The sequence below is a fragment of the Salmo salar genome, chromosome ssa11 (genome assembly GCF_905237065.1).
Source record: "Salmo salar chromosome ssa11, Ssal_v3.1, whole genome shotgun sequence".
Taxonomy (NCBI): domain Eukaryota; kingdom Metazoa; phylum Chordata; class Actinopteri; order Salmoniformes; family Salmonidae; genus Salmo; species Salmo salar.
In genome coordinates this window covers 91251533-91495862 of record NC_059452.1, presented here as the reverse complement: position 1 = coordinate 91495862, position 244330 = coordinate 91251533, and the positions used below count along the sequence as shown (strand labels likewise).

General features: G+C 46.8%; 4 protein-coding genes and 1 non-coding gene across 6 annotated transcripts; 1 reads left to right on the top strand and 4 right to left on the bottom strand.

Annotated features, from left to right (window-relative positions):
* Positions 1–9155: 9155 nt before the first annotated feature.
* LOC106563431 (neuronal migration protein doublecortin) lies at positions 9156–133598 on the bottom strand. Of its 2 annotated transcripts, XM_014129000.2 has the most exons (8): positions 133473–133598; positions 118682–119111; positions 100553–100893; positions 55735–55837; positions 49253–49309; positions 38968–39045; positions 16090–16232; positions 9156–11577 (listed from the first exon to the last, which is right to left on the bottom strand). In XM_014129000.2, exons 2-8 carry the CDS (start codon positions 119040–119042, stop codon positions 11521–11523), a joined length of 1140 nt encoding a protein of 379 aa, XP_013984475.2. In that variant the 5' UTR covers positions 119043–119111; positions 133473–133598; the 3' UTR covers positions 9156–11520. The 2 variants fall into 2 exon arrangements, with proteins under 2 accessions (XP_013984475.2, XP_013984476.2); XM_014129001.2 differs by lacking the exon at positions 49253–49309.
* A 64036-nt stretch (positions 133599–197634) lies between these two features.
* On the top strand, positions 197635–216645 carry tmm47 (Transmembrane protein 47). The gene is given in 3 exon segments (NM_001139798.1): positions 197635–197908; positions 200362–200502; positions 214929–216645. Coding segments are annotated over 3 exon segments (519 nt in total). The 5' UTR covers positions 197635–197712; the 3' UTR covers positions 215111–216645.
* On the bottom strand, positions 202801–202876 carry trnaa-ugc (transfer RNA alanine (anticodon UGC)). Its single transcript has one exon. It is a non-coding gene; the product is annotated as a tRNA-Ala (tRNA).
* A 12244-nt stretch (positions 216646–228889) lies between the features above and the next one.
* si:dkey-111e8.4 (uncharacterized) lies at positions 228890–229974 on the bottom strand. Its single transcript, XM_014129232.2, has 2 exons — positions 229560–229974; positions 228890–229452 (listed from the first exon to the last, which is right to left on the bottom strand). Exons 1-2 carry the CDS (start codon positions 229838–229840, stop codon positions 228972–228974), a joined length of 762 nt encoding a protein of 253 aa, XP_013984707.1. The 5' UTR covers positions 229841–229974; the 3' UTR covers positions 228890–228971.
* A 1217-nt stretch (positions 229975–231191) lies between these two features.
* On the bottom strand, positions 231192–235671 carry LOC106563433 (vegetative cell wall protein gp1). The gene is made up of 3 exons (XM_045690064.1): positions 234147–235671; positions 232385–233102; positions 231192–231413 (listed from the first exon to the last, which is right to left on the bottom strand). Exons 1-3 carry the CDS (start codon positions 234445–234447, stop codon positions 231326–231328), a joined length of 1107 nt encoding a protein of 368 aa, XP_045546020.1. The 5' UTR covers positions 234448–235671; the 3' UTR covers positions 231192–231325.
* Positions 235672–244330: the final 8659 nt, after the last annotated feature.

Here is a 244330-nt window from a genome sequence, read left to right as displayed (position 1 = left end):
CTATCTCTCTACTCTATATCTCTACTCTATATCTCTCTACTCTCTCTCTACTCTATATCTCTACTCTATATCTCTCTACTCTATATCTCTACTCTATATCTCTCTACTCTATATCTCTACTCCTCTATCTCTCTCTACTCTATATCTCTCTACTCTATATCTCTACTCTATCTCTCTCTACTCTATATCTCTACTCCTCTATCTCTCTCTACTCTATACCTCTCTATTCTATATCTCTATCTCTCTCTACTCTATATCTCTCTACTCTATATCTCTACTCTATATCTCTACTCTCTCTCTACTCTATATCTCTACTCTATACCTCTCTATTCTATATCTCTACTCTATCTCTCTCTACTCTATATCTCTCTACTCTATCTCTCTACTCTATATCTCTCTACTCTATCTCTCTACTCTATATCTCTCTACTCTATCTCTCTACTCTATATCTCTCTACTCTATCTCTCTACTCTATATCTCTACTCTATCTCTCTCTACTCTATATCTCTCTACTCTATCTCTCTACTCTATATCTCTACTCTATATCTCTCTACTCTATATCTCTACTCTGTATCTCTCTACTCTATACCTCTCTACTCTATATCTCTACTCTATCTCTCTCTACTCTATATCTCTACTCTATATCTCTCTACTCTATCTCTCTCTACTCTATATCTCTCTACTCTATCTCTCTCTACACTATATCTCTCTACTCTATCTCTCTCTACTCTATCTCTCTCTACTCTATATCTCTCTACTCTATCTTTCTACTCTATATCTCTACTCTGTATCTCTCTACTCTATACCTCTCTATTCTATATCTCTACTCTATCTCTGTCTACTCTATATCTCTCTACTCTATCTCTCTACTCTATATCTCTCTACTCTATCTCTCTACTCTATATCTCTCTACTCTATCTCTCTACTCTATACCTCTCTATTCTATATCTCTACTCTATCTCTCTCTACTCTATATCTCTCTACTCTATATCTCTACTCTCTCTCTACTCTATATCTCTACTCTATACCTCTCTATTCTATATCTCTACTCTATCTCTCTCTACTCTATATCTCTCTACTCTATCTCTCTACTCTATATCTCTCTACTCTATCTCTCTACTCTATATCTCTCTACTCTATATCTCTCTACTCTATATCTCTCTACTCTATCTCTCTACTCTATATCTCTACTCTATCTCTCTCTACTCTATATCTCTCGACTCTATCTCTCTACTCTATATCTCTACTCTATATCTCTACTCTATATCTCTCTACTCTATCTCTCTCTACTCTATATCTCTCTACTCTATCTCTCTCTACACTATATCTCTCTACTCTATCTCTCTCTACTCTATCTCTCTCTACTCTATATCTCTCTACTCTATATCTCTCTACTCTATCTCTCTACTCTATATCTCTACTCTATATCTCTCCACCTCTCTACTCTATATCTCTACTCTGTATCTCTACTATATATCGCTCTACTCTATCTCTCTCTCATTCTTTCTCTCTACATCTCTCTACTCTATATCTCTACTCCGTATCTCCCTACTCTATATCTCTTCACTCTCTCTCCCTCTCTCTCTCTATTCAGCTCTCTCTCTCTCTCTCTCTCTTGTTCTTTCTCTCTACTCTCTCTCTCTCTCTCTACTCTCTCTCTCTACTCTCTACTCTCTCTTTCTACTCTCTCTCTCTACAATCTTTCTCTCTCTATACTCTCTTTCTCTTTCTCTAGTATTTGTATGTATTATGGATCCCCATTAGCTGCTGCCAAAGCAGCAGCTACTCTTCCTGGGGTCCAGCAAAATTAAGGCAGTTTATACCATTTTAAAACATTACAATACATTCACAGATTTCACAACACACTGTGTGCCCTCAGGCCCCCTACTCCACCACTACCACATATCTACAGTACTAAATCCATGTATATGTATAGTGAGTATGTTATCGTGTGTGTGTGTGTGTGTGTGTGTGTGTATGCATGTGTCTGTGCCAATGTTTGTGTTGCTTCACAGTCCCCGCTGTTCCAGAAGGTGTTTTTTTATCTGTTTTTTAAATCTAATTTCACTGCTGGCATGAGTTACTTGATGTGGAATAAAGTTCCATGTAGTCATAGCTCTATATAGCACTGTGTGCCTCCCATAGTCTGTTCTGGACTTGGGGACTGGGAAGAGACCTCTTGTGGGGTATACATGGGTGTCCAAGCTGTGTGCCAGTAGTTTAGACAGACAGCTCAGTGCATTCAACATGTCAATACCTCTCATAAATAAAAGTAGTGATGAAGTCAATCTCCACTTTCAGCCAGGAGAGATTGACATGCATATTATTAATATTAGCTCTCTGTGTACATCCAAGGCCAGCTGTGCTGCCCTGTTCTGTGCCAATTGCAATTTTCCTAAGTCCTTTTTTGTGGCACCTGACCACACGACTGAACAGTAGTCAAGGCGCGAGAAAACTAGGGCCTGTAGGACCTGCCTTGCTGATAGTGTTGTTAAGAAGGCAGAGCAGCGCTTTATTATGGACAGACTTCTCCCCAACTCAGCTACTACCACATCAACATGTTTTGACCATGACAGTTTACAATCTAGGGTTACTCCAAGCAGTTTAGTCATCTCAACTTGCTGAATTTCCACATTATTTATTACAAGATTTAGTTGAGGTTTAGGGTTTAGTGAGTGTATTGTTCCAAATACAATGCTTTTAGTTTTAGAAAAATATAGGGCTAATTATTCCTTGCCACCCACTATGAAACTAACTGCAGCTCTTTGTTGAGTGTTGCAGTCATTTCAGTCGCTGTAGTAGCTGACGTGTATAGTGTTGAGTCAACCATGTACATATACACTTTGACTTTACTCATATCATTAGTAAAAATTGAAAAAAGCAAGGGGCCTAAACAGCTACCCTGGGGAATTCCTGATTCTAACCGGATTATATTTCAGAGGCTTCCATTAAAGAACACCCTTTGTGTTCTGTTCGACAAGTAACTCTTTATCCACATTATAGCAGTGGGTGTAAAGCCATAACACATATGTTTTTCCAGCAGCAGGCTATGATCGATAATGTCAAAAGCTGCACTGAAGTCTAACAAGACAGTCTCCACAATCATTTTATCATCAATCTCTCTCTGCCAATTATCATTAATTTGTGTAAGTGCTGTGCTTATTGAGTGTCCTTCCCTATAAGCGTGCTGAAATTCTGTTGTCAATTTCTTTGCTGTGAAATAGCATTGTATCTGGTCAAACACCATTTTTTCCAAAAGTTAACAAAGGGTTGGTAACAGGCTGATTGGTCGGCTATTTGAGCCGGGAAAGGGGGCTTTACTATTCTTGGGAGGTAATGACTAGATTCCCTCCAGGCCTGAGGGCACATGCTCTCTAGTAGGCTTAAATTGAAGATGTGGCAAATAGGAGTGGCAATATCGTGTGCTATTATCCTCAGTAATTTTCCATCCAGATTGTCAGACCCCGTGGCTTGTCATTGTTGATAGACAACATACATTTTTTCACCTCTTCCACACTGACTTTACGGAATTCAAAAGTATAATTCTTGTCTTTCATAATTTGGTCCGATATACCTGGATGTGTAGTGTCAGCATTTGTTGCTGGCATGTCATCCCTAAGTATGCTTATCTTGCCAATCAAAAAGTCATTAAAGTCGTTTGCAATATCATTGGGCTTTGTGATGAATGAGCCATCTGATTCAATGTTGGCTTTTTTTTCCCAAAATGTCATTTAAATTGCCCCAAAGCTTTTTACTATTATTCTTTATATAATTTATCTTTGTTTGATAGTGTAGTTTATTTTTATTTTTATTTAGTTTAGTCACATGATTTCTTAATTTGCAGTACGTTTGCCAATCAGTTGGGCTGCCAGACTTAATTGCCGTACCCTTTGCCTCATCCCTCTCAACCATACCATTTTTACATTCCTCATCAATCCACGGGGATTTAACAGTCATTTTCTTAATGGGTGTGTGCTTTTTAGTAACTGGAATAAGTAGTTTCATAAATGTGTCAAGTGCAGCGTCTGGTCGCTCCTCATTACACACCACAGACCAGCAAATATTCTGTACATCATCAACATATGAATCACCACAAAACTTCTTGTATGACCTCTTATACACTATATTTGGCCCAGCCTTTGGAACTTTGGTTTTTCTAGATTTGGCTATTATATTGTGATCACTACATCCTATGGATTTGGATACTGCTTTAAAGCAAATATCTGCAGCATTAGTAAATATGTGATCAATACATGTTGATGATTTCATTCCTGTGCTGTTTGTAACTACCCTGGTAGGTTGACTGACAACCTGATCCAGGTTGCAGGCACTAGTTACAGTTTGAAGTTTTTTCCTGAGTGGGCAGCTTGATGATAGCCAGTCAATATTTAAATCACCCAGAAAATATACTTCTCTGTTGATATCACATATATTATCAAGCATTTCACACATATTATCCAGATACTGACTGTTAGCACTTGGTGGTCTATAGCAGATTCTCACAAGAATGGGCTTTAGGTGAGGCAGATTAACCTGTAGCCATATTACTTCAACAGTATTTAACATTAGATCGTCTCTAAGCTTTACAGGAATGTGGTTCTGAATATAGACCGCAACACCGCCTCCCTGGGCATTTCTGTCTTTTCGGTAGATGTTATAACCATATATTGCTACCACTGTATCATCAAAGGTATTATCTAAGTGAGTTACATTATCTGAGTGTTCAGCTTGTGCTGTGCTTCCTGGGGTCACTGCATCCTCAGTCTCGTTTCTCAAGCCAGGAGATGTGTATGGAGTTTCGTAGTTTTGGTCTTCATAGACGTCGTCAGAGTTGCCGGCTCCATTATCAAACGGGTCCCCTAAAATACATTGTTTTCCACTAACATCTTCATAGACATAAGCAGTGGACCCAGACATCTCCACGGTCTACCACTGACTCTGTATGAAAGCTGTTCAGTGAGTTCAGTCTGGGTATTGCTATCTGGACAGGGAACTATCATACCAGGAAGATATAGACTATAGAGGGGAAGTAGAAAACAAAGGCTAGACGTTGACATATTTAAAAAATCATACAAATATCAAACAGCCCCAAGAAAATTCAGGGAGTATCCTGAAATCCCCCTTCCTTTCACCTTTCTGCAGATTTGGACCCTCTGTTTCCTACCAAATATACATCAACATGTTCAGAAAGTCCAGGACTAGAAACATGGATCGTTATAATGTCCATAACATTGATGCGTAGGTAGGCTTAAAGCTCATTATGGTGACCATTTTTGGATTATGGTGGCCATTTTATAATTACCCCCAAACTAGTTGAAATTAGTATAGATAATATAACACAGCTCTGAAAATGGTTTTCTATCATACAGTTTTTCTTCAACGGTATTACGGCAGCCATATTGGATTTTGGCCACCATATTGGATTTGGGGCAAAATCCAGCATGACAGCCCATCTCAAACCCAGCTAACCATAAACCTAACCTAACTTAACCTTAATCCTAGCCCTACATTAGCTTCATGTCCATGGATCTGTCCATGGCAGAGATTCAGTCCTGCAGCAGAGGGCGTCAAAGCCACAAATTCACTCTACATGGCCATTAGAGCACAGGGACATGGCCTAGAGTGCACTTATTTGTTTGTGTCTTCCTCTAGAGAGCACTTATTTGTTTGTGTCTTCCCCTAGAGAGCACTTATTTGTTTGTGTCTTCCCCTAGAGAGCACTTATTTGTTTGTGTCTTCCCCTAGAGAGCACTTATTTGTTTGTGTCTTCCCCTAGAGAGCACTTATTTGTTTGTGTCTTCCCCTAGAGAGCACTTATTTGTTTGTGTTTTCTCCTGTTTGATCAGTGTCATGTGAGTCATTTGGGGTTGTGCATGAAGCGATTGTAATTATTCACAAGGGAAATTGTGCTACGCATTGTGTGGATGCTTTATATCTGTTGTGCTTGTGTACAGGAATAACAAATGTTGTGACAGTGTTCACAAAGAACGAACCAGGGACTGAGACAAAGCAGATCGTGTTTTCTTTGTAATCACATTTATTTATTTGTGATCTTTTTATAGGACAGCAATGTTCACAAAAATGAAAGCTTCGGATTTTAATTTCAAGCAGTTTTGATCTTTACATTGTATAGCTGTGTCCATATAAGGACCATAGAAAACCCCTACCTAACCCAATATTGGTACATGCATTAATGTACTAAGCATGCAATCTTACTTAAAAAAAAATCTTACTTAGAAATGTTTAGTTTTACAAAGATAAATTATTTTTTTAAGACAAAACTCACCAGAACTAAATGGACATACATCCTCTCAGCAAGACACACATGTTGAATTCTATCATTTTGCAAACTATCCTCTAAACTACAGAACCTTTGTTTCTTTGCCTTCTAAAGTCTATAACAGTAGAAATATCCATGTGCAAAATGAATATCTCACAAGAAATATTAATTTAAACAAAGGCCAAAAAGTGGGCATGACTGAGAATCGTCCACATGGACAGCCAAATAATCAACACATGAGATGGAGTTCAGACAATCATGATTATGTTTTTCTGTGCTATGAATAATCAGTAATGACCACAGATTTATAATCCATGGCTGATAGGGGATGATTTATGACTGTTTATTTTGTTTTTGACATGCCTTCAAAGGTAAACTGGACTTTGCGTTGTTCCAAATAATACATACAAACATTGTTAGTTACTTAGCTACATTATCTAAGAAATTAACCATTGTATCAATCTGTTTATTATTCTTGAGTAAATATTGTAGCTCGTTTCTTTGCAAACCCACTGATGATAGTATTGGTTATTCATCAGAACGTCCTTGAATACAGTACTGTAGACTAGAGTGTAAAGGTTTGAATGGTCCTCTATTAGGAGATTCCTAGACTAGATGAGAAATCAAAGGTTTGAACGGCCCTCTACTAGGAAACTCCTAGCATCATGGTAGAATGTAGAGTAAGGACCTATTTACAGATTTGCCCAAGTGCCCTGTCCATTTCAAAGTAGACTTTGTCATATTGTGTGTGTGTTGTGTGTGTGTGTGTGTGTGTGTGTGTGTGTGTGGGTGTGTGTTTGGCTTTACTATCCTTGTGGGGACCAGAAGTCCTCACAAGCATATTAAAACAAGGAAAATTAATTTAGCCTGTTCCCACAAGCAAAAAAGGCTGTTTTAGGCTTAGGGGTAGGTTTAGGGTTACAATTAGGTTGAGGGTTGGAATTAGGGTTGGGGGTTAAGTTTAGGACTATGGTTAGGTTATGGGTTAGGTTTAGGGAAAATAGAATTTTGAATTGAAATCAATTGTTTGGTCCCCACAAGGATAGTAAAACAAACGTGTGTGTGTACAAGCATGTGTGTATCTATGTGTGGGCAATAGTGTGGGCAATAGTCCTGTATCCTTCATAGGGTTGACCAACTCTCAGCAAAAGTGCCAGAGTTTATTTATACCTGTAATATGTTATATTCTAGTGGATGAATGACATGAATCTGTATTGAATTATATAAGGTACACAGTAATTGTGGATGTTTTTAGCCCATACAGGTGGCTGGGTGCATGTGTTGATAAATGCTTTATCTTAGGATTGTCTTATTGCAGTTTTGGTTGCACTCTCCCCAGTAAAATATGAGTAACAATGAAGATATACTGTAGTAAATATGATGGATTTAGGCAGATTTTGTCTGTCTGTATGGATGCATTTACTACCAGAAAATAATTGACATGCTACTCTCTCTCCACATACCATCTTGGACACTGCTCTTCAGAGAGAAAACATGTCTTCCAGTCGCCCTGGTATGTTTTACCAGAGGAACCCATACAGAACAGCAGCAGTTATTTAGTGCTTGGCTGTGTTTCCAGCAGGTCTACTAATGTGCCACGGTCACAGCTGCATTGAAAGCAGTGTAAACGTGAGGGGAACTCCCCAGTAGTGTACATCGCAATGAATTCCCCAGACACCCCTGTTTATACTGGAGATTCGTGTTTACTGTTGAGACTCCGTGTTTCCATGGCAACGGAGACAGACAAAATGGTGAGTTCTCTTGAACAGAATAGAAATACAGCGTTTCTCACACTGTGGTACTGCTTGTGGCATTCCTTCTATATAACCATGTTATTTTTTACTCATTGTTATGTGTTATTCACTGTGTATTTATTCCTCATGTCACTATTTCCATTTGTTTATCTTTCATTTGGAATTCTTGGAACAGGACCCGTAGTCATTTCACTGTTAGTCTACACCTGTTGTTTCCGAAGTATGTGACAAATAACATTTGATACGATTTTTTTGTAGCTCTTGATGTCTCTACATATCTATGAACCTTTGCATCTCTTTCAGACTTCCCCCTACCACAAACACACATGCATCTGCACACAGACACCCACACGCACAACAAAATACACCCATGTGCAAGTCATTCTGCTGAGCACTACCAACGGGACATATGAATAGGATACAACTGTATTGTTACCATGGCAACTTAAACATCATTTTTTTTACTTGCTGTTTCAAATGGGGGTGATATGATCATCACTTAAAATTCCTTCCAAATTCACCCAAGCTTGCATGTCTCTAGAATACAGCTAAGAGGAGCTAATGCTAATATTACACAGAATTCACCCAAGCTTGCACGTCTCTAGAATACAGCTAAGAGGAGCTAATGCTAATATTACACAGAATTCACCCAAGCTTGCACGTCTCTAGAATACAGCTAAGAGGAGCTAATGCTAATATTACACAGAATTCACCCAAGCTTGCACGTCTCTAGAATACAGCTAAGAGGAGCTAATGCTAATATTACACAGAATTCACCCAAGCTTGCACGTCTCTAGAACACAGCTAAGAGGAGCTAATGCTAATATTACACAGAATTCACCCAAGCTTGCATGTCTCTAGAATACAGCTAAGAGGAGCTAATGCTAATATTACACAGAAGAATCTACTGCAGCACAAGCTGCTTTGTTCACTAGCCTAATAACGGTCAAAAACAGCTAGAAGGACTGTCGTGATTTCAACATGATTTATGGATATGACTATGTGTGGATATTGATGTATGGTAGTAGTGTGAATAAAACAATGAGACAGAAGTGTAGAACTGTGTTGCTCAGTTAAGACTGAGCTAACAGCCATCACTGGAATACAGCCAGAGGGAGAGGTGGAATACAACTCTTTTAATTGCAAAAGGGAATTGATTAATACATAGAACGAAGCACTGAAACAAGCCACTGTGACATTGCAAAAAACACCATCAAAGACATTGTACATTTCCCAGTAACCCAAGTCATAAAGAGAATAATACATTTGCACCATGATAAAGTTATCCTGGCAGTCTACAAACAATGAGTTTACACTGCGCTGACCGCAGCGCTACAATTCAAGACATTTAAAAATGCTTTACAGTTGGTTAACAAAGAACAAGTCTTAGTTTTCCTCTTTATTCTTTTTTTTATCAAAAAAAAAGGCACCACTGGAGCTGAGAGGTGTTGACCTCCTGTCTTACATGGTGACTGCAGCTTCACACAAAACAACTGACACAATGTTAAGCTGAAGAAAATCTGGGGCAAAGACAAAAGATATCAAACAGCTGGTGAGATAAAGTAGAACTGAAATGTCCACATAAGAAAAACAAACTCTTAAGGTTTTATTTTACACAGTGTTGATTCCCAGACGGTGTAAAAGTGGACCTGCAGTTGGACTAGCTGTAGTGCTGACATCACAATGACATCACCCGGCAGAAGGAGGGTGGGAGGAGTCTAGTTGCTGCGCTGCTCACTTCGGTCCAATTTAGCTGATTATTTTTGCAGAGTCAGGTAGATCCAGAGAGAGGTGCACACTGGATCACCTGGCATACGTTATACATAGTCTGTCTACCTAATAGACTAGTATGTCACTATTCCTTGCGATGACTGCCACAGAAAAATGTCCCTGTATGCCTGCACCAATTCACTTTCCATTACACAATGTGTCCATCAGATTTAATTGGACATTCTCTCCAGGAACATGACATTATTATAACCATTCATGTGTTATTCTTCAAGAAAAGGAAAATCAGCTATTGTTTTAGACATATACGTATATTACTTTTAACATCATTTTATCAACAATAAAATTAGACTTTTTTTTTAGAACAAATCCAAAAATGCAATTTCCTCCTATCTAAAAACTTTGTATTCAATCATTAAGCACTAAGAAAAAAAGAAACAAGATTTAGCCATGCAAAATGTGAGAAGCTCTACTTATTGTTTTTCTATGCTGGTGAAAATCTATTTCCCCTATATGGACATGGTCTGGTCAGATTGGACTAATGGGAGGTCCAAGTAACATACAGACAGTACATGTAGCCTACACGTATGACTCTACTGGGGCATTACAGATTATCTACATTTCAGATTTCCACGTTGCTCGTTTATTCAAAACTTGCCTCATTATAGTACACCTGGCTTTATCACATGAACATTAAAGTCTCCTTAGAATCAGTTTGAAAAAGGAGTAAAGATAATCATGCTAAAATAGACTTAAAAATCCTAAACCCTTTTTTAATAAAAAAAGATGTGCTTGTTTGTTTTAAAAAAAGGGCCACATTTTCTGGCTTTGGTTGGTTGGTTGGCTTCTACACACTAAGAGGACTTCCCCCCCCCCCAGTACTCCTACTCTAACGGTTTCAGAGCTTCTTGGCTCCTGTGCCTTGCAGTTTTCTTCCCCTCATAGATAGATGAAAAACATGTTATGTTGATTCAACGTTTGGCAGACATTGTATTGACGTTCGATGGAAGCATGAATGTTAGGCATTAGCTGGGATGTAGCGATGGCTATACACAATATTTACAGCAGATGAAAAGGACATTCACCTCTCATAGCTAAAGAGCCTTCCCCTAAAAATGTTCATGACTTTAACACCTTGAACCATAGCACAGAAAGAGAGATGGATACAGAGGGACATTATTAAAACTTTGACTCAAGTCTGACGACTACATCCCTGGATAAATACTCCATTTGCTGCTTGGAATTGTTCACTTGAATTTGGAAAATGTGTTTGCACTATATCAGAATGCATGGTTTTCAAGTTAAAAAGACACTGTAGATATATTGTGGGAACTGCCTTTTTGAAATTGCTTGTAAATAAATGATGTGCTCTCCTTTGAAAGTATAACAATAAACATGTAATAGTGAACTTTCACACAATATAATGATTTGGTGAATTTGTTAGAGGCGGTAATTCGTACATCATTGTCGTATACGCCCAGCATATACATTCTTAACAACATAGGATATAAAAACATGATCTAGTCGTGAATTCTCAAGCAGCAAAAGGTGGAACAGCCGTGGTGGCCAAGGCCAGGTAGACAACGCGTGGCACCAGGGAGAGATCAAATGGAGAAGTCGTCCAGGAACACTAGAGGGCGCTGGCCGTTAGTGAAGGTGGAGAGCATCAGAGATACATCTGAGTGGTAGGTAGGCCTGGGTGAGACAGGCAGAGCAGCAGCAGCTGACTGACAGACAGAGACAGACAGGTAGGAGACTCTACATAGACTCGCCAAGAGAATCATCATCATCCAGAGATAGGGGCAGGTAGAGATCCTACAGGGAAAAACATGGAGGATCATTATCTGAATGAGCTGGGGCAGGGGGTTTCAAACTTGTCTTGCCCAGGGACCCCCGTCCAGGCAAACCGGCAGACCAGGTATATATTAACAAAAGAATAAATAAACACATCTTGTCTTATCATCAGATAAATGATAATGGCAAGTAGAAGTAATCAACATTTTATCAATTTATTTGGTAGACAGTTTCTTTATTATGACCTCCCCACAGTTCACTAGAAGAGAAAGTGGAGACTAACAGTCTATTAGCTAGAAAGGTGCAGGTATCTTGGCGCCATAGAGAACATTTGCTATAGTAAAGCACATTCTGCAATTCTACCCATTTTTCCATGGCGCTGAGAGACAATTTTGATGTTTTTAAAGCTAATTTCCTGCAATTCTATGCATTTTGCCATGGCTACTGCGGTGTTCCTCTGCGGAAACGTAATAAAATAATATATGGGCTTGTGCCCTGAAAGCCCAGATTTTGGAATTTTCGATTCTCCCTGACAAACCATGTTTCCATCTACAGTTTTTATTCGAGTCAAGTCATACCGTATGAAAAAAAATAACGAGAGTTGTGATGGAAACAGGAACGGTCGGTCCAATTTCATAACATGGGGGATCTTTTGTGACTAACTATTATTATACATGTTTTGCTTTAATATTGCAGACACAGTGCATTCAGAAAGTATTCAGACCCCTTGACTTTTTCCACATTTTGTTTCATTACAACCTTATTCTAAAATGGATGAAATAACCCTCCCCCTCACCAATCAACACACAATACCACAAAAACAGTTTTTTGCACCTTGGCAGCAATTACAGCCTCAAGTCTTCTTGGGTATTAACCTACAAGCTCGGCACACCTGTATTTGAGGAGTTTCTCCCATTCTTCTCTGCAGATCTTCTCAAGCTTTGTCAGGTTGGATAGGGAGCATCGCTGCACAGCTATTTTCAGGTCTCTCCAGAGATGTTCAATCGGGTTCAAGTCCGGGCACTGGCTGGGCCACTCAAGGACCTGTCCCAAAGCCACTCATGCATTGTCTTGGCTGTGTGCTTAAGGTTATTGTCCTGTTGGAAGGTGAACCTTTGCCCTAGTCTGAGGTCATGAGCACTCTGGAGCAGGGTTTCATCATCTGTACTTTTCTCCATTCATCTTTCCCTCAATCCTGACTTGTCTCCCGGTCCCTGCTGCTGAAAAACATCCCCACAGCATGCTGCTGTCAACACCATGCTTCACCATAGGGATTGTGCCAGGTTTCCTCCAGACGTGACGCTTGGATTCAGGCCAATGAGTTCAATCTTGGTTTCATCAGACCAGAGAATCTTGTTTCTCATGGTCTGAGAGTCTTTTGGTGCCTTTTGGCAAACTCCAAGCAGGCTGTCATGTGCCTTTTACAGAGGAGTGGCTTCAGTCTGGCCACTCTACCATAAAGGCCTGACTGGTGGAGTGCTGCAGAGATTGTTGTCCTTCTGGAAGGTTCTCCCATCTCCACAGAGGAACTCAAACTCTGTCAGAGTGACCATCGGATTCTTGGTCACCTCCCTGACCAATGCCCTTCTCCCCCAAGTTTGGCTGGGCAGCCAGTTCTTCCATTTAAGAATGATGGAGGCCACTATGTTCTTGCGGACCTTCAATGCTGCAGACATTCTTTTGGAACCCTTCCCAAGAGCTGTGCTGCGAAAGAATCCTGTCCAGGAGCTCTATGGACAATTCCTTCAACCTCATGGCTTGGTTTCTGCTCTGACATGCACTGTCAACTGTGGGACCTTATATAGACAGGTGTGTGCCTTTCCAAATCATGTCCAATCAATTGAATTTACCACAGGTGGACTTCAAGTTGTAGTATCATCTCAAGGATGATCAATGGAAACGGGATGCACCTGAGCTCAATTTCAAGTCTCATAACAAAGGGTCTGAATACTTATGTAAATAAGGCATTTCTGTTTTATATTTTAGATTCTTCAAAGTAGCCACCCTTTGCCTTGATGACAGCTTTGTACACTCTTAGCATTCTCTCAACCAGCTTCATGAGGAAAGTTTTTCCAACAGTTTTGAAGGAGTTCCCACATATGCTGAACACTTGTTGGCTGCTTTTCCTTCATTCTGTGGTCCAACTCATCACAAACCACCTCAATTGGATTGAGGTTGGGTGATTGTGGAGGCGAGGTCATCTGATGCAGCACTCCATCACTCTCCTTCTTGGTAAAATAGCCCTTACACAGCCTGGAGGTGTGTTGGGTCATTGTCCTGTTGAAAAACAAATGATAGTCCCACTAAGTGCGTCTCACAAAGACACTGCGGTTGGAACCAAGGATCTCAAATTTGGACTCATCAGACAAAAGGACAGATATCCACCAGTCTAAAATCAATTGCTCATGTTTCTGGGTTGAGAGAATGCCTAGAGTGTGCAAAGTTGTCATCAAGGCAAAGGGTGGCTACTTTGAAGAATCTCAAATATAAAATATATTTTGATTTGTTTAACACTTTTTTGGTTAATACATGGTTCCATATGTGTTATTTCATAGTTTTAATGTCTTCAGTATTATTCTACAATGTAGAAAATAGTAAAGATAAAGAAAAACCTTGGAAGGAGTAGGTGTGTCCAAACGTTTGACTGGTACTGTATGTATGAAATTTGTTTTGATTTAGAAGGGACCATTATCATGCACCTGTATCGAAACAGGGGCAGCGGGAAAAAAATACATGTCATCTATGCACTTAAATAGCAAATGGAGGATGCTTTTCCCAATGGTTTATTTTCATGCCAGCCAGGTAGGCTATACTCCTTGTCACGTCTACTCCCGCTCCTTCCCTCCGGCGTTCGACGTCGCCGGTTTACTAACCACCGGTCCTAGCATTCACCATTACACGCACCAGGCATTCATCATTAGGCACACCTGGACTCCATCACTTCACTGATTACCTCCCCTAAATATGTACTCCCTTAGTCAATACTGTCTGGGGAATGGAACCGTGTGTTTCATGTCTATACGCTACTCGTGTTTGTTATATTGTTCTCTGTTCCGTTTATTATTAAACTCACCAACTGCACGTGCTTCCGTACTCCCAGCGTCTACGTTACCCTCCGGTTGTAAATATAAGCAATGTGCTTAATATCAGGAAAGTTGAGAAATAAATATAGTAGGCCTAGCCTATAGAAAGCTGATGGGATCCTCCTCTTTTTATTAGAGGCCATGACTCTGTTTTCTCACTCAATTGCATAGCCTAAAGAAATGTTGTGCAACATGAGCTCATGGGCTCTCATGAAGTGTTTGATTAGATTTTCTATTACATTTGCATCGATGTCAGAGTGATTAGAGGGGCAATAGAGTGCTGAGTACTAAGCAGTTAGCAAGTTTGGTAGGCTACTAATGACCAGCAGCAGCATCAAAGCTTGGAGAAGCCTAATTATCGTGACTAAACGGTCATGTGGAATTTGACTGCATTCATGACTCGTGACCGCGGTAATATAGTCACCGCAACAGCCCTAGTCCTCCCACTACGACTCTGGAAACAATGCAGTTTATTAGGCTACAGATGAACTAACTTATGATAAACTTCACAGGGTGGGGAAAGTGCACAGTAATCTTAATTATCTTTTCCAATAAATATCGAGGGTCTGATTCTGGTGACATGATGATCGATGCTTGACTGCCGTTTGACAAATAAAAATATTCTCCATAATAATCTCATCATGTAGACAAGCATACCGGCATGGCACACCCTACCCACACTATTCAACGCAACAGTTTTTGTGACAAAACTATCGGTAGAGCTGAAAATGTATTTGGTACATGAAAACTTAAGCGATAAAGTACTTTGTGTGCACACACCACTGCTGGGAAGGTGTATATTTTCTTTATGCGGATTTTTAGAACATTCACATGAAAATCTGTCACCAATTAAGTGGAAACCTAGCTAGTGTCTAGCTTTAATTTGATTGTTAGTTCTCAAAGATGGTATTAATTATTCTTCGATCTGGTTTTGGTCGTTTAAGTTGACAGTTTTCCATCCTGAAAATGGCCGACTAAGACTAAGAATTTTCTATACAGAAAAAAACCTGTAATTGGCTCCAATGACTGTAATTTCCTCCATAATAAATGGGTAGTTCAAGATAGCCATTTATCTACTTCCCTAGTCGGATGAACAGAAACAGCTAGCATGCTAACTGTTCCTGTAGACTTCCAGTCATTACACTAACGCTAGATGGCATTGGCTTGTGAAACTACCTCTAACTTCCTTCATATGGGATGCAGATACATAAAATAAAAATGTTAAAAATCAAAAAAATGTGCGGACTCCCTGAGTACTTCATTGGACCCGTGGATCCTCGTTTGAAAACGTCTGAGCTAGGGGACAGATCCTGTTCAATGAGTTCTGAGCTGAGCTATGGGCTTGTAGGTGAAGTATGAGAGAGATGAAGAGAGAAGGCAGTATAAGGGAGAACAGGGAAAGAGAGAGGGGGAAGAGAGTGAGGGATAGGTAGTGGAGAGGATGGGGTACCTTCTGCTTGCGGTGGATGCCTGGGCTGTTGGGGGTGGAGGTGGGGGACTGCTTGCGGTGGATGCCTGGGCTGTTGGGGGTGGAGGTGGGGGACTGCTTGGAAATTGGGGTAGAGAGCTGGCTGCTGGAGCCCGTCCCGTTGGCTGTGAGAACCCAGACGGAGTGAGAAAGAAAAGGTGTACAGAGAGAGAATAAGAGAGAGACCAGTCAATTAGATTGTGTAAGACCTGTATGCCAGGAGTAATGTCTATCACAGCCAGAAGAGGTCTGGCCATTCCTCAGAGCCCGGTTCCTCTCTGGGTTTTTTCCTAGATTCCTGCCTTTCTAGGGTGTTTTTCCTAGCCACTATGCTTCTACATCTGCATTGCTTGCTCTGTGGAGCAAGCAATGCAAGCTGAGTATCTGTATAGGACTTTATGACAACTGCTGATGTAAAAAGGACTTTATACAATACATTTGATGTATTCATTGAGTGCTTGGCCCTCACTTGGCTGTGGACAGTCTCTTTCTGGGCGGCTGACTGACTGGGTCCCTGTTTGTTCCTCCCTGCCGGGGGACATTTGGCCATTACTCTACAGCCCTTTCAGGTTGCTAAGATACCCCTGGCCTAGACAGTGTTTACATCAGAGTGGTGTGATGTCGTAGTTTGTGGAGTAAGACTTTTTAAAAGAGCAAAACTGAATCCTGAAGGAAAGACTAAAACAGATGGCCACTCTCTCTTCCAGGCTGAACTGTAAACGGGTACAGTAGCACAAGAGCAGAGCTTTGCAGATGAAGCCAACTTCAATTCCATAAAGTTCATATCTTCATCCAGATCTAAAATGTCTATTTAACTAAAACCAGAACTAAAAAGCCAAGAATTAATGATATGAAAGCAATGAAGATATGGACTATTCTAGTCCATGCCTATTTCAGAAGATTGGCCTATGGGTGTAGGGTGCTGTAGGGCAGTATAATGGCAAGGAGATGACCTTTTCCTGTCACATACAGCCAACTTTTAGTCTGATTCCAGGCTTTAAATATAAATTGAATAAAAAAATAAGCGCAGGGTGTTACGGAGAGAAGCAGGGGTACACAGAAACATGCATCACAGAAAACCTGGATTTTATTTCAATTGAAGAAAAATAACAAAAATGTGCAACAAAACTAAACAAACAAACAAAACAAAAGCGTGAACAAAATAGTAAAACCCAAACCACCATTGGAGGAGGGAGTTAGTAGGGTTAATATTGGGAAGGTACATAAAAGGGAGCAAGCATGCTGGCAGTCAGGCTTAAGTTTACTACCACCATGATAAACATATAATCAATATACAATAAATATTTTCAGACCAAGCTAAAACAATGAAATACCAAACATAAAACAGTGTGATGATGTCCTTTAAAACCAAACTATTTTGATAATGTGTCTGACTGCAGTGTAACATTGGTGCCTCCGTGGAGGCTGTAAAAATCGTTTTCATTGAGACATTTGTCTCATGTTCTCCTGCTCGTGACGTGGCTGCATCAGATCAAATAAAACAGGCCAACACTGGTACCCTCTACCCCTGTCTCTACCCTATGTGTTCCCCCCACCCATCCTGATTCCATCACCCACCCGGGTGGCCACTCTACCCTCATCACAATAAAGAGGCTGTTTAACCTTGGACATTAGAAGGCTTAGTCACTTGGCTGTCCATCTGCTGCCTTTACAAGCCTGGGCCCCACCGGTACGCACTGAAATATTAAACCTAACACTTAATGGAGGTGCACACATTTACGTCAAATAGCCAACGTTTGATCAGTGAGTTCAGTCTGAGCAAGCACCTCACTGTGGAGTGACACATGACCAGGGAGCATGCGACACTAAACCAATCAGTCGGCGTGACACATGTCAGCTAGGAAAGCACCTTAATGGTGTGTGCTTCTCTTAGCCAATGTGTGCACATTACTGGATGAATTGGTGTGAGAATAAAGTGAATAATGGTGCCATCTTGTGCAATCAACCTTTCACCTGTCTAGTGAACCCTCTGACCAATATGATGAGTAAGTAGAACAGGTCTAGTAGTCATAACAGGTCTAGTAGGCATAACAGGTCTAGTAGGTATAACAGGTCCAGTAGGTATAACAGGTCTAGTAGGTATAACAGGTCTAGTAGGTATAACAGGTCTAGTAGTCATAACAGGTCTAGTAGTCATAACAGGTATAGTAGGTATAACAGGTCTAGTAGGTATAACAGGTCTAGTAGGTATAACAGGTCTAGTAGTCATAACAGGTCTAGTAGTCATAACAGGTCTAGTAGTCATAACAGGTCTAGTAGTCATAACAGGTCTAGTAGGTATAACAGGTCTAGTAGGTATAACAGGTCTAGTAGTCATAACAGGTCTAGTAGTCATAACAGGTCTAGTAGTCATAACAGGTCTAGTAGTCATAACAGGTCTAGTAGGTATAACAGGTCTAGTAGGTATAACAGGTCTAGTAGGTATAACAGTTCTAGTAGTCATAACAGGTCTAGTAGGTATAACAGGTCTAGTAGTCATAACAGGTCTAGTAGGTATAACAGGTCTAGTAGTCATAACAGGTCTAGTAGTCATAACAGGTCTAGTAGTCATAACAGGTCTAGTAGTCATAACAGGTTTAGTAGGTATAACAGGTCTAGTAGTCATAACAGGTCTAGTAGTCATAACAGGTCTAGTAGTCATAACAGGTCTAGTAGTCATAACAGGTCTAGTAGGTATAACAGGTCTAGTAGGTATAACAGGTCTAGTAGTCATAACAGGTTTAGTAGGTATAACAGGTCTAGTAGGTATAACGGTCTAGTAGGTATAACAGGTCTAGTAGTCATAACAGGTTTAGTAGGTATAACAGGTCTAGTAGGTGTAACAGGTCTAGTAGATATAACAGGTCTAGTAGATATAACAGGTCTAGTAGTCATAACAGGTCTAGTAGTTATAACAGGTCTAGTAGGTATAACAGGTCCAGTAGGTATAACAGGTCTAGTAGTCATAACAGCTGTAGTAGTCATCACAGGTCTAGTAGTCATAACAGGTCTAGTAGTCATAACAGGTCAAGTAGTCATAACAGGACCAGTAGGTATAACAGGTCTAGTAGGTATAACAGGTCTAGTAGTCATAACAGATCTAGTAGGCATAACAGGTCTAGTAGTCATAACAGGTCTAGTAGTCATCACAGGTCTAGTAGTCATAACAGGTCTAGTAGTCATAACAGGTCAAGTAGTCATAACAGGTCTAGTAGGTATAACAGGTCCAGCAGGTATAACGGGTCTAGTAGGTATAACGGGTCTAGTAGTCATAACAGGTCTAGTAGGTATAACAGGTCTAGTAGTCATAACAGGTCTAGTAGGTATAACAGGTCTAGTAGGCATAACAGGTCTAGTAGGTATAACGGGTCTAGTAGTCATAACAGGTCTAGTAGGTATAACAGGTCTAGTAGGTATAACAGGTCCAGTAGGTATAACAGGTCAAGTAGTCAAAACAGGTCAAGTAGTCAAAACAGGTCTAGTAGTCATAACAGGTCTAGTAGTCATAACAGGTCTAGTAGTCATAACAGGTCTAGTAGTCATAACAGGTCTAGTAGTCATAACAGGTCCAGTAGGTATAACAGGTCTAGTAGGTATAACAGGTCTAGTAGTCATAACAGGTTTAGTAGGTATAACAGGTCTAGTAGTCATAACAGGACCAGTAGGTATAACAGGTCTAGTAGGTGTAACAGGTCTAGTAGATATAACAGGTCTAGTAGATATAACAGGTCTAGTAGTCATAACAGGTCTAGTAGTCATAACAGGTCTAGTAGGTATAACAGGTTTAGTAGGTATAACAGGTCTAGTAGGTATAACAGGTCTAGTAGTCATAACAGGTCTAGTAGGTATAACAGGTCTAGTAGTCATAACAGCTGTAGTAGTCATCACAGGTCTAGTAGTCATAACAGGTCTAGTAGTCATAACAGGTCAAGTAGTCATAACAGGACCAGTAGGTATAACAGGTCTAGTAGGTATAACAGGTCTAGTAGTCATAACAGATCTAGTAGGTATAACAGGTCTAGTAGTCATAACAGGTCTAGTAGTCATCACAGGTCTAGTAGTCATAACAGGTCTAGTAGTCATAACAGGTCTAGTAGTCATAACAGGTCTAGTAGGTATAACAGGTCCAGCAGGTATAACGGGTCTAGTAGGTATAACGGGTCTAGTAGTCATAACAGGTCTAGTAGGTATAACAGGTCTAGTAGTCATAACAGGTCTAGTAGTCATAACAGGTCAAGTAGATATAACAGGTCTAGTAGGTATAACAGGTCTAGTAGGCATAACAGGTCTAGTAGGTATAACAGGTCCAGTAGGTATAACAGGTCAAGTAGTCAAAACAGGTCAAGTAGTCAAAACAGGTCTAGTAGTCATAACAGGTCTAGTAGTCATAACAGGTCTAGTAGTCATAACAGGTCTAGTAGTCATAACAGGTCTAGTAGTCATAACAGGTCCAGTAGGTATAACAGGTCTAGTAGGTATAACGGGTCTAGTAGTCATAACAGGTCTAGTAGGTATAACAGGTTGAGTAGTCATAACAGGTCTAGCAGGTATAACAGGTCTAGAAGTCATAACAGGTCTAGTAGTCATAACAGGTCTAGTAGGTATAACAGGTCTAGAAGTCATAACAGGTCTAGTAGTCATCACAGGTCTAGTAGTCATAACAGGTCTAGTAGTCATAACAGGTCTAGTAGTGTTAACAGGTCTAGTAGGTATAACAGGTCTAGTAGTCATAACAGGTCCAGTAGGTATAACAGGTCCAGTAGGTATAACAGGTATAGTAGGTATAACAGGTCTAGTAGGTATAACAGGTCTAGTAGGCATAACAGGTCCAGTAGGCATAACAGGTCTGTCTAGTAGGCATAACAGGTCTAGTAGGCATAACAGGTCTAGTAGGTATAACAGGTCTAGTAGCTATAACAGGTCTAGTAGTCATAACAGGGCTAGTAGGTATAACAGGTCTAGTAGTGAAAACAGGTCTAGTAGTCATAACAGGTCGAGTAGTCATAACAGGTCTAGTAGTATTAACAGGTCTAGTAGGCATAACAGGTCTAGTAGTCATAACAGGTCCAGTAGGTATAACAGGTATAGTAGGTATAACAGGTCTAGTAGGCATAACAGGTCTAGTAGGTATAACAGGTCTAGTAGTCATAACAGGTCTAGTAGTCATAACAGGTCTAGTAGGTATAACAGGTCTAGTAGGTATAACAGGTCCAGTAGGTATAACAGGTCTAGTAGGTATAACAGGTCCAGTAGGTATAACAGGTCCAGTAGTCAAAACAGGTCTAGTAGTCATAACAGGTCGGGTAGTCATAACAGGTCTAGTAGGTATAACAGGTCGAGTAGTCATAACAGGTCGAGTAGTCATAACAGGTCTAGTAGGTATAACAGGTCTAGTAGATATAACAGGTCTGGTAGTCATAACAGGTCTAGTAGTCATAACAGGTCTAGTAGTCATAACAGGTCTAGTAGGTATAACAGGTCTAGTAGTCATAACAGGTCCAGTAGGTATAACAGGTCTAGTAGTCATAACAGGTCTAGTAGTCATAACGGGTCTAGTAGGTATAACGGGTCTAGTAGTCATAACAGGTCCAGTAGGTATAACAGGTATAGTAGGTATAACAGGTCTAGTAGGCATAACAGGTCTAGTAGGTATAACAGGTCTAGTAGGTATAACAGGTCCAGTAGGCATAACAGGTCCAGTAGTCATAACAGGTCCAGTAGTCATAACAGGTCCAGTAGGTATAACAGGTCTAGTAGTGAAAACAGGTCTAGTAGTCATAACAGGTCGAGTAGTCATAACAGGTCTAGTAGTATTAACAGGTCTAGTAGTCATAACAGGTCTAGTAGTCATAACAGGTCTAGTAGGTATAACAGGTCTAGTAGATATAACAGGTCTAGTAGTCATAACAGGTCTAGTAGTCATAACAGGTCTAGTAGGTATAACAGGTCTAGTAGTCATAACAGGTCCAGTAGGTATAACAGGTATAGTAGGTATAACAGGTCCAGTAGGTATAACAGGTATAGTAGATATAACAGGTATAGTAGGCATAACAGGTCTAGTAGGTATAACAGGTCTAGTAGGTATAACAGGTCCAGTAGGCATAACAGGTCTAGTAGTCATAACAGGTCTAGTAGTCATAACAGGTCTAGTAGGTATAACAGGTCTAGTAGTGAAAACAGGTCTAGTAGTCATAACAGGTCGAGTAGTCATAACAGGTCTAGTAGTATTAACAGGTCTAGTAGTCATAACAGGTCTAGTAGTCATAACAGGTCTAGTAGGTATAACAGGTCTAGTAGATATAACAGGTCTAGTAGTCATAACAGGTCTAGTAGTCATAACAGGTCTAGTAGGTATAACAGGTCTAGTAGTCATAACAGGTCCAGTAGGTATTACAGGTATAGTAGGTATAACAGGTCTAGTAGGTATAACAGGTCCAGTAGGTATAACAGGTCTAGTAGGTATAACAGATCGAGTAGTCTTTACAGGTCTAGTAGGTATAACAGGTCTAGTAGATATAACAGGTCTAGTAGTCATAACAGATCGAGTAGTCTTTACAGGTCTAGTAGGTATAACAGGTCTAGTAGATATAACAGGTCTAGTAGTCATAACAGGTCTAGTAGTCATAACATGTCTAGTAGTCATAACAGGTCTAGTAGGTATAACAGGTCTAGTAGTCATAACAGGTCCAGTAGGTATAACAGGTCTAGTAGGTATAACAGGTCTAGTAGATATAACAGGTCTAGTAGTCATAACAGGTCTAGTAGTCATAACAGGTCAAGTAGGTATAACAGGTCTGGTAGGTATAACAGGTCTAGTAGTCATAACAGGTCTAGTAGTCATAACAGGTCAAGTAGGTATAACAGGTCTAGTAGGTATAACAGGTCTAGTAGGTATAAAAGGTCTAGTAGTCAAAACAGGTCTAGTAGTCGTAACAGGTGTAGCAGGTATAACAGGTGTAGCAGGTATAACAGGTCTAGTAGGTATAACAGGTCTAGTAGGTATAACAGGTCTAGTAGTCATAACAGGTCTAGTAGTCATAACCGCTCTAGTATTCATAACAGGTCTAGTAGTCATCACAGGTCTAGTAGTCATCACAGGTCTAGTAGTCATAACAGGTCTAGTAGTAATAACAGGTCCAGTAGGTATAACAGGACCAGCAGGTATAACAGGTTTAGTAGGTATAACAGGACCAGCAGGTATAACAGGTCTAGTAGTCATAACAGGTCAAGTAGGTATAACAGGTCTGGTAGGTATAACAGGTCTAGTAGTCATAACAGGTCTAGTAGTCATAACAGGTCAAGTAGGTATAACAGGTCTAGTAGGTATAACAGGTCTAGTAGATATAACAGGTCTAGTAGTCATAACAGGTTTAGTAGGTATAACAGGTCTAGTAGTCATAACAGTCTAGTAGGATAACAGGTCTAGTAGTCATAACAGGTCTAGTAGGTATAACAGGTCTAGTAGGTATAACAGGTCTAGTAGGCATAACAGGTCTAGTAGGTATAACAGGTCCAGTAGGCATAACAGGTCCAGTAGGCATAACAGGTCTAGTAGTCATAACAGGTCTTAGTAGGTATAACAGGTCTAGTAGGTATAACAGGTCTAGCAGGTATAACAGGTCTAGCAGGTATAACAGGTCTAGTAGGCAAAACAGGTCTAGTAGTCATAACAGGTCTAGTAGGCATAACAGGTCTAGTAGTCATAACAGGTCCAGTAGGTATAACAGGTCTAGTAGGTATAACAGGTCTAGTAGGTATAACAGGTCTAGTAGTCATAACAGGTCTAGCAGGTATAACAGGTCTAGTAGTCATAACAGGTCTAGTAGTCATAACCGGTCTAGTAGTCATAACAGGTCTAGTAGGCATAACAGGTCAAGTAGTGTATAACAGGTCTAGTAGGTATAACAGGTCTAGTAGGTATAACAGGTCTAGTAGGCATAACAGGTCTAGTAGTCATAACAGGTCTAGTAGGTATAACAGGTCTAGTAGTCATAACAGGTCTAGTAGGCATAACAGGTCAAGTAGGTATAACAGGTCTAGTAGGTATAACAGGTCTAGTAGGCGTAACAGGTCTAGTAGGTATAACAGGTCCAGTAGGCATAACAGGTCCAGTAGTCATAACAGGTCTAGTAGGCATAACAGGTCTAGCAGGTATAATAGGTCTAGTAGTCATAACAGGTCTAGTAGGTATAACAGGTCTAGTAGGTGTAACAGGTCTAGCAGGTATAACAGGTCTAGCAGGTATAACAGGTCTAGTAGGCAAAACAGGTCTAGTAGTCATAACAGGTCTAGTAGGTATAACAGGTCTAGTAGTCATAACAGGTCCAGTAGGTATAACAGGTCTAGTAGGTATAACAGGTCTAGTAGGTATAACAGGTCTAGTAGTCATAACAGGTCTAGCAGGTATAACAGGTCTAGTAGTCATAACAGGTCTAGTAGTCATAACCGCTCTAGTAGTCATCACAGGTCTAGTAGTCATAACAGGTCAAGTAGTGTTAACAGGTCTAGTAGGTATAACAGGACCAGCAGGTATAACAGGTCTAGTAGGTATAACAGGACCAGCAGGTATAACAGGTCTAGTAGTCATAACAGGTCAAGTAGGTATAACAGGTCTGGTAGGTATAACAGGTCTAGTAGTCAAAACAGGTCTAGTAGTCATAACAGGTCAAGTAGGTATAACAGGTCTGGTAGGTATAACAGGTCTAGTAGTCATAACAGGTCTAGTAGTCATAACAGGTCTAGTAGGTATAACAGGTCTAGTAGTCATAACAGGTCTAGTAGGTATAACAGGTCTAGTAGTCGTATAACAGGTCCAGTAGGTATAACAGGTCTAGTAGGCATAACAGGTCTAGTAGGCATAACGGGTCTAGTAGGTATAACAGGTCTAGTAGTCATAACAGGTCCAGTAGGTATAACAGGTCTAGTAGGTATAACAGGTCTAGTAGGCATAACAGGTCTAGTAGGTATAACAGGTCTAGTAGATATAACAGGTCTAGTAGGCATAACAGGTCTAGTAGGTATAACAGGTCTAGTAGATATAACAGGTCTAGTAGTCATAACAGGTCTAGTAGGTATAACAGGTTGAGTAGTCATAACAGGTCTAGCAGGTATAACAGGTCTAGAAGTCATAACAGGTCTAGTAGTCATAACAGGTCTAGTAGGTATAACAGGTCTAGTAGATATAACAGGTCTAGAAGTCATAACAGGTCTAGTAGTCATAACGGGTCTAGTAGGTATAACAGGTCTAGTAGTCATAACAGGTCCAGTAGGTATAACAGGTATAGTAGGTATAACAGTTCTAGTATTCATAACAGGTCTAGTAGGTATAACAGGTCTAGTAGGTTAACAGGTCCAGTAGGCATAACAGGTCTAGTAGATATAACAGGTCTAGTAGTCATAACAGGTCTAGTAGTCATAACAGGTCTAGTAGGTATAACAGGTCTAGTAGGTATAACAGGTCAAGTAGTCAAAACAGGTCTAATAGTCATAACAGGTCGAGTAGTCATAACAGGTCTAGTAGTATTAACAGGTCTAGTAGTCATAACAGGTCTAGTAGTCATAACAGGTCTAGTAGGTATAACAGGTCTAGTAGATATAACAGGTCTAGTAGTCATAACAGGTCTAGTAGTCATAACAGGTCTAGTAGTCATAACAGGTCTAGTAGTCATAACAGGTCCAGTAGGTATAACAGGTCCAGTAGGTATAACAGGTCGAGTAGTCATAACAGGTCGAGTAGTCATAACAGGTCTAGTAGTCATAACAGGTCTAGTAGTCATAAAAGGTCTAGTAGGTATAACTGGTCTAGTAGTCATAACAGGTCCAGTAGGTATAACAGGTCCAGTAGGTATAACAGGTCTAGTAGGCATAACAGGTCTAGTTGGTATAACAGGTCGAGTAGGTATAACAGGTCCAGTAGGCATAACAGGTCTAGTAGATATAACAGCTCTAGTAGTCATAACAGGTCTAGTAGTCATAACAGGTCTAGTAGGTATAACAGGTCTTGTAGTCATAACAGCTCTAGTAGTCATAACAGGTCTAGTAGGTATAACAGGTCTAGTTGTCATAACAGGTCCAGTAGGTATAACAGGTCTAGTAGTCAAAACAGGTCTAGTAGTCATAACAGGTCGAGTAGTCATAACAGGTCGAGTAGTCATAACAGGTCTAGTAGTCATAACAGGTCTAGTAGGCATAACAGGTCTAGTAGGTATAACAGGTCTAGTAGTCATAACAGGTCTAGTAGTCATAACAGGTCTAGTAGTCATAACAGGTCTAGTAGTCATAACAGGTCTAGTAGGCATAACAGGTCTAGTAGTCATAACAGGTCCAGTAGGTATAACAGGTCTAGTAGTCATAACAGGTCCAGTAGGTATAACAGGTATAGTAGGTATAACAGGTCCAGTAGTCATAACAGGTCTAGTAGATATAGCAGGTCTAGTAGTCATAACAGGTCTAGTAGGTATAACAGGTCTAGTAGTGAAAACAGGTCTAGTAGTCATAACCGCTCTAGTAGTCATCACAGGTCTAGTAGTCATAACAGGTCTAGTAGTCATAACAGGTCAAGTAGTGTTAACAGGTCTAGTAGGTATAACAGGTCTAGTAGTCATAACAGGTCCAGTAGGTATAACAGGTCCAGTAGGTATAACAGGTATAGTAGGTATAACAGGTCTAGTAGGTATAACAGGTCTAGTAGGCATAACAGGTCTAGTAGGCATAACAGGTCTAGTAGGCATAACAGGTCTAGTAGGTATAACAGGTCTAGTAGATATAACAGGTCTAGTAGTCATAACAGGGCTAGTAGGTATAACAGGTCTAGTAGTGAAAACAGGTCTAGTAGTCATAACAGGTCGAGTAGTCATAACAGGTCTAGTAGTATTAACAGGTCTAGTAGGCATAACAGGTCTAGTAGTCATAACAGGTCCAGTAGGTATAACAGGTATAGTAGGTATAACAGGTCTAGTAGGCATAACAGGTCTAGTAGGTATAACAGGTCTAGTAGTGAAAACAGGTCTAGTAGTCATAACAGGTCCAGTAGGTATAACAGGTCTAGCAGGTATAACAGGTCTAGTAGTCATAACAGGTCTAGTAGTCATAACAGGTCTAGTAGGTATAACAGGTCTAGTAGGTATAACAGGTCCAGTAGGTATAACAGGTCCAGTAGTCAAAACAGGTCTAGTAGTCATAACAGGTCGGGTAGTCATAACAGGTCTAGTAGGTATAACAGGTCGAGTAGTCATAACAGGTCGAGTAGTCATAACAGGTCTAGTAGGTATAACAGGTCTAGTAGATATAACAGGTCTGGTAGTCATAACAGGTCTAGTAGTCATAACAGGTCTAGTAGTCATAACAGGTCTAGTAGGTATAACAGGTCTAGTAGTCATAACAGGTCCAGTAGGTATAACAGGTCTAGTAGTCATAACAGGTCTAGTAGTCATAACGGGTCTAGTAGGTATAACGGGTCTAGTAGTCATAACAGGTCCAGTAGGTATAACAGGTATAGTAGGTATAACAGGTCTAGTAGGCATAACAGGTCTAGTAGGTATAACAGGTCTAGTAGGTATAACAGGTCCAGTAGGCATAACAGGTCCAGTAGTCATAACAGGTCCAGTAGTCATAACAGGTCTAGTAGGTATAACAGGTCTAGTAGTGAAAACAGGTCTAGTAGTCATAACAGGTCGAGTAGTCATAACAGGTCTAGTAGTATTAACAGGTCTAGTAGTCATAACAGGTCTAGTAGTCATAACAGGTCTAGTAGGTATAACAGGTCTAGTAGATATAACAGGTCTAGTAGTCATAACAGGTCTAGTAGTCATAACAGGTCTAGTAGGTATAACAGGTCTAGTAGTCATAACAGGTCCAGTAGGTATAACAGGTATAGTAGGTATAACAGGTCTAGTAGGCATAACAGGTCTAGTAGGTATAACAGGTCTAGTAGGTATAACAGGTCTAGTAGGTATAACAGGTCTAGTAGTATAACAGGTCTAGTAGTCATAACAGGTCTAGTAGGTATAACAGGTCTAGTAGTGAAACGGTCTAGTAGTCATAACAGGTCGAGTAGTCATAACAGGTCTAGTAGGTATAACAGGTCTAGTAGTCATAACAGGTATAGTAGTCATAACAGGTCTAGTAGGTATAACAGGTCTAGTAGGTATAACAGGTCTAGTAGGCATAACAGGTCTAGTAGTCATAACAGGTCTAGTAGGCATAACAGGTCTAGTAGGTATAACAGGTCTAGTAGGGATAACAGGTCTAGTAGTCATAACAGGTCGAGTAGTCATAACAGGTCTAGTAGGTATTAACAGGTCTAGTAGGCATAACAGGTCTAGTAGGCATAACAGGTCTAGTAGGTATAACAGGTCTAGTAGGTATAACAGGTCTAGTAGTCATAACAGGTCTAGTAGTCATAACAGGTCTAGTAGGTATAACAGGTCTAGTAGTCATAACAGGTCTAGTAGGTATAACAGGTATAGTAGGTATAACAGGTCTAGTAGGTATAACAGGTCCAGTAGGTATAACAGGTCTAGTAGGTATAACAGGTCGAGTAGGTTTAACAGGTCTAGTAGGTATAACAGGTCTAGTAGGTATAACAGGTCTAGTAGTCATAACAGGTCTAGTAGGTATAACAGGTCTAGTAGGCATAACAGGTCTAGTAGGCATAACAGGTCTAGTAGTCATAACAGGTCTAGTAGTCATAACAGGTCTAGTAGGTATAACAGGTCTAGTAGTCATAACAGGTCTAGTAGGTATAACAGGTCTAGTAGGTATAACAGGTCTAGTAGGTATAACAGGTCTAGTAGGTATAACAGGTCTAGTAGGTATAACAGGTCCAGTAGGTATAACAGGTCTAGTAGGTATAACAGGTCTAGTAGTCAAAACAGGTCTAGTAGTCATAACAGGTCGAGTAGTCTTTACAGGTCTAGTAGGTATAACAGGTCTAGTAGATATAACAGGTCTAGTAGTCATAACAGGTCTAGTAGTCATAACATGTCTAGTAGTCATAACAGGTCTAGTAGGTATAACAGGTCTAGTAGTAATAACAGGTCCAGTAGGTATAACAGGACCAGCAGGTATAACAGGTTTAGTAGGTATAACAGGTCCAGCAGGTATAACAGGTCTAGTAGTCATAACAGGTCAAGTAGGTATAACAGGTCTGGTAGGTATAACAGGTCTAGTAGTCATAACAGGTCTAGTAGTCATAACAGGTCAAGTAGGTATAACAGGTCTAGTAGGTATAACAGGTCTAGTAGGTATAAAAGGTCTAGTAGTCAAAACAGGTCTAGTAGTCGTAACAGGTGTAGCAGGTATAACAGGTGTAGCAGGTATAACAGGTCTAGTAGGTATAACAGGTCTAGTAGGTATAACAGGTCTAGTAGTCATAACAGGTCTAGTAGTCATAACCGCTCTAGTATTCATAACAGGTCTAGTAGTCATCACAGGTCTAGTAGTCATCACAGGTCTAGTAGTCATAACAGGTCAAGTAGTGTTAACAGGTCTAGTAGGTATAACAGGACCAGCAGGTATAACGGGTCTAGTAGGTATAACAGGACCAGCAGGTATAACAGGTCTAGTAGTCATAACAGGTCAAGTAGGTATAACAGGTCTGGTAGGTATAACAGGTCTAGTAGTCATAACAGGTCTAGTAGTCATAACAGGTCAAGTAGGTATAACAGGTCTAGTAGGTATAACAGGTCTAGTAGGTATAACAGGTCTAGTAGTCATAACAGGTTTAGTAGGTATAACAGGTCTAGTAGTCATAACAGGTCTAGTAGTCATAACAGGTCAAGTAGGTATAACAGGTCTAGTAGGTATAACAGGTCTAGTAGGCATAACAGGTCTAGTAGGTATAACAGGTCCAGTAGGTATAACAGGTCCAGTAGGCATAACAGGTCTAGTAGTCATAACAGGTCTAGCAGGTATAATAGGTCTAGTAGTCATAACAGGTTTAGTAGGTATAACAGGTCTAGTAGGTATAACAGGTCTAGCAGGTATAACAGGTCTAGCAGGTATAACAGGTCTAGTAGTCAAAACAGGTCTAGTAGTCATAACAGGTCTAGTAGGTATAACAGGTCTAGTAGTCATAACAGGTCCAGTAGGTATAACAGGTCTAGTAGGTATAACAGGTCTAGTAGGTATAACAGGTCTAGTAGTCATAACAGGTCTAGCAGGTATAACAGGTCTAGTAGTCATAACAGGTCTAGTAGTCATAACTGCTCTAGTAGTCATCACAGGTCTAGTAGTCATAACAGGTCAAGTAGTGTTAACAGGTCTAGTAGGTATAACAGGTCTAGTAGGTATAACAGGTCTAGTAGGTATAACAGGTCTAGTAGTCATAACAGGTTTAGTAGGTATAACAGGTCTAGTAGTCATAACAGGTCTAGTAGTCATAACAGGTCAAGTAGGTATAACAGGTCTAGTAGGTATAACAGGTCTAGTAGGCATAACAGGTCTAGTAGGTATAACAGGTCCAGTAGGTATAACAGGTCCAGTAGGCATAACAGGTCTAGTAGTCATAACAGGTCTAGCAGGTATAATAGGTCTAGTAGTCATAACAGGTTTAGTAGGTATAACAGGTCTAGTAGGTATAACAGGTCTAGCAGGTATAACAGGTCTAGCAGGTATAACAGGTCTAGTAGTCAAAACAGGTCTAGTAGTCATAACAGGTCTAGTAGGTATAACAGGTCTAGTAGTCATAACAGGTCCAGTAGGTATAACAGGTCTAGTAGGTATAACAGGTCTAGTAGGTATAACAGGTCTAGTAGTCATAACAGGTCTAGCAGGTATAACAGGTCTAGTAGTCATAACAGGTCTAGTAGTCATAACCGCTCTAGTAGTCATCACAGGTCTAGTAGTCATAACAGGTCAAGTAGTGTTAACAGGTCTAGTAGGTATAACAGGACCAGCAGGTATAACAGGTCTAGTAGTCATAACAGGTCAAGTAGGTATAACAGGTCTGGTAGGTATAACAGGTCTAGTAGTCATAACAGGTCTAGTAGTCATAACAGGTCTAGTAGTGATAACAGGTCCAGTAGTCATAACAGGTCTAGTAGGTATAACAGGTCTAGTAGTCGTAACAGGTCCAGTAGGTATAACATGTCTAGTAGTCATAACAGGTCTAGTAGTCATAACGGGTCTAGTAGGTATAACAGGTCTAGTAGTCATAACAGGTCCAGTAGGTATAACAGGTATAGTAGGTATAACAGGTCTAGTAGGCATAACAGGTCTAGTAGGTATAACAGGTCTAGTAGGTATAACAGGTCCAGTAGGCATAACAGGTCTAGTAGGTATAACAGGTCTAGTAGATATAACAGGTCTAGTAGTCATAACAGGTCTAGTAGGTATAACAGGTCTAGTAGGTATAACAGGTCTAGTAGTGAAAACAGGTCTAGTAGTCATAACAGGTCGAGTAGTCATAACAGGTCTAGTAGTATTAACAGGTCTAGTAGTCATAACAGGTCCAGTAGGTATAACAGGTATAGTAGGTATAACAGGTCTAGTAGGCATAACAGGTCTAGTAGGTATAACAGGTCTAGTAGATATAACAGGTCCAGTAGGCATAACAGGTCTAGTAGATATAACAGGTCAAGTAGTCATAACAGGTCTAGTAGTCATAACAGGTCTAGTAGGTATAACAGGTCTAGTAGTCATAACAGGTCTAGTAGTCATAACAGGTCTAGTAGGTATAACAGGTCTAGTAGTCATAACAGGTCCAGTAGGTATAACAGGTCTAGTAGTCAAAACAGGTCTAGTAGTCATAACAGGTCGGGTAGTCATAACAGGTCGGGTAGTCATAACAGGTCGGGTAGTCATAACAGGTCGAGTAGTCATAACAGGTCTAGTAGGTATAACAGGTCTAGTAGATATAACAGGTCTGGTAGTCATAACAGGTCTAGTAGTCATAACAGGTCTAGTAGTCATAACAGGTCTAGTAGGTATAACAGGTCTAGTAGTCATAACAGGTCCAGTAGGTATAACAGGTCCAGTAGTCATAACAGGTCTAGTAGTCATAACGGGTCTAGTAGGTATAACAGGTCTAGTAGTCATAACAGGTCCCGTAGGTATAACAGGTTTAGTAGGTATAACAGGTCTAGTAGGCATAACAGGTCTAGTAGGTATAACAGGTCCAGTAGGCATAACAGGTCTAGTAGATATAGCAGGTCTAGTAGTCATAACAGGTCTAGTAGGTATAACAGGTCTAGTAGTGAAAACAGGTCTAGTAGTCATAACCGCTCTAGTAGTCATCACAGGTCTAGTAGTCATAACAGGTCTAGTAGTCATAACAGGTCAAGTAGTGTTAACAGGTCTAGTAGGTATAACAGGTCTAGTAGGTATAACAGGTCTAGTAGGTATAACAGGACCAGCAGGTATAACAGGTCTAGTAGTCATAACAGGTCAAGTAGGTATAACAGGTCTGGTAGGTATAACAGGTCTAGTAGTCATAACAGGTCTAGTAGTCATAACAGGTCTAGTAGTCATAACAGGTCTAGTAGGTATAACAGGTCTAGTAGTCATAACAGGTCTAGTAGTCATAACAGGTCTAGTAGTCATAACGGGTCTAGTAGGTATAACGGGTCTAGTAGTCATAACAGGTCCAGTAGGTATAACAGGTATAGTAGGTATAACAGGTCTAGTAGGTATAACAGGTCTAGTAGGCATAACAGGTCTAGTAGGTATAACAGGTCTAGTAGGTATAACAGGTCCAGTAGGCATAACAGGTCTAGTAGATATAACAGGTCTAGTAGTCATAACAGGTCTAGTAGGTATAACAGGTCTAGTAGGTATAACAGGTCTAGTAGTGAAAACAGGTCGAGTAGTCATAACAGGTCGAGTAGTCATAACAGGTCTAGTAGTATTAACAGGTCTAGTAGGCATAACAGGTCTAGTAGTCATAACAGGTCCAGTAGGTATAGTAGGTATAACAGGTCTAGTAGGCATAACAGGTCTAGTAGGTATAACAGGTCTAGTAGTCATAACAGGTCTAGTAGTCATAACAGGTCTAGTAGGTATAACAGGTCCAGTAGGTATAACAGGTCTAGTAGTCAAAACAGGTCTAGTAGTCATAACAGGTCGGGTAGTCATAACAGGTCTAGTAGGTATAACAGGTCTAGTAGTCATAACAGGTCGAGTAGTCATAACAGGTCTAGTAGGTATAACAGGTCTAGTAGATATAACAGGTGTGGTAGTCATAACAGGTCTGGTAGTCATAACAGGTCTGGTAGTCATAACAGGTCTAGTAGTCATAACAGGTCTAGTAGGTATAACAGGTCCAGTAGGTATAACAGGTCTAGTAGTCATAACAGGTCTAGTAGTCATAACGGGTCTAGTAGGTATAACGGGTCTAGTAGTCATAACAGGTCCAGTAGGTATAACAGGTATAGTAGGTATAACAGGTCTAGTAGGCATAACAGGTCTAGTAGGTATAACAGGTCTAGTAGGTATAACAGGTCCAGTAGGCATAACAGGTCTAGTAGATATAGCAGGTCTAGTAGTCATAACAGGTCTAGTAGGTATAACAGGTCTAGTAGTGAAAACAGGTCTAGTAGTCATAACAGGTCGAGTAGTCATAACAGGTCTAGTAGTATTAACAGGTCTAGTAGTATTAACAGGTCTAGTAGTATTAACAGGTCTAGTAGTCATAACAGGTCTAGTAGGCATAACAGGTCTAGTAGTCATAACAGGTCTAGTAGTCATAACAGGTCTAGTAGGTATAACAGGTCTAGTAGATATAACAGGTCTAGTAGTCATAACAGGTCTAGTAGGTATAACAGGTCTAGTAGTCATAACAGGTCCAGTAGGTATAACAGGTATAGTAGGTATAACAGGTCTAGTAGGTATAACAGGTCTAGTAGGTATAACAGGTCTAGTAGGTATAACAGGTCCAGTAGGTATAACAGGTCTAGTAGTCAAAACAGGTCTAGTAGTCATTACAGATCGAGTAGTCATAACAGGTCTAGTAGGTATAACAGGTCTAGTAGTCATAACAGGTCTAGTAGTCATAACAGGTCTAGTAGTCATAACAGGTCTAGTAGTCATAACAGGTCTAGTAGGTATAACAGGTCTAGTAGTCATAACAGGTCTAGTAGGTATAACAGGTCTAGTAGGTATAAAAGGTCTAGCAGGTATAACAGGTCTAGTAGTCAAAACAGGTCTAGTAGTCGTAACAGGTGTAGCAGGTATAACAGGTCTAGCAGGTATAACAGGTCTAGTAGGTATAACAGGTCTAGTAGGTATAACAGGTCTAGTAGTCATAACAGGTCTAGCAGGTATAACAGGTCTAGTAGTCATAACAGGTCTAGTAGTCATCACAGGTCTAGTAGTCATCACAGGTCTAGTAGTCATAACAGGTCTAGTAGTCATAACAGGTCAAGTAGTGTTAACAGGTCTAGTAGGTATAACAGGACCAGCAGGTATAACGGGTCTAGTAGGTATAACAGGACCAGCAGGTATAACAGGTCTAGTAGTCATAACAGGTCAAGTAGGTATAACAGGTCTGGTAGGTATAACAGGTCTAGTAGTCATAACAGGTCTAGTAGTCATAAGAGGTCAAGTAGGTATAACAGGTCTAGTAGGTATAACAGGTCTAGTAGGTATAACAGGTCTAGTAGTCATAACAGGTTTAGTAGGTATAACAGGTCCAGTAGGCATAACAGGTCCAGTAGGCATAACAGGTCTAGCAGGTATAATAGGTCTAGTAGTCATAACAGGTTTAGTAGGTATAACAGGTCTAGTAGGTATAACAGGTCTAGCAGGTATAACAGGTCTAGCAGGTATAACAGGTCTAGCAGGTATAACAGGTCTAGTAGTCATAACAGGTCGAGTAGTCATAACAGGTCTAGTAGTATTAACAGGTCTAGTAGGCATAACAGGTCTAGTAGTCATAACAGGTCCAGTAGGTATAACAGGTATAGTAGGTATAACAGGTCTAGTAGGTATAACAGGTCTAGTAGTCATAACAGGTCTAGTAGGTATAACAGGTCTAGTAGGTATAACAGGTCTAGTAGGCATAACAGGTCTAGTAGGTATAACAGGTCTAGTAGATATAACAGGTCCAGTAGGCATAACAGGTCTAGTAGTCATAACAGGTCTAGTAGTCATAACAGGTCTAGTAGGTATAACAGGTCTAGTAGTCATAACAGGTGTAACAGGTATAACAGGTCTAGCAGGTATAACAGGTCTAGTAGGTATAACAGGTCTAGTAGGTATAACAGGTCTAGTAGTCATAACAGGTCGAGTAGTCATAACAGGTCTAGTAGTATTAACAGGTCTAGTAGGCATAACAGGTCTAGTAGTCATAACAGGTCCAGTAGGTATAACAGGTATAGTAGGTATAACAGGTCTAGTAGGTATAACAGGTCTAGTAGTCATAACAGGTCTAGTAGGTATAACAGGTCTAGTAGGTATAACAGGTCTAGTAGGCATAACAGGTCTAGTAGGTATAACAGGTCTAGTAGATATAACAGGTCCAGTAGGCATAACAGGTCTAGTAGTCATAACAGGTCTAGTAGTCATAACAGGTCTAGTAGGTATAACAGGTCTAGTAGTCATAACAGGTCTAGTAGTCATAACAGGTCTAGTAGTCATAACAGGTCTAGTAGTCATAACAGGTCCAGTAGGTATAACAGGTCTAGTAGTCAAAACAGGTCTAGTAGTCATAACAGGTCAGGTAGTCATAACAGGTCGGGTAGTCATAACAGGTCGGGTAGTCATAACGGTATAGTAGGTATAACAGGTCTAGTAGGCATAACAGGTCTAGTAGGTATAACAGGTCTAGTAGGTATAACAGGTCCAGTAGGCATAACAGGTCTAGTAGATATAGCAGGTCTAGTAGTCATAACAGGTCTAGTAGGTATAACAGGTCTAGTAGGTATAACAGGTCTAGTAGTCATAACCGCTCTAGTAGTCATAACCGCTCTAGTAGTCATCACAGGTCTAGTAGTCATAACAGGTCTAGTAGTCATAACAGGTCAAGTAGTGTTAACAGGTCTAGTAGGTATAACAGGACCAGCAGGTATAACAGGTCTAGTAGGTATAACAGGACCAGCAGGTATAACAGGTCTAGTAGTCATAACAGGTCTAGCAGGTATAACAGGTCTAGTAGGTATAACAGGTCTAGTAGTCATAACAGGTCTAGTAGTCATAACAGGTCTAGTAGATATAACAGGTCTAGTAGTCATAACAGGTCTAGTAGTCATAACAGGTTTAGTAGGTATAACAGGTCTAGTAGTCATAACAGGTTTAGTAGATATAACAGGTCCAGTAGGTATAAAAAGTCCAATAGGTATAAAAGGTCAAGTAGGTATAACAGGTCTAGTAGTCATAACAGGTAAAGTAGGTATAACAGGTCTAGTAGTCATAACAGGTCTAGTAGTCATAACAGGTCTAGTAGGTATAACAGGTATAGTAGGTATAACAGGTCTAGTAGGTATAACAGGTCTAGTAGTCATAACAGGTCTAGTAGTCATAACAGGTCTAGTAGGTATAACAGGTCTAGTAGGTATAACAGGTCTAGTAGGTATAACAGGTCCAGTAGGTATAACAGGTCTAGTAGGTATAACAGGACTAGTAGGTATAACAGGTCTAGTAGGTATAACAGGACTAGTAGGTATAACCGGTCTAGTAGGTATAACAGGTCTAGTAGGTATAACAGGTCTAGTAGGTATAACATTTCTAGTAGGTATAACATTTCTAGTAGGTATAACAGGTCTAGTAGGTATAACAGGTCTAGTAGTCATAACAGGTCTAGTAGGTATAACAGGTCTAGTAGGTATAACAGGACTAGTAGGTATAACCGGTCCAGTAGGTACAACAGGTCTAGTAGTCGTAACAGGTGTAGTAGGTATAACAGGTCTAGTAGGTATAACCGGTCCAATAGGTATAACAGGTCTAGTAGTCGTAACAGGTCTAGTAGTCATAACAGGTGTAGTAGGTATAACAGGTCTCGTAGGTATAACAGGTCTAGTAGTCATAACAGGTCTAGTAGTCATAACAGGTCTAGTAGGTATAACAGGTAAAGTAGGTATAACAGGTCTAGTAGGTATAACAGGCCTAGTAGTCATAACAGGTCTAGTAGGTATAACAGGTCTAGTAGGTATAACAGGCCTAGTAGGTATAACAGGCCTAGTAGTCATAACAGGTCTAGTAGGTATAACAGGTCTAGTAGGTATAACAGGCCTAGTAGTCGAAACAGGCCTAGTAGTCGAAACAGGTCTGGTAGTCGTAACAGGTCTAGTAGTCGTAACAGGTCTAGTAGGTATAACAGGTCTAGTAGGTATAACAGGTCTAGTAGGTATAACAGGTCTAGTAGTCGAAACAGGTCTGGTAGTCGTAACAGGTCTAGTAGTCGTAACAGGTCTAGTAGGTATAACAGGTCTAGTAGGTATAACAGGTCTAGTAGGTATAACAGGTCTAGTAGGTATAACAGGTCTAGTAGATATAACAGGTGTAGTAGGTATAACAGGTCCAGTAGGTATAACAGGTCTAGTAGGTATAACAGGTCTGGTAGGTATAACAGGTCTGGTAGGTATAACAGGTCTAGTATGTATAACAGGTCTAGTATGTATAACAGGTCTAGTAGGTATAACAGGTCTAGTAGGTATAACAGGTCTAGTAGGCATAACAGGTCTAGTAGGTATAACAGGTCCAGTAGGTATAACAGGTCCAGTAGTCATAACAGGTCTAGTAGTCATAACAGGTCTAGTAGTCATAACAGGTCTAGTAGGTATAACAGGTCCAGTAGGTATAACAGGTCTAGTAGTCATAACAGGTCTAGTAGTCATAACAGGTCTAGTAGTCATAACAGGTCTAGTAGGTATAACAGGTCCAGTAGGTATAACAGGTCTAGTAGGTATAACAGGTCTAGTAGTCATAACAGGTCTAGTAGTTATAACAGGTCTAGTAGGTATAACAGGTCTAGTAGGTATAACAGGTCTAGTAGGTATAACAGGTCTAGTAGGTATACAGGTCTAGTAGTCATAACAGGTCTAGTAGTCATAACAGGTCTAGTAGTCATAACAGGTCTAGTAGGTATAACAGGTCCAGTAGGTATAGCAGGTCTAGTAGATATAACAGGTCTAGTAGTCATAACAGGTCTAGTAGTTATAACAGGTCTAGTAGTTAGTGCTGAAGGAGATTGCTGCCCACTCCTGATTGTTCTCTTCAAATCTCTGTCTGTCTATCTTGTTCGGCCCCTCCCCCTCCACAGTTAGCGTATGTCACCGATAATAATAGCTCCAAGCGCTAGAGACAGATGTGAGGTATTTACAATCCTCCACTACCTTTGTTTCCTTTTCATATTTCATATTTTCACCAATGCTTAGGACAGCAGATCTGGGTTAGTATCATTTTGTAATTCATAATCTGCTCACATTATCCGGATCAAACAAAGGCTGGATTTTTTTGTGTCCCCATTTTGATTTATTAGTGGGAGTATTGGGCAACACAGCATGCAGAAGGTGTTGTGTTGAGGTTAGAGGGCAGTGCCCACCAGTAAACATTGTCAGCCTCACTGTCTCACTCACAGTAAAGACAGACATGGCAGACAGAACAGACAACAACGGGCACCAGGGTTTAAACACACTGACTGTGCAATCAAATCCTGGACAACAACATGCAAATTACAGACATACAATTCAACATAAAAAAAAATGAATGAAACAAAATCAATAGAACAGAAAGTCACATTATGATAATGACATGTAAAAACAGTAATAACCACATGCATCCATGTCAGATGGTTTAAATCTAGCTGCATTTAGAATCAGGGTGGCTGGATGGATGCTCATAGTAAAGGTGAGTAGTAGAATCTGTAATAAAGTCTATGTGGGCCAGCATGGAGTCACATAGTAGTTGAGACAACAATGAGCTCACTCGATTCAGCAGGAGACTTGCTGCGCCGGATCGGACCTGGACTCTTAGAACCTTTCTTCTTCATCATCCTGCACCCTTCTGTGAAGAGAAACGCAGACGCACACACACACCAGACACAGACAGACAGACAGACAGACAGACAGACAGACAGACAGACGCACACACACACCAGACACAGACAGACAGACAGACAGACGCACACACACACCAGACACAGACAGACAGACAGACAGACAGACACACAGACGCACACACACACCAGACACAGACAGACAGACAGACAGACACACAGACGCACACACACACCAGACACAGACAGACACACAGACAGACAGACAGACAGACAGACAGACACACACACACACACACACAGTGTGTGAGCATCAGACAAACAGTAATCACAGTAGCATCTTTCATGTGAAAGGCAGCATTGACAAAGAAATAGAAGTTCATAAAAACAGATTGACATGGACACTGTAAAACATTAATTGATTACCAAATGGCACACAGATGTGTCTTTAATGAAGTCCATTGTTGCTGAAATGTTTTCATTATGGGGTAGTTTGCTGGTCTCTGGTGTACAAAGACTAGCTTCATAGTGAGCTTCAGTCTATGTGGTTTCCGTGTGTACAGCAATTATATATTGTGTATGCAGAGCGGGGAGGTTTACTGTCTGTAGACAGTATGCAGAGCGGTGAGGTTTACTGTCTCTAGACCGTATGCAGAGCGGTGAGGTTTACTGTCTGTAGACCGTATGCAGAGCGGTGAGGTTTACTGTCTGTAGACAGTATGCAGAGCAGTGAGGTTTACTGTCTGGAGACCGTATGCAGAGCGGTGAGGTTTACTGTCTGTAGACAGTATGCAGAGCGGTGAGGTTTACTGTCTGTAGACCGTATGCAGAGCGGTGAGGTTTACTGTCTGTAGACCGTATGCAGAGCGGTAAGGTTTACTGTCTGTAGACCGTATGCAGAGCGGTGAGGTTTACTGTCTGTAGACAGTATGCAGAGCGGTGAGGTTTACTGTCTGTAGACAGTATGCAGAGCGGTGAGGTTTACTGTCTGTAGACAGTATGCAGAGCGGTGAGGTTTACTGTCTGTAGACAGTATGCAGAGCGGTGAGGTTTACTGTCTGTACAGTAGTTGGGTATGTCATGCAGCTTATTCCGGTTCATTGCATTAATCAGTGTAAACAGTGCAGCATGAAGCTGACAGCCACAAAGACTCCTAGACATCCTCCTCTCCATCCGTCCTCTAGCACCCAACCCTCATCCCTCCTCTAGCGCCCAACCCTCATCCCTCCTCTAGCGCCCAACCCTCCTACCTCCTCTAGCGCCCAACTCTCCTCCCTCCTCTAGCGCCCAACTCTCCTCCCTCCTCTAGCACCCAACCCTCATCCCTCCTCTAGCGCCCAACCCTCCTACCTCCTCTAGCGCCCAACACTCCTCCCTCCTCTAGCGCCCAACTCTCCTCCCTCCTTTAGCGCCCAACTCTCCTCCCTCCTCTAGCGCCCAACTCTCCTTCCTCCTCTAGCGCCCAAAACTCCTACCTCCTCTAGCGCCCAACCCTCATACCTCCTCTAGCGCCCAACCCTCCTACCTCCTCTAGCGCCCAACTCTCCTCCCTCCTCTAGCTCCCAACCCTCCTACCTCCTCTAGCGCCCAACCCTCCTACCTCCTCTAGCGCCCAACCCTCCTACCTCCTCTAGCGCCCAACACTCCTCCCTTCTCTAGCGCCCAACACTCCTCCCTCCTCTAGCGCCCAACCCTCCTACCTCCTCTAGCGCCCAACCCTCCTACCTCCTCTAGCGCCCAACGGTCCTACCTCCTCTAGCGCCCAACACTCCTCCCTCCTCTAGCGCCCAACACTCCTCCCTCCTCTAGCGCCCAACCCTCATACCTCCTCTAGCGCCCAACCCTCCTACCTCCTCTAGCGCCCAACCCTCCTCCCTCCTTTAGCGCCCAACCCTCCTCCCTCCTCTAGCGCCCAACACTCCTCCCTCCTCTAGCGCACAACACTCCTCCCTCCTCTAGCGCCCAACCCTCCTCCCTCCTCTAGCGCCGAACACTCCTCCCTCCTCTAGCACCCAACACTCCTCCCTCCTCTAGCGCCCAACACTCCTCCCTCCTCTAGTGCCCAACCCTCCTACCTCCTCTAGCGCCCAACCCTCCTACCTCCCTCTAGCGCCCAACCCTCCTATCTCCTCTAGCGCCCAACACTCCTAACTCCTCTAGCGCCCAACCCTCCTACCTCCCTCTAGCGCCCAACCCTCCTACCTCCTCTAGCGCCCAACCCTCCTACCTCCTCTAGCGCCCAACCCTCCTACCTCCTCTAGCGCCCAACCCTCCTACCTCCTCTAGCGCCCAACCCTCCTACCTCCTCTAGCGCCCAACCCTCCTACCTCCTCTAGCGTCCAACCCTCCTACCTCCTCTAGCGCCCAACACTCCTCCCTCCTTTAGCGCCCAACACTCCTCACTCCTCTAGCGCCCAACACTCCTCCCTCCTCTAGCGCCCAACCCTCCTACCTCCTCTAGCGCCCAACCCTCCTCCCTCCTCTAGCGCCCAACCCTCCTACCTCCCTCTAGCGCCCAACCCTCCTACCTCCTCTAGCGCCCAACACTCCTACCTCCTCTAGCGCCCAACCCTCCTACCTCCTCTAGCGCCCAACCCTCCTACCTCCTCTAGCGCCCAACACTCCTACCTCCTCTAGCGCCCAACCCTCCTACCTCCTCTAGCGCCCAACCCTCCTACCTCCTCTAGCGCCCAACCCTCATACCTCCTCTAGCGCCCAACCCTCCTCCCTCCTCTAGCGCCCAACCCTCCTACCTCCTCTAGCGCCCAACCCTCCTACCTCCTCTAGCGCCCAACCCTCCTACCTCCTCTAGCGCCCAACCCTCCTACCTCCTCTAGCGCCCAACCCTCCTCCCTCCTCTAGCGCCCAACCCTCCTACCTCCTCTAGCGCCCAACCCTCCTACCTCCTCTAGCGCCCAACACTCCTCCCTCCTCTAGCGCCCAACCCTCCTACCTCCTCTAGCGCCCAACCCTCCTACCTCCTCTAGCGCCCAACCCTCCTACCTCCTCTAGCGCCCAACACTCCTCCCTCCTCTAGCGCCCAACCCTCCTCCCTCCTCTAGCGCCCAACCCTCCTCCCTCCTCTAGCGCCCAACACTCCTCCCTCCTCTAGCGCCCAACCCTCCTCCCTCCTCTAGCGCCGAACACTCCTCCCTCCTCTAGCGCCCAACACTCCTCCCTCCTCTAGCGCCCAACACTCCTCCCTCCTCTAGCGCCCAACCCTCCTCCCTCCTCTAGCGCCCAAAACTCCTCCCTCCTCTAGCGCACAACACTCCTCCCTCCTCTAGCGCCCAACCCTCCTCCCTCCTCTAGCGCCGAACCCTCCTCCCTCCTCTAGCGCCCAACACTCCTCCCTCCTCTAGCGCCCAACACTCCTCCCTCCTCTAGCGCCCAACCCTCCTACCTCCTCTAGCGTCCAACCCTCCTACCTCCCTCTAGCGCCCAACCCTCCTACCTCCTCTAGCGCCCAACACTCCTACCTCATCTAGCGCCCAACCCTCCTACCTCCCTCTAGCGCCCAACCCTCCTACCTCCTCTAGCGCCCAACCCTCCTACCTCCTCTAGCGCCCAACCCTCCTACCTCCTCTAGCGCCCAACACTCCTACCTCCTCTAGCGCCCAACACTCCTACCTCCTCTAGCGCCCAACACTCCTCCCTCCCTTTAGCGCCCAACACTCCTCACTCCTCTAGCGCCCAACACTCCTCCCTCCTCTAGCGCCCAACCCTCCTACCTCCTCTAGCGCCCAACCCTCCTACCTCCTCTAGCGCCCAACCCTCCTACCTCCTCTAGCGCCCAACCCTCCTACCTCCTCTAGCGCCCAACCCTCCTACCTCCTCTAGCGCCCAACCCTCCTCCCTCCTCTAGCGCCCAACACTCCTCCCTCCTCTAGCCCCAACCCTCCTACCTCCCTCTAGCACCCAACCCTCCACCCTCCTCTAGCGCCCTTCCCTCCACCCTCCTCTAGCGTCCTTCCCTCCACCCTCCTCTAGCACCCAACCCTTCTACCTCCTCTAGCGCCCAACCCTCCTACCTCCTCTAGCGCCCAACCCTCCTACCTCCTCTAGCGCCCAACACTCCTACCTCCTCTAGCGCCCAACACTCCTCCCTCCTCTAGCGCCCAACCCTCCTACCTCCTCTAGCGCCCAACACTCCTCCCTCCTCTAGCGCTCAACACTCATACCTCCTCTAGCGCCCAACACTCCTCCCTCCACTAGCGCCCAACACTCCTCCCTCCTTTAGCGCCCAACACTCCTCACTCCTCTAGCGCCCAACCCTCCTACCTCCTCTAGCGCCCAACCCTCCTACCTCCTCTAGCGCCCAACCCTCCTACCTCCTCTAGCGCCCAACCCTCCTACCTCCTCTACCGCCCAACCCTCCTACCTCCTCTAGCGCCCAACACTCCTCCCTCCTCTAGCGCCCAACCCTCCTCCCTCCTCTAGCGCCCAACCCTCCTACCTCCTCTAGCGCCCAACACTCCTCCCTCGTCTAGCGCCCAACCCTCCTACCTCCTCTAGCGCCCAACCCTCCTACCTCCTCTAGCGCCCAACCCTCCTACCTCCTCTAGCGCCCAACCCTCCTACCTCCTCTAGCGCCCAACCCTCCTACCTCCTCTAGCGCCCAACCCTCCTACCTCCTCTAGCGCCCAACCCTCCTACCTCCTCTAGCGCCCAACCCTCCTACCTCCTCTAGCGCCCAACCCTCGTCCCTCCTCTAGCGCCCAACCCTCCTACCTCCTCTAGCGCCCAACCCTCCTACCTCCTCTAGCGCCCAACCCTCCTACCTCCTCTAGCGCCCAACCCTCGTCCCTCCTCTAGCGCCCAACCCTCCTACCTCCTCTAGCGCCCAACACACCTCCCTCCTCTAGCGCCCAACCCTCCGCCCTCCTCTAGCGCCCATCCTTCCGCTAGTGTCTATCCCTCCACCCTCCTCTAGCGCCCTTCCATACCACCCTCCTCTAGCGTCCTTCCCTCCACCCTCCTCTAGCGTCCTTCCCTCCACCCTCCTCTTGCACCCAACCCTCCTACCTCCTCTAGCGCCCAACCCTCCTACCTCCTCTAGCGCCCAACCCTCCTACCTCCTCTAGCGCCCAACACTCCTACCTCCTCTAGCGCACAACACTCCTCCCTCCTCTAGCGCCCAACCCTCCTACCTCCTCTAGCGCCCAACACGCCTCCCTCCTCTAGCGCCCAACACTCCTCCCTCCTGTAGCGCCCAACACTCCTCCCTCCTCTAGCGCCCAACACTCCTCCCTCCTTTAGCGCCCAACCCTCCTACCTCCCTCTAGCGCCCTTCCCTCCTCTAGCGCCCAACCCTCCTCCCTCCTTTAGCGCCCAACCCTCCTCCCTCCTCTAGCGCCCAACCCTCCTCCCTCCTCTAGCGCCCAACCCTCCTACCTCCTCTAGCTCTCAACCCTCCTACCTCCTCTAGCGCCCAACCCTCCTCCCTCCTCTAGCGCCCAACCCTCCTACCTCCTCTAGCTCTCAACCCTCCTCCCTCCTCTAGCGCCCAACCCTCCTCCCTCCTCTAGCGCCCAACCCTCCTCCATCCTCTAGCGCCCAACCCTCCTCCCTCCTCTAGCGCCCAACCCTCCTACCTCCTCTAGCTCTCAACCCTCCTCCCTCCTCTAGCTCTCAACCCTCCTACCTCCTCTAGCGCCCAACACTCCTCCCTCCTCTAGCGCCCAACACTCCTCCCTAATCTAGCGCCCTCCTCTAGCGCCCATTCCTCCACCCTCCTCTAGCGCCCAACACTCCTCCCTCCTCTAGCACCCAACACTCCTCCCTCCTCTAGCGCCCTTCCCTCCGCCCTCCTCTAGCGCCCAACCCTCCTCCCCTCCTCTAGCGCCCAACACTCCTCCCTCCTCTAGCGCCCAACCCTCCTCCCTCCTCTAGCGCCCAACACTCCTCCCTCCTCTAGCGCCCTTCCTCCTACCTCCTCTAGCGCCCAACACTCCTCCCTCCTCTAGCGCCCAACCCTCCTCCCTCCTCTAGCGCCCAACCCTCCTACCTCCTCTAGCGCCCAACACTCCTCCCTCCTTTAGCGCCCAACCCTCCTACCTCCTCTATCGCCCAACCCTCCTCCCTCCTCTAGCGCCCAACCCTCCTACCTCCTCTAGCGCCCAACCCTCCTACCTCCTCTAGCGCCCAACCCTCCTACCTCCTCTAGCGCCCAACCCTCCTACCTCCTCTAGCGCCCAACACTCCTCCCTCCACTAGCGCCCTCCTCTAGCGCCCAACCCTCCTCCCTCCTCTAGCGCCCAACACTCCTCACTCCTCTAGCGCCCAACCCTCCTCCCTCCTCTAGCGCCCAACCCTCCTACCTCCTCTAGCGCCCAACACGCCTCCCTCCTCTAGCGCCCAACACTCCTCCCTCCTCTAGCGCCCAACACTCCTCCCTCCTCTAGCGCCCAACACTCCTCCCTCCTTTAGCGCCCAACCCTCCTACCTCCCTCTAGCGCCCTTCCTCCTCCTCTAGCGCCCAACCCTCCTCCCTCCTTTAGCGCCCAACCCTCCTCCCTCCTCTAGCGCCCAACCCTCCTACCTCCTCTAGCTCTCAACCCTCCTCCCTCCTCTAGCGCCCAACCCTCCTCCCTCCTCTAGCGCCCAACCCTCCTCCCTCCTCTAGCGCCCAACCCTCCTCCCTCCTCTAGCGCCCAACCCTCCTCCCTCCTCTAGCGCCCAACCCTCCTACCTCCTCTAGCTCTCAACCCTCCTCCCTCCTCTAGCGCCCAACCCTCCTACCTCCTCTAGCGCCCAACACTCCTCCCTCCGCTAGCGCCCAACACTCCTCCCTCCTCTAGCGCCCAACCCTCATACCTCCTCTAGCGCCCAACACTCCTCCCTCCTCTAGCGCCCAACCCTCCTACCTCCTCTAGCGCCCAACCCTCCTCCCTCCTCTAGCGCCCAACCCTCCTCCCTCCTCTAGCGCCCAACACTCCTACCTCCTCTAGCACCCAACACTCCTCCCTCGTCTAGCGCCCAACACTCCTCCCTCCTCTAGCGCCCAACCCTCCTCCCTCCTCTAGCGCCCAACCCTCCTCCCTCCTCTAGCGCCCAACACTCCTCCCTCCTCTAGCGCCCAACCCTCCTACCTCCTCTAGCGCCCAACCCTCCTCCCTCCTCTAGCGCCCAACACTCCTCCCTCCTCTAGCGCCCAACCCTCCTACCTCTAGCGCCCAACACTCCTACCTCCTCTAGCGCACAACACTCCTCCCTCCTCTAGCGCCCAACCCTCCTACCTCCTCTAGCGCCCAACACGCCTCCCTCCTCTAGCGCCCAACACTCCTCCCTCCTCTAGCGCCCAACACTCCTCCCTCCTCTAGCGCCCAACACTCCTCCCTCCTTTAGCGCCAAACCCTCCTACCTCCCTCTAGCGCCCTTCCCTCCTCTAGCGCCCAACCCTCCTCCCTCCTTTAGCGCCCAACCCTCCTCCCTCCTCTAGCGCCCAACCCTCCTACCTCCTCTAGCTCTCAACCCTCCTCCCTCCTCTAGCTCTCAACCCTCCTACCTCCTCTAGCGCCCAACACTCCTCCTTCCTCTAGCGCCCAACACTCCTCCCTCCTCTAGCGCCCTCCTCTAGCGCCCATTCCTCCACCCTCCTCTAGCGCCCAACACTCCTCCCTCCTCTAGCACCCAACACTCCTCCCTCCTCTAGCGCCCTTCCCTCCGCCCTCCTCTAGCGCCCAACCCTCCTCCCTCCTCTAGCGCCCAACACTCCTCCCTCCTCTAGCGCCCAACCCTCCTCCCTCCTCTAGCGCCCAACACTCCTCCCTCCTCTAGCGCCCAACACTCCTCCCTCCTCTAGCGCCCTTCCCTCCTACCTCCTCTAGCGCCCAACACTCCTCCCTCCTTTAGCGCCCAACCCTCCTCCCTCCTCTAGCGCCCAACCCTCCTACCTCCTCTAGCGCCCAACCCTCCTCCCTCCTTTAGCGCCCAACCCTCCTACCTCCTCTATCGCCCAACCCTCCTCCCTCCTCTAGCGCCCAACCCTCCTACCTCCTCTAGCGCCCAACCCTCCTACCTCCTCTAGCGCCCAACCCTCCTACCTCCTCTAGCGCCCAACACTCCTACCTCCTCTAGCGCCCAACACTCCTCCCTCCTCTAGCGCCCTCCTCTAGCGCCCAACCCTCCTCCCTCCTCTAGCGCCCAACACTCCTCACTCCTCTAGCGCCCAACCCTCCTACCTCCTCTAGCGCCCAACCCTCCTCCCTCCTCTAGCGCCCAACACTCCTCCCTCCTCTAGCGCCCAACCCTCCTCCCTCCTCTAGCGCCCAACACTCCTCCCTCCTCTAGCGCCCAACACTCCTCCCTCCTCTAGCGCCCAACCCTCATACCTCCTCTAGCGCCCAACACTCCTCCCTCCTCTAGCGCCCAACCCTCCTACCTCCTCTAGCGCCCAACCCTCCTCCCTCCTCTAGCGCCCAACACTCCTACCTCCTCTAGCGCCCCACACTCCTCCCTCGTCTAGCGCCCAACACTCCTCCCTCCTCTAGCGCCCAACCCTCCTCCCTCCTCTAGCGCCCAACACTCCTCCCTCCTCTAGCGCCCAACACTCCTCCCTCCTCTAGCGCCCAACCCTCCTACCTCCTCTAGCGCCCAACACTCCTCCCTCCTCTAGCGCCCAACACTCCTCCCTCCTCTAGCGCCCAACACTCCTCCCTCCTCTAGCGCCCAACCCTCCTCCCTCCTCTAGCGCCCAACCCTCCTACCTCCTCTAGCTCTCAACCCTCCTACCTCCTCTAGCGCCCAACACTCCTCCCTCCTCTAGCGCCCAACCCTCCTACCTCCTCTAGCGCCCAACACTCCTCCCTCCTCTAGCGCCCAACACTCCTCCCTCCTCTAGCGCCCAACACTCCTCCCTCCTCTAGCGCCCAACACTCCTCCCTCCTCTAGCGCCCAACACTCCTCCCTCCTTTAGCGCCCAACCCTCATACCTCCCTCTAGCGCCCTTCCCTCCTCTAGCGCCCAACCCTCCTCCCTCCTTTAGCGCCCAACCCTCCTCCCTCCTCTAGCGCCCAACCCTCCTCCCTCCTCTAGCGCTCAACCCTCCTACCTCCTCTAGCGCCCAACCCTCCTACCTCCTCTAGCGCCCAACCCTCCTCCCTCCTTTAGCGCCCAACCCTCCTCCCTCCTCTAGCGCCCAACCCTCCAACCTCCTCTAGCGCCCGACACTCCTCCCTCCTCTAGCACCCATTCCTCCACCCTCCTCTAGCGCCCAACACTCCTCCCTCCTCTAGCGCCCTTCCCTCCGCCCTCCTCTAGCACCCATCCTTCCGCTAGTGTCTATCCCTCCACCCTCCTCTAGCGCCCATCCCTCCACCCTCCTCTAGCGCCCTTCCCTCCACCCTCCTCTAGCACCCATCCCTCCACCCTCTATCCTCTAGAGCCTTTCCCTCCACCCTCCTTTTGTGTCCATCCCTCCACCCTCCTCTATTGTCCATCCCTCCACCCTCCTCTTGTGTCCATCCCTCCACTCTCCTCTCTGTCTGTCTTTCCTGCCTGCGGAGAGCTGATCACACAGTGTCTGTTTGTCTTCTCTCTCCTAACCTTCACGCACCAGGAGTCACACAGCCAGATGTCTGTGTGCCAGTGCTCGTGTGAAATGCCGCCAGGTATTCAAAAATCCTTCACACCTAAAGAGCATATTAGACACTCACTTCCCCTCTACACCACGCTCACCTCGCCCCTCTCTGGCAGAGTGGTTTAGTCTTTGAAATGCTCTGCTACACCGACAGGGAGAGGAAATTGTATGATCCAAAGATGACAGAAGTGTTCTTAAAATGACAGAGTTGACTTATCTGAAATAGCCTTATGTATTTAGACTTTTAAAGGGTTAACTAAGGGGCTTTGAGTTCAGTCCACATTTGCCATGACCAACTGAAGGTGATCGATCCAATTCTGCTTTTAGTGATGCTTATTAAATACTGAGCTACATACACTCCCCCCTGTCCCCTGCAATGGCCATCAAAACAGGATACATTTTTACGTGCAAATCCAATTAAGCAACAGGATCCAAATCTATACCAAATATGTCTGTGTATGGTGATAGGGTTGGATTATATCTGACTGTGCTGTATCAGTTTGAACCAGTTTGGACCAGTGCAGTGTGTGAAAGACAGGGCCACTCCGTCCCCCGCCCCTGGCCCCACCCAGGCCAACTCAGTGGTCTCCAGCAGACATAATATGTCAGTGTGATGTCGGCATGACCCCACTGACCTTGGTTATTAAAGGCCCCCTGGGCTGATTTGGGTTTGGTTCCAGAGGGGTAGAGCGCTGAAAGAAAGGAACCACAACATTAAAGCACACGGGCCAACTCCTTCAGTCAAGGACCCAGTGAGAGGGCAGGCAGGGGGTTAGGAAATGGACCCTGCCTAAAACATATCAATCCTACACTGATAGTGTACCGTAATCATGTATTTTATGACTTTCCCTTGTTACTGAGCTCTCTGCTATAGAGAGGTGTGACTAGGTATGAGAGAGGGAGCTGAGTGTGCAGTGGCCTGTGTAACTATTATGTGAAAATAGCCTTTAAACACCTGTAGGAAGTGGCCAGGCTGGGAAGTGTAGCTCTACTTCTCTCCTCCACTCAGAGTCAGTATCAGCACCAATGATCTAAACCTGTCACCAACAAGATGAATGGATGTTCCTCCACCCAGACGTATCTTTCCCTGCCGCTTACTGCACACAACACAGCAGACCAAAACTTTACATTTACATTCACTACACACAGGCACACACTATATGTATATTTATTCTGGTATGTAAGAGGCATATGTTCTAGTGTAGCCTGGAAATGCCTGTCCTGCCTGTAAGCCTGTCTTTTAGAATATGATGGGAGGAAGTCCTTCCCATTATGGCCCTGGCCGTTCCTGATCCTGTTTGACATGAGGTGCCCTAGAGACTACTTACCACTCTATTTACATGACTAAAACCTCCTTTACATAAACACCATCTAAATAAATGAGCTCTAGTGCAATACTGATTTGAAAGACCTAAGCATTGGACTATAAAGAAAAAACTCCAAAAGGAGACAAAAGAAAAAGGCTATGTGATGTATTTGCCAGCCACTCCATTGAACAGCTAGCTACCATAATCTACATGTGGACTGAGCTGTATGTTGACATAACTGAGTCTGGCCTCTAGCCAAAATCTGGGTTTTCTGGGGTGCTGATATTTTATTTAACTATATATTTCAGAGAGATTATTTCCTTTCTAAATCAGACCTACGAGTTCCTATCTGCACTGTGTGTGTGTGTGTGTGTGTGTGTGTGTGTGTGTGTGTGTGTGTGTGTGTGTGTGTGTGTGTGTGTGTGTGTGTGTGTGTGTGTGTGTGTGTGTGTGTGTGTGTGAGAGAGAGAAAGAAATATACAGTGACTAAAATACCAATCACATTGACAGATTAGAGAATTTCACCAAAGGTTACAACTCTTCCTATGTTGCAGTGTATACAGTACAAATATAATACACATCACATCATAGAAAATGGACAATATTGTAGATAGAACAGTAACAGTAATATCTAACGACAGTAAATCAGTGACTTTTGCAGTGTATGAGGGAAACAAGTTCTGGTCCCAGGGACTTAAGCAGTGAACAGTGATTCAGTGAGAGTGGTTTGAAGGGGGACTACCCGTGTTACAGGGGTGTAGTTAGTGACTAGCGGTGGTACAGTGGTGTAGTTAGTGACTAGCAGTGTTACAGGGGTGTAGTTAGTGACTAGCGGTGGTACAGTGGTGTAGTTAGTGACTAGCAGTGTTACAGGGGTGTAGTTAGTGACTAGCGGTGGTACAGTGGTGTAGTTAGTGACTAGCAGTGTTACAGGGGTGTAGTTAGTGACTAGCCGTGTTACAGGGGTGTAGTTAGTGACTAGCCGTGTTACAGGGGTGTAGTTAGTGACTAGCCGTGTTACAGGGGTGTAGTTAGTGACTAGCCGTGTTACAGTGGTGTAGTTAGTGACTAGCCGTGTTACAGTGGTGTAGTTAGTGACTAGCCGTGTTACAGTCGTGTAGTTAGTGACTAGCGGTGGTACAGTGGTGTAGTTAGTGACTAGCGGTGTAGTTAGTGATTCGTGGTGATAAAGTGGTATGTTAGTGACTAGCAGTGTTACAGTGGTGTAGTTAGTGACTAGCGGTGGTACAGGGGTGTAGTTAGTGACTAGCCGTGTTACAGTGGTGTAGTTAGTGACTAGCCATGTTACAGGGGTGTAGTTAGTGACTAGCGGTGGTACAGTGGTGTAGTTAGTGACTAGCGGTGGTACAGTGGTGTAGTTAGTGACTAGCAGTGTTACAGTGGTGTAGTTAGTGACTAGCAGTGTAGTTAGTGATTCGTGGTGATAAAGTGGTATGTTAGTGACTAGCAGTGTTACAGTGGTGTAGTTAGTGACTAGCGGTGGTACAGTGGTGTAGTTAGTGACTAGCAGTGTTACAGTGGTGTAGTTAGTAACTAGTGGTGTAGTTAGTAACTAGTGGTGTTACAGTGGTGTAGTTAGTGACTAGCAGTCTTACAGGGGTGTAGTTAGTGACTAGCAGTGGTACAGTGGTGTAGTTAGTGACTAGCAGTCTTACAGTGGTGTAGTTAGTGACTAGCAGTGTTACAGTCGTGTAGTTAGTGACTTGCAGTGTTACATGTGTGTAGTTAGTGACTAGCAGTGTTACAGTGGTGTAGTTAGTAACTAGTGGTGTAGTTAGTAACTAGAGGTGTTACAGTGGTGTAGTTAGTGACTAGCAGTGTTACAGTGGTGTAGTTAGTGACTAGCGGTGGTACAGTCGTGTAGTTAGTGACTAGCCGTGTAGTTAGTGATTCGTCGTGATAAAGTGGTATGTTAGTGACTAGCAGTCTTACAGGGGTGTAGTTAGTGACTAGCAGTGGTACAGTGGTGTAGTTAGTGACTAGCAGTCTTACAGTGGTGTAGTTAGTGACTAGCAGTGTTACAGTGGTGTAGTTAGTGACTAGCAGTGTTACAGTGGTGTAGTTAGTAACTAGTGGTGTAGTTAGTAACTAGTGGTGTTACAGTGGTGTAGTTAGTGACTAGCCCTGTTACAGTGGTGTAGTTAGTGACTAGCCGTGTTAGTCGTGTAGTTACTGACTAGCGGTGGTACAGTGGTGTAGTTAGTGACTAGCGGTGTAGTTAGTGATTCGTGGTGATAAAGTGGTATGTTAGTGACTAGCAGTGTTACAGTGGTGTAGTTAGTGACTAGCCGTGTAGTTAGTGATTCGTGGTGATAAAGTGGTATGTTAGTGACTAGCAGTGTTACAGTGGTGTAGTTAGTAACTAGTGGTGTAGTTAGTAACTAGTGGTGTTACAGTGGTGTAGTTAGTGACTAGCAGTGTTACAGTGGTGTAGTTAGTGACTAGCAGTGTTACAGTCGTGTAGTTAGTGACTAGCAGTGTTACAGTGGTGTAGTTAGTGACTAGCAGTGTTACAGTGGTGTAGTTAGTAACTAGTGGTGTAGTTAGTAACTAGTGGTGTTACAGTGGTGTAGTTAGTGACTAGCAGTGTTACAGTGGTGTAGTTAGTGACTAGCGGTGGTACAGCCGTGTAGTTAGTGCCTAGCAGTGTTACAGTGGTGTAGTTAGTGACTAGCGGTGGTACAGGGGTGTAGTTAGTGACTAGCAGTGTTACAGTGGTGTAGTTAGTGACTAGCAGTCTTACAGTGGTGTAGTTAGTGACTAGCAGTGTTAGTGGTGTAGTTAGTGACTAGCAGTGTTACAGTGGTGTAGTTAGTGACTAGCGGTGGTACAGTGGTGTAGTTAGTGACTAGCGGTGGTACAGTCGTGTAGTTAGTAACTAGTGGTGTAATTCCTAACTAGTGGTGTTACAGAGGTGTAGTTAGTGACTAGCAGTGTTACAGTGGTGTAGCTAGTGACTAGCGGTGGTACAGTGGTGTAGTTAGTGACTAGCAGTGTTACAGTCGTGTAGTTAGTGACTAGCCGTGTAGTTAGTGATGCGTGGTGATAAAGTGGTATGTTAGTGCCTAGCAGTGTTACAGTGGTGTAGTTAGTGACTAGCGGTGGTACAGTGGTGTAGTTAGTAACTAGTGGTGTTACAGTGGTGTAGTTAGTGACTAGCAGTGTTACAGTGGTGTAGTTAGTGACTAGCGGTCTTACAGTGGTGTAGTTAGTGACTAGCAGTCTTACAGTGGTGTAGTTAGTGACTAGCAGTGTTACTGTGGTGTAACTAGTGACTAGCAGTATTACAGTGGTGTAGTTAGTAACTAGTGGTGTAGTTAGTAACTAGTGGTGTTACAGTCGTGTAGTTAGTAACTAGTGGTGTAGTTAGTGACTAGCAGTGTTACAGTGGTGTAGTTAGTAACTACTGGTGTAGTTAGTAACTAGTGGTGATATAGTGGTGTAGTTCGTAACTAGTGGTGTTACAGTGGTGTAGTTAGTAACTAGTGGTGTAGTTAGTGACTAGCAGTGTTACAGTGGTGTAGTTAGTAACTAGTGGTGTAGTTAGTAACTAGTGGTGTTACAGTGGTGTAGTTAGTGACTAGCAGTCTTACAGGGGTGTAGTTAGTGACTAGCAGTGGTACAGTGGTGTAGTTAGTGACTAGCAGTCTTACAGTGGTGTAGTTAGTGACTAGCAGTGTTACAGTCGTGTAGTTAGTGACTTGCAGTGTTACATGTGTGTAGTTAGTGACTAGCAGTGTTACAGTGGTGTAGTTAGTAACTAGTGGTGTAGTTAGTAACTAGAGGTGTTACAGTGGTGTAGTTAGTGACTAGCAGTGTTACAGTGGTGTAGTTAGTGACTAGCGGTGGTACAGTCGTGTAGTTAGTGACTAGCAGTGTTACAGTCGTGTAGTTAGTGACTAGCCGTGTAGTTAGTGATTCGTGGTGATAAAGTGGTATGTTAGTGACTAGCAGTCTTACAGGGGTGTAGTTAGTGACTAGCAGTGGTACAGTGGTGTAGTTAGTGACTAGCAGTCTTACAGTGGTGTAGTTAGTGACTAGCAGTGTTACAGTGGTGTAGTTAGTGACTAGCAGTGTTACAGTGGTGTAGTTAGTAACTAGTGGTGTAGTTAGTAACTAGTGGTGTTACAGTGGTGTAGTTAGTGACTAGCCCTGTTACAGTGGTGTAGTTAGTGACTAGCCGTGTTAGTCGTGTAGTTACTGACTAGCGGTGGTACAGTGGTGTAGTTAGTGACTAGCGGTGTAGTTAGTGATTCGTGGTGATAAAGTGGTATGTTAGTGACTAGCAGTGTTACAGTGGTGTAGTTAGTGACTAGTCGTGTAGTTAGTGACTCGTGGTGATAAAGTGGTATGTTAGTGACTAGCAGTGTTACAGTGGTGTAGTTAGTGACTAGTGGGTGTAGTTAGTGACTAGTGGTGTTACAGTGGTGTAGTTAGTGACTAGCAGTGTTACAGTGGTGTAGTTAGTGACTAGCAGTGTTACAGTCGTGTAGTTAGTGACTAGCAGTGTTACAGTGGTGTAGTTAGTGACTAGCAGTGTTACAGTGGTGTAGTTAGTAACTAGTGGTGTAGTTAGTAACTAGTGGTGTTACAGTGGTGTAGTTAGTGACTAGCAGTGTTACAGTGGTGTAGTTAGTGACTAGCGGTGGTACAGCCGTGTAGTTAGTGACTAGCAGTGTTACAGTGGTGTAGTTAGTGACTAGCGGTGGTACAGGGGTGTAGTTAGTGACTAGCAGTGTTACAGTGGTGTAGTTAGTGACTAGCAGTCTTACAGTGGTGTAGTTAGTGACTAGCAGTGTTAGTGGTGTAGTTAGTGACTAGCAGTGTTACAGTGGTGTAGTTAGTGACTAGCGGTGGTACAGTGGTGTAGTTAGTGACTAGCGGTGGTACAGTGGTGTAGTTAGTAACTAGTGGTGTAATTCATAACTAGTGGTGATACAGAGGTGTAGTTAGTGACTAGCAGTGTTACAGTGGTGTAGCTAGTGACTAGCGGTGGTACAGTGGTGTAGTTAGTGACTAGCAGTGTTACAGTCGTGTAGTTAGTGACTAGCCGTGTAGTTAGTGATGCGTGGTGATAAAGTGGTATGTTAGTGCCTAGCAGTGTTACAGTGGTGTAGTTAGTGACTAGCGGTGGTACAGTGGTGTAGTTAGTAACTAGTGGTGTTACAGTGGTGTAGTTAGTGACTAGCAGTGTTACAGTGGTGTAGTTAGTGACTAGCAGTCTTACAGTGGTGTAGTTAGTGACTAGCAGTCTTACAGTGGTGTAGTTAGTGACTAGCAGTGTTACTGTGGTGTAACTAGTGACTAGCAGTGTTACAGTGGTGTAGTTAGTAACTAGTGGTGTAGTTAGTAACTAGTGGTGTTACAGTCGTGTAGTTAGTAACTAGTGGTGTAGTTAGTGACTAGCAGTGTTACAGTGGTGTAGTTAGTAACTACTGGTGTAGTTAGTAACTAGTGGTGATATAGTGGTGTAGTTCGTAACTAGTGGTGTTACAGTGGTGTAGTTAGTAACTAGTGGTGTAGTTAGTGACTAGCAGTGTTACAGTGGTGTAGCTAGTGACTAGTGGTGTAGTTAGTAACTAGTGGTGTAGTTCGTAACTAGTGGTGTTACAGTGGTGTAGTTAGTCACTAGTGGTGATACAGTGGTGTAGTTAGTAACTAGTGGTGTAGTTAGTGACTAGCAGTGTTACAGTGGTGTAGTTAGTGACTAGCAGTGTTACAGTGGTGTAGTTAGTGACTAGCAGTGTTACAGTGGTGTAGTTAGTGACTACTGGTGTGGCTGCTCTCACCATTCTCATCCAGAGAGAAATCATCCTGGGCATAGCGGAACTTCTCTGGGCCACAGGCAATGAAGACATCATCGTCACCAAAGAAATCCTGAAGACAGGTGACCTGGAGGAGCAGAGAGACACAGTACCATTTTAGAATGCAGGCCTGCAACAACACATATCAGATATAAAATAAATCCATCTTAGACAGTGACCAGTGTAACATCTCAGCACTACTACCTCCTTGACTCCTAATTTTCTCCCAGGTCACATGATGCTACTAACAGTGGCGGGAGCAGATTGGCTGAATACCCGGGGCACGGGGTGCAGGGGTGTTTGGAGTGTCAACAAAGCAGCATGAGAGAAATATGATGCCAAGTTTTCAAACTACTGGTAGTTTCTTTGAGAAGATATAGCTACTGTATAGAGCGATCAATGCATTTGAACAACAGCATAAATACACCCATATCACTGTTGCATGTCAAAAACCAAACGAAATGCCAAGTTCCTTAAATCTGCTGAGAATGTTCCAAAGACAAGCAACTATTCTGCACTATTCCCATACGATGTGGGAAGGTTCAATGCAAAATAACCAATGGACAACAAAGCTCTCACCAAGATCTAAGAAGCATATTGTTCTCAGAATGTTATGTGCTAGCTGGGATATTAGCTTGAAATTGGCATGGTAGCTAACTAGCTAGCTAGCTGCTTATCAAAAAGGTACAGCATGTAACAGGCTAATTTGACCCCCCAAAAATCAACCAAACCATTTCTCAATGTTTCTCAAAATTACTGTAGCTGGGTAATTAATTTGATAATGCTTTGTGACCCCCGGTTTTTACCCTGTCACCTACAGTAGAACAGACACAGTTATGCTTTCTTGTCCTACCAGATCTGCGATGAGAAGGTTCTAGCTAGTATATACAGCTCTGTCCTTCCACTGATGTTGGATGTAGCTGTACCATGTATCAGGTCCCAGGTTCCCACGACTGTTATCATTATTTATTTACACACTAATAAACACGTTAATTGTACCTAATAGAGCAGATTTAGTTTCACATGCAACTTGTATGGAGCGAGAGACTCATTGGGAGGGAGACTAGAACAGACCCAGAAGTTATGTCTGAGCGCACATTTGAGCGCCCCAGGACAGTCCATTAACTTTGTGCTGTTAAATTTTATGCTATGAAATCCTGCGATTTCATTGGGGCAGTTCGCCCTCATAGCAAATAGCTGTAAAAACAATCCAAGCAATGTTGGCACAGCCTATACGCCAGCGGAGCTGCTGTCAGAGTCACAGGGGGGCTGAGAAGTAAGTAACTGAACAGCTTGTTTTGAACAATAGATTTTAGAAACAGCAACAATTTACACATTTACCACACTTTCATGAGCATTTAAAACATAATCCATGAATGATATATATCTATATATAAATATATATATACAGTTGAAGTCAGAAGTTTACATACACTTAGGTTGGAGTCATTCAAACTAATTTTTCAACCACTCCACAGATTTCTTGTTAACAAACTATAGTTTTGGCAAGTCAGTTAGGACATCTACTTTGCTCCCAAGGATGCTACCAGACTTGTGGAGGTCTACAATTTATTTTCTTAGGTCTTGGCTGATTTCTTTTGATTTTCCCATGATGTCAAGCAAAGAGGCACTGAGTTTGAAGGTAGGCCTTGAAATACATACACAGGTACACCTCCAATTGACTCAAATGATGTCAATTAGCCTATCAGAAGCTTCTAAAGCCATGACATCATTTTCTGGAATTTACCAAGCTGTTTAAAGGCACAGTCAACTTAGTGTACGTAAACTTCTAGCCCTCTGGAATTGTGATACAGTGAATTATAAGTGAAATAATATGTCTGTAAACAATTGTTGGAAAAATTACTTGTGTCATGCACACAGTAGATGTCCTAAGCAACTTGCAGAAAATAGTTTGTTAACAAGAAATTTGTGTAGTGGTTGAAAAAACAGTTTTAATGACTCCAACCTAAGTGTATGTAAACTTCCGACTTCAACTGTATACGCACGCACGCGCACATGCACACGCACACGCACACACACACACACACACACACAGTCAAACGTCTGGACACACCCGCTCATTCAAGGGTTTTTCTTTATTTTTACTACATTGTATAATAATAGTGAAGACATCAAAACTATGAAATAGCACAAAAAATGTTAAACAAGTCAAAATATATTTTATATTTTAAATTCTTCAAAGTAGCCACCCTTTTCCTTGATAACAGCTTTGCACACTCTTGGCATTCTCTCAACAGCTTCATGAGGTAGTCACCTGGAATGCATTTCAATGAACAGGTTTTTCTTGTTAAAAGTTAATTTGGGGAATTTCCTACCTAATTAATGAGCTTGAGCCAATCATTTGTGTTGTGACAAGGTAGGGGTTGTATACGGAAGATAGCCCTATTTGGTAAAAGACCAAGTTCATATTATGGCTAGAACAGCTCAAATAAGCAAAGAGAAATGACAGTCCATCATTACTTTAAGACATGAAGGTCTGTCAATCTGGAAGATTTCAAAAACTTTGAAAGTTTCTAGTGCAGTCCCAAAAATGACCAAGCGCTATGATGAAACTAGCTCTCATGAGGACCGCCACAGAAAAGGAAGACCCCGAATTACCCCTGCTGCAGAGGATAAGTTCATTAGTGTTAACTGCACCTCAGATTGCAGCCCAAATAAATGTAACAGACACATCTCAACATCAACTGCTCAGAGGAGACTGTGTGAATCAGGCCTTCATGGTTCAATTGCTGCAAAGAAACCACTACTAAAGGACACCAATAATAAGAAGAGACTTGCTTGGGCCAAGAAACACGAGCAATGGACATTGGACCGGAAATCTGTCCTTTGGGTCTGATGATTCCAAATTTGAGAATTTTGGTTCCAACCTCTGTGTCTTTGTGAGACTGTCACGTCCTGACCATAGAGAGCTTGTATTTTTCTATTGTAGAGTAGGTCAGGGCGTGACTGGGGGGTTTTGTCTAGTTTCTTTATTTCTATGTTGCTTCTAGTTTATTTTTTCTATGTTGGGTTTTGTCTAGTTTAAATTTTCTATGTTGTGTTGTAGGTTCTTTTTTCTAGGTTGGGGTTTTCGAATGATTCCCAATTAGAGGCAGCTGGTCATCGTTGTCTCTAATTGGGGATCATATTTAAGTTGTTATTTTTCCCACTAGTGTTTGTGGGAGATTATTTTGAGTTAGTGTATGTTGCACCTCTTCGTTACAGTTTGTTGTTTTTGTTTATTAGTTTATTGTATGTCTTGCATAGTTTCACAGATAAATAAAGATGTGGAACGATACACACGCTGCACCTTGGTCTCATTCATACGACGACCGTGATAGAGACACAGAATAGGTGAATAGATGATCTCCGCATGTGTGGTTCCTACCATGAAGAATGGAGGAGGTGGTGTGATGGTGTGGGGGTGCTTTAGTGGTGACACTGTCTGTGATTTATTTAGAATTCAAGGCACAACTTAACCAGCATGGCTGCCACAGCATTCTGCAGCGATACGCCATCCCATCTGGTTTGCACTTAGTGGGACTATTTATTTTTATTTATTTATTTCACCTTTATTTAACCAGGTAGGCTAGTTGAGAACAAGTTCTCATTTACAACTGCGACCTGGCCAAGATAAAGCAAAGCAGTGCGACAGAAACAACAACACAGTTACACATGGAATGAACATGCGAACAGTCAATAACACAACAGAAAAAATAAAGTCTATATACAGTGTGTGCAAATGGCGTGAGGAGGTAAGGCAATAAATAGGCCATAGTAGCAAGTAATTACAATTTAGCAAATAACACTAGAGTGATAGATGTGCAGATGATGATGTGCAAGTAGAAATACTGGAGTGCAAAAGAGCAGAAAAGTAAATAAAATAAAAACAATATGGGGATGAGGTAGGTAGATTGGATGGGCTATTTACAGATGGGCTATGTACAGCTGCAGCGATCGGTTAGCTGCTCGGATAGCTGATGTTTAAAGTTAGTGAGGGAAATATAAGCCTCCAGCTTCAGCGATTTTTGCAATTCGTTCCAGTCATTGGCAGCAGAGAACTGGAAGGAAAGGCAGCCAAAGGAGGTGTTGGCTTTGGGGGTGACCAGTGAGATATACCTGCTGGAACGCGTGCTACGGGTGGGTGTTGTTATCGTGACCAGTGAGCTGAGATAAGGCGGAGCTTTACCTAGCAAAGACTTATAGATGACCTGAAGCCAGTGAGTCTGGCAACGAATATGTAGCGAGGGCCAGCCGACTAAACCATACAGGTCGCAGTGGTGGGTGGTATATGGTGCTTTGGTGACAAAACAGATGGCACTGTGATAGACTGCATCCAGTTTGCTGAGTAGAGTGTTGAAGGCTGTTTTGTAAATGACATCGCCAAAGTCGAGGATCGGTAGGATAGTTAGTTTTGCGAGGGTATGTTAGGCGACGTGAGTGAAGGAGGCTTTGTTGCGAAATAGGAAGCCGATTCTAGATTTAATTTTGGATTGGAGATGTTTAATATGAGTCTGGAAGGAGAGTTTACAGTCTAGCCAGGCACCTAGGTATTAGTAGTTGTCCACATATTCTAAGTCAGAACCGTCCAGAGTAGTGATGCTTGTCGGGCGGGCGGGTGGGGCAGTGAACGGTGGAAAAGCATGCATTTAGTTTAGCTAGCGTTTAACAGCACGGAAGGAGTGTTGTGTGGCATTGAAGCTCGTTTGGAGGTTTGTTAACACAGTGTCCAAAGAAGAGCCAGGTGTATGCAGAACGGTTTAGTCTGCATAGAGGTGGATCAGGGAATCACCCGCAGCAAGAGCGACATCGTTGATATATACAGAGAAAAGAGTCGGCCTGAGAATTGAACCCTGTGATACCCCCATAGAGACTGCCAGAGGTCCGGACAACAGGCCCTCCGATTTGACACACTGAAATCTGTCTGAGAAGGAGTTGGTGAACCAGGCGAGGCAGTCATTTGAGAAACCAAGGCTGTTGAGTCTGCCGATAAGAATATGGTGATTGACAGAGTCGAAAGCCTTGTCCAGGTCAATGAAGGTGGTGCACAGTACAATCTTTTATCAATGGAGGTTATGTTATCTTTTAGTACCTTGAGCGTGGCTGAGGTGCACCCGTGACCATTTCGGAAACCGGATTTCACAGCGGAGAAGGTACGGTGGGATTCGAAATGGTCAGTGATCTGTTTATTAACTTGGCTTTCGAAGACTTTAGAAAGGCAGGGCAGGATGGATATAGGTCTATAACAGTTTGGGTCTAAAGTGTCACCCTCTTTGAAGAGGGGGATGACGGCGGAAGCTTTCCAGTCTTTAGGGATCTCGGACGATACGAAAGAGAGGTTGAACAGACTGGTAACAGGGGTTGCAACAATGTCGGAGGATCATTTTAGAAAGAGAGGGTCCAGTTTGTCTAGCCCAGCTGATTTGTAGGGGTCCAGATTTTGCAGCTCTTTCAGAACATCTGCTATCTGGATTTGGGAGAAGGAGAAGCTGGGGAGGCTTGGGCAAGTAGCTGCGGGGGGCGCGGAGCTGTTGGCCGGGGTTGGGGTAGCCAGGAGGAAAGCATGGCCAGCCGTAGAGAAATGCTTGTTGAAATTCTCAATTATCGTGGATTTATCAGTGGTGACAGTGTCACCTAGCCTCAGTGCAGTGGGCAGCTGGGAGGAGGTGCTCTTGTTCTCCATGGACTTTGCAGTGTCCCAAAACTTTTTGGAGTTAGAGCTACAGGATGCAAATTTCTGTTTGAAAAAGCTAGCCTTTGCTTTCCTGACTGACTGCATGTATTGGTTCCTGACTTCCCTGAACAGTTGCTTATCGCGGGGACTATTCGATTCTATTGCAGTCCGCCACAGGCTGTTTTTGTGCTGGTCGAGGGCAGTCAGGTCTGGAATGAACCAAGGGCTATATCTGTTCTTAGTTCTACATTTTTTGAAAGGGGCATGCTTATTTAAGATGGTGAGGAAATTACTTTTAAAGAATGACCAGACATCCTCGAATGACAGGATGAGTTCAATATCCTTCTAGGATACCCGGGCCAGGTTGATTAGAAAGCCCTGCTCGCAGAATCAAATCAAATCTATTTATAAAGCCCTTCTTACATCAGCTGATATCTCAAAGTGCTATACAGAAACCCAGCCTAAAACCCCAAACAGCAAGCAATGCAGGTGTAGAAGCACGGTGGCTTGGAAAAACTCTCTAGAAAGGCCAGATCCTAGGAAGAAACCTAGAGAGGAACCAGGCTATGAGGAGTGGCCAGTCCTCTTCTGGCTGTGCTGGGTGGAGATTATAACAGAACATAGCCAAGATGTTCAAATGTTCATAGATGACCAGCAGGGTCAAATAATAATAATCACAGTGGTTGTCGAGGGTTCAACAGGTCAGCACCTCAGGAGTAAATGTCAGTTGGCTTTTCATAGCCGATCATTCAGAGTATCTCTACCGCTCCTGCTGTCTCCAGAGAGAATAAGTGTTTTAGGGAGCGTGATGAGGGGTGGTCGTTTGACCGCACACCCATAGCGGATGCAGGCAATGAGGTACTGATCGCTGAGATCCTGATTGAAAACAGCAGAGGTGTATTTGAAGGGCAAGTTGGTCAGGATAATATCTATGAGGGTGACCATGTTTACGGATTTAGGGTTGTACCTGGTGGGTTCCTTGAAAATGTGTGTGAGATTGAGGGCATCTATCTTAGATTGTAGGACTGCCGGGGTGTTAAGCATATCCCAGTTTAGGTCACCTAACAGAACGAACTCTGAAGATAGATGAGGGGCAATCAATTCACATATTGTGTCTAGGGCACAGCTGGGAGCTGGGGGGGTCTATAACAGGCGGCAACAGTGAGAGACTTATTTCTGGAGAGATTCATTTTTTTAATTAGAAGCTCGAATTGTTTGGGCATAGACCTGGAAAGTATGACAGAACTTTGCAAGCTATCTCTGCAGTAGATTGCAACTCCAGCCCCTTTGGCAGTTCTATCTTGATGGAAAATGTTGTAGTCGGGGATGGAAATCTCAGAATTTTTGGTAGCCTTCCTAAGCCAGGATTCAGACACGGCAAGGACATCAGGGTTGGCAGAGTGTGCTAAAGCTGTGAGTAAAATAAACTTACGGAGGAGGCTTCTGATGTTAACATGCATGAAACCAAGGCTTTTCAGTTACAGAAGTCAACAAATGAGAGTGCCTGGGGACACGCAGGGCCTGGGTAAACCTCCACATCACCCGAGGAACAGAGGAGGAGTAGGATGAGGGTACAGCTAAAGGTTATCAAAACTGGTTGTCTAGTGCGTTGGGGACAGAGAATAAAAGGAGCAGATTTCTGGGCGTGGTAGAATAGATTCAGGGAATAATGTACAGACAGGGGTATGGTGGGGTGCGGGTACAGTGGAGGTAAACCCAGGCATTGTGTGACGATAAGAGAGGTTGCATCTCTGGACGTACTAGTTATGCTGGGTGAGGTCACCGCATGTGTGGGAGGTGGGAAAAAGGAGGTATCTGAGGCATGTTGAGTGGGACTAGGGGCTCCGCAGTGAACTAAAACAATGATATCTATCCTAAACAACAGTGTACAAGGCATATTGACATTTGAGAGAGACATAAAGCGAGGCATGAAGCAATCACAGGTGTTGATTGGGAGAGCTAGCTAAGTCAACAACGGGTAAGACAACAGCAGCTAATCAGCTAAGACAACAACAACAGGTAAAATGGCGATGAATGGGCAGAGAGGGTCGGTTAACTACACACAGGGCCTGAGTTCGGGGCTGGGGCCGACAGATAAACAAAAATAAACAAAATGGAGTACCGTGATTAATGAACAGTCCAGCAGGCATCAGCTTTGTAGCCAAGTGATCATAGGGTCCAGTGAACAGCAATAGATGAAACAGGGAAGCCGCTGGGTAGTCGTTACTACCTAGCAAGCTGTAGACACGGCGTTTAAATTTAGCAGGCCGGGGCTAGTAGAAGCGCCTGCTGCGACGTCCGGCAAAGGCCGTTGGGGGCACAGCGGATGGAGTTACGTCGGCAGACCAGTCGTGGTGGAATGGCGGAGCGTCGTGTCATTTGTTTTTCAACAGGACAATGACCCAAAACACAACTCCAGGCTGTGTAAGGGCTATTTGATCACGAAGGAGAGTGATGGAGTGCTGCATCAGATGACCTGGCCGCCACAATCACTTGACCTCAACCCAATTGAGATGGTTTTGGAGTTGGACTGCAGAGTGCAGGAAAAGCAGCCAACAAGTGCTCAACTCCTTCAAGACTGTTGGAAAAGCATTCCTCAAGAAGCTGGTTGAGGGAATGCGAAGAGTGTGCAAAGCTGTCATCAAGGCAAAGGGTGGCTACTTTGAAGAATCTAAAATATAAAATATGTTAAACATTTTTTGGGTTATTACATAACTCCATATATGTTATTTCATAGTTTTGATGTCTTCACTACTATTCTACAATGTAGAAAATAGTAAAAATAAAGACAAACCCTTGATTGAGTAGGTGTGTCCAAACTTTTGACTGGCACTGTATATATTTTTAACAATCGCTTCTAACGCCCTGATGGGCGGGCCGCCACTGATCAGTAACAACATTACAGTAACAGCTACACACAGAAAGAGCAGGGAAATTCAGCAGTAAACTTGTGCTCCAAAAAGAGGGCCAGTCTCATACTTCATTAACATTCTCTATTTCTCTCAAGTGTTTTTAAAATGCTGACTGTGTGTTAATTAAAAAAATGTTGCTTATAATTGTGCAAGGTTTGAGATTAGTGAATAGCTATGGGGCTAGCTCCTAGAATTATTTAAAACCTTGTGTTTAATACCGCTTAAATTGTAGATGGTTGCGGATTATAAATTATGTGGATAGGAAAGGACTGACTAAGACATGGGATAAAAGACTAACATCCTAGATCAAGAAATTGTATTAGGAGGAACTGAAATTTTCAGTATATAGGAGACAGAGGTGAATGTATCTAAGATGACATCTAATGAGGCAGATCTCCTTCAGCCTTCTAGGCTTGGGCGGTGTACCGTACAAACCGTATACCAGGGTATTCAGAAAGAGCCACGGGATACTTTTTCAATACCATCTAAACTATTTCTTTGAAGTTTTTTTTATACATTTAAATATTTGTAGCTACTTAAAAGTAAAGACCTGCAGTCAACTTGTACAATACGTTAGGCGATAAAGAAAATTGTGTTCTTCACTTCACCTGTCACATAATATTTCATTATGAAGCTTACTGGTAGTCCCCAGTCATGTGGTGTTTGTTTACAAACACACAACATGAGACCGGAACCTTGTGAGTCACTGTTGTGCAGCACGTGCCAGGTGATCTACTGTAGTTAGGGTATGGAATTTTAGAACTAAATGTTTGCCAGCTAGAAATGTTATAACTATTAAGTTAACTGTCTAAAATGTGCTAAACGGTCTGAAGTTGTGCATTTGATTTGCTAATTTAGTAGGTAGTTAGCTATCTAGCTAAGTGATAGCTTATTCCAAAATCAAGCTTTGCTTGGTAACAGCAGAAAATCCCCTCCTGGATCAAGAGCCTTGCTGTCTAATATTTGTTTTGTGCACGCAGCAAACGGTGAGTAGAATTTTTTTAATATAATTTCATGAGCTGGGATGTCTGTCCTGCAAATAGTTTAGGTTAGAGATTGTATAAAATGTTTGCAATCGCTTGTTAGCATTTCGTTAGCATTGTCTATGGGATTTGACTTGTACTTGTTAGCATTGCTAATCTTCGGATTACAGAGGCTACTCCGGGATGGTACAAGGTCGGTATGAAGGTATGACAATCTGGATACTGCCGAAGCCTTCTAATGTAGTCCAACAGCAGTCAAAAACGTTGGTTTACGGTATGTAACCCCGATTCTCATTGGTCACTATGGGACCAATGACCCGCCAATGAGAGCCAATAACCTGCACAAGGGTGCGTCCCATAGTGAGATGTTGAACCGAGTTGACTGAAAGAGAACTCGCCTATAACAGCTAGGCCTATAGGTAGTATGAAAGAAAGCTGCTTGTGCCTCTTAAGGACACTTGACATGTTAGCATGGCTATTAGAGCCACACATTACAATCACACACACAGTCTAACGTTACTGAGTCTTTCATAAATCACTAATTACTGTGTATAACACAGCTCAGTTTAAACCATTCCTCTAGGGTCTGCTCCCCTCCACTGCAGCTGTTCATATCAGAGGCTGCTTACTGGACAGATGTCTCTGGCCACACCCCTTTCACTGATGATCCTCCAATAGAAAAGCCCTGTTACTGGGTAGCATGTTTAATAGGCCCTCCCACACCCCACCTCGAAAACACAGTCCTACTCTCTGGTCTCCCTGGTGACAGGGGGTCCAAGCAGGGGGCCACACCCCAGAGGTTCAGGCCCTGGAAGGTATTACATCACATCACAACCTCTTTTGTGACACACGTCTAAACTATGAGCTGCTGCCAATTGTGGCACGCCCCACCCTGGCAGCTGCCATGATGCTTGTCTTCTCTACTGGAAATTCTGCTAAAAGTGGAGGAGTGTCCGGATGGCATGGCGTCTGGAAGATGTACCCCTTCCATGTCCCACGGGTCCAGGCCATGGCCAGGGGGTAGGAGTGGCACAAACCCTAGGGTCAAACAAAATGGCTATATATATGTAATCCCTTTCTTATTGCTTTGTCATTGTAGACCTCTAATTAGCAGAACTCTTTCATCAAAATGAATGGAGTGTCTGTTGAACACAATATTGTAAGCTTCAAAATAAATAACTTTTCTATTTCCTTTAATCTTACAATTGCTGTGTCCCATTTAACAGGGATGTAGCTATAATGGTGACCTTTTAAGGATGCCTCTCAGGCAATCATTTCTCAGATGGGGAGCGTGATGGGGTCCCTCTAACCCCCAACCCAGCCCCCCAGCACATCCCTAGGTGGTGCTGATGGAGATGGGATGTAAATCGGGGTCTTTGGAGGTCTCCTGGGGATCCAGGTGTCAGACCCTTTGTTGACAACTGCCCATCAAGGCTGGCCGGGCTCCCCAGCTGCACCGTTAATGAAATCAATGGAGAGCAGGAGGAGAGGGGGGCTGCGGGGGTGAAGCAAGCCACAGGGCCCTATGAGGGAGGTCATAGTTGGACCACAGTATGTCTATGGTTCATATCTGTCTCTGTCTTTCTGTGTCCCCCACACCCACTCCCCCATGCTTTTATTCAGGGTCACTCTGGATGAGTCAGAGGTCATTATTAGAGTGATGAGAATCCAGCAGACAGACAAAAGGAGCAATACAGTATAGAGGTGGACCGATTAAATCGGCATGGCAGATTAATTAGGGCCGATATCAAGTTTTCATAACAATCGGTAATTGGCCTTTTTGGATGCCGATTATGGCCGATTACATTGCACTCCATGAGGAAACTGCGTGGCAGGCTGACCACCTGTTACGCGAGTGCAGCAAGGAGCCAAGGTAAGTTGCTAGCTAGCATTAAACTTGTCTTTTAAAAAGCAATCAATCTTCACATAATCACTAGTTAACTACACATGGTTGAGGATATTACTAGGTTAACTAGCTTGTCCTGCGTTGCATATAATCATTGCGGTGCCTGTTAATTTACCATCGAATCACAGCCTACTTCAACTTTGCCAAACGGGGGATGATTTAACAAAAGCGCATTCACGAAAAAAGCACAATCGTTGAACAAATGGACGTAACCATAAACATCAATGCTTTTCTTAAAATCAATACACAGGAGTATATATTTTAAACCTGCATATTTAGTTAAAAGAAATTCATTTTAGCAGGCAATATTAACTGGGGAAATTGTGTCACTTCTCTTCGTTCAGCGCAAGCAGAGTCAGGGTATATGCAACAGTCTGGGCCGCCTGGCTCGTTGCGAACTGTGTGAAGACCATAACTAATTTTCCAGAATCGTAAGCATTCATTCAAACAGCACTTTACTGCGTTTGCACAGTGCTGTTTATGACTTCAATCCTATCAACTCCCCGAGATTAGTCTGGCAATACTAAAGTGCCTATAAGAACATCCAATAGTCAAAAGGCATATGAAATACAAATGGTACAGAGAGAAATAGTCGACGCGTCATAATTCCTATAATAACTACAACCTAAAACTTCTTAACTGGGAATATTGAAGAACTGGGAATATTGAACCACCAGCTTTCATATGTTCTCATGTTCTGAGCAAGGAACTTAAACGTTAGCTTTTTTACATGGAACATATTGCACTTTTACATTCTTCTCCAACATTGTGTTTTTTGCATTATTTAAACCAAATTGAACATGTTTCATTATTTATTTGAGACTTAATAGATTTTATTTATGTATTATATTAAGTTAAAATAAAAGTGTTAATTGTTCATTCAGTATTGTTGTAATTGTCATTATTACACACACACACACACACACACACACATTATATATTTAAAAAAATATATATATATATATTTTTATAAGAATACATTTGGACAATTAATCGGTATCGGCTTTTTTTGGTCCTCCAATAATCAGTATAGGCATTGAAAAATCATAATCGGTCGACCTCTAATACAGTATAACTTCTTAGAAGACAGAAAATGTAGGTCAAATATAATGGTCTATAGAGAATAAGCCTCCCATGTATTGCTTTATGCAGTGATGGTCAACATTAGAATTATAATTCTATCTCATACTATCTATCAAGTCCACTACTTTAGAATGACAGGTCAGTGACCAGAGTACTGGCCTGAGGGCATCCAAACATGTCCGTGTATGAAATCAGATCATCAATACAATCAGTGACCCTAGACTTGTTATTTTGAGAATTCATCCATTTCTGGAGAAAAACATTGGAACTCATAGCCAGCGAGAAGTGTTTTGGAAACTGTGGTGTGGGAATGTGGGCTGAATAGAAAACTAATGAGTGTGTTGCTGCAGTAATGGAAATAAAATAGTCTGATCCACATGAAGCCGTAGATAGTCAGCCTTTCCAGAGATCCCGTGTCCCTCCAGAAAAGTCAGTCATACTGCACTACCATTACCACCAGGGAATCAAACCACACGCTGTCTGTCTAAGTATATACCCATCTAACCATGTTTTCTGTCCTACGTCATTGAGAAGCACTACTTGATCACTTAAATCAACTGAATGTTTATGTTTATGCTCAGACATGAGTGCAGCCACTGTTGTATGGTGCTATAGGCAGCCCACTCAGCACACCAGTGCGCTTTAGACAAGAGGAGCTGTCATGTCATCTAGTGTGACAGCCACTGATTTTGTGGGGATTTGTGCTGACACACACATAGAGCTAATTGACTGCAGAGCTCCTGATTATAGAAATGCCTGTCTGATCTGACAGCACTATCACTGTGACACACATGGCCTAGAAAGGTCCAGAAGGGACATGGACAGTAGGAGCAGTACAGCAGGAGGACCTGGGGACAAAGGCAGAGGAGACTTCCCAGTGAGCAAGATGGTCATTTTGACATCACTGCAACCAGTTTTGCCAGCTGTGTTGTCCTGTCCTCCATCTTGCTAAGGAAGTATTACATTGAGAAAAAGTATTCACGGAAGTCGGAGCAGATCAGGTCCGAGACAGCAGAGAGCATGACACGTTGCCTGTAGACACCAGCGTAATCCTGATTGGGCTCGCTTCCACCAGCTCACATAAGGAACTGTGTTGAGCTAGCCAGGGTAAGGTGGGGCCACTAACCCTCATCTGTCAACTCCTTTCACCTCTCAGCACCACAGTCACCACAGCTTACACGGACCAGCCAACCAATCACAAGCCTCAGCCAGGCAGACGCCACAGCTTAAATTGACCAGTCAGCCAATCACAACTCAGTCAGGCAGATACCACAGTTTACACCGACCTGCCAGCCAATCACATCTCACTAACCATAAGGAGGAGAGGGGCCGGTCAGAGACATGCTGTACACTTACACTAAGATCAAATATCTAATCACCACAAGGCTTTACCCAACCATTAACATGAACAGTAAGGAGGAGGTTTGGAAATACTGTATGGGTTATTTCAATCATGCCTTTGGTTGCTCTTATTAAAGTACTTATCCAGAGCGATTCAAGTTGTCACCTTTCTCAAGTCAATACATCACAATTGCAGTTTGATTTCAACTGTGCATTTACTTACATTGTAGTTGCATTGATACTAAATTCTATATAAAGTTATACCCTAACATACAGCGACATTTGTTCATACACCCTCCTCTCAGCCGAGACTTATCACTGAATATTAAAGCGGAAAGCTGTGCATCTTGGGAGAAGAGTGTGTCTGAGTGAGATCATTCTCCAGATATCATATGATGCTTACTGCTGTGAAGATAGAGGCACATCTACATCTATATTAAATGGCTTTGCTCAGGGCTTCATTTTTGCAGGGCAACAGTCACATTGCCACACAGTGAGACAGAGGAGGTTTGGGAGCACAGTCGTAGGATGAGGCTGTGGCTGACAGGGCAGCAGGCAGTGGTGATGTGATCTGAGTGGATGGGGGAGAAGATGCCCACAAACATGGACCAGGGAGGAAAGGGGAGGAGGGGGTGACCTTCAACGCGGGTGTGCCTGTCAGACTGGCTACCAGCATTCATATATACAGTAGACACACACACAGAGAGCTGGAGATGAACTCAGGGGAGGGACCGTCTAGGCCACCAACTAGGCCAGACACTCTGCAATAAGAGGAAAGACAGTGCTGTAGCCTCAACAGAGGAAGACATCAAGGCCAATCAACAGCTGCCTCTTCAGCACATAAAGGCCAATCAACAGCTCCCCCCTCAGCAGCATCACTGACATATCATCACACCACTCAGAAAGGGGGATCTACGCTCCCTCAAAGAAGAAAAGGAGTTCAAAAACATCTGATCTGAGATGACAGGTCAATGCCAATCCATTCTGTCTGAGTTCATGCAATCGCAGACAAGGCCTTTCTTACTCTTCTGTCGGTCCAAGTCCTTTATTACTACTCTGCCATTGGTCTGATTAGACAGCGCATTTGGATTAGTAGCTAACACTGTAACTAAAGACCTCCACTTCGGAGGGCTGTGAGAATGAGCACATAACACTAGAACTGCCATAGGCCAACGGCCACTGACGTTTGATTTAGTAAATACATTTTTTAAATCTTCCGGCAAAAAAAGCTACAGTGTATGTCCTGCTCCGACCCGGGCTTTTCGTAAATGTTTGTATTTTACACTATTTATAGCCTTAACTGTTTTTTTCTCCACACCTATTCCAAACTTAACCCGCCAAGAAATGTGCTGTAGGACGTTGGTACCCAGCCAGACGCTAATGCGTCTCGCTTTCCTCACTGAATGAATGACAAATAGATGAATGGCTGATAATTGTGCACCTTACTATACAATTGAATAAAAAATGAGGCCTAACTGAATGATAAGGAGGGTGAATTTAGAAAGGCAGAGTTTGTGTTATACGTATTTATCAGCAGCCTTGCGGGTTGATGCCATTCTCTTTTACACTTTACTTTTTAAAAATAAGCTGTTTTAAGAAGGATTTATTTACTATAACTCTTTTTCTAATCAAATTTATTGTAAGGGAAACAAAAAGATGCTACGTGTTGCAGTAGGCCTTTAGAATAATGCTAAACATTTCCTTGACTGGAAACAAACAATGCCAGTCAGCCTGCACAGCCAGCCCATTGAAACTACCCCGAAACTATACCCAAACTAATTTCACACATAATAAAAGTTAGCCTATAGACCTGATTAAATTGACAATAATCTGATGGGTGACAATATTAGGACTATCAGTTGTCAAACTGTACAATCCATGAAGCAATGGGTGCATCTTGTAATTGACAGATGCAGGGAAAGGAGCATCATTTTTATCATATCCTCCTTCAGAGTCACATGCAGGTAAAACATTTTGATTTCTATATAATATCAGAAAGAGCATATTCTGCCATTTCTATGACACATTTGTCAAATAACTCTCAAAATTCAAGAGGTGGAGCTCTATTTGCAAATGTCATTTTCCCAAGAATATCCATGCTGTCCATGCATTCGCCACATGACCACTCGTGCGGCAGCATTGCTCTGGCTACTATTCAAAAACTAGTAACATTAAAATATGCTACTCTGTTGTCAATGTTAGAAATGGAGAAACAAACTGATAATGGTGCATCTTCCACTGGGAGAGTCAAATCAGACACTGAGTACAACATACAATGTGTGTAGTTCACAAAGGCAAGCCCAACCAAACGACTGGATGCACTGAGTTGGAGTCGCATGGCGGATTGGATATTAAGCTTGCTGATGAAGAGTCTTCATTTGATTCTGATGTTGATTTCGAGCCTCCACCTCTGATGCCTGAGCCTCGCTGCAGAAAAACCAGAACAGAGCCAACTGAGACAGTGATCCCCAACTGCCACGGTGCGACTGGAGTCTGGGAGGGATGCCACGGTGCAACAGGAGTCTGGGAGGGATGCCACGGTGCGACTGGAGTCTGGGAGGGATGCCACGGTGCGACTGGAGTCTGGGAGGGATGCCACGGTGCAACAGGAGTCTGGGAGGGATGCCACGGTGCGACTGGAGTCTGGGATGGATGCCACGGTGAGACAGGAGTCTGGGAGGGATGGCACGGTGAGACAGGAGTCTGGGAGGGATGGCACGGTGCGACCGGAGTCTGGGATGGATGCCACGGTGCGACCGGAGTCTGGGATGGATGCCACGGTGCAACAGGTGTCTGGGAGGGATGGCACGGTGCGACCGCAGTCTGGGATGGATGCCACGGTGCGACCGGAGTCTGGGATGGATGCCACGGTGTAACAGGAGTCTGGGAGGGATGGCACGGTGCGACCGGAGTCTGGGATGGATGCCACGGTGCAACAGGAGTCTGGGAGGGATGCCACGGTGTAACAGGAGTCTGGGATGGATGCCACGGTGTAACAGGAGTCTGGGAGGGATGGCACGGTGTAACAGGAGTCTGGGAGGGATGCCACGGTGCAACAGGAGTCTGGGATGGATGCCACGGTTTGGGTAGAAACGAGAGATGAGTTTGTGACATGCAGATGTTGCAGCACATCAGAGATTGTACTGTTGACTTTGTACACAGAAAAGGAAACATTACGTGGGACATGTCTATGGACGAAGTCAAAACATTTATTTCACTCTTTTATGTCCGTGGGGCACACGGCGGAAAGAGCATGGATGTGGAGTCATTTTGGTCTCATAGGTATGAGATGGACTTTTTCCGCGAGACCATGGTACACAACCGCTTCAGAGAGATTATACGAGACCTGCAACAGCTGCACACGAAGATGTGTGCTGACTGTGGACCCAAAGCATGAAGAGACGAAGAGATTGATTAATGCGTAAAGGCACGTGTATAAGGGCACAATACAAATCAAATTTTATTAGTCACATGCCTCGAATACTACAGGTGTCAGACCTTACAGTGAAATTCTTACTTACGAGCCCATAACCAACAATGCAGTTTAAAAAACATACAAATAAGAGATAAAAGTAACAAGAAATTAAAGAGCAGCAGTGAAATAACAATAGCGAGACTATATACAGGGGGGTACCGATACGGAGTCAATGTGCGGGGGCACCGGTTATTTGAGGTAGTATGTACATGTAGGTAGAGTTATTAAAGTGACTACGCATAGATGACAACAGAGAGTAGCAGTGGTGTAAAGAGGGGTGGGGGGTGGCACTGCAAATAGTCTGGGTAGCCATTTGGCTAGATGTTCAGGAGTCTTACGGCTTGGGGTAGAAGCTGTTTAGAAACCTCTGGACCTAGACTTGGCGCTCCGGTACTGCTTGTCGTGCGGTAGCAGAGAGAACAGTCTATGACTAGGGTGGCTGGAGTCTTTGGCAATTTTTAGGGCCTTCCTCTGACACCGCCTGGTATAGAGGTCCTGGATGGCATGCATGAAGCTTGGCCCCAGTGATGTACTGGACCGTTGGCACTACCCTCTGTAGTGCCTTGAGGTCGGAGGCCGAGCAGTTGCCATACCAGGCAGTGATGCAACCCGTCAGGATGCTCTCGATGGTGCAGCTGTAGAACCTTTTGAGGACCCATGCCAAATCTTTTCAGTCTCCTGAGGAGGAATAGGTTTTGTCGTGCTCTCTTCACGACTGTCTTGGTGTGCTTGGACCATGTTAGTTTGTTGGTGATGTGGACACCAAGGAACTTGAAGCGCTCAACCTGCTCCACTGCAGCCCCATCGATGAGAATGGGGGTGGGCTCAGTCCTCTTTTTCCTGTAATCCACAATCATCTCCTTTGTCTTGATCACGTTGAGGGAGATGTTGTCCTGACACCACACGGCCAGGTCTCTGACCTCCTCCCTATAGGCTGTCTCATCGTTCTCGGTGATCAGGTCTACCACTGTTGTCATCGGCAAATTGAATGATGGTGTTGGAGTCGTGTTTGGCCATGCAGTCATGAGTGAACATGGAGTACAGGAGGGGACTGAGCACGCACCCCTGAGGGGCCCCTATGTTAAGGATCAGTGTGGCGGATGTGTTGTTGCCTACTCTTACCACCTGGGGGCGGCCCGTCAGGAAGTCCAGGATCCAGTTGCAGAGGGAGGTGTTTAGTCCCAAGGTCCTTAGCTTATTGATGAGCTTTGAGGGCACTATGGTGTTGAACGCTGAGCTGTAGTCAATGAATAGCATTCTCACATTGGTGTTCCTTTTGTCCAGGTGGGAAAGGGCAGTATGGAGTGCAATGGACATTGAAACATCTGTGGGGCGGTATGGAAATTGGAGTGGGTCTAGGGTTTCTGGGATGATGGTGTTGATGTGAGCCATGACCAGCCTTTCAAATCACGTCATGGCTACAGACGTAAGTGCTACGGGTCGGTAGTCAGTTAGGCAGGTTACCTTAGTGTTCTTGGGCACAGGGACTATGGTGGTCTGCTTAAAACCTGTTTGGGAAAGGCGTCCCGCTAGCGGCACACCTGGCCAACATCCGGTGAAATTGCAGAGTGCCAAATTCAAAAACAGAAATACTCATAATAAAAATACATAAAACATACAAGTGTTATACATCAGCTTAAATATTAACTTCTTGTTAATCCAGCCGCTGTGTCAGATTTCAGAAAGGCTTTACGGCGAAAGCATACCATGCGATTATCTGAGGACAGCGCCCCGCGTACAAAACCATACAAACATTTTCCAGCCAAGTAGAGGAGTAACAAAAGTCAGAAATAGCCATAAAATTAATCACTTACCTTTCATGATCTGCATATGGTTGCACTCACAAGACTCCATGTTACACAATAAATGTTTGTTTTGTTCGATAAAGTCCCTCTTTATGTCCAAAAACCTCCATTTTGTTGGCGTGTTTTGTTCAGTAATCCATTGGCTCAAAGGCGGTCACAACAGGCAGACGAAAAATCCAAATAGTACCAGTAAAGTTCGTAGAAACATGTCATATGATGTTTATAATCAATCCTCAGGTTGTTTTTTTTGTCTAAATAATCAATAATATTTCAACCGGTGAATAGCGTCGTCAATATAAAGGAAAAACGACGAAAGGTGCACCAAACAGGTCTGGGACTTTCCACTGTCCACTCATTCAAAGTGGTCATTCTCCCTCATTTTTCAGAATAAAAGCCTGAAACAATGTCTAAAGACTGTTCACATCTAGTGGAAGCCATAGGGAATGCAATCTGGGTCATATCCCTTTATATGGTGGATAGGCTTTCAATGGAAAAACACCCATTTCAAAATAATGGCACTTCCTGGATGGATTTTCCTCAGGTTTTCGCCTGCCATATCAGTTTTGTTATACTCATAGACATAATTCTAACAGTTTTAGAAACTCTAGAGTGTTTTCTATCCAAATCTACCAATTATATGCATATCCTAGCTTCTGGGCCTTAGTAACAGGCAGTTTGCTTTGGTCATGCTTTTCATCCGGGTGTGAAAATACTGCCCCCTTTCCCAAACAGGTTTTAAAACATGTTGGTATTACAGACTCGAACAGGGAGAGGTTGAAAATGTCAGTGAAGACCCTTGCCAGCTGGTCAGTGCATGCTCACAGTACACGTCCTGGTAATCCGTGTCCAATACAATCAACAAATTATCATTTTTATATCTTGTCATTAATATATTTCCATAAATATTTATTGTGGCAATTCATTGTTCATGCACTGATGCTTTTGTTTACCTGGCTGGTTATATTATCATCATCATCATCATCTTGTTTGTTTCTACATTGTCAGGTTGATATGCATATGCTAAAGGTGACGCCAGGCAACGTTCTCTAGCGAGTACTGATAGGCTGAAAGGCCAGGCAGTTCTAGTGTTAATGGTTAATCCTTTAGCCTTGATACTATTGAACAAACTGGAGGAGTTATACAGCAGCTCAGCCTAGCTTTGTGTGTGTGTGTGTGTGTGTGTGTGTGTGTGTGTGTGTGTGTGTGTGTGTGTGTGTGTGTGTGTGTGTGTGTGTGTGTGTGTGTGTGTGTGTGTGTGTGTGTGTGTGTGTGTTCTGAGTGATTGGAGGGAAACAACTCCCATCTACAGGCTTTACATTACCATAATTACATGTACACTTCATCTAAAAGCCATTGGAACTGTAAGACCACTAGCGCTCATAAAACAAAAGCAGAATGAGTGAAATCAATGAGCAGGGTAACCACGGAAACAGACACACAGGCTCCACACTGTGCAGGGAGCCTGAGAACAGTCTGCCTATCCCAGTTCATCTCCGTCATCTATGTCCACAGCAGTCAAGGTTACACAACATACGACAGTAACTACTGGAGAGCTTCCCAGAATTCAGCAGCTCATCTCCTGGACATAGACTTCACATTGCTGCAATGCATCTCCTTCAGTCTGAGAGACAACTGGCCCACTGAAATAACACTTAAGAGGATTCACTGTGTCAAATGTAATTTCATTTTATATATATATATATATATTTTTTTTTTACATAAACTCAACTCTCTGCCCCCCCAACGACCAGATCCACAGAATGCAGCGTCAGCCAGCAGCAACCAGAAGAGGACATGATGTCATCCCAATATTCCTGCTCCCTTCCAGGCCTGGCTAAAATGGCCGTACCAGTGTAATCCCATTAGAGCTAATCCCAGCTCGGTGCCTCTCTCCTGGGTACAGCTCCCTGCTCCGTACCCCTCCACCCCCTCTCCTTCCCTTCTCCCTGGCCCTGCCTCCCTGAGGGGTAGGGTGGGGTGAAGGCACACGGGGGGTCTAGGGTGCGCCACTAATTAAGATGTAGACATACATTGACATCCGAACATGCAGATTGGCTGTGAGAATGACTTGTGGGCCCGGAAAATGTGTGTAATCCAAACATAGGCTCTCATTATCATGCTGGGGATAAAATTATGTTTTTGGCTAATCCTATCCAAGTGCATCCTGGGACAGTGCCCATAGTGGCTGACACACACACACCAGCTCTATTAGGTCTATTGTTATACTGTATGGAACTGTCTTTGGAAACATGGAGATACTGCAAGGGGTGTTAGAAATGAGTAGAACTAATCTAGTATCACAGATCAGGTGATAGTGTGTTAGGCTCTGGAACACTGTTGTGTGTGGTATGTTTCTCTATATGGAGCCCGGCAGCAGCTTCTACACACAGCTGAAAGGTGAAAGCACAGGTTGGAATCTTCCCCTGTTGCCATAGAGACACATGATATATGCTTGTTTTACATTCAACACTTATGTAGATTTGATCCATTCAAATGAGCTCTAAATATTTCAGCATCTTGTCTCACCATAACCAATTGTACAGCAATCAGCTAGGCTGCTATATACAGCTAGGCCGCTATATACAGCTAGGCCGCTATATACAGCTAGGCCGCTATATACAGCTAGGCCGCTATATACAGCTAGGCCGCTATATACAGCTAGGCCGCTATATACAGCTAGGCTCCACAGGAGGTTGGTGGCACCTTAATTGGGGAGGATGGGCTCGTGGTAATGACTGGAGCGGAGTCAGTGGAAAGGTATCAACAACATAAAACACATGGTTTCCATGTGCTTGATGTCATTCCATTTGCTCTGTTCCGGCCATTATTATGAGCCGTCCTCCCCTCAGCAGCCTCCTATGCTAGGCCCCTATATAAACAGCAGTTGATCCATACATTGTATGCTATACAGCATTTCCTGTTGCTGCAGGATTATTTCCCTGGTGAAGCAAACTGGCTCAAATTAAGATCCTACATCTGTAGCAGTGATAATGGCACTAGAACCAGTGTTGTTCCATCCTGGCCCCTGGCTGTTTCCCCTGGTATCTGATAGGTCAACATGGAGCTAATCCTCCACAGCTACTGCCACACTGACCTGTCAATCAGAACACAGATCTGTCAAACAGAGATAACCACCTGATTAAGCAATCATACATAAATATGGCACTGCTCTGTGGATCAATACCCCCTGCAATCACAATGACTGGAAGGATCTCGCAAGCTAATCATGTAACCAAGCAAGCAAAATGTTTTATCTTATTTAATATTAATGAAACAATTACACTGCAGGCGAGGCACACTGCATTTTCCACTCTGTTGTCTTCGGTTACTGAATCTTCAGTATGAAGCCAGCCAAAGAGAAAAAGAACAATGCAATGGGATAGGACTAGGTCTCTCATTCTACATGATCTACATCCCTGTAGTTCCTAAAAAGGAACCAATGACCTTTCAACAAAAAGCCCAGTCCAGCCAAGAACGGAGACAGCAAGTCTTCCACTAGGCACCAACGCTTGTTTGAGCCAAAACTAAAGCCCTCTTCAAAGGAAAGTCTTCCACTAGGCACCAACGCTTGTTTGAGCCAAAACTAAAGCCCTCTTCAAAGGAAAGTCTTCCACTAGGCACCAACGCTTGTTTGAGCCAAAACTAAAGCCCTCTTCAAAGGAAAGTCTTCCACTAGGCACCAACGCTTGTTTGAGCCAAAACTAAAGCCCTCTTCAAAGGAAAGTCTTCCACTAGGCACCAACGCTTGTTTGAGCCAAAACTAAAGCCCTCTTCAAAGGAAAGTCTTCCACTAGGCACCAACGCTTGTTTGAGCCAAAACTAAAGCCCTCTTCAAAGGAAAGGACAATGTGTCTGTTGACTGTAGCCTTTATGCAGTGTGACTGACTGGGCCCTTGAGAGGAGCATGAGGCTAGTTAGAGAGGCTGGGGCAGAGGCCGAGACCAAGGCAGAGGGATGGTGAGGGAGGGAGGCTGAGGCTGCCCAGACAGACAGAGCCAGTGCAGCTCTCTTCTCTAATCCCCTCCCTGTTAAACGTTGACAGCAGGAGAATGATTAGTCCTGTACTCGGGCTCTCAGGGGTGCCAAGGAGAAGCTGACATATTCAAAAGGAAGCCTTATCAGCAACTGCTCACAGGGTGTTTGCACTGCGATTTCCATAAATCAGGAGTAAGTTGAGGAAGTGAGAGAGCTCACACTCTCCACCCTCCTGCTCTCATCTGCACCGCACTCCCAATACTGGAAGAAGGATGTAGTGTTTGGAGGGGTTGGATGGGCTGGGATGGGGTTGGGGATGCTAGTTTGCTTTCCTCTTCAGTCTTTCTCACAGCCGTGTGGTCCCATGTGGCCTGCTGCATCTACAGGTTCTATATGGACTTGATCAAACAAATGGAAACTCAATGTGTCCTTGAGGATATTTGTCGTGTGTGTTTTTGAAAATACAAGGGGAGTCTGAGAATCTGGAAAACACACACTAGAGGCAACATTCAAATCTGACAGAATCTGTCAGGGTATAACACAAAAGCATGAATGCACTATCATCTTTACACCTCTAGGGACAGATGCTACAAGAGGCAGATGTCTGTACTTCCCTACAAAGACAAAGTGGTGTAACTCCGCAAAACAATGAACTGCAAAATCTGACTTCAAAGTCTTTTTCTGTCTAGACAGACAGCAATTACTGGTACTTCATGATATATTCTGATCGACTGGCGTGTTCTTGTGTCAGTAAACTAAATACCACATGAATCAGATAATATACGTGTCCATTAGAAGAGATCCATTTTTCTTTTGTAAACTAACCTTCTTTTCTGAGAACTGTCTTATATTTCCAAACATGTTGAAGCAGACATCTGTGTATGCAGCGTACCGGAGGCTGAAATGTGAAATGTCACAGTCCCTCACAGCCATGACTGTAGTCAAGATTGGGCAATCTTAAAGAAGATGAGCATCATGTCTCTGTGTGAAAAGGTCAAGCCACGTCGTCATCTAAGCCTCATTTATACCTGGCGCTAGCATACATCCTTTGCCCTGATTTGATCCATATTCTGATTGTGCCCACATTTTCAGATGTGCATCTACACATGGTATTAAAATGTGTCTCATATCTGTCCACTGTTTCCGCATTGTGACCAGATTTCCAAGTCCCTCCCTGTATGCAAATTATTTGACAGCTATTCTTTCAAAATAATATTTATTCGTTATTTTAAGACACACATTGATGCCATAAGTCAATGGTGGTACCTGTCAATGATTTTAGAAGGAGGATAATCATGATTTAAATAGTTTCACTGTCCAGATCAGTCTACACTTGTAAGATATCCAGACACAATGCGTGCCTGACGACCTCTGGAGGTGGTCGGAAGATCAGATCACAATCTGTCTGAAAATGTGGGCACAATCAGAATGTGGACAAGATCAGGACAAAGGATGCATGTTAGAACCAGGTATATATGGGCTCTACTGTCGCCTAGCAACAGGATCCAGTGGTGGGGTGACACAAGACACTTTCAAGATGTTTTAATATTAATCCCTGTATTGTCTACATATACAGTACCAGTCAAAAATGTGGACACCTACTCATTCAAGGGTTTTTCTTAATTTTTTCATAGTTTTGATGTCTTGTAGAAAATAGTAAAAATAAAGAAAAACCCTGGAATGAGTAGGTGTGTAAACCTTTGACTGGTACTGAATGTTCATTTAAATGTGTCTACACAGTCTACATGTATGATCTGTACCACAGTACAGTATGTACAGTATTTACAGGGCATAGTCTATGCCAATATGAAGTATGTGTGTCTGGGTCTGTAGCCACCCTCCCTGATCTGCAGCAGCAGTAGTGGGTGTCCTGTTAAAACCTGTTTGGGCTAGGGGGCAGTATTGAGAATTTTGGAAAAAATATGTGCCCATTTTTAACTGCCTCCTACACCAACTCAGAAGCTAGAATATGCATATTATTGTTCAGGTTTGGATAGAAAACACCCTAAAGTTTCTAAAACTGTTTGAATGGTGTCTGTGAGTATAACAGAACTCCTATGGCAGGCAAAAACCTGACAAGGTTTCATGCAGGAAGTGGCCTGTCTGACAAGGAGTCGTGCGTCTTGCATCTGTTTATTGAAGAGTAAGGATCTTAGCTGTAACGTGACAATTCCCAGGGCTCCAATAGGCTCTCAGAACCCGGGAAAAACCTGAACGATGACGAGGCAGCCTCTGGCTGAAACAGATTATCGCCTTATCCAAGTGGCCGATCAGAGGACCATTGAATGAGGCGCGTGCACGATTCGCCCCCGTGGAGAAATTTAATTCGGCTGTTTAGCTTATTGCAGATTCCCGGTCGGAATATTATCGCTTTTCTACGAGATAAATGGCATAAAAATTGGTTTTAAACAGCGGTTGACATGCTTCGAAGTACGGTAATGGAATATTTAGACATTTTTTGTCACGCCATGCGCACGACCGTTATTTACCATTCGTATAGTGTCTAGAACGCACGAACAAAACAGAGGATATTTGGATATAACGATGGATTATTTGGGACCAAACCTACATTTGTTATTGAAGTAGAAGTCCTGGGAGTGCATTCTGACGAAGAACAGGAAAGGTAAGAACATTTTTCTTATAGGAAATAGGATTTTGGTGAAGGCTAATCTTGCCGGGTGTCTAAATAGCTAGCCGTGATGGCTGGGCTATGTACTTAGAATATTGCAAAATGTGCTTCATCCGAAAAGCTATTTTAAAATCGGACATATCGAGTGCATAGAGGAGTAATGTATCTATAATTCTTAAAATAATTGTTATGCTTTTTGTGAACGTTTATCGTGAGTAATTTAGCAAACTGTTAGTAAATTCCCCGGAAGTTTGCGGGGGGTATGCTTTTTCTGAACGTCACATGCTAATGTAAAAAGCTGTTTTTTGATATAAATATGAACTTGATTAAACAGACATGCATGTATTGTATAACATAATGTCCTAGGTGTGTCATCTGATGAAGATCATAAAAGGTTAGTGCTGCATTTAGCTGTGGTTTGGGTTTTTGTGACATTATATGCTAGCTTGAAAAATGGGTGTCTGATTATTTCTGTCTGGGCACTCTCCTGACATAATCTAATGTTTTGCTTTCGTTGTAAAGCCTTTTTGAAATCGGACAGTGTGGTTAGATTAAGGAGAGTCTTGTCTTTAAATAGCTGTAAAATAGTCATATGTTTGAGAAATTGAAGTAATAGTATTTCAAACGATTCAAAAATCGCGCCACTGAATTCAGGTGGCTGTTACGTAGGTGGGACGAATTCGTCCTGCCTTGCCCATAGAGGTTAAGAGCCTGGCCCCTCCCTGATCTGCAGCAGCAGTAGTGGGTGTCCTGTTGAGAGCCTGGCCCCTCCCTGATCTGCAGCAGCAGTAGTGGGTGTCCTGTTGAGAGCCTGGCCCCTCCCTGATCTGCAGCAGCAGTAGTGGGTGTCCTGTTGAGAGCCTGGCCCCTCCCTGATCTGCAGCAGCAGTAGTGGGTGGACTGTTGAGAGCCTGGCCCCTCCCTGATCTGCAGCAGCAGTAGTGGGTGTCCTGTTGAGAGCCTGGCCCCTCCCTGACTCCAGGTGTCCCCCACCCCTAATCCCTGTTTTAACAGCTGTCAGGGCCACATGCCCCCCCCCAAACTACCACCAGTACCAGCAGCCAAGCAGGGACCCCACAACTACACCAACTGAATTATTCAAAGCTCTTTTCTTGACACAATTCCAAACAATTGTTCATTCTCCCAGATGCTTTACAATCTGATAGCAGTGGATTAGTGAGTAATAAAGTCAAATCTATTCCTATAAACCAACAACTCAGCAATACTATTGAGAGTGCCCTCAAGCATATGGACAATTCTATAATTTCTCTAAAGGCAGTGAAAACATTTGTTTTCCTTCCAATATCCAGTCTAAAGAAATAGCGGAGTAACACAACCCAATTACCTAGTCCTAGGCCCAGACGCTTTGCCTTTGAAAGGAATTCATCTTCACAACCTTGGAGAAAGAGTTGGTAGAGGCACGGCTAAGAGAAGGCACTACAGCTCACCTCCAGGAAGAGAGCTGATATAGCAGGAATGAAACATGCACGCTAGTGTAACCTCGTTCTGATGTTGAATGGTGTGGATTACTGTAGCTATGATATGATTCATGTTATACAAGCCAATAAGAATAACAGAAAATATATGCCTCCCTCATTTTTCAGATAGCAGATGGGGTAATATTTCACAGTTTGACAGCAGAAAATTGGCGCTGTATTTGAAGCAAACATGTACTGCAAACAAAAGGTCCATCATTTGACTATTAATTATAAATCAGCACCAATGCCAGCTGGTTTCAAATTAAAAAATGCACCTAGGCTTTCGGTTTACAGTGTTGAAAGATAGAGTCGAATTCCAACAAAAATATATCTATACACGTCGATACATAGCGAACAACCTTTCTTACGACTGGCTTACCATTTTGTCTAAGAAACAAAGACTTAAGTTATGTCTGAACAGAGCAACACGATCTAATGCCAGATAATTATGGCTGAACACCAGTTCCTTGACTCTGACCTTGATTATTGTGCCAAATCTGACAAGCAGCAGGAAGCATTTCCCCCAATCCCAACTCTGGAATCATCTCTCCTTGTAGAACAGCCACGGGAGGTTTGGCTTGAATGCATTTATTCCCATATCACTTTTGGGCGGAAATAAATAAATGAACAAATGACTAGCCCTGAGACACCTCTTCTCTCTCTGCCTGGACTGTCGCCATCCCTACTGTTGCCCCGGGAAACCATGTTAATTCATCTCCATGCACAACAAAAGCAGAGCAATTAGTGCATTTTGGGTGAGATGGTTGGCTAATGTAATCAGGAAGGAGCACAGGTCTGGGACATGGAAGGGATCTAACTTATCTTACCAACACTTGAGACTCACAACTAATGTTAACGAGGAGTCAAAGAGAATGGAGTTAGAGTCAATGAGTAAACTATCAGTGATCTGCTCCTATTTCATCTGAAAAACAGATCTCAGTTGGTGACAGTCAGATGCATGTCTGCTTTCTATTACAGGATGCAGCTGTTTCATATGCATCCAGTGCTCCCCGTTCACAGTTATCTTACTATTAAACAATCATGCAAAGATTTATGTAACTCATACAGTATTGCTTAGCATAAGTCAAAAGAAACAACTGTAAACTTTGAGAGAACTTTGTTGGGGTTGTCTTGGGTATTTCAGTCAGCATGGACGGTCAGGTGAGCCAATCGATAGCCTGTGATACCTATTGATCTGCCGGGGGCTGTCTGTGGGACTGTGGGGCTTTGCTAGCTGTTGTTGTAGAGCCAGCACAGTAACAGCCAGCAGGCCTTACCACTGCTGTACTTTCCAGAAGACAGGGGCGAGAGGCGAGGGGCAAGGAGAGACAAACGAGGGATCTTCTTTCTACAGAGCCAAGCAGCCATGCTAAATCATTTCGGCAGCTCTTCCCAGCGCAATTTAGCAACATCTCAGATTCACTATATCATCTCCTTCCATAGACACAGGCTATGATATCGTGAAACAAAACAAGCACCATGTGAAATATTAAAGACCTAGGAACATGGGAAATGAGGTGTAGTAGAGGAGTGCATGCTGCAGTAGTTTCTGCCGCACTAGGCTTTCTCAGAGACATGGAGAGAGCGGGGGTAAGATGAGCAGAGTATTGTCCCCCATGAAATGAGAAGGGGGGCAGTGGGCAGGACAAGCATGCAGGTGGAGAAGACATGGCTAGGTTTTCTAGAGAAATCCATACATGTGCATTCCCAATGTCTGAGTTAATGGCTGAATGGCATTAGAAATGTGAAAGATATAAGACAGAAAATAAAGTCCTTTGTGAAAGTCGTAAGGAACATGCAACAGAACAATAGGTATTTATGTTTAAGCTGTCTCCACCACCACTACCCACACTATGCACCAGCACAGTGACAGAATAAAGTCCTGAACCTGAATCCAGAAGGAGCCGGTACATGATCTGAGGGCAACTCCCCACTCTATTCCTCCTCTGCAGACTCCTCCCCATGATTGATAGTGTGGGCTCTGAAGCATGCCTAAAACAGGACCCTTGTATCGTCACAAAACACTGCATTTCCCTCACCACTGCCTGAGTGCAGTTGATAAAGCACTGGGCTACTTTTTCCTATTGATTGTGTGAAAGGTAATAGTGTATGTGCTTTCATTCTTAATCACATCTGGTCTGTAATGTTGAGCAGAATGGATTACAACCTTTTTATAACAAGCCTAAATCACACTAGTCTGATAATCAACATTTGTTTCAGTTATTTTAATTGAAAGGAAGGAATTTGATGGCAAACTTCTTTGCCAGGGATTATTCTGGAAATATATGAGCTGCAGAAATAAAGGAAAATAACACATTATGTATTCCCTCTAGGTCTCTAAGAACAATATCACTGCCTGCACCTGCCCGCCCATCCAGCATCACTACTCTGGACGGCTCTGACTTAGAATACGTGGATAACTACAAATACCTGGGTGTCTGGCTAGACTGTAAACTCTCCTTCCAGACTCATATTAAGCATCTCCAATCCAAAATTAAATCTAGAATCGGCTTCCTATTTCGCAACAAAGCATCCTTCACTCATGCTGCCAAACATACAGTGGGGGGAAAAAGTATTTGATCCCCTGCTGATTTTGTACGTTTGCCCACTGACAAAGAAAGGATCTGTCTATAATTGTAATGGTAGGTTTATTTGAACAGTGAGAGACAGAATAACAACAAAAATATCCAGAAAAACGCATGTCAAAAATGCTATCAATTGATTTGCATTTTAATGAGGGAAATAATTATTTGACCCCCTCTCAATCAGAAAGATTTCTGGCTCCCAGGTGTCTTTTATACAGGTAACGAGCTGAGATTAGGAGCACACTCTTAAAGGGAGTGCTCCTAACCGCAGCTTGTTACCTGTAAAAAAGACACCTGTCCACAGAAGCAATCAATCAATCAGATTCCAAACTCTCCACCATGGCCAAGACCAAAGAGCTCTCCAAGGATGTCAGGGACAAGATTGTAGACCTACACAAGGCTGGAATGGGCTACAAAACCATCGCCAAGCAGCTTGGTGAGAAGGTGACAACATTTGGTGCGATTATTCGCAAATGGAAGAAACACAAAAGAACTGTCAATATCCCTCGGCCTGGGGCTCCATGCAAGATCTCACCTCGTGGAGTTGCAATGATCATGAGAACGGTGAGGAATCAGCCCAGAACTACACGGGAGGATCTTGTCAATGATCTCAAGGCAGCTGGGACCATAGTCACCAAGAAAACAATTGGTAACACACTACGCCGTGAAGGACTGAAATCCTCCAGTGCCCGCAAGGTCCCCCTGCTCAATAATACATATACATGCCTGTCTGAAGTTTGCCAATGAACATCTGAATGACTCAGAGGACAACTGGTGAAAGTGTTGTGGTCAGATGAGACCAAAATGGAGCCCTTTGGCATCAACTCAACTCGCCGTATTTGGAGGAGGAGGAATGCTGCCTATGACCCCAAGAACACCATCTCCACCGTCAAACACGGAGGTGGAAACATTATGCTTTGGGGGTGTTTTTCTGCTAAGGGGACAGGACAACTTCACCGCATCAAAGGGACGATGGACGGGGCCATGTACCGTCAAATCTTGGGTGAGAACCTCCTTCCCTCAGCCAGGGCATTGAAAATGGGTCGTGGATGGGTATTCCAGCATGACAATGACCCAAAACACACGGCCAAGACAACAAAGGAGTGGCTCAAGAAGAAGCACATTAAGGTCCTGGAGTGGCCTAGCCAGTCTCCAGACCTTAATCCCATAGAAAATCTGTGGAGGGAGCTGAAGGTTCGAGTTGCCAAACGTCAGCCTCGAAACCTTAATGACTTGGAGAAGATCTACAAAGAGGAGTGGGACAAAATCCCTCCTGAGATGTGTGCAAACCTGGTGGCCAACTACAAGAAACGTCTGACCTCTGTGATTGCCAACAAGGGTTTTGCCACCAAGTACTAAGTCATGTTTTGCAGAGGGGTCAAATACTTATTTCCCTCATTAAAATGCAAATCATTTTATCCAATTTTTGACATGCGTTTTTCTGGATTTTTTTGTTGTTATTCTGTCTCTCACTGTTCAAATAAATCTAGCATTAAAATTATAGACTGATCATTTCTTTGTAAGTGGGCAAACATACAAAATCAGCAGGGGATCAAATACTTTTTCCCCCCACTGTACCCTCGTAAAACTGACCATCCTACCGATCCTACCGATCCTCGGCGATGTCATCTATAAAATAGCCTCCAACACTACTCAACAAACTGGATGCAGTCTATCACAGTGCCATCCGTTTTGTCACCAAAGCCCCATACACTACCCACCATTGCGACCTATACGCTCTCGTTGGCTGGCCCTCGCTTCATACTCATCGCCAAACCCACTGGCTACAGGTTATCTATAAGTCTCTGCTAGGTAAAGCCCCGCCTTATCTCAGCTCGCTGGTCACCATAGCAGCACCCACTCGTAGCACGCGCTCCAGCAGGTATATCTCACTGGTCACCCCCAAAGCCAATTCCTCCTTTGGTCGCCTTTCCTTCCAGTTCTCTGCTGCCAATGACTGGAACGAACTGCAAAAATCTCTGAAGCTGGAGACTCATATCTCCCTCACTAGCTTTAAACACCAGCTGTCAGAGCAGCTCACAGATCAATGCACCTGTTCATAGCCCATCTGTATACAGCCCATCTATCTACCTCATCCCCATACTGTATTTATTTATTCTCCTCCTTTTGCACCACAGTATCTTACTTGCACATCCATCTTTTGCACATCTACCATTCCAGTGTTTAATTGCCATATTGTAATTACTTTGTAACCACCATGGCCTATTTATTGCCTTAATTCCCTTATTTTACCTAATTTGCACTCACTGTATATATACTTTTTGTTCTTTTTTTCTACTGTATTATTGACTGTATGTTTTGTTCATTCCATGTGTAACTCTGTGTTGTATGTGTCTAACTGCTATGCTTGATCTTGGCCAGGTCGCAGTTGCAAATGAGAATTTGTTCTCAACTAGCCTACCTGGTTAAATAAAGGTGAAATAAAAAAATAAAAATCAGTTCATATGAAGATGGTGAAATACCATGTGAGTAGTTATAATGGCAAAGATCTCCCTCCCTCCAAATGTTTCTGCTACACATGATCAGTAAAACTATAGAGCCAATAAACATGCATTGCACACATTTGAGTGGTTGGACACTGATTCCATGTCCCATTTCTATCCATACAGAACACAGATCAAGGAACAACTGCAGGGGAAGGACTGGCGGCCAATAACACCGTATACTGTGACTCCTCTGACGCAATGTGGCTTTGAGACGTGTGTTTGAATGTCAGAGCCTAATCCAGACCGGGCATTAGAAAATAGATTATTTTATATTAGTGTACATCAGCATTCTTTGGGGGGGAAAAAACTCTGAAATGCCTCAAAGTCCACAGTCAGCTCTCTGGTAACTGAACAAGCTTTTTGGTCCCAGAGAGATTGGGAAGGGATCAGGCGTGACAGCAAAGCAGAATCTTGGATACACTTTACCAAAGACTCTTTGAAAGTCAAACATCAATGTTCCCCAATAATGTAACTTTTTACAATACCATTTGTTCCAATATATCTTCGTATTACAGTACAGGTAATGCCACAATATTAGGATATTTGGGGAAATTCTATGAAAGGATGGTGTTTCTTTTCGAAATGGCATATATGTTTACCTCAACGGGGATTAGAATCCTAATCTTTGATTATAGAGCCATGTTTCAGAACCTCCGCTCCATTACTCTCCAAACAGCCAACTGAAATGACCTATTTACAAAAAAAAAAAAATACCTTATCTAGCCCAGCAGTCATGTGTGTGTTTTCCTGAGGGAGGTAGGGAGTAGGACTGTGATATTTTGGTGCGACCGGTGCTTTGAAGCCAGAGAAGAGGAAGCGAAGAGGCTGGTTTAAGGATAAGACAGGCCCATGGAAAGGAGGATTAGCAGGATTTAGAGGCAGTGTCGTGGGTGTGCAGCTCACAACACAAAATATGCTGTTTCTATCTTAGTCACTGTTCCGAAACTTTGAGAACCCTTCAAAGCGGAGACCATGACTTTATGAAAGCTTCGAGGTGGGAGGCAGAGAACACAAAAACACAATGAGCTGTAGGTCACTGAGGTCAATACACCTACTGTATTCTCTGGCTTAAATGGTTGTCTCATACACTATGGGATCTTCTGAAGCTTTTGTAAAATGGATGACACACCTATGACAAAAGATGAAGTAGGTCTCCATATGAGACAATGATAACAAACATTAAGACAACTTTGGTAAATCCAGTGTTCAGCAGCTCTGCTGACAGGGCATTGTAACAACGTGTACTGTAAGGGAGGGGGCTCTGCAGCAAATAAGAAGCCGTTTTCTGAAATTCCCATTAGCGGTGAGCTAAATTCAGTGAGGTTCAAATGATGGGAGAATCTGGAGAAAATAACGATGCTCCGACATGGACGCAGTGTTTTGACTTAGGGATGAAAGGCGACCAGAATAAGGGATGCGAGAAACAAGCCTGGGTACATTCAGCAAACAGGGCTGCATGCAGCTCATCAGCATATTCAGGCTTCACGTATTGTTGGGGGGATGGTGAGTCAGTGGAGGTGGACTCAGGCTCTGTGGTGGGTTTAGTGCCGTATTAAACAAGCTTTTCAGACGGCTCTCTGGGTGGTTTCTCCCCTGCTCTCAGTGTGCAGTTGGACTAACTACCCTAAGCAGAGCATGCTACTTAATAGAACTTAAAGTGAGTGCTTGTAACTGCCCTCTCAACAGACATATGAGCCCTTCTTCAGAGTAACACACTAGATTATTAATTACTGCAACAACAGCTGACACAAATACAGGTGCACTCGCGTGCGCACACACACACACACACACACACACACACACACACACACACACACACACACACACACACACACACACACACACACACACACACACACACACACACACACACACACACACACACACACACACACACACTAATCACTGTTCAGGGAGCCTAGAGGTGGATATTGGACCTGCTCTCTCTGTTACCTGCACTCCTCTGATTGTAATCTGATAAGGGCTGACTGAAGAGCCTCTTGCTGGTGAGGTCAAATGAACTCCTATTCTTTTCTCTATATAGAGGTACAGAGTGGCAGTAGGGTAGAATGTGTTACGGAGGTTGGGAACAGGGTCAGAATCCCCCATCCCTCTCTCCTTGTGCACTCTGGTAATTGAGTCAGTCCTGTGTATCAGGAAGCATCAGGCAGAGAGGACTGAGGCTGCCAGGGCTTATTTATGTTAAGATTGTTATGACACTGAAACATTCCCAGCAAAGTACTCAAAATAAATACACACTCAAGTCAAGGAAATCCCTGACGGAAAAATATTTTTGTTCCAATAATGAAAGTTGTTTGCGGGGGACAAAACAAAGGGATACTGAGTCAACAGTCTGGTCTTCTAATCTCTCCTACCTTGCAGAATGCCTCGCTTCTCATTCTTTATTTCTAACCTTATTATCTATCCAATTAAAAAGTCTAGAGGAAATGTTCTGATTTATATGCAGCTTGTTTTCTTCCATATAAGGACAAATACTGTAGGTCGCAAGGAGCGGTTACAATCACACACTCCGTTACAGGAGCGATAGTGTTGAGTGCAGACCACCCAGAGGAACCAGGGGTGAAGGAAGGAGGCCACGATGTGTAAGGACAACATCCTCTGGTCTTGTATTTCATAACCATGGCAGTCAAACCATCCTCAAATCACTACGTGACGTTACCATCTGTCCACTGGTCAGTACTATTATAATTAAACATGGTCTTAACAGTCAATCACCACTAACCTTTCTTCCTTAAGCACCAGCTAAGCCTAGCCACGAGCTGTTTACACCCTTACCGTCGATCAGAAAGTATCGGAGCATGAGGTCCAATATCAACAGGCTCAGAGACAGTTTCTATCTACAAGCCATCAGACTGCTGATCACTTGACCTGAACTGACCACCTGCACTGATTCTCAGCACCTTACTACACATGCACTCACTCAGGCAGGCACGCACGCACACACCCGCACACTCATGCTACACACACACATCCCAACTGCTGCTACCAGACTTATGTTTTCTAAATACGGCACAATTTAAAACAATTCCCCCTTCCCAAACACACGTAAAATATTGGACTATAAATTGGGCCTTCCTGTATTATACTGATGCTAAAATGCTTATTTTATTTACTTTGTTCATATTCTTATCTTTTCTTATTTATTACTGTTGTTGCATTGTCGAGACGAAACCTGCAAGTAAGCATTTCATTTGACGGTGTATACCACGTGTATCCTGTAGATATGACTAATAAAACATAAAACTGTTAAATTAACAGGTCCCTGCCTGTAAACGACCATGATCAGCCTATTACAGAGCTCTGATTGGCCCATGCTTGGTGCTTTCAACGGTGTTGAGGGCAGCAGTAGTGAAACAGAAGTCAGCCAGCCGGGCAGCCAGCCGAGCAGCCAGCCGGTCAGCCAGCCGAGCAGCCAGCCGGTCAGCCAGCCGGTCAGCCAGCCGAGCAGCCAGCCGAGCAGCCAGCCGAGCAGCCAGCCGAGCAGCCAGCCGGTCAGCCAGCCGGTCAGCCAGCCGAGCAGCCAGCCGAGCAGCCAGCCGAGCAGCCAGCCGGTCAGCCAGCCGGTCAGCCAGCCGAGCAGCCAGCCGGTCAGCCAGCCGAGCAGCCAGCCGGTCAGCCAGCCGGTCAGCCAGCCGAGCAGCCAGCCGGTCAGCCAGCCGAGCAGCCAGCCGGTCAGCCAGCCGAGCAGCCAGCCGGTCAGCCAGCCGGTCAGCCAGCCGAGCAGCCAGCCGAGCAGCCAGCCGAGCAGCCAGCCGGTCAGCCAGCCGGTCAGCCAGCCGAGCAGCCAGCCGAGCAGCCAGCCGAGCAGCCAGCCGGGGCAGCCTGCAGCGGCAGCCAGCCGGGGCAGCCAGCTCCGCAGAGTTATGGGGGCCAGCTGGTGCCTGATGTTCCGGAGGCCCCCAGGGTCACACATCACAGCTGTGATGTCACTAATGGGCTCCAAATGCTTCCGAGGTTCCTCCATGCACACACTGCTGCCTCCATGCACACACTGCTGCCTCCATGCACACACTGCTGCCTCCATGCTGCCTCCATGCACACACTGCTGCCTCCATGCTGCCTCCATGCACACACTGCTGCCTCCATGCACACACTGCTGCCTCCATGCTGCCTCCATGCACACACTGCTGCCTCCATGCTGCCTCCATGCACACACTGCTGCCTCCATGCTGCCTCCATGCACACACTGCTGCCTCCATGCTGCCTCCATGCACACACTGCTGCCTCCATGCACACACTGCTGCCTCCATGCACACACTGCTGCCTCCATGCACACACTGCTGCCTCCATGCACACACTGCTGCCTCCATGCACACACTGCTGCCTCCATGCACACACTGCTGTCTCCATGCTGCCTCCATGCACACACTGCTGCCTCCATGCACACACTGCTGCCTCCATGCACACACTGCTGCCTCCATGCTGTCTCCACTGAGACGGCCAGGCTGGCCATGTGGCTCTGACTGATGTGGCTCTGACTGATGTGGCTCTGACTGATGTGGCTCTGACTGATGTGGCTCTGGTGTTATTAGATTTATTCTGCTCATCCCCACAGGTTGTGGTCACTTGTTGATGTGGGCTAGATATGGGGGTTGGGGTGAGGGCAGTACCAGATGCCTGCAGCTATGTCTGTTCAGTCAGGATGCTTTATGATGTGGCCATGCCCCTTGTTCAGCTCATCCATCTCTCTCTCAAATCCTGTACTAGCGAGGCAGGGTAGGAGGAAGGAATGATTGTGAATACGAATGTGAGAGGTTAGGAGTTCTGCGGCTAGCTCCGTTACAGAATGTAAAGAGCACACTCAGCGTATTTTGCTGCGTAGCCATTGTCACAGACACCGAGTCAATCACTGTGGACTAAATTGCCATGACAACCGCCTCCACTGCATGCCTTGCAAACCCTCCCCTGATCAGAGGAGCAGAAAGAAAGAACCCTGCAATCTCCAGAGGGAAGGCAGATTTTCAGGCATTCAACCTGGGAACATTTAAACATGAAGCATATGTACCTAAACCATATCCTCTGATTCACCGGCCAAACTGGATGGGTGGCGGCTGGGGGTGGGGCTGGGGGTGGGGGGTGTACTGTGCTAAGACAATTGCAGCGTGACCTTGTGCAGGGAACATGGATGTATGAGATTGAATTGAGTGCTAATTAGCATCTATAGTGCCTCTTTGTAGGAAATGAGTTTACAAGACATATGGCCAAGCTCAGCTCAGGACCTTGATGCAATAACGAACATTCTAAAACGAGAGGCCACAACACAGTGTACTCATCACTTCCTTAAAGGAATAGATGATTTAAAGAAAGATTGGAGAGCTACTCCCAATACAGCAAATATTAGAAACGATTGTGGTGTAAGTCACAAAGAATCTGATCGACAATTTGCCTGAACTTGCTGTTATAAGCCAAGGACAAGCTACAAAAAACACCTGTTCTGGGAGAGCCCTCAAGTTAAAAGGACAGTGGCAGTTAGTGAGTCACTCTACCATGAACACAGCTATTAGGAGAAAATAGGGACAAAATGGCTGCCAGGAAAATAAGTCTCTCCTCCCTGATGTACCCTGGAAAGACAGGAGAGGGCGAATGAAGGAATTCACTCCAGCTTTTTAGATACAAGGAATAATTATCCCCTGCAGTGAATATAAAATAGATCCCAATTTTCTGTTTTTTAAACTGGAGAATGCATCCTGTACCCCATCACCCCGCCCCTGTTCTCCTTGGGTCTGAATGCGCAGGCTGTTGAGGAGAAAATTGTGGCGTTTTACTCACTGACAGCGAAGGAGGGGGGCGGCGACTGGTGGGGGGCTATATCTTCACATAGCAATAAACAGTGGTGAAGTCCGCATTCAAGGACAAATTGCTGGATAACATGCAATAAGCTGGCCCCACGAATCTGCCTCTCTCTCTCTCGCTCCCTTTTACACACACACTGTCTGTTTCTTATGCAAAGCACACACACACCCAGACAGTGTACAATGAACATGCCTTACATACATGCAGTACTTAACTTGGGCAGGAGTACTGGCATCTTAAATGTTCTAGCTACTGCTTGAGCTCCTGTTCCTCTTATGGAATATTAGCTCAACAGTATTGTGGTGCTAAATACAAACAGTACCTGTCCCCAAAATGAGTACAGACACCTATTTCAGTCCAAGTCAAGCACTGCATACATGGCAGCTGATATTGAAACACACACACACACACTGGATGTGGTGACTGATAGACCAGTCCACACCAGCTGGGCTCTCTTTGTGCTTCGGATGTGGTCTCCTAGCAACCAGTCACACCAGCTGTCAGTGTGCGGAATGGGAAGAGGAGGAACGGTGCAGGATCAGGGAGGGGCTGGCACTGCATCAAGACTCCCCCTACCATATCACCAGCAGCACATCGCCCTTGCTTCGCCTGCAGTCTGCAGCTAGCCTAGCCACCCCGCCTCGCCAGCTTCAGCACACAAAGAGAGCCCTAATACTACTCACATCGCAGTTTCATCACTCCAGAAGCGGAGGTGAACCCTACGTGTCTGTGCTTTACAATGACCCTCAGGACTGGAGACATTCTGAGAAACAGACACAGTGTATTATAATACACTTTGATTAGGCTGGTGAACACATGGTTAGAGTGGCTTTGTTACTGCTACACACTACGGCATCTGAGAGCCATGTGGGTTTAAGAGCGTACTGCGTAATACACAGACCAAAGGCAAACGTGTGGGTTTCACACAAAGAAAAAAACAGATGATATGGACAATCATATCACATCAAACTGTACATACGGCACATGCAATCATACAGCCAGCAATACAATCAGTGTGTGAAGTGCATCTTATTAAACATTCATAGCATGCAACAGCCAACAGATCCTAGAGATAGAGTTAGAGAGAGACAACAGATCCTAGAGATAGAGTTAGAGAGAGACAACAGATCCTAGAGATAGAGTTAGAGAGAGACAACAGATCCTAGAGATAGAGTTAGAGAGAGACAACAGATCCTAGAGATAGAGTTAGAGAGAGACAACAGATCCTAGAGATAGAGTTAGAGAGAGACAACAGATCCTAGAGATAGAGTTAGAGAGAGACAACAGATCCTAGAGATAGAGTTAGAGAGAGACAACAGATCCTAGAGATAGAGTTAGAGAGAGACAACAGATCCTAGAGATAGAGTTAGAGAGAGACAACAGATCCTAGAGATAGAGTTAGAGAGAGACAACAGATCCTAGAGATAGAGTTAGAGAGAGACAACAGATCCTAGAGATAGAGTTAGAGAGAGACAACAGATCCTAGAGATAGAGTTAGAGAGAGACAACAGATCCTAGAGATAGAGTTAGAGAGAGACAACAGATCCTAGAGATAGAGTTAGAGAGAGACAACAGATCCTAGAGATAGAGTTAGAGAGAGACAACAGATCCTAGAGATAGAGTTAGAGAGAGACAACAGATCCTAGAGATAGAGTTAGAGAGAGACAACAGATCCTAGAGATAGAGTTAGAGAGAGACAACAGATCCTAGAGATAGAGTTAGAGAGAGACAACAGATCCTAGAGATAGAGTTAGAGAGAGACAACAGATCCTAGAGTTAGAGAGAGACAACAGATCCTAGAGATAGAGTTAGAGAGAGACAACAGATCCTAGAGGTAGAGTTAGAGAGAGACAACAGATCCTAGAGATAGAGTTAGAGAGAGACAACAGATCCTAGAGATAGAGTTAGAGAGAGACAACAGATCCTAGAGATAGAGTTAGAGAGAGACAACAGATCCTAGAGATAGAGTTAGAGAGAGACAACAGATCCTAGAGATAGAGTTAGAGAGAGACAACAGATCCTAGAGGTAGAGTTAGAGAGAGACAACAGATCCTAGAGATAGAGTTAGAGAGAGACAACAGATCCTAGAGATAGAGTTAGAGAGAGACAACAGATCCTAGAGATAGAGTTAGAGAGAGACAACAGATCCTAGAGATAGAGTTAGAGAGAGACAACAGATCCTAGAGATAGAGTTAGAGAGAGACAACAGATCCTAGAGATAGAGTTAGAGAGAGACAACAGATCCTAGAGATAGAGTTAGAGAGAGACAACAGATCCTAGAGATAGAGTTAGAGAGAGACAACAGATCCTAGAGATAGAGTTAGAGAGAGACAACAGATCCTAGAGATAGAGTTAGAGAGAGACAACAGATCTGAGATTCAATCCAACAGAAGATCTAGTGCCTTTAAGCAGACAATGAACTTTTGACACCGTCTCTCATTTAGGAAAAACACCCCCATTTTGTATAAACGCTAAAGAGGATTGGCATATTATTCCTGTACTTCTCATGCAGGTATGGCTGTGATGGTGCAGTATAACTGTGTAACTGACAGTTAGGGATGAAGACGGCCATGAAAATAAAATAACCGTCAAAACCGTTTAAACAGGCTTACATTCATTATTATTATCATTTTTTTATGTAGATAAAGCAATTATTTAGCTAACTTAGTCGGTCTGTCTTTTAAACTGTCTACATCTCCTCTTTCCAACTGTCGTTTGGTGCTCCAGCAGCTAATCCCATGGTGGTGAAGAGGCAGTATCCTGTCTATAGGCTATGCCACTTCAGTTTAAAAAAAGAGTGGACTTTATTTTATACAATGCACATTTTCATTGCTTGCTAGTAAATACATAAATTGGTCTTCTCTTAAAAAAGGTTGATGTGTCTGACCATTGATGAATTATTCAACAGCAGTTGACTAGGTTGATCTGGCTCTGAGTCTATCGTCTACGGTATGTCCATTCTGAGAGTTTCCTAAAGTAGCCTGTCAAACGCTCCCGTCATGTAAAAGGCCTATTTTCAGTAAAGGCCCTTTCTAAAAAAGTCAATTATTTATTCGGAACAAGTTTGTTGTGTGAATTGAATTAATACATTTCTCTCTGCCTGTTTTTTTACGTTTGCAATGCATCAGTGCAGCAAGGTATGAATTTAGCCAATGTGATCACACCACACCAGAGGTAGGCTACACGTCTCTATCACCATTCAAACTTTCCCACCAGTTCATTGTAGACTATTTTATAGCTATTCAGCAAGCAAGAGGATCGATCGATGCTTCTCTTCTCCAATAGGCCTAGGCCTATTAGTTTAAAAAAAATGCTCTAAATAAGTTTCAAACTATATTGCTATTCATTGTGTACCTGGAAAGTATTCAGACCCCTTGATTATTTCCACAACTCTAGAGCTCTGTCAGAGTGACCATCAGGTTCTTGGTGACCTCCCTGACCAAGGCCCTTCTCCTTTGATTGCTCAGTTTGGCCAGGCGGCCAGCTCTAGGAAAAGTCTTGGTGGTTCCAAACTTCTTCCATTTAAGAATGATGGAGGCCACTGTGTTCTTGGGGACCTTTAATGCTGCAGAAATGTTTTGGTACCCTTCCCCAGATCTGTGCCTTGACACAATCCTGTCTCGGAGCACTCAGACAATTCCTTTGACCTCATGGCTTGGTTTTTGCTCTGACATGCACTGTTAACTGAGGGACCTTATATAGACAGGTGTGTGCCTTTCCAAATCATGACCAATCAATTGAATTTACCAAAGGTGGACTCCAATCAAGTTGTAGAAATATCTCAAGGATGATCCATGGAAACAGGATGCACCTGAGCTCAATTTCAAGTCTCATAGGTCTGAATACCTATGTAAATAAGGTATTTCTGTTTTTTTATTGTTAATACATTTGCAGTGCCCAGTCTGAGGTTTCTTTTGCTCTCTCTTTCTACTCTCGGATCTGAAACGGGATGTGTCTGTTTGGGTCTGTTTTTCCACTGGCCTTTTCAGAACAGGTCCGACTGTCCTCGGGTACAGTCAGAATTTTTGGGACCCGTGAAGAACTCTACTTTGAACAACATATTGCCACAGAGAATGAGGTGACGTTATGCGAATTGTTCGGAAAAGTGGAGGGCAAAACGCATCGGACCTGGTGTGAATGGTCTAGTGCTTCAAAATCAGAAATCTATATTCTTTCAGTAATTCTTCTCCAATCTGATGTTTCTTCATTTGTAAACTAGACTAATACTTAGAGGTAACAATAACTTGAATACTAATGAAATGCTTCTGATAATAACAACGTGTAATGGTAATAGTGAAGTTGCAGAGAAAAGTAACGTGTTTATTTTGAGTCTGATATGCGCCAGTCCCCCCTCCCAACGGTTATGACGGTAACCATGTACATTGGCCTGGCCAATTACCGTAACCTCAAATTCCAGGACCGTCACAGCCCTACATCCAGGTTTTGTGAGTTTCAGTTTCCTGGTTTGAGATCGCTCCAGACTGGGTCAGTGAAATATGCTGATCAGACTCAATGTGAGACTGAATGTGAATATAAATCCTGGACAGTATTGTGTACACATACAAACACGCATGTATGTGCGCACGCACAGACATAAGTCCAGCATGTTTCCATCCATATTGATCCATAGCTGCCTTATATCTAAAACAAAATACACAACACTACCTAGGCTCAAAGTGACAGAAATCTTAAGGGGTTACTAGGAGTCAGTGACCTGGGGCAGCCATGCAGTGAGCCTCTAGGGTGGGATATTAAAGTCGAATCAGCCTGCTATCTCCACACTGCAGCTCTGTCCTCCTCTAAAGCCTGCTGACTCACATCTGTCCATTACTAACAGGAATAATAATGAAGAAATAACAGAGATAGAGGGAACACAATCCCTTTCTCCTCAATCAGCAGAACATAAAGCAGAGGAGAGGAGATCTGACTTCCCCACAAAAGCAGAGAGACGGAGGGGATTTTCTTAGTTAGTCTGCCGACCGTGGCCTCAGATGCGTGTTTGATGACTGATACAATCAGAGTGGTCCAGACACAAGAGATTAGCAGTCAGTTTAACCATATCTGTAAACACTCAGCCTGGCTAGGACTGGGTCTATAGTACTGGAACCTAATTGAGCCTGGCTTCTTGCAGCACTGAGTGGTGTTGGACAGCCAGGAGAAGAGAAGACATTCTAACGAACAGGGTCAGATGCATTATGACGGGGCAGAATTGTCTTTTGCTCCCAGCAAGGACATGAAATCAACGATGCCATCGTTAAAAAACGAGAAATTGCAGATTCCGCTCTACCACTGCCGACACCCTTTAGAAGGTGGGTGTAATGTCCTCTCTCTATGTCAGGTCATCAGGGTGGTTTGTGCCTCCTAACGTGTCCTCTGTGTGTCTCTGGGGCTGACCAGGCCAGGGCTGTGGCTGCCTGCTGAGGTAGAGGCACTTTAACCTCTCAGAGGAGCCCTCACACACTGTCATTACCTCCATTTCTACTACTCTATTGTACCGAAAACCTTTAAAGCTGCTTTAAGAGCCTACGCACAGCTGGCCCTTTGTCTTTACAGCTGCTAATTGCTGCACTTTGAGTGGCCTCCTGGCAGTGTAAATAGATTCATATGGATATTAGTCATTTAAATGTCCATATGCTTTATGGTGCATTACAACCCCTCATAACAAGGCAATGTTCTTTTCATGGTTGGGCTGTAGAGGTCTATTCTCTCTCATCTGAGTCATGAAGATCATGATGAAACAGCCAATTCACATATTGATTATCAGTAACTAGCCTATATGGGTGTGTCCATTCCACTGCAGGTCTGGTAGAGAGCTGGGAGCCAAGGCAGCAAAAGAGTGGATCTCCTGCCTCCCTCTGTCTGCCTTCCTTCCTTTCTGACTGAGTGATGGATGGATCGCTGTGGGACTTTCTGATGTCAGTCCAGCTCTCTGAAGAAGCGTCAGTCCTTGATCTGAGCCATCTGCACCGTTTCTGATGACGTTTCCCACCTCAGCCAACTGGTAGGCTGCTTAGTCAGGTCAGGGATGTGTGGGTATGTCTCAACAGACAAATGAGTTGCAACTTGTCAGTGAGTCGCCCCCAACCTATGGACTCAACTTCCTGGTGCTGGTGCTGCTGTGGAGTGGTTGGTTTCTCTACACAGCACCTAACAACCCAAAAAGGGATGATCAACCTGCAGGAACACCATAAAGCTTGGCCCAGGCATACACCAGGTAACACCTCATTGTGGTAATAGGAAAACGTCTTTGGGATGACATAGCATGACTTCATCCTCTTCTTTGAATGATTTGAAATGACATCAGTATTTAAACATACTCTTTACTTATTCCAGCTTTTATCCTCTTATTCCAGTTTGCATGTTCCCTAGAGCCTCAATAGAAACTACCTTATAGGGACAGCAAAACAAACTATAGGGCATTGTCAGGCTGCCTCTCAATATCAACAGAGACAGAACTAAACACAAGAGACTTGTTAGGTATATTTTTGATTCATGTTTGTTTCAGATGTTTGTATAATGACTCCGGGTTAGTAGTGCTGAATGTGACCTTAGTCTGACATCTATCTGAGTCCAACTAACATTCTGGAGGTGAACTGGGCGTTGAGGTGTGCTAGTGTGAGTGAATGTGTGACCTACCTGCTTTCCGTCCAGTGTGTAGATCCTCTTGACCACTCCACTCTCCAGCTTGATGGCCTCTGTGATATCGGTGAGCACCTGTTCGAAGGAGTGCGCTGTCTTCTTGTTGAGCAGCACGCGGACGGCCTTCCTCGGCTTCACGCCACTCCGCATCACCGTCACCAGCTTGGGCCGAACAAACTCCTTACCCTCCCGGGCCTCGTTGGCCTGCTTGCTGGCCAGGCTCTGCAGGTTTTTCTGGCTGGCCGAGGCCTTCACGTTCACAGACCAGTTGGGGTTGACGTTCTTTGTGTAGTCGACCTTCTTGTAGACGTTCTCGGACGCACAGACATAGCTCTCTCCTGGGGGGGTGAGAGGAGAGACAAAGAGAGAACGTCGTAAGGAATATGAAATATTCAACTTTGTTTGATATAAACAAAAAAAATCCAAAAAACATTGGTTTCCAACTCCCTGAGGAAATATTTGCTTCAACAGGAACCCAACATCAGTACTATTGTAAGTAGAGGTGTGGAGTTAAAGCCTGTAGGATAACCAGCTCAGATGTCACATAGACCTTCGTGAGGGAGAAAATATCAACACATCTTCATGTAAATTTGCATCCCCACTACATCTGATCTAAATGCATGGATTCAAGATAAACTGAGGAGGACAGAAAAACAGCCTTCTACTCAAACAGGACAATCTAGCTCTACCGAATCTCATAGTGTGTTGGCAAACTAGCAGTTATTTTCCCAGAAGTTTAAAAAACCAGCCAGTGACGTGTGCTTCCACCCTGTCAGTAATTGCTATAGCATCTCCATGAACCTAATCCAAAGCATGGTGACCTGTGCACTGAACTCTCCCCCAATCATCAAACAGCAGGAGGAGACTGCTCTGTTAGAGATACGCCAGACAGTGATGGAATAGCAATCAAGAAAACTGACTACTAAAGAAAATGGATCCCAATGTGACGTCTCGCTCCTTCTTTGTTCTCCCTCCCCCCATTCTCTCAAACACATACAGAACATACAATATTGTAATGTCATACCACTCCATGAGTACTCCTCCACCATGCTTTATTACAGCAATGTGAAGAGGGCGTTATTACACCTAAGCTGAAGCATTAGTCCATACTCATACTCTGGACTTCCTGTTACATCACTCACACTCCACTACCTGCACTCTAGGGTCACCTGCATCAACACACGGTGACAATGACATGGTCCTCTTAGTGGGTGTATCAACTTCTTAACATCAGCTGATGGAATTACCTTAGATCCTAGGTGTGGTAATGCTCTCCAAGTTTTAAAAATACTGATTTTTATTTTTCACCTTTATTTAACTAGGTAGGCTAGTTGAGAACAAGTTCTCATTTGCAACTGCGACCTGGCCAAGATAAAGCAAAGCAATTCGACGCATACAACAACACAGAGTTACACATGGAATAAACAAAACATACAGTCAATAATACAGTAGAACAAAAGAAAACAAAAAGTCTATATACAGTGAGTGCAAATGAGGTAAGTTAAGGCAATAAATAGGCCATGGTGGTGAAGTAATTACAATATAGCAATTAAACACTGGAATGGTAGATGTGCAGAAGATGAATGTGCAAGTACAAATACTGGGGTGCAAAGGAGCAAGATAAATAAATAAATACAGTATGGGGATGAGGTAGGTAGATAGATGGGCTGTTTACAGATGGGCTATGTACAGGTGCAGTGATCTGTGAGCTGCTCTGACAGCTGGTGCATAAAGCTAGTGAGGGAGATATGTCTCCAGCTTCAGAGATTTTTGCAGTTCGTTCCAGTCATTAGCAGCAGAGAACTGGAAGGAAAGGCGACCAAAGGAGGAATTGGCTTTGGGGGTGACCAGTGAGATATACCTGCTGGAGCGCGTGCTACGAGTGGGTGCTGCTATGCTGACCAGTGAGCTGAGATAAGGCGGGGCTTTACCTAACAGAGACTTATAGATAACCTGTAGCCAGTGGGTTTGGCGACGAGTATGAAGCGAGGGCCAACCAACAAGAGCGTACAGGTCGCAATGGTGGGTAGTGTATGGGGCTTTGGTGACAAAACAGATGGCACTGTGATAGACTGCATCCAGTTTGTTGAGTAGAGTGTTGGAGGCTATTTTATAGATGACATCACCGAAGTCGAGGATCGGTAGGACGATCAGTTTTACAAGGGTATGTTTGGCAGCATGAGTGAAGGATGCTTTGTTGCAATATAGGAAGCCGATTCTAGATTTAATTTTGGATTGGAGATGCTTAATGTGAGTCTGGAAGGAGAGTTTACAGTCTAACCAGACACCTAGGTATTTGTAGTTGTCCACGTATTCTAAGTCAGAGCCGTCCAGAGTAGTGATGCTGGACGGGCGAGCAGGTGCGGGCAGTGATCGATTGAATAGCATGCATTTAGTTTTACTTGCGTTTAAGAGCAGTTGGAGGCCACGGAAGGAGAGTTGAATGGCATTGAAGCTCGTCTGGAGGTTAGTTAACACAGTGTCCAAAGAAGGGCCAGAAGTATACAGAATGGTGTCGTCTGCATAGAGGTGGATCAGAGAATCACCAGCAGCAAGAGCAACATCATTGATGTATACAGAGAAGAGAGTCGGCCCGAGAATTGAACCCTGTGGCACACCCATAGAGACTGCCAGAGGTCCGGACAACAGGCCCTCCGATTTGACACACTGAACTCTGTCTGAGAAGTAGTTGGTGAACCAGGCGAGGCAATCATTTGAAAAACCAAGGCTGTTGAATCTACCAATAAGAATGTGGTGATTGACAGAGTCGAAAGCCTTGGCCAGGTCGATGAATACGGCTGCACAGTAATGTCTCTTATCGATGGCGGTTATGATGTCGTTTAGGACCTTGAGCGTGGCTGAGGTGCACCCATGACCAGCTCTGAAACCAGATTGCATAGTGGAGAAGGTACGGTGGGAATCGAAATGGTCGGTAATCTGTTTGTTAACTTGGCTTTCGAAGACCTTAGAAAGACAGGGTAGGATAGATATAGGTCTGTAGCAGTTTGGGTCTAGTTTCACCCCCTTTGGGAATCTCAGACGATACGAAAGAGATGTTGAACAGGCTAGTAATAGGGGTTGCAACAATTTCGGCAGACAATTTTAGAAAGAGAGGGTCCAGATTGTCTAGCCCGGCTGATTTGTATGAGTCCAGATTTTACAGCTTTTTCAGAAAATCAGCTATCTAGATTTGGGTGAAGGAGAAATGGTGGGGGCATTGGCGGGTTGCTGTGGAGGGTGCCGCGCAGTTGACCGGGGTAGGGGTAGCCAGGTGGAAAGCATGGCCAGCCATAAAGAAATGCTTATTGAAATTCTCAATTATAGTGGATTTATCGGTGGTAACAGTGTTTCCTAGCCTCAGAGCAGTGGACAGCTGGGAGGAGGTGCTCTTATTCTCCATGGACTTTACAGTGTCCCAGAACTTTTTTGAGTTAGTACTACAGGATGCAAATTTCTGTTTGAAAAAGCTAGCCTTAGCTTTTCTAACTGCCTGTGTATATTTGTTCCTAACTTCCCTGAAAAGTTGCATATCACGGGGGCTATTCGATGCTAATGCAGAACTCAACAGGATGTTTTTGTGCTGGTCAAGGTCAGACAGGTCTGGAGTGAACCAAGGACTATATCTATTCCTAGTTCTACATTTTTTTGAGTGGGGCATGCTTATTTAAAATGGTGAGGAAGGCACTTTTAAAGAATAGCCAGGCATCATCTACTGACAGGATGAGGTCAATGTCATTCCAGGATACCCCGGCCAGGTCGATTAGAAAGGCCTGCTCGCAGAAGTGTTTTAGGGAGCGTTTGACAATGATGACGGGTGGTCGTTTGGTCGCAGACCCATTACGGATGCAGGCAATGAGGCAGTGATCGCTGAGATCTTGGTTGAAAACAGCAGAGGTGTATTTGGAGGGCGAGTTAGTTAGGATGACATCTATGAGGGTGCCCGTGTTTACAGATTTGGGGTTGTACCTGGTAGGTTCATTGATAATTTGTGTGGGATTGAGGGCGTCAAGCTTAGATTTTAGGATGGCCGGGGTGTTAAGCATGTCCCAGTTTAGGCCACCTCGTAGCACGAGCTCAGAAGATAGATGGGGGGCAATCAATTCACATATGGTATCGAGGGCACAGCTGGGGGCAGAGGGAGTTCTATAGCAAGCGGCAACAGTGAGAGACTTGTTTCTGGAAAGGTGAATTTTTAGAAGTAGAAGCTCGAATTGTTTGGGTACAGACTTGGATACTAATACAGAACTCTGCAGGCTATCTTTGCAGTAGATTGCAACACCGCCCCCTTTGGCAGTTCTATCTTGGCGGAAAATGTTATAGTTAGCGATGGAGATTTCAGGGTTTTTAGTGGTTTTCCTAAGCCAGGATTCAGACACGGCTAAGACATCCGGGTTGGCAGAGTGTGCTAAAGCAGTGAGTAAAACAAACTTAGGGAGTAGGCTTCTAATGTTAACATGCATGAAACCAAGGCTTTTACGGTTACAGAAGTCAACAAATGAGAGCACCTGGGGAGTGGGAGTGGAGCTAGGCACTGCAGGACCTGGATTAACCTCCACATCACCAGAGGAACAGAGGAGAAGTAGGATAAGGGTACGGCTAAAGGCTATACGAACTGGCCGTCTAGCACGTTCGGAACAGAGAGTAAAAGGAGCAGGTTTCTGGGCACGATAGCATAGATTCAAGGCATAGTGTACAGACAAAGGTAAGTTAGGATGTGAGTACACTGGAGGTAAACCTAGGCATTGAGTAATGATGAGAGAGATATAGTCTCTAGAGACGTTTAAACTAGGTGATGTCATCGCATATGTAGGAGGTGGAACAACATGGTTGGTTAAGGCATATTGAGCAGGGCTAGAGGCTCTACAGTGAAATAAGACAGTAATCACTAACCAGGACAGTAATGGACGAGGCATATTGATATTAGAGAGAGGCATGCGTAGCCAAGTGAACATATGGGTTCAGTGAGTGGTTGGGCTGACTGGGGACACGGCGATTCAGACAGTTAGCAGGCCGATGCTAACAAGCTAACAGTTAGTAGGCCGGGGCTAAACAAGCTAGCAGTTAGCAGACCGGGGCTGGAAAGCTAGCAGTTAATAAACCGGTGCTAGCAAGTTAGCCTTTGTGGGACGTCGCGATGGGGGTAAGTCTGTTTTTCTCTCTTCGTGCAGACGTCAACAGACCAGTCGTGGAATTAGTAGGGTTCCAAGTAGCTCTAGGTAGCTAGTAGGCCGCGGTTAGCAGAATGGGCCTTTAGCGGACGTTGCGCCTGAGGGGCCTGTTGGAATCCTTGGGCAGATTATGTCGGTATTCCAGTCGTAGAGGATCGGTGGGGTTCCATGCCCCGTACCGGCAGTAGAAGGGGTCCGGATATTGTAGCCCAGGAGTGGGCTTCGGTGGTAGCACAGGAGCCCTGGCCGGGCTAGCTTCAGGCTAATTGGTGCTGATCATGAAGACCTGTGGTTCTACTGTGACCTATAGGAGGAAGGTGGTTCTATTGTGACCTATAGGAGGAGGGTGGTTCTACTGTGGCCTGTAGGAGGAGGGTGGTTCTACTGTGACCTATAGGAGGAGGGTGGTTCTACTGTGACCTGTAGGAGGAGGGTGGTTCTACTGTGACCTGTAGGAGGAGGGTGGTTCTACTGTGACCTGTAGGAGGAGGGTGGTTCTACTGTGGCCTGTAGGAGGAGGGTGGTTCTACTGTGACCTGTAGGAGGAGGGTGGTTCTACTTTGACCTGTAGGAGGAGGGTGGTTCTACTGTGACCTATAGGAGGAGGGTGGTTCTACTGTGACCTATAGGAGGAGGGTGGTTCTACTGTGACCTGTAGGAGGAGGAGGGTCGTTCTACTGTGACTTGCAGGAGGAGGGTGGTTCTACTGTGACCTGAAGGAGGAGGGTGGTTCTACTGTGACCTGAAGGAGGAGGGTGGTTCTACTGTGACCTGAAGGAGGAGGGTGGTTCTACTGTGGCCTGTAGGAGGAGGGTGGTTCTACTGTGGCCTGTAGGAGGAGGGTGGTTCTACTGTGACCTGAAGGAGGAGGGTGGTTCTACTTTGACCTGTAGGAGGAGGGTGGTTCTACTGTGGCCTGTAGGAGGAGGGTGGTTCTACTGTGGCCTGTAGAAGGAGGGTGGTTCTACTGTGACCTGAAGGAGGAGGGTGGTTCTACTGTGACCTGAAGGAGGAGGGTGGTTCTACTGTGACCTGTAGGAGGAGGGTGGTTCTACTGTGACCTGTAGGAGGAGGGTGGTTCTACTGTGGCCTGTAGGAGGAGGGTGGTTCTACTGTGACCTGTAGGAGGAGGGTGGTTCTACTGTGACCTGAAGGAGGAGGGTGGTTCTACTGTGACCTGAAGGAGGAGGGTGGTTCTACTGTGACCTGAAGGAGGAGGGTGGTTCTACTGTGACCAGAAGGAGGAGGGTGGTTCTACTGTGACCTGTAGGTAGTGTACTGTAGGAAGAGCAGTAACGGGACCGGTCACTGTGGATCAGGAGTTTCAGCACACCAGGGCCAGCTATAGGTGTTCTCTATAGACCAGTGACAGGATGACGTCTATACTGGCCTCCAGTTAAGAGAGTCAGGGATAAACATTTGATATACAGAGAGACTAGGTACATGAAAGGGGCTAGAAATTAGGTATAACTATTCAAACCACATGACCCTAAAGTGGAGAGGAGAAGCAAGCGTAATGTTTAGAGGCTGAAGAGAGGAGAGAAGAGGAGAAGAGACAGGACAGTCAGTAGATAGACTGATGATCCCTGTCACAGAGAGGAAGCGAACCAGAGAAAGATAGATGGAATCTGGAGGAGCCAGAGCTGGGAGACAAAACTCATCAGGCTGGTGATGAGAGCTAGCTAGGTGCCAGAGGAGCAATGACACACCAGAGGACAGGAAGACCAGAGGAGCAATGACACACCAGAGGACAGGAAGACCAGAGGAGCAATGACACACCAGAGGACAGGAAGACCAGAGGAGCAATGACACACCAGAGGACAGGAAGACCAGAGGAGCAATGACACACCAGAGGACAGGAAGACCAGAGGAGCAATGACACACCAGAGGACAGGAAGACCAGAGGAGCAATGACACACCAGAGGACAGGAAGACCAGAGGAGCAATGACACACCAGAGGACAGGAAGACCAGAGGAGCAATGACACACCAGAGGACAGGAAGACCAGAGGAGCAATGACACACCAGAGGACAGGAAGACCAGAGGAGCAATGACACACCAGAGGACAGGAAGACCAGAACAGCAATGAAACTATGACAAACCTTTACTTTTCTTTACTTTGAAAAGCAGTGGGCTTCTGCTTCCACATAGTCAGCCTTGAACTCCCCCAGATCTGCCTGTCAGTGGGTGTATGTGACAGGTCACATGGTTGATGGACAGAGCTCACTCTACATTTACATTTTACTAGATGCTCTTATCCAGAGCAACTTACAGGAGCCATTAGGGTTAAGTGCGTCGCACTTACAGATCTGACAGATCTGTCACGTAGTCAGCTAGGGGATTCAAACCAACAACCTTTCGGTTGCTGGTCCAATGCTCATAACCACTTGACTACTTGGCACCTCCTTCCTACTCATTTTATTCTCTGCATTTGTTCCAGACAGCACACAGAGAAGGCGCTGTCATTGAGACGTGATCATAGCTACATAGCCTACATATACATATATGCATGTTCATTCCTGGAGAACGCACACAATTATTTATATGACTTTGCCTAAGCAAATGAATAAGTTAAGTCTAAAATGAGCTCTTTGTGCATCAAAACACTGTTATAATATAATATTCTACGTCTAGTCGAAATACTAATGTGAACTTCTACTAGAAGTCTTCCTACATGTGGTGCTCAAAATCATATGTTGTGTCATGAGATCCACCACCGTATCATAGGTATATTTCTACACGTTTTTCCAATGGAAAGTGAATAAATTACACTAGCACATAACGCTGCATCTGAAACTGTGGCTGTCCTGTGTGAAAGTGCAGAGACAGCAGAAACAGCTTTTCAAACAGTGTTATGACAGCATCTACCTAGAGTGCACTGCTTACTCACAGCACGTGGAAAGAATATATTTATCTCTCTCTTTCATCAGATCTAGCAGATTCAGTAGTAGAACGGTGGAGAATTATTATAATTGAGCAAGTCTATAGAGTCAGCCAGTCCCACTAAGCCTTATACCTGGGTGGACTGTCAGCTTGGGCTGAGATCCAGTTCTCTGACCCGTACAGTACCGTAAGGTCTAGAGGCAGCTAACTCAGGCTAATACTGTATCATGTAAGCCTTCCTCTAAATGGTCTTCCGTAACGGGTATTTCGGCTGTTCGTGCACACGAAAGTCTACGCCCCTTCGTCTGTGATTGGTCAATGGTAGGGATTCTTCAATTAAGTGTTTGTTGTCATTCAACAATAGACGACTCATTTCCATGAGAAATACTGCACCAAACATCTTAGATAGATTGTGCGACTAAGATTTCCTCTGCAAAAAAAAACGTCAAAACAAATGACAGATTTCTTGAGTTATCTTAGATTAATTCTGACCATTTTGAGGATGTGTATACTGGCTACAGCGTCTCAAGATGGACAAACAGTACTATTGCCACTTTTCTCTCATTTTTCAAGCAAAGGTATTTTAAGGGAGTATGCAAGCATACTCGTTCGGTTCTCCTTACCGGTTCGGCTGGCGCCCGAAGCATCCGGAAGCCTCCTTCAGCAGTCTGGGTTCATTTCCCTACATACACTGCACTGTTAGTGACCTAAATGAGAAAGAGGAGCAGCCAGCCACCCCCCTGTATCTGTTTTTCATAATACCCTCTATCTCTCCTCCATTTCTCTACCCATCTCTCCTCCATTTCTCTACCCGTCTCTCCTCCATTTCCATATGTCCCTCCCTGGTCTCTCCATCATGTAGCCCAGACAGTCAGACACTGCAGTGTGGAGGCTCTCTCATGTAGGCAGAGAGAGCCAGAGAGATCCAAAGGACATCCCTCCCTGTGCCACTGCAGCATCAGACAAGGACAGTGGGGGATAATACAGCGCAGAGTTCATTATCCTCTGTAAGAGGAGGACCTGTCCTCTTCCCGCCACCGCACACAAACTCTCGCTCTTGCACAAACACACACACTCTCCCTGCTGTGCCATACACTGGTGTACCACACACACCTTCTTATGATGGGATAAAGGTCAGCCATTTTGGTCAGGGAGCTGGTAGAACATAGTTTGCTAGGGGTTTTTCTTCCTGGGTTTTGTGGGTAGTTGTTTTCTGTTTAGTGTAGTTCACCTGACGGAACTATTGTCGGTCGTTTTGTCGTTTTGTATAAAAGTATTTTCATTAAAAGGAAATATGAGCACTCTACACGCTGTGCCTTGGTCCCCTTTATACGACCTTGTTACACATACACTGGCTGAAATCAGTTGATGATAGGACTTAGACAAGTTACAAGTACTGATATTGTATCATATAAAAGGACTCTCAGCTTTCCAAGAAAATAAACATTGAGATCTTTATGTTTGCATTTTAATGTGTATAAAACCCATAACTTTTTATGATTATATGACAATATTTTAGGTTGACAAGTATTCTATTATAGAATTTCTGATATATCACAACTTTGTTTAATTTTCCTACATAAGTAAAAGTATGCCTCTACTGCCATTCATTCCAATTAGACTGGTTTGGATTTCTCCCTGACCAATATGGCTGCCATTTTCACCCCATTCTGGAACGTTGAGGGTTTATGACATAGCCCCTAATAATTTTATAGGATCTATAAAAAAAAACGGAACATGGCAAATGTGTAGAATTGCAAGTAATTAGCTTTAAAAATCCAAAATTCTCTCAGCCTGATTGCAAAATGTGTAGAATAGCATGAGATTATCTATGAAACTGCACATTTTTCTGATCTTGCGGGGGGCTCAGTAGGTAGAGCATGGCACGTGCAATACCAGGGTTGTGGGTTCGATTCCCACGGGGGACCAGTATGGAAACATTTATGCATTCACTACTGTAAGTCGCTCTGCATAAGAGCATCTGCTAAATGACAAAACAGTAAATGTAAAATGAAACTGCAGTATGCCACTAGTGCCATACATTGTCTCCACCTGGCCCGCCTCAGCCGCCCCACACAACATACAACCACTCCCTCAAGGCCCCTCTCTTTCCTAAGCAGTAAACAAGAGACGATCACCTAATTTTGATCAAATTATGCCAGGGTTTATCTCTTTGTATCATTTGTATAATCCCAGCCCCTTTCACCCACCCCTTCCCTAGAAACACCCCCTGAAGGGCTTCCAAGCTTTTTGGAAAATACATGTGCCACACACTGGAATGAATTGGCATGTTGTTTTGTGTTGCTGTTCATTGGTGTCAGTAGAAAGACAAGACACAATTAGCCAGGGGTGTTGAGTGTAATTGAAAAACTCTGCCTCCAGGGCAGATGGCGTTGAGGGAGAGTCTTAATCAACACTGGCAGAGGACACTGAATTCCCGGGTCATACGAGTCGAGAGGAAGAGGTAAGTAATTGCATCAGAGTGAAGTGTATATGGTTACAGGGTTTTCTTACTCTGAGGGGTGTGGTCTCAAGGTAATGAACCCAAAGGTAGAGTACATTTACTGGCAAGCTGTATTTCAAATAGCATAGTGTAATGAACTAACTGCTGTATAGTGCAACTACAAGAAATCTTTTATTGCCTTCTACATTCCTTCACTTTCACTACATGGCCCTTCACACCCGTTTTCATTTGTCCTTGCTTTTTTTCTCTTTGGTTGTAGTCCAAACACGCAGGCTCTCTTTTTTTCCTCAAGTCATCCCTTTTAACAACCATAGATCATTTCCCAGCTGGCAACATAACATAATCTAAAACGTTTTAGAACGCTAAGTAGCAGTACGATCTATTTATATTCAATTAATAGACCCCAATATGATCTATTTCTCTTGGCAGGCAGCAACAGTTCTTCGCCCCTATACAGGGAACCAGCTGGTGTCTGGAGAGAGAGAGGAAGCTCAGCTCCACCTACCTGTCAGCCTCCTCAGACTGTGAATCACTTCATTCCCAGGAGAGCCTGTTTTATATAGTTACAGACCCACTTCCGCCTTATTTTTGGCCTTTCTAACAAGTAGGAATAGAGTTGCAAAGCTACTGGTAATTTACCAAATTTACCAGAGTATTCTGTAATTTAAGTAATCCACTTAAGTAATTAAGTAATCTACTTAAGTAATCTACAACTTTGGTCATTTATACTTGAATAACTTTAAAAATATATATTTTTTCTATATCTGTGTCCCTATTGTCCATGAGTTTCTAGTGGATAAATCATATGATTCAAGAGAAAATAGCCTAATTAATGAAAACAATTATAGAATCAACAAATGCAATATTTTTAATGAATTCTGCAACTCTTTCAACTATTGACTTTTTTTCACAACTGCCACCAGTTTGGCGCCAAAACATTTCCAAAGACATACTGAAATAGTCAAATAAATGTGTGTAAAAATATATACTGTATATATATGCTGAAACCTGTCACGGTTGTCGTAGGATGAAGAAGCGGACCAAAGTGCAGCGTGTGTATTGTTCCACATTTTCTTTATTAAACTGTGAAACTATGCAATACATACAAATAAACTGAAAATAACAAAACAACAAACCGTGACGAAGAGTTACAACATACACTTACTCAAAAACAATCTCCTACAAACCCAGGTGGAAAAAAACAACTACTTAAGTATGATCTCCAATTAGAGACAACAATGATCAGCTGCCTCTAATTGGAGATCATCCCAAAAAAGCCCAACATAGAAATACAAAAACTAGAACATAACATAGAAAATCTAAACTAGAAAAAACCCTTGTCACGCCCTGACCTACTCTACCATAGAAAATAACAGCTTTCTATGTTCAGGACGTGACACCTTCGCCATTGAGCAAGGCATTGCTCCTGTGAGTCACTCTGGATAAGAGCATCTGCTAAATTACTCAAATAAAAATGTAATTAAAAATATTATTAAACACCAATGGTAATTATATAGTTTATGGTTTATATTTTGGAGAATGTTTTACAGCTTTGTCATTCAAATTTTTATTTTCAAATCCTCTTATTTTATATATTTTATATGCAGTAAGGCAACACAGAGGGACAGAGATAATTACAGACACGTGTGACAATCTGAAGTACCCAAAAATGCCACTAGATATCATTTGATGAAATTCCAAACAAACCCTGAAAGTTACCAGAATTCTGTTAGTTTACTGGTAGACTTTGATAGTTCCCACTAATATAACTCCCCTTAGCAACCTTAAGAAGGAATAACTCTTATATTAATACCCTCCCTCAACAGTAGTAGTAAAAGATGTATTGGACGGGGCTGAGCATGCACCCCTGGGAGGCCCCCCTGTGTTGAGGGCCACCGTGGCTGAGGTGTTATTGACTCCTCTCACCACCCGAGGTCTGCCTGTCAGGAAGTCCAGGATCCAGTTGCAGAGGGAGGTGCTCATACCCAGGTCCTTAAGCAGTTTCAAGCGTGGAGTGGACTGTTGTGTTGAATGCTGAGCTGTAGTCGATTAACAGCATTCTCACATAGGTGTTCCTCTTGTCCAGGTGGGATAGGGCAGTGTGTAGAGCATCCAGCAGTCTCCATGATATTCTGCTTCAGAGAGATTGGCTGAGCTGGCTGGAAGACTCCCGTATGGATAATTATGAAGAGTCTGAGACTCAGCGATCACATCAAAGGTGGGGGAGTCCCCCTAATGAGGGAAGGAGACGTTACATTACATCACGCCAAGGAGAGGGGCCGAGACCCCGTCTGTCGGCTCATCAAACAGAATGCTGCCTGTGCTCCAGCCTCCAGGCAGATGGATGGATGGTTCCACTGGGACAACAGGCTCCGTTTAGAAACCATTTCCTAATTCCTGGATGCAGACGCAGCGATTACGGCTTTGGATCCTGCCAAGCACTCATTGCAATGCTCTCTCTCCCTCCACTTCTGAGCGGAGAATTCCACATGTACATTCCAGTGAGAGTCACTGACTGGATAAAAACCTCAGTGAGAATCTCTAATAATAGTGTAGGGTTTCACACAACGACAGCAACAGACTACCACTACACCATGCATATCAATGAGAGGAGGAAGACAGAATTGTGAAAACTGTTTCACTATCCGTGTCCACCCTACTGACTATGATGATCATGAGGACAGTAGTATGCATCATTATCACAATCCATCAACCTTTAAAAAGACCCACAAAGCACTAAAGCAGTCAGTAAAGTGGTGGACACCAACAGTGGAGGTAAAGTGGTGGAACAGCGGTGGAACAGCGGTGGAACAGCGGTGGAAAAGTGAAGGAACAGCGGTGGTAACGTGAAGGAACAGCGGTGGTAACGTGAAGGAACAGCGGTGGTAACGTGAAGGAACAGCGGTGGTAACGTGAAGGAACAGCGGTGGTAACGTGAAGGAACAGCGGTGGTAACGTGAAGGAACAGCGGTGGTAAGGAAGGAACAGCGGTGGGGTACGTGAAGGAACAGCGGTGGTAACGTGAAGGAACAGCGGTGGTAACGTGAAGGAACAGCGGTGGTAACGTGAAGGAACAGCGGTGGTAACGTGAAGGAACAGCGGTGGTAACGTGAAGGAACAGCGGTGGTAAAGTGAAGGAACAGCGGTGGTAACGTGAAGGAACAGCGGTGGTAACGTGAAGGAACAGCGGTGGTAACGTGAAGGAACAGCGGTGGTAACGTGAAGGAACAGCGGTGGTAACGTGAAGGAACAGCGGCGGTAAAGTGAAGGAACAGCGGCGGTAAAGTGAAGGAACAGCGGTGGTAACGTGAAGGAACAGCGGTGGTTACAGGAACAGCGGGAACGTGAAGGAACAGCGGCGGTAAAGTGAAGGAACAGCGGCGGTAAAGTGAAGGAACAGCGGCGGTAAAGTGAAGGAACAGCGGTGGTAACGTTTTAAACCAGCACAGAGATCTTCTACCACAACCTCAACTCCTCATATTAGGAGAGTTAATCTAGATCAGGGTTTCCTAAACTATGGCTTGGGAACCAAAGTGGCCCTGGGCATGTGAGCGGAGGGTCGCGAGTTATGAGTAAACATTTGTAATTTCAGACTAGTTCTTAATTTGGGTCGTTTGAGGACAGTACATTTCTCACTTGGGTCTGGAGCTGAAAAAGTTGAAGAACCTCCGGTCTAGATTACATTCTGATGCTATCATAGGTCTGCTGAGACTGCTGCTCGCTGGCTCCTGAGGCGCTGACTGAATCACTGCTAATGAATTATTGAGATTTAACAGCATGACTGAAGTGACTGTACTTCTGCTGCTCAACAAGTACCAGCTTTTAGCATAGTGGCTCCAGAGTCCCTGGAGGACACTGTGTAAACTAGAATAGTACACCGACCCACTGCTCCATCGCCCTGTAAACCATCAGATGATCCTATTTAATATGCAGAGATTACAGCCAGCTAGACTCATCATGTCAGAGCAGAAGACGTTCACGCCTCTCGTTATTCCCGTGTTACAGGTGATGACAGACAGAGCTGGTGATGGCCATCAGAATACCGCTATGTAACCTTTCCTAATCACATTAACAGAACTTACAATGATAGGGGTCACCTAAGGAGGAAACTATGCACAAACACCCCCACTCCCTACCACCCAACCCCCCTGTGATCTCAACTTTATCCATAATGACCCCCACTCCCTACCACCCAACCCCCCTGTGATCTCAACTTTATCCATAATGACCCCCACTCCCTACCACCCAACCACCCTGTGATCTCAACTTTATCCATAATGACCCCCACTCCCTACCGCCCAACCCCCTGATCTCAACTTCCTCCATAATGACCCCCACTCCCTACCGCCCAACCCCCTGATCTCAACTTCCTCCATAATGACCCCCCACTCCCTACCGCCCAACCCCCCTGATCTCAACTTTATCCATAATGACCCCCACTCCCTACCGCCCAACCCCCTGTGATCTCAACTTTATCCATAATGACCCCCACTCCCTACCGCCCAACCCCCTGTGAGCTCACCTTCCTCTATAATGACCCCCACTCCCTACCACCCAACCCCCTGTGAGCTCACCTTCCTCTATAATGACCCCCACTCCCTACCACCCAACCCCTGTGAGCTCACCTTCCTCTATAATGACCCCCACTCCCTACCACCCAACCCCTGTGAGCTCACCTTCCTCCATAATGACCCCCACTAACTACCACCCAACCCCTGTGAGCTCACCTTCCTCCATAATGACCCCCACTCCCTACCACCCAACCCCTGTGAGCTCACCTTCCTCAATAATGACCCCCACTCCCTACCACCCAACCCCTGTGAGCTCACCTTCCTCCATAATGACCCCCACTCCCTACCACCCAACCCCTGTGAGCTCACCTTCCTCCATAATGACCCCCACTCCCTACCACCCAACCCCTGTGAGCTCACCTTCCTCCATAATGACCCCCACTCCCTACTTGGGCTGTTGCAGTGACAGTATTACTGCCACACTGGCAGTCATGGGTCATGACCGCAGTAAAATTCTACATGACTGTTGAGTCACGGTAATCTCATTTTATGCACTCTGAACATGCATTAAAGGACCCAACCCACTAACAACCAGCAGGTCCTACTGGCCCGGTGCTCTGGGCTCTATTGTCCCTCTAACCACTATGACAATGTAAATCCAATTGAAAATCTCATCAAACACTTATCATCAAAACAGTATGTGCTTTTAAAACTCACCTCACTGTGATTGATCAATTTGAAAAAGAAGTTCAACAGCAGGTTCACACCGAGTGTAAAACATGGTCGTTGTGGATGTTTCAAAGCCTAACACAACGAAAAGGACCGCGCTTTCTAAGGTGATGATTCATTCAAAACACTCATATGCATATTATAACTTATGCATAAGCATTGGCCGATACTGTATATGAGCCCAAGCCCGAAAAAAACTGAATTACAATTATGATTGTGCCATTACACAAACTGATTTAAGATAATCTGAATTTGTTTAATTTAGCCTTAGCCTACAATTATAGTGCGTTTGTATTTGATTTGGAAAAGCCTGGTAATAGGCCATTTTTATAATTAATAGGCTGATATTACATTTAGCTCCAGAATATCTCACCACCATGAGTTCCATCTGCTCTCTCTTCTTCATTCCTTTCTCCAGGTGTCAGCCGTATAATTAAATATGTTTCAATGTGAAAACATGTTACTATTGATGTTGCCGAACAAATTTCACTTGGTTTCCCAAATGAAGCACTGGGTAGCTGCAGGAACAGGGTTGGAGAGCCCATGGCATACAGAGTTTGGGCGGAATATCACCTGTCCTGCAGCGAAAATACCTGAGTAGCCTACTCGACATGACTTAAAAACATACTGGCGGAAATGTGGACTCCATTTGCTATTCCAGACATATTTCTTGTCTTGCTCCTGTTCTTGCCCATTTGATAAATGGGCCATTCTAAATCAAAACAAATGTTACATATTAGTAAAGACGAGAGAATAGTCTGATGGGTGAAAATATGATCACTTGATGAGAGGGGACACAGCATGTGCAGCCTGAGGCAAGGAACAGAGAGCAAGCATTTCTTTGCGACTTTCTCAAATCATCAATAGCCTACAGTCCTGTCATGCAGCCCATATACATTTTGATTTGTAAGACATTCTAAGGTTTCTATCATTCACAACTAAAGTTGCCAAATAACTCAAAATCAAGCATATAGGACCTGTTTCAAATGATCACTTTTACGCTCCACATAGCCACTTCATATTTGCACTCGCGCCAGAATGGGGAAAAAATCACTTCTATTTCATTCAGTTAAGTTCAATTCTATTCTTCTTACTATAAAATCATATAATAGAAAATAATGGCATTGGACATAAACATATCTTGTCGGATAAATGACCAAGCCTACAGCCTATGGCAGGAGCGTAGCCAGGTCTACGGCATGGAGCATAGCCAGGTCTACGGCATGGCATAGCCAGGTCTACGGCATGGAGCATAGCCAGGTCTACGGCATGGAGCATAGCCAGGTCTACGGCAGGGAGCATAGCAGGTCTACGGCAGGGAGATAGCCAGGTTGGAGCAGAGTCTACGGCGATAGCAGTACGGCAGGGAGCATAGCCAGGTCTACGGCAGGGAGCATAGCCAGGTCTACGGCAGGGAGCATAGCCAGGTCTACGGGAGCATAGCCAGGTCTACGGCAGGGAGCATAGCCAGAAAACATACAGTAGGCCAACTCATATTCTGTTCTTCTGAAATACATTTTCTTCATATCATCATGTTTCTTTAGACCTGCCTAACATAGATAGTGGATTTGTTGTGATGGTGTAAATGAAATTGATTAATGACACTTTTTAAATGTAGCTGTTCCCAATGGTGCGTATCAGCATCTTAAATACAGCTTGTGTGGAGGCCTGGAGATGCTAAACATGTTTATGTTAATTAACGTCAATTACCATGAAACCGCCAGTCTTTTACATGACAATTACCGGTTGGAAAAATGTTATGACATAGCCTACAGCCCTACTCCCTACCACCCAACCGCCGTGAGCTCACCTTCCTCTATAATGACCCCCACTCCCTACCACCCAACCCCTGTGAGCTCACCTTCCTCTATAATGACCCCCACTCCCTACCACCCAACCCCTGTGAGCTCACCTTCCTCCATAATGACCCCCACTCCCTACCACCCAACCCCTGTGAGCTCACCTTCCTCTATAATGACCCCCACTCCCTACCACCCAACCCCTGTGAGCTCACCTTCCTCCATAATGACCCCCACTCCCTACCACACAACCCCTGTGAGCTCACCTTCCTCTATAATGACCCCCACTCCCTACCACCCAACCCCTGTGAGCTCACCTTCCTCTATAATGACCCCCACTCCCTACCACCCAACCGCCGTGAGCTCACCTTCCTCTATAATGACCCCCACTCCCTACCACCCAACCCCTGTGAGCTCACCTTCCTCTATAATGACCCCCACTCCCTACCACCCAACCCCTGTGAGCTCACCTTCCTCCATAATGACCCCCACTCCCTACCACCCAACCCCTGTGAGCTCACCTTCCTCCATAATGACCCCCACTCCCTACCACCCAACCCCTGTGAGCTCACCTTCCTCCAGCTCGTCCATGGTGGTGATCTTGCGCGTTCCGTCGATGGAGAAGATGAAGCGGACCCCCTGAGGCAGGTTGATGTGGTCGGAGAGGGAGCGCGTCAGGTCGGCCAGGAGGGCGTCGAAGGTGCGAAAGCGTTCCACAGCCACGGCGTACACGATGCCCTTGAAGTAGCGGTCTCCGTTGCGGTAGAACCTCACCTTCTTGGCCTTCTTCTCGTTGGTGAGGGCCTGCAGGGTGCGCGTGCGGTAGAAGCTGCAGTGGGCGCTGTGGGTGGGGCTAGGCAGCCCGTTCATGCGCCCACCCCGTGGGGTACGGGGCTTGTCGCGCTCGTCAAAATGGCCGAAGTCCAGCTCCATGGTGACAGATGTCAGGGAAGGTCCGTGGTAGAGAGGTGCTGGTTGTGGTGAGCTCTGGGAAGTCTGGCACTGGAAAAACATAACACTATGAGTTATACTGATGATCATACAGTATAAAACTAAGGAGACTTGGTAGAGATATTTTAGTTTAGGCATGAACATCTAAAAAGGGCTATTCAATAACAGAGTACCAAAGTGGAAAATGAATCCCTCAACATTCCACCATCTAGCTACTGCGAAATTCCCCTGCAGTGGGTATCCCTTTCCATCTCTATCCCTCTAATACAGTAGTGTACCATGCACCACAGCTGTGCTGGGGTTCACATGCAGGAAACTAAGCCATGCCTCCCATGCCCTGCTCCCCATGCCCTGCTCCCCCATGCCCTGTCTCTCCATGCCTCCCATGCCCTGCTCCCCCCACGCCCTGCTCCCCCACACCCTGTCTCTCCATGCCTCCCATGCCCTGCTCCCCACACCCTGTCTCTCCATGCCCTACTCCCCCACGCCCTGCTCCCCCACACCCTGTCTCTCCATGCCCTGCTCCCCCACGGGCCCTGTCTCTCCATGCCCTGCTCCCCCACGCCCCTGCTCCCCCACACCCTGCTCCCCCACACCCTGTCTCTCCATGCCTCCCATGCCCTGCTCCCCCATGCCCTGCTCCCCCACGCCCTGCTCCCCCACACCCTGTCTCTCCATGCCCTACTCCCCCACGCCCTGCTCCCCCACGCCCCTGTCTCTCCATGCCCTGCTCCCCCACGCCCTGCTCCCCCACACCCTGCTCCCCCACACCCTGTCTCTCCATGCCTCCCATGCCCTGCTCCCCCACGCCCCTACTTCCCCACGCCTGCTCCCCACGCCCTGCTCCCCCACACCCTGTCTCTCCATGCCTCCCATGCCCTGCTCCCCCATGCCCTGCTCCCCCACGCCCTGCTCCCCCACACCCTGTCTCTCCATGCCTCCCATGCCCTGCTCCCCACACCCTGTCTCTCCATGCCCTACTCCCCCACGCCCTGCTCCCCCACGCCCTGTCTCTCCATGCCTCCCATGCCCTGCTCCCCCATGCCCTGCTCCCCCACGCCCTGTCTCTCCATGCCTCCCATGCCCTGCTCCCCCATGCCCTGTCTCCCCATGTCTCCCCATGTCTCCCTATACCCTGTCTCCCCATACCCTGTCGCCCCATGTCTCCCCATACCCTGTCTCCCCATGTCTCCCCATACCATGTCTCCCCATACCCTGTCTCCCCATGCCCTGTCTCCCCACGCCCGGTCTCCCCATGCCCTGTCTCTCCCTGTCTCCCCATGCCCGGTCTCCCCATGTCTCCCCATGCCCTGTCTCTCCCTGTCTCCCCATGCCCGGTCTCCCCATGTCTCCCCATGCCCGGTCTCTCCCTGTCTCCCCATACCCCGTCTCCCCATACCCTGTCTCTCCCTGTCTCCCCATGCCCGGTCTCCCCATGTCTCCCCATACCCTGTCTCCCCATGTCTCCCCATACCCTGTCTCCCCATGTCTCCCCATGCCCTGTCTCCCCATATCCTGTCTCCCCCATACCCTGTCTCCCCATATCCTGTCTCCCCATATCCTGTCTCCCCATACCCTGTCTCCCCATACCCTGTCTCCCGATGTCTCCTCATACCCTGTCTCCCCATGCCCTGTCTCTCCCTGTCTCCCCATGCTCTGTCTCCCCATGCCCTGTCTCCCCATGCCCTGTCTCCCCATGCCCTGTCTCCCCATGCCCCGTCTCTCCCTGTCTCCCCATGCCCTGTCTCCCCATGCCTCCCCATACCCTGTCTCCCCATGCCCTGTCTCTCCCTGTCTCCCCATGCCCTGTCTCCCCATGTCTCCCCCTGCCCTGTCTCTCCCTGTCTCCCCATATCCTGTCTCCCCCTGCCCTGTCTCTCCCCATGTCTCCCCATACCCTGTCTCCCCATGTCTCCCCATACCCGGTCTCTCCCTGTCTCCCCATACCCCGTCTCCCCATACCCTGTCTCTCCCTGTCTCCCCATGCCCGGTCTCCCCATGTCTCCCCATACCCTGTCTCCCCATGTCTCCCCATACCCTGTCTCCCCATGTCTCCCCATGCCCTGTCTCCCCATACCCTGTCTCCCCATGTCTCCCCATGCCCTGTCTCCCCATATCCTGTCTCCCCATACCCTGTCTCCCCATATCCTGTCTCCCCATATCCTGTCTCCCCATACCCTGTCTCCCCATACCCTGTCTCCCGATGTCTCCTCATACCCTGTCTCCCCATGCCCTGTCTCTCCCTGTCTCCCCATGCTCTGTCTCCCCATGCCCTGTCTCCCCATGCCCTGTCTCCCCATGCCCTGTCTCCCCATGCCCCGTCTCTCCCTGTCTCCCCATGCCCTGTCTCCCCATGCCTCCCCATACCCTGTCTCCCCATGCCCTGTCTCTCCCTGTCTCCCCATGCCCTGTCTCCCCATGTCTCCCCCTGCCCTGTCTCTCCCTGTCTCCCCATATCCTGTCTCCCCCTGCCCTGTCTCTCCCCATGTCTCCCCATACCCTGTCTCCCCATGTCTCCCCATACCCGGTCTCTCCCTGTCTCCCCATACCCCGTCTCCCCATACCCTGTCTCTCCCTGTCTCCCCATGCCCGGTCTCCCCATGTCTCCCCATACCCTGTCTCCCCATGTCTCCCCATACCCTGTCTCCCCATGTCTCCCCATGCCCTGTCTCCCCATATCCTGTCTCCCCATACCCTGTCTCCCCATATCCTGTCTCCCCATATCCTGTCTCCCCATACCCTGTCTCCCCATACCCTGTCTCCCGATGTCTCCTCATACCCTGTCTCCCCATGCCCTGTCTCTCCCTGTCTCCCCATGCTCTGTCTCCCCATGCCCTGTCTCCCCATGCCCTGTCTCCCCATGCCCTGTCTCCCCATGCCCCGTCTCTCCCTGTCTCCCCATGCCCTGTCTCCCCATGCCTCCCCATACCCTGTCTCCCCATGCCCTGTCTCTCCCTGTCTCCCCATGCCCTGTCTCCCCATGTCTCCCCCCTGCCCTGTCTCTCCCTGTCTCCCCATATCCTGTCTCCCCCTGCCCTGTCTCTCCCCATGTCTCCCCATACCCTGTCTCCCCATGTCTCCCCATACCCTGTCTCTCCCTACCCTGTCTCCCCATGTCTCCCCATACCCCTGTCTCCCCATGCCCTGCCTCCCCATGCCCTGCCTCCCCATGCCCTGCCTCCCCATGCCCTGCCTCCCCATGCCCTGCCTCCCCATGCCCTGCCTCCCCATGCCCTGTCTCTCCAGAGGGTGTTTGGTTTCTGCAAGATGAAGAGAGGCTAGGCCAGCCCAATCAATTCCAGCCCTCCCTATCGATTAGCCCACCCAGTCACAGACAGACACAGATGTGTTAACCCTCAGCCCTTCTCTGTGTGTGTGTGTGTGAAAGGAACCGGAGAACGTTCTGCCATGACAGCGCAGCAACAGAAACACAAGCCTCGTTTAGCATGTTCCCGAGTGAACAGGGGATCAATATTTAACGTCAGGTGAACAGAATCACTCAGCTGTATACTCAGTAGTACATGTCCTATGTAGGCATTACAACCCTTCACCCATTAGTTATGAACATACACTACATACTAAACATGGTATGCACTAAATGGGAAGTACAGGTCTCCTGTAGAGCGGAGGTTGCTCTGCCTGTACGTCTGTCTGTCATCTACCCTACATTCAGCCCGCGTCCTTCAGAGAGGGGAAGGGAGTGGCCAGGAAGGGACTATTATTAAGAAGGCCAAGTGGATGTGTGATATTTTGGAGAAAAATGTCTCATCAGAGAGTGTTGCTGTTTGTGGTCTGACCAGGGTGGGAAACGAGACACTTTCCCTCTGGCTCCAGGATATGTGCGCAGGTTGACAATGATTGTCATGAGTCTTGTCCTGGAGGCAGAACTGAGCGATTTCCGCTAGATGGGCCAGCTGGAAAATTGTCTATATTGTAAAAATTCTATAAAAAATAAAATGCTTTTTGGTCTTCATTTAAGGTTAGGGTTAGCAGTGTGGTTAAGGTTATATTTAAAATCAGATTTTCTGACTTTGTGGCTGTGACAGCTAGTGACCACTCTGTAGAACTGCCTCCAGGTAAAGATTCATGACAATAAATGCCAGAATGCAATATGTGCTTAATGTGATTCTGGTTTCTGTATCTGATCTCTGTACAGTTCCCCATTGCCTTACAACCATGACAATATACTAATTTTTGGGATGTGCATTTGCAAGTACTGTATATCTTACATGAAAAGGCTAACAAAAATGTTTCACCACCTGGGTCATTTTAAAGAACAGCTATGTCAGAAACAAGCCAGGAACATCTGAATCAGAGGATCGTCCCACACCTCGGGGTCTGAGCTATGAGCAGGGTCTACTGTAGAATCATCATCCCACACCTCGGGGTCTGAGCTATGAGCAGGGTCTACTGTAGAATCATCGTCCCACACCTCGGGGTCTGAGCTATGAGCAGGGTCTACTGTAGAATCATCGTCCCACACCTCGGGGTCTGAGCTATGAGCAGGGTCTACTGTAGAATCATCGTCCCACACCTCGGGGTCTGAGCTATGAGCAGGGTCTACTGTAGAATCATCGTCCCACACCTCGGGGTCTGAGCTATGAGCAGGGTCTACTGTAGAATCATCGTCCCACACCTCGGGGTCTGAGCTATGAGCAGGGTCTACTGTAGAATCATCGTCCCACACCTCGGGGTCTGAGCTATGAGCAGGGTCTACTGTAGAATCATCGTCCCACACCTCGGGGTCTGAGCTATGAGCAGGGTCTACTGTAGAATCATCGTCCCACACCTCGGGGTCTGAGCTATGAGCAGGGTCTACTGTAGAATCATCGTCCCACACCTCGGGGTCTGAGCTATGAGCAGGGTCTACTGTAGAATCATCGTCCCACACCTCGGGGTCTGAGCTATGAGCAGGGTCTACTGTAGAATCATCGTCCCACACCTCGGGGTCTGAGCTATGAGCAGGGTCTACTGTAGAATCATCGTCCCACACCTCGGGGTCTGAGCTATGAGCAGGGTCTACTGTAGAATCATCGTCCCACACCTCGGGGTCTGAGCTATGAGCAGGGTCTACTGTAGAATCATCGTCCCACACCTCGGGGTCTGAGCTATGAGCAGGGTCTACTGTAGAATCATCGTCCCACACCTCGGGGTCTGAGCTATGAGCAGGGTCTACTGTAGAATCATCGTCCCACACCTCGGGGTCTGAGCTATGAGCAGGGTCTACTGTAGAATCATCGTCCCACACCTCGGGGTCTGAGCTATGAGCAGGGTCTACTGTAGAATCATCGTCCCACACCTCGGGGTCTGAGCTATGAGCAGGGTCTACTGTAGAATCATCGTCCCACACCTCGGGGTCTGAGCTATGAGCAGGGTCTACTGTAGAATCATCGTCCCACACCTCGGGGTCTGAGCTATGAGCAGGGTCTACTGTAGAATCATCGTCCCACACCTCGGGGTCTGAGCTATGAGCAGGGTCTACTGTAGAATCATCGTCCCACACCTCGGGGTCTGAGCTATGAGCAGGGTCTACTGTAGAATCATCGTCCCACACCTCGGGGTCTGAGCTATGAGCAGGGTCTACTGTAGAATCATCGTCCCACACCTCGGGGTCTGAGCTATGAGCAGGGTCTACTGTAGAATCATCGTCCCACACCTCGGGGTCTGAGCTATGAGCAGGGTCTACTGTAGAATCATCGTCCCACACCTCGGGGTCTGAGCTATGAGCAGGGTCTACTGTAGAATCATCGTCCCACACCTCGGGGTCTGAGCTATGAGCAGGGTCTACTGTAGAATCATCGTCCCACACCTCGGGGTCTGAGCTATGAGCAGGGTCTACTGTAGAATCATCGTCCCACACCTCGGGGTCTGAGCTATGAGCAGGGTCTACTGTAGAATCATCGTCCCACACCTCGGGGTCTGAGCTATGAGCAGGGTCTACTGTAGAATCATCGTCCCACACCTCGGGGTCTGAGCTATGAGCAGGGTCTACTGTAGAATCATCGTCCCACACCTCGGGGTCTGAGCTATGAGCAGGGTCTACTGTAGAATCATCGTCCCACACCTCGGGGTCTGAGCTATGAGCAGGGTCTACTGTAGAATCATCGTCCCACACCTCGGGGTCTGAGCTATGAGCAGGGTCTACTGTAGAATCATCGTCCCACACCTCGGGGTCTGAGCTATGAGCAGGGTCTACTGTAGAATCATCGTCCCACACCTCGGGGTCTGAGCTATGAGCAGGGTCTACTGTAGAATCATCGTCCCACACCTCGGGGTCTGAGCTATGAGCAGGGTCTACTGTAGAATCATCGTCCCACACCTCGGGGTCTGAGCTATGAGCAGGGTCTACTGTAGAATCATCGTCCCACACCTCGGGGTCTGAGCTATGAGCAGGGTCTACTGTAGAATCATCGTCCCACACCTCGGGGTCTGAGCTATGAGCAGGGTCTACTGTAGAATCATCGTCCCACACCTCGGGGTCTGAGCTATGAGCAGGGTCTACTGTAGAATCATCGTCCCACACCTCGGGGTCTGAGCTATGAGCAGGGTCTACTGTAGAATCATCGTCCCACACCTCGGGGTCTGAGCTATGAGCAGGGTCTACTGTAGAATCATCGTCCCACACCTCGGGGTCTGAGCTATGAGCAGGGTCTACTGTAGAATCATCGTCCCACACCTCGGGGTCTGAGCTATGAGCAGGGTCTACTGTAGAATCATCGTCCCACACCTCGGGGTCTGAGCTATGAGCAGGGTCTACTGTAGAATCATCGTCCCACACCTCGGGGTCTGAGCTATGAGCAGGGTCTACTGTAGAATCATCGTCCCACACCTCGGGGTCTGAGCTATGAGCAGGGTCTACTGTAGAATCATCGTCCCACACCTCGGGGTCTGAGCTATGAGCAGGGTCTACTGTAGAATCATCGTCCCACACCTCGGGGTCTGAGCTATGAGCAGGGTCTACTGTAGAATCATCGTCCCACACCTCGGGGTCTGAGCTATGAGCAGGGTCTACTGTAGAATCATCGTCCCACACCTCGGGGTCTGAGCTATGAGCAGGGTCTACTGTAGAATCATCGTCCCACACCTCGGGGTCTGAGCTATGAGCAGGGTCTACTGTAGAATCATCGTCCCACACCTCGGGGTCTGAGCTATGAGCAGGGTCTACTGTAGAATCATCGTCCCACACCTCGGGGTCTGAGCTATGAGCAGGGTCTACTGTAGAATCATCGTCCCACACCTCGGGGTCTGAGCTATGAGCAGGGTCTACTGTAGAATCATCGTCCCACACCTCGGGGTCTGAGCTATGAGCAGGGTCTACTGTAGAATCATCGTCCCACACCTCGGGGTCTGAGCTATGAGCAGGGTCTACTGTAGAATCATCGTCCCACACCTCGGGGTCTGAGCTATGAGCAGGGTCTACTGTAGAATCATCGTCCCACACCTCGGGGTCTGAGCTATGAGCAGGGTCTACTGTAGAATCATCGTCCCACACCTCGGGGTCTGAGCTATGAGCAGGGTCTACTGTAGAATCATCGTCCCACACCTCGGGGTCTGAGCTATGAGCAGGGTCTACTGTAGAATCATCGTCCCACACCTCGGGGTCTGAGCTATGAGCAGGGTCTACTGTAGAATCATCGTCCCACACCTCGGGGTCTGAGCTATGAGCAGGGTCTACTGTAGAATCATCGTCCCACACCTCGGGGTCTGAGCTATGAGCAGGGTCTACTGTAGAATCATCGTCCCACACCTCGGGGTCTGAGCTATGAGCAGGGTCTACTGTAGAATCATCGTCCCACACCTCGGGGTCTGAGCTATGAGCAGGGTCTACTGTAGAATCATCGTCCCACACCTCGGGGTCTGAGCTATGAGCAGGGTCTACTGTAGAATCATCGTCCCACACCTCGGGGTCTGAGCTATGAGCAGGGTCTACTGTAGAATCATCGTCCCACACCTCGGGGTCTGAGCTATGAGCAGGGTCTACTGTAGAATCATCGTCCCACACCTCGGGGTCTGAGCTATGAGCAGGGTCTACTGTAGAATCATCGTCCCACACCTCGGGGTCTGAGCTATGAGCAGGGTCTACTGTAGAATCATCGTCCCACACCTCGGGGTCTGAGCTATGAGCAGGGTCTACTGTAGAATCATCGTCCCACACCTCGGGGTCTGAGCTATGAGCAGGGTCTACTGTAGAATCATCGTCCCACACCTCGGGGTCTGAGCTATGAGCAGGGTCTACTGTAGAATCATCGTCCCACACCTCGGGGTCTGAGCTATGAGCAGGGTCTACTGTAGAATCATCGTCCCACACCTCGGGGTCTGAGCTATGAGCAGGGTCTACTGTAGAATCATCGTCCCACACCTCGGGGTCTGAGCTATGAGCAGGGTCTACTGTAGAATCATCGTCCCACACCTCGGGGTCTGAGCTATGAGCAGGGTCTACTGTAGAATCATCGTCCCACACCTCGGGGTCTGAGCTATGAGCAGGGTCTACTGTAGAATCATCGTCCCACACCTCGGGGTCTGAGCTATGAGCAGGGTCTACTGTAGAATCATCGTCCCACACCTCGGGGTCTGAGCTATGAGCAGGGTCTACTGTAGAATCATCGTCCCACACCTCGGGGTCTGAGCTATGAGCAGGGTCTACTGTAGAATCATCGTCCCACACCTCGGGGTCTGAGCTATGAGCAGGGTCTACTGTAGAATCATCGTCCCACACCTCGGGGTCTGAGCTATGAGCAGGGTCTACTGTAGAATCATCGTCCCACACCTCGGGGTCTGAGCTATGAGCAGGGTCTACTGTAGAATCATCATCCCACACCTCGGGGTCTGAGCTATGAGCAGGGTCTACTGTAGAATCATCATCCCACACCTCGGGGTCTGAGCTATGAGCAGGGTCTACTGTAGAATCATCATCCCACACCTCGGGGTCTGAGCTATGAGCAGGGTCTACTGTAGAATCATCATCCCACACCTCGGGGTCTGAGCTATGAGCAGGGTCTACTGTAGAATCATCATCCCACACCTCGGGGTCTGAGCTATGAGCAGGGTCTACTGTAGAATCATCATCCCACACCTCGGGGTCTGAGCTATGAGCAGGGTCTACTGTAGAATCATCATCCCACACCTCGGGGTCTGAGCTATGAGCAGGGTCTACTGTAGAATCATCATCCCACACCTCGGGGTCTGAGCTATGAGCAGGGTCTACTGTAGAATCATCCCATAAAGGGCTCTTGGACCAGAGAGCTGAGCTGAACATTTGGAGCGTTAGTCACTGATGAAAAGTCCATGGTATCATAGTCACTGATGAAAAGTCCATGGTATCACAGTCACTGATGTAAAGTCCATGGTATCACAGTCACTGATGAAAAGTCCATGGTATCACAGTCACTGATGTAAAGTCCATGGTATCACAGTCACTGATGTAAAGTCCATGGTATCACAGTCACTGATGTAAAATCCATGGTATCACAGTCACTGATGTAAAGTCCATGGTATCACAGTCACTGATGTAAAGTCCATGGTATCACAGTCACTGATGTAAAGTCCATGGTATCACAGTCACTGATGTAAAGTCCATGGTATCACAGTCACTGATGTAAAGTCCATGGTATCACAGTCACTGATGTAAAGTCCATGGTATCACAGTCACTGATGTAAAGTCCATGGTATCACAGTCACTGATGTAAAGTCCATGGTATCATAGTCACTGATGTAAAGTCCATGGTATCACAGTCACTGATGTAAAGTCCATGGTATCACAGTCACTACATCGATGTGTGTTGCTGAGCACCATGTGTGAGGGTGAATTCACCCGTTTCAGTGGTTACTCATCCTCTACCACTGGGAAAGGTACATGATCCACCCACGAGTTGACATAATCCAATGTACAAAGGAAGCCGGTCTAAAACCTTATAGCATACAAAGACTCTGAAAGAAAGAACAATGACTAAGGTTGAGGGTAAAAAAATGATTCAAGGTATTTTTTAAAGGGTTTTCTATTTGGTGTCTTTTGGCAGATAACATAGCTTGTGTAAAGGCCTGAGCAGCCTAGCAGGAATGGTCTCTATCTGGGTAGTCCAGATCTCTCTGTAAAGCCTGTAGATGCTGCGAGGGGTAGAGAGCACAGCTCGCTCCTGCCAAAACTCTCCACTAACATCTGCTCTTTTTAAACGCAAACAGACCGTTTTATCCCCTCCGCAAAAAGACCGAAGAAAAGAAAGCATGGTGGGAGGGACTGGCTGGCTGGCTGGCTGGCTGACTGACTGACTGACTGGCTGGCTGGCTGGCTGGCTGGCTGGTTGGTTGGCTGGTTGGCTGGCTGGCCAGAGACGTGTTTGCTGCTACCCAGTTCGGACTGAAACTTTGCAATAGACAGTTTGGAATAATGAGGAGATTAGCCACTAAACGGGCAGAGAGCACTCATTACTGTGCCACTCTGAATGGGATCCCAGCATCAGTCACCCTCTCTGCCATGTCTCACATCTCACACCAGTCAAAACAATGTCCCCGCCATAGGAGGACAGAGGGCACAGTGAAGGTCATCGTTGAAACGCCGTGCCCTGGAACATGCTGGGAGTCCTGCCCTGCCCAGGTCAGACTGGCAGTCTGTCTGTTCAGTCCAACGAACGTTTCCATTCCGAGCATTCAGGAGTGGAACTAGCCGACTGCAGAGCAGACAAAGAAACACGTCAGAGTCGTGGGGCAGGTTGCTTCGCTACAACGACACACAAAGCCCCCTTTCTAATGAATGTCATTAGCCATCTCTGTGTGATCTAATCAAAGTGAATAGAATTCCTCTGTATGAGATGGAAAACGTGAGGTTATGATGACCGCACAGTAGAGCTGAATGCTGGCTGCTCCATGTCAGAACAAAGACTCACTGCACTACAGCAGTATCCACGTGCTAGAGCACAGTCACAGCAGCCATATTGTACTGTACAAGACTTGTGAATGAGGTTAGCTGCAGTGGGACAAACCTCATCTACACCTGCCTAGAATGTGCTGACACTCAAGTCTGGGCTGTCTGGCTGCATTTGTAGCCATGCTTACAAGGCGAACAGCTTCTCTGTAAAAGACATCTGATAACAGGAACAAGTGGCTTTGTATTTTACACTGCAAGTCACAAGGTATGCCATCTTTTTATCCTTCAACTTCTATCAAAGTACAGTAACTACCAAGTAAAACAACATCAGTACTCTAGGGACAATATGGGTGCTCTGTTTAGCTCCAGGCCTATCTTTTTCCTATATCGTTCAACCATCATCAATAGCCCCTCTCACTCAATTGCCCCAAAATGCCTCTTCTAAACAATTCTGATCATTAACCACTCGTCAATAAGCTCACGCCCACTGTTCACAAACAAAGCATTTGTCACTGTGGCCCCCCCCCAAGGTGACTCCCAGGATATGGGCCAGTAGGGTGTTGTGTTGAAGTGGGCAGGAGGTGTAGTGGCTGCAGGAGGCAGGAGCAGATGATGTGTGATAAATGAGAGTCATTTATGACAGTCTGACCTCCGTCCCACAGAGACCACATCCCCTTCCTGGACTGGACCAAAACACATAACAGGACCCCCTCCATCCCTCCTCCTACTAACATCACATGCCTCTGCCTGATGACAAGCCCTTTTCAAGTGGCCTTAACTATCCACCCCAACCCATCCCGCAAAAATATAGTGTTCTTGTTGTGAGGCCCCTGGGGCACTTTCATATCCTGTCGAGAATTAGATTCGTCTGCTAAATTCCTAATGCAGTGTTAGTATTAGAACGAGGCTGGGGGTGCTGCTCTCTGGGGAAATGTAGCAGAGCTAGGCCTGTGTTTAGGAAAAGAGAGGTAGAATCCCAACTCTGATTCACTGGTGACACTCTTCCAGAACTGCTGCTGCTGCCTCTCTGATACACAAGATTATCACGCACAATCAACTCCACAAATACATTCTTAAGACTATTTGTGAACATTGATTGATCAATCAATCATCATATGTAGATGATCAATGACTCAGTAATTCATTTTATACAGAGTGAGTCTTGAGTGAGAAACGTGTGTAAAGATGTCACATTGTAAGGTAACTTTATAATACACCTCAATGCACCATGTAGTTACATCTACTTTTAAACAGCACATAAACCCAGTGCTCAGGACAATTATTGGATTTCTAGGTGTTAGATCTGGGCTTGTCAGTTTGATTATCGGTAGGACTGAAATAAACAGTCACCTCCAGAGGGTAGCACTGTAACAGCCGCTGTTCACCATGCCCCTACCCAACACGCAGACCCGCATGTGAGGAGGGAGGTCAGGTTATCTGACCGCTGATCAACACAGTGGGGGAGTTTGACTAATGGCCACACAAAGCTTAATCACACATTAAAGAACTGGAAAAACAGCTTTAACTAGCAATAAATGGGCTTTGGCACACATTGTTATGTCAACATGTTCAGTCCATCTTGGCCATTAATTAGTGGGCAAGATAAACATTTTCGGCATGAATCTTGTTCTGGAGGCAGTTCTGCAGAGTGGTCACTAGCTTGTACAGCCACAAAGTCATAACATTTGATTTTAAAACTTAACCCTAACCACAATGCCTAACAGTAACTTTAAATTAAGACAAAAAGCTAATTTTTGTTTTTTGTTAATTTTTACAATTTAGCCAATTTTGGCTTTGCAGCTGACCCATCTTGCGCAAATTGCTCAGTTCTGCCTCCAGGACAATACTCGTCCCAATAAACATCAACCTGCCGCTAGTGAGGGTGTGTAGATTAGAGGCTGCTATCTGTGACATTTAAAGCTCTGATCTGTGCCAGCCAGCCAGCCAGCCAGCCAGCCAGCCAGCCAGCCAGACAGACAGACAGACAGACAGACAGACAGACAGACAGACAGACAGACCAGTCCTGGGCTGGGCCAAGGATTGAAGCAGCTTTACAAATTAAAGCCTGGCCACTTCCTGTCAAATCCTCACCTAGTGGCTGTGACCAGTGACCACACCTCGATGGCTTCAGATAAAGACATGCAGCCTAACCCCTCCACACCCCTGCTACCACCCGCTCTCGCTCCACATACAATACCCACACATGGCTCTACTGCTGGGTAATGGCAACCAAATGTAGACTCCATGACTTAACAGGGGCTTGTTAACTCATTTCTGCTTAAACAATGATTGTGTTAGACTGGCAACGCCCCAATGCCAAAGGTCATGAAACTCACAGCTTTTAATGGCGAAATACTGATTATGATTGATATGTCCTCCTCCCCTTGTCTCTTCACAGCCCCATCACACATGTGTCCTCCTCCATGAAGACAAACAGAGAGGACCACATTGTCCCCACCCTTAATGTGTCTGGGAGCTCCCCTCCCCCGCACACCCTGGCCCTGAGTCTGGCTGAGCTTTTCTGACAGGTCCTGAGATGGGGGTAGGTCCCAGACCAGGAAGGGATGGGTTATGGGTAGTGGTACTCCTCCCGACAGACAGGGGCAGGGAGCCCATCTGCTCCCCTAATCACTGACCCTCTCCCTATGTCACTTAGGACTATATATGGTCTACGCTCAGGACAGCCCATTGTCTCACAGGGACACCGCCATCACTACTACTACTGTAGTGCTACATCACACACGGATACAACTACAAATAATAGTATTATTGGACTAATGATTCACCCCAGTGCATTACAATCATCAGGGCTCAAATTACGGGAGGGGCCCCTGAGTATGGAAAATGGCCATCTCCATAAGGTCCAGACCACTACTCATAACGCACCCCAACAGATAATATGTCATTCAAACCCTGAATATCACAAATAAATGAATATGTGTAAAATAATACAATGTTCTCACCATGCTTACCTAACCAGGGCAGGCTACTAGTTCCTGCTCCCAGCGCAGCAGACAGACTGCAAAGCTGTTCTATTGTGTGACTGTGACATGTCTAACTGCACGACAGAGATGTGAGGCTACAGCCGTCCAGATAACAACTCTGACCTGCCCGTCAACGTCCTGCATCAAATCACCCCAAACATCCTCATCACAGCAGATCTGTGTCTTATCTAGTAACACTAAGCCAGTCTGAGCTGGTTTTAAGTCATAGAAAAAAAAATAACTAAAGTTTTTCAGTAGCCCCTCTAGCTTTCAGTAACAAAAAAACGGATCATTTGTCCATATGACCTCAGAGAAAAGCGGTGGGCGCCGTACATACAGATGAGCCATGACAGTGTTGTACCAACGGGTACGCGCACACCTATAATCACCTGCTCATATAGCCGACAGCCTAAATAGGCAAAAATTCAACCAATCCTTTAACAGTGTCCAATACTCCTGAACACAACAACTTAACTCACCGTCAGAAACATCATTTAAATACTGACATAATCTGTTTTCGCCATTTAATTATGTTTCACCAAAATATAAAAAGTATCGGGTACTCACCCGCGCTGGAGCGTTTGGAGTGAGGTGGGTGGGTGTGGATGCTGCAGGATAGCGGCACGAGCTCTCTGCCTTTGTCTGCCTCTCTCTAGTCTACGAGCTGAGCCTACCTGACCGGCTGCACTGCTGGGTCCTAGAGGCGACCTCCGCCAAATCCGCCCTAGCATGGCAATGGCACGGACCGGCATTTTGGGGTATTTCTCACAAAAGGATGATGTAAACCTTTTCAGAGCTGATTTTTTTAACTTTCGGGAATCTACTATGCCATGATGAATAGTTTTTATTCATTCAGACACCCATGCACTGTATATGCTGCCTATTGAAATTAGAAATACAAATCTGGAGAGAGAAAAAATCTGCCTGCTGTGTTGATTTGATCCCTGTGTTTTGAGAAAATGATGCCACAGGATCTTTCCACTATTTCTATTGTAAAGTAATGTAGTGTTGATAACCCCCTCCCAACAGATTGAACTGTGTGGGTGTTGCTCCTCTCTTCACACCATCCATGTTATATTTCCAGAGGCTGAAACAGCAGGATTGTAGATTGATTCATTGACGGATGTGTGTGTATTTGTGTGTGTGTGTGTGTCTTGTCTTCTGAAGGTGAAAGCCCATTATCTACACCACTGCCAGAGAGACAGATAAGAGGCTCTTTATTGGGAGGCACCTGGTGTGTGGTGTGTGTTTCAGGTGCAAGTGGAAGTGTTTATGAGCACCTGTGTTTAGGTGTGTGTGTGTGTGTGTGTGTGTGTGTGTGTGTGTGTGTGTGTGTGTGTGTGTGTGTGTGTGTGTGTGTGTGTGTGTGTGTGTGTGTGTGTGTGTGTGTGTGTGTGTGTGTGTGTGTATTAAGTTGTTATCATACAATCCTGTGTGTAATGAACTGAGACAAAGTCATCCCAGACTATCTGCATTGACCCACTTTGCACTAACTATTTTGACTCATCACATACCACTGCTGCTACTGCTTATTATCTATCATGTTGCCAAGTTACTTTATCCCTACCTATACGTACATATCTACCTCAATGACCTCATACCCCTGCACATGGACTCAGTACTGGTACCCCGTGTATATAGCCAAGTTTCATTACTCATTGTGTATTTATTTCTTGTGCTACACATTCATTATTTTTCTCTCTGCTTTGTTGGAAAGGGCCTGACAGAAGTCATTTCACTGTTAGTCTACACCTGTTGTTTACGAAGCATGTGACAAATACAATATGATTTCATTTGATCTCTTTCAGAGTACTCAGTAATGGCGTTGTGATGCAGGGCCTGTTTGGGGAGTATTGATAAAAGCCTAAACACCTCAATGCATGTGTCCAATCTGCCTTGCTTCTGTGGAGTTGGGGTTTTAAGACGAGCCGACTCTTTAAATCAAATGTGTGTCTTGGTCCAGTCAACAACACACACACTACATCACCCTGTGGTGACAGAGGGGAGTAGTGTGGTGTCATATAACACCATCACCTCTTTGTAAGGCTCCTTTCACCGTCAATAACAATACCGCTCTCCATCAAATATAGGATCCATTGGACTCGGTCCAAGTGAGTCACCAGAGCATTTGATCTTGCTGATGTCACACTGATTTGCAAAGCTGTGCTGTCTACATTTGTCCCCTCACCTCATGGCCAGGCGGAATGTATCATAAAACGAGAGTGTGGTGAAGTATTGACGTTAGTCACTCACAACTCTGACAGAGCAGTGCAGCCATAAAGTGTAGACCAGGAGACCTCTGACCTGAGGGACCTGACCTGGAGCATGTCATTGGATACTCTCAGAACTCTAGTCAGGTTGATTCTTGCTTGTCCTAACCCATCGATAGGTCAGAGTGTATCAACGAGGAAAAATCATGACAGAGTACAATGACAAATAAAACACAAAATGTTCTACCAAGCCAGGTATGAACACTGGAACAGTGGCTGGTGACTTCAGCGCCTATGGTGACCGCTGGAGCAAAGCGAGGGTTGATTTTCTCAATTTGTGAAACTATTTCCGTCTGACATTTTCAGGAAATAGTTTCCAATTGATCTTGCAGTTCACAACAAGAAATGACTTGTGGCCATTCATTCCACAGAAACCACCAATCTCTGCCTCTGTTACACCAGGGAGACAGTCCTGCTGTTTAATGTTTCATGCTCTCAGGTACTGCTGGTGCCAAGAACACAGGAACGGTGGCCTTTCTTTTGGTTATGTATCCATTTGTTTCTCTATCCACTGTGCTTTTTATTAGATACAGACAATGGTTTGTATATTTAAATCCCAGGGAGTTTGATTGTTCAAACAGTTGCCTCTGTCAAAAAGACCGTCTCTGTCAAAAAGACTGTCTCTGTCAAAAAGACCGTCTCTGTCAAAAAGACCGTCTCTGTCAAAAAGACCGTCTCTGTCAAAAAGACCGTCTCTGTCAAAAAGACTGTCTCTGTCAAATAGATCACCTAAATAGAGCAGCCTAATTCTTTACAAATGTTCTTCCTATTTAACATGACATAACACAAGGCCACCATTTGTCGCCTAAGAGAGCTCACAGAAGCATTAGTCCTTTTCAGAGGGGTCACTATTTTGACTGCTCACCCCCTCTCCCCTCAGGCGTAAAACACACACTTTCAGAGTCAGCTGTTGCTGCATTCTGGAGCCTCTCCTGTGCATGTCACACATAACTCTAATTCAGTCTGACCGATGCCTCCTCACCCCCCCCCCCCAGCTGTCTGAGAGGGGCTGCCTCCTCACCCCTCCCCAGCTGTCTGAGAGGGGCTGCCTCCTCACCCCCTCCCCCAGCTGTCTGAGAGGGGCTGCCTCCTCACCACTTCCCCCAGCTGTCTGAGAGGGGCTGCCTCCTCACCCCCTCCCCCAGCTGTCTGAGAGGGGCTGCCTCCTCACCCCCTCCCCCAGCTGTCTGAGAGGGGCTGTCTCCTCACCCCTCCTCCAGCTGTCTGAGAGGGGCTGCCTCCTCACCACTTCCCCCAGCTGTCTGAGAGGGGCTGCCTCCTCACCACTTCCCCAGCTGTCTGAGAGGGGCTGCCTCCTCACCCCCTCCCCCAGCTGTCTGAGGGGCTGCCTCCTCACCCCCTCCCCCAGCTGTCTGAGAGGGGCTGCCTCCTCACCCCCTCCCCAGCTGTCTGAGAGGGGCTGCCTCCTCACCCCTCCCCAGCTGTCTGAGAGGGGCTGCCTCCTCACCCCCTCCCCCAGCTGTCTGAGAGGGGCTGCCTCCTCACCACTTCCCCCAGCTGTCTGAGAGGGGCTGCCTCCTCACCACTTCCCCCAGCTGTCTGAGAGGGGCTGCCTCCTCACCACTTCCCCCAGCTGTCTGAGAGGGGCTGCCTCCTCACCCCCTCCCCCAGCTGTCTGAGAGGGGCTGCCTCCTCACCCCCTCCCCAGCTGTCTGAGAGGGGCTGCCTCCTCACCCCCTCCCCCAGCTGTCTGAGAGGGGCTGCCTCCTCACCACTTCCCCCAGCTGTCTGAGAGGGGCTGCCTCCTCACCACTTCCCCAGCTGTCTGAGAGGGGCTGCCTCCTCACCACTTCCCCAGCTGTCTGAGAGGGGCTGCCTCCTCACCACTTCCCCCAGCTGTCTGAGAGGGGCTGCCTCTCGCCCGCAGACTGCCGGGACACAGACAGGAGGGGCACGAGTGCATTTGGTTGGGGGACTGGCACAGGAAGGGGGGCAGATTTGGACCTTAGCCACTCAGTGGGGTGCTGTGTCACACAATGCTTCGGCCAAACTCAACATGCGCTGTGCCTCATTAAAAAGCTCTTGTGGATTAAGCTTATTTGGGCTTCAATTTTGACTACGTTTACCACCGCAGAGAACCTAAATCAGATTAAGCTTATGTGTTTTCCTTTGACTCCTAGCTTACTGTACACATACATTTCAACATGAGTCAATTAGCAATTTGTTCAAATGATGAACAGATTATCTACAGTGAATTAGCTATTACTGTGCCTACAACATACAATTTGATGCACAATGTAGGAGTGAGGTGAGAGCAGATCTTTAGATGGTATTTTGGGGAAACGTGAGAAAAAGGGCCTGCAATGGGGAAAGGGGCTGCTATGTCGACGGATTGACGAGGACGTAAACAGACGATGGGTCATGGTGGCTGATGTCCATGAGGCTAGCAGAGAGGGACATGGTCCAGGCCAGTAGAGAGGGACATGGTCCAGGCCAGTAGAGAGGGGCATGGCCCAGGCCGGTAGAGAGGGACATGGTCCAGGCCAGTAGAGAGGGACATGGTCCACGCCAGTAGAGAGGGACATGGTCCAGGCCAGTAGAGAGGGACATGGTCCACGCCAGTAGAGAGGGGCATGGCCCAGGCCGGTAGAGAGGGACATGGTCCAGGCCAGTAGAGAGGGACATGGTCCAGGCCAGTAGAGAGGGACATGGTCCAGGCCAGTAGAGAGGGACATGGTCCAGGCTAGTAGAGAGGGACATGGTCCAGGCCGGTAGAGAGGGGCATGGTCAAGGCCGGTAGAACTATAGGAGACAGGTGGAGGAGGGGGTCCTGGCCCAGGCTGGTAGAGAGGGATCCTGGCCCAGGCTGGTAGATAGGAATCCTGGCCCAGGCTGGTAGAGAGGGATCCTGGCCCAGGCTGGTAGAACTATAGGAGACAGGTGGAGGAGGGGGTCCTGGCCCAGGCTGGTAGAACTATAGGAGACAGGTGGAGGAGGGGGGTCCTGGCCCAGGCTGGTAGAACTATAGGAGACAGGTGGAGGAGGGGGGTCTTGGCCCAGGCTGGTAGAACTATAGGAGACAGGTGGAGGAGGGGGTCCTGGCCCAGGCAGGTAGAACTATAGGAGACAGGTGGAGGAGGTGGGTCCTGGCCCAGGCTGGTAGAACTATAGGAGACAGGTGGAGGAGGGGGGTCCTGGCCCAGGCAGGTAGAACTATAGGGGACAGGTGGAGGAGGGGGGTCCTGGCCCAGGCTGGTAGAACTATAGGAGACAGGTGGAGGAGGGGGGTCTTGGCCAAGGCTGGTAGAACTATAGGAGACAGGTGGAGGGGGTCCTGGCCCAGGCTGGTAGAGAGGGATCCTGGCCCAGGCTGGTAGATAGGAATCCTGGCCCAGGCTGGTAGAGAGGTGTCCTGGCCCAGGCTGGTAGAACTATAGGAGACAGGTGGAGGAGGGGGGGTCTTGGCCAAGGCTGGTAGAACTATAGGAGACAGGTGGAGGGGGGTCCTGGCCCAGGCTGGTAGAGAGGGATCCTGGCCCAGGCTGGTAGATAGGAATCCTGGCCCAGGCTGGTAGAGAGGGATCCTGGCCCAGGCTGGTAGAACTATAGGAGACAGGGGGAGGAGGGGGAGGAGGGGGGTCCTGGCCCAGGCTGGTAGAACTATAGGAGACAGGTGGAGGAGGGGGGTCCTGGCCCAGGCTGGTAGAACTATAGGAGACAGGTGGAGGAGGGGGTCCTGGCCCAGGCAGGTAGAACTATAGGAGACAGGTGGAGGAGGTGGGTCCTGGCCCAGGCTGGTAGAACTATAGGAGACAGGTGGAGGAGGGGGGTCCTGGCCCAGGCTGGTAGAACTATAGGAGACAGGTGGAGGAGGGGGGTCCTGGCCCAGGCTGGTAGAACTATAGGAGACAGGTGGAGGAGGGGGGTCCTGGCCCAGGCTGGTAGAACTATAGGAGACAGGTGGAGGAGGGGGGTCCTGGCCCAGGCAGGTAGAACTATAGGAGACAGGTGGAGGAGGTGGGTCCTGGCCCAGGCTGGTAGAACTATAGGAGACAGGTGGAGGAGGGGGGTCCTGGCCCAGGCTGGTAGAACTATAGGAGACAGGTGGAGGAGGGGGTCCTGGCCCAGGCTGGTAGAACTATAGGAGACAGGTGGAGGAGGAGGGTCTTGGCCAAGGCTGGTAGAACTATAGGAGACAGGTGGAGGGGGGTCCTGGCCCAGGCTGGTAGAGAGGGATCCTGGCCCAGGCTGGTAGATAGGAATCCTGGCCCAGGCTGGTAGAGAGGTGTCCTGGCCCAGGCTGGTAGAACTATAGGAGACAGGTGGAGGAGGGGGGTCTTGGCCAAGGCTGGTAGAACTATAGGAGACAGGTGGAGGGGGTCCTGGCCCAGGCTGGTAGAGAGGGATCCTGGCCCAGGCTGGTAGATAGGAATCCTGGCCCAGGCTGGTAGAGAGGGATCCTGGCCCAGGCTGGTAGAACTATAGGAGACAGGTGGAGGAGGGGGGTCCTGGCCCAGGCTGGTAGAACTATAGGAGACAGGTGGAGGAGGGGGGTCCTGGCCCAGGCTGGTAGAACTATAGGAGACAGGTGGAGGAGAAGGGTCCTGGCCCAGGCTGGTAGAACTATAGGAGACAGGTGGAGGAGGGGGGTCCTGGTCCAGGCTGGTAGAACTATAGGAGACAGGTGGAGGAGGGGGGTCCTGGCCCAGGCTGGTAGAGACGGATCCTGGCCCAGGCTGGTAGAGCTATAGGACACAGGTGGAGGAGGGGGTCCTGGCCCAGGCTGGTAGAGACGGATCCTGGCCCAGGCTGGTAGAACTATAGGAGACAGGTGGAGGAGGGGGGTCTTGGCCCAGGCTGGTAGAAATATAGGAGACAGGTGGAGAAGGGGGGTCCTGGCCCAGGCTGGTAGAGACGGATCCTGGCCCAGGCTGGTAGAACTATTGGAGACAGGTGGAGGAGGGGGGTCCTGGCCCAGGCTGGTAGAACTATAGGAGACAGGTGGAGGAGGGGGTCCTGGCCCAGGCTGGTAGAACTATAGGAGACAGGTGGAGGAGGGGGGTCTTGGCCCAGGCTGGTAGAACTATAGGAGACAGGTGGAGGAGGGGGGTCCTGGCCCAGGCAGGTAGAACTATAGGAGACAGGTGGAGGAGGTGGGTCCTGGCCCAGGCTGGTAGAACTATAGGAGACAGGTGGAGGAGGGGGGTCCTGGCCCAGGCTGGTAGAACTATAGGAGACAGGTGGAGGAGGGGGGTCCTGGCCAAGGCTGGTAGAACTATAGGAGACAGGTGGAGGAGGGGGGTCTTGGCCAAGGCTGGTAGAACTATAGGAGATAGGTGGAGGGGGGTCCTGGCCCAGGCTGGTAGAGAGGGATCCTGGCCCAGGCTGGTAGATAGGAATCCTGGCCCAGGCTGGTAGAGAGGTGTCCTGGCCCAGGCTGGTAGAACTATAGGAGACAGGTGGAGGAGGGGGGTCTTGGCCAAGGCTGGTAGAACTATAGGAGACAGGTGGAGGGGGGTCCTGGCCCAGGCTGGTAGAGAGGGATCCTGGCCCAGGCTGGTAGATAGGAATCCTGGCCCAGGCTGGTAGAGAGGGATCCTGGCCCAGGCTGGTAGAACTATAGGAGACAGGGGAGGAGGGGGGTCCTGGCCCAGGCTTGTAGAACTATAGGAGACAGGTGGAGGAGGGGGGTCCTGGCCCAGGCTGGTAGAACTATAGGAGACAGGTGGAGGAGGGGGGTCCTGGCCCAGGCTGGTAGAACTATAGGAGACAGGTGGAGGAGGGGGTCCTGGCCCAGGCTGGTAGAACTATAGGAGACAGGTGGAGGAGGGGGGTCCTGGCCCAGGCTGGTAGAACTATAGGAGACAGGTGGAGGAGGGGGGTCCTGGCCCAGGCTGGTAGAACTATAGGAGACAAGTGGAGGAGAAGGGTCCTGGCCCAGGCTGGTAGAACTATAGGAGACAGGTGGAGGAGGGGGGTCCTGGCCCAGGCTGGTAGAACTGAAGGAGACAGGTGGAGGAGGGGGGTCCTGGCCCAGGCTGGTAGAGACGGATCCTGGCCCAGGCTGGTAGAGGTATAGGAGACAGGTGGAGGAGGGGGGTCCTGGCCTAGGCTGGTAGAGACGGATCCTGGCCCAGGCTGGTAGAACTATAGGAGACAGGTGGAGGAGGGGGGTCTTGGCCCAGGCTGGTAGAACTATAGGAGACAGGTGGAGGAGGGGGGTCCTGGCCCAGGCTGGTAGAGACGGATCCTGGCCCAGGCTGGTAGAACTATAGGAGACAGGTGGAGGAGGGGGGTCCTGGCCCAGGCTGGTAGAACTATAGGTGACAGGTGGAGGAGGGGGGTCCTGGCCCAGGCTGGTAGAACTATAGGAGACAGGTGGAGGAGGGGGGTCTTGGCCCAGGCTGGTAGAACTATAGGAGACAGGTGGAGGAGGGGGGTCCTGGCCCAGGCAGGTAGAACTATAGGAGACAGGTGGAGGAGGTGGGTCCTGGCCCAGGCTGGTAGAACTATAGGAGACAGGTGGAGGAGGGGGGTCCTGGCCCAGGCTGGTAGAGACGGATCCTGGCCCAGGCTGGTAGAGCTATAGGAGACAGGTGGTGGAGGGGGTCCTGGCCCAGGCTGGTAGAGACGGATCCTGGCCCAGGCTGGTAGAACTATAGGAGACAGGTGGAGGAGGGGGGTCCTGGCCCAGGCTGGTAGAACTATAGGAGACAGGTGGAGGAGGGGGGTCCTGGCCCAGGCTGGTAGAGACAGATCCTGGCCCAGGCTGGTAGAACTATAGGAGACAGGTGGAGGAGGGGGTCCTGGCCCAGGCTGGTAGAACTATAGGAGACAGGTGGAGGAGGGGGGTCCTGGCCCAGGCAGGTAGAACTATAGGAGACAGGTGGAGGAGGTGGGTCCTGGCCCAGGCTGGTAGAACTATAGGAGACAGGTGGAGGAGGGGGGTCCTGGCCCAGGCTGGTAGAACTATAGGAGACAGGTGGAGGAGGGGGTCCTGGCCCAGGCTGGTAGAACTATAGGAGACAGGTGGAGGAGGGGGGTCTTGGCCCAGGCTGGTAGAACTATAGGAGACAGGTGGAGGAGGGGGGGTCCTGGCCCAGGCTGGTAGAGACAGATCCTGGCCCAGGCTGGTAGAACTATAGGAGACAGGTGGAGGAGGGGGGGTCCTGGCCCAGGCTGGTAGAACTATAGGAGACAGGTGGAGGAGGGGGTCCTGGCCCAGGCAGGTAGAACTATAGGAGACAGGTGGAGGAGGTGGGTCCTGGCCCAGGCTGGTAGAACTATAGGAGACAGGTGGAGGAGGGGGGTCCTGGCCCAGGCTGGTAGAACTATAGGAGACAGGTGGAGGAGGGGGGTCCTGGCCCAGGCTGGTAGAACTATAGGAGACAGGTGGAGGAGGGGGGTTCTGACCCAGACAGGTAGAACTATAGGAGACAGGTGGAGGAGGTGGGTCCTGGCCCAGGCTGGTAGAACTATAGGAGACAGGTGAGGAGGGGGGTCCTGGCCCAGGCTGGTAGAACTATAGGAGACAAGTGGAGGAGGGGGGTCCTGGCCCAGGCTGGTAGAACTCTAGGAGACAGGTGGAGGAGGGGGGTCCTGGCCCAGGCTGGTAGAACTATAGGAGACAGGTGGAGGATGGGGGTCCTGGCCCAGGCAGATTGAACTATAGTAGACAGGTGGAGGAGGGGGGTCTTGGCCCAGGCTGGTAGAACTATAGGAGACAGGTGGAGGAGGGGGGTCCTGGCCCAGGCTGGTAGATCTATAGGAGACAGGTGGAGGAGGGGGGTCCTGGCCCAGGCTGGTAGAACTATAGGAGACAGGTGGAGGAGGGGGGTCCTGGCCCAGGCTGGTAGAACTATAGGAGACAGGTGGAGGAGGGGGGTTCTGACCCAGACAGGTAGAACTATAGGAGACAGGTGGAGGAGGTGGGTCCTGGCCCAGGCTGGTAGAACTATAGGAGACAGGTGAGGAGGGGGGTCCTGGCCCAGGCTGGTAGAACTATAGGAGACAAGTGGAGGAGGGGGTCCTGGCCCAGGCTGGTAGAACTCTAGGAGACAGGTGGAGGAGGGGGGTCCTGGCCCAGGCTGGTAGAACTATAGGAGACAGGTGGAGGATGGGGGTCCTGGCCCAGGCAGATTGAACTATAGTAGACAGGTGGAGGAGGGGGTCTTGGCCCAGGCTGGTAGAACTATAGGAGACAGGTGGAGGAGGGGGGGTCCTGGCCCAGGCTGGTAGATCTATAGGAGACAGGTGGAGGAGGGGGGTCCTGGCCCAGGCTGGTAGAACTATAGGAGAGGTGGAGGAGGTGGGTCCTGGCCCAGGCTGGTAGAACTATAGGAGACAGGTGGAGGAGGGGGGTCCTGACCCAGACAGGTAGAACAACAGGAGACAGGTGGAGGAGGTGGGTCCTGGCCCAGGCTGGTAGAACTATAGGAGACAGGTGGAGGAGGAGGGTCCTGGCCCAGGCAGGTAGAACTATAGGAGACAGGTGGAGGAGGTGGGTCTTGGCCCAGGCTGGTAGAACTATAGGAGACAGGTGGAGGAGGGGGGTCCTGGCACAGGCTGGTAGAACTATAGGAGATAGGTGGAGGGGGGTCCTGGCCCAGGCTGGTAGAGAGGGATCCTGGCCCAGGCTGGTAGATAGGAATCCTGGCCCAGGCTGGTAGAGAGGTGTCCTGGCCCAGGCTGGTAGAACTATAGGAGACAGGTGGAGGAGGGGGGTCTTGGCCAAGGCTGGTAGAACTATAGGAGACAGGTGGAGGGGGGGTCCTGGCCCAGGCTGGTAGAGAGGGATCCTGGCCCAGGCTGGTAGATAGGAATCCTGGCCCAGGCTGGTAGAGAGGGATCCTGGCCCAGGCTGGTAGAACTATAGGAGACAGGGGGAGGAGGGGGGTCCTGGCCCAGGCTTGTAGAACTATAGGAGACAGGTGGAGGAGGGGGGTCCTGGCCCAGGCTGGTAGAACTATAGGAGACAGGTGGAGGAGGGGGGTCCTGGCCCAGGCTGGTAGAACTATAGGAGACAGGTGGAGGAGGGGGTCCTGGCCCAGGCTGGTAGAACTATAGGAGACAGGTGGAGGAGGGGGGTCCTGGCCCAGGCTGGTAGAACTATAGGAGACAGGTGGAGGAGGGGGGTCCTGGCCCAGGCTGGTAGAACTATAGGAGACAAGTGGAGGAGAAGGGTCCTGGCCCAGGCTGGTAGAACTATAGGAGACAGGTGGAGGAGGGGGGTCCTGGCCCAGGCTGGTAGAACTGAAGGAGACAGGTGGAGGAGGGGGGTCCTGGCCCAGGCTGGTAGAACTATAGGAGACAGGGGGAGGAGGGGGTCCTGGCCCAGGCTTGTAGAACTATAGGAGACAGGTGGAGGAGGGGGTCCTGGCCCAGGCTGGTAGAACTATAGGAGACAGGTGGAGGAGGGGGTCCTGGCCCAGGCTGGTAGAACTATAGGAGACAGGTGGAGGAGGGGGGTCCTGGCCCAGGCTGGTAGAACTATAGGAGACAGGTGGAGGAGGGGGTCCTGGCCCAGGCTGGTAGAACTATAGGAGACAGGTGGAGGAGGGGGGTCCTGGCCCAGGCTGGTAGAACTATAGGAGACAAGTGGAGGAGAAGGGTCCTGGCCCAGGCTGGTAGAACTATAGGAGACAGGTGGAGGAGGGGGGTCCTGGCCCAGGCTGGTAGAACTGAAGGAGACAGGTGGAGGAGGGGGGTCCTGGCCCAGGCTGGTAGAGACGGATCCTGGCCCAGGCTGGTAGAGGTATAGGAGACAGGTGGAGGAGGGGGGTCCTGGCCTAGGCTGGTAGAGACGGATCCTGGCCCAGGCTGGTAGAACTATAGGAGACAGGTGGAGGAGGGGGGTCTTGGCCCAGGCTGGTAGAACTATAGGAGACAGGTGGAGGAGGGGGGTCCTGGCCCAGGCTGGTAGAGACGGATCCTGGCCCAGGCTGGTAGAACTATAGGAGACAGGTGGAGGAGGGGGGTCCTGGCCCAGGCTGGTAGAACTATAGGTGACAGGTGGAGGAGGGGGTCCTGGCCCAGGCTGGTAGAACTATAGGAGACAGGTGGAGGAGGGGGTCTTGGCCCAGGCTGGTAGAACTATAGGAGACAGGTGGAGGAGGGGGGTCCTGGCCCAGGCAGGTAGAACTATAGGAGACAGGTGGAGGAGGTGGGTCCTGGCCCAGGCTGGTAGAACTATAGGAGACAGGTGGAGGAGGGGGTCCTGGCCCAGGCTGGTAGAACTATAGGAGACAGGTGGAGGAGGGGGGTCTTGGCCCAGGCTGGTAGAACTATAGGAGACAGGTGGAGGAGGGGGGTCCTGGCCCAGGCTGGTAGAACTATAGGAGACAGGTGGAGGAGGAGGGTCCTGGCCAAGGCTGGTAGAACTATAGGAGACAGGTGGAGGGGGGTCCTGGCCCAGGCTGGTAGAAGGGATCCTGGCCCAGGCTGGTAGATAGGAGATCCTGGCCCAGGCTGGTAGAGAGGTGTCCTGGCCCAGGCTGGTAGAACTATAGGAGACAGGTGGAGGAGGGGGGTCCTGGCCCAGGCTGGTAGAACTATAGGAGACAGGTGGAGGAGGGTGGTCCTGGCCCAGGCTGGTAGAACTATAGGAGACAGGTGGAGGAGGGGGTCCTGGCCCAGGCTGGTAGAACTATAGGAGACAGGTGGAGGAGGGGGTCCTGGCCCAGGCTGGTAGAACTATAGGAGACAGGTGGAGGAGAAGGGTCCTGGCCCAGGCTGGTAGAACTATAGGAGACAGGTGGAGGAGGGGGGTCCTGGCCCAGGCTGGTAGAGACGGATCCTGGCCCAGGCTGGTAGAGCTATAGGAGACAGGTGGAGGAGGGGGGTCCTGGCCCAGGCTGGTAGAGACGGATCCTGGCCCAGGCTGGTAGAACTATAGGAGACAGGTGGAGGAGGGGGGTCTTGGCCCAGGCTGGTAGAACTATAGGAGACAGGTGGAGGAGGGGGGGTCCTGGCCCAGGCTGGTAGAGACAGATCCTGGCCCAGGCTGGTAGAACTATAGGAGACAGGTGGAGGAGGGGGGTCCTGGCCCAGGCTGGTAGAACTATAGGAGACAGGTGGAGGAGGGGGGTCCTGGCCCAGGCAGGTAGAACTATAGGAGACAGGTGGAGGAGGTGGGTCCTGGCCCAGGCTGGTAGAACTATAGGAGACAGGTGGAGGAGGGGGGTCCTGGCCCAGGCTGGTAGAACTATAGGAGACAGGTGGAGGAGGGGGGTCCTGGCCCAGGCTGGTAGAACTATAGGAGACAGGTGGAGGAGGGGGTCCTGGCCCAGGCTGGTAGAACTATAGGAGACAGGTGGAGGAGGGGGTCCTGGCCCAGGCTGGTAGAGAGGGTCCTGGCCCAGGCTGGTAGAACTATAGGAGACAGGTGGAGGAGGGGGGTCCTGGCCCAGGCTGGTAGAACTATAGGAGACAGGTGGAGGAGGGGGGTCCTGGCCCAGGCTGGTAGAACTATAGGAGACAGGTGGAGGAGGGGGGTCCTGGCCCAGGCTGGTAGAACTATAGGAGACAGGTGGAGGAGGGGGGTCCTGGCCCAGGCTGGTAGAACTATAGGAGACAGGTGGAGGAGGGGGTCCTGGCCCAGGCTGGTAGAACTATAGGAGACAGGTGGAGGAGGGGGTCCTGGCCCAGGCTGGTAGAACTATAGGAGACAGGTGGAGGAGGGGGGTCCTGGCCCAGGCTGGTAGAACTATAGGAGACAGGTGGAGGAGGGGGGTCCTGGCCCAGGCTGGTAGAACTATAGGAGACAGGTGGAGGAGGGGGTCCTGGCCCAGGCTGGTAGAGAGAGGGCCTGGCAGGCTGGTAGAATAGGAGACAGGTGGAGGAGGGGGTCCTGGCCCAGGCTGGTAGAACTATAGGAGACAGGTGGAGGAGGGGGGTCCTGGCCCAGGCTGGTAGAACTATAGGAGACAGGTGGAGGAGGGGGGTCCTGGCCCAGGCTGGTAGAACTATAGGAGACAGGTGGAGGAGGGGGGTCCTGGCCCAGGCTGGTAGAACTATAGGAGACAGGTGGAGGAGGGGGGTCCTGGCCCAGGCTGGTAGAACTATAGGAGACAGGTGGAGGAGGGGGGTCCTGGCCCAGGCTGGTAGAACTATAGGAGACAGGTGGAGGAGGGGGGTCCTGGCCCAGGCTGGTAGAACTATAGGAGACAGGTGGAGGAGGGGGGTCCTGGCCCAGGCTGGTAGAACTATAGGAGACAGGTGGAGGAGGGGGGTCCTGGCCCAGGCTGGTAGAACTATAGGAGACAGGTGGAGGAGGTGGGTCCTGGCCCAGGCTGGTAGAACTATAGGAGACAGGTGGAGGAGGGGGTCCTGGCCCAGGCTGGTAGAACTATAGGAGACAGGTGGAGGAGGGGGGTCCTGGCCCAGGCTGGTAGAACTATAGGAGACAGGTGGAGGAGGGGGGTCCTGGCCAAGGCTGGTAGAACTATAGGAGACAGGTGGAGGGGGTCCTGGCCCAGGCTGGTAGAGAGGGATCCTGGCCCAGGCTGGTAGATAGGAATCCTGGCCCAGGCTGGTAGAGAGGTGTCCTGGCCCAGGCTGGTAGAACTATAGGAGACAGGTGGAGGAGGGGGGTCCTGGCCCAGGCTGGTAGAACTATAGGAGACAGGTGGAGGAGGGGGGTCCTGGCCCAGGCTGGTAGAAGGGAGGGGCCTGGCCCAGGCTGGTAGATGCCAGGTGGTAGAGGGGTCCTGGCCCAGGCTGGTAGAACTATAGGAGACAGGTGGAGGAGGGGGGTCCTGGCCCAGGCTGGTAGAACTATAGGAGACAGGTGGAGGAGGGGGTCCTGGCCCAGGCTGGTAGAACTATAGGAGACAGGTGGAGGAGAGGGGTCCTGGCCCAGGCTGGTAGAACTATAGGAGACAGGTGGAGGAGGGGGTCCTGGCCCAGGCTGGTAGAACTATAGGAGACAGGTGGAGGAGGGGGGTCCTGGCCCAGGCTGGTAGAGAGGATCCTGGCCCAGGCTGGTAGAGCTATAGGAGACAGGTGGAGGAGGGGGGTCCTGGCCCAGGCTGGTAGAGACGGAGTCCTGGCCCAGGCTGGTAGAACTATAGGAGACAGGTGGAGGAGGGGGGTCTTGGCCCAGGCTGGTAGAACTATAGGAGACAGGTGGAGGAGGGGGGTCCTGGCCCAGGCTGGTAGAGACGGGAGTCCTGGCCCAGGCTGGTAGAACTATAGGAGACAGGTGGAGGAGGGGGTCCTGGCCCAGGCTGGTAGAACTATAGGAGACAGGTGGAGGAGGGGGTCCTGGCCCAGGCTGGTAGAACTATAGGAGACAGGTGGAGGAGGTGGGTCCTGGCCCAGGCTGGTAGAACTATAGGAGACAGGTGGAGGAGGGGGGGTCCTGGCCCAGGCAGGTAGAACTATAGGAGACAGGTGGAGGAGGTGGGTCCTGGCCCAGGCTGGTAGAACTATAGGAGACAGGTGGAGGAGGGGGGTCCTGGCCCAGGCTGGTAGAACTATAGGAGACAGGTGGAGGAGGGGGGTCCTGGCCCAGGCTGGTAGAACTATAGGAGACAGGTGGAGGAGGGGGTCCTGGCCCAGGCTGGTAGAACTATAGGAGACAGGTGGAGGGGGGTCCTGGCCCAGGCTGGTAGAGGTCCTGGCCCAGGCTGGTGAATAGGAGAGCTGGCCCAGGCTGGTAGAGGGTCCTGGCCCAGGCTGGTAGAACTATAGGAGACAGGTGGAGGAGGGGGGTCTTGGCCAAGGCTGGTAGAACTATAGGAGACAGGTGGAGGAGGGGGTCCTGGCCCAGGCTGGTAGAGAGGGATCCTGGCCCAGGCTGGTAGATAGGAATCTGGCCCAGGCTGGTAGAGAGGGGTCCTGGCCCAGGCTGGTAGAACTATAGGAGACAGGTGGAGGAGGGGGGTCCTGGCCCAGGCTGGTAGAACTATAGGAGACAGGTGGAGGAGGGGGGGTCCTGGCCCAGGCTGGTAGAACTATAGGAGACAGGTGGAGGAGGGGGGTCCTGGCCCAGGCTGGTAGAACTATAGGAGACAGGTGGAGGAGGGGGTCCTGGCCCAGGCTGGTAGAACTATAGGAGACAGGTGGAGGAGGGGGGTCCTGGCCCAGGCTGGTAGAACTATAGGAGACAGGTGGAGGAGGGGGGTCCTGGCCCAGGCTGGTAGAGACGGATCCTGGCCCAGGCTGGTAGAGCTATAGGAGACAGGTGGAGGAGGGGGTCCTGGCCCAGGCTGGTAGAACTAGACAGGTGGAGGAGGGGGTCCTGGCCCAGGCTGGTAGAACTATAGGAGACAGGTGGAGGAGGGGGGTCTTGGCCCAGGCTGGTAGAACTATAGGAGACAGGTGGAGGAGGGGGGTCCTGGCCCAGGCTGGTAGTGAGACTGGGTCCTGGCCCAGGCTGGTAGAACTATAGGAGACAGGTGGAGGAGGGGGGTCCTGGCCCAGGCTGGTAGAACTATAGGAGACAGGTGGAGGAGGGGGGTCCTGGCACAGGCTGGTAGAACTATAGGAGACAGGTGGAGGAGGGGGGTCCTGGCCCAGGCTGGTAGAACTATAGGAGACAGGTGGAGGAGGAGGGTCTTGGCCAAGGCTGGTAGAACTATAGGAGACAGGTGGAGGGGGGTCCTGGCCCAGGCTGGTAGAGAGGGATCCTGGCCCAGGCTGGTAGATAGGAATCCTGGCCCAGTCTGGTAGAGAGGTGTCCTGGCCCAGGCTGGTAGAACTATAGGAGACAGGTGGAGGAGGGGGGTCCTGGCCCAGGCTGGTAGAACTATAGGAGACAGGTGGAGGAGGGTGGTCCTGGCCCAGGCTGGTAGAACTATAGGAGACAGGTGGAGGAGGGGGGTCCTGGCCCAGGCTGGTAGAACTATAGGAGACAGGTTGAGGAGGGGGGTCCTGGCCCAGGCTGGTAGAACTATAGGAGACAGGTGGAGGAGAGGGGTCCTGGCCCAGGCTGGTAGAACTATAGGAGACAGGTGGAGGAGGGGGGTCCTGGCCCAGGCTGGTAGAGACGGATCCTGGCCCAGGCTGGTAGAGCTATAGGAGACAGGTGGAGGAGGGGGTCCTGGCCCAGGCTGGTAGAGACGGATCCTGGCCCAGGCTGGTAGAACTATAGGAGACAGGTGGAGGAGGGGGGTCTTGGCCCAGGCTGGTAGAACTATAGGAGACAGGTGGAGGAGGGGGGTCCTGGCCCAGGCTGGTAAGAGACAGATCCTGGCCCAGGCTGGTAGAACTATAGGAGACAGGTGGAGGAGGGGGGTCCTGGCCCAGGCTGGTAGAACTATAGGAGACAGGTGGAGGAGGGGGGTCCTGGCCCAGGCTGGTAGAACTATAGGAGACAGGTGGAGGAGGTGGGTCCTGGCCCAGGCTGGTAGAACTATAGGAGACAGGTGAGGGGGGTCCTGGCCCAGGCTGGTAGAACTATAGGAGACAGGTGGAGGAGGGGGTCCTGGCCCAGGCTGGTAGAACTATAGGAGACAGGTGGAGGAGGGGGGTCCTGGCCCAGGCTGGTAGAACTATAGGAGACAGGTGGAGGAGGGGGTCCTGGCCCAGGCTGGTAGAACTATAGGAGACAGGTGGAGGAGGGGGTCCTGGCCCAGGCTGGTAGAACTATAGGAGACAGGTGGAGGAGGGGGGTCCTGGCCCAGGCTGGTAGAACTATAGGAGACAGGTGGAGGAGGGGGTTCTGGCCCAGACAGGTAGAACTATAGGAGACAGGTGGAGGAGGTGGGTCCTGGCCCAGGCTGGTAGAACTATAGGAGACAGGTGAGGAGGGGGTCCTGGCCCAGGCTGGTAGAACTATAGGAGACAAGTGGAGGAGGGGGTCCTGGCCCAGGCTGGTAGAACTCTAGGAGACAGGTGGAGGAGGGGGGTCCTGGCCCAGGCTGGTAGAACTATAGGAGACAGGTGGAGGATGGGGGTCCTGGCCCAGGCAGATTGAACTATAGTAGACAGGTGGAGGAGGGGGGTCTTGGCCCAGGCTGGTAGAACTATAGGAGACAGGTGGGGGAGGGGGGTCCTGGCCCAGACAGGTAGAACTATAGGAGACAGGTGGAGGAGGGGGGTCCTTGCCCAGGCTGGTAGAACTATAGGAGACAGGTGGAGGAGGGGGGTCCTGGCCCAGGCTGGTAGAACTATAGGAGACATGTGGAGGAGGGGGGTCCTGGCCCAGGCTGGTAGAACTATTTACATTTACATTTAATTCATTTAGCAGACGCTCTTATCCAGAGCGACTTACAAATTGGTGCATTCACCTTATAATATCCAGTGGAACAACCACTTTACAATAGTGCATCTAAATGTTTTAAGGGGGGGTTAGAAGGATTACTTTATCCTATCCCAGGTATTCCTTAAAGAGGTGGGGTTTCAGGTGTTTCCGGAAGGTGGTGATTGACTCCGCTGTCCTGGCGTCGTGAGGGAGCTTGTTCCACCATTGGGGTGCCAGAGCAGCGAACAGTTTTCACTGGGCTCAGCGGGAACTGTGCTTCGTCAGAGGTAGGGAGGCGAGCAGGCCAGAGGTGGATGAACGCAGTGCCCTTGTTTGGGTGTAGGGCCTGATCAGAGCCTGAAGGTACGGAGGTGCCGTTCCCCTCACAGCTCCATAGGCAAGCACCATGGTCTTGTAGCGGATGCGAGCTTCGACTGGAAGCCAGTGGAGAGAGCGGAGGAGCGCGGTGACGTGAGAGAACTTGGGAAGGTTGAACACCAGACGGGCTGCGGCGTTCTGGATGAGTTGTAGGATTTAATGGCACAGGCAGGGAGCCCAGCCAACAACGAGTTGCAGTAATCCAGACGGGAGATGACAAGTGCCTGGATTAGGACCTGCGCCGCTTCCTGTGTGAGGTAGGGTCGTACTCTGCGAATGTTGTAGAGCATGAACCTACAGGATCGGGTCACCGCCTTGATGTTAGTGGAGAACGACAGGGTGTTGTCCAGGGTCACGCCGAGGCTCTTAGCACTCTGGGAGGAGGATACAAGGGAGTTGTCAACCGTGATGGCGAGATCATGAAACGGGCAGTCCTTCCCGGGAGGAAGAGCAGCTCCGTCTTGCCGAAGTTCAGCTTGAGGTGGTGATCCGTCATCCACACTGATATGTCTGCCAGACATGCAGAGATGCGATTCGCCACCTGGTTGTCAGAAGGGGGAAAGGAGAAGATTAATTGTGTGTCATCTGCATAGCAATGATATGAGAGACCATGTGAGGAGATGACAGAGCCAAGTGACTTGGTGTATAGCGAGAATAGGAGAGGGCCTAGAACAGAGCCCTGGGGGACACCAGTGGTGAGAGCACGTGGTGCGGAGACAGATTCTCGCCACGCCACCTGGTAGGAGCGACCTGTCAGGTAGGACGCAATCCAAGCGTGGGCCGCGCCGGAGATGCCCAGCTCGGAGAGGGTGGAGAGGAGGATCGGATGGTTCACAGTATCAAAGGCAGCAGATAGGTCTAGAAGGATGAGAGCAGAGGAGAGAGAGTTAGCTTTAGCAGTGCGGAGAGCCTCCGTGACACAGAGAAGAGCAGTCTCAGTTGAATGCCCAGTCTTGAAACCTGACTGATTAGGATCAAGAAGGTCATTCTGAGAGAGATAGCAAGAGAGCTGGCCAAGGACGGCACGTTCAAGAGTTTTGGAGAGAAAGGAAAGAAGGGATACTGGTCTGTAGTTGTTGACATCGGAGGGATCGAGTGTAGGTTTTTTCAGAAGGGGTGCAACTCTCGCTCTCTTGAAGACAGAAGGGACGTAGCCAGCGGTCAAGGATGAGTTGATGAGCGAGGTGAGGTAGGGGAGAAGGTCTCCGGAAATGGTCTGGAGAAGAGAGGAGGGATAGGGTCAAGTGGGCAGGTTGTTGGGCGGCCGGCCGTCACAAGACGCGAGATTTCATCTGGAGAGAGAGGGGAGAAAGAGGTCAAAGCACAGGGTAGGGCAGTGTGAGCAGGACAAGCGGTGTCGTTTGACTTAGCAAATGAGGATCGGATGTCGTCAACCTTCTTTTCAAAATGGTTGACGAAGTCATCCGCAGAGAGGGAGGAGGGGGGAGGATTCAGGAGGAGGAGAAGGTAGCAAAGAGCTTCCCTAGGGTTAGAGGCAGATGCTTGGAGTTTAGAGTGGTAGAAAGTGGCTTTAGCAGCAGAGACAGAAGAGGAAAATGTAGAGAGGAGGGAGTGAAAGGATGCCAGGTCCGCAGGGGAGGTGAGTTTTCCTCCATTTCCGCTCGGCTGCCCGGAGCCCTGTTCTGTGAGCTCGCAGTGAGTCGTCGAGCCACGGAGCAGGAGGGGAGGACCGAGCCGGCCTGGAGGATAGGGGACAGAGGAAATCAAAGGATGCAGAGAGGGGAGGAGAGGAGGGTTGAGGAGGCAGAATCAGGAGATAGGTTGGAGAAGGTTTGAGCAGAGGGAAGAGATGATAGGATGGAAGAGGAGAGAGTAGCGGGAGAGAGAGAGCGAAGGTTGGGATGGCGCAATACCATCCGAGTAGGGGCAGAGTGAGAAGTGTTGGATGAGAGCGAGAGGGAAAAGGATACAAGGTAGTGGTCGGAGACTTGGAGGGGAGTTGCAATGAGATTAGTGGAAGAACAGCATCTAGTAAAGATGAGGTCAAGCGTATTGCCTGCCTTGTGAGTAGGGGGGAAGGTGAGAGGGTGAGGTCAAAAGAGGAGAGGAGTGGAAAGAAGGAGGCAGAGAGGAATGAGTCAAAAGGTAGACGTGGGGAGGTTAAAGTCACCCAGAACTGTGAGAGGTGAGCCATCCTCAGGAAAGGAACTTATCAAGGCTTCAAGCTCATTGATGAACTCTCCAAGGGAACCTGGAGGGCGATAAATGATAAGGATGTTAAGCTTGAAAGGGCTGGTAACTGTGACAGCATGGAATTCAAATGAGGAGATAGACAGATGGGTCAGGGGAGAAAGAGAGAATGTCCACTTGGGAGAGATGAGGATTCCAGTGCCACCACCCCGCTGGCTCGATGCTCTAGGGGTATGCGAGAACACGTAGGCAGACGAGGAGAGAGCAGTAGGAGTAGCAGTGTTATCTGTGGTAATCCATGTTTCCGTCAGCGCCAGGAAGTCTAGGGACTGGAGGGTAGAATAGGCTGAGATGAACTCAGCCTTGTTGGCCGCAGACCGGCAGTTCCAGAGGCTGCCGGAGACCTGGAACTCCACGTGGGTCGTGCGCGCTGGGACCACCAGGTTAGAGTGGCAGCGGCCACGCGGTGTGGAGCGTTTGTATGGCCTGTGCAGAGGGGAGAGAACAGGGATAGACAGACACATAGTAGACAAGCTACAGAAGAGGCTACGCTAATGCAAAGGAGATTGGAATGACAAGTGGACTACACGTCTCGAATGTTCAGAAAGTTAAGCTTACGTTGCAAAAATCTTATTGACTAAAATGACGAAAATGATACAGTACTGCTGGCTGGTGGAGTAGGCTAGCTAGCAGTGGCTGCGTTGTTGACTTTGAACGTGTAGCTGGCTAGGTAACCTCGATAGTTTCAGTACTACACCTTGTCATGATACAAAGCAACTTTGTAGCTAGCTAGCTAACATAACACTAATCAAGACGTTCCTTGTAATGTATTTAGTTTCTACAATGCTGCTTGTCGGTTATAGTTGGCTGGGTTAGGAAAAATGGCGTCGCGGGGGACGGAAATAGCTGGCTAGCTAACCTCGATGGCTGGCTAGCTAACCTCGGTAATTACTAAACTACACAATTATCAAGCTATGACAAATACAACTAAGTAGCTAGCTAGCTAACACTGCACTAGTCAAATCGTTCCGTTGTAAAGTATTAGTATCTACAGCGCTGCTAGTCGGTAACTGTTGGCAAGCTAGCAGTGGGTTAATGATGACTAGGTGTGTTGACTAGGTCTGGCGCCGCGTCGCGGCTGGCTAGCTCACCTCGATAATTACTCAAACTACACAATTATCTTAGATACAGAGACAGCAAAGACAACTATGTAGCTGGCTAACTAACACTAACACCACACTAATCAAGTCGTTACGTTGTAATGTAATAGTTTCTACAGTGCTGCTAGTCGGTAGAAGTTGGCTAGCTAGCAGTGATGACTAGCTAGCTAGCAGCTAGCAGTGTTGACTACGTTAGGAGGACCGAAGATAGCTAGCCTCGATATTTACCTAATTACTCTAAACTACACAATTATCTTTGATACAAAGACGGCTATGTAGCTAGCTAAGAAGAATTGCTCAGATCAAACAAATCAAGCCGTTGTAATGTAGTGAAGTGTAATATTACCTGTGGAGCGAAGCATAGTGCGACTGCTCGCTCCAAACCGATCCTGGCCCAGGCTGGTAGAACTAAAGGAGACAGGTGGAGGAGGGGGTTCTGACCCAGACAGGTAGAACTATAGGAGACAGGTGGAGGAGGGGGGTGCTGGCCCAGACAGGTAGAACTATAGGAGACAGGTGGAGGAGGGGGGTCCTGGCCCAGGCTGGTAGAACTATAGGAGACAGGTGGAGGAGGGGGGTCTTGGCCCAGGCTGGTAGAACTATAGGAGACAGGTGGAGGAGGGGGGTCCTGGCCCAGGCTGGTAGAACTATAGGAGACAGGTGGAGGAGGGGGGTTCTGGCCCAGACAGGTAGAACTATAGGAGACAGGTGGAGGAGGGGGGGTCCTGGCCCAGGCTGTTAGAACTATAGGAGACAGGTGGAGGAGGGGGGTCCTGGCCCAGGCTGGTAGAACTATAGGAGACAGGTGGAGGAGGGGGGGTTCTGACCCAGACAGGTAGAACTATAGGAGACAGGTGGAGGAGGGGGGTGCTGGCCCAGACAGGTAGAACTATAGGAGACAGGTGGGGAGGGGGGTCCTGGCCCAGGCTGGTAGAACTATAGGAGACAGGTGGAGGAGGGGTCCTGGACCAGGCTGGTAGAGACTGGATCCTGGCCCAGGCTGGTAGAACTATAGGAGACAGGTGGAGGAGGGGGGTCCTGGCCCAGGCTGGTAGAGACGGATCCTGGCCCAGGCAGGTAGAACTATAGGAGACAGGTGGAGGAAGGGGGTCCTGGCCCAGGCTGGTAGAACTATAGGAGACAGGTGGAGGAGGGGGGTCCTGGCCCAGGCTGGTAGAACTATATGAGACAGGTGGAGGAGGGGGGTCCTGGCCCAGGCTGGTAGAACTATAGGAGACAGGTGGAGGAGGGGGGTCCTGGCCCAGGCAGGTAGAACTATAGGAGACAGGTGGAGGAGGTGGGTCCTGGCCCAGGCTGGTAGAACTATAGGAGACAGGTGGAGGAGGGGGGTCCTGGCCCAGGCTGGTAGAACTATAGGAGACATGTGGAGGAGGGGGGTCCTGGCCCAGGCAGGTAGAACTATAGGAGACAGCTGGAGGAGGGGGTCCTGGCCCAGGCTGGTAGAACTATAGGAGACAGGTGGAGGAGGGGGGTCCTGGCCCAGGCAGGTAGAACTATAGGAGACAGGTGGAGGAGGTGGGTCCTGGCCCAGGCTGGTAGAACTATAGGAGACAGGTGGAGGAGGGGGGTCCTGGCCCAGGCTGGTAGAACTATAGGAGACATGTGGAGGAGGGGGGTCCTGGCCCAGGCTGGTAGAACTATAGGAGACAGGTGGAGGAGGGGGGTCCTGACCCAGACAGGTAGAAGTATAGGAGACAGGTGGAGGAGGGGGGTCCTGGCCCAGGCTGGTAGAACTATAGGAGACAGGTGGAGGAGGGGGTCCTGGCCCAGGCTGGTAGAACTATAGGAGACAGGTGGAGGAGGGGGGTCCTGGCCCAGGCTGGTAGAACTATAGGAGACAGGTGGAGGAGAAGGGTCCTGGCCCAGGCTGGTAGAACTATAGGAGACAGGTGGAGGAGGTGGGTCCTGGCCCAGGCTGGTAGAACTATAGGAGACAGGTGGAGGAGAAGGGTCCTGGCCCAGGCTGGTAGAACTATAGGAGACAGGTGGAGGAGGGGGTCCTGGCCCAGGCTGGTAGAACTATAGGAGACAGGTGGATGAGGGGGGTCCTGGCCCAGGCTGGTAGAGAGACGGATCCTGGCCCAGGCTGGTAGAACTATAGGAGACAGGTGGAGGAGGGGGGTCCTGGCCCAGGCTGGTAGAGACGGATCCTGGCCCAGGCTGGTAGAACTATAGGAGACAGGTGGAGGAGGGAGGTCCTGGCCCAGGCTGGTCTAACTATAGGAGACAGGTGGAGGAGGGGGGTCCTGGCCCAGGCAGGTAGAACTATAGGAAACAGGTGGAGGAGGTGGGTCCTGGCCCAGGCTGGTAGAACTATAGGAGACAGGTGGAGGAGGGGGGTCCTGGCCCAGGCTGGTAGAACTATAGGAGACAGGTGGAGGAGGGGGGTCCTGGCCCAGGCTGGTAGAACTATAGGAGACAGGTGGAGGAGGGGGGTCCTGGCCCAGGCAGGTAGAACTATAGGAGACAGGTGGAGGAGGGGGGTCCTGGCCCAGGCTGGTAGAACTATAGGAGACAGGTGGAGGAGGGGGGTCCTGGCCCAGGCTGGTAGAACTATAGGAGACAGGTGGAGGAGGGGGTCCTGGCCCAGGCTGGTAGAACTATAGGAGACAGGTGGAGGAGGGGGGTCCTGGCCCAGGCAGGTAGAACTATAGGAGACAGGTGGAGGAGGGGGTCCTGGCCCAGGCTGGTAGAACTATAGGAGACAGGTGGAGGAGGGGGTCCTGGCCCAGGCTGGTAGAACTATAGGAGACAGGTGGAGGAGGGGGTCCTGGCCCAGGCTGGTAGAACTATAGGAGACAGGTGGAGGAGGGGGGTCCTGGCCCAGGCTGGTAGAACTATAGGAGACAGGTGGAGGAGGGGGTCCTGGCCCAGGCTGGTAGAACTATAGGAGACAGGTGGAGGAGAGGGTCCTGGCCCAGGCTGGTAGAACTATAGGAGACAGGTGGAGGAGGGGGGTCCTGGCCCAGGCTGGTAGAACTATAGGAGACAGGTGGAGGAGAGGGGTCCTGGCCCAGGCTGGTAGAACTATAGGAGACAGGTGGAGGAGGGGGGTCCTGGCCCAGGCTGGTAGAACTATAGGAGACAGGTGGAGGAGGGGGGTCCTGGCCCAGGCTGGTAGAACTATAGGAGACAGGTGGAGGAGGGGGGTCCTGGCCCAGGCTGGTAGAACTATAGGAGACAGGTGGAGGAGGGGGGGTCCTGGCCCAGGAAGGTAGAACTATAGGAGACAGGTGGAGGAGGTGGGTCCTGGCCCAGGCTGGTAGAACTATAGGAGACAGGTGGAGGAGGGGGTCCTGGCCCAGGCTGGTAGAACTATAGGAGACATGTGGAGGAGGGGGGGTCCTGGCCCAGGCTGGTAGAACTATAGGAGACAGGTGGAGGAGGGGGTCCTGACCCAGACAGGTAGAAGTATAGGAGACAGGTGAAGGAGGGGGTCCTGGCCCAGGCTGGTAGAACTATAGGAGACAGGTGGAGGAGGGGGGTCCTGGCCCAGGCTGGTAGAACTATAGGAGACAGGTGGAGGATGGGGGTCCTGGCCCAGGCTGGTAGAACTATAGGAGACAGGTGGAGGAGAAGGGTCCTGGCCCAGGCTGGTAGAACTATAGGAGACAGGTGGAGGAGGTGGGTCCTGGCCCAGGCTGGTAGAACTATAGGAGACAGGTGGAGGAGAAGGGTCCTGGCCCAGGCTGGTAGAACTATAGGAGACAGGTGGAGGAGGGGGGTCCTGGCCCAGGCTGGTAGAACTATAAGAGACAGGTGGAGGAGGGGGGTCCTGGCCCAGGCTGGTAGAGACGTATCCTGGCCCAGGCTGGTAGAACTATAGGAGACAGGTGGAGGAGGGGGGTCCTGGCCCAGGCTGGTAGAGACGGATCCTGGCCCAGGCTGGTAGAACTATAGGAGACAGGTGGAGGAGGGGGGTCCTGGCCCAGGCTGGTAGAACTATAGGAGACAGGTGGAGGAGGGGGGTCCTGGCCCAGGCTGGTAGAGACGGATCCTGGCCCAGGCTGGTAGAACTATAGGAGACAGGTGGACGAGGGGGGTCCTGGCCCAGGCTGGTAGAACTATAGGAGACAGGTGGAGGAGGGGGGTCCTGGCCCAGGCAGGTAGAACTATAGGAGACAGGTGGAGGAGGTGGGTCCTGGCCCAGGCTGGTAGAACTATAGGAGACAGGTGGAGGAGGGGGGTCCTGGCCCAGGCTGGTAGAACTATAGGAGACATGTGGAGGAGGGGGGGTCCTGGCCCAGGCAGGTAGAACTATAGGAGACAGGTGGAGGAGGGGGGTCCTGGCCCAGGCTGGTAGAACTATAGGAGACAGGTGGAGGAGGGGGTCCTGGCCCAGGCTGGTAGAACTATAGGAGACAGGTGGAGGAGGGGGGTCCTGGCCCAGGCTGGTAGAACTATAGGAGACAGGTGGAGGAGGGGGGTCCTGACCCAGACAGGTAGAAGTATAGGAGACAGTTGGAGGAGGGGGGTCCTGGCCCAGGCTGTTAGAACTATAGGAGACAGGTGGAGGAGGGGGGTCCTGACCCAGACAGGTAGAAGTATAGGAGACAGGTGGAGGAGGGGGGTCCTGGCCCAGGCTGGTAGAACTATAGGAGACAGGTGGAGGAGAAGGGTCCTGGCCCAGGCAGGTAGAACTATAGGAGACAGGTGGAGGAGGTGGGTCCTGGCCCAGGCTGGTAGAACTATAGGAGACAGGTGGAGGAGGGGGGTCCTGACCCAGACAGGTAGAAGTATAGGAGACAGGTGGAGGAGGGGGTCCTGGCCCAGGCTGGTAGAACTATAGGAGACAGGTGGAGGAGAAGGGTCCTGGCCCAGGCAGGTAGAACTATAGGAGACAGGTGGAGGAGGGGGGTCCTGGCCCAGGCTGGTAGAACTATAGGAGACAGGTGGAGGAGGGGGGTCCTGGCCCAGGCTGGTAGAACTATAGGAGACAGGTGGAGGAGAAGGGTCCTGGCCCAGGCTGGTAGAACTATAGGAGACAGGTGGAGGAGGGGGGTCCTGGCCCAGGCTGGTAGAACTATAGGAGACAGGTGGAGGAGGGGGGTCCTGGCCCAGGCTGGTAGAACTATAGGAGACAGGTGGAGGAGGGGGGTCCTGGCCCAGGCTGGTAGAACTATAGGAGACAGGTGAGGAGGGGGGGTCCTGGCCCAGGCTGGTAGAACTATAGGAGACAGGTGGAGGAGGGGGGTCCTGGCCCAGGCTGGTAGAACTATAGGAGACAGGTGGAGGAGGGGGTCCTGGCCCAGGCTGGCAGAACTATAGGAGACAGGTGGAGGAGGGGGGTCCTGGCCCAGGCTGGTAGAACTATAGGAGACAGGTGGAGGAGGGGGGTCCTGGCCCAGGCTGGTAGAACTATAGGAGACAGGTGGAGGAGGGGGGTCCTGGCCCAGGCTGGTAGAACTATAGGAGACAGGTGGAGGAGGGGGGTCCTGGCCCAGGCTGGTAGAACTATAGGAGACAGGTGGAGGAGGGGGGTCCTGGCCCAGGCTGGTAGATAGAGACAGGTGGAGGAGGGGTCCTGGCCCAGGCTGGTAGAACTATAGGAGACAGGTGGAGGAGGGGGGTCCTGGCCCAGGCTGGTAGAACTATAGGAGACTGGTGGAGGAGGGGGTCCTGGCCCAGGCTGGTAGAGACGGATCCTGGCCCAGGCTGGTAGAACTATAGGAGACAGGTGGAGGAGGGGGGTCCTGGCCCAGGCTGGTAGAACTATAGGAGACAGGTGGAGGAGGGGGGTCCTGGCCCAGGCAGGTAGAACTATAGGAGACAGGTGGAGGAGGTGGGTCCTGGCCCAGGCTGGTAGAACTATAGGAGACAGGTGGAGGAGGGGGGTCCTGGCCCAGGCTGGTAGAACTATAGGAGACATGTGGAGGAGGGGGGTCCTGGCCCAGGCTGGTAGAACTATAGGAGACAGGTGGAGGAGGGGGGTCCTGACCCAGACAGGTAGAAGTATAGGAGACAGGTGGAGGAGGGGGGTCCTGGCCCAGGCTGGTAGAACTATAGGAGACAGGTGGAGGAGGGGGGTCCTGGCCCAGGCTGGTAGAACTATAGGAGACAGGTGGAGGAGGGGGGTCCTGGCCCAGGCTGGTAGAACTATAGGAGACAGGTGGAGGAGAAGGGTCCTGGCCCAGGCTGGTAGAACTATAGGAGACAGGTGGAGGAGGTGGGTCCTGGCCCAGGCTGGTAGAACTATAGGAGACAGGTGGAGGAGGGGGGTCCTGGCCCAGGCTGGTAGAACTATAGGAGACAGGTGGAGGAGGGGGGTTCTGGCCCAGACAGGTAGAACTATAGGAGACAGGTGGAGGAGGGGGGTCCTGGCCCAGGCAGGTAGAACTATAGGAGACAGGTGGAGGAGGGGGGTCCTGGCCCAGGCTGGTAGAACTATAGGAGACAGGTGGAGGAGGGGGGTCTTGGCCCAGACTGGTAGAACTATAGGAGACAGGTGGAGGAGGGGGGTCCTGGCCCAGGCTGGTAGAACTATAGGAGACAGGTGGAGGAGGGGGGTCTTGGCCCAGGCTGGTAGAACTATAGGAGACAGGTGGAGGAGGGGGGTCTTGGCCCAGGCTGGTAGAACTATAGGAGACAGGTGGAGGAGGGGGTCTTGGCCCAGGCTGGTAGAACTGTAGGAGACAGGTGGAGGAGGGGGGTCTTGGCCCAGGCTGGTAGAACTATAGGAGACAGGTGGAGGAGGGGGGTCCTGGCCCAGGCTGGTAGAACTATAGGAGACAGGTGGAGGAGGGGGGTCCTGGCCCAGGCAGGTAGAACTATAGGAGACAGGTGGAGGAGGGGTGTCTTGGCCGAGGCTGGTAGAACTATAGGAGACAGGTGGAGGAGGGGGGTCCTGGCCCAGGCTGGTAGAACTATAGGAGACAGGTGGAGGAGGGGGGTCCTGGCCCAGGCAGGTAGAACTATAGGAGACAGGTGGAGGAGGGGGGTCCTGGCCCAGGCTGGTAGAACTATAGGAGACAGGTGGAGGAGGGGGGTCTTGGCCTAGGCTGGTAGAACTATAGGAGACAGGTGGAGGAGGTGGGTCCTGGCCCAGGCAGGTAGAACTACAGGAGACAGGTGGAGGAGGGGGGTCCTGGCCCAGGCAGGTAGAACTATAGGAGACAGGTGGAGGAGGGGGGTCCTGGCCCAGGCAGGTAGAACTATAGGAGACAGGTGGAGGAGGGGGGTCTTGGCCTAGGCTGGTAGAACTATAGGAGACAGGTGGAGGAGGGGGGTGCTGGTCCAGCCTGGTAGAACTTTACATACCCATAGAAACTCACCCACTATCCTTCTGTAATTCAGTGGAAACAGACGCAATGATTGACACTAGACTATCAAATATTAAAGCTTTTGTGTTCCTAGCTGTTGTGTCTCATCAGCTACCACGCTGTCAGATCTAGCCAAACAAATAAAAACATTGGTATTCATTTCAGCTGTGATCAAATAAGGATCATATAATCAAATCCTGACCTGAAAATGGATCCCATAATTCAGTTTGTGCTAAATTGCATTTTATCACCCTGGTGGTGTTTCTGGAAAACCACCAGCTTCATCCCTCAATCATTTAACAAAGGATCTGATCATACAAACAGTTCAAGATGCATATTAAACGTTTATATGCATGAATATTTCTCTTCATAAAAGTTAAGTGATGTAAATGTCTGCTGTGTTGTATTTATATGATGGTGAGACGGCTGTGTTGTGAGATAACATACAGATACATGGTCCCTGGTCTTTCATCTTTTAAAGAGGGTTTGGAAGGAGCACCTGCTGTTCTCCAGACTAGAACAGTGTGAAGTCTGACACACAGTCAGCCAGTCAGTCAGCCAGTCAGTCAGTCAGCCAGTCAGCCAGTCAGTCAGTCAGTCAGTCAGCCAGTCAGCCAGTCAGTCAGCCAGTCAGTCAGCCAGTCAGTCAGCCAGTCAGTCAGCCAGTCAGCCAGTCAGTCAGTCAGTCAGTCAGCCAGCCAGTCAGTCAATCCATCAACGATGCACATGTTAATAACATTAACCATCATGCACCACAGTTTTCAGTCTAAATACGCTGACAATGAATCTCATCATGATAAAAGTTATCAGCAAGACCACTGTGACCACTTTTATTGATCATATTTCAGCAGCTCCTTTATACTTTCTGATAGATTCATTGATGATTGAGCCGATGAGCTAATATGGCTCTGAGAAACTAATTAGTGCTGTTAGAAAGCTTTTTATCACAGCAGCAGTCTGAATGGATCCATCATGCGGCCTCTTCCTGTTCCTTCCTGTTCCTTCCTGTTCCTTCCCGGCTCAGTCAGCACTCTGCTGGAGCACTCAGTGACATCATCAGTATGTGGCTGACCAGCAGGAAGCATGACAGGGCATCATCACATCGACCCAACATGCAGCCCTGACTCAAACAGACAGGCCATGAGGCAAGCCAAGGGTTGGAGGGTCCAGTGGGGTTGAAATTGGTTGCCACAGATTTCAGAAGAGCGGGTGGAAAGGGAGGAATTAGTAGTGATGACAGTACCAGTAGGATGATGACCCCTCCATAAAACTGTGTGTCTAATGAGACCCCATTCATGCTCTGAGGAGCCAGAAGTGGTTTACATCCAGAGGCCCAGGGTTAGGGATGAGCTCAGTCACACACACTGCCAGGAACCCATGTGAACACTAGAGGACTAGAGGATGACATCATGTGTGTATGGAAGTACTGTGCTTTCTCTCCCTCAAAGATACTTATCATCACATCTGGGGAATCACAGCTGCTCCCCGCACCACATGCATGTGTGTGTATGTTTGTGTGTATGTATGCGTGTGTGTGTGTGTGTTATTGCACTTTGCAAGGTGATATCAGTCAGTGCCTGTGCAGTCAGTGTGGCAGAGGGCTTTGTCTCTCTCAATGCCAGTTGAGACTGAGGCAGACCTACAGACAGACTAGAGCCTGAAACACCCCTCTGACCGACTGCAGGAGATAAAGAGTTATAATTGTTTCAGGGGCGTTGCATGCTGGTTACACTGTATGAAAACAAAGATGGCGTGAAAGCTGAGGGTGTTGTAGAGACTGTGTAGGCATGTGGGGTCTGAACATTGTCGCCATATTTATTGTATGACGTGGATGAAATTGGAGGTTAGTGGGTGGGTATGGAGGAAGGGGCGGTGTGAGGTTGGGGCGGTTCAAACAAAAGACATGACCTGGATTTCCTTTATCCGCTCTCCCATCACTATGGTTACCACAGCCAGTTACCTTTTGTGCAGAGTAACAAGTAGCCTGTTCTCTTTACCCCATTTTCTAATGAAGAGGTTTGGAGAGGGATGACAGCACACGCTGCATGCTCACAGGGGGACCGGAGGGGCATCAAAAGAGAACGTCCATTAAGATGTCGCCTCAGACTGAAACCCCCTCCATTCCTCTGTCCTGTTGGCAGTTTGACAGTACTATGTAGACAGAGTGGCATTAGTCTGTTATTTCACCCACTGAATGTCAGACTCACTGAAAGCCTCTAATTTAGACACTGTTTAGGAAAATGGTTCGGGCGGAGGGAGCACACAGCCTTTAGAGAAAAAATAGGAATTCAGACAGAGGTTTGCTAGGAGTTCAGACAGAGGCTTGCTAGGAGTTCAGACAGAGGCTTGCTAGGAGTTCAGACAGAGGCTTGCAAGGAGTTCAGACAGAGGCTTGCTAGGAGTTCAGACAGAGGTTTGCTAGGAGTTCAGACAGAGGCTTGCTAGGAGTTCAGACAGAGGTTTGCTAGGAGTTCAGACAGAGGCTTGCTAGGAGTTCAGACAGAGGCTTGCTAGGAGTTCAGACAGAGGCTTGCTAGGAGTTCAGACAGAGGCTTGCTAGGAGTTCAGACAGAGGCTTGCTAGGAGTTCAGACAGAGGCTTGCTAGTGTTTTGTGGTTTGTAGTTTCTAGTGAATAATAGAAGAGGAGCAAAGCTCTTACATACTTACAGTGCCTTCGGAAAGTATTCAGACACCTTGGACTTTTTCCACATTTGGTTACTTTACAGCCTTATTCTAAAATGGATTAAATACAAAAATATCCTCATCAATCTACACAAAATACCCCATATTGACAAAGCGAAAACAGATTTTTTTACATTTTTGCAAATGTATTAAAATAAAAAACAGAAATACCTTATTTATGTAAGTATTCAGACCCTTTGCTATGAGACTCGAAATTGAGCTCAGGTGCATCCTGTTTCCATTGATCATCCTTGAGATGTTTCTACAACTTGATTGGAGTCCACCTGTGGTAAATTCAATTGATTGGACACGATTTGGAAAGGCACACACCTGTCTATATAAGGTCCCACAGTTGACAGTGCATGTCAGAGTAAAAACCAAGCCATGAGGTCGAAGGAATTATCCGTAGAGCTCCGAGACAGGATTCTGTCGAGGCACAGACCTGGGGAAGGGTATCAAAATCTTTCTGCAGCATTGAAGGTCCCCAAGAACAGAGTGGCCTCCATGATTCTTAAATGTAAGAAGTTTGGAACACCAAAGACTCTTCCTAAAGCTGGCCGCCCGGCCAAACTGATCAATCGGGGGAGAAGAGCCATGGTCAGGGAGGTGACCAAGACCCGATGGTCACTCTGACAGAGCTCCAGAGTTTCTCTGTGAAGATGGAAGTATCTTCCAGAAGGACAACCATTTTTGCAGCACTCCACCAATCAGGCCTTTATGGTAGAGTGGCCAGATGGAAGCCACTCCTCAGTAAAAGTCACATGACAGCCTGCTTGGAGATTGCCAAAAGGCACCAAAAGACTCTCAGACCATGAGAAACAAGATTCTCTGGTCTGATGAAATCAATATTGAACTCTTTGGCCTGAATGCCAAGCATCACGTCTGAAGGAAACCTGGCATGGTGGTGAAGCATGGTGGTGGTAGCGTCATGCTGTGGGGATGTTTTTCAGCGGCAGGGACTGAGAGTCTAGTCAGGATCGAGGGAAAGATGAACGGAGCAAAGTATAGAGAGATCCTTGATTGATGAAAACCTGCTCCAGAGCACTCAGGACCTCAGACTGGAGCGAAGGTTTACCTTCCAACAGGACAACGACCCTAAGCACACAGCCAATACAACGCAAGAGTGGCTTCGTGACCTTGAGTGGCCCAGCCAGAGCCCAGACTTTAACCCGATCGAACATGTCTGGAGAAACCTGAAAATAGCTGTGCAGCGACGCTCCCCATCCAACCTGACAGAGATTAAGAGGATCTGCAGAGAAGATTGGGAGAAACTCCCCAAATACAGGTTTGTCAAGCTTGTAGCGTCATACCCAAGAGGACTCGAGGCTGTAATCACTGCCAAAAAAAGGTGCTTCAACAAAGTACTGAGTAAAGGGTCTGAATACTTATGTAAACAATATTTTTATTGTTTTAATTTGCAAAAATGACAAAAAAACTGTTTTTACTTTGTCATTATGGGGTAATGTGTGTAAATTGATGAGGGGGAAAAAAACATTTAAACCATTTAGAATAAGGCTGTAACATAACAAAATGTGTAAAACGTCAAGGGGTCTGAATACTTTCCGAATGCACTGTACATTAGGGGGAGAAAGTCTTTGTTGTGCATCAGCACTTCCCATGTAGTAGCTGACCCCAGGCCAACACTGGATGTGATGAAACAGCCTCCAGGTCAGCTATTAGGATGACAGGTAGTCTAGCGGTTAGAGGGACAGTAACTTCCCATGTAGTAGCTGACCCCAGGCCAACACTGGATGTGATGAAACAGCCTCCAGGTCAGCTATTAGGATGACAGGTAGTCTAGCGGTTAGAGGGACAGTAACTTACATTTACATTTACATTTACATTTAAGTCATTTAGCAGACGCTCTTATCCAGAGCGACTTACAAAATGGTGCATTCACCTTATGATATCCAGTGGAACAACCACTTTACAATAGTGCATCTAAATATTTTAAGGGGGGGGGGGTTAGAAGGATTACTTTATCCTATCCCAGGTATTCCTTAAAGAGGTGGGGTTTCAGGTGTCTCCGGAAGGTGGTGATTGACTCCGCTGTCCTGGCGTCGTGAGGGAGCTTGTTCCACCATTGGGGTGCCAGAGCAGCGAACAGTTTTGACTGGGCTGAGCGGGAACTGTGCTTCCTCAGAGGTAGGGGGGCCAGCAGGCCAGTGGTGGATGAACGCAGTGCCCTTGTTTGGGTGTAGGGCCTGATCAGAGCCTGAAGGTATGGAGGTGCCGTTCCCTTCACAGCTCCGTAGGCAATCACCATGGTCTTGTAGCAGATGCGAGCTTCAACTGGAAGCCAGTGGAGAGAGCGGAGGAGCGGGGTGACGTGGAGAGAACTTGGGAAGGTTGAACACCAGACGGGCTGGGGCATTCTGGATGAGTTGTAGGGGTTTAATGGCACAGGCAGGGAGCCCAGCCAACAGCGAGTTGCAGTAATCCAGACGGGAGATGACAAGTGCCTGGATTAGGACGTGCGCCGCTTCCTGTGTGAGGCAGGGTCGTACTCTGCGAATGTTGTGGAGCATGAACCTACAGGATCGGGTCACCGCCTTGATGTTAGTGGAGAACGACAGGGTGTTGTCCAGGATCACGCCAAGGTTCTTAGCACTCTGGGAGGAGGACACAAGGGAGTTGTCAACCGTGATGGCGAGATCATGGAACGGGCAGTCCTTCCCCGGGAGGAAGAGCAGCTCCGTCTTGCCGAGGTTCAGCTTGACCTGGTGATCCGTCATCCACACTGATATGTCTGACAGACATGCAGAGATGCGATTCGCCGCCTGGTTATCAGAAGGGGAAAGGAGAAGATTAATTGTGTGTCGTCTGCATAGCAATGATAGGAGAGACCATGTGAGGATATGACAGAGCCAAGTGACTTGGTGTATAGCGAGAATAGGAGAGGGCCTAGAACAGAGCCCTGGGAGACACCAGTGGTGAGAGCGCATGGTGCGGAGACAGATTCTCGCCACGCCACCTGGTAGGAGCGACCTGTCAGGTAGGATGCAATCCAAGCGTGGGCCGCGCCGGAGATGCCCAACTCGGAGAGGGTGGAGAGGAGGATCTGATGGTTCACAGTATCAAAGGCAGCAGATAGGTCTAGAAGTATGAGAGCAGAGGAGAGAGAGTTAGCTTTAGCAGTGCGGAGAGCCTCCGTGACACAGAGAAGAGCAGTCTCAGTTGAATGCCCAGTCTTGAAACCTGACTGATTAGGATCAAGAAGGTCATTCTGAGAGAGATAGCAGGAGAGCTGGCCAAGGACGGCACGTTCAAGAGTTTTGGAGAGAAAAGAAAGAAGGGATACTGGTCTGTAGTTGTTGACATCGGAGGGATCGAGTGTAGGTTTTTTCAGAAGGGGTGCAACTCTCGCTCTCTTGAAGACGGAAGGGACGTAGCCAGCGGTCAAGGATGAGTTGATGAGCGAGGTGAGGAAGGGGAGAAGGTCTCCGGAAATGGTCTGGAGAAGAGAGGAGGGGATAGGGTCAAGTGGGCAGGTTGTTGGGCGGCCGGCCGTCACAAGACGCGAAATTTCATCTGGAGAGAGAGGGGAGAAAGAGGTCAAAGCACAGGGTAGGGCAGTGTGAGCAGGACCAGTGGTGTCGTTTGACTTAGCAAACGAGGATCGGATATCGTCAACCTTCTTTTCAAAATGGTTGACGAAGTCATCCGCAGAGAGGGAGGAGGGGGGGGATTCAGGAGGGAGGAGAAGGTAGCAAAGAGCTTCCTAGGGTTAGAGGCAGATGCTTGGAATTTAGAGTGGTAGAAAGTGGCTTTAGCAGCAGAGACAGAAGAGGAGAATGTAGAGAGGGAGTGAGTGAAAGGATGCCAGGTCCGCGGGAGGCGAGTTTTCCTCCATTTCCGCTCGGCTGCCCGGAGCCCTGTTCTGTGAGCTCGTAGTGAGTCGTCGAGCCACGGAGCAGGAGGGGAGGACCGAGCCAGCCTGGAGGATAGGGGACAGAGAAAATCAAAGGATGCAGAAAGGGAGGAGAGGAGGGGTTGAGGAGGCAGAATCAGGAGATAGGTTGGAGAAGGTTTGAGCAGAGGGAAGAGATGATAGGATGGAAGAGGAGAGAGTAGCGGGAGAGAGAGAGCGAAGGTTGGGACGGCGCAATACCATCCGAGTAGGGGCAGAGTGAGAAGTGTTGGATGAGAGCAAGAGGGAAAAGGATACAAGGTAGTGGTCGGAGATTTGGAGGGGAGTTGCAATGAGATTAGTGGAAGAACAGCATCTAGTAAAGATGAGGTCAAGCGTATTGCCTGCCTTGTGAGTAGGGGGGGAAGGTGAGAGGGTGAGGTCAAAAGAGGAGAGGAGTGGAAAGAAGGAGGCAGAGAGGAATGAGTCAAAGGTAGACGTGGGGAGGTTAAAGTCACCCAGAACTGTGAGAGGTGAGCCATCCTCAGGAAAGGAACTTATCACGGGGTCAAGCTCATTGATGAACTCTCCAAGGGAACCTGGAGGGCGATAAATGATAAGGATGTTAACCTTGAAAGGGCTGGTAACTGTGACAGCATGGAATTCAAATGAGGAGATAGACAGATGGGTCAGGGGAGAAAGAGAGAATGTCCACTTGGGAGAGATGAGGATTCCGCTGGCTCGATGCTCTAGGGGTATGCGAGAACACGTGGGCAGACGAAGAGAGAGCAGTAGGAGTAGCAGTGTTATCTGTGGTAATCCATGTTTCCGTCAGCGCCAGGAAGTCTAGGGACTGGAGGGTAGCATAGGCTGAGATGAACTCAGCCTTGTTGGCTGCAGATCGGCAGTTCCAGAGGCTGCCGGAGACCTGGAACTTCCCATGTAGTAGCTGACCCCAGGCCAACACTGGATGTGATGAAACAGCCTCCAGTTCAGCTATTAGGATGACAGGTAGTCTAGCGGTCAGAGGGACAGTAACCGAAAGGTTGCTGGTTTGAATCCCTGAGCTGACAAGATGAAACATCTGTTGATGTGCCCTTGAGCAAGGCACTTAACCCTGATTTACTACTATGGCTGACCCTGTAAAACAACACATTTCCCTGTACTTATTCAGTGACAATAAAACCTTTTTTTATTATGTTGCCTTGATGTCAAATATGAACACTCTCCTAATATCCTAAAAACACAGAAAGGGAATATGAAAGCATATCTTATTCTGTGGGTCAGACAAAAGGACAGTGGTAGTTCAATCCCATGTTGACCACAACACTACTAGAAATACTAATCAAAGGATCTTGCCTGGGTACCAGTTTGTTTGTGACAACATTCCACTCTTTTCCACTCCTTGTCATGCACTTTGTGACAACTGCTGATGTAAAAATGGCTTTATAAAATATTCATTGATTGATGCCAAACATACTGTATGACACAGAGTACAAGGAGTGGAATACTAAGACAAAACAGGTCTGGATTTCAGGCTAACCTGGATCATGTTAGATCCACAAATATTGGAGGAATGAAATAACATGTAAAGCTGTGGGATTTAGTGTGCAGAAGGCAGCTGGAGCCAACACAACACAGCCTCTCCTCCACTTGAGATGCCAGACAAAACAGTACCATGTTATTATGGTGGCACCGGGTTGGCACCCTATTGTCAGCATGCGCCCACGTGCCTCCCTAATCTCAACTTTCCAGGGAAACATTTCGGGGAGATGTTGTTATGCTGGCGTTATCAGCTGTGTTATGGTTTAGAATCTGTGTCATATTCACTCTAAACTTCAAATGGATTAAAATAACTATTTTTATGATGAAAATAGGATCTGTGATTTAAAAAGTGTATAGCCATTAGATGACCCAGTTCAAGGATTACACAACAAATGCAACCCTCACTCACCCAGCAGGCGACAACAAGCTTAGCTGAAAGGAAAAAGGGTATTCCTACTGAGTGGAACAAAAATGAACTGGCGGAGCATGAAGGCTTTGCCACAAAACAATCTATATTGTGTGGATTGTGGATACTCACTTTGTCATTCCTCCTTGATCAATAGCTGTGTCCTCAAAGTGTCAGTGAGGACTCGCTGTTTGATATGAAATGAAACACAAAAAGTGGACACTGGACAAAAAACATCACAGGTGAGTTGAAACTGACCTCACATATCAAACAGGCGAGGACTCAGGACTCCACCCAGCCACGCCTCTGACCTCTACACAATAAAATGGTTTCACATGAAGGAGAAGATCAAAGATTGAGAAAAAACTCTCTAGAAGAAGCTCAAGGCTCTTTGTAACAGAGGGTCAAAAGAGAAGGGCACCCATTGTTTAGGGACATTATCTCTCTCAACCAGTGCTCTCAATCCCAGAAATACCAAAGGAAGAGACATTTACCACTATCCGTTTTATCTTGACATCTCTAAAGCAAGGTTATCCATCATATGAGGATCAATAGCCGTAGCCCAATAGAAATGACAAGATTTCTAGTAGTGAGATACAGCATATGATCACAAGGGCCAAGCATCACTTGCGATGTGCTAACTGTAAGACTGAAGTTCCACCTTGTGGACAATCTAAAAACTGCACTCGCCTTTTTCTTCCTTACATTTTACGGTCAGAAGGATAAAAGGACAAACATGATCTGTTTAGTCCCTTAATGATCTGCTCCAAGATAATATTAGGTACAACATAAATAATAAGAAAAAAAATATATATAGTCACATACACCGGATAGGTGCAGTGAAATGTGTTGTTTTACAGAGTCAGCCCCTGGAGCAAATTAGGGTTAAGTATTTTGGCCCTTTTATTCTGTGATCACTTGTCAGCAATTAGGTAGTGTGGGCTAATGAGTTGACATATTAAACTAGGATGTAATCTATGAATGATTGTAGGCTATCTTTTGAGTCTTGGTGAATCTTCGAACACGGTGATGTTATTATTGCCAGAGCCAGTCAGATAAGCTGTTCTAGTGCCCCCTGGTGTGAAGGCTCATAACCACACTCCATATTAGCTTCTGGAGGCCCCACTGAAATTTTATGAGTGGTGTAGCCTAAAGCGCAGACGAAATCTGTGTGGACTAAAAAGCGTTGCTGCACTAACCTAAAACCCGGTGCTATGTACGGTGCATTCGGAAAGTATTCAAATCACTTCACTTTTTACTATTTTGTTACATTACAGCCTTATTCTAAAATGTATTAAATAGTTTTGTCCCCTCATCAATCTACACACAATACCACATAATGACAAAGCAAAAAAATGTTTTTTTGAAATTCTTGCACATAAGTATATCACATAAGTATTCAGACCCTTCACTCAGTGCTTTGATGAAGCACATTTGGCAGCGATTACAGCCTTGAGTCGTCTTTCGTATGACACTACAAGCTTTGCACGCCTGTATTTGGGGAGTTTCTCCCATTCTTTTCTGCAGATCCTCTCAAGCTCTGTCAGGTTGGATGGGGAGCGTCGCTGCACAGCTATTTTCAGGTCTCTCCAGAAGTGTTCGATCGTGTTCTAGTCCGGGCTTTGGCTGGGCCATTCAAGGACTTGTCCCGAAGCCACTCTGGCATTGTCTTGGCTGTGTGCTTAGGGTTGTTGTCCTGTTGGGAGGTGAACCTTCATCCCAGTCTGAGGTCCTGAGCGCTCTGGAGCAGGTTTCCATCAAGGATCTCTCTGCACTTTGCTCCATTCATCTCGAACCTGACTAGTGTCCCAGTCTCTGCCACTGAAAAACATCCCCACAGCATGATGCTGACACCACCATGCTTCACTGTAGGGATGGTTCAATCTTGGTTTCATCAGACCAGAGAATATTGTTTCTCATGGTCTGAGAGTCCTTTAGGTGCCTTTTGGCAAACTCTAAGCGAGCTGTCATGTGCCTTTTACGGAAGGGTGTGTTCCATCTGGTCACTCTACCTTAAAGGCCTGATTGGTTGAGTTCATCAGTGATGGTTGTCCTTCTGGAAAGTTCTCCTATCTTCACACAGGAACTCTGGAGCTGCGTCAGAGTGACTATCAGGTTCGTGGTCACCTCCCTGACCAAGGCACTTCTCCCCCGATTGCTCAGTTTGGCCGGGAAGCCAGCTCTAAGAAGAGTATTGCTGGTTCCAAACTTCTTCCATTTAAGAATGATCGAGGCCACTGTGTTCTTGGGAACCTTCAATGCTGCATACATTTTTCGGTACACTTCCCAAGATCTGAGCCTCAACACAATCCTGTCTTGGAGCTCTATGGACAATTCCTTCGACCTCATGGCTTGGTTTTTGCTCTGACATGCACTGTCAACTGTGGGACCTGACATAGACAGGTGTGTGCCTTTCCAAATCATGTCCAATCATTTGAATTTACCACAGATGGACTCCAATCAAGTTGTAGAAACATTTCAAGGATGATGAATGGAAACAGGATGCACCTGAGCTCAATTTCGAGTCTCAAAGCAAAGGGTCTGAATACCTGTTTTCACTTTGTCATTATGGGTTATTGTGTGTAGATTGATGAATATTTTTATTTATTTAATACATTTTAGAATAAGGCTGTAACATAACAAAATGTGGAAAAAGTCAGTCGGTCTGAATACTTCCCGAATGCACTGTATATGCCCAAGCCTTTCACAGCAATAACTGTCAAGGCAGGTTCCCCCTGAGAATACCTGGCAGCAGCCATCGCTTATTTTGGACTGAATGTGACCACATGACTCAGAGGGGCCCAGGACAGCTAGTCATTTAGGCTCCCAGAATGCTCAGGGGTTTCATTCCCTCTCTATTAATCTGGGAACTTGGTGTCATGTCCTAACAGTCCTCAGATTTGCCCACTAGACCTTGCTACCTGCTCTGGCACAAGGTGATGACGTAAGCTTCTCTCTAGGGCCAGAGAGCAAGCAATTATGGGGAGAAAGAAAAGGGAAATGGAGCAGCAATTAAAGCCATCTGAGTCAATAGAGGGGGAGAGATGGACTGTTCCTCCATCCCTGCCGAGCAGACACATTGAGTATCTGTGTGGATTGGCTACTCCGACTGGGAGGCTGTGGTACTACATGGCTCCTGAGCATCAGGTGTTTCAAGTTAAACACTGATTTCAAAATGCCTAAAATCAAGGAAGACATTTACAATCCTGCTGATCATTTAATCAAAGTAGTAGCATCAGTCACATGAGAGAATTGAGAGGTGTGCACCAAAAGCAGGAAAGTCCTTACAGTGCAATGACACAACATGAGAGATAAAAGTGCCAATGGTGGTCATAGAAAGATACATAGGACACACAAATACATTGATACGGACGCAGAATAATGCATTATATTACACAGACACCAACAGTACAATCCAGAAAGCAGACACATTGCGTAAAATAAAAAAATAAAAGGCTGAATTGGATAAATATGGTCCATGTTACATTCATCCTGTTATGCTAACATCGATGAGCCAACGCCTCAGACTAGCAGGGCAGATCTCCAGCGGTGTTCTAGCCTGCCTGGAGTCGGCCCCTTAGTGATCATGTCAGGTGACTGACCCTTCACTGCTGTGGCTCCTGTTATGCAAAAGATGCTACAGGTGAGGGGGGGGGGGGGGCTCTCACCGCAAGAGGGCAACTCACTCTCTGCCTCCATTAGCTTTCATGTCCTGGAGAGTAGTGAGACTTGGTCCATTATCTTCCCACCGCCACAGCTCAGGCACCAGACTGATCTTAGAGTAATGCAGGAATATTTTAATGTTAATTTCCTACGGGAGCTTTAATTAAGCATTTCATTAAAACATGATAAAAGAAAGTGTACTTGAAAAAGATGTGTCTAACCCCTGTATGCAAAACATTGTAGCAAGTTAACCCTGTAGGGAAACCTACACAACAAATAAGCAAATAAAAGCTCTCCGATCTGATTCATTGTGTTGGGTGAAATAATGGCTCTGTAATGTCAATGTTACAGAAACAATCTGCAGGTGTTACATGTTAAATGTGGAGATATTACATGTCAAAAGAGTCCAAACTAATATCAAGATGACAAGTATGGCACTATTTTCCGACATCAATATGTTCCACTCCTTCAATTTGTTGACAACTCTGTTTAGTTAGCACTTGCCATGTTGCCTTCTACTACTGAGTAAGGTGAGAGAAACGGTACAATATCATTATCTGTTTATCAAAAAAGAAACCCAGTTTATAAGACAGGTCCACAGAACATAAAATAACGTTTTCCTATGGTTTATATTTTCTAAACATTGTTAGAACGTTTTCAGTCAAGTATAATAAAAATGATCTGCCACAAAAGAAAGTGCTTAAAATGTTTCACATGTAAAACAAAGTATTTGACAGGTGTAAATATTTAAAGCATATAAATCACAAAACAATTTATTAGACTAGTAATTTATACTATAGTTTGATCTGCACAAAGGTGATGAGAGAGGCAAGACGATGCGTCCGAGTGGGCTCCGATCATCCGAAACAGCTACACCGCGGCCAGTTCAACATCTGGAAACATTTCCATATGACCTGCATTCTCCATATCTGTGGTCAACGGAGCAATTTTGTGTTTCATTCGGTAAAGCATTACGATCAACATGACAAGCAAAAATAAGAACAAACATACAAAAAGTCCAACGTATGTCGATAAACTTGGTAGCGTTGGGTCTTGACGTTCTATTTGCGCGACAGTTGTTGTCCAGATGTGCTCCTCGCTGGAGTTGAATACAATTTTGGAAAAACCATCAGGTCTTGGCGTAAAAAAGTTCCTCCAGATTATTTGGTGATTCATCATGGTGAATATTTACAATGGTGTCCTCAAGCTGTTGACTGCGGGTTTCACGTGAACAAATGGTTTATGTCCAGTTGCGCAATGCCCAATGTATGTCCCAATTACATTTAAATGTGCAATCGTCGACATAATTCAAACGGTTTGGTGAATAAAGACCGGTGGCCAGTCCGAGGACAGGTTTCTAGGATACACCGTGACCGTAGTAGACGTTAAGGTGTGCATATAAGCACACGGGCGCGCGGACTTCTGTCACGCCTGTGAGTGCGCTCTTCGCGTTTTCTCGGTAGGATTACGTCGCCCTTATAATGAGAGCAAATGCCGGACACAAAGCTTACGAGGAGACCGCTGTTTATTTGAATGGATTTAAAATTGACTTCTAATATACTTTACATTTAAAATAGATACATTGTCTAGGCTTTTTGCGCACTGTCGTGACCGCGTTTATCTTTGCCTCCTCCCAGTGACATTTAAAAAATTCATGAACGGATGAGTTTTGTGTCATAAAATAGAAGCAGTGACCTTGCATCCTCTTAAAAATACCCTGAACGTCGAACCATTGACTGAAGGCATTGATTGGGAGGCTGGAACACAACGGTTAAGAAATTCATTTATGGTTTTCTTCTTCAGAAATTACAATCATGTTTGATGCTCAGTATTTTAAAATATGATCTATCTTCTGTTTGTGGCGATGGGTGGGGGGTCCTCTTATTTTGCCATTTACTCTAAATAGACTATCCTTGGAAGCTAGAATCCGTAATTGAAACAATAACAAAGCGTATTCCCTGCCTCAGTTTTGGTTAAAAAAAAAAGCTGAGGGATAGGGCTGGAGAAATGTAACCACTCTTAAATTCATTGGCAGAGGTATGGTTGCAAGGACTGACCATTCATGATATCAAAATGATAGTTTTAACCATGTATGAGTCTATATACAGTGTTGGTTGACATTATATTGTTTACAAGCTTTGGAGTAAAACAAGCTAATATTTGGGGTTCTGATGGGGTAGGACAGTTGAACTATGCTCATGAGGCATTTAGAAATGATATTCTTATGATTATTCTAAACGGGGAAAACATGTAGGGGGATGTGGAGGTGGAGAGGGATGGGTTTAACTTGGGAGGGACAAGGCAAATTTAGCTATACTACAATGTAATTGTATTTATTTTTGCAACTTGCAAACCTGCTGTAAAATGAACAAGATATCTGTATAGATAGGGAGAGGATGTCAAGTCAGTATTTCTTGTTTGTTATTATAGCTAAGATTCAATGGTGGTTATTGGTGAGAGTGGAGAGGGGCTCTATCCGGGGGATAGGGTGACAGGAAGGAGACATTTCTCTGAGATGAGTGTGGGGCCTCCACTCGTCTCACTTCAGTCTCTAGGTGGTCCTACACACCAAGTTTCTTAAATATTGCCTCAAAGTACATAGAAGTACTTTATGTTATATTTTTGTTTTCTGTTAAATGTCTGCTCAGCCCACACTGTAAAAAATGGACCCACGGGCTTAGTAAATATTGCAAAAGAAAAGTTATGATTTTTTTGAAAATAATAGGTTTCTGGTTTTACTTACATTTTTGAATATAGTACTTCATTTATATGTGTTGAAAAAGACTAGCATTTCAAAATAAAAATCAAAGGTAATATGCTGCTAAATATGAATGAATATTTCTAAGTAACAACCAAGAACTTAAAAATATGATATTCAAATTATCATTATTATGTTGGACTGGCATGCTAGATCTTGGTTTCTCAAATGATTGCCTCGCCTGGTTCACCAACTACTTCTCTGATAGAGTCAAATCGGATGGCCTGTTGTCCGGGCCTCTGGCAGTCTCTATGGGGGTGCCACAGGGTTCAATTCTTGGGCTAACTCTTTTCTCTGTATATATCAATGATGTTGCTCTTGCTGCTGGTGATTCTCTGATCCACCTCTACGCAGACGACACCATTCTGTATACTTCTGGCCCTTCTTTGGACACTGTGTTAACAACCCACCAGACGAGCTTCAATGCCATACAACTCTCCTTCCGTGGCCTCCAACTGCTCTTAAATACAAGTAAAACTAAATGCATGCTCTTCAACCGATCGCTGCCCGCACCTGCCTGCCCGTCCAGCATCACTACTCTGGACGGTTCTTACTTAAAACAACTACAAATACCTAGGTGTCTGGTTAGACTGTAAGCTCTCCTTCCAGACTCACATCAAACATCTCCAATCCAAAGTTAAATCTAGAATTGGCTTCCTATTTCGCAACAAAGCATCCTTCACTCATGCTGCCAAACATACCCTCGTAAAACTGACCATCCTACCGATCCTCGACTTTTTACAAAATAGTCTCCAATACCCTACTCAATAAACTGGATGCAGTCTATCACAGTGCCATCCGTTTTGTCACCAAAGCCCCATATACTACCCACCACTGTGACCTGTATGCTCTCGTTGGCTGGCCCTCGCTTCATACTCGTCGCCAAACCCACTGGCTCCAGGTCATCTACAAGACCCCTGCCAGGTAAAGTCCCCCTTATCTCAGCTCACTGGTCACCGTAGCAGCACCCACCTGTAGCACAAGCTCCTGCAGGTACATCTCTCTGGTCACCCCCAAAGCCAATTCCTCCTTTGGCCGTCTCTCCTTCCAGTTCTCTGCTGCCAATGACTGGAACGAACTGCAGAAATCTCTGAAACTGGAAACACTTATTTCCCTCACTAGCTTTAAGCACCAGCTGTCAGAGCAGCTCACAGATCACTGCACCTGTACATAGCCCATCTATAATTTATCCCAAACAACTACCCCTTCCCCTACTGTATTTATTTATTTATTTATTTATTTTGCTCCTTTGCACCCCATTATTTCTATTTCTACTTTGCACTTTCTTCCACTACAAATCTACCATTCCAGTGTTTTACTTGCTATATTGTATTTACTTTGCCACCATGGCCTTTTTTGCCTTTACCTCCCTTATCTCACCTCATTTGCTCACATTGTATATAGACTTATTTTTCTACTATATTATTGACTGTACGTTTGTTTATCTCATGTGTAACTCTATGTTGTTGTATGTGTCGAACTGCTTTGCTTTATCTTGGCCAGGTCGCAATTGTAAATGAGAACTTGTTCTCAACTTGCCTACCTGGTTAAATAAAGGTGAAAAATAAATAAATATATTAAAATAAATAAATAAATAAAATAAAGATGCCCAGCCTTGTTTGAGCCCACTCAGGTACAAAATACAGCTGAATGAAATAGAAAATGTAGGTAATTTTTGAAAATATTAAATAAAATATATTATGTTGTCTTGACCTAATGTTCTATTCTACAATTATAAATGCATTAAAGATTAGTCTGAACATTCTCACTCTGCACATGCTTTGGGAGGAGTTTCCCAAAATCATTCTGGCTCTCAGATCATCTTTTGTTCTTATTTGTTCAGAAGATGTTTCCTCCCCTTCTCCTTTCTCTCTCTCTCTCAGATTAAGGAAGAGTTCAGAAGAATTACAACTGTTGCTCTTGAGTCCACCTTTATCCAGAAACTGGACGAATATACACCAAAACTATTGGACTTGTTGAAGTCAAAAGGAGGTGATGTAAAGGTGTGAATGCCGAAGATCTTTGAAGTTCTGTATGGGGTATGTACAGTAACACCTTCACAATAGTATATAGGTTATACTGTATGTATTTAGTTGCCGATATTAAATGCAATTATTTGTATAACATCATATTACAGTGCGACACCATCCAGGAAAGAAGAGACAGTGTGATCCGTCGCCTGATCATATACCTCGGTGAGACGGTTGAAGACCTTATTACAGAATACAAGGTTTTTATTTTTGTACCCTTATTTATCTCTAAATTAGGTATCTTCCTTTGTTTCCCTCTCCTCAAGTTGCACAGTTAATGTAATATAATGCAATTACATCTGTTATTTTTTAATTGTCACTGTTACGTTCCCCAGTTTCTGTGTTGTGGTTTTGTTTGTATGTGTGTGGTTCAGGATGGCTTCCTGAAATTCCCCCAAGCAGCTGATTGGTCGGCCCCATTGATGATTGGAGCTGACCCCGCCCTCTCATCAGAAACAGCTGTCTTCAATTACCGACTCCTTCTGAAGCTAGAAAAGCAAGTGTTCCTTTGTAAGGAAAAAGATGATTGATATGTCCTGTGTTGGTTGTTGCTGAGAGAGAGCGTATGGTTATGTCCTGTGTTAGTTGTTTCTCAGAGTTTTTTGTTGTTGTGGTGAAGTAGTTTGTATTATTCTTTTTCATTTGTTCCCAGGTGGGAAGGGACCTAGGGAGTGCTTAGGCAAGAGGCCTGCGGGCATACATAACCCGTAGTATTTACTGTCTATGCACACTAGGAAAGACCTGGGCGGACCACCCCCTGTATTTTGGTTAGCACACCAGGTGGTGCTAAAATAGGTAAGTAGTGGGTAGGTAGGTAAAGTAGGAGAGGGGGCTTTGACTTTTATTTGCTTTGCTTTGGTTCCGTCCAGCCCCTTTTCCCCAAATTACCGTGTGACGGAATAAATTCCCAGTAAACGGTAAATTCTCTGCCTTTTGTCATCCTTACTCGCACCTACAGTCCCATACCTATTTCACACCACGGAGAGTTGAGTTGTAGCAGGGTGTTGCGTTCCCTCTTCCAAGAGGCGTACGTAACATAATGGGGGCTCATCCGGGATCTCATTAAACCCACCGGACCCTGCTGCTCTGAGCGTTTTGTGATTAGTGATTGAGGTGTGATGGTAGGTTGTGAGTTTGGATGACTTGTTTAGTTTGCGTGTGTTCAGTAGGCTGCAGTGTACAAAATGGCTGCCTCAGCCATATCCAAGTTTATTGAAGTGCCCTCTGTTGATCGTTTCGTGGGGTTGTGGAAAGTAGACCTTTTCGCTATAGCTGACCATTATGGACTCTTCGTCCCTGAGAAAGCCCTAAAGGCTGAGCTTTTGGTGCTAGTCAGGGAGGGTTTAAAGAGAAAATGAATTTTCTCGTTGAAAGATGAGAAGAGGGAAGCTTCAGGAGAGGAGACAGGTAGACCTTCCGATGCCAAGTCGGAGGACGGTGCGGAGGAAGGGGTTGCTCGTACCCCCTTTACATTGCCCCGATTTGACCATTTATCTTCTGCTTCGGGTCATTCAAACGGGACTGCTAGGCTAAAGGTGACGCTGGCCTGTTTAGAAATGGAGCAAAAAGATAAAGAGAGACAGATGAAGTTCGATCTAGAAATGAGGAAAATGGAAATCAACAAGGAGGTAAGGGTCCGACAACTGGAGCTAGATGCTGGCTCCAGTGTGACTCCACACCCTGCTCATCATCAAGCCCACTTTGATGTGAGTAAAAATATAGCTTTAGTCCCTCCATTCTGGGAGTCGGAAGTTGATTCCTATTTCTCTGCGTTTGAGCGTGTGGCTGCTGCGCTGCATTGGCCACTCGAGGTTTGGCCGCTCCTGTTGCAATGTAAATTGTCTGGGAAAGCCCAGGAAGTAGTAGCTACTCTCTCCCTGGAAGACAGTTTACACTATGATACAGTTAAAACAACTGTGTTGCGGGCTTATGAATTGGTGCCTGAAGCTTATAGGCAGCACTTCAGGAAACACAAAAAAAACTCTCATCGTACTTATGTTGAGTTTGCAAGGGACAAAGAGTCTCTGTTTAATCGCTGGTGTTCAGCCAGCAAAGCTAACACCTTTGCTGATATTCGGGAGTTGATACTGTTGGACGATTTTAAAAGCAACCTCCCTGATAGAATTGTAGTTAATTTAAATGAACAGAAAGTGGCAACATTGGCCCAGGCAGCAGTGTTTGCAGATGAGTACGCTTTGACACACAAGACTGTCTTTGATGCGCCTAGTTTTGAAGGCCTAACGATTACGTCATCAGTGCCTCGTTCAGGTCGCTTTTCCTCTGACAACCCTAAGCCTTTTCATGAAATCCATGAATGTTTTTACTGTCACCAAAAGGGTCCCGTGATTGCGGACTGCCCGGTTTTGAAAAATAAACCGAAACAGTCCCTGTCACCGTCCCCTAAAATGAAAAGTGTGGGTTTAGTCAAGTCTATGGCTCGTCCGTTGGACCGAGTTATTGATTCAACATGTGGGAAACTGGATCCTGTCTATGCTCCGTTTATCTCTGCCGGTTGTGTTTCCTTAACTGGAGAACAAGCTGATCAAAAGCCCATCCAAATCTTACGAGACACTGGGGCAGCGCAGTAAGTAATTGTTACTGATGCTTTACCCTGGTCTCCTGAAAAGTATTGTGGCTCATGTCATATTACATGGTATAGAGACAAAAACCACATCTGTACGAGATTGGTTCCAAGTTTATTGGAACCACACACATACAAACAAAACCACAACACAGAAAATGGGGAACGTAACAGTGACAATTAAAAAATAACAGATGTAATTGCATTATATTACATTAACTGTGCAACTTGAGGAGAGGGAAACAAAGGAAGATACTGAACACATTACACTGGGTCCACTTAGTGTCAGACTTGGTATCAGGACGTTTCCGTGTTGGTGTAGTGTCTACACTGCCAGTAAAAGGAGTCACATTGCTAACGTCACTCCTGTGTTAGAGGTAGTAGACAACACAGAAATCAAAACAGCAGATGATAAATTGGTTCAAGCATTTCCACGTTTTTCCTGCTTGTGTGTTAACGAGGGCACAATCTCGCAAGCTAGGAGATGTGATGGATTTGGCTAGTTCCATTTTTGAGAATGTTGAGGTAGAAGACAATGCACCGAGTATTCCTTCTGCAATGCCGACAGTTTTTACCCCCGTAAAAACTAAGGCAGGGGAAAGCGAAATCGCGCCCCAATTACATTACATTCTTTTGTCTGTCACCCCCGAGAAGGTGATTGAATGTCAAAAAGGAGACACCAGTCTTCACAAGTGTTTTGCTTCGGTAATTTCCATTGAGGAAGCTAAAACTAGAGAGACCTACTTTATGGAAGCAAGAGTTTTGATGCGTAAATGGGAAGCTCATGACACCGTTAGTGACTGGAGTGAAGTATGTCAAGTGGTTGTTCCTACACCGTTCTGACAGCAGGTGCTGTCACTCGCCCATGACCAGGCGTGGTCCAGACACTTGGGGATCACGAAGACTTATAACCGAGTCCTTCAACATTTTTTCTGACCAGGTTTGAAGTCTGACGTTGTCCAATTTTGTAAAACATGTCATGCATGTCAACTCACTGGGAAAGCGAATCAAACAGTTCCTCGTGGGCCACTCTGCCTGATTCCTGTGGTGGGGGAACCGTTTGAAAGAGTGATAATCAATTGTGTAGGTCCGTTGCCGAAAACCAGGTCAGGTAACCAGTTCTTACTAACAATAATGTCCAGTGCTACTCGATACCCAGAGGCTATCCCTCTCCGTACTATAATGGCTAAGACTGTGGGGAAGGCACAAGTGAAGTTCTTCTCTACGTTTGGACTCCTTAAAGTTATCCAAACTGATCAGGGAGCCAACTTTATGTCAAAACTGTTCTCAAATGTGTTAGACGCTGTGTATTTCCCATCAGGTCTCCAGTCCGTATCATCCGGAGAGTCCAGGGGCCCTTTAAAGCTGGCATCAGACGCTAAAGGCGATGCTACGCAAGTATTGCATGGATACCAGTGCCGATTGGGATGAGGGGGTGCCCTTTGTCCTATTTGCTATTAGGGAAACAATACAAGAGTCCTTAGGGTTCAGCCCTGATGACCTTTTGTTTGGACACACCCCACGGGGTCCACTAAAAGTTTTGAAGGAGCATATCTTATCTCCTACACCCAGTGGTGCCCCTAAAAATGTGTTGGATTATGTCAGTAAGATGCGGGAGAGACTGCACGCTGCATGTGCGTTAGCCCAAAAGTCTCTCTCCTCGTCTCAAAAACGCATGAAGTTGCATTATGACAAAAAGGCTGTTAGCTGTTATTTTGCACCAGGGGATCAAGTTTTAGTTTTGTTGCCAATCCCTGGTTCATCTGTCGGCATGTTTTTCTGGGCCTTGTGGAAAAGAAACTTGGTGACACCAATTATGTGATAAAGACCCCAGATCGGTGGCGTTCTTCCTGTGTGTCATGCATGCTGAAAGCATATTATGTGCATGATACTCCAGACAGCTGCTCAGGTAAGCCAGTCCAGCCCGCAGTCTCCAGTGTGGCTGCGGTGGTGCTGAAGCCTGGCTGGGACCTAGAGGAGGATAAGGAGGACAGGTTGGAGTTATGCCATACATTACAGCAGTGTGAACGCTTATGTAATTCAGAGATGCTGAAAAAGTTACCCTCTCAAATGGAACATTTGGATAACGATCACACTAATGATCTTATCCTATTGATAAATAGTTTTCTCAATGTGTTTCAGGACGTTCCAAGTCGCATGTCCATCTTGGAACATGATGTGGATGTGGGGAACGCTGCTCCTATACGTCAACATCCGTACCGGGTTAATGCAAAGAAAAGGGAGGTAATGAAAAGTGAGGTAGCTTGTTTATTACAGAATGACATGGCAAAACCCAGTAACAGCTCCTGGAGTTCCCCGTGTATTCTTGTTCCTAAGCCTGACAGTACGTCCCGCTTATGTACGGACTATCGTCACGTAAATGCAGTTACAAAGTCTGATTCTTTTCCTCTACCTCGCTTAGATGACTGCATTGATAGAATTGGCTCTGCAAGTGGGACGAGGCCCAGTAACTGGCAAGGTGGAAGCAATTATTGCTTTTCCTGCTCCCATGACTCGCCGCCAGTTGCACAGATTCCTGGGGATGGTAGGGTACTATCGTACGTTCTGTAAGAATTTTTAAAGGTAGTAGCTCCCCTTACATCTCTGCTTAGTCCCAAAGAACCATTTAAGTGGTCTCAGGACTGTAACTATGCTTTTGAGTCCGCCAAAGCGCTACTTTGTAGTGCCCCAGTGCATGCCACCCCCAACTTTGACAAACCTTTTAAGTTGGAGGTAGACGCTAGTATAGTGGGGGTGGGTGCGGTTCTCTTGCAGGAAGATGAAGAGGGAGTGGATCGGCCCGTCAGTTTCTTCTCCCATAAGTTCAACTCGTGTCAGTCAAGGTACTCCACCACTGAACAAGAGACGGTGGCTTTATTGCTAGCCTTACAGTTCTTTGAAGTATATGTGGGCTCCAGTGCCTTGCCTATATTGGTTTACACGATTTACAGCAATCCTTTAAGTGGACTACAAAAAAATATAAACTACTTAGGATGCTTAATAAGTGACAACAAACAACAAGTATATAAAGATAAAATTATCCCATTACTAAACAATATGAAAGCAGATCTAATTAAATGGAACAATCTTCCAATAACAGGTAGAATAAACGTCTTCAGAATGGCTTGGCTTCTAAAGTTTTTATATTTATTCTTGGTAATACCAATTACCCCGCTAAAGACATTGTTAAAAAATATATACTTGGTCATAAGACTTTTTACGGGCAAATAAAACTCATAAAGTAAAAAGGAATATTTCACATATTCCTTAATCAGAGGGTGGTTTTAACCTTCCGGACCTGGAATTGTATCAACTCGCCACTTAGGGCCTTTACTTGCTACTTATAGAGGGCATGCAGTTGTGTTACAAATTACCTAGCAACTGCACAAGGCTCCATGTTGGAAGACCAGTCAGTCTGGTGGAAGTCCTCCAATCATCCACATGGCTAGCTGCATTTTGCTATCACCAGAATCTTCGGGAACATTGCCCATTTATTTCGTTTTTTCTAAGGACCCAGAAAACGAAGGCGGTGGGAGAACCTACAGTACATTAGAAAGGTATTCAGACCCCTCGACTTTTTCCACATTTTGTTACGTTACAGCCTTATTCTAAAATGGATTAAATAGTTTTTTCCCCACCATACCCAATACATTTCTGCACAAAAAAAACGGAAATATCACATTTCCATAAGTATTCAGACCCTTTACTCAGTACTTTGTTGAAGCACCTTTGGCAGCGATTACAGCTTTGAGTCTTCTTGGGTATGACACAACAAGCTTGGCACACCTGTATTTGGGCAGTTTCTCCCATTCTTCTCTGCAGATCTTCTCAAGCTCTATCGGGTTGGATGGGGAGTGTCACTGCACAGCTATTTTCAGGCCTCTCCAGAAATGTTTGATTGGGTTCAAGTCCGGGCTCTGGCTGGGCGACTCAAGGACATTCAGAGACTTGTCCCGAAGCCACTCCTGCATTGTCTTGGTTGTGTGCTTAGGGTCGTGGTCCTGTTGGAAGGTGAACCTTGGCCCCAGTCTGAGGTCCTGAGCGCTCTGGATCAAACTTTCATCATGGATCTCTCTGTACTTTGCTCCGTTTAGCTTTCCCTCGATCCTGACTAATCTCCCAGTCCCTGCCGCTGAAAAATATTCCTACAGCATGACGCTGCCACCACTACCAGAATCTTGAGCAGGTGGGTCTGGGCAGGGGTGATGTCGTTAATGTATGTGTGCATCTGTATTTTGTCATTTATGTGTTTGTTTTGTATTGTAAAAAATTAAATACTAACTAATAAATAACTAAATAAAAAATAAATTATATTCTTCTAAAATCATCATTTAAAAGTTAAAAATGTATGTAGAAACTAAGGACTCTAGCTTTAAATAGTCTATTAAAAATATATATATTTTGGGAGGACAACCTCATTATTTATTAGTTTTTTTAAAAACATGTTGCAAATGCATCATTTATGGAATATATAAAAACCAGAACACCAGGCACCAAATACAATCTAGTGTCCTCTCGATATCTAGTGTCATGACGTTGCCCTCTTTGGGTACAGCGAGCACTATTCCCCCTCCCTCTGCACCATCCCCCCCTCTCTGTCTCTCCTACACCCAGGCTGCTGCAACCTCAGGTCATAAATTCCTGGAGGAGAATTCTGCCTCATGGCCAGACAGTATAGAGAGAGTGAGTTTCATAAGAGAGAACAAAGGAATTTCTTCCACAGCCTAGAACGTGAGGTCTGAACAATATTCATGTTCTGGAGAATATATAAAAGGTCTTTGAAGTATCCAGCTACGAACTGGTCCGTTTGGTACAATTTTGTGAAACTCATGAGAGACAATACCATAACCATAACCCTGTTTATACAAGAGTCTCAAGAATGAGGCTTACATCTAATTGTTGTACAAAATGAATGAGTAAAGATGAAACTATTTGTGAAATGATGTGATGCTATGTAATGATGTTAATGTGAGAGAATTGTATTTCTGTTTAAAGTTTCACTAAGTCATTGGCACGCCCCCAGGGAACAGACATGACCTGGTGTCATGGGACAGCCTGTCACGGTTGTCGTCGGTGAAGGAGGACCAAAACGCAGCAGGTAAGTGCAGGCTCATCTTGACGTTTATTTATTTTCAAAATGAATGCCAAAATAACAAACCACGAGAATGAACGAACAACCAACAGTCTGGCAAAGCATAGGCTCAACACAGAACAATCACCCACAAATAACAAACACAAACACACCCTCATATATGGGACTCTCAATCAAAGGCAGATAGACAACACCTGCCTTCAACTGAGAGTCCCAACCCCAATTAACCAAACATAGAAACAGACATACTAGACAAATCATAGAATACCTGAAAACCAAACAGTGCCCAAAAACCCCAGAATACTTAAACCAAATGCCCCTTCAACAAAACACACCACCCCGAACCACATAAAACGAATATCCTCTGCCACGTCCTGACCAAACTACAATACCAATTAACCTTATACTGGTCAGGACGTGACAGTACCCACCCCTTAAAAGTGCTAACCCCGGAAGAACCTTAACAAAAATAACCCCAAGCAACACCAAAAAGAAAAATTCCCTCTTACTAAAGGGAGGGAAGGGAGGGTGGCTGCCGTCAACGACGGCACTGTTCTACACCCCCCCTCCCCAACCCACCCATCTCTGGAGGTGGCTCCGGCTCAGGCCGTTCCAGGCTGTCGGGGCAGTCTGGCAACTCGGGACAGTCGGGGCAGTCTGGCAACTCGGGACAGTCGGGGCAGTCTGGCAACTCGGGACAGTCGGGGCAGTCTGGCAACTCGGGACAGTCAGGGCAGTCTGGCAACTCGGGACAGTCTGGCAACTCGGGACAGTCGGGACAGTCTGGCAACTCGGGACAGTCTGGCAACTCGGGACAGTCTGGCAACTCGGGACAGTCTGGGCAGTCTGGCCACTGCGGCAGTCTGGCCACTCCGGCAGTTCAGCGCAGTCTGGCCACTCCGGCAGTTCAGCGCAGTCTGGCCACTCCGGCAGTTCAGGGCAGTCTGGCCACTCCGGCAGTTCAGCGCAGTCTGGCCACTCCGGCAGTTCAGGCGCAGTCTGGCCACTCCGGCAGTTCAGGGCAGTCTGGCCACTCCGGCAGTTCAGGGCAGTCTGGCCACTCCGGCAGTTCAGGGCAGTCTGGCCACTCCGGCAGTTCAGGGCAGTCTGGCCACTCCGGCAGTTCAGGGCAGTCTGGCCACTCCGGCAGTTCAGCGCAGTCTGGCCACTCCGGCAGTTCAGCGCAGTCTGGCCACTCCGGCAGTTCAGCGCAGTCTGGCCACTCCGGCAGTTCAGCGCAGTCTGGCCACTCCGGCAACTGTTGACTGGCGGGCAGCTCCGACGACTGTTGACTGGCGGGCAGCTCCGACGACTGTTGACTGGCGGGCAGCTCCGACGACTGTTGACTGGCGGGCAGCTCCAACGACTGTTGACTGGCGGGCAGCTCTGATGACGACTGTTGACTGGCGGGCAGCTCTGATGACGACTGTTGACTGGCGGGCAGCTCTGATGACGACTGTTGACTGGCGGGCAGCTCTGATGACGACTGTTGACTGGCGGGCAGCTCTGATGACGACTGTTGACTGGCGTGGCTGGGTTTACGCACTTGAAGCCTGGTGCGTGGTGCTGGTACTGGACGTACCAGACTGGGAACACGTACATCCAGGCTAGTGCGGGGAGCTGGCCTGGGGCTCCATTCTTGCCCCGCAAAACTGCCCTTGTGCCCCCCCCCAAAAAAATTATTGGGGCTGCCTCTCGAATTTTCTAAACTCTTCCATCGCCCTGAAAACAGTCCTCCTTAACTCGGCCCATGTCCATCCTTCCTCCTCGTTCCTCTTCTCCCGCCAGTCCAACTCGAAGTCCCTCTGCTCCTTCTTCTGCTGCTTGGTCCATAGTTGGTGGGTGATTCTGTCACGGTTGTCGTCCGTGAAGGAGGACCAAAACGCAGCAGGTAAGTGCAGGCTCATCTTGACGTTTATTTATTTTCAAAATGAATGCCAAAATAACAAACCACGAGAATGAACGAACGAATACCCTCTGCCACGTCCTGACCAAACTACAATACCAATTAACCTTATACTGGTCAGGACGTGACACAGCCCTTTCTGCTCTTCCGAATATCACCGGACCAGCTTGCCTCGATAACCATGAGAGGGCTAAGGTTTGAGTCGAGACCATGCATTTCTCTTGCTGAATTCTTAACCATACCACATGGTTAAACTCTTAGACTATCGATACCGATAGAATAAGAACAAATCTTTGATACTAATTACTAGGCTGCAGCTAGGAATTATGTACCCGTGAACGCGAAGACCGACAACCGCCGAAACATCTACTCTATAACAACATTAATGAATGTTACTCTGAACTATCCATTCTAACCACGGCAGAGAGAGAGAGGGGGAGAGAGGGCGGACAAACTCTCCAACAGAAACAAACTTTTCAACAGAGATCCCGACGACACACTGAGCGTAAATATATAATTTGATTGCAATTATTCCCGAATGAGTGAGCGTTCATGTGCAAAGGTTTAGCATTTCAATTGTTATAATTATCAACTTTGTGGTGTCTTATCTCATTCGACGCCCACTTCCCCTTTGTCCACCAAGCCGTGATGCCGGTTTAGCCCACTAGGGCACATCCGCTATCATTTCCTTGTAAGTATCTACTGTTTGTTTATGCCTTTCTGTGATTACTTAGTTAGTAAATAAATGATTTAAGACAATTGATGTATTGATGACTCATAGTGAAGACTGGGTTTGTGCAGATAACCAACAATTTACGACGTTTGGAATGAGACTAACGTGAGGTAAAGAATAATTCATTCATTCGAAGACTAATTGATCAGATATTACAATATCTGAAAGTTATATTAGGAAAATAATAACTTTGTAATCTGAATATTTTCCTTGGTGCCCCGACTTCCTAGTTAATTACAGTTACATGATTAATTAGTTTAATCCCGTAATAATAATTACAGAGAGTTATTTGATAAATAAGTCTTCAGTTTTAATGATGCCAAAGACACGACACTAGTGTCCTCTTGAATCCCACTCCCATCCTCAACTCCTCCACCGCTTAACCTTCCCCATCCCACCATCCCATGTACATACAACTGTATTAAAGTGAAGGTAGGTAGTCTATTAATAATCTATTTACTAAAACAGACTTGGATAACTAGTTTTGATTGAAATCTAAATTGCATAAAATAATTTGTTGGACTCAGTCTGTAGTTAGCCTATGTTAGATCTATATTCAGACATAAGGATAGGCTAACGTTACAGTGCTTGTGCTCTCTTCAAGCCTACTGTGTTTGTGAGAACAATATGGATGGGATTCTGATTACCTTTCAACAGAGTTTGATGTCAGTGTGTGGTCAATGTGTACAACAAAGTAGTCTGCAGGGAGACTGACAACATTTAGTCTCAATTTGTCTCAACCTTATTACAGTCCATTCAATTGAAAAGGTAATGGACACATTGGAAAATATTTGATCGTAAAATAGCAAAAGCACTTGCACATCTGATTCGGATTGTTGGAGGTGTGTGAGATAATTAAATTAAATCTTTAGAGAAAAGCACTGACGAGGCCAACAAGTCCAAAACGTAGGCCTAAAGCTGAAAGAACTGAAGGGATACTGGCAAGAGCAGTGTGTTTTTCTTTTCTCTAAAAAGTATTTCATTGTACAAGAGTTTTCCTTATAGGCTACGTTTCAGATTTAGGATGTGTTCACATATTCAATTGGGAATAATAAGAATTATAAACCAGGTAGTTTGGGTCCTGGATGCTGTTTGGCTGAAAGCCGTGGTATATGAGATTATATACCACGGGTATGACACAAAAATACTTGTTTACTGTTCTATTTATGTTGGTAACAACCAGTTTATAATAGCAGTAAGGCACCTCTGGGGTTTGTGGTATTTGGGCAATATATCATGGCTACCCAGCTAGCAATGAGGAATCAGCCCAGAAGCGGCCCTCTTCTGGGGGCCGGAACTGATTGAAATTGGCCCGGAATCGGGTGTCGGACTCGGCCCGGAATCAAAATGAATGACTGCCCTTTGTACATCGGGCTGTTTCCATCTACCGTAATTGAGCCGACTTTGCCTGCATCTTACCAGAATCCCACCAGAAGCGGCCCAATGCAATTTTAAATAAATGCATGCAAAATATTTACTTTTTTAAAATATTACTATTATACATTTTATCCATACAAATTTTACCCATCCACAATTTTTTTAAATTGCATTTTACCCCCTTTTCGTCATGTCCAATTGTCTTGTCCCATCGCTGCAACTCCCGTACAGCTTCGGGAGAGGTGAAGGTCGAGAGCCATGCGACCTCCGAAACACGACCCGCCAAGCTGCACTGCTTCTTGACACACTGCTCACTTAACATGGAAGCCAGCCACACCAATGTGTCGGAGGAAACACTGTGCAACTGGCGACCGTGTCACTGTGCATGCGCCCGGCCCACCACAGGAGTTGCTAGAGTGCGATGGGACAAGGACATCCCAGCCGGCCAAACCCTCCCCTTAGCCAGATGACGCTGGGCCAATTGTGCTTCGCCTCACGGGTCTTCCGGTCGTGGCCGGCACAGGAATCGAACCAGCATCTGTAGCAACGCAGTTTGAACTGCGATGTAGTGTCTTAGACCGCTGCGCCACTCAGGAGGCCCCATCCACAAAGGTTTTAATGCTTATCAATTGCCTTGCGCAAAGTATCAAAATACTAAAATACTACTTAAACAGGACTCTAAAAGAATTTCATTTAAATGTTCATTTTATTTTTTGATCACAGAAACAATGAGAAAATATGGAAAAATAAATAATGAAATGTTAATTATATAAAGCAGCAATGTAATCATCTGCCAGAGTAGCCACAATTGGCCCGAGCCCCAAGTAATACAGTTGAGGTCGGATGTTAACAAACACCTTAACCAAATACATTTAAACTCAGTTTTTCACAATTCCTGACATTTAATCCTAGTAAAAATTCCCTGTCTTAGGTCAGTTAGGATCACCACTTTATTTTAAGAATGTGAAATGTCAGAATAATAGTAGAGAGAATGATTTATTTCAGCATTTCTTTCTTTCATCACATTCCCAGTGGGTCAGAAGTTTACATACACTCAATTAGTATTAAGTAGCATTGCCTTTAAATTGTTTAACTTGGGTCAAACGTTTCGGGTAGCCTTCCACAAGCTTCCCACAATAAGTTGGGTGAATTTTGGCCCATTCCTCCTGACAGAGCTGGTGTAACTGAGTCAGGTTTGTAGGCCTCCTTGCACACACACGCTTTTTCAGTTCTGCCCACAAATGTTCTATTGGATTGAGGTCAGGGCTTTGTGATGGCCACTCCAATACCTTGACTTTGTTGTCCTTAAGCCATTTTGCCACAACTTTGGAAGTATGCCCAAGACCCAATTGTGACCAAGCTTTAACTTCCTGACTGATGTCTTGAGATGTTGCTTCAATATATCCACCTAATTTTCCACCCTCATGATGCCATCTATTTTGTGAAGTGCACCAGTCCCTCCTGCAGCAAAGCACCCACGCAACATGATGCTGCCACCCCCGTGCTTCACGGTTGGGTTGGTGTTCTTCGGCTTGCAAGCATCCCCCTTTTTCCTCCAAACATAACGATGGTCATTATGGCTAAACAGTTCTATTTTTGTTTCATCAGACCAGAGGACATTTCTCCAAAAAGTACGATCTTTGTCCCCATGTGCAGTTGCAAACTGTAGTCTGGCTTTTTATGCCGGTTTTGGAGCAGTGGCTTCTTCCTTGCAGAGCTGCCTTTCAGGTTATGTCGATATAGGACTCGTTTTACTGTGGATATAGATATTTGTGTACCTGTTTACTCCAGCATCTTCACAAGGTCCTTTGCTGCTGTTCTGGGATTGATTTGCACTTTTCACACCAAAGTACATTCATCTCTAGGAGACAGAACGCGTCTCCTTCCTGAGCGGTATGACGGCTACGTGGTCCCATGGTGTTTATACTTGTGTACTATTGTTTGTACAGATGAATGTGGAACCTTCAGGTGTTTGGAAATTGCTCCCAATGATGAACCAGACTTGTGGAAGTCTACAATATTTTTTGTGAGGTCTTGGCTGATTTCTTTTGATTTTCCTATGATGTCAAGCAACGGGGCACTGAGTTTGAAGCTACAGGTACACCTCCAATTGACTCAAATTATGTCAATTAGCCTATCAGAAGCTTCTAAAGCCATGACATCATTTTCTGGAATTTTCCATGCTGTTTAAAGGCACAGTCAACTTAGTGTATGTAAACTTCTGACCCACTGGAATTGTGATACATTGAATTATAAGTGAAATAATCTGTCTGTAAACAATTGTTGGAAAAATGACTTGTGTCATGCACAAAGTAGATGTTCTAACCGACTTGCCAAAACTATAGTTTGTTAACAAGAAATTTGTGGAGTGGTTGAAAAACGAGTTTTAATGACTCCAACCTAAGTGTATGTAAACTTCCGACTTCAACTTTACATTTGGGACAGATAACTCACACCGGACTCGGCTCAAGCTCAATCCCTGCATCCTAGCCGTAATTAATACTGCCGAAGGCTGCCTAAACTCGGGCCACATGACGTCGGCCGAGTCTGACTCTCAGCCTATTGCCCCGACTCACAGCCGGAATCGGCTCAGATCCATTGTGCTACTGTAGCCGGGTAAGGACTGTATCCAAGCACTGTATCTGCTTCACTTCTTGCCCAAAATCAGTCGTAAGCCATGATAGCCAATATACCAAATCCCCTCAGGCCTTATCGCTTAATTGGCCACCAGAAAGCTAAGAACCAAAGATGATCTATTATATTGACAAGATATTTGAGGAAGGAGGCGAGATCAGGTGAGACCATTGTAGCCAATGAGAGGGCAGATACGCTTATGAACAACAGGCGATAGAGCTAGATAGAGGACTCATCTTTGTATCTGTGCCATTACAGTACCTGTGACAGCATTGAGGCTATCTTCATTTTAAAGTAGTACATTTTCTTCATTGGCTGATTGCTCCCAACTCATAGGAATCCCCACTGTTGACTACTTATAATGGTGGAAGCCCTCAATGGCAATGTCCATGTTAAAACTGTTTATATCCATGATGATTCCCCTATCTCTTTGACAAGTGCGATTTCGTTTTTTTTCAAAATCTTTTTTTTTTTTTTTTTTTTTACCTTTATTTAACTAGGCAAGTCAGCTAAGAACACATTCTTATTTACAATGACGGTCTACCAAAAGGCAAAAGTTCTCCTGCGGGGATTATTTTATTTTATTTGAAATAAAAATATAGGACAAAACACACATCACGACAAGAGAGACAACACAACACTACATAAAAAGAGACCTAAGGCAACAATAGAGCATGGCAGCAACACATGACAACACAGTATGGTACTGTAGCAACACAACATGACAACAACATGGTAGCAACACAACATGGCAGCAGCACAAAACATGGTACAAACATTATTGGGCACAGACAACAGCACAAAAGGCAAGAAGGTAGAGACAACAATACATCACGCAAAGCAGCCACAACTGTCAGTAAGATTGTCCATGATTGAATCTTTGAATGAAGAAATTGAGATAAAACTGTCCAGTTTGAGTGTTTGTTGCAGCTCATTCCAGTCACTAGCTGCAGCGAACTGAAAATACGAGCGACCCAGGGATGTGTGTGCTTTGGGGACCTTTAACAGAATATGACTGGCAGAACGGGTGTTGTATGTGGATGATGAGGGCTGCAGTAGATATCTCAGATAGGGGGGAGTGAGGCCTAAGAGGGTTTATAAATAAGCATTAACCAGTGGGTATTGCGACGGATATACAGAGATGACCAATTTACAGAGTATAGACTGCAGTGATGTGTCCTATGAGGAGCATCCGTGGCAAATCTGATGGCCAAATGGTAAAGAATATCTAGCCGCTCGAGAGCACCCTAACCTGTCGATCTATAAATTACATCTCTGTAGTCTAGCATGGGTAGGATGGTCATCTGAATCAGGGTTAGTTTGGCAGCAGGGGTGAAAGAGGTGCAATTACAATAGAGGAGATTTAACTTTAGCCTGCAGCTTTGATATGCGCTGAGAGAAGGACAGTGTACCGTCTAGCCATACTCCCAAGTACTTGCAGAGGTGGGACCAAGTCATTGTTTTACAAGTCACAAGTAAGTCTCAAGTCTTAGCACTCAAGTCCCAAGTCAAGACCGACAAGTCCCAAGTCAAGTCCCAAGTCAAGACTGACAAGTGTCAAGTCAAGTCTCAAGTCCTAAACTTTGATTTTCGAGTCCTAAACAAGTCATAATGTGCTCTTCACCAAATGTAATACCATTTCATATTTTTAACAAGAGTAATAGTTAGTATATTACATTTACGCAAATCATGAATGCTTTAAAAAATATATTTATTACTTTCTAAATAAACTTTATATTTCCATGGAAATACATGGGTAGCCATAAGAAAGACCCGCCAATAGCGATCGAGGATCGCTATGGGGCGCAATCGGGCGATGTAGGCTTGGACACAATCGCCCACACACACACACACACACACACACACACACACACTACAGTAGGCTAACATATGTCAATGGCTTTAGGAACAGCAGTAACATCAGGCAGGATTTAGGCTACTAACTGCCTAGCCAGTTGTAGCTCAATCTTGGGTGCAATGATCACGGTCCCGCACTGACTGACTGTGTGGAGGCTTATTGATTTAACGCTACGTTAGCCAACATGCTACACTGGCAAAGTTATAAATTATATAGCTGTCGGCTAAATTAGCCACGACTTACCGTTCTTTGTGCAGCTTCAAATGTCGAACAAAGTTGGAAGTTGTTGCGCCTCCATCTGTAATTTTCTTCCCGCATGTTTTGCAAGTTGCAATCTGTTTTTTGTTGATACAGCGTGGTCTTTATATCCGAAAATAATAATTTTAGGTATCATCTTTCCAAGGGCTCCATCTGAATTCACCCACCGACACAATGGCACAATTTGATTGGCTGCTGTCCGATTCAAACTGTAATCCGTTAAATGAAGAGTTGATGCGCTGCACACTTTTTTTTGTAGCATCATTTTTTATATTTGGGCTTGGGGAGGGTATCAAGTCAGGTCGAGTCAAAAAGCTCAAGTCCAAGTTAAGTCATGAGTCATTGGTGTTAAAGTCAAAGTCGAGTTGCAAGTCATCATATTTGTGACTCGAGTCTGACTCAAGTCCAAGTCATGTGACTCAAGTCCACACCTCTGAGTACTTGTATGAAGGGACTACATCAAGCTCTAAACCCTCAGAGGTAGTAATCACACCTGTGGGTAGAGGGGCATTCTTTTTACCAAACCACATGACCTTTGTTTTGGAGGTGTTCAGAACAAGGTTAAGGGCAGAGAAAGCTTGTTGGACACTAAGAAACCTTTGTTGTAGAGCGTTTAACACAAAATCAGCTGGAGGGGCCAGCTGAGTATAAGACTGTATCATCTGCATATAAATGGATGAGAGAGCTTCCTACTACCTGAGCTATGTTGTTGATGTAAATTGAGAACAGCGTGAGGCCTAGGATTGAGACTTGGGGTACACCCTTGGTGACTGACAGTGGCTGAGACAGCAGATGTTCTGACATTATACACTGCACTCTTTGAGAGAGGTAGTTTGCAAACCAGGCCAAACACCCCTCAGAAACACCAATACTCCTTAGCCGTCCCACAAGAATGGAATGGTCTACCGTATCAAAAGATTTGGCCAAGTCAATAAAAATAGCAGCACAACATTGCTTAGAATCAAGGGCAATGGTGACATAATTGAGGACCTTTAAGGTTGCAGTGACACATATATAACCTGAGCGGAAACCAGATTGCATACCAGAGAGAATACTATGGACATCAAGAAAACCAGTCAGTTGATTATTGACAGGTTTTTTCCAACACGTTTGATAAACAGGGCAAAATAGAAATAGGTCTATAATAGTTAGTATCAGCTTGATCTCCCCTTTTAAATAAAGGACGTTAGCTAATTAATTCTCTAGCTATCATACAGTAGGCATATATTCATAATTATATATTTCATATAAGTAGACATGCATTCATTATTGACTGAAGCGCATATAAAGCACCCACAAGCGGAAAACACAATCATGGCGGGATGAACGAGTGACGAATTTCCGGCCAAGGGTGGTCCATTTTAAAAGTCATTCTTTCCTCCCTCCCCCATCCCCTGCAGGTGTATACTCGTCAGACGTCATGTTACGTCATCAGAAGTGTCCACTAAATTTGAGGGCTGAGGGGATAGGGTGTGTCTTTTAAGTGTTTGGACCGCATTAGATTTGAGGTCCAGCCTCTGACCAAGTGGTCGTTATGGGACGGTCATGTGACCTTGTTAGAGGTGTTAGGCGACCAATGACTGGCAGGATGGTCCAACGTGGGGAGGAATTTGGGATTTGGTTTCCAGTCCATGGTATCCAAAGCGCCTCCGTCTGTAATCTCGGTTAACCCAGAAGTAACATCTCGCTTAATTTGGTCAGCTACACGCAGAATCTGCCCACGGGAGACTACTCCGTCTGTAATCATTCTTATATTGATGGCTCGTATATTTCCATCCTTATCTCAACTGTAGTAGTGAAATTAGTTCCGCAGTGACTGTGCCAGCTGCCATATCAGTTGCCCAGATGGGGGCGCACGGGGTCTGAGTAAAGCGCCTTGTCCGCCCAGACAGACGCCTGGAGGAGAGGACTTTATCAGGGGTTGCACCACAACTTGCTGTAGTCGATTCTGAACTTTCGGATCTGATCGTGTTGAGGACCCTGTCGCAGCTTTTCTTTTCCCCTCAATTTCAACACGCGTGGATCCAAGTCAACTTAATATGACAAAATGTCTATAAATGAAGTGTACGTTTTCCGACCGTTCAAGTTGATTGCTTTACTTTGTGTATTTCTGGCATTGTGTCTGGACATCGTAGCGTTATTGAGCCCCGCCTGGGTAACGGCAGAGCGTTTTTCTTTGTCGCTATGGGAATCATGTACTGAAACAGAGGCTGGCTGGAGATGCCTTTCCACCCTCACATCTGGTAAGAAGCGATTCACGTTTTTTTCCTAAAATGATTCTGTATCTTGATGTAAATCACGCCTTTCAAGTGGTTTTCTGTCCAGATGAAAAGGGGTCCCCACAATTAGTTATAATCCTTTGACTCCCAAAATAATGGGGAAGTAGGCCTTTGTTGGCATAGCATGACTTGGGACTATATGAACCCAAACATTGTGATATTGGCCTGTTGTAACACACGTTATAGAACCTGGCTATAAAGCCTGCCTTCATGCTGTGGCATGGAAACTGGGGTTCTGGTGCAGTTTATGTATTTAACCTTTTATTTGACCAGGAAAAGCCCACTGAGACCCAGAGTCTTTTTTTCAGTTGTTTCTCTTTATCAAAGTTCTAGCATAGGCTATACAATGTTTAGTCTACACACATTAACAGACTGGCCCAGATGGATAGAAGAACAATGCGTGAATCAATCTGATTATAGTGAGAGAAATGTCTGGAATTTACGGTGAATTTCTATGTACATCATGGATGAGGAGATCAAACAATGGACCATTGTTAATGTACTGTAATAGCTCTCTGTCCGGCTCCACATATGCGTGTCTACTGTAACATTTGCGTTCCAGGCCAGTGGTAATATTTTTCTCTCTGCCCTGTCAGTCAGAGCGCGCCAGTATAGCGGAGATTCGCCACCTATGTGAGTAATTCTCGAGATACAAGTAGCTGTTTAGGCCTATCGGTTCTCTTTTCGTGTCCTCACGGCTTTTTGATCTTGCACTTTTAAGTTTTCTTTCTCAGCTGAGAGTTGTCCCTATGACGTGATGTGCCATCTGTGTGCTCCACTGGCCTTTGTAAGCTTCGTGAATGCAGGTGGGTGTGTTCCACCTATTGTTGCGTTCCACTGGTGTAGGCCACTCTCTTTTTGTGAATGTCTCTGTCCCCCTCACTCTCTTTGAATGGGGGGTGGGGATTGAGGGTCCTTGGTTATGGACTGAAAGCATTATCATAGATAGATTTCACAGTTTGTTTTAAGGAGACAGAGTTCTCACACACTCCTACAGGGTTCAAGACAGTATTTAAGGGAGAAAAAAATCTTTCCTTTGGCCATAAAAATATGTTTGATGAGAATGTATTCTATCTATTTATGGAAACAACATGTTATCATATTGCACTACTGAAACCTATCGTTGGTCTCTTTCAATATCCCATGCTCCTTCCTAACAAGTGTTTCTTCCTTCTCCCCTACTGCTTCTCAGTATCTCAGTAGCTGTTTTGGCTGAACCTCCAAGCAGAGTAGAATGTGCTGTTTGTTTTACCTGCAGGGAGAGCATTAGTGATGACACTACTGCCACTGCAGCCAGCTTTATGACTCTAGCACAGAGCAGAGAGGCTGGCAGGCAGTGGAGACTGAGACAGACACCAGATGGGTGCTGTGCTCAGGCGAGGCAGGTTAACCCTGGCTCTCTCCTCTGGTAGGATCCTTTCTCTCAGATCTGTGCCCAGCCAGCGACACCCTCCCTCTCCCAACCCAGCTTAATGGTCCGTCTCTGTCAGAAAAAAACCTGTCACTCTCCTGCCAGAGCCTCCTGCTACCCCCACCTCAGAGGTTTGTCTGGACAGACGGTGTCGTCAATGCAATGGTCTCTGTATTGTTCCTCTGGTCCATCCTGGTGTTGTGGTTGTCCAGCTTGTTTGAGTCGGGGTAAAATGAGGACGGAGGCCTCTCATCTCACACAGCTTTATGAGGTGGAGCGGAGGGGGCATTCTGATCTCCTCCCCTCTGTTGTTGTGGTGGAATGTGGGGGGGGGGAATGTGAGGTGGGCTCTGAGAGATAAGCTTGTCCCTGGGCAGTGAGAGAGAACGCCTGCCTGGTGGAGCTCATTAGGACAAGGGCATCAGGGTTGTGGGGTTAACATTACAGGAGACAAAGGAGTAAATGGCCTGGGGGGGCAGAGAGAGAGAGGACAGACGGAGCCCATTAGCTGCCTCCAGTGGAGCTTCTCTCTGTTCTCTGAGATGAGCCAGCCAACCGAGACGCAACAGACCTGAGGGAGAACTGAACAGTCAGCTGGATTTTGGAGCACTGTACCTCGGCACTTTCTGCACAGCCAGAACCTGGACAGAGGAGAGGCAGTGGCAGATGGGATGGAGGATATGGGAGAACCTTTTTGGCACATAGTCAAGTGAGCATGTTTGAAGTAGCTGTATGGGTTAAGCTCCCTGTTCACTGTCTGCTAATACTGAAGAGGGAGAGCTGTGTGTGATGGGGAATTTTTAGATCTTTCTTGACCACAAACACACACGTGTTTTGCGTTGTAACGAGCAGTAGGTTATTTGTTTCCTGTTTGTCTGTCATCACTGATCTGAGTTAATGGGGGATCCATTCAACTCCACCATAGTCTGATTTCAGTGAGTGACTAGTCGAGTACCCTGTGAATGGATGGCGATGGTTGTCTGTAACATGTCTCCTCCTCCTGCAGACTGGCAGATCGCCACTCTGGTGCTGCTGCTGGCCGGGGCTGCGGTGACTCTGGTGACCTTCCTGGTGACCCTCATCTCCCTGTGCCGGGGGACACACAGACGGCACTACCGCATGGTGGCCGTGTTCCTGTTTACTGCAGGTACATCCAACATAAACACCATACATGGACATACTGTACAACACTCTACAATAATCCACAACACCATCACTTACATCTCTAATGTTTCCCCTATATTCATTTAGGGGCAGTGGCCAACCGCTGTTCATTTCTTGCCACCACTGCAAAAAATATGATGTTCATTTTTAATATATATACAGTACCAGTCAAAAGTTTGGACACACCTACTTATTCAAGGGTTTTTCTTTATTTTTTACTATTTTCTACATTGTAGAATAATACTGAAGACATTAAAACTATGACATAACACATATGGAATGTGTTAAACAAATCAAAATATATTTCATATTTGAGATTCTTCAAAGTAGCCACGCTTTGCCTTAATGACAGCTTTGCACACTCTTGGCATTCTCTCAACCAACATCATGAGGTAGTCACCTGGAATGCATTTCAGTTAACAGGTGTGCCTTCTTAAAAGTTAATTTGTGGAATTTCTTTCCTTCTTAATGTGTTTGAGCCAATCAGTTGTGTTGTGACATGGTAGGGGTGGTATACAGAAAATAGCCCTATTTGGTAAAAGACCAAGTCCATATTATGGCAAGAACAACTCAAATAAGCAAAGAGAAATGACAGTCCATCATTACTTTAAGACATGAAGGTCAGTTAATGCAGAACATTTCTAAGAACTTTGAAAGTTTCTTCAAGTGCAGTCTCAAAAACCATCAAGCGCTATGATGAAACTGGCTCTCACTTCTTTGCTAAACAATTTATGAAATGGCCACCGGACTATTTACATTGACCCCCCCCTTTTTACACTGCTGCTACTTGATGTTTACTATCTGTGACAAATAAGGTTTGATTTGATTTATTCGAGTGCATAGAGATAACATGGATTTTCCCCTGTTTCTGTTCCCAAATGGGCCATTCTAAATCAAAACAAATGTTACATATTAGTAAAGACGAGAGAATAGTCTGATGGGTGAAAATATGATCACTTGATGAGAGGGGACACAGCATGTGCAGCCTGAGGCAAGGAACAGAGAGCAAGCATTTCTTTGCGACTTTCTCAAATCATCAATAGCCTACAGTCCTGTCATGCAGCCCATATACATTTTGATTTGTAAGACATTCTAAGGTTTCTATCATTCACAACTAAAGTTGCCAAATAACTCAAAATCAAGCATATAGGACCTGTTTCAAATGATGACTTTTACGCTCCACATAGCCACTTCATATTTGCACTCGCGCCAGAATGGGGAAAATATCACTTCTATTTCATTCAGTTAAGTTCAATTCTATTCTTCTTACTATAAAATCATATAATAGAAAATAATGGCATGGGACATAAACATATCTTGTCGGATAAATGACCAAGCCTACAGCCTATGGCATGGAGCGTAGCCAGGTCTACGGCATGGAGCATAGCCAGGTCTACGGCATGGAGCATAGCCAGGTCTACGGCATGGAGCATAGCCAGGTCTACGGCAGGGAGCATAGCCAGGTCTACGGCAGGGAGCATAGCCAGGTCTATGCACTCTACACATGCACTCTACACACACATACACACACACACACACACACACACACACACACACACACACACACACACACACACTCTAAAACATGCACTTTACACACACCCACACACTCTAAAACATGCATTCTACACACACACACACACACACACACACACACACACTCTAAAACATGCACTCTACACACACCCACACACTCTAAAACATGCACTCTACACACACCCTCTAAAATATGCACTCTACACACACCCACACACTCTAAAACATGCACTCTACACACACCCTCTAAAACATGCACTCTACACACACACACACACACACACACACACACACACACACACACACACACACACACACACACTCTAAAACATGCACTCTACACACATCATGAGATTTTACATTTTAGTCATTTAGCAGATGCTCTTATCCAGAGTGCATACGTTTCATAACATTTTAGTCATTTAGCAGATGCTCTTAGCCAGAGTGCATACGTTTCATAACATTTTAGTCATTTAGCAGATGCTCTTATCCAGAGTGCATACGTTTCATAACATTTTAGTCATTTAGCAGATGCTCTTATCCAGAGTGCATACGTTTCATAACATTTTAGTCATTTAGCAGATGCTCTTATCCAGAGTGCATACGTTTCATAACATTTTAGTCATTTAGCAGATGCTCTTATCCAGAGTGCATACGTTTCATAACATTTTAGTCATTTAGCAGATGCTCTTATCCAGAGTGCATACGTTTCATAACATTTTAGTTTTTTTTGTTTTTCCCGTACTGGTCCCCCGTGGGAATCGAACCCACAACCCTGGCGTTGCAAACACCACGCTCTACCAACTGAGCCACACGGGACCATCCACACACTATTCTTAGTAGTAGTATTGTAATACTGTAATGGAGAAATATACATTTATATAATGCACAGTGTTTTGTTTGATATAATGTTTTATCTCTGTTTGGACCTCAGGACAGGAAGAGTAGCTGCTGCCTTGGCAACAGCTAATGTGGATCCTAATAAAATACTAAATAGTAAAGTGTGGAGAAGGAGAGGGTGGGGGCGATAAGAGGGGAGTTGGGTTTGAGCTAACTCTTTCTGTGGTGAGGGAGCTGTTGGGAGACCCAGAAAGCAGGCTGCTGTGTGCCAAGAAAAAGCAGCCACAGAATTTGCACAGTTACCAATGAAGAGAGGAATGTATTCCCTCCCCATAGCTCTCTGCTTTGTCTGCTCGCTCTCTCTCTCTCTCTCTCTCTCTCTCTCTCTCTCTCTGCTCTCTCTGCTTTGTCTCTCTCTCTCTCTCTCTCTCTCTCTCTCTCTCTCTCTCTCTGCTCTCTCTGCTTTGTCTACTCTCTCTCTCTCTCTCTCGCTCTCTCTCTCTCTCTCGCTCGCTCTCTCTGCTTTGTCTGCTCGCTCTCTGCTCTCTCTGCTTTGTCTACTCTCTCTCTGCTCTCTCTGCTCTCTCTGCTTTGTCTGCTCTCTCTCTCTCTCTCTCTCTCTCTCTCTCTCTGCTCTCTCTGCTTTGTCTGCTCGCTCTCTCTCTCTCTCTGCTCTCTCTCTCTGCTCTCTCTGCTTCTCTCTCTCTCTGCTCTCTCTCTCTTCTCTTCTCTCTCTCTCTCTCTCTCTGCTCTCTCTCTCTGCTCTCTCTCTCTCTGCTCTCTCTGCTCTCTCTCTCTCTCTCTCTCTCTCTCTGCTCTCTCTCTCTCTCTCTGCTCTCTCTGCTTTGTCTACTCTCTCTCTCTCTGCTTTGTCTGTACTCACTCACTCACTCACTCTTTCTGTCTGCTCTGGTCCTTTTCCTTTTCAGGCTCAGTGAAACACAGTAAATTGTCCTGGAATGACAGTGCAGAGGAGCGCTGAACTCATAAAGTCATTGTTCAAAAAATGAATTTCACAATACTTTGTGTTTGTCTTGTTGTGAACTGTACTGTTGCAAATGAACAGCTGCATATTAAAACCAATACATCACCATATAAAACATTCACAGAGGGGACAAGCATAGTAGACCAGGGCTCCCGAGTGGTGCAGCAGTCTAAGGCACTGCATCTCTGTGCTAGAGGCGTCACTACAGACCCTGGTTCAATTCCAGGCTGTATCACAACCGGCCGTGATTGCGAATCCAATCGGGCGGTGCACAATTGGCCTAGCGTCGTCCGGGTTAGGGTTTGGCCGGGGTAGGCCTTCATTGTAAAGTAAGAATTTGTTCTTAGCTGACTTGCCTAGTTAAATAAAGGTTAAAATATAAGAAAGCAATATTAAACGGACATTGTTTTTGTTGTTTGTTCTAATAATGAAAAACAAAAGGTGTGTTCGTGCGTGTCTGTGTGTTTTATGTTTGTGTGTGTGATGTCAGGATTAGAGCGGTGTACAGTGCAGTCGGTACATCTTGTGGTTTGAAAACAATGATGAAGCAGAGACCACAGCCTTACTTGGGTGGTGCTCAGTACAACTTTCCCCAATATAAAACTTGTTTATATAACAGACATGCATCCTGCTATGCCATTTATGTTGAATGCTAACAAATACCCTTACTCCCACTCCCTGTACTTTCTCTTCTTAGGCCTCAACACATATATTTTCTAAGTGTTGTGTTTGGGAAGTGTTGTGTTTGGGAAGTGTTGTGTTTGGGAAGTGTTGTGTTTGGGAAGTGTTGTGCAAGTCCATTGGGGGACAGGTGTAAGGATGGATACAGCCAACCATTGGTTCCATCACCGGTTACTTAAGTTCGCTCTTGGAAAAACCTAAACAGCATGAAAGCCTGCAGTACTGTAGGAACAGTATGTAGTGGGTAGATATGTCTGAGGCTTTCGCTGTTTGTCATTTGCTGAGAAATGTGTAAGAGGCAGTGCTTTCAGGCCTGGTCAGGATAAAGGTCTCCTTATGGCAGGAAAGCCCCCAGTCACAGGAGAGAGGTGGAGGGAGGGGGAAGAAGGAGGGGAAGAGAGCCCTCAGTCACGGGATGGAGGGGGAGAGAGCCCTCAGTCACAGGATGGAGGGGGAGAGAGCCCTCAGTCACAGGATGGAGGGGGAGAGAGCCCTCAGTCACAGGATGGAGGGGGAGAGAGCCCTCAGTCACAGGATGGAGGGGGAGAGAGCCCTCAGTCACAGGATGGAGGGGGAGAGAGCCCTCAGTCACAGGGTGGAGGGGTGAGAGAGCCCTCAGTCACAGGGTGGAGGGGGAGAGAGCCCTCAGTCACAGGGTGGAGGGGAGAGAGCCCTCAGTCACGGGATGGAGGGGGAGAGAGCCCTCAGTCACGGGGTGGAGGGGGAGAGAGCCCTCAGTCACAGGATGGAGGGGGAGAGAGCCCTCAGTCACGGGGTGGAGGGGGAGAGAGCCCTCAGTCACAGGATGGAGGGGGAGAGAGCCCTCAGTCACGGGGTGGAGGGGGAGAGAGCCCTCAGTCACGGGGTGGAGGGGGAGAGAGCCCTCAGTCACGGGATGGAGGGGGAGAGAGCCCTCAGTCACGGGGTGGAGGGGGAGAGAGCCCTCAGTCACAGGATGGAGGGGGAGAGAGCCCTCAGTCACTGGATGGAGGGGGAGAGAGCCCTCAGTCACAGGGTGGAGGGGGAGAGAGCCCTCAGTCACGGGATGGAGGGGGAGAGAGCCCTCAGTCACGGGATGGAGGGGGAGAGAGCCCTCAGTCACGGGATGGAGGGGGAGAGAGCCCTCAGTCACGGGATGGAGGGGGAGAGAGCCCTCAGTCACTGGGTGGGGGGGGAGAGAGCCCTCAGTCACGGGGTGGAGGGGGGAGAGAGCCCTCAGTCACGGGATGGAGGGGGAGAGAGCCCTCAGTCACTGGATGGAGGGGGAGAGAGCCCTCAGTCACAGGGGTGGAGGGGGAGAGAGCCCTCAGTCACAGGATGGGGGGGGAGAGAGCCCTCAGTCACAGGGTGGAGGGGGGAGAGAGCCCTCAGTCACGGGGTGGAGGGGGGAGAGAGCCCTCAGTCACAGGATGGAGGGGGAGAGAGCCCTCAGTCACAGGATGGAGGGGAGAGAGCCCTCAGTCACAGGGTGGGGGGGGAGAGCCCTCAGTCACGGGATGGAGGGGGAGAGGGGGGAGGGGGAGAGCCCTCAGTCACGGGATGGAGGGGGGGAGAGGGGAGAGAGCCCTCAGTCACGGGATGGAGGGGGAGAGAGCCCTCAGTCACTGGATGGAGGGGGGAGAGAGCCCTCAGTCACAGGGTGGAGGGGGAGAGAGCCCTCAGTCACAGGATGGAGGGGAGAGAGCCCTCAGTCACAGGGTGGGGGGGAGAGAGCCCTCAGTCACAGGGTGGAGGGGGGGGAGAGAGCCCTCAGTCACAGGGTGGAGGGGGGGGAGAGAGCCCTCAGTCACAGGATGGAGGGGGAGAGAGCCCTCAGTCACAGGATGGAGGGGGAGAGAGCCCTCAGTCACAGGGTGGGGGGGGGGAGAGCCCTCAGTCACGGGATGGAGGGGGAGAGGGGGAGAGAGCCCTCAGTCACGGGATGGAGGGGGGAGAGGGGGAGAGAGCCCTCAGTCATGGGATGGAGGGGGGAGAGGGGGAGAGAGCCCTCAGTCATGGGATGGAGGGGGGGAGAGAGCCCTCAGTCATGGGAGGGGGGAGAGGGGAGAGAGCCCTCAGTCATGGGATGGAAGGGGGAGAGGGAGAGAGCCCTCAGTCATGGGAGGAGGGGGAGAGGGGAGAGCCCTCAGTCATGGGAGGGAGAGGGAGGGAGAGAGCCCTCAGTCATGGGAGGGAGAGGGAGAGAGCCCTCAGTCATGGGAGGGAGAGAGAGGGAGAGAGCCCTCAGTCATGGGAGGGAGAGGGAGAGAGCCCTCAGTCATGGGAGGGAGAGGGAGAGAGCCCTCAGTCATGGGAGAGAGAGGGAGAGAGCCCTCAGTCATGGGAGAGAGAGGGAGAGAGCCCTCAGTCATGGGAGAGAGAGGGAGAGAGCCCTCAGTCATGGGAGAGAGAGGGAGAGAGCCCTCTGTCATGGGAGAGAGAGGGAGAGAGCCCTCAGTCATGGGACAGAGAGAGAGAGAGCCCTCAGTCATGGGAGAGAGAGAGAGTGGTACATTTCCCAGCCTTTCCCCTAGTCAGAGAAAGGCTTGGAGTCAAGTGTTGTGCCTAACTGCTGGCCAGAGGAACAGCCCCAACGCAGCTGCTTCAGTCTGGCCTCCCTCAAGAGTCATGTTCCTTGGCTTATGTCTCAGCCTACCCCCCTCTCCATCTCCTCTCCTCCAGGCCCCGCCGCCTTGTACAGCAGGAAGGAAATAGGTGGTCTCAGTAAAATACACAATGTCCTCGCTCTGAGTCCAGTACTCACACGTACACACACGTATACACACACACACGTACACACACACACACACACACACACACACACACACACACACACACACACACACACACACACACACACACACACAAGGAACAGTAGTTAAAATGTCTAGAGGGCCCACAGTGTGGTATTTCTCTCTCTTAACTAGGCACCCTACCGTTTGACTCTAAAAGTAGGAAGAACACACATGCGTGACCACACACACACACGTGTAAGCAGACATGTACGTGCACACACATGCAATGACAGCTTCCTGCTCTTAAAAGGATTTATTAAGAATGTGTTGACTCAGAATGTGAGGAATGTGATGTGAGGGAGGAGTTTACACAATGTGACCAAAGGGAGCCAAAGTGATTCATAACTTTAACAGTTGTAGCGGTATTAGATCAAAGTTCAATCGGCTAACACTGGTGACTATTCCACAGGATGTACAGAACACTCACTGAGCCTTATAACAACCTGACAACTGTGTCACGAACCGGCTCAAAGTTCGTAACAACAGGGAGACAACGTGGAGACGAGGAATAACAAAATCTATATTTATTAACTAAGGTAACCTATATACAAATAAACATAGTGTGTCTGCATGGAGAGAGTCTCTCCAATGAATGTGGAAGAGGTGCCTTTATCCTGGGACACACCCGGGCCCAGGTGTTTCCCCTGTAGCTCCGCCCACCGGCATCCTAATAAGGAAACAAAAGCAAAGAGAGAATACGGCAGACGGAGTGGGAGGGTCGTCACAACTACTGTGTTAAACCTCTCCTGCTCTGCAAGTTGCACCAAACAATGTTAACACACGTCCATAATGAAAGTTCTGTGTGACATCAGGTTTTCTATTATGACCTCTGCCACTACAGTCTATAGAAAAGTTTGTGGGCATACGCACATCCTTAAAAACATAGGCCAATAAAGAACACTAGTAAAGAACAAGAAGGCCTGCACACTGTTAAAGCTCCCAATTCACCGCTTTATTGACAACGTTTCCATCCGAATCGGATCTTCGTCAGGTCAAACATTGTCGATGAAGCGGTGAATTGGGAGCTTTAACAGTGTTCTTTACTCTGCCACTACAGACTCAATACAGTCCAGTGGAACACAACTTTAAACACTGGTGGAACATTTGACTTTTCTCTGGAAGTTCAGGATCATATGACAGTATTATGCCTACATAGAGCCAGTTATAGTACAGGTGTCAGATCTTACACTGAACAAAAATATATTCGTGTTGGTCCCATGTTTCATCAGCTGAAATAAAAGATCACAACATTTTTCCATAGGCACAAAAATCACTTAAGCACTTTACCTCCCTGTTAGTGAGCATTTCTACTTTGCCAAGACAATCCATCCACCTGACAGGTGTGGCATATCAAGAAGCTGATTAAACACCATGGTCATAAAACACAATGGCACAAGTTGTCTCAGGTTTTGAGGGAGTGTGTTATTGGGATACTGACTGCAGGAATGTCCACCAAAGCTGTTGCCAGACAATTGAATGTTCATTTCTCTACCATAAACCGCCTCCAACGTCTTTTTAAAGAATTTGGCAGTATGTCCAACCGGCCTCACAACCACTGACCACGTGTAACCATGCCAACCCAGGACCTCCACATCTGGATTCCTCACCTGCACGATCGTCTGAGACCAGCAACCCGGACACCTGATGAAACTGTGGGTTTACACAACCAAAGGATTTCTGCACAAACTGTCAGAATCCGTCACAGGGAAGCTCATCTGTGTGCTCGTTGTCCTCACCAGGGTCTTGACCTGACTGCAGTTCGGTGTCGTAACTGACTTCAGTGGGCAAATGCTCACCTTCAATGTGTGATCTTCACAGATTAATCCTGATTTCAGCTATACCGGTCAGATGGCAGATAGCGTGTGTGGCGTCGTGTGGGCGAGCAGTTTGCTGATGTCAGTGTTGTGAACAGAGTGCCCCGTGGTGGCGGTGGGGTTATGGTATGGGCAGGCATAAGCTACTGACAATGATCACAATTGCATTTTATCGAGGGCAATTTGAATGCACAGATATACCGGGACGAGATCTTAAGGCCCATTGTCGTGCCATTCATATTCCGCCATCACCGTTTCAGCATGAGAATGCACGGCCCCATGTCACAAGGATCTGTACACAATTCCTGGAAACAAAAAATTTCCCAGTTCTTTCCTGGCCTGCGTATTCACCAGACATGTCACCCATTGAGCATGTTTGGGATGCTCAGCATGTTCCAATTCCTGCCAATATCCAGAAACTTCGCACTGCCATTGAAGAGGAGTGGGACAACATTCAACAGGTCACAATCAACATCCTGATCAACTCTATGTGAAGGAGATGTGTCGCGCTGCATGAGGCAAATGGTGGTCACACCAGATACTGACTGGTCTTCTGATCCACACCCTTACCTTTTTTTAAGGTATCTGTGACCAACAGATGCATATCTGTAGTCCCAGTCATGTGAAATCCATAGATTAGGGCCTAATGAATTTATTTCAATTGACTAATTTCGTTATATGAGCGGTAACATAATTGTTGCATATTGGCATTTATATTTTTGTTCAGTGTAATTTGATCTCTTTTTTTGCTGATAGTTTTAAGGTGAGCCTATTGCACTTTTCATGTAGCCTCATTTTTCCAGCTAATAGCATAACCACCGATCGAGCAACATTATGGACTATTATGCTGTAGGATTATTTAGCTACGACAATACTGGTCAAATTAAGATCCAGTATCTGTAGGCCTTTACCTAAATACTTCAGTACAGCGTGTAAAATACTGGACCAGAATTGTTTAATACAATGGCCTGTATTCATAAAGCGTCTGAGAGTAGGAGTTCTGATCTAGGATCAGGTGCCTGCTCTCCATATAAACCTATTCATTTTGACCTGAAAGGCAAACTGATCCTAGATCAGCACTCGCCTGAGTTGCTTTGTGAATACGGGCCAATGAGCCTATATTTAGGCCGTGGTTAATAAAGCCCAAGAATGTTATGCCACCACCATAGAGTATAACATATAGTAGAGTACTGCTCAGAGTCAACTGAAGGAGGATGCATTAGAACGTTACAAGAGAACTAGAGATTGGATACAGGATGTTGTTTGTTTACTGTGTGGTGAAGTATGGGCCAGCGTGTTGTGCTGCAGTAATGAGTCTGGTGGGTGTGTTGTGCCTGGTAGGGCGGTGGTGTATGTTTCATGATTATCCACTCATGGTGTGATTGTGATAACGTACAGAAACCTCACAATCAAATGCCGACCGTATTACCTCCCCAGAGAATTCTCTCAGTTATAGTCACAGCTGTGTATATTCCCCCTCAAGCCGATACCATGACGACCCTCATGGAACTACACTGGACTTTGTGCAAACTGGAAACCACATATTCTGAGGCCGCATTTTATTGTAGCTGGGGATTTTAACAAAGCAAATTTGAGGAAAATGCTACCGAAGTTCTATCAACACATTGACTTTAGTTCTCACGCTGGGAAAATACTCGACCATTGCTATTCTCTCTTCACATATACCTACAAGCCCCTCCCGCCCTCTCTTCGGCAAATCAGATCACAACTCCATTTTGCTCCTCCCTTCCTATAGGCAGAAACTCAAACAGGAAGTACCCGTGCTAAGGTCTATTCAATGCTCATCTGACCAATCGGAATCCATGCTTCAAGATTGTTTTGATCACGTGGACTGGGATATGTTCTGGGTAGCCTCTGAGAATACCATTGACGTATACACGGACACGGTGACTGAGTTCATCAGGAAGTGTATAGAGGATGTTGTTCCCACTGTGACTATTAAAACCTACCCAAACCATACACCGTGGATAGATGGCAGCATTTGCGCTAAACTGAAAGCGCAAACCACCGTATTTAACCATGGCAAGGTGACCGGGAATATGGATGAATACAAACCGTGTAGTTATTCCCTCCGTAAGGCAATCGCACAGTGCCATCGACGCAGCCCACTCCCAAGGACTGTTGGCTCTCGATCTCCATGGCCGACGTAAGACATTTTAAGCGTGTTAACCCTCACATGGCTGCCGGCCCAGACGGCATCCCTATCCGCGTCCTCAGAGCATGCGCTGACCATGGAGTGTTTACGGACATATTACATTTCTCCCAAGCCCAGTCTGCTGTCCCCACTTGCTTCAAGATGTCCACAATTGTTCCTGTACCTAAGAAAGCAAAGGTAACTGAACTAAATGACAATCACCCCATAGCACTCACTTCTGTCATGAAGTGCTTTGACAGGCTAGTTAAAAATCATATCACCTCTACCTTACCTGACACCCGAGACCCACTTCAATTTGCTTACCGCCCCAATAGGTCCACATACAATGCAATCGCCATTGCACTGGACACTGCCCTATCCCATCTGGACAAGAGGAATACTTATGTAAGAATGCTGATCATTGATTATAGCTCAGCCTTCAACACCATAATACCCTCCAAGCTCATCATCAAGATCGGGGCCCTGGGTCTGAACCCCGCCCTGCGCATCTGGGGTCCTGGACTTCCTGACTGGCCGCCCCAGGTGGTGAAGGTAGGAAACAATACCTCCACTTCACTGATCCTCAACAAGGTTGCGTGCTTAGCCCCCTCCTGTACTCCCTATTCACCCATGACTGTGTGGCCACGCACACCTCCAACTCAATCATCAAGTTTGCAGACAACACAACCATAGTAGGCCTGATTACCAACAATGGCAAGACAGCCTACAGGGAGGAGGTGAGGATCCTGGCGGAGTGGTGCCAGGAAAATAACCTCTGCCTCAACGGCAACAAAACAAAGGGGCTAATCATGGACTTCAGGAAAAAGCAGAGGGAGCACGCCCTTATCCACATCAACAGGACCGCAGTGGAGAAAGTGGAAAGCTTCAAGTTCCTCGGCGTACACATCGCTGACAAACCGAAAGGGTCCACCCGCACAGACAGTGTGGTGAAGAAGGCCTCTTCAACCTCAGGAGGCTGAAGAAATTTGGCTTGGCCCCTAAGAACCTCACAAACTTTTACAGATGCACAATTGAGAGTATCCTGTCGGGCTGTATCACCGCCTGGTACGGCAACTGCAACGCCCGCAACCGCAGGGCTCTCCAGAGGGTGGTACGGTCTGCCCAACGCATCACCGTTGGCAAAATGCCAGCCCTCCAGGACACCTACAGCACCTGATGTCACAGGAAGACCAAAGAGATCATCAAGGAAATCAACCACCCGAGCCTCAGCCTGTTCACCCTGCTATCATCCTGAAGGTGAGGTCAGTACATGTGCATAAAAGCTGGGACCGAGATACTGAAAAACAGCTTCTATCTCAATGCCATCAGACTGTTCACTAGCCGGCTACCACCCGGTTACTCAACCCTGTACCTTAAAGGCTGCTGCCCTATATACATAGACATGGAATCACTGGTCACTTTAATAATGTTTACATACTGCTTTACTCATTTCATATCTATATACTGTATTCTATTGTACTGTATTTTAGTCAATGCCACTCCGATATATATTTCTTAATTCCATTATTTTACATTTAGATTTGTGTGTATTGTTGTGAGTTGTTAGATATTACTGCACTGTTGGAGCTAGGAACACAAGCATTTCGCTACACCCACAATAACATCTGCTAAATTTGTGTATGTGACCAATAAAATTTGATTTGATTAGTTGGCTGCAGGCTGCAGTAATGAGCCCGGTGGGTGTGTTGTGCCTGGTAGTTGGCTGCAGTAATGAGCCCGGTGGGTGTGTTGTGCCTGGTAGTTGGCTGCAGGCTACAGTAATAAATCCGGTGGGTGTGTTGTGCCTGGTAGTTGGCTGCAGGCTACAGTAATAAGCCCGGTGGGTGTGTTGTGCCTGGTAGTTGGCTGCAGGCTACAGTAATAAGCCCGGTGGGTGTGTTGTGCCTGGTAGTTGGCTGCAGGCTACAGTAATAAACCCGGTGGGTGTGTTGTGCCTGGTAGTTGGCTGCAGGCTACACTAATAAGCCCGGTGGGTGTGTTGTGCCTGGTAGTTGGCTGCAGGCTACAGTAATAAGCCCGGTGGGTGTGTTGTGCCTGGTAGTTGGCTGCAGGCTACAGTAATAAGCCCGGTGGGTGTGTTGTGCCTGGTAGTTGGCTGCAGGCTACAGTAATAAGCCCGGTGGGTGTGTTGTGCCTGGTAGTTGGCTGCAAGCTACAGTAATAAGCCCGGTGGGTGTGTTGTGCCTGGTAGTTGGCTGCAGGCTACAGTAATAAGCCCGGTGGGTGTGTTGTGCCTGGTAGTTGGCTGCAGGCTGCAGTAATGAGCCCGGTGGGTGTGTTGTGCCTGGTAGTTGGCTGCAGTAATGAGCCCGGTGGGTGTGTTGTGCCTGGTAGTTGGCTGCAGGCTACAGTAATAAATCCGGTGGGTGTGTTGTGCCTGGTAGTTGGCTGCAGGCTACAGTAATAAGCCCGGTGGGTGTGTTGTGCCTGGTAGTTGGCTGCAGGCTACAGTAATAAGCCCGGTGGGTGTGTTGTGCCTGGTAGTTGGCTGCAGGCTACAGTAATAAACCCGGTGGGTGTGTTGTGCCTGGTAGTTGGCTGCAGGCTACACTAATAAGCCCGGTGGGTGTGTTGTGCCTGGTAGTTGGCTGCAGGCTACAGTAATAAGCCCGGTGGGTGTGTTGTGCCTGGTAGTTGGCTGCAGGCTACAGTAATAAGCCCGGTGGGTGTGTTGTGCCTGGTAGTTGGCTGCAGGCTACAGTAATAAGCCCGGTGGGTGTGTTGTGCCTGGTAGTTGGCTGCAGGCTACAGTAATAAGCCCGGTGGGTGTGTTGTGCCTGGTAGTTGGCTGCAGGCTACAGTAATAAGCCCGGTGGGTGTGTTGTGCCTGGTAGTTGGCTGCAGGCTACAGTAATAAGCCCGGTGGGTGTGTTGTGCATGGTAGTTGGCTGCAGGCTACAGTAATAAGCCCGGTGGGTCTGTTGTGCCGGTTGTGCCTGGCTGCAGGCTACAGTAATAAGCCCGGTGGGTGTGTTGTGCCTGGTAGTTTACTGCAGGCTACAGTAATAAGCCCGGTGGGTGTGTTGTGCCTGGTAGTTGGCTGCAGGCTACAGTAATAAGCCCGGTGGGTGTGTTGTGCCTGGTAGTTGGCTGCAGGCTACAGTAATAAGCCCGGTGGGTGTGTTGTGCCTGGTAGTTGGCTGCAGGCTACAGTAATAAGCAGCTGTTGGGCCTCTGAGGGTAGGAGCAGACAGTGTGATTGGACCCGTGGAGGAGGAACAGGGTTTATAGAGTGTAGTGGACGCTGAGGGGAGGTGTGTGAATGGACCCCCTGGGTAACGGCTGGGTTGGGATATCTATCTACCACCCTTTTCCTGGCCCTGGCTGTTGTCCCCTCTCTGACTCGCACACAGCTCCAGTTTCCCATCAGAAGCCTTGGCATCAATGGTTCTCTACCTGCACACAGGTAGTCATTCATTCATACAACAAAGAGCCTTGTCAGGCAAGCAGAAGTGATCATGGCTATCTGGTGATGTTCCCTTTTACCATCTCACATAGTATACAGAGATTGTAGACATACGTACATTGTCTAATTGCTAAACTGTAAAATGTTAACTCACAGAAAGATGTAAATATGTTATGTTTTTTCCCCCTTTCTTTCAGTGGTCCTTCAGGCCTGTGCACTGGTCCTCTACCCAATCAAGTTTATTGATGGAACTGTCCTCCAGACCTACCATGAGTTCAACTGGGGCTACGGACTGGGCTGGGGAGGCACCATCTTCATGCTAGGGGGAGGCATCCTCTTCTGCCTCCGGACGGACATGTACGAGGACGCTATGTACTGAGTCCTCTCTCTCTCTCCTACTCTCTATATCTCTCTCTTGCTCTTTCTGTCACACACACAAACAAATATTGCCATTCACTCTCTTGTGCGACAACACACCCACACAAACACATCCTTCCTCTGCCCACATAGACAAGCTTCGACACCTACATACAGTACATCTCTGTTATTTATAGACAGCGTGTGAGGGCTCCTGGCTCTGGCTGATCAGCAGGAGAGATGAAGTCGGAGGAGCAGCTGTGTGGAGAGAATGTCTGCCTGTGTCCAGTGGGGTGCCAGAGACCCTCACCACGGTCAGACAGACAGACAGCCATGATGTTAAATCACAGAAATGGTTTTGGACAGACGGGCCACTCGACCTATGAACTTTTCTACAGCACATCCCATGAATCTCCATTCGTAGAGCAACAAGGAAGTAGATTCTCTGAGCCCTACCCTCTGAGCTGAGGTGTTTATATAAGGGATTGTCACAGTATATGGGCCATCCCACCAATTCGGTGGCTTTTGAAAAAAATATGTTTTGATTTAACATTTTAACATTCTGTCATAAAGAGCAAATGTTCAACTTAATAAAAGTTTTCCCATCTCAAAATAAATATAAAAGACAATAAAAAGTCCCTATTAGGTGCCAAATAAAGTAACAGGGTTGACAATTTAATCTTAAATCAGCCATGAATCCTGTTTTGACTTGGAAGCTTGTTGTTTCCAACAGGGAGTGGCAATTGAATGCAAGCTTCACCAAAAATGTTTAATTGTTTAAACATTTCTAGTATGTCTATCTATGGGTAACAGGGTTGATGTGTTGTGCTCGAGCCCCTCACTTTCCACGACAGACACCAGAAAATGGCCAATAGGAGTAGAGCCTTCAAAATGAAGGCATAGTTTCACCATATTAAAACGAGAGTTAAGATAATGTAACAGGGTTGACCTTAAAATGAGGGGCAGAGGTAAATGATTCACTAATCACATTAAATAAATCATTTTCAGAAATGATTTTGTCAAAGCAATTTCATAACTAGGGCTTTACAATGATGGTGAAAACTTACAGAATTTTAGGGTTTAGTGGGTTAAATATTAAAAGTCACAGAGGGTGCATGGAGGGACATGTCAAAATACAGAATTTGGGCTCTTTAGCAAGTCTTTATTCATATAAAAATGTGATTTATAGAATTCTCCATGTGGTGTATATTAATTTAATATAACAGTCTTTTAAAATGTAATATCGGTGCACAATGTTTACTTAAAATAGCAAATAGATGCAAAAGGCACTCTTAGTGGAACGACCCATATATTCCTTTTTTTTCTTTTGTGTATTTTTATGTGATGACGACAAATAATATTGTTAATGTATTGATGGTATCATTTATCTTGCTATCTATTCTCCCACAGGAATATATATATTTTATGTATTGCTGTTTGATAATTGCAGTTTCTGAACACTGAGAACTTAAAATGGGTGAATCCCAAAACATACCTGGTTTTCTAACTCCTCCTGACATTTGTAGTGTAAAATAAACAATACTGATATATATGCAATAATGACCAAACGCTTCTCATTTATTTCAAATTATTACAGCAGTCTTAAGCGTTTTGCTCTGGATTATGTCAAATGCTTTGCAAGTTGATTTGGTAGTCTGAACATTTGCACAACTATGAAGAGTGAAAGTCATGTGAACATGCATTACATAGTCTTTGAACAGTATAGTTCCAGTCATAACTCTGGCCCAGAAATACCCAGTGAAACTATGGCAGGAATGTACCACTGAGGAGAAATGTAAATGATCAGTTCCTCTCTTTGGAGGAAGCGGCATGGCAGGGAGCCACTTGCAAACTCTTACATGGCTGCACCATTCTATCATGACCCAGGACACAAGGGCCTCGCAGGCCAGAACGAAACAGCCGCAGCAGGGCAATTATAGTTGTCATTACCAGTGTGGCTGCTTACGGCTAAATGGGACGTGGGAATGAGACTCCTGGGCTGGAGCGTAATGAGGTTTGGAGCTATTGGCTGGCAGGATATTGATGGTCTCTCAGGGCTTCACACAGACACTAATAGTGGTTCCTGTCCACTAGATGAAAGTGGGGCCAAACAACAGCGGCAAAATAGTTCAGGACCCCACCATTTATTACATGCCTATTGTGCTATTAGAGTGCTATAAGAGTGGTGCAGTATCATTATTGCCTATTTTGACATTTTGAATGTTCGGGACCTAATGAATATGTAAATATCAAGCATGTCTCATTTGTGAAATTCTCCTTTGACAGAATGTGGGTAGATTTGGGTATAACAATACATTCAAGTCAGTCATTCTACTAGATTCAGTCCAACCCTCTTCCCTTTTCCTCCCTGCATTCCTTTAAACACTAGTAACTACCGTTCCATATAATCCTATTTCCTCCTGTATATTCCACAGAAGCCCAGGGTTAAATAAGCAAGTCATTTAAAACAGCCCCTGAACGGATAGATTGATTTCACATAATCAATCTGTTTGTTTGTTCCTCAAAACAAACCATCAGGGTTGCTGTTCCCCCTCTGTGACTCGAGACTGTTTTCCCTGCAGGATGTGTTTTTAAGGCAGAGAGGGAAATGAAATGCACTGCCTGGGATGCTGTTTCAGTTCAGCCCATCTCATCTGGTTTACATTCCCTGGGATGCTGTTTCAGTTCAGCCCATCTCATCTGGTTTACATTCCCTGGGATGCTGTTTCAGTTCAGCCCATCTCATCTGGTTTACATTCCCTGGGATGCTGTTTCAGTTCAGCCCATCTCATCTGGTTTACATTCCCTGGGATGCTGTTTCAGTTCAGCCCATCTCATCTGGTTTACATTCCCTGGGATGCTGTTTCAGTTCAGCCCATCTCATCTGGTTTACATTCCCTGGGATGCTGTTTCAGTTCAGCCCATCTCATCTGTTTTACATTCCCTGGGATACTGAGGACTGTGATCAAATTTGCCTTGATATTTTTAGCGAGGGAGGTCTTGAGCCACTCTCCCTCTCAGTAATGAGACTCATGTTGTGTCTGGGGTCCTAGCAGAGTTGCTGTGTATTCAGTAGAGTAGGAACCAGAGGAGGTGCCCCGGCAGGCCAGTACTCAGCTGTTCCTCCTGAACCACTAACTCTCAGGTGTCAGGTGGAGAGTCAGCCCACCTGGTGCCTCCTTCCTGTGCCATGTGCTCACTCCTCTCCTCTCCCTGGCGAGCAGAGCACACACTGCAGCAGCTGGGACTCCCTGCCTTGAATGGGGTCATCCATCCTCAACACCATCTAACTATTTTTACTGCACCAGTGATAAAAGGGCCCATTTTCCTGTGTGAGGTTGCTCTTGTAGAATACGTCTTCCACGGTGTCGGCCTCTGTCCCCAAGCTTAGCCTCTCTGGTAGTTACTGAAGTGGCTGTTCTAGGGCAAAAATTGATTTAAAAAAAATAAAATGAATTACTTTTCAAGAATTCATAGACTGCAGCTTGTTGGTAGGGGGTCATGGTCATGTGGTGTGGTGTATTGGGTACATAAACTCTACATGGGGGGGCTTCTATAGAATGACAGGTATGCAGCTGTGTTACACTAAGGTGTGTCTTCTGTTGTAACTGAGGAGTCTAAGTTATCTGTAGCTCATTACGTATTGGGTTTGGTAGCAAAGGCATGGTCTTGTCTTTAGCCTGCATTTATTTGACCATGCATACACCCACTTATGAATAGACAATAAAAGTTTGCACAAACACTGTCATTATTCAAAACCCTAAAAAACAAACCATAATCTGTATGGAGCTAAATTACATGTTCACTGCCACAATTGTTTTGTTTACTTTACAATCTCTCATTATGGTAGGTAGAGCATCCCACAGCATTGAGGTCGTTGGAGCAATGATCCCGTTTCACAGTCTGACCACACCTGCACTATAAACACATCTCCTTCTCGACTCCCATTGGACAAATATAACACTGCGATACTGCTGGGAAAAGGCACGGCCTCATTGGCCTGATAAAATAAGTTATTTTGTCATTCTTGAATTGCAGTGGCATTTGGGCATGCATTTTAGAAAAAAATTACAGAATTTTTCTAGATTTGTATTTTATTTAAATGTATTTGAGTACATCTTCCCATTCTAAATCAGCTAATACCTGTCATTCTATAGAAGGTCGCTTAATTACTTTAAATCATTTGTACCGTAATGATAACATTGTGCCACCAGTAGGAATACCAACAATAATGTTGGTAACACCAATTATACATTTGATGTAAATTAGGATTTTTTAAATGGAGGGCACAAATGCTCAAATCTAAGGTCATCAATCCTTTAAAAATAATTTACTAAAGCGATATGATTCATAATTTTGCTCACAATGTTATTTCCCTTCATTTAAAAACCAGGTTACACTTTTGATTTAAGCACCAAATTATCAATGGAATCCTGAAATCTATGACAAATTAGATTTGATAAGCTAATCATTTTCATTAACATAAACCCCTCCCCAAGTTTTCCACTGGAGGAAAAGGTCCTTGTATAACTTTGTAATACTGGAAGTGATTTTCAATGGCGGAAACTCCAATGACATACAACTGAGGGACACACATGATATAAAATAGGTAAAATAGGTATTCTAATAGCTTTCTTTGTTTGTATTGCTCTACCAGGTATTCCCAAACTGGTCGGGTATTCCCAATGCCGTCAGGGGTACGCCAAATAAAAATGTGATTCACATTTTAAACAATTTAACATTTTCAAACGGTCCATTTATATTTTCCAACGGGGCTATAGATTTGGGTGAGGTTTTTTCCTCGCCTGAGTAGCCTCGTTTCACTGTCAAAAATAAAATTAAACCATCTAGTGTTCAGTGAAATAACATCACAATGTCAAATACAGGTAGCCTAGTCAAATAATTAACATCCAATCACATTAACCGTTACTCTCTCGTGGGAAACCTTCACTCTTGCACAGACATTTAGAAACGAAACATGACAATTTGAAAAATAAGCCGCGGGAGTTTTTTGAGTGAGAATAAAGACGACTTTCTAGTAGTAAGACATGTATAAAAGCAACAGATACCATTAATAAGAAGGGTCTAGAAGTGTCTTATATAGTGAGCTACCGAGTGGCTAGGACAGTCAAGCCCCATACTATTGCGGAGGACTTCATTCTTCCTGCTGATATGGCTGGGACAATGCTGGGGGAAAAGGCCCAAAAAACTATACAGACAATGTCTCCATCAAACAACACTGTTTCACGACGCATCAGTGACATGGCAGGAGATGTTTTGAAACAATTACTGCTTCACATACAAGCCAGTGAATTCTATGCATTACAGCTGGAGGAATCAACAGACTTGGCGGGCCTGGCACAGCTCCTGGTATATGTTCTTTGTTTTTGGAGGGTCAATTAAGGAAGACATCCTCTTCTGGAAACCACTGGAAACCAGGACAACAGGAGAGGATCTTTTTAAAGTACTGGACAACTTTGTGACATCAAATGGACTTTGGTGGTCAAGATGTGTTGGTATCTGTACTGATGGCGCAAAAGCCATGACAGGGAGACATAGTGGAGTGGTAACGTGCATGCAAGCAGTTGCTTCCGACGCCACTTGGGTACACTGCAGCATCCATCGAGAGGCTCTTGCTGCCAAGGGGATGCCTGACAGCTTTAAAGACGTTTTGGACACTACAGTGAAAATGGTTAACTTTGTTAAAGCAAGGTCCCTGAACTGTTGTGTATTTTCTGCACTATGCAATGATATGGGCAGCGATCATGTAACACTTTTACAACATACAGAAGTGCGCTGGTTATCAAAGGGCAAGGTATTGACACGTTTTTTTAAAATTGAGAGACGAGCTTAAAGTTTTCTTTACTGACCATCATTTTCACTTGTCTGACTGCTGGCATGATGACGAGTTTCTCACACGACCTGTCTGGGTGATGTTTTTTCTCGCCTGAATGATCTGAATCTAGTATTACAGGGACTCTCCGCAACTATATTAAATGTGCGGGACAATATTGAGGCTATGATTAAGAGAAGTTGGAGCTCTTTTCTGTCTGCATTAACAAGGAAAACACGTCTTTCCATCATTGTATGATTTTTTTTGTGCAAATGAACTCAAGTTTACGGACAATGTCAAATGTGATATAGCGAAACACCTGAGTGAGCTGGGTGCACAATTACGCAGGTACTTTCCAGAAACGGACGACACAAACAACTGGATTCATTATCCCTTTCATGCCCTGCCTCCAGTCCACTTACCGATATCTGAACAAGAGAGCCTCATCCAAATTGCAACAAGCGGTTCTTTGAAATTTGAATTTAATCAGAAGCCACTGACAGATTTCTAGATAGGGCTGCGCTCAGAGTTTCTTGCCTTGGCAAATCGCGCTGTTAAGACACTGATGCCCTTTGCAACCACGTACCTATGTGAGAGTGGATTCGCGGTCCTCACTAGCATGAAAACTAAATACAGGCACAGACTGTGTGGAAAATGATTTAAGACTGAGACTCTCTCCAATACAACCCAACATTGCAGAGTTATGTGCATCCTTTCAATTCACGCCCTTCTCATTAACCTGTGGTGAGTTATTCACAATTCTGTTATATGTAAGATGGCTAAATAAAGAGCAAAATTATTGATTATTATTATATTATTATTTGTGCCCTGGTCCTATAAGAGCTCTTTTTCACTTCCCACGAGCCGGGTTGTGACAAAAACTCACACTCATTCTTATGTTTAATAAATGTATCGTATAGTGTGTGTGTGTCAGGCTTACAATGACGGCAAAAACAACATTTGAAAGTGCGCTGACCCTGTTGCTAGAGGGGGTACGCAGCTGGAGGTTGAATGTTTGAAGGGGTACGGGTCTATTAAAAGTTTGGGAACCACTGCTCTATGCAATATATTAGACACTTGTGTTTACTTTCTAATATTCAAAATAATAGATATCTCTTAATCCCCAAAACATGTCACTACAACTGTACACATCATTACTGGAACAAGCCAATTTGCTTACCCTAAACAATGCATAAACATAAGCTTTTGCAGTATAAATGACTAGCATGATGTTTTATCGTTTATAAACAGTTCAATAAAAACAAAAACATGCATAATGTGTAACTAAGTAATCAGCTCTAAGTCAACATTCTCACTCTGCTGAACTGAGGACACAGTGTTCCTAGATGGGCAACTGGTTGACATTTTTTTATAATTCAAATCTAGAGACAGATGTGAGTCTCAGTTAATATATAATGTGAGTGTCCTTCAACACAGCCCCATCCTAAATGAAATAATGAATAGAAGAACGACCCCTCTCTGCCAAACATCTGGTCTCTACTCATCATGCCAAGGGGAGCCAGGCTTCCCCAAGAAATTACCCCAAAATATATAATAAAAAATAAAACATTTATCTTTCATAATTTTCCTTCAATTCGCAAGAGGCTGAATGTATCTCACCACCACCCACAGGACAAAGCATCCGAGCGAAACAGCGCCCCTCTGTCTCTCTACGTGCAGGCCATCTATCTGATGCTGTCTGGTCCAAACCAGTATGACATTGTTGCAGCCTGTAGCACTGAAGGCAAGGGAAGCCAGCGAGCATCTGGCCTCCCTTGACAAAAAAGTTAGCCAACTGTTACCGAGCTCAACTGTGAATGGCCCTGGAGCACCAAAAAAAGTGGATTAGTCGTCACTCCTATCAAATCCCATTGAGAGCATACATCATTGACAAAAAAACTTGAATTGTTGCATCTCGTCTTCTGCATTGAACCCAACCCCTCTTTAAGGTGAGTCAACATGTCTTTCTACTTTTACATTTCAGTAATTTAGCAGACATTCTTATCCATAGCGACTTACAGAAGTGAGTGCATACATCTTCAAATTTGTTCGTACTGGTCCCCTGTGGGAATCGAACCCACAACCCTGGAGTTGCAACTGCCATGCTCTACCAACACACACACACACACACACACACACACACACACACACACACACACACACACACACACACACACACACACACACACACACACACACACACACACACACACACACACACACACACACACACACACACACACACACACACACACACACACACACACACGCAGAAATCAGAACCATGGACAGCCACATCATATTTAGCTTACGTTGATTGGACTAAATTGTGTTTGGTATCTTTTAGTTGTCACTGTATTAGACTAAGCAGTGGTGATTTAATGATGTTGAAATGTTGAAGTGGAAATGGTGCTGGAATAGTGGAGGTAGCTCCTGTTTTCTTTGTGACTTGCTGTAACTCTCTGTGGTTCTAAATCAATAGTTGTTTAGTGAGCTGAAAAATCCAGACACAGTAACTTGCTTGGTCATGCTGTAGGTCATGTAACTGTCTGTTACATGCAGTATACTTTGTGGACTTCACTGGACAGAGGTTGCTCTCCGGTTTTGTGATAAAACAAAGGTGTGGTTGAATTTATTCTGCCACTGTGTCTTCTTATTGTCTCAGCCTTTAGGCCTATATATATCATGGTCGCAAGGCATATTCATTAACAGGTTTGGCTTCCCCAGTGATTTTACCCACGCACCTCTACTGGTGCCCACGCCCCCTGGAGACCGGGCATTTTCCAGTGTATTGTCTTCTGACTAAACAAAATGTTTCAGTCATTAAGTCTCAGAATTAGTCACAAGTTATTCATCAATGCTGAATGCCTTGTGAACCAAGTCGTGCGAGTCAGGGCTTTATCTCCCAAACTGACTGTTTGTCTCAATCATTTGTTTCCTCTGATGTTGCAGAGGAAACAGAAGCTACCAGTTTACAATAGCTACATAATATTATCCTACCATCTGCATATCTGTTGGTACTCGTTATGCGCCAATGAAACATGTGATCAAGATCAGACATTGGTGTGTGTGTCCACGTGTATGTCTGAGTGTGTGAGCCAGTCTGACACATTCTGACACTTCCCTGAGGCGCTAGCTCTGTTTTCCTCTGCAGACTTGTCACATCAATGCCTTTGTTCCCTGAGCTCTCAGGGAACAAAGTGTGCGTGTGTGTGTGTGTGTGTGTGTGTGTGTGTGTGTGTGCGTGCGTGCGTGCGCGTGCGCGTGCGTGTGTGTGTGTGTCCAGATGCTTCATCAGCAGTAGCTGTCCTCTGTCTCTGGTGGTTTGTGATTAATTAGTAGAGAAGTGAGTGACAACAGAACGGCAGTATTGTCTGCCTGTACAACTCCTCTGTCTCCTCACTGGGTCCTCACTGGGTCCTCACTGGGTCCTCACTGGGCTGAGAGGTTATAGAACAGGGTGATATTAGAGTTTCACTTTTACTCACGTAACCTGGTGAGAGTAGACCAGCATGTGTTCCTGTCCTCCAGTCTTTATCATGTGTCCTGGACAGATACACAATTAGAAAAGAGGGTTCTTTTGGACGGGTGATGGTTCTATGTGGAACCATCATGACTCAAAGAACCCTTTGAGCCCTTCAATGGTTCTTTGCTTTTTAAGTGATAAACAAAATGCAGGGGCGGCGGCTTGTTCCAATATTTTGGGGCGGGGTTTGCGCACCGCTCTTTTTGCGCAACCATGAGTGAGTGTCATTCCAGTTTATGTCATCTGTTGTGTTATGCCTTTACATGTTAAATATGACTATAGACAGTAACTGTGTCTGGTGAAAGACTCATTTATGGCCATGTGTCAATTGAGAACAGTGGACTAAATCAGGGGTTCTCAATTCTCTCCTCAAGAATCCCCAGCTGTTCCAGAGCTAGCACACCTGATTCAACATGTCTATTAAGACAATAATAACACCTATGGGATTTTTACAATGTCATATGGGCTAACCAGAATAAGAAACTATGGTTCTTCAAAGGATCTAAACATAACCTTTCAGATTGAGAAACCATAAAAAAGGGTGCTATATAGCCCCACAAATGGGTTGTAACCATTTTTTTGTGCTCTGCACAAACATTTTAAGCTGTTATCAGTATGAAAAATAGTTGCCAAAGGTTTTGAGCAGGTTCTGTAATCAAATGGTGCTGCACACTAGAATAAATGCTCCCAGGTGTGTCTAGAAGGTTTTGACCCTTCATCAGGTCTCAATGGGTTAAACGTTGCTATAATGGATACTTGGAAGTGTATATTGTAGTGTGCAGTATTATATAATGGATACTTGGAAGTGTATATTGTAGTGTGCAGTATTATATAATGGATACTTGGAAGTGTATATTGTAGTGTGCAGTATTTTTTGCTGATTTTAAATGTTCAGTTCCAACATCAAGTAATTCACTTTTAGTAGTGGACAGGATATTGTTGAAAACATTTTTGTGTGCATATCAAAGTGATAACACTATATCGCCATCTAGTGGTGTTGTATGTCACACGCTCACCCCTTCGTAGGGGTGAACCAAACACATTTAAGGCAATGCACAGTATATAATAGAGCCATGGTTACAGGGAACTCCCTTCCATCTCAAATTGTCCAAGAAAACAGCAACATTAGCTTTAAAAAACGAATAAACCAACACCTTCCCTATCTGACCTAAATAACTTGTATGTATATGTCAACTGATTATGTATGCAAGCATGAAATTGCTAAATGTGACAGAATGTAGGCCTATAGTCTTCAGTGTCTTCAGTGTTTTGTCAGTACAGGACGTTTTTATGTCTATAATTGTTTTAAATGTATGTAGTTCTGCTGTTCTTGTCTATTATTGCTCTGTATAATGGTATGTTTTATGTTTTGTGTGGACCCCAGAAAGAGTAGCGGCTGCTTTTGCAACAGCTAATGGGGATCCTAATAAAATAAAACATTACATCATAAAACTATCACAAATGAATCAGGGATTATATATCATCTTTATTACAGATGTTGATTGAATCTGGACTGAATGTTAACTTGAGTCTGTAAAATGTATCACCTGGAGTCTGGTTGGACAGAAACTGTGTCATGGTAGGTCTATTAGTGCCTCTGTGCAGCAGGTATCGGCTGGCCACCTGCCCCAGAGAGAAGTATATTTTCAGAGTACATTTTAATAGGTCCATTTTTACTCTGAAGAAACCCCATTAGGAACATAAAGCCATGGAGAGCTGCAACACTGAGCTATTTATTCTACCTAGCCAGGAGACTAATCCAGGGGGAGAGAGAGAGAGAGAGGAGTGTGTGTGTGTGTGTGTGTGTGTGTGTGTGTGTGTGTGTGTGTGTGTGTGTGTGTGTGTGTGTGTGTGTGTGTGTGTGTGTGTGTGTGTGTGTGTGTGTGTGTGTGTGTGTGTGTGTGTGTGTGTGTGTGTAGACTCAAAACCCCACTGTCTCTGTGGGTTTCTCTCTACAGGATTCAAGAACTGTACAGACCAATAGGTGTTCAACAAGAGGTTAAAGCTGCAGTGTAAATGACTCATCTGTGCAGAGTCCTCAGTAAAATATTTAATACATACTGACATCTGCTCTGGGAATATATTATATACTGTATACGCATATTAATAAGTCCTGATAAATATGTAACACCTTGACCACATGTCCAGTTTCAATACTCAAGAAAGAGGAGTGTGTTGTTTGAATGTTTGTACAGTAAGGCAATATAACACTATACGGTGCTTGAAGTAAAGAGCCATCATCATTCGTAGTTCATGTAAACTCAAGCTATGTAAAGGAGGTATAGGATCCATAGTATCATAAATGACTGCATAACCTGCCAAATATAACATTTATTAGACACCTACAATAACATTAAACTCAACATTTTACAATTTCCTAATCCCAATATCACCGTCACGAAGTAAATATCACACATGTAGTAAACAGCAGAGTATTGATAACAGTATATTCAGGTTATAATTTAAAGCCAATCTGAGCCCTACTGCTGGTGGACAGATTATGACATCATCCTCTTCCCTGGTTGTTTACACTTGGCAGTGAATCAGCTGTCTGCCATATTCCTCTTATATGTGACCTCCAAACATATTTTACCACACTGTCCGAGCACGTCGCAGTTTGACCGGTAAAGTCTGTCGAATCCTCGGCACAGAGCCCAAAAGTGTAACTGGTAATGGTTGAACAAGGCTCTTTTATGCCATGGGTCTGTCTGTAGGCCTGGGGTCCTCCTCACCTGTCCATAGATCTGCATCTGTAGGGGGACAGAACACGATGACTACACTCTTAGAATTAGTGGTGACTCGAGGAACCCTGGATATCCTCAAGGAAACATTGCTAGTCAATGTTGAGGGGTTCTCGGTTAGTTGAGGGGTTCTTGGAGGAACCTTTAATGGTTCGATGTAACAACAGGTTCCTGGAGAAACCCTGGAGTGGAGGCGTGGCTTAGTAGTGGCGTGGCTTTGAGATATATATTTTTTGGGCCACTCGTTAGAGTAAATGTTATTCCTGTTCTGTTGTATTGTCATCACATGTTAAGGTTGAACATTGAGAGTTTTGTAGCTTCAATGAAGCCAACAGAGGTGTATGAGTTCCTCAAGAGGCTATGAAAATCCCGAATAACCTCTGTATGTAATCAGCAATGTTAATATTATGTATATTATATTAGAATATGTCATATGCATAGGTATTCAAGGGAAATGTTCATCTTCAGTGTACAAACTTGAAGGATAAGAGGCTGTCTGTGCTCTTTAAACGTCCTTATTATTAAATAGTGTCTGTACAAACTTAACATGTACGCCAATGTATAACCAAAAATAACAATTTGAATACCAGGGCTCCAATAAGCCATGCCTCCAATCTGATAGGCTGCCACCTCTACAATATATTATTAAAAAGGTTAAAAATGTAACCCTCCCATCACAAAAAGCTTCCGGTTTAAACCTTTACACAGGGGTTCCTCAAAGATCCTTTTCAAAGGGGTTCCTCAAGTAACCAATGTTATATACTGTATGTTTCTTATCTACATTTTACACAGTGGGATGAAATACAACAAAGAGGCAATATTTTGATACAGGAATGTACATCTTTATTGATAAACCCATTCAGCCTTTTATTGCTGTCCTCTTTTGACCTTCTGAATGGTTCACCTTCAAAATTACTGAACAAAAGAGAGATTATTTAATAAAAAATATTGAACTTAATATGGAACTGTCAAACGATTGACTCACCAAATTGATCTGATAGGTAGCAGGCTACAGCACAATGGCATTTGGTAGATGCAACACAGCCTAAGCTACCTAAGCTAAGCACACAATGGAAAAAGTCTGGTAGCATCATTTGGATGATTTATTTCTTTGTTGGATGAAAATCAAAGACATTAAAAGGAATTTGACGAAATGGCACTGTCCAACAGATGCCATTTCTGTGATGCGTAATAAACAAGCACCGCTTGAAAGATAGCAGTTCGGTCAATGCCCTTCTCTTACCTTGGGAATTCAGTCATTTCCATAAGTGAGCTTCATTTGTTTAGATGTAGTCATTGTTGACGTCTCTGCATATATACCAGAGCATGACGTATAGGATGAGCAGGATGGCAAAGAGAAACAGAGGTATGAATGTGGCTTTGGTGACAGGGGACACCGACTGCATGACAGGGAGGACGGTTGAACGGAGCTGTGGAGCTCTCAGATTTCTCTGGTGATCAGGAAGTACCTGTCCCACAGCCAATCTAATAGGAAACGATTGTGTCATCTACATACTGTATATATATTTAATTTTTTCTTCAAGGTGCTTAAGGTATGGTAGGCTATGGCTTGCATTCTATTAAAACTTCAACTTCAATTAGCTAAGCTACAAGGAGCCTATATCCATCTTCCTAATAATATTACAATATCTAAAAGAGTCAACGTATCACCCCATTCCTCAGATTCATTTGAAGTTTAGTTCTTTATTTTACTTTAATTTATAATGGATTATGGTTTTTAGTTTTATTTGGGTCTGAGACTGCCCTCTCAAGATGAATCAGGTTAATCGGTGATGCTGGAGTACTCAGAAGCATCATTCTCATCCTCATATTCATATTCAGATTCATCTTCATTTTCATCCTTCCCCCCCTCATCTGCGACACAAAACTCAGAGGGCAGTGGTCTGTTGGGAGCATTAAGGTAGTATGGAAGGGGACTCGTTGTCTTAGGCATGGGCACAGTTGTCTGGAGTGTGGGCTGGGACAAACGTTGGTTGTCGGGCATATTCTCAGTGAGTACAGGAAGTGATGCAGGGGATGTCATCCTATCAGTGGGTGACACCACAGTGGGTAATGTGACTGAAGTAGGGGGTGGCAGTGGGGTATTTGGGCCAGCACCCTCCAAGCGACGGACACGCCCCACAAGCATCTCCACCAGCTGAGTGGCATGACTCTGATCAGTCCTGATCTTCAGGGTGAATTTGGCCTGGGTTTCTTTCTCTAGTCCATCACCTGCTGAGATTATCTCTATTTCAGTCAATTTCCTGCAAAACGTCAGACAGACTTTGTTAACCTATATGCATGCTCATTTATGGTCGATGTTGAAAAAATGTCATTGTGACCCTATGGGACCAGACTTTGATCCTCTTACATTGCTGTAGCCCTCTGGGTTCTATTGCGTCTGACGAACCAGCAGCACACTGCTCCCAGCACCAGGAGGACGAGTAACAGAACCACCACAAAGATGATGAAGATGTCTGAAGCAAACCATTTGGACGCTGTTGCATACCTGTTCCCACTGGTACTCATGCCTGAGGTGTCTTGAGGACAGGGTGCCTCCTGGAATAGTGCCAGTATGCGTGGCGTATGCGAGTCTAACAGAGGTCCAGATGTTTGTTGGTCCACTATTGTCTGTTCTTCAGTCACATCCATGTGTTAGTGAAGGGATAATGACCACTTAAACAGATCCATGCCGCTACGTTTGATCTGATCACACATGCCCTCATATAGCCTGTATCTTTCTCCCTCTATTGTTTAATAACTATCCATCAGCATTTCAAAACCAAAGAAACACACTGACAGCAAATAAGAACAGGATGAGAGGTTACCTCCCTCATGGAATGTGTTTACTGTTATGATGTCACAATTACGTTTATCTTCCAGTGCAGACATCATAACAATAGAATCATTGAAACATACAGTATCTACCCATATGAATCTGTGCTATTCTGGACAGATATATCCACAGGGAAAAGGACATGCAGGATATCTAAGTACACAGTGCACAGCACATCCTTGAAAAATACCTATCGAAACGTTGGGTGTTTATGTGCTGGATCTAAATAAATGAAAATACTAAGCCTATACATTACCGTTCAAAAGTTTGGGGTCACTTAGAAATGTCCTTGTTTTTGAAAGAAAAGCAAATTTTTTGCCCATTAAAATAGCATACAATTTATCAGAAATACAGTGTAGACATGTTGTAAATGAGTATTGTAGCTGGAAACGGCAGATTTTTTATGGAATATCTAGAAGGCCAGCATCCCGGAGTCGCCTCTACACTGTTGACGTTGAGACTGGTGTTTTGCGAGTACTATTTAATGAAGCTGCCAGTTGAGAACTTGTGAGATGTCTGTTTCTAAAACTAGACACTAATGTACTTGTCCTCTTGCTCAGTTGTGCACTGGGGCCTCCCACTCCTCTTTCTATTCTGGTTAGAGACAGTTTACACTGTTCTGTGTTGTACGAGATCTTCAGTTTCTTGGCAATTTCTCACATGGCATAGCCTTCATTTCTCAGAATAAGAATAGACTGACGAGTTTCAGAATAAAGTTAATTGTTTCTGACCATTTTGAGCCTGTAATCGTACCCCCAAATGCTGACGCTCCAGATACGCAACTGGTCTAAAGACCAGTTTTATTGCTTCTTTAATCAGAACAACAGCTTTCAGCTGTGCTAACAGAAATGCAAAAGGTTGATCAATTAGCCTTTTAAAATGATAAACTTGGATTAGCTAACACAACGTGCCATTGGAACACAGGAATGTTGGTTGCTGAATTTAAATTTGGTGTTATTTTAATAAACCAAAAAAAAGTAGCTTTTCTTTAATAAACAAGGACATTTCTAAGTGACCCCAAATGTTTGAACGGTAGTGTATATATAGCACAACTAGAAAAAAATGTTCCTTTGAATTTGGCTCTAGCTTTTGAACGGTTGGAGAACCAATTGTTAAGCGGAGGGACACGGGGGAGCCCAAGAGCAGACTCAGATGAGGAAACAGGGATGAATTAACCAAAATATTTATTGTTACACAGAAAGACATGGAGTGCAGATCCGGTGAAGCTCGGATGAGTTGCAGAAAAAACAGATGTGGAGACTGAAGTCAGAGTTATCTAAGTAGAACAGGGTAAACAGGTCCTAAGGGGAATCCAAGGTAATGGTGGTGAGTAAAATCCAGAGCAAGATAGTTGGGTGGTGAGATGTGGAACAGGAGCCAGAGCAGTGACTGCAATGAGAGGATAAACGGTGTCAGGCAGTGAAACAGGCACAGCAGAGTAACAGGATATTGAATAATCATATATGGCTAGAATCATGAACTGACTAAACAGAGATTACAATCTGGCAGAGTGGAAGTGGCAGGACTGAGTATTTGTAGAGGTCTTGATTATGGAATGAGTTGCAGATGGTTTGGATCTACTCTGACTCCAGCACACCTGTCTCCAACCACACAATCACACAGCGGGAGAGAAAGAGAGTGTAACTGCAGGTCAGGAAGACACCGGATGAACACCAGAGGGCGTAGCAGGAGCAGTTGTGACACCAATTACTGAAAGCTAACACTCATGAACCTGGGAATTTAACCCACTATCCTGGTATTGCAAGCACGTATGCTCTATCAACTGAACTACAAGAGGACCACACTGATGTATTTCAATCAGTCCAAAGAATATACTTCCTTCAGACTGAAATTTGGCATTACCTGATTTAGCATATAGTAACTTTGTGTTATAACCTTTATTGAGATAATGGCAAAAGGCCATATTTAATAGATTCCTAAAGTTATTTTTACACATTTGTTTCTGATATATAAGATATATAACAAAATAGCTTGATGGTCCATGTTAATAGTATCTAAAATATCATGTGTGAATCCATTTGATATCATGTATGAATCAATTTGACTTTGTGAACACCCCAACTCCCTACGGGTATGACGGCTCGCTCAGTGAGGTTGTTTCACAGAAGTGGCTACCTCAGAAATATTAGTGACTGCCCCTGCCCTAAGCCAACAATGTTAGAAAATCATATATACGCAAATAGGTCATAGAGTACAAAGCTTATTCAGAATTCAATCACTTGGTTTAAAGATGTTTATAACAAACGTCCCTTGGAATATCATGGAACAAGACTTCACTCATTATACATCTTATGGGATCTCTGACTTGTCACAGTGTCTTCACCGCAGTGGCCTCTCACTTGTTTACTGTTGGCAACATTCTTGAGTCGTGGCAGCGATGGTGATGACCAGGGATGGGAGGGGACTGTTGGTCAGGGCTGGTTGGGGGGAGCTGGTGACCAGGGATGGGAGGGGACTGGTGGTCAGAGCCAGGAGGGGATAGCTGGAGGTCAGGGCTGGTTGGGGGCAGCTGGTGACCAGGGATGGGAGGGGACTGGTGGTCAGAGCCAGGAGGGGATAGCTGGAGGTCAGGGCTGGTTGGGGGCAGCTGGTGACCAGGGATGGGAGGGGACTGGTGGTCAGGGCTGGTTGGGGGGAGCTGGTGACCAGGGATGGGAGGGGACTGGTGGTCAGAGCCAGGAGGGGATAGCTGGAGGTCAGGGCTGGTTGGGGGCAGCTGGTGACCAGGGATGGGAGGGGACTGGTGGTCAGAGCCAGGAGGGGATAGCTGGAGGTCAGGGCTGGTTGGGGGCAGCTGGTGACCAGGGATGGGAGGGGACTGGTGGTCAGGGCTGGTTGGGGGGAGCTGGTGACCAGGGATGGGAGGGGACTGGTGGTCAGAGCCAGGAGGGGATAGCTGGAGGTCAGGGCTGGGTCTTGGGAGGGTTTCTTGCTGGCCCTCCAATAGGCGTTGATGAACATTCGGGACAAAGAAGAGCAGGACACCTCCGACCATGGGAGGAACCCCAGCCAGGTAGAAGGCCATGTGGTAATCTCCAAAGTGGTCATGGAGTAGCCCTGCGAAGCGAAGACACATAACTCAGTATCACACAGAGAGGCATCATTGAGGAGCACTTCAAGGTGATTCACACAGTCAGAAACATTTAACAATTTACAATAAGGCTCATGTGCATACAGTACTGATGATACTAATATATACTGAACAAAAATATAAACGCAACATGCAACAATTTCAAAGATTTTACTGAGTTACAGTCGATTTGAAATAAATAAATTAGGCCCTAATCTATGGATTTCACATGACTGGGCAGGTATGCAGCCATGGGTGAGCCGGGAGTGCAGAGGCCCATCCACTTGGCAAGCCGACACTGGGGAGCCAGGTCCAGCCAATCAGAATTCGTTTTTCCCCACAAAAGGGCTTTATTACAGACAGAAATACTAATCAGCTCATGAAACATGGGACCAGCACTTTACATGTTGTGTTTATATTTTTGTTCAGTGTATATCAGCTATATATATATATATTCCAGCTGTCAGAGCAACTCACAGATCACTGCACCTGTACATAGCCCATCTATAAATAGCCCAAACAACTACCTCTTCCCCTACTGTATTTATTTATTTATTTTGCTCCTTTGCACCCCAGTATTTCTACTTTGCACACTCATCTACTGTCAAACCTACCATTCCAGTGTTTTAATTGCTATATTGTATTTACTTCGCCACCATGGCCTATTTATTGCCTTTACCTCCCTTATCTCACCTCATTTGCTCACATTGTATATAGACTTATTTTTCTACTGTATTATTGACTGTATGTTTGTTTTACTCCATGTGTAACTCTGTGTTGTTATATGTGTCAAACTGCTTTGCTTTATCTTTGCCAGGTCACAGTTGTAAATGAGAACTTGTTCTCAACTTGCCTACCTGGTTAAATAAAGGTGAAATAAATTTTTACAAAAAATACAAAATATCCAATTGATATGTAAGGAATACAGGATAACACAGACATTTTGCATCAAAACAGTAATAATTTGTATCTGAGACAATGACACAGTGGGTTAGTGGCCATTTGAATTACTGTCTGATTGGAGGTGAGACCTGCGAGGGGGGGTCCGGCGGTCATGGGGAGGGCCATGAGGCCCATCAGGTAGCCGATGGCCTGGGAGGCTCTCTGGGGGCCCACCAGTTCAAATGTCACAGGGGCCATGAGGGTGATGACGCAGCCGTCACACAGCCCCAGCAGTAGACACACTGCAACCAGCCCCTCAAACCTGACACACAGAGGGACCAGCATAGACGCCAAGCCAAGCACCATGAAGGAGCCTGCCTGGAGGATGATGACAAGGACGGGGTTAGAGAAGTTTGTCCACCACTGTTTCATTCTAATCCTGTTCAACATTTAGTTCTAAGCACAACCTCAGACTACTAGAGTGTACAGTCGCTATGCCATCCAGGGGAGGACTGTGTTCCTCTCTTATCTAGTCACGGTACTTCCTATGTCAAGGAGTGTCAAACTCAATCAGCGCACAGGCCATATTGAAAAAACACAAGGAATTCGCGGACCAGACATAACCTATTATGTTTGTTTTTACAAAAGAAAGTGCATACAACTGGCCATTGTTTTATTTGAAAAAATATGGCGCTTTATAATGTCTACTTATGCTGTGTACAGGCTGCTGTATACAGCATTTTAATGAAAGACCCACACACTGTCGAAAAATAAGAATATTAATCTATATAGAATTTTAACATGTTAAAACAATATAAGGAGCACTCAAAAAGTCTTGTAGTTGAGTAGCCAGCCTAGGCTATATGTTAAGTCCTCTGCATGGTGTTCTGTTGCAGGTTTAGTTGTTTGGTTATTCATTGTCAAGCTTTAAAAACCGAAGCCTACACCATTTGAGTAGCCTAGCTGAGACTGTGGCATGTGTCTGTACACTTTCCCTGCACGCTGTAAACGGGAGACACGAAAGCAGCGCAATTGAAGTTGAATTCACCAAGCTGTAATTTCATAAAGTAGAAGACTCAACTGTTGACTCATTTATACTTGTTTTGTGTCCTATTGTCCTTTAGTAGTAGTTTATACCAGTACATGAATCCTTTATCTTATAACTTTTTGACAATCAAGATGACATTTTCTGTAAGCAACAACAATGAGCCGTTGGAACCGAAACTTGGCATGGACATTTAACCTACAACATGTTTAAACTTTTGGTTTGGTAGAAGCCCATTGGCTTGCTTGTGTGTGGGTGTGTGTGTGTGTGGTTCTGGGAGGAGGGGTGTGTGTGTGGCAATGCACTGTAGCTTGCAGCAAGTTGGCAGTGCTTGCTGTGACTTATAGTGCAGCGCATCATGGCGGTACGGAAGTGGGCCCAAATCATTGCCCCGCTGATAGAAATGTGTCCCGAGCCTTGTGTTTGACACATGTCCTATGTTTTTGAAAAATAAGAGCAAAAATGATAAACACAAATAGGTGCTGAGTGGCGTAAAAAATCAAAGTCCAGGTCTGAAAATGAAAAAGCCTTTAAACAATTTAAAGGCAGTACTACCAAATACTAATTGAGAGTATGTAAACTTCTGACCAACTTGGGAATGTGATGAAAGAAATAAATGCTGAAATAAATCATTGTCTCTACTATTATTCTGACATTTCACATTCTTAAAACAAAGTGATCCTAACTGACCAAAGACAGGGAATTTTTACTAGGATTAAATGTCAGGAATTGTGAAACTGAGTTTAAATGTATTTGGCTAAGGTGTATGTAAACTTCCGACTTCAACTGTAGCTGTGGGTCTGATAAGTGAACACTCCTAATGTTTGCTGTTTTGTCACTAAGAAGAACAATGTGTCAGGACATACGCCGGAGATGAGAAGCAGGTATGTGGAGTGAACATTTAATCAGGAACAGACAATGACAAGAACAGCGTCAGCACACGGCTACACAACGACAAACGACAATTAATGCTTAAGCAGGGAACAGATCGGGGAAACAGACAGTTATAGGGAAGGTAATGACAGAGGTGATTGAGTCCAGGTGAGTCCAATAATCACTGATGCGCTTGAGGGGGGGGGAGGCTGGTGTGCGTAATGATGGTGCAGGACTATGCAATGCTGGGGAGCCTGGCACCTTCAAGCACCAGGGAGCAGGAGCAGGTGTGACACATTGGGAACTAACCAAACACATGTGAAACCTCATTAAAAAATTGAGGGTGGAACGCTGTAGACTACTGGATTCAGGGAGAGAGTGGAGGGGTGAGTAGTCCCCAGGGACTGCAGAGTGCAGCCTGGAGGAACGCACAGATCTGCCATTTCATAATATGTTCACTTTTTTTCCTTGCACTTTGACAGGTAAATATTTATAGACCTACTATTTAGCTAATGAGTGGCCTAATATCTAGATAATATTTAACTCTGGCGCCTCTCTTCCAGCTGTTCCCATGCGCAATAGGTTATAGGCTAGGCTACGGACAATAGGCTATAGGCTAGGCTACGGACAATAGGATATAGCCTAGGCTACGGACAATAGGCTATAGCCTAGGCTACGGACAATAGGCTATAGCCTAGGCTACGGACAATAGGCTATAGCCTAGGCTACGGACAATAGGCTATAGCCTAGGCTACGGACAATAGGCTATAGCCTAGGCTACGGACAATAGGCTATAGCCTAGGCTACGGACAATAGGCTATAGCCTAGGCTACGGACAATAGGCTATAGCCTAGGCTACGGACAATAGGCTATAGCCTAGGCTACGGACAATAGGCTATAGCCTAGGCTACGGACAATAGGCTATAGGCTAGGCTACGGACAATAGGCTATAGGCTAGGCTATGGACGCATGCCTTCTCCATTCCTTTTCTCGCAAACTGTCAGGAAAAGCTATAGGCTTCAAAAGCTATAATAGGGCTCGGCTATTAGGCTTTTACTGGAGAGAGACAAGCTAGCTCCTGCTAATTGCTGGATGTTAAAACCAAATCAAATAGCTAAATGATCCATAGTAGGACCATCTTAAAACAACTGCCTTGTTCAGGGGCAGAATGACAGATTTTTACCTTGTTAGCTCAGGGATTCGATCTAGCAACCTTTCAGTTACTGGCCCAACGCTCTAAGCACTAGGCTACCTGCCGCCCCTTAAACCTAACCCCTAGCCAATGTTAGCCAGCTAGCTAACGTTAGCCACCTAGCTAGAATTCAGACGTTTTGCAAATTCGTAACATATATTACATTTAGCAAATGTTCAACATATTAATACATACCATACGAAACGTAACATATCATACTAAATGGATTGTCTTGGATTTAAGAATATATGAAATGCTCTGAGACCAGGTTATTTAACAGCGAAGTTAGGTAAAGTCGGAAGCTTGTGTAGTAGAGATTTGTAAACAAAAAGGGAATAATTAAGTAATCTAGGGACTTTAATGAGGACCAGCCATACTTTCGATACAGGATGCAGTGATGAGTATTACAACTGTCACGTGTGATAAAGTGAAGGGCGCTATGGTAGACGACATCCAAAGATTTAAGAGTAGTCTTACATTCTGGTAAATGGTTTCCCCATTGTCAAGAAAATGCATGGAATGTATTGTACAATCTGGTTCCTGCTATTTAGGGACAGGCCAGATCTATTTCTAAAACAGAAGCCCACTTTAAAGCTTAGCTTTTTAACTAGCTCATCCATATGTTTTTTATACGTTAAATCTTAGTCAATCCAAAAGCCCAGATATTTATAGGCGGGAACCCGATCAATGGGAGAACCATCCAATAAATAAATGTGGTCCATCTGAAACATTTTTGTGAGAATTAGAGAACCACATGCACTGAGTATACAAACATTAAGAATACCTGCTCTTTCTATGACATAGACTGAATAGATGAACCCAGGTGAAAGCTATGATACCTTGTTGATGTCGCTTACTAAATCCACTTCAATCAGTGTAGATGAAGAGGAGACTGGTTAAAGAAGGATTTTTAAGCCTTGAGACAATTGAGAAATAATTACAATTTAGCAATTAAACACTGGAGTGATCGATGTGCAGAAGATGAATGTGCAAGTAGAGATACTGGGGTGCAAAGGAACAAACAAAACAATATGGGGATGAGGTAGTTGGGTGGGCTATTTACAGATGGGCTGTGTACAGGTGCAACGATCAGTAAGCTGCTCTGACAGCTGATGCTTAAAGTTAGTGAGGGAGATATAAGTCTCCAGCTTCAGTGATTTTTGCAATTCGTTCCAGTCATTGGCAGCAGAGAACTGGAAGAAAAGACGACCAAAGGAAGTGTTGGCTTCGGGAATGACCAGTAAAATAAAGCTGCTGGAGCGCATGCTACGGGTGGGTGCTGGTATGGTGACCAGTGAGCTGAGATAAGGTGGGGCTTTACCTAGCAAAGACTTATAGATGACCTGGAGCCAGTGGGTTTGGCTACGAATATGAAGCGAGGGCCAGCCAACGAGAGCATACAGGTCGCAGTGGTGGGTAGTATATGGGGCTTTGGTGACAAAACAGATGGCACTGAGATAGACTGCATCCAATTTGCTGAGTAGAGTGTTGGAGTCTATTTTGTAAATGACATCCCCGAAGTCAAGGATCGGTAGGATAGTCAATTTTACGAGGGTATGTTTGGCAGCATGAGTGAAGGAGGCTTTGTTGCGAAATAGGAAGCCGATTCTAGATTTAATTTTGGATTGGAGATGCTTAATGTGAGTCTGGAAAGGGAGTTTACAGTCTAACCAGACACCTAGGTATTTGTAGTTGTCCACATATTCTAAGTCAGAACCGTCCAGAGTAGTGATGCTATACGGGCGGGTGCGGGCAGTGATCGGTTGAAGAGCATGCATTTAGTTTTACTTGCATTTAAGAGCAGTTGGAGGCCACGGAAGGAGAGTTGTATGGCATTGAAGCTCGTCTGGAGGTTTGTTAACACAGTGTCCAAAGAAGGGCCAGAAGTATACAGAATGGTGTCGTCTGTGTAGAGGTGGATCAGAAAATCACCAGCAGCAAGAGCGACATCATTGATGTATACAGAGAAAAGAGTTAGCCCGAGAATTGAACCCTGTGGCACCCCCATAGAGACTGCCAGAGGTCCGGACAACAGGCCCTCCGATTTGACACACTGAACTCTGAGAAGTAGTTGGTGAACCAGGCGAGGCAGTCATTTGAGAAACCAAGGCTGTTGAGTCTGCCGATAAGAATGAAGTGATTGACAGAGTCGAAAGCCTTGGCCAGGTCGATGAAGACGGCTGCACAGTATTGTCTTTTATTGATGGCAGTTATGATATCGTTTAGGACCTTGAGCGTGGCTGCGGTGCACCAATGACCCGCTAGGAAACCAGATTGCACAGCGGAGAAGGTACGGTGGGATTCAAAATGGTCGGTGATCTGTTTTGTTAACTTTGCTTTTGAATACTTTAGAAAGGCAGGGTAGGATAGAAATAGGTCTGTAACAGTTTGGGTCTAGAGTGTCACCCCCTTTGAAGAGGGGGATGACCGTGGCAGCTTTCCAATCTTTAGGGATCTCAGATGATACGAAAGAAAGAGGATCATTTTAGAAAGAGAGGGTCCAGATTGTCTCGCCCAGCTGATTTGTAGGGGTCCAGATTTTGCAGCTCTTTCAGAACATCAGCTATCTGGATTTGGGTGAAGGAGAAATGGGGGAGGCTTGGGCAAGTTGCTGTGGGGGGTGCAGAGCTGTTGACCAGGGTAGGGGTAGCCAGGTGCAAAGCATGTCCAGCCATAGAAAAATGCTTATTGAAATTCTCGATTATCATAGATTTATTGGTGGTGACAGTGTTTCCTAGCCTCAGTGCAGTGGGCAGCTGGGAGGAGGTGGTCTTATTCTCCATGGACTTTACAGTGTCCCAGAACTTTTTGGAGTTTGTGCTACAGGATGCCAATTTCTGTTTGAAAAAGCTAGCCTTTGCTCTCCTAACTGCCTGTGTATATCAGTTCCTAACTTCCCTGAAAAGCTGCATATCGCGGGGGCTATTCGATGCTAATGCAGTACGGCGCAGGATGTTTTTGTGCTGGTCAAGGGCAGTCAAGTCTGGAGTCAACCAAGGGCTATATCTGTTCTAAGTTCTACATTTTGTGAATGGGGCATGCTTATTTAAGATGGTGAGGAAAGCACTTTTAAAGAATAACCAGGCATCCTTTACCGACGGAATGAGGTCAATATCCTGCCAGGATAGCCGGGCCAGGTCGATTAGAAAGGCCTGTTCGCTGAAGTGTTTTAGGGAGCGTTTGACAGTCATGGGGGGTGGTAGTTTGACCGGGGACCCATTACGGACGCAGGCAATAAGGCAGTGATCGCTGAGATCCTGGTTGAAGACAGCAGAGGCGTACTTAGAGGGCAGGTTGGTCAGGATGATATCTATGAGGGTGTCCATGTTTACGGATTTAGGTTTGTGCCTGGTAGGTTCCTTGATAATTTGTGTGAGATTGAGAGTATCTAGCTTAGATTGTAGGACGGCCAGGGTGTTAAGCATATCCCAGTTTAGGTCACCTAACAGTACAAACTCTGAAGATAAATCGGAGGCAATTAATTCACATATGGTGTCCAGGGCACAGCTGGGGGCTGAGGGGGGTCTATAACAAGTGGCAACAGTGAGAGACTTATTTCTGGAAAGGTGGATTTTTAAAAGTAGAAGCTCGAACTTTTTAGGCACAGACCTGGATAGCAAGACAGAACTCTGCAGGCTGTCTCTGCAGTAGATTGCAACTCCACCCCCTTTGGCAGTTCTATCTTGGCGGAAAATTTTGTAGTTGGGGATGGAAATGAATGAATTTTTGGTGGCCTTAGCCAGGATTCAGACATGGCTAGGACATCCGGGTTGGCGGAGTGTCCTAAAGCAGTGAATAAAAAACTTAGGGAGGAGGCTTCGGATGTTAGCATGCATGAAACCAAGGCTTTTACGGTTACAGAAGATAGCACCTGGGAAATAGGAGTGGAACTGGGGGGCTACAGGGCCTGGGTTAACCTCTACATCACCAGAGGAACAGAGGATAAAGGGTACGGCTAAAGGCTATAAGAACTGGTCGTCTAGTGCATTGGGGACAGAGAATAAAAGATTTCTGGGCATGGTAGAATATATTCAGGGCATAATATACAGATAATAGTATGGTAGGATGTGAGTACAGTGAAGGTAAACCTAGGCGTTGAGTGACGATGAGAGGTTTCATCTCTGGAAGTACCTGTTAAGCCAGTTGAGTTCTGCGCACGTGTGTGGGGTGGGACAAAAAGAGCTAAGGAATTTTGTGCAGGACTTTGGGCTCTACAGTGAAATAAAACAGTAAGAACTAGCCAAGACAGCAGTAGACAAGGCATATTGACATTAGAGGCATGAAGCAAACACAGGTGTTGATCATGAGAACTAAGACAACAATGGGTAAATGGCCATGAATGGGCAGAGCGGGTTAGTCAGGTACATACAGAACCTGAGTTCGAGACTGGGGGTGACAGGTAAACAAAATGATGTACCGTGTTATTGAAACTGTGTAGCCGAGTGATCATAGGGTCAAAAGAGCAGCAATAGGTGAGTCAGGGTGCCGTTCAGTAGTCACTACGATGCTAGGCGAGCAGGGGACACAGTGTTCAGAAAAGCTAGCGGGCCGGGGCTAGTAGAAGGTTCTTTGGCGACATCGTAACAGAATAGTCTGTTGAGACCCCCTCGGACGGTTATGTCGGTAGACCAGTCGTGATGGATCGGCGGGGCTCTGTGTCGGCAGTAAAAGGGTCCAGGCTAATTGGCAAAATAGGTATTGTAGCCCAAGAATTGGCTGAAGGACCTCTTCGGCTAGCCGGGAGATGGGCCTAGCTCCAGGCTAACTGGTGCTTGATTCGGGACAGAGACATTAGCCAGGAGTAGCCACTCGGATAGCAGCTGGCTAGCTGCGATGATCCGGTGTAAAGGTTCAGAGCTTGCGATAGGAATCCAGAGATGTGGTTGAGAAAGCAGTTCAATATGCTCTGGGTTGATATTGCGCTGTGCAGACTGGCAGGAATTGGCCATGCTGAGGCTGGCTAATGTCTGAGTTAACGGTGATGACCTCTAGCAGTGGCTAATTGACTACTAACTAGTTAGCTGGCTAGCTTCTGATAAAGTGTAAAAATTGCAGATCCGTACCACATTGGGTGAGGCGGGTTGCAGGAGAGTATGTTCAGTCCGTAGATGGAAATTGAGATTAAAAATATATACGAAATATATATGAAGAAAAACGATAAATACACAGGATGGGACAAGACAAATAGACATCTGACTGCTACGCCATCTTGGAAAACAACACATGGATTGTGTGTGTGTGCCATTCAGAGGGTGATTGGGCAAGAGAAGATTGAAGTGTCTTTGAATGGGTTGTAGTAGTAGGTGCCAGGTGCACCAGTTTGTGTCAAGAACTGCAATGCTGCTGGGTTTTTCACGCTCAGCAGTTTCCTGTGTGTATCAAGATTGGTCCACCACCCGCCAGGCGCAGTGCACGCTGACACGGTCACCAGTTGTACGGTGTTTCCTCCGACACATTGGTGCAGCTGGCTTCCGGGTTAAGTGGGCATTGTGTAAAAACAAATCAGTGGGTTGGGTTGTGTTTCGGAGGACGCACGGCTCTCGACCTTCGCCTCTCCCAAGTCCGTACAGGAGTTGCAGAGATGAGACAAGACTAACTACCAATTGGATACAAAAAAAAAACTAGACTTGACACCATCAGAAATCACGCATTGTGTCCTATCTGACATATAATTGTCAAACCACATGCAAGAAAGCCTGATCCAGGCCTATTTCTGTCAGCCTTTGAATGAGAATGTAATGATCAACTGTGTCGAAGGCCTTGGAAAGGTCTACAAATATGGCAGCACAATGGGTTTGAATATTTAAGCAATTTAACACATCTAGAACAAGCATAGCAGCTGAAATAGTGCTATGTCTAGGTCTAAAACCAAACTGTTGTACATTTAACCTCAGCACATAAAGAAACATCCCTTTTTCAGGACCCTGTCTTTCAAAGATAATTTGTAAAAATCCAAATAACTTCACAGAACTTCATTGTAAAAGGGTTTAAACTCTGTTTCCACCACTTGTTCAATGAACCATAATCAATTAATGAACATGCACCTGTGGAACGGTCATTAAGACACTAACAGCTTACAGACGGTAGGCAATTAAGGTCACAGTTATGAAAACTTAGGAAACTAAAGAGGCCTTTTCTAACGACTCTGAAACACACCAAAAGAAAGATGCCCAGGGTCCCTGCTCATCTGCGTGGACGTGACTTAGGCATGCTGCAAGGAGGCATGAGGGCTGCAATGTGGCCAGGGCAATAAATTGCAATGTCCGTACTGTGAGACGCCTAAGACAGCGCTACAGGGAGACAGGACGGACAACTGGTCATCCTCGCAGTGGCAGACCACGTGTAACAACACCTGCACAGGATCGGTACATCCGAACATCAGTGCTCAGGCTGTCCGCAATAGGCTGGGAGAGGCTGGACTGAGGGCTTGTAGGCCTGTTGTAAAGCAGGTCCTCACCAGACATCACCGACAACGTCGTCGCCTATGGGTACAAACCCACCGTCGCTGGACCAGACAAGACTAGTAAAAAGTGCTCTTCACTGATGAGTCACGGTTTTGTCTCACCAGAAGTGATGGTCAGATTCGCGTTTATCGTCGAAGGAATGAGCGTTACACCGAGGCCTGTACTCTGGAGTGGGATCGATTTGGAGGTGGAGGGTCCATCATGGTCTGGGGCAGTGTGTCACAGCATCATCGGACTGAGCTTTTTGTCATTTCAGGCAATCTCAACGTTGTGCATTACAGGGAAGATATCCTCCCTCATGTGGTACCCCTCCTGCAGGCTCAGCCTGACATGACCCTCCAGTATTTCAATGCCACCAGCCGTACTGCTCGTTCTGTGCGTGATTTCCTGCAAGACAGGAATGTCAGTGTTTTGCCATGGCCAGCGAAGAGCCCGGATCTCAATCCCATGACGCACATCTGGGACCTGTTGGATCAGAGGGTGAGGGCGATTCCCCCCAGAAATGTCCGGGAACTTGCAGGTGCCTTGGTGGAAGAGTGGGGTAACATCTCACAACAAGAACTGGCAAATCTGGTGCAGTCCATGAGGAGGAGATGCACTGCAGTACTTACTTTTGACCCCCCCCCCCCCCCCTCTTTTCAGGAACACATTAATCCACTTGTTAGTCACATGTTTAGTTTGTGTCTCAGTTGAATCTAATGTTCATACAAATATTTAAACATGTTAAGTTTGCTGAAAATAAACAGTTGACAGTACGTT

Coding starts and splice junctions, on each gene's coding strand:
- LOC106563431 (XM_014129000.2), bottom strand. CDS start 119,042: ATGGAGCTGGACTTCGGCCATTTTGACGAGCGCGACAAGCCCCGTACC. Junction 39,046..49,252: donor GGGGGCCTTTAATAACCAAG/GTCAGTGGGGTC, acceptor TTCTCTTCACAG/AAGGGTGCAGGATGATGAAG. Junction 11,578..16,089: donor GCATCCACCGCAAGCAGAAG/GTACCCCATCCT, acceptor TTTTCCCTGTAG/GATCTCTACCTGCCCCTATC.
- si:dkey-111e8.4 (XM_014129232.2), bottom strand. CDS start 229,840: ATGGATGTGACTGAAGAACAGACAATAGTGGACCAACAAACATCTGGA. Junction 229,453..229,559: donor ACCCAGAGGGCTACAGCAAT/GTAAGAGGATCA, acceptor GACGTTTTGCAG/GAAATTGACTGAAATAGAGA.
- LOC106563433 (XM_045690064.1), bottom strand. CDS start 234,447: ATGTTGAACAGGATTAGAATGAAACAGTGGTGGACAAACTTCTCTAAC. Junction 233,103..234,146: donor CGCCGGACCCCCCCTCGCAG/GTCTCACCTCCA, acceptor TTCGCTTCGCAG/GGCTACTCCATGACCACTTT. Junction 231,414..232,384: donor ATGTTGCCAACAGTAAACAA/GTGAGAGGCCAC, acceptor CTCTCATTGCAG/TCACTGCTCTGGCTCCTGTT.